This window comes from Parasteatoda tepidariorum, chromosome 9 (genome assembly GCF_982258835.1).
Source record: "Parasteatoda tepidariorum strain Cologne lab strain chromosome 9, Ptep-v5.0, whole genome shotgun sequence".
In the NCBI taxonomy this organism is placed as follows: Eukaryota; Metazoa; Arthropoda; class Arachnida; order Araneae; family Theridiidae; genus Parasteatoda; species Parasteatoda tepidariorum.
The window spans coordinates 49258364-49504759 of record NC_141763.1 but is presented as its reverse complement, the minus strand read 5'-3'; the positions used below and the strand labels follow the sequence as shown (position 1 = coordinate 49504759).

Genomic DNA, 246396 nt, shown 5'->3' with positions numbered 1-246396 from the left:
ACTGCAATTTTGTAAGTTACAGTTCTATCGATAAAATTATTTTTATTAGACATAATTATGCGACATAATTATAATTATTAGAAGCGAAACATTTATTCGGATTATAGTTATGAGAATCAAGTAATTATTAAGGATTATAATCATGAGGAGAGAATAATTACTGCAATTTTGTAAGTTACAGTTCTATCGACAAAATTATTTTTATTAGACATAATTATGCGACATAATTATAATTATTAGAAGCGAAATCTTTATTCGGATTATAGTTATGAGAATCGAGTAATAGTAATTATTAAGGATTATAATCCTGATAAGCGAATAATTAATAGCAATTTTGTAAGTCACAGTTCTATCGACATAATTTTCAAGCTAATTTCAACCATGTTTTGATGTGCTGATTTGAGCAAAGAAATTTTTTCTCTATAAGATTTATTTTTTAAATTATTTAAGTGGGATAAGCGTAGAGTAAATACTCTATAATTCTAAAGGCAGAAAGACAAGAAAAAGTAACTTTAATATTTGAAATAGGCATAATACAGTTGAAATCAATTTAAAGTTAATCAGCTGATTTTGATTGTTTGTTTATAAAGTATATATAATCTCAATGAATCTCCAAAAAGCACAGCCAATAGAAAAAAGCTATCTCGATACTTAAAATCAGTAAAACATATTTATTTAAAACTTCTAATCGAAAAAACACTAAAGAGAAAAAATTTTAGGCCAAAGTTTGTAGTTTGTATATCAATAAACATGGGCCTTATAGGACAATTTACATTTAATTTCAGAAAACTCGAAACATTTTTAATTTAAGAGAAAGAAAAGCAACAAAAAAAGTTTTTTTTGACATTTGACGGAATATTCCAAGTTCTCACAAGAATTTCTTTAAAAAATTTAATTTATTTTAAAATGTAAAATCACGTTATTTATTAATACTCTGCATATTTTTATAAAAGCTTATTTATATGTTATTAAACTTTAATCTGTGTCTTTACTTTTTAAAAGAAAAATTTCACTTTTTAACATTTCAAAACTTTTAACTTTCAAACAATTTGCTATCAAAATTATTGGAAAAAGTTTTGTCAAAAAACTTTTTTATACTGTTTGAAATTTTGATGAGTATTGAAATATAGTTACAAGGGTTACAAGGCTTACACGTTATTACAAGGTTTTTTGCAACCATTATATGAAGCCATGTTGAAATATACCATCATGTGAATGATTCCATATTACATTTTCTACAAGATTCTACGGTTTGTTATCATGATTCAATGCAACCCTAATTACGAATACAGCCATTTCGCTTGCTTTTATGATCAAAGGTTGATTTTATGATTAAATATTGTACTATTTTATCGTTATTTATAGTTATAGTTAAACGCTGTTCATTTAAACTTTGTTATTCTATAAAAATTTCAATTTTTTTAAGGGCCTGATAGAATTCACTCACAAAAAAATATAGTAGCTAAAATAGGCAAAATTGTGTCATCCAACAAAATTTTCGTGCTTTTATGCATTATTACTTCCTGAGTAGAAAAATAAAAAGTTAAAATTGGTCCTAAGTAGAACAAGTTGGTCATAAGTAGAACTCTTCTACTTTCTTGGAAATATTTAAAAACCTCCTACTAAGCATTAAACCTAAACACAGATTCTAATCTCGTAACACGCAAAAACAGTCCAATATGGTTAGCTACTAAAAATGTATTTGCTTACATAAAAGGAAATTTTTACAAAGAATTCTTTTATAACCCTTTTCTATGTTTTATAAATTAGAATAGGATGCGCATTTTGAAAGGAAGCTATTAGTCTTTTTGTTTGTAAAGATTAGGTATTTATCTTTTTGCCTAGCCTTCAATAGTGCTATTGTTTTGTACCTTTTCTAAAATATTCATAAAATCTAAATGAATGCGTAATAAATTTATATTCTATGCTTCATTTTTTTTTTACTTCTTCTGAAAAATGTTAAAAAGGAAAGAAATAGTGAAGATAATTTGTTATGAAATGAAAATTATTAAAAAATACATATTATTTCGCTGTTTGAGCAGAATATCGCCAAACTGCTACATAATTTTGAGAATACGTAGTATATTAAAAATTTACTGACTGCAAAATTGTTTTCTTTCAAATATGTAAATATCTTAAATGTATGATAAATATAGTGCTAGTTTTTCAAATTTTTAATTTCTCAAAGGATTAGATTTGAATTAAACATTTTCAGAAAACGTTTTATAAAGAAATATTTTAATTTGAAAAACTAAAAAATATTAAAAAGAATGAAAATAAAAGTTCCATGAAAATTATTCCTCTCATAATTTATTAATTTGTATTAAAAATGCTTGCTGAATTTCAAATTAAATCCATCTGAAAGTTTAAAATTTTCTTAAATATTTAAAAATCCTATGCTAATCAGATATTAAGAAATATCGAGATTTTTATACGAAAAGAATTTTGAAATTATACTTGGTGCAAAAAAAATAATTTTTCTAAGCGTATTTAATTACAGCATGATATGTACTTAATTAAGATAATGGTAAATGAGGAAATACAGTAAATTTAAATATTATTTCAAAAATTCTTATCAAATATCATTATCGAAACAAAATTTTATTAAAGTAAAAAGGTTATGCATTTTCGTTGCACTATCATATGGTTATGTTATAGTTATGTAAGATTATGCTAGTTTTTATGATTTTTTTTTTCGAAATCTTAGATAAAACGAATAATTAAAACACAAAATTACAAAGTAATTAATTAAATTTCTAATATAAAAACCATTTTTAAATATCAATTATACGAATTCATCAAACTGAAATAGGTTGAATTGATGACGGAATCAAATGGTACAACAGCTAATATTAACTATATCAAAATTAAACAAGAACTGAACATTTTAGAGTTAATTTATAGTTCGGTCTAGTGACACAATTAAATGTCAACAACAACTTATTTTATGATATATATGCCCCAATGACTTTTTTTTTGACAAAAAAGGCTAATTCGCTACCTTTATGTTGTTAACTGAGCTAATGTAACACCAAAAAAATTTTTTTGCAAGTGTCTAGATGTTTACAAATAAAAATAAGAGTATAAAATTTAAATAGGAAGATTACTTGATAATATCCTCAATAAATGGCAGCAATAGATAAGTTAAGGTAAGTTTAGGTAAGATGACCAGTTTAAATATCTCCGATATTTGTTTATATATTGCAGCATATTCAGTTTTGCAGGAATAAGTTTAAGTTGTTTATCAATATGTTAATATATTACAGAAGATTCAGTTTCACATGAAGCAGTTTAACTTATTTATCAAATTGTTAATATATTGCATCGGATTCAATTTCACAGGAAGCATTTTAACTTGTTTATCAGTTTGTTAATATATTGCATCGGATTCAGTTTTACAGGATGCAGTTTAACTTGTTTATCAATTTGCTAATATATTGAATCTCAAATCTTAACATCTCAAATCTTAACACATGTTCTCGAATGTTCTCATATTTATCCGAAAACTTTTAATCCTTTTTAAAAACAGTAAAATGTAAAAAAAAACTCATGTTTTTTAAACACAATAATTAATAAATAAGATTATTAATAAACAATATAATTTTGTATTTCGGAGAAAACAAGCGAAAAGTTAGAAATCAGCAATCTAAAAAGAAAACAAGCTGAAAATAACTTCATCAAAAAATATCATAAAATATGTCAAAGCTCCTTATTAATGAAATTAAGTTTGAAGATATCTCTGCACCTGGTATTAATTATCGATTAAAAATAAAAAAGAAATATTTGCTGCATATACAAATTTACATTTTACATAAATATACGGGTGCCTTCAAATCACAATCTTTTTTAAGGACTCTCCTCTGATTTTTCCTCAAATCATGGTTTAGAAAACTCTGGTCACCTTACTGTAGTACAACTGAAATATACATAAAGCAACCAAATCTCTTAAATTAAATGTACCACTTTAACAAAAAAATTTTAAATACTCTCGTTTCGTTAGCTCAAATACTTTTTTATAAATTTAAAAGCTATATGCGTTTTTGTTCTTTTTAAAATGAACCGCATATTTGCACGTCACGATTATAATTATATAAAAAGTAATAATAAAACACAGGAAATCGAAAATGATTTTCAATTCACAAAAACCATCAAAATCAAACACTTGAAAGAAACATATTTCGAAATAATGTAATAATTCTGTCTTCACAATAAAGAAGAGGTGGCGGAATGACGTCATTGAATAAACACTTAAACGTCACTCCACGTATCAAATATGAGTCAACACATCTAAGTTATCATGAGTATTTGTTTGCTCGTTATTCATTCGTCAATTTATATTATAAAATATGTATATATATATTTTTTTTTTTAAAAAAGAGATGAATAGTCTAACATTCCAAATTATTCATAAAAAAATAAAATTATGCTACAATATTATTTGATTTTAGAAAAGTTCTTAGTGCTCGTCGTCAGGATGGCCGAGCGGTCTAAGGCGCCAGGTTTAAGCTCTGGTTCTCGAAAGAGAGCGTGGGTTCGAACCCCACTTCTGACATATAACTTTTGTCTATCGTGGAACCTCTTTCTATAATTTTGCAATGGAATTTTCAATTTTACTTTGAGCATTCAATTATTCGAGGATATTAAGTGCATCTTTTGATAAACTGTTCTAAAAAGTAATTTTTAAACCTAAGGAATTATTATGATTGCTATTTTTTGTTCGTTTTATATTATTTCTTAATAGTTTTTTGACATAGAATGTTGGCAGCGGTTTCCAATTTTTTTTTCAAATATGGAACCCTAAAGGATAAATCTTTTTCTGGTGAAACTATCGAGATTTAATGAGTAAATTTTTTAGCAATACTGAACATATAAATAAATGGAAAGCTATTTCGAAAATATTCAATGACTGAAATTTTATTAACTATTTTAAAGACATCAAATGAATGAATGAAGTATAAAAAAAAATGTTCATATAATTTCATCAATAGTCTTAAATTTGGATATTATGTCTGACAGTTGAATTCACATGTTCTTGTCTAGTTAATTTGATTTTCTTGTCTAGTTCTTAATAAAAACGAAAAAAAGACGAAGAAAAAACATTGAAAATGGTTACAGAGGACATACTTGAAGCTGGTTAATTCTATTAGATGTGAATACTAGTGCAATTATTCATAAATGCATATGTTATACATGAAGCTTCTATATTTTCAATATTTGTTATTAGAAAAAAAATTGTTTTTAATTTGGCTTCTCCTCATTTACAAGCATTTCAATTAAACAATTTCCCTAAAGTAGTGGAAATATTCAATAAATAAAGAAAGATTAGTTAAAATTAAGTTTAATTACAGGTTTCAAAAATCATAATTGGTAAAAAAAAAAAAAAACTTAACTCTCAGAACTCCTGTGACACTTGCACGGAATTTACGGTTCCGTGAAACATCATTTGAGAATCGCTGGTCTAACCAAATTATTATTGTGAAGAAAAAATGCCTATAATTACGAATAATTGACGTGGGCGTAGTGAGAAGGCCAAGTGGTCTAAGACGCAAAATTTGCGCTTTGAGTCTAGAAAGAGGACGAGGGTTTGAACCCTTCTTATGACATACGCTTTATTTGTCTATAGTGGAACCAGATTCAATATTTTTGCGTTGAAATGATCGATTTTATTTTAAACAATCTTCAAATAAAATCAAATGCGTCTTTGAAAAACGGTTTAAAATAGTCATATTTAACTCAAAGGAATTATTACGGTTTTTCTTTTCTTTTCTTTTATTTATTATAATTTTTTTACATATGTAGTTTTTGGCAGTGGTCTCCAATCCCCGGGCTACCCAAGGGACATTAAATTATTTCCATTGTATTTATTGTTGTGTAATTCTCTCCGGTTTGTACGACATTCCATGGACGTGAGTAGAGGAAAAATGAGCGCTTCACCCCACTTCGGATTGACGACCTCTCGTCCATAGAATGAGCACTGCACCTCACTTCCTCAGTATGGATGAAAGTTCAACACCAGTGATAAGCTCTTAGTAGGGAGGACGTTGCATGGCTCTTTACGTAGTATGGTATAAAAAATTCGCAAAGTGTCCTCATTATGTTAACCATATGTATGCTCTTAATGTCGCGTGGTTTAGACTAAACAAATGCTTCTTAAGATATTTTTCGTACTTATTTCTTCACATCTTTTGAAAAATTTGATCTTACTTTGCAATTTGAAACAAGTTTCAAATGAATTTCTCTTTGGAAAAAGTTACAAAAAATTCGCAAAAATTCGTTCTTTATTTTTTTTTTAATATGCTCTTAACGTAGCTTCGTTTGGACTAAATTTGCTTCTTAAAAAGTATGAGTTCATATTTTTTGACATATATGTGTATTTTCGAAAGAACTGACGCTCATTTTTAAATCTTAATCAAGTTTCAAATGAGCTCCTCATTGAAAAAAAAAATTATTAAAAAAATTCGCAATATATCCTTCATATGTTAACTATATTAGTGCTCTTAACGTAGCATGGTTTAAACAATATGCTTCATAAAAATTTTGGGAATTTATTTTTTCACATATTTTTAAAAAATTTGACGCTTGCTTTGTAATCCGAAACAAGTTTTAAATGAATTAAATACTAAAATTCGCAAAGTGTCCTCCATTATGTTAACCATATATGCGCTATTAACGTCGCCTGATTTAAACTAAACAAATGCTTCTTAAAAATTTAGTAGGGGAGAGGGGGGCACATGTGAACAAATTTTTTTATTTCTTCATTTTTCAAAAAATATCATCAATTTCTCACAGTAAAGAAGTCCATATGTTTAAATAATCCTTTATTTGTCTTATGGAATTTTTGGAGATTTATCAATAAAATATTTCTTTACGTTATGATATTTTGGAAAAATGACTTCAATTGTTCACATGTGCCCCTATAGGGGGCACATATGAACAAGATTAAAAGCACAAAGCAATCATCATATTTCAACAAAAAAAAAAATATTTTATATAACAGATATAGATACGCATTATACTGAAGGGGTTGTAGATTACTATGTGAATATAAATTGTACAGCAGTACTGTCAATAAGAAAATAATTTTTCAGCTGCACAATAATTTTTCCACTGTTGGGTCTCTCGCAGCTTCATGTTCCGCAGGAGTTGTAATGGGCCTTTTTCTTTCTTCTCTAATACTCTTTCATGCTTTTTTTTCTATCTTTTCATTTGTAGCTTTAGCAATTCTATTATCTCATGTGTACCAGTTAATATGCGTGATGCGCGATCAACCATTTAATAAAAAAAATTTTAAAGAAAAAATGAATAAATTAGTTATGGAAAATTAAATAATAATAATTTTAAGTGCATACATATTTTTCAAACTTATAATATCACGAGGATAATAATCTTAATACTATGTAGGGGCACATGTGAATTGTTCACATCTGCCCCAAATGTTTTGTTCACAAGTTCCCCATCATCCTTCTTAAATCTAACTTGAAAAATAAAGAATTTTTAATTGAGTAAAAAAAAAATAATAACTGTCATAAACTTACCTGAATGTTCATATAATGGTCTGCAATAGTTAACTTTAGTTTATTAGTTGTTTTATACTATGCTTTCCTTGAAGAAGCGAGCGATTATAATATATGCAACACCAGCTGATACAAAGAAATTGTCAGAATAGAACAACAAAATGTCTCATTGCTCTGAAAGTTTTGCAAAGAGGTAGGACTAGTACTGCCATCAATTGAAAAATTTTTAAGATTTTTTATTTCAAATCATATTGGTAAAACATACCATGTTCACATGTGCCCCCTGTTCACATGTGCCCCCCTCTCCCCTATGTATTTCTTCACATCTATGGGTATTTTTTGAATAATTTGGCCCTTGCTTTGTAATCTGAATTAAGTTTCAATTGAATTTCTCATTGGAAAAAGTTATAAAATATTTGCAAAGTGTCCTTCTTTATTTTTATATGTATGCTCTTTCAATCAATTATTTTAAAAATGTTCATATTGGTGTATAAATAACTACTAAAAACTTTTAGGAAGCATCTGTTTAGTCTAAAAATCATGCCACGTTAAGAGCATATATATATGGTTAACATAATGAAGGACGCTTTGTGAATTTTTTAAATTTTTTGCATTTGAAACTTTTTTAAGATTTCAAAGTGGACGTTACTTTTTTAGAAAATAACAAATTGTTTCAAGAAATAAATACTCAAAATTTTTATGAAGGATTTATTGACTCACGGTATGAGCATATTTATCAATAACATAATGGAGGACAACTTTCGAATTTTTAATAATTTTTTGCAAATCGAAATTTATTTGAAACTTGTTTCAGATGAAAAGTGTAATTTTTTTAAAAAAAATAGTAGTGAAGAAATAAATACTCAAAATTTTTTAGAAGAATCAGTTTAGTCCACACCACGATTACAATAAATAGTTTTAAACAAACTTAAAACTGTTTAAACTGTGTTTGAAATCATAAATGAATTCTAATGCTGCTTTTCAAATCAAAGTTAAAACGATTCGTCTCAAGGACGAACAAAAATCAATAAACTATCCATTTAACTTGAAAACTTTAACTAAAAGATTTATCCAAATATCAGTAATCCGCATTTAATGAGAAAGTTCGGATAAATGAGCTTGAATCTCCTAAGGCATTTTATTTTGTGGCTCTGCTAAGTGCGAGGTGTTGGGGCTTTAATAAAAGCCTAGGGGGGTCGCGGTGCAGATCAAATTACGTACTTTAAAAGACAGATTTATTCATAAATAATTGCTTTTGTGTAACTAGTTTGCAAGTTTTTTGAGAAACAATTAATTTAAAAACGCTGTATTTTTTTGTTGCTTCATTTAAAGTATTTTCAAACAAAGAAAGTGACAATTTGTAATACTTGCCTAGATTATTTTTTAAACTGTTGAGCATTCAAACGAGCTAAACTTTTAATAATGAGAATTTATTATTATTATTTGAAGCGTAAACCATTTGACCAAAGAATTATTTAAAATGGTCTTTCCGTTGTGTTTAAATCGATATTCCTAAAATAAATAGGAAGTATTATATTAAACTTATGAACTCTCCAGTATACTAGTTTATATATATAGTTTATAAATTAGTCTTAACTAGTCATAACTGTTGAAGACTAGTTTAAAAATACGGATAGCAAGTTGCAGTCGAAATATAGGGATTAAAATTTCGTTTTTAATCCAGGAGCACATAATACCTATTAACTCTTTATTTTTTACAGCTAAACTGTAGGAGAAGTTAAAATGCTTCATATTAGTATATCACGTGCAAAAAGTATTATTTTTATTTTATTTAATTTATTTAAATTTTTTAATGAGTAAAAGTTTTCATTCTATCTCTCTTTGTCTCCCTTCTTTCTTTTTTTCTGACCGTGCTCTCTTTTCTTCTTTTTTTTATTGTTTTAAGAACTTATAACTTTCTGTTAAACGGAAGAAAGCCAACTTTAATTGTTTTTAATATTTAGTAGCACTGCGGAGAGGGGTCAAAACTACTAAAATTCGTATGCGTAGTGATTTTTTTCCTTTTCCTTTTTTATTTAATTTTTTTTTTTAACTTTTCTTCTTTTTTATTTAAGAAAAAGTTTCAGAATAAAAATTAAAACGTCAGAACTAACACGGCAATACCAACCATAATTTTTTTTCCTACTTAAAAGTCTCACTAAAAAGTATTCAAAATGATACAGCCGGGTGTATTATTAATTTATTATTTTTTTGTTTACTTATTTATCTGTTTATTTAATTATTTTTTTCTAACTGTCAGAGACATAATAAAAAATGAAAATCATCAAAACTTAACTCTAAAATATTAATTTTATTGGTTCCCGATATACCGTAATTAACAGAACAATTCTATTTAAAGCACTTCTGCAACAAATGTAAGCAAAACTTGTGCGTCAAAAATATGTAAGTTGGGTAAACCAATCAGTGAAAGAACATTTCATTATTGTTTTTAAAAAATGATAGTTTAAAAGTTATTCTTTTGATTGATTGGCAACAGTAACTTACTGCATAACAATAGGAAGCCATATGACAGTTTATTGAAGTACCTGGTCACATGGTCTTCGCAGGGAAAGTTTTGAAATTTGTTAGTGTCTACGTAGCACCTTATTTCTTTGACAAAATTATAAAGTGAGTGTGTGTAGTTATCTGTTTAAATTAGAACTAGTTGTGTGTAATAGATTTTTTTCTCACTGTGAAAAAGAAAAATCAAAAGATTATTGAAGTTACGTAAGAGTTTTCTAAGCATCATAGCATAAGCCAATACTAAGATTAGGAGGTGTTTATTATCAAACTTATCAAATGATAAAAAACCAATGAATGGACAAAATGTTCATTCACCAGGATTTTTCCATGGTAATATAAATAAGACATACATCTTCTAACCAGCGACTGAAAATGCATATTCTTTCACTGGAAGCAAATCTCCCAGTGAATGAATAGTGTGCATATAATATGATTTTACATGGCTTTTAGTTATGTACATTTGCTTGAAACTAATGGTGTAGATTGTATTTTGTACTGAGCTATTTAGATATTATTTTATAATAAGATATTATTTTTATAACTTTTCTATTTAGGATTATAATTTGAGACAAATATTACCTTTCGATTAGCGATGTTCACTAAAAGAGAAGTATGAGAAATTTAGTTATTCAGAAACCGATCTTGACAACGTTTCATTGAAGCTTCGAGGTCACAACAACTCAATCTAAACAACATCTGTTCAGTTTCATGCTCCGAAAGCAAAACTTGTTAACAAAATTTAGGATGATAACAAGTAAAGGCAAGCAAATTAGGACCATTATAAGTACAGGCATTTTTTGTGGTACTGTCATTAGAAAATTCAATAAATAGAAATCAAAAACAGGATTTCATAAGCTTGTGAACGACTTGAAAATTGCTGGCTATACAATGTTTTATGCTTAGAAATTAGAAGAAAGACTCTCAGGAAGTTGTTCTGATGAGAAGTAGGTGAATCATTTTAAGACGATAACTCAGTTTAACACTGAGTAAATTTAAAAGACAAACCTTGTAGAAACTGATTCAGTTTTAAGAAATTTGACGTATCTTGAAAAGTAAAATTAAGGAATTAAATTAAAGAAAAGAAATTAAAATTAAATATGTATTAGGTAAGGAAATGTGTGTAAAGTGTCTACCGCTACAATTATTAAATACCAATTTACTAGCACATAAAACATATTCACTCGATTATATCGTGGGGTATCATTTGATTGAAGGTTTACATAGTCTATAGTCAATTCCCCACATGTGTAACCAACAAGATTTTACTATAAATGGACTCTACATAATGGCAAAATTTGGTATTTATTTACGAATTAATTTTTTTTTATAAAAAGATAATTATTGATGTTCCTCAACCTATTTTTGCTTCTTGTTATTCTAGAATCAGTGTCAGACTTGACCTTGCGGTTTACAGTAACTTTTTCAATGAAAAAGCTGTTCTGTGACGATCCAGGGGAATCCATTAATCAAGAAACAAATTTAAAACTTTATTACAAAAAAAAAGAATTTAGCTATGACAAAGACTATGTCTACTGCATCTTATGTCAAACAAAACTCAATCATTCTCTTTTCAATCATAGCGAAAATATAGCAGGCAGTGGTTCCTAACTTTTGAAAACATCAGTGAAGGGTATACTGAACAGGGGTATTTTACCATGAAAAACATTAATGTAGGATATACCGGGAAATGGCAATTAGTCTTAAAAAATAATAGTGTATGATATATCGGGAAAGCGTAAACCGTCCACAATATGTTCCCTGTCATCAGTATTATTTTCAAAAATTATAGGTCTGTTCGTATTTAAAAATCATTATCCAAATTCAATTTCACGTGGTCAGCAATATAAAAGTTTTTTTTTTATATAAAACTCAACAGGTATAATAACAAAGTAATAAAAACAAAACGAGCAAAAGCAAGCAAATAATTTATGATAGAAACAACATTTGAAAAATCCTTTTCGTAGTAAGAAGACTGCGTTTTTCCCTTTTCACTAAGCCCCGTCATACTACCTTTTTTTTTTCTCTAAGTACCAACTTTAGGAAACAAACCCAAGGCATTTCAAATTATTTGATATGCTAAATTTACTCAGGTAGTTATACGTCTTCATAGGGTTATTCTTTATATTTTAAAAAATGCGCCATCTTTCCATTCTAAATTTACGAATAACACAGCTTTTTTTATAGACTGAATATTAAATTTCTTTGAATTTTGAATATCTAGTACAAACATCCTCAAAAGATTTAAAACTTTTTAACATGTAAAACCTGTGTGATGTTACTCGGCTTGGTAATAAGTATAGGCTCTTCTTCTTTCCTTTTTATTTTTGAAGTTTGGAATGTGTATCAAAATATATTTTTTCTGCACAGTTAGAAACATAATATCGTGCAAATTTGCTGCAATCTTAATATATTGTCAAATTCAACCATATATTCTCATTCAAATTTTTCCATCTTAAATTTGATTACACTATACTATCGCTAAATTTAAATGAAAACCTGCTCTAAGTTCAGTAAGGTTGCGACAATATTTACCAATAAAATGGTTTAAGGTACCTATGGGACTATGTGAGGGTTCCACGTTAAAATGATTTTCCTGTTAATGTAAATAGGCCACATTAAAAATTAATTTAATATTTAAAAACGAATTACATGAAGTAATAAAATAAATTTTTTAATGAAACAAAATACATTCCACCAAGACACTACTATATAAAAGATTGTAGTGTTATATTAGAAAAAAATATTTAATCTCATTATATCATATCATAAATTGCAGTATACCATGTTATTATCCAATGTGCTTGAGGTATAAATTATACGCCCTCTATGGAATGGTAACAAAAGGCTGATCGTAGCTAAAGGTTTTGTAGATATAACTTTTTTATGGTTCATTACGAACTCCAGAACCCCCATTTCCCTCTCCAGTGCACCCATTTTCTCCTCCACAGCCCCAATTCCCTCCTCCAGAACCTCCATTTCCTGCTCCAGAACCACCATTCCCTTCTCCAGAACCTCCATTTCCTCCTCCAGAACCTCCATTTCCTCCTCCAGAACCACCATTCCCTCCTCCAGAACCTCCATTTCCTGCTCCAGAACCACCATTCCCTCCTCCAGAACCTCCATTTCCTGCTCCAGAACCACCATTTCCTCCTCCAGAACCTCCATTTCCTCCTTCAGAACCTCCATTTCCTCCTCCAGAACCTCCATTTCCTCCTCCAGAACCACCATTTTCTCCTCCAGAACCTCCATTTTTTCCTCCAGAGCCGCCATTTTCACCTCCAGTTCCACCATTTCCTTCATTTTCCGTACAAGAGGCACCTTGCATATATTGGGTCACTTTTTCTATGCATTGATTACTAGGTGCCACTATTACTCGACAACGAACTTTTTCCATGTCTTGTTTTACGCATTCCTAGAAAAAAGGGAAAACAAATATAACATCTTGATTTTTTCTTCTAATCAAATACAAATTTTATAACTTATTAATAATTTAAATTATTTTAGATGTTGGTTTTGTTTATTATATTGATTGTGTTTACTTACACCAAAATTTCCTTGACACTGACTTGGTCCAATTTCTCGATTTGCCCACATTTCTGAAAATATTAGTTTTATAGAAATACTAATAAATACAATAATGTGTCTAATGCATTGCTTTAAATAATAAACATTCATCTCATTTACCAGAAACTAGAAATAATAACAACTAAAATGTGCGTTAAAACACATAATGACATTTTTAAAAAACATATAACTCATCCAATTATTAACAGGAAAGAATTTTATTTTGTGGTATGTTTGAAATAAATAAATTGTAAAATAAAATACAGCTGTTGATTATGCATTTATCGGCACAAGTAGTCTGGCAGTGTGCAAGTTTGCAACTTCTAGTAATTGCTGCATTTAAAAAAGAAAGAAAGAAACTTTACACAAACTAAATATCACTTGCCCAGCTTCATCCACAACACTGTAATAAAAGGGTTTCTTAAAACTGAGCAAAAATGTGTCAAAATAGCTCTGAAACAAATGCAGTCTAGTCATAAAATCTATGTACTCATTATTGCTGATTATAGTGACCTACTCAAAATTGAAACAGTATATACTCATTTTTGAGAAAAATTCATTATCTCAAAAATTAACACATCATGATAAAATAACATATGGTCATCAAATGTAACTAAGTTCAAACTGTAATAGTTTATAATGATCAAATATTTGAAAACAAAATCTAGTTAGATAAAAGTTTACTGCACTTACCGTTATTCTAGATTTATTTCACGAATAAAAAATGTTTCCAAATCGGTAATCAACATGCCATGTTTATATACAAATGAAGACAGATTCTCAGAACTGTTTTGAGTATATCACTATACTCACTAATGCGTACCGGGGTTTTCAAATTCGACTACATTTGTTTTGGAGCTATCTTGGCACTTTTTGAGAAACCTTTATTTCTTTGTTTCTCCATTCTTCGCAGGTGGACTCCATTCATTGTAGGTCTCCCCAAACAACACAAAGACAGATAGAACAAAGAGGGAACATCCATGCTTGAGGCGGGATTCGAACCCCGAACTTTTCGCTCCTGAGGAATACAGACCGGTAGTATGATCTCCTTGACCACTATACAAGAAGATCAATACTCATTAAGAAAGTAAAGATCCATAGTGCATTGGTGTGCCCATCTTAGAAATTACACAAATATGTCGTTAAAACTGAACAGATTCCCAGTTAATTTTAGAAAATTTTATTAGTTAAAATAAATTTATATTTTTTAAACTAACAAGTAGTAACACTGTAAGAAATATGAAAAATACATAATATGTATGATAAATTTAATCTATCCAATTCAATGCGGAAATACGATACGAAAAGCTGTACGATACAAAATACTATGATAATCCATTAATTTTTTTTAAATATTAGTTAAAGATACAATGAAAATATGAATTCGCATTAGATGAGGGTGATTACTTGTTTTATAATTTTTAATAACTTTGATGTTTAGAAGCCTAAATTTATGATATCAAAAATTTAAAGCTCTAAAATTATAATGCCAATAAATTTTAATATTTTGTCTGCAATTAAGCATTCAAAAATTCCAATTTGTTAAAAATAGCAGTCTAAAATACAAAATAACGAGGAATTTGACGTGGATGAGGGTGATACGTTGTTACACAATAATTGTTTATACCAGCGTTTCTCAACCTTTCAGTATTCGCGGCCCAGTTTTCAATCATAATTTTCATCGCGCCCCCCACTTACAGTAAAATGTATACAACAGTAATGTATATTGAGTATTTTGAATTCTGTCCTTAAATTATTTTTAACTAGCTGCCAAAACAAAAGTAAAGTAAAAACCTGTAGCAATTGAGATTGTAGAAACTATGTCTGGAGTTAATTTTTCAAAACAATTACAGTCCATACCTCTTTCAAATGATACTGTTGCTTGTCGAATTGGTGATACAGCTGAAAATGTAGTGCCAGCTTTTCTCGATGTTGCGTGACAAAATGTTTTCAATACAGTTTGATGAAGCAACATATATTAATAAAGATGCTCATTTAATTGCCTATGTTTGATTTTGTGATATTATGTCAGTAGTAGAACTAATTTTCTTCAAATCAATAGAACTCAAAACAACAGCGCTAGCATTATTTGCTATTTTAAATGATGTTATGAATGAGGCAAACATAGAATGTAAAAATTGCATCGGAATATGCACCGATGGTGCTCGTTCAATATCAGGAAGGTTCAAAGGTATACAAGCACTTGTAAAACAAAAATCGCCTCAATGCGTCTGGACACATTGCATGATCCACAGAGAAGCTTTGGTTTCGAAAGAAATGAGTACTGGTTTGAATATTGTGTTAACTACTGTTGTAAATGTTGTAAATTATATAAAAATGAGAACCCTGAGAACGAGAATCTTTTCCGCACTTTGTAAAGACATGGGTTCAGTACATTCAGAGTTACTATTTAAATGCGAGGCAAGATGCTTATCACGTGAGAAATTCCCGCAACGTGTTTATGAATTAAGAGAAGAAATCGCCATTTTCTTAAAAGACGATAATAGACCGGAAACCGAGAATTTTCACTATTGTTTATTTGTGATGAAATTGAGCTACTTGGTCGTCATATTCGAGAAATTAAATAACTTGAATCTTCAACTCCAAGGAGCAAATACACATATGTTGGATACGAGTGATAAAGTTAATGCTTTTTGTAGAAAATTGGAATTGTGGGGCAGAAATTTAAAGCAAAACAACTTAACAATGTTTGCAAATGTGGATAATTGTACTAAAACTTAAAAGGCTGAAGAAGAACCTGTAAAATATGTTTTTGTTGCCATTGAAAATCATTTAGCCATGCAGGCAACGAATTTTAAAAAGTATTTTCCTGCTGACGACAAACTGATAGCAAGTTACGAGTGGTTTAGGAATCCATTTCATAAAACTCCCGAAGGACTCTCAATTGCTGAGGAAGGAAAATTCATAGACTTCAGGACAAGTGGCGAAACCAAAATACAATTTAGTAATAAATAACTATTTGAATTTTGGCAGGAGGATGATTTTTCTGCACTGAAAACAAGGGCATTCTGCATTCTATTACCATTTTCAATATCCTACCTTTGTGAAACTGGATTTTCTGCTGTGGCTTCTTTGAAGACAAAATATAGATCACGGCTAAATATAGAAACAGAACTGAGAGTGTCTATTTCTAATATTAAACCTCACCTCAAAAATTTTTGTTCTGCAAGACAACCCCAAGGAAGTCACTATTTTTTTTTTTTTTCAATTTAGTATGTTTTGATTAAGTAAGGTGGGTAAGCCAAAGGTGGCCAGTGCTCCTAACGTAGCCCACCCCCCAAAGTAAAATTAAATTTATTTTGAATCATAAGATGTCCCTGCTGCATTGTAAATCTTGTATCTGAGGTGCACGAGGCTTAATTGGAAGATATTTCTTTGAATGGCCTCCATTGTATGAAGTGATTTAATTTTTGCAGTTGTCATTCTAATATCCGGGTGAGAAGATATTGTAATTTATATGTGTTTAAATTCTTAGAACTTTGAGTTATGATATGTTTTCTGAAAATGTATTTCTTTTTCTATAACCACATCACTTTAATTCGAATTAATCTATCAGATTAATAGCTTTAAGTCGTGCAAATGGTGAGAGAGACCATATGCATGTTCCCAAGGTGGCCCGACACCGGTGCTACCTTAGGGACACGTGGGCCACCTTCGGAAAAAAACGTGAAATCTATAAGAGTGTTAATTATAAATCATTACGTAATATATTATTTCTCAAAAAGGAATGATTGAATTGAATGCCAATTGATTTAATTTATTTTAAGCAAATGTGAAACTTTGGTATTTTTAAATTTTTATAATATTTTGACTTTTTTTGCACTTTAGTAGAGTTTGCAATATTTTGTTTCAAGTTTTTTGTTTTGTTTGCATTTTTAAGTTATTTTTCAGGTATTTTTTTATTTTTGTGGTAGTTATGAGTGTTTTCGTGGTCGATTCTGATATTTTCTTGTAAATTTGGGTATTTTTATACTAGTTATGGGTTAGGTAAGTTAACTCTAGTATGGTTATTTAACTCTTACTTGTTAGTTAATCCTTTTGAAAAAATTAACTTGGTAAGTCTTAATTAATTCTAATGAGTTAACTCGAAAGAATCGCTAGGGATTTCACACAAGGACTATCAATGTAAAATCAATAAACAAATTATACACTCTGAAAACAAATATCTTTCTTAAAGTCAGGAAACTTGTTCCTACCAGCAAGACACTTAAAGTGCTTTTTAAAAAGACGTTTGCCAGTCCAAGTGTTTTTTCTAAAGATAATTTGAGTAAGTGGAAAAGTGATTTCAATATATGGAACCTGTGGGAAACCTTAGGCGCAGAAGCTACAATTTTGAAATTGAACTACAAAATAAATGAAATTTTATTTTACAATTAAAAGTATACGTGGTATATATTAGAGATAGATGTAAGATGTTACAGAAAAAAATTCAGTCACACAGACTTAATCAGAAAATTAGAAAAAATCCTCAAAGCACCTTAAGTTTTGATTTAATAAGTTGTTTCACTTTAATAAGTTATTAAACATGTCGAAATATATTTTGTTTTCTATTAGTATGTGCGCTTTCCTTTCTTCCAGTTAATCAATTTTTTTAAATAATATTTTCTCTTGAATATTCTCGCGCCACCCCTCTAGTGTGCTCGCGCCCCCCTAGGGGGGCGCGCCCACAGGTTGAGAATCGCTGGTTTATACAATGTTTTCTTTTATTTTTTTATTTCTAATGAGCTGCACAATCGGTCTTGCCGATGAGCAGACCTAGTGCGTTCTCCAGAGGTGGTATCCACTCTTTCAGGACCACCACAATGGGTGAGATACCGTTGGTCATGTTAATTTGGACGTCTAGTTCTGGCACACTAGATGGCAGCACCGAGACTCTCTTTGGATGCTAAAGTGCACTAGGAATTTAATTTTGCTGGAAATGCCAAGAGCCAATAAGGCACTCCAGGGATCTTTTACATGCCGCATAATCATACGACATGGCCGCTGAGGATTTTCTGCATCCCGAAAATCCGGTGATTGGCCCGGGGATCGAACCCGCAGACTTGGACTCAGAAGGCCGACGACAAACCAACTGCGCCACCCTGCCACTTATACAATGTTAAGCAACCGAAATTTATAAAATCCTCGAAATTTTTAACTTTTAAAGCATTTTATCAACAAAATCTGCTATTAAATATTCATTCAAAAATCCCAATTTGTTAAATTCAATAATGGATGATACAGAGCAAAGAGGAATTCGATTTGGATGATGGTGATATTACTCAAGAATTTCGAACAATCATGATGATAAGCATTCAAAGTTTATAAAATCAAGGAGAATTATAAATGTAAAAGCATTTTATGAAATAAAAGCACAAAAAAGGGATCAAAGATGATGTTGTAATATTCAAGATTATTCTATTTTATAACTTTCGAGTGAAACATTTGTAAGCATTTATCAATTAAAATCAAATTTTATTCTTCAGTAGTGAATTGGTAACTATTAAACATTATTTCGTTTTAAAGCACAAAGAATAAAATTTCGTTTATCTATGAATAACAAAAAAATCATCAATAGCTGTTTTGTGGTTTTGTGTAGTTTTTATTCTATTTTAAAGCCTGCGATGAGTAGTGAATAGTTTATGAGCTTCGTATTTACGAATTATATCAGATATTTACGAATTATAAGTCTTGTATATTATAAAATATTTCATTCTGATGATAGAGTGATGTATACACTTCATAAACTCTTAGAAGAGTTTCTGCGGGACATGTTCAATATTATGAAATTAATGTTTATTAGAAATTGTTATAGGTTACTATTGTGATAACTTTATATTATGTACATTGTTCAGTTTCTGCAAACCCTTATTTCATTTTGCATATCAACTTTTAATATATTGATTATCTTTTAATGTTATTTCATTAAGTTAAATTAAAAATTCATTATGCTACTTTGAAATCTTCTAACATTTAAATAATACTCCATGTTTAATTTCACTAGAAACATGTTAGAAAAAGCAGCGATTAATGCGTAACTATAATATGATAAGTAATATAGTGATAAATAAGACAACAAATGAGCTAACTTTATCTGTAACTGTATAATAAAGCGTAAGCAAGAATAAAAATTTTCATCAATAGATGTATTATCTTCTCACATTCTTAGAATTTAATGCAGTATATATTGAGGGGTTGACAAAATTGCATTTTTTTTTTTTTTGTTTTTTTATTTCCTTTAATCTCTCACCCATCATCTAAAATAAAATTTTATGCCACATTATAGAGTTAACTCTAGATTAAAATAAAAAATTAGGCCTTAATTAAAATTAAAAAGTCTCAAATGAAATTTTAAAAAATCTTTAAAATGATGTAAAAAAATTGGAAGAAAATTATTTATTTAAAAAAAAAATCTTATAAGTATTTGGTATGAATTTAATCCGTCTTAAAATATTATATCCAGTTCTAATATTGTTAATATTTTGTTGAGAGCATTAAAAAAAACAAATGAAATATTAAAATATCGAACTTGAAGCAAATGTCCAAAAAAAATAATTTTTATAACAACTGTAAAGAGAAAAATTTAAAGTAATTAAATATAATTAAAGTATCACAAAAATATTATTTTGCATAAAGTTTATTTCCTTACTCTTACCTTTGCATGTGCATGCTACGGACGTGGTAAACTGTTTGCATTCCTCATATAACGGAATCATCATCATTACTTGCTCTCTATGCCCATTGGTAGCAGGTATACCGCCATTACCCTGATACCCAGCGAATCCGCCTTGACTATAAGGTCCGCCAGATCTCGCATAAGCCCCTGGGTACCCAGGAGCGATCACTGGTACTGATCCACCAAAGTCACCACTTTGACTTGGAGGTCCACTAGACCATACAAAACCCCCATCATAGCCAGAAGCAATCGATGATGCCGGTCCCCCAAAACCATTAGAAACTCCACTAGGTCCAAGAAAACTACCAGGGGGAGCAGAAACAATCGCTGCTGATGGTCCACCAAAGCTATTAGAACTGCCTAAGCCATGAGGTCCACCAGGTACTAAAATATACTCTGGGGACCCAGAAGCAATTACCGATACCGGTTTTCCAGAATCATCTGGCTCTTTTGATCCGCTGAAACCTCTTAAACTTTTAGGATCATCATTTGATACAGTACTAATCACATGTGATCCAAATCCTCCAATCGCTCCTGGGCCTCCAGGTTGACTGTAGTCAGGAGGCTCTCCTTTGCCGTTTGGTCTTCCAAATGCCGGTGGTGAACTAGCTCCCGGAGCACCACCATGCTCTCCCCAGTCATGTCTTTGGTTAACAATACCTTGGGCTGTTGCATGTAACACGAGCCAAGCTACTAAAATGGTTAGCTTAAGGCACTTCATGATTCAAATGAAGCTTGATACCTAGACAAAGTGTTCTTAAAAAGAATAAAGAAATGTGTCATTTTTCATACTTCCTGTTGTGAAGCATGTGAAGTTCGTTCTTTTGTGAATGTTCACAATGATCTAGTTATAGTCCAGATCATATTTATTCTCCTTTCCGGATCTATTTTTCAAGGAACAAACAAAATGGAAAGTATGCGTAACCTAATAAAATATTAGGATTCGTGCTTTATAATGTTTCAGGAAATAGATAACAAATAATTCATTTCAATGTCTCGTGACTACCCCAATTAAAAAAACCTTGAGGTCAATATTTCAATTTAAGGAAAATTCTTCGAAAAATGTCACAATGCAAGTAGAATGGATTATATTTAAAAACTCAGGTGTATAGCCTTAATACAGGAAAAGGCTTTCTACATTTAACATTTATGTATTTTATTTTATATTTCATATCCGTCGTTGAACAGCCAACCCAATTTCGGGTTTACGACTACTAATGTTCAATCCATAGCCTTGTAATTTTGAACCAATCCAGTAGACAAGGAAACTCCTGAATCTGCACCCCCAGAGGTAGGATTTGTTATGGGAACATGGAGGACTTTGTGACTCGACTGATTTAAAGCGCATCAGTCACCATTTAGTACACGGGGAGACTCCGGCCTGCGGGGATCGAACCCACAAACTCTTGGGCATGGGCCCAGTACCCTACCAACCAGGCTATCCTTCATTCTCTTCATTCATTATAAAATTCATAATGTTTGGGATTTTACCAAAATAGCAACAGAATTGAACTTGCTTCTTTGAAATTCAGTGTGGTGTTGCAGAAATTAAGAGCAAAATGTTAGCAAGATATCATTTGAGTTCTTGCGATTGTGGATGAGCAGTTAGACGATTGGAGGCAGGTCAAAATGTCACAATAGTGGAACACGGGACTGTTAAAAAGTGTCATCTAGCGATTAAAAAGACCGCTGAAAATGGGGATTCTACCCGATAGCATGCTGGTTGTCGTTGTAAGAGCACCATAGAAACAGAAATGTCACGCCTAGGCAGATAGCTACAGACCTTGCAACCACTACTGGAGCACACGTTTCTTCCAGAGCCATTACACGGTGGCAAAATCAAGTTGGATTCTGTCATGTACGGAAACCTGTTCGCTGCATATTGCTCAAACCACTCCATCGTCGAGAAAGATTACGTATGTGTAAGGAACGTATTGGTTGGAGGTTACCAGTTAGTATATAGAGAGCGGGGAACATATAGGTTCATGAATGGGGTTGGTATGGCTTAGACGTTCCGGTGTGTGCAGGCATCAAGTTCAGTAGCTGAACACCGCTTCACACCTTTGAGCGAGATAACGTTACTTCGCAGCGGTATTGTAGAGAGATTATTCTGGATCATATTTGTCTTTTTTGGGGTGTGGTATGTCCAGACATTCTCCTTATGAGTGACAATGCTTGAACACACAGGTGAGCTGAGCAATCAGGCATACTAGAAAGTAAGGACCATATGCAATGCCCTGCATATTCCTCGGACCTAAATCCTATAGAGTATGCATAGGTTGCTCTTGACAGACGTGATTTCATAAAGAACACACCCTTTTGAAACCGCGCAAGAGATGAGCAGCCTTGATAAAGATGGTTGACAATATCCCACAAGAACTCTTCGAGTTTTTTTGTGAAAATAACAGATGCTACATGTGTCCGAGGTAATCACACTCACTTATATATATATATATATATATATATATATATATATATATATATATATATATATATATATATATATATATATATATATATATATATATATATATATATATATATATGAGTGTATTGATAGCTTTATATATATATATATATATATATATATATATATATATATATATATATATATAAAGCACTCCTTTTTGCGGATATAATAGTGTGGGCTGATGAAGAAATTATATCTTTTCTTTGTTTTGTTTTCCGGATATTTAATTTCTTTTTTTTTTTTTTTTGATTTCAAAAATTATATTTTTCTAAATATTTTTGAAAAATTATTTTTAATAATTTTTTTTTCTCTTGTCATTATTTTTTATTATTTTCCATATTTTCTCAATATTTTAGCTTATTTCATGAGTTCTATATACTTGCAGCTTAGGCGCAGTTAATAATCTCTTTGATCCCCTTGTCTCTTTCTTCGTTTTTCTCTTTGTTTTTATTGTGATAACGCTGTTTTCTACGAAGCATAATTGATCGTTTTTTGAAAAAACCACAAGAAAAACACAATTACCCAACTTGAAATTGTCGAAATCTCCAAGCCTTAAATAGCGTTTTGAAGTGGCGCCACAGGCGCGCGTAACGTGCATCTGCTCTGAAATTCTAATCATTTGCATATCTCACCTCTGCAGATGCATGTTGTAAATTTCATGTTATTTGCATCCTTCCTTCAGGGTGTTGCATTTACGGTGGCCAGCAGTGTATAATTATTGATGTTCTTCAACCTGTTTTTGAGCTATCTTCTTGCTATTCTAGAATTAGTGTCAGACTTGACCTTACTGCTTACAGTAGCTTTTTCAATGAAAAAGCTGTTCTGTGACGATCCAGATAAATCCATTAAACGAGAAACAAATTTAAAACTTTATTACAAAAAAAAAGAAAAAGAAAGAATTTAAGTAAGACAAAGACCAACTGTCTACAGCATCTTATGTCAAACAAAACTCAATCATTCTCTTTTCCGTCATTGCTCATATATCTTTATCTCCAAGACGACTGATTTTGTTCTGTTCTAAAACTTTTCGTATCTCTCCTCACGTCCAGGCACATTTCCACGATCTTCTAACTATTTTTTCCTTTTTCCCTGCTGTCGCTGATATAGTACACTTTTTTACTTCAACGTATAAGATTTTTTTTTCTCTATTTAATCGACTTTTATTTTCGATACACACATATACAATCTGTGACACTGGATAAAACTTTCCTAAATATATTATATAGTATTATATAGTTTAATTTCAGGATAAAAGTTGTTTTCAGGCATTTGTATAAATTGTAATTCATTAAAATGTCATAATATAATCGGAATATCGAGTGCTCATACGCTGAAAGAAAATTGTGTTTATTCACAGGTAGGAGCTGTTCATTTACTTTGTTATCTCACTATTCCTTTATTATTTGAATTCCTACAAATCCTAAAACAATATTTAATAAATTACTTTTATTTTTGCAGTTTGTATTTTGCATTTTGTAACAAATATTTTGATATTGCATTTGCCATAAATTACATATTTTAAAAATATTTAGATTTTTTTAAGAACAAACTGTGTGTAAATGTTCATTCACTGGTCAATTTATACTATATGTTAAGGAATGAAACTGAGCATCAAAACTTCACGAGCAAGCGAAAATATTTGCCTTTCTTTTTCACGTCTTTCTTATAATTTCAAATATAGTAATTTTTATGTCTTATAATAATTAATTCATCTTTTAATTACATGTTTGATGATAATTGATTGCTATTCTTTTAATTAATTGTTAACATGAAATATAGAAAACTTTCAATTACACATTGCGTCACTTTATCAAACAAAACCTGAATTAAATAGTAATTTAACTACTTCATTCGAAAATGCTAACATAATTTTCGGTAATTAAGTTATAAAATTAACAAAGGCAAAGAAATCATAAGCGTCTTTTTCACGAAATTCCATCATTTCTAACTTTACCAAACTTTTGAAAACAAATTTAAATTTATTTTGAGCGCAATGTTAAATATAGGTTGGCTTATTTACTTTTCATTGCTTTTAAATAAAAATTGCAAAAAAATCATATAAATGCTATTTTTATCACGAAATAAAATGCATTTTGTTTACATTGTGCTTAATTAACATGCTCCTATTTTCTGTAATTATTTATATACATGATATTATTTAGTCGAAAAAATATTACTTTTTGAAGCGTATATTTTGGCAAATGTTTAGATAAGTGTAACAAAATGTGTCTATGGTGATTGCAGTTTTTCCAACCATAATTTATTGAATAGACTCAACGTCTAAGTCACTCAACTTAGATGTCCAATGGCAATCCCTCTCTGATCAATCGGTTACAGATAGCAGCCAAAAGAAATACGTTTCTTTGAGATGGGAATACGAAACGTTTAATTAAGGATACAATTTTTACAATTGATTGATTTATTCCATTCAAGTGATATAGTTCAGCCTCTGGCTCAGACATCTCTATAAAAGCTACCCAACTTTTATAAATAGGTGAGGTCACATTGCACTCTTAGATGAATTGATTTGCACCGTATAATCGAACGATTATACGGTGTTAACTTGCTACAACCTTAGAGAAGAGTTGAATTGAACCAGTTGTACCATAGTAGAGTTAAATCAAGTTTAAGAAGTCCTATAATATGGTTCAACATTACATCATATTAAGGTTGCTGGATGTTTGAATGTGGAATGTTTTCTAGGCAATGGGGAAAAATAAGTATATTTTGGGAATTTTTTTCAGCTTTTCGTATGGAAAATTAGTGCATGTTGCATTTTATGGCAAGTGAATCTCCAAAAGTTTAGATGAAGAAAACTCATAACTTATTTTATAGCATATCTATTATAGCATAAGTGATACAGTGAGGATAGGTTCCAAAACTTCCGACTATATCTTTCAGATGAGAATATAACTAATAGGAGTCTCTAAATACAATTTAAATTTAATTTTTAATTCAAATTTCAGAATTTTTCAAATTTATTTTAAGCTGTAATTCTCAAACCAAAGCTTTTTTCGAGAACCAGGGATTGCAGAATCGCAAAGGTGCACACTGATTAACATCGGTTTTTTTTTTAAATTATATTTTGGAACGCGAGACTGTTCTTTACTTTTTCATAAACTATTTCATAAATTTCTAATGACTGCGTTCTAAGTTTGGAACCTGGTTTTGTGCATGCAAAAGTTGTACTGAAATTTCCCCAGCTTTTCCCTACTCATCTATCATTACGTAATGACAGTTGAGTGATCATTTCTGCCCATTTGCATTATTTTAAGGAAACGTTTGAATTGGTTTTTCAATTTTTCCAAGTGAATAAAAAGTAAGGAAGGTAATAATAAATTAACAAATTATTATTAGGAGAGGATTTTAAGCAGTTAATAACTAAGCAGAACGTTTTAAAATAACTATCTGGGTAACTATAATAGGCACCAAAATGTTTATACCTGGCAGTGCTACTTAACGCGTCCCGTAGTGGACTGATTGATAAGACACGGTTCCCAGCAGATCACCGAAGTCAAGCATCACTGGGCGGGTGGGTGACCACTTGGATCAGTCTGCGTAGGGACCGAGGGTGTGCGGTATTGGTCCTCGTTAAACTGTGCTACCGTAATGTGCTCGACTTCGCTCGCAGGTCGTCGTGCTACCGAAGCGGGGGTGCCATCCCCTCCGCAGAGGATCAAAATTGTGATGGCATGTCTTTGGATCATCCTCCGGGATGTTTCCCAGACCGTCGCCAATAGCCCATTGTGCAGCTCTAGTGCGACGTAAATTAACAACAACAACAGCTACTTAACGCACCGAAAGCCCCGTGCTCAAAATGTCGTATTTTAACCTGCAGAGCTTTCCGCATAACACGACTGGTTTTTATATTTAATTAGATAAGGAAATCGTGAATTGTGGTTCAATTTTGTCCCTATGCTAAACCGTTGGTGGATTAACCCTTTCGGGACGGGCGAGTCACGAATGTTATTCCTAAGGAATAAGTATCAGGATGGTAAAAAGTAAAAAGCGGTAGCTTAAGTTTTGACATAGCTAATTTGGCAGATTTATTTTTGCTTTCACTTTAAATCTAACACATCCAAACCGTGTATGTTAAAAGTGTAACTATACAATTTTTAATTCGAAATAAGTAGTGGTGAATTAAATAAAGCAAACAATTGTAACCCCGCGCACAAATAAACTGCTAAGGAATTACTTTCATTACCAGTTTTATCTTTGTACCCTGGTTGATACGATTTTATGCTGGCACGTATTTGTGACAGTCGGCGCGAAAGGGTTAAGCTTCAACTCCCCCCCCCCCCGAAAAAAACCACCAATGCAGGATAGCAGGGAAAGTTTATAACGGGCAGTGGCATTTAACCCTAAAAAGCATCAGTGTAGGGTATGCAGAGCAAAAATATAGCAGGCAGTGGCACTTAACTTTTAAAAATGTCAGTGTAGGGTAAATGTATACCGGACTGAGGCATTAAACCGTAAAAAAACATATCGGGTAGTGACACTTAACCTTAAAAAACATCAATGTAGGGTATACTGAACAGGGGCACTTTACCTAAAGAAATATTAATGTGGGGTATACCGGGCAATGGCAATTAACCATAAAAAAAGTAACAGTGTGTGATATATCGGGTAAGCGTCATCAGTATTATTTTCAAAAATTATAGGTCTGTTCGTATTTAAAAATCCTTATCCAAATTCCATTTCACGTGGTCAGCAATATAAATGGAAATTTGAAAGTTTTTTTAATATAAAAATCAACGGGTATGGTAACAAAATAATGCAAGCAAAACGAGCAAAAGCAAGAAAATAATTTATGATAAAAACAACATTTGAAAAATCTCTTTCGCAGTAAGAAGACTGTGCTTTTCCTTTTGCCACCTTAATATTATCCTATTTTCTTTCCATAGGTACCAACGTTAGAAAACAAATCCTAGGGCGTAGGCATTTCAAATTATTTGATATGCTAAATTTAATGGTTTCAAATTTATCCATCTTAAATTTGATTACACTCCACTATCGTTAAATTTAAATGAAAACATGCTTAAGCACAGTAAGATTACGACAATATTTCCCAATAAAATGGTTTAAGGTACCCATGGGACTATATGAGGGCTCCACGTTAAAATGATTTTCCTGTTAATGTAAATATGCCACATGAAAAATAAATTTAATATTTAAAGAGGAAATACATGAAATAATAAAATAAATTTTTTAATAAAACAAAATACATTCCACCAAGACACTACTATATAAAAGAAAGCAGTGTTACATTAAAAAAAATATTTAATCTCATTAAATCATATCATAAAACTCAGTAAACCATGTTAATATCCAATGTGCATGAGGTATAAATTATACATGTAGCAAACCTCCATTATACGTGAGGTATAAATTATACGCCCTATATAGAATGGTTAGATAAGGCTGATTGTGACTAAAATGTTTCATAGATATAGCTTTTTTATGGATCATTTTCACCTCCAGAATCCCCATTTCCTTCTCCACCACCACCATTTTCTCTTCCAGAGCCACCATTCCCTCCTCCTCCAGAACCTCCATTTCCTCTTCCAGAGCCACCATTCCCTCCTCCTCCAGAACCTCCATTTCCTCTTCCAGAGCCACCATTCCCTCCTCCTCCAGAACCTCCATTTCCACCTCCAGAACCACCATTCCCTCCTCCAGAGCCTCCAGTCCCACCATTTCCTTCACTTTCCTCACAAAACTCACCTTGCAAATACTGGGTCACTTTTTCTATGCATTGATTACTAGGTGGCTCTGTTACTCGACAACGAACTTTTTCCATGTCTTGTTTCACGCATTCCTAGAAAAGAGGGAAAACAAATATAACATCTTGAAAATAAAAATAAAAAAAACGCCAATGCGATTAAAAAAAATAATCAAAACGATACTGTCCAAAATACGATATATCCAGAGTTAAAAACAGAATAAAATATATTTTACAAATTTTCTTCTAATCAAATATTTTTACTTTTTTGAATTTATTATACACGAAATATTCGACTTAATTCGTTTAAATTTTTCAATTTTACTGTCATTTAAAAATAGGTGAAATGAAGTAGAAATTAGATAATAAAATTAAATAATAACAAACTATTATAAATTGTTATAAAAGCTTACTTTTTGCTTGGAATTAATTTTATGAAAACAAAATATAAATTTGGGTAAAAAATTTTTAACTTTACTTAACACTCACTTAACTTACATTTCTTACTCCAAGAAAGTACTTAAGTGAGTCGGATTTTCTAACATAAATTATCTTCTGCACTAACAGTCTTCTCTAACTATCCGCACATATAAACTATAAGCATGCTCAAGGTTTATCCGTTAAAATATATAGACTATTTCAGTATATAAAAATCCGATCATTTTATCAAAAGTTAGTCACGTATTTAGATTTTTATTCTGTCTTATTGTCAATTTTTGATGTGTCTTACGTATTTTTTATTGAAGTTATACTTCTTATGCGACTTCCAACAAGGTTGCGTTAAAAGTTTAACGCTACATTTTTATTGGCCGGTAAATCAGGTGGTAGGATCCAGTTTTCCCTCATTCATTTCCATATTGTTTTGGTTCTCACTAGCATAAAAATAATAAAAGTCATAAAAGTATTGTTTTTCTATAAATGTTTTTTTAGTTTGTTTTGATACGCATATAATTTAATAGGGTAGTATTTTTTATTTTCAAACTTAGTGGATAACAATTGTAAAAAATGAGTGAAAACAATCCCACGGACAATGCGACGGATTTAAGGTTATGTCAAGGTACGTCTTTTGTGAATATCAATTGATTGTTAGGTTTTCTCTTCTGAAATTACATTATGACGCATTCACATGCATTATTAATACAAGTACATTTTCCAGGGCGAGACGATGAGGCAACCACAAGCACTGGTTCAAGAGGTCCACGAGGGAAAAATGCACAATATTACCGTGATTACAGAGCACGGAAGCGAGCGGAGCAGGAGAAAGAGTCGTTGAATAGAACTAGTGATCCTTCTACGACTGCTGATTCTTCTACAATTAACGTCGCAGGTTGCGAAGTTTAACTTCTGCCGCGCGGAGAGACTCAACGCACTATTTTTTTTTAATAGCAATAATTTTGGTAAGTTACACTAGAGCACAATGAGTTGATGGCGTTGATCAAGAAAACACTCCTGAGAAAGATCCAAAAACATGCAATCACAATTTTGATCCTCTTCAGCGAAGATGGGATCTCCCGTTATTATAGCCCGATGATCTACGCATGGAATCGATAACCTTAAGGTATAACAGCATGACGAGAACCGATACGGCACACCCTCGGTTCCGTCGCAGGTTGATCAAAGTGGTCACCCACCAGCTCACTTACCGTAACCAGTGATGCTTGATTTAGGTGATCTAATGGGAATCGTTTCATACGACTATTTCACTACGGGGCAATTTTTATTTTAGAGCTTATTAATAATGGATGTTATTTTAAAAGTAGGTTTTGTTTATTATATTGATTGTGTTTACTTACATCAAAATTTCCTTGACACTGACTCGGTCCAATTTCTCGATTTGTCCACAGTTCTGAAAATATTAGTTTTATAGAAATACTAATAAATACAATTATGTGTCTAATGTATTGTTTTAAATAATAAACATTTAACGCATTTACATAAGTCCAAGAACGTTTAATGTTTGTTAAGAAGTTAGTAAATTATTAAGTAAATTAGCAAGTTATTACATTTTCCAAAAAGAAGAAATTACTTTAAGAAAAATATATATTTTAACACCTTTTCACCGAAAACTATAAATAATAACAACTAAAATAAGCGTTAAAATACATAATAAAATTTTTAAAAAACATATAACGCACCAAATCATGAATTATTATAAAAATATTTTATTTTGTGATACATTTGAAGGAAATAGATTGTTAAAAAAACACCGCTGTTGACAGTGCATTTATCACCACAAGAAGCCTGGCAATATGCAAGTTTGCAACTTCTAGTAATTACTGCATTTAAAAGAGAAAGAAAAAAAACCATTATACAAACTAAATAACACTTGTTCAACTTTATCAACAACACTGTGAAAAAAGGGTTTCTTAATATTGAACAAAATTATGTCAAAATAGCTCTGAAACAAATACAGTCTAGTTATAAAATCCATGTACTCATTATTGCTGAGTATAGTGATCTACTAAAAAATTGAAACAGCAAATAATAATTTTTTTTTAAAAAAAATGCATAATCACAAAAATGACACATTATGATAAAATAACATATGGTCATCAAATGTAACTAAGTTCAAACTTTAGCAGTTTATAACTATCAAATATTCGAAGAGAAAATCTAATTAGATAAAGATTTATTGCACTTACCGCTATTCTAGATTTATTTCACGAATAAATAATGTTTCCAAATAGGTAATCAACATGCCATGTTTATTTACAAATAAAAGACAGATTCTCGGAACTGTTTTGAGTATATCACTATACTCACTAATGCGAACCGGGGTTTTCAAATTCGACTACATTTGTTTTGAAGCTATCTTGGCACATTTTGAGAAACCCTTTTTTTACCCTTTTTTTGTTTCTCCATTCTTCGTAGGTCATCCCAAACATCGCAAAGGCAAATAGAACAAAGAGAGAGAAAACATCCATGCTCGAGGCGGGAATCGAACCCCCGAACCTTTCGCACCTGAGGAATACAGACCGGTAGTATGATCTCCTTGACCACTATACAAGAAGATCAATACTCATTAAGAAAATAAGGATTCATAATGCATTGGTATGCTCATTCTGGAAATTACACAAATATGCAGTTAAAACATAACAGACTTCCAGTTAATGTTAGAAAATATTATTACGTAAAATAAGTTTATACTTTTTGAAACTAACAAGTAAAAACACTGTAAGAAATATGAAAAATATTTCATCTGTACGATAAATTTAATCTATCCGCTACGATACGAAATACTATGTCCATCTATACGATACGCAAAGCTGTACGATACGATACAATACGAAATTCTATGCCTATCTATACGATACGAAAAGCTGTACGAAACGATACAAAATACTACGTCTATCTATACGATACGAAAAGCTGTACGATACGGCATAATACTATAACGATACATTTTAATCTCACCTTTAAACATTGATTGCATGCTTGCGGTAAAATTTTGGCATTCTTCATACAATGGTATCATTATCACCGTCTTCCCTCTACGGTGATGACCGCGATGGCGACCACGACCGTGGTGTTTACCATGTTCATAACCTCCAGGGCGATGTGATTCTTGAGGTTCTCTGAAACCTCTTTTTTCCAAAATGGGTTCAAAAGCAATTAATATATCTCTAATAAAATCCCCAGATTCATCACTGCCATCAAGCATACCACGTCGTGTTCCTTCTTCTTCCGATTCCTGAGCTATTGCAAAAATAGCAACTTTGGACAGCAGAACTAATGCTACAAAACACTTCATATCGTCTAAAAGAAATGGTGTTTGAACAAGCTCTTCTAACTGAAAATCTGTGGCTGCTCTTTCTTATTTTTCTTAACAAAATGGGAAGTAAATACTTGTTTAGTTGGTCTATAGACAGGTATGCTGACTGGATATTGTGTTGGCATGTTCTATTTTCTTTTAGAACAACTATGCCTAAAGTCAATTTAAAAGTAAGATTGCAGCTGTCGAATTAATGAGAATGACTTCAGATTTTTAATGAAAGAGAAGGAGATGATAATTAGATATAGCTGTCAAAGCTTTATTGGTGGTGACAGATTTTTTTCATAGAAGAAACAGGTGACAATTCGGAACTCAAACAATAGTCTTTTTCAGCATTACTCATCGAGTATAACAAAAAAAAGGAATTAGCATTGTTGAAATTTTTTTGATGTTTTGTTAGAACATTGCTATGTTAAATACGCGTGCATTAATTTTAATTCAAAATAATATTATTACTGTTACACAATATTTAGCTTCATTTGTTAATGTGATTTTAAAATTTTATGCATTTGTTACTTAAAGTCCTAATTTGGTATAAAAATCGCTAAAACCATGTATGTAAAAATTAGTAAAACATAGGTACCTATAATACTGATCTATACTCATAACTGATATACCTATAACACTAATCTCTATCAATGTTTATGATAAATTAATGTTATGGGTCAATATTGCGATTGATTGATGTTATATACATGGAATAATTTCAGTTAACTGTTATTGCAATTTCACCATTTGAGGTATTTAAAACCCTTTAAAAAGATTGCATTGAGTTGAATTACAGATTCTTTATTGTTTACTGGATCCACAACATTTTAACTGCATTATAATTTTTAATTTTATTCAAAACATGTTAGAAAAAGCAGCAGTAGATACGGAATCATCATCATAAAATAAAACAGCGAAAAAGGATAACTTTACCAAGAGTTTCCAAAACATAAGTTATTATTCATTTTATTAAGTATTCTGTAAACAATAATAACGTTTTTCCTCAATGTCAATCAACGTTTTCCGTCTCTTTCTCAGCATTATATTGCCCTGTATATTGTGAGATTCGGAAAAACAGTATTTTTTTTATTTTAATGTTTTATTTAATTGTCACAAATTATCTATCTTTTAATAATCTTTCATTTGACGTTATGAAATTACAGCCTAATTAAAACAAAAAAAAAACAAATTTTCAACAACAAAGAAAAATCGAAAAACATTTATTAAGTGCAATGGTACGATTTTAATCCTCTCTTCCCGAAATATCTCAAAATATTTTCCTTATCTGCATACTAATAATATCAATATTTTGTTGATAATAATAAAAAGGAGAAACGAAAGATATAAAAAACTAAAATGGGAAAAAAAGATACTTCGCATGGCAATAGGGAATACAGAAAACTAAAAGAAAACTAATTTAATTAAACTTAAAAAAACTACGAAATGCGTATTTCTTACTCTTATTTTTGTGTATACCTTTTAGGCTATGGTAAAATGTTTACATTCCTCATACAAAGAAATCATCATACACTGATCATTATGTCCCCCAGCAAGAGGTATATCACTACGATGCCCGGTAAAACCACCATTACTATGAGATCCGCCAGTTCCTACGGAAATCCCTGGGTATCCAGATGGAATCACAGGTCCCAGGTACCGGTAAACTAAAACCATGAAAAATACCTCTGGGAAGATTATTAACAATCTCTGTTACGGATTCTGGTAGATGAGGAATTACAATTTTGTCTCTTGATAAGTTAGGAACAAAATGATCCAGACGTTTACCAGTCCTTGCGAAACCCTCAAGTTTACTGAAAGTAATTGGTGGTACCGGTCCATCGAAACCATGAGAAATTCTATTAGGTCTTACAAAACCACCAGGGGGCCCCAAAACAATTTCTTATACTGATCCATTAAAACTATTGGGATTGCCTTGACCATGAGGCTCACTTGCCTATACAAAATACTCTGTGAAGTACCAGAAGTCATCACGGATACTAGTTCACGAAAGGTAATTGAACTATCTAGGTCATAAGGTCTACCAGGCTAAGCAAAATCCATGGGGACCCAGAGACAATTGCCCATACCAATTTTCCGGAATCTTGCAGCCTTTTTGAACCGTTCATGGATTTTTGTGTTCATCATTTCGGACAGCACTAATCATTTGTGACTCATATCTCTCAATTGCCCCTGCGACTCCAGGTTATCCTTTGCCATTCGATCTTCTAAATCCTGGTGGCAAACTAGCTCCCGGAGCACCACTTTGTTCTCCCCAGTCATGTCTTTGGTAAACAATACCTTGTGCTTTTTCATGTAACACGAACCAAGCTACTAAAATTATTAGTTCAAGGCACTTCATTATTCAAACGAAATGAGATACCTGGACTAAGAGTGCTTTTGTAAGAGCAAAAAATGTGTCATTTTCATGCATCCTGTTCCAAAGCGTGTGAAGTTCGTTCTTTTGTGAATGTTCACAATGACGTAGTTCGTGTCAATATTATATTTACTCTCTTTCATACTAGCTTTAATGTTTATTGAACAAATAAAATGGAAAGTATGTTTATCCTTATAAAATAGTAGTATTCGTGCTGTATCATATTTGAGGAAATGGATACCAAACAATTCATTTCCTGTGCATCGTTTCTTCCTTGAATTTAAAATCATCCAAATTAATGACGAATATATATATATATACATATTAAACAACTTTTAAGGAAATTTTTTACTGATCTTTTCATTTTACAAAGGATTCAATAGTATAATAGTTTTGATTAACAATTCGTTTTAATACCAATGGAATGAAATCTCACGTATCCATAAAGCATATAATAAACATTTATTGTTCTATGTTATTCCATAACATTTTATTTTGATATTCAGGAACTAAAGTACATGAATATTAATATTAATATTGTGCGAAGTAATTATAATTTTCTCTTTCAAGGACGATATGAATTAATATTAACTTTTAGGGATAAAGAATAACAAAATTATAATAAATGCAATTTTTACCTGATAATATTTAACACCATTCCCTTTAATACTTAAAAATAACTAAAATATATTTCTAAATGGTTTTTCTAATTAGTGAAGATGTGGTAGCCAATAATAAAGTATACTTATGTAAAAACAGCAAAAATCTTTTAATAAAAACAAAAAGTCGTAGATTTAAATCATTTAATTGTCAAAAGATAAATAATGTAAGGGTTTAAAAGAGTAAATTAAATTAATATTTTTTAACAATCCAATATTTTCTATTTTATTTTTATGAAACTGCTTGGAAAAACTTGTTTAAATTATTTTATTCCAATATTCGCTCCATTCTTTTCATTTTCCCTTTTCTCTCTCTCTCTCTCCTCTAACTATTGTTTTTTCATTGTTTTTTTTTTTTTTTTTTTTTCAAATTCACTTTTCTTGTATTTTTTTTCCTTCCCTTCGTTTGCATGTAAATTTCACTCTTACCCTTTTCATTTTCCTCTCATTATCATTTTGTTTACCTGATAAAGGAAAGTACGTTCTTCCGATTAAAGGAGAATTCGATTATTTTAAGTTTATTGATAATGTTCGCTAGTCTTTCTTCACTTCTACGTTCATAATAAATTTAATTTCAAACAGTATAATTATTAACAAGCGTTTTTAAAATTATAAATATTTTACAATTTAAAATTTAATTTTAGGATTATAAGTTAATTTAATCAAATAATAGTTCAATCGATACAGTTTTAAACAAGGGTTTTTAAAAATATAATACATATGCAGGATTGTATATATATGTACGATATGTATGAATGTACGATTTAATCTTTAGCTGTAACATTGTAAATTAATTTTCACAAATGATAGCTTAAATAATAAAACTTTTTAACACGAATTTTTAAAAATTCAAAAACGGTAATGACTTTAAAACTTTTATGCATAATGTATTAAATTTATTATAGAATATAGTTGTCAATGAAATTAAGAATTAAAAATCAGTTTAAATAATAAATCATTCACATCAGAAAATATTATTTAAAATCAGATTTTAATTCAGAAGTAAAAATCAGAAGTATTCAGAAATAGCAGGAATGTTTAATTTTTATGCCCTTTTCAGTGTATGTAGTGATATAATTGCAAAATACTGTTATTATATGAATGTTTCTCTGAAACATTTTCCAATTTAAGAGGCTATTATCCATTGCTAAATTTTAGTGAATAAGACATTTGTAATTATTTTAATTCATTTATGTTGGGGTGATTGGCTTAAAACATGATCCCAATACCATTTCAAAATATTTATAAATATCTTATAAATATATTTTGAAATATTGTTAAGATATTGTATGCAACCATTAGCTAATCTCATCACACGGAGAAAAAAGTTCTGATAAAACTACCGTATTGTGTAGTAATAACATTTCTACCTTGACCATTCTTTGACTTTTCTACCATTTCTATTTTGACAATAATTTTGGTTAATAAAAACGAAATATACCGTACTTAAACTATTCATTTCGTTTTTTCCCGTTCGAATGGTAAAGGTTTATAGAAAATTCTGATATTCAAAATTATAGTTTTTATTACCACACATCTAATAAAAAAAACAAAACTGAAAAGTAAATTTAACAGAATGAATGGTTTCTATGCCATGCTCTAGATATTGATAAAATTACCAAATTTTATCACGCATTATAAAGCCATATTTTATTGTTAATTTTACCAAAGTCATCAGCAAAACACTTCTGTAAAAAAAAAAAAAAACTACCGAGCTTTTTGATATTCTGTTTGAACAAGAAAAATGGTAAATTTTATCATTTGGACTAGACATTTTTATTCAGTGAAAAAAACATTTTTTTTTTCAAAATTCTTCTCTTTAAAAAATGCTCTGTTTGCAGACAGGGAAAAAACAATTAATTACAATTAATTTATTTGACAGTCTCTCTACCAGAAAACAGACATTCGAAACCCATTATTTCAATATTTATCGCACTTTCATTAATATTTCCATTTCATATAGAAAAAGAATTCTTCTGTCTCTGTATTAACCCACCCAGAATTACATGAACGCAATTTCCCTCTTTATTCAGTAATTGCTTAATGTTTTTAAATAAATTTTGCTTCCAGTTTTTTATTGAAATGTGTTTCACTATAATAGTTATACCTATTTAAATATTGTTGTTTACTAGTTAAATAAAGTTGCAACTTTTCCCAAATTTCGAGCATTTCGAAGTTAAAGTTTCAAAAATACTGACTATCTTCAAAACTTTTGAGTTCAAAAGAACACATTTCATAGAATAAATTGAAACAAAAAATGTAAACAAATTAATCATATTTATATAATTGTCATTAATTAATGGTAAAAATAGAATCCCTCTCTGTATCTTAAAAAGCATAATTTTAGAGAAAAAAATATTTACCTCTTTTGCTTTCTTTCAAGGCATTGGAAAAATCTTTACATTCAGAAAATTTTAATAACATTTCACCTCCCCGCCAACCTTTACCACCACGTCTCTCCTGTCCATTTGACTCATTTCTATTTCGACCTCTTCTTCCCGAACTGACCACTCCAAGAACAAGAAAAACAACCGAAATAAACAATAACTTCATCTCTTAACTAACTGATCTTTCACTTTACTCTTATGTTATTTCTGTGAAGGTATGGAACAATTCTACCTCTTAAATATATAACTATCAGTAAAATTGTTTATATTCTTTGTCTAATTTCGACACTTTGTCGCCAAAATTGAACAAAGGATGTACCTATCACTTTAGTTTTAAGCTTTTATTGCATCTGCCAGTTTAGTGCGCACTCTATAGGCTTTATTTAGAAAGTTTTATGTGTACTTTCGAACAGGAAAATTTGTATTCAGCTCTTCCTGTTGTGATGTATGTATTTCGTGATATCGTTTGGTTTTGTCACAATGGGTGACAGGTCAGTTTGTTCTATGGTTTGTGTTTATTTATGAATTGTTAATAGAAAGGCCAGTGCGTCTTTCACTTTATGAACGCAATTTTTTTTTTTGGACAGTGAATTTGCTCTATCTAAATTTTAATGGTATATATAAAACCGGTTTAGTTAAAAAATTAACTACCCTCTCAGACGGTTAATCATCATATCATACCTTTAACTTTAATAGCATGCAAATTTGCTGCAATCTTAGTAAACATTTTCCCATTAAAGGGTTTATTAAGTTGTAGAATTATAATGTAACCTTAGAACTCAATATAATTACATTGTAATCTTTACTACAATGTAATCTTAATTCCGCTTCAAGTTTAACTGTAGTACTGAGAATATGAAATACCATTTTGCTCTATAATATGTTTAATCTTAGGCATCATATTAAGATTGTAGCAAATGGTAGACATATTAAAGCCAACATGGTCCCAAATATCTAAAAGTTTCTCGAAATTAAGATCAATTTCGCTAAAATTTTGATATGTTTTTTTTTTCTGAAGTCAAACATTTATAAAACTTGAGAAATTTCGACAATGTAATAATGGTAATTTGATAACCAAAATATCGTTAAAATTAGCCGCAGCCTTAATTCGTTGTTAAGGTTGCAAAAAAATTGCATATTATGATTTAATGTATAAATTTATTGTTAAAAGTCGAAAAGAGTTTCTCACAGTGCAAAAAAAAAACTTAAATTTAATGTCTTAATAAAAAAAGAATCAAGAATACATAAATTTGTCGTTAAGTTAATAAAAAGTATACCAAGTTGTTTTAAATTAAAAACATAAATTTGTCTTCAATTAATGAAAATGGGTTGATGATGGATCTTTAATAAATGAAATAAGTGATATGCATATTTACTATGAGATTTAAAAAATATAAAACAAAATGTGTATTGAGAGAAAAAGTATTATTAAAATTATCAGAATAGACAGGGTTAGTCCTACGTCATCAACGACGTCACTAGCTCTCCTCGTTCCAAACTTTGTTTTGAACGGAGCAAACAATATGGCGTTTCTCATGTAGTTAAAAGTGGGTCAACTAAATCTTTGAATATATTAATATAGAGTCGAATTTAACCACTGAAATGGCAAGAAAAAGTATAATTAAGCTTTTCCATATCGTAAAGTTTTTCTCTGATGAACCTAAATTGATTCAAAGAGGAGAGAATGCTGTAGAAGCCAACTTTTTGTATATATGATTGGGAGAATTTGTATTTAATATTTACCATATAAATTCTATTTATAATCTGGAAATCGGAAATTTGTGAATTTTATTATTTGGAAAATGTTATTTCTAATTTATGTTTAATTTTTCTTAAAATATGTATATTATATTAAATAAATTTTCTTTTATAATATTGTGACAACTTATTAATTGTAAATAATTAGGAAAATTTTAAAACAAATTAAAAAGTTATGTAAGGAGCATGAATAAAGTCAGATAAATTAGAGAAAATTATAAAACATTTGAGATACACGTTTTTAAAATAGCTCAAATTTATTGGTAAATTTACTAAAATGATAGCAAGTTAAAAAAAATTATATAAAACTTAAACAAAAGTTTGAGAGTTGACAGGTCTTAAAACATATTTTTGCAATCAATTAAACTGTAGGTATTAGTATTATGAAATTAAAATTAAATTTGGATGATGGTGACTTGAATGTTACGTTCAACATAAGCCAAACCACTGTAACAAATAAAGTATTACTATGAAGGTAATTTAAAAAATTTTGATTTAGACTGTCAAAAGAAATTTTATTCCATAAATAGTGATAACAATAACAGTTTCCAAACATGAAAACTGTATAACTAAATATGTATACATACATTAATTAAAAAAGAGTTAAGTTTCTAAATAAAAAAATTTCTTAAAAATTTGAATTATATTTATTTGAAGTGCATGTGAAATTAATATTATTAAATAAGTAAAATTTAAACACCTATGTGAATACATAGATTAATAAATATGAATGTTAAATAAAAGTTTATGTATGGGATAAGTATGTTTTAAAGAATTCTAAAAAAATTCATGTTGCACTTTCTTATCGAATAAAATAGGAATCTGAGATTTTAAGATAAATTGATGATAAATGAGCTTATTGATGACTCCCCATCTTGTCGTCTAAACAAAATATAGAACTTGAAATTAAAACAAAAATATAGGAAAGTTAAAACTTTTTAATGCTTTTCTTCAATTAAAAATCTTATTTAAATAAAATAAATTCTCATAAATTCTAAAATTTGCTTTAATTTAGCTATTCTATATATTAAAATTCTGGAAACTAAACATAGTATTGCCCCTTTTAACAAAACACTACACTGCCCTATCATAACACTACACTTTAACATAGCACTACACTAGTTACGTTAAGAAATAATCTAATATTAATTATCTAATAATAAGGCATCTCAAAAAATCAATGCATAAAACTACTGTTAAAAACTAATTAATGATGATGTTGACAAATATGAATAAGAAAAAGTCAAAATAAAGCTGAGTTTAAACTGTGCAGATTTAACCATATGTATACGTATTAAATAAGTTAGTTACATAATTTATTCCTATTTAGTAGTTTAAAACTAAAGCTTATGAGAATTAGCAGCAATAATCAGAAAATCTTAAGCAAGCGAAGTTTATAGTAACTACAAGTTTAATCATCAGACATAATTAAACAAATAGACATTAGTATTGATAAAAACAATCTAATTATAGATTAAAAATTAATTTCAGAACAACGTATGCCTTTCCATACTTAAAGAAAAAAATTAGATGTAGGTCAAGAATATGTAACAAATTCTAAATAAAATAAGACATTATTATAAACATGAAACAAGAGTTAAAAATATTGACGCTTAAAGCAAATATTGACGCTAATAGCACATAATGCACTTAACTCGTAAAATCTACTGATACCCCGTATAAAGAAAACTACTTAAGTTAGGAATAAGTCCCTTAGAAGTACTATATAAATTTATTTATTTCAATAATGAACTAAAAATCTTGCCGTCTTAAATTCACATAGGAAATGCCATTGAAATGGTTCGTTCGAAAAAATGTTTGGCACGAGTTTGAAAGGAGGCGGGATTTGACGTCATGAAATACGTCATCACTGTCCCTGTCTATACGGTAAACTTTACCATGGCTCTACAGGAACCCCAAAAAGCTCAGTAATTTTTACCTAAGAGCTAAGGTAACGAACTTGGTAAAATTAAAATTGATGAAAAAAATTAAATTATGAATAAAATTGAAATTATAGGGAAATATAGTTTTATAATATGCGGTAAATTTTGATAAGCATGGTATCGTAGAGCATGGCATGAAAACCATTTATTTGGTTGAATCTACTTTACAGTATTCAGTTTGTTAATAAGAGCTGAAATTTTAAAAACCAAAATTTCCGGTAAACCTTTACCATAAGAACTGAAAAATGACCAAATGAATGACTTAAATACCGTATATTTTGATTTTATTTACCAGAATTATGGTGCTTTTTTTACCATGAACAGACATCATTACCGTATAGTATGGTAATTTTACCAGAGTTTTTTTTCTCTATGTACATAAAAACTAAATTCAAAAAAGCAAATATTAATTTATACTTTTCAACTATATCCAAAATCATAGTTTATGACATATTCTTAAAAATAATATTTTATTAACTATAATGTTTCATTAATAAGTTGTTAATAAAAATAATATTAATAAATTATAATTTAATTAATAAAAATCATATTTTATTAATGTATTAATATTTTATTCAAAAATTATATTATATTAATTATATAGTTTCATTCTTTATACAATCCTTACAAAGAAATCCATAACTACTCTAAACGTAAATCAAAGAGAATGATTTATTTTAAGCAGTTGAAAGTACAAACTCTAAGCAAAATTTACATGAAATCTAATTTTTATCATTCATTATTATATAAATATCACGAATCTGTTCTTCCCTTGCTACATTTCATTAAAAGATATATAAATCTCATTTTTCTAAATCTTATTTCTATGCAAGAATCCTGATAATTAGACAAAAGATGAAAACGGAAGTATTTCTAATTTAATGACAACTTTCTAACAAAATGAAATTTAATTATTATCGGCAAAACTAATTACTTAATCTTGAGTGACAGTTAATTATATGAAATTATGAGAAGCGATCAGTTTCAAAATCAGAAAAATCTATACTAATGAAGTTCGGAATGCTCACGAAAAAATTGCACTTTAACAGAAAAAGAACAGGCTTTACGAGTTTGTTTGTTTTAAATAAATTTTGATAAATAAAAGTTTTTAAAATCTTTCATGCTTAGATACGAATAAAAAAAACTGTTAAATACAAGTTAGTTTTACATTAGCTTTGAGTAATAAAAGTTTCAAAAATAAATAATACTTCACACTGTTAGATACGAGTTGTTGGTTTTTCATACGTTTTCAGTTTTTAGAATAAGTAATACTTCACACTTAAATACTATAAAGTAATGTGCGAAGTATAAAGTAATGCGAATAAAATACTATTAAGTAAGGATTAAGGATTTTTTTTTTTTTTTATATTCTAAAATCGAATGTCTAATGATTTTATAGTAATAAATGTGTGGTGAACACCTTATGAAGCTACTTAGTTTTTTGCAACCAGGTAACTACTTTAGCCGAAAGAGATAATCTGTCAATATCAAGACCATGGGTGAAAGCCCTTATATAGCAAGACGGAAAAGAGAAAATCCTGGTAAGTAAAACATTTCATTCTGGCATTTTTTTCGAAAAAAATGAAATATCTGTAACTATCAAGATTTCTTTTATAATTCTGGCATACATATAAAACTGCTTCTTTTCCAAGATAAAGTAGATATTGTTGAAAAACTTAGAAAAAGAATAAGTAAACTCCTCCCCAAAACTAGCTATAACTGAAATGGTTTTATTACCAGTCTTACCTCTTTTCCGTCTCGCTTTCACCCCTGATCAAGACCGCCTCAATGAGGGTTCGAATCCCACGTTTGATCCCACAATATAACCCTTATTCGTTCAACAGATGAAGAGTTTTCAGTGACCAACACTTTTCAATTAGTGATCCTGGACTATTAAAACACGAATTTCCCATTCACAAATAGATGACATCACTACAAAGCTCCCAACGCAAAAAAGGCAAATACTTTTCCTCTCTCACAATAGATGACACTATAAATAAACTAATTAAACCCAACTCGTTGATTCACTTGAGAAAACACAACTCAACCACAACCTAATTATAATGTCCATTACCTAATCTAACCTAACTCTAATGTCTAATTAAATTTCCTTTTCAGGGTTTTGAAACCATTTTAGTAGAAAATGGTGGCAAAACCTTATAGTTTTATATTCACGGTTTGTTAACTATACCACTTACAAACGGTTTCAAATCCGCAAAGGTGAAGAATGTACAGACTCCTTGGATGGACAGATTGCTGCCAGATATTTTATCGTAATTTTTTAAACAAAATTTTAGCAATGCAGAGTTTCTTAATGCTCATTTTTGTGTAGAATTTATTTGATTTTGAAACTAAACGCTTGAGATATTAGTTAGCACTTATCATTAAATACGACGTTAGCGCTTCATTTAAGAAAACGAATTTGTAAAATATTTCAGATATTAAGCTTATCTGCTATATGTCACTAAATATATAAAATGTATCTAATTCTAAATTTATCAGAACGTTGCATTTCAAACTTGTTTATCTATGCCAAGAAATTTTGAAATGAATTTTAGAAGCATTTAATTTCACAGGTTAACAATAAGTTTAAAATGTTTTTAAAATAAATTTTGAGCTCTGAAGTTTAAAACTTTTGCTTCAACAACTGTTTCTTAAGATAAAAGTATTGTGTACTGTTTTTTTAAATAAAAACAGCAGAAATATTTTTTAAAACTCATCTTTTGTTCTGTTTGAATTAAAAACGCCTTATCCCATAGTTTTCAGTTAATTTAAATCAAGATAACAGTGTTTATTATGCTCTCATTTTAAACGCCTTATCTAAAGAAAATCTGATAAGTCTAGATGAAAGATCCAATAAATAAACAGTGAAAAATAGCAACTACGCAATTACCAATGTATAAAAATAAGACAGAAACAATACGTAATTACTGTTTGGTTCCAAAAGTCCATCATTTCAAAGAATATGAAGTGTTTTAGAATCATTCAATTACAGAGTAACATTAAAAATATTTTTATAGATAAAAAAACTAAGTTACTTTTCTTAGTAGTTGTCGTTTCCGCTTTTTCCTGTGCAGTACCAATGCTAATCATACTTGCAACTGAATATATAAAATTTGTTTGCTTATATAAAATTAAACGTTTTGATGTATATATGCGTAACAATTTACAAAGAGAGGTAGAATTTTTTTTTATATTTTAAAGCTTCTTCCTAAAAATCTTAAGAAACTGAATACGTTAAGGGTTTATAATTGTCATAACTCTTTCTCCGCTAATGTACCCCGCTCACTACTATAGACATAAAATATACAAAAGATTTTTCAAATTTTACAAATGATTTTTCTGTGTTGAAAATTCAATTTTTATACTTTTCCCGTCAATTTCTTGGTTAAGCTTGTTATTTCTTATGTAGACCTACAATTCATTGAATTATAGCACCAACTTTAGAGCAAAATTTTTAAAACAATTTATTTTACTTGATTGTTTTTTTTTATAGAAAATAGTAAAGCATAGTGTAGCTGGGTGGCGCAGTTGGTTTGTCGTTGGCCTTCTAAGCCCAAGTTTGCGGGTTCGATCCCCGGCCCAGACACCGGATTTTCGGGATGCAGAAAATACTCAACGGTCATGTCGTGTGATTATGCGGCATGTAAAAGATCCCTGAAGTACCTTATTGGCTCTTGGCATTTCCGGCAAAATTAAATTCCTAGTGCACTTTAGCATCCAAATAGAGTCTCGGTGCTGCCATCTAGTGTGGCAGAAACTAGACGTCCAAATTAACATGACCAACGGTATCTCACCCATTGTGGTGGTCTTGAAAGAGTGGATACCACCTCTGGAGAACGCACTAGGTCTGCTTATCGGCAAGACCGATTGTGCAGCTCATTGGAAATAAAAAGAAGTGAAGCATAGCCCATTCACCGTAAGAAGACGATTGACTCTCAAATATGATCATTGGGCAATCATCATTAGCGATAACTATTTCTCCTCTTACCATAAACTTAACATCTTTTTACATAAACCACGTTTTAATTCACTGGTGAGTCGTTCCACCATTTAGCCTTACATCGTCTTCTTACGGTGGATGAACTATATCTAAACATACATATTAGTGAGCATATGTAAAATTGCAGACATAAATAGGTATTACTTTAAAATGCCTCGTGTTTTGTGGAAAGATGGTATAGCATATTAAGATCCGAATATGAATTTCCTTGAAATAAAATTTATTGATTAAAATATGATACATATTTATTCTTCATAATCATATTTATATTATAATAAAATTTTTTATGCAGAATAATCCTACATGTTCGCAGTAATCATCGTCGGAATAGTTTGTTTCCATCTAACCAAATTTTGTGGGAAAACCGCATGTATATCCTTTCTCTATCTGACATGGACAGCTCAGTTGCTTGACTGCTTCTGAATAGATACTCGCTTTGCACATCTGAAATAAAGGATCAAACTTAGAAAATTAGTGTTTAAGTGGTGTGAGACAAATACTTTTAGAGTTACTTAAAAAGTAACGAGGAAATAATCTAGCTAATAAAGTGACTTCAGAAAATACTAAGTAAGTAAATATTTTATTGAGGCCAAAAAAGTAACTAACAAAAGTGAAGCCAGAAAACACTATTAAAGACACTAAATAATGTGCTGCCAGAGAATAATAATAGAGTAATAATAATAGAGTAAAAACAATAGAGTAGTAATAAACTATCCTATAAAATTGCTACTTTTAAAGTGATGTCGGACGAAAAGTTTCAGAGTTACTTAGAAAGTAACCAGAAAACAATCTAGCTAATAAAGTGACTTCAGAAAATACTAAGTAAGTAAATATTTTATTGAGGTCAAAAAAGTAACTAACAAAAGTAAAGCCAGAAAACACTATTAAAGACACTAAATAATGTGCTGCCAGAGAATAATAAGAGAGTAATAATAATAGAGTAAAAACAATAGAGTAGTAATAAACTATCCTATAAAATTGTTACTTTTAAAGTGATGTCGAACAAAAAGTTTTAGAGTTACTTAAAAAATAACCAGAAAACAATCTAGCTCTTAAAGTGACTTCAGAAAATACTAAGTAAGTAAATATTTTATTGAAGTCAAGAAAGTAACTAACAAAAGTAAAGCCAGAAAACACTATTAAAGACACTAAATAATGTGCTGCCAGAGAATAATAAGAGAGTAATAATAATAGAGTAAAAACAATAGAGTAGTAATAAACTATCCTACAAAATTGTTATTTTTAAAGTGATGTCGGACAAAAAGTTTTAGAGTTACTTAAAAAGTAACCAGAAAACAATCTAGCTAATAAAGTCACTTCTGATAATACTAATTTATTAAATACTTTATTAAGGCCGAAAAAGTAAGTAATAAAATAATTCAATGAACAAGTAAGTAATAAGTAGTAAAGTGAGTTGTGGTAGCTCAGAGGATAGAACGTTCACTTTCCAGAGAGGAGACCCGGGTTCGAATCCCAGCGATGGCCGTTTAATACGAATTCCGAACCCGCCTCTCATCGACCAAAGTACGGACGTAAAATATCCTCAGTGATAATCAGATCATGTGTTAGAGTCCGCTAGTCGTCAGACTAACCATGGGAGGTTTTCGAGGTATTCCTCTCCAAGTAACGCAAATGAGGGTTAGTTCCATCAAAAAGCAATCCACGAGGGAAAAATTCTCCCTATACTTGATCAAGGTGTTCCCTTGTCTTCTGAATTAGGTTCAAAATTATAAACCTACGGAGTTGAACAGTAGTCGTAACCCAAAATTGGGTATACTGCTATTGTTCAAGTTAAGTAACTGTTAAGTAGCAGCAGTTTTTGATAGCAAAATCCAGAATTTGAACTAAATCTTCGAATATTTTAAGCAAAATTACAAATTAAAAAATTCTTAATGCTTATTTCTAACCTAATGGATCTTTTACAGAATTTAGTTTGCGCCAAATTTATTAATGTAAATTTGAACAAAAATGTATGATACAGAAACGCTAAAACTAACATAAACTTATTAGAAATTACGATAATCAATTTTAAAAAATACATGGTCTCATTATACATTAAATCTTATTACATATGACAAGTATGAAAATTAATTTGAGAATTTGACATTCACTTTTAGAATGAAATATAAAACAAACACTGATTAAATTTGAACTTAAAACATAAAAGAAAAATAACAAATCTTGCTATAATAGCCGTAGGTACAAATTTCCATAAGCTTAGAATTTATAAAATGGAAATTTTTATGAATATCTGCGGTAGTAATTAAAAATGTTTTGAGTTGCTTGGAAAATGTTTAAGTCTGCACTCAAAATACTAATTTTCGAACAATAGGAGTTTTAAACATTTCATTATTCATATTTCGCTTCCAAAGAAACTTTTACATTTACTTGACACAGAAGAAGAGAAAATAATGCCCGATCAATTAGGAGAAAATAACGAAGAAAATATATGTTTAATTCTTTAATTAAAATGAAGGAGTTAAACTGAAAATTTGGTGAAAGTGGAGAATTCATGTTTCGTTTTCATTGTCGTATGTTAATTACTAATTGAATTTTTAATAGAGAATGTATTTTATCAATAAATACGAATTTAATAAAATTTATCAGAATTTTCTGGTAAGATAAAAGAGTTAATAAGATAAAAGGTTCTCTAAGTGTTACTCTAAAAGGTCAAAGTATGGCAAATTTTAGGTCTTACAGATAAAACTTTAGATTTACCAAAATGGCTTGGTATCTGTTAATTTTTACCTCAAAGTTTTGGTAAAAGGCTGAAATGGAATTACATTAAAGTATACTTCGGACTTTTGCCAAGCCTTTTTAGTAAAATCTCCACTTTCTCGGTAGAATCTAAAATTTACCAGACTTCGGGATTTTACCGAAACAACTATAAAAATCCGAAATCTCGAAAATTTCAGGTTTTACCAGTATAACCTAGGACTATAATTCTTAGGTCTTACCGAGAAGACTTATAGGCCGAAATGGAATTATATCGAAGCATATTTCGGATTTTTACCATGCGATTTTGAAAAAGGCTAAGTTTTACCAGTTGACTCTATAACTTACCAGACTTCAGATTTTTACTGTAACTTATGCATTAGATAAACAGATTAATTCTTAAATGCGGAAGAAGCAAGAAATCCGTAGAAATCTGTGGAATCACTTGCCAGGAAGATTAGGTGAGAAATATGAAAGCCAGTTTGATTGTGCGATGAAATTTAATTGTTTTCTTTAGAAATCTTTCAATTCCTCTCTGTCTCCTCCGGCAATCAAATAGGTCTTAATGTTTTAAGTTTCACCTTGTACTCTCATGTTTCGTTAGATTTCAATAGAGTTTCAGTTTTTGTCCCAGTTAAATATTAACGAATGCATACTGCGCTCCTTTATTTATTTTTTCCAGAGTTCTAAAACAAGATTAAGGGTGGTCATTGCGGAATACCTTTATAAACTGGTATTTTGATGTACTTGAAAAAAGCTATTGAAATTTAAGTAAAAAATTTCAAGCACCGTTGAAATATAAAAAAAAATGCAATTCAAAAATTAAAAAAATAAAACCCAACTTTTAAATTAAAAGAAAATTATCATTTAAGTTTATAAGAAAGGAAATATTTTTCATAAATGACAAAATAGAAGCTAGCATTTAAAAAATATCTTACTTAAGCTGTAATACTTACAAAATGATCATAAGGGTAAACATCCTCTTTGAGCTAAAATTTTTAAAAAAAATATTTTTTAATCGAAAATATAATAAATTTTATTTCAATCTTTATGATAGCATTATTAAAAAAGTATACTAGCACCTAAAGTCTTATTTTTAAAATATCGATATGATATAAGTTTAGGATGAATATCTTATTATTCACTAACATTATTGAACTTAACTCTCCAAGCATCAACAATTTATTGGAAGTCTTAAGACTTTCAGATTTATGATTATTTTAACTAAAAAATTATAAGGACACAATTGTTTGTGTCTAGAAAACTTATTTTGCGAATTTCAATCTTTCATAAAAAATTTCACTCCAGATTTCTTAAATTAAATTTTAATTTTTCCTTTTTCCAACTCTTTTTCCCATCTCGAAAATTCCTAATAAAATAAAGTTAAGAATAAATTAAAGAGCGCGGTTGAGTTGATGCTTTTTAGAAACAATATTTATAACTTTTGTCAGCTAGTGCTGCCATCTCTTTTCGAACTTGGTAATTAATTTTGAACCGTAAAAACGTAAACCTAAAAAAAAAAAAACGCAGTAAACCGTACGTTTTTAGCTCCTTTTGCTTTCGTTTGATTGATTTTTCAAATCTTTGATAAATTTTTTGGAATGCTCGGTTAAGGCTTATATGCAAACAACTTAAAGAAAAAAATCATAATAAACTTAAAAAATACTTAAAAATGTTTTTTCTTTAGTATTTAGAAATGTGCTGTGATCAAAATTATTTATCTTACTTATCTGTATAGTATGCATTCGGTGTTATTGTGCGCCGAAACTACCGGTAAGACAACATTTATTTGTATTAATATAAATCAAATCAAATATTTATAATGAAACTTAAAACTAAGTTCTGATTAAAACTTACTTCTTCAACTGTAGCATTCATTTTATCATTCCAGCATGTTATCAAATTCTTCGAAACCTTTAAAAATAAATGAATCCATATTGAACTACTACAAGTTTTACTTATGTTTGCTTAAATCATCAATTAATTTTATTATTAATCTTACGTATTTTGAAAGCCGAAAAAAAAAATTCTGCTACAATTACAGTATGTTAGAGACATTTCTGCCATTTTTTTTTTCTTTTTTTTTAAAAACAAATTGCATAATTCTAGTTGAAACTGAAATATATCGTATTCAAACCCAATCGCTTAGTAATTTCTCCGTTTTATATGGTAACGATTTGCCATAAATTAGGATTTTTAAAACTATGGAGCTTATTACCACACATTTGGAAAAAAAATACAAAACTGAGAAGTAAATTTAACCGAATAAATGGTTTTTGACTAAAGTATCATGAAAAAAATACCATATTTACCAAATTTTATCACACATTAATTAACCATATTTCGTTGTCTACCTTACCGAAGTCATTAAGATAGTAATTCGTTAAAATTTATCGCATTTTTTACTGATCCCATAGATCCACGGTAAATGTCACCATATTCCGGTAAATTTGTCTACCCCTTTTTTCTCAGTGTAGTAAAAACATGCCTTCCTTTTTATCCAATGATAATTCCGGATAAATGGATTTATTCAATGATAATTTCGGATAAACAGATTTATCCAATAATAATTCCGGATTAAAAAAAAATTATTAATTATATTTTATTATTTGACTTACTAATGGTCTAAGAAATATTCAATTTTAATGTATGAAAATTTTGCACCAATTTAATCAACACATTTTAAATTTTAAAGGAAATTGGCCAAATGGCAGTTACTGAATAATACAGACTTCAGTGTATTCTGAGAATATACCAAAACTAAATAAGTGCTGATTATAATTGGAGAAAAACTAGGATTGGTGAAAAATATGAAAACTTGAATTTTCGATAAATAAAGACGAATAAATTTTATTGAATTTTTCTTCGAGTCTCAACTATTTCGAAGTTTTTTGTAATCTTTTCTTTTGTGTGTAACCATATGTATCTTTTTTGTTTAAGTTAATTACATTTATCTGAAGGTTTCTATTCATATTTCAGTGTAGTTTTCTTTTCATAAAAACTAAGAACCTCTTCGTTAAAGAAATTTTAATTAGGAAACGAATTTTAAAAAATGCTACGAATTTCAATGAAATTTGCTTTGTAGTTAATTATATTCTATTAAATTAATTTAATTAAAAAAATCCAATTAATTTTCCTTTATCTGTTAGAAAATCTTAAACTCATTTCTAGAATTGAGTATAACAGGTCAATTTAGAATATTTTTAAATTTATACTATTTATGATTTATTTAAAAAGGCAACCTGTAATTCCATATTTTAATTAATTAAGTTCTATAATAAAACAAAATTCCTGAAAAAATTCTTGCTTTCCATAAATGGAATCTGTTCTGTTAGAAAATATTAAACTCATTTCTAGAATTGAGTATAACAAGTCAATTTAGAATATTTTTAAATTTATACTATTTATGATTTATTTAAAAAGGCAACCTGTAATTCCATATTTTAATTAATTAAGTTCTATAATAAAACAAAATTCCTGAAAATATTCTTGCTTTCCATAAATGGAAATTAGGGTTCATATATTCGAAAAATAAATAACTTTATTTTTCGAATATATCGAGAGAGAAAAGTATGGTCAAAATTATCAGAATATGGTAAAATTTACCGTGTTTCGGGCTTTATGGGAACGCCAAAAAAGCTGGGTATTTTTTTACCGAAGCGCTTTGATAATAATGTAGGTAAAACTGACCACAAAATATGGTTTTATAATATGGGAAAAAATTTGGTAACTGCGATAAAATTTGGAAATTTAATCATGAAGCATGGCATGAAAGCAATTCCTACGGTGAAGTTGACTTTTGAATTTTGTTTTGAATTTTTTTATTTTTAGTAAATGTGTGGTAAAAAGGACTATAATTTTGGAGACCAGAATTTCCAATAAACCATTACTATACGAACGGAAGAATTACCAAAAGATACTGAGTTATTATACGTCATGCAGGTGTTTCTAGGATATTTACCAGATTGTGGTTACCTTGCCTCCCTAAATTAATAGTTTGGAATCAAAATCCGTCGGGAAAAAAAGAACACAGAACACTTCCACACAGAATAAGTGTGTTTTCGTGTCTGATTTTACAACATAAGATATCGTTTGTGCTAATTTTTTATCATATTTCCGGTAAATCTCAACATCGTAAAAAAAATTCCAGATAAAATGATGGTAAAAAAAAGTTGCCAGGGTACTATTACTTTTTAGCAAATATTTCATTTTTACCGTAAAATGTTACGAAATAAAAAAGTTTATAAAGTTATAATAAAAAAGTTTTAGGTTTATAAAAGTTATAATACACTAATATTTCACTTATTTTCGGTAATTAAATAAATATTACTGTAAAAATTAAGGTATAAAATTTTGTTGTAAACATGAATTTTAATGTAAAACGTACCGGCACTCAAGGGGAGAATATTTTTCACCGTAATTTTATCTGGAATTTTTTCACAGTGCGGAGTCATTAAAAATGCATCTTAGTACGTAATAATCCGATCACTAAATCAAAAGTTATTTAACTGTTACGTAATTCATATTAAGCATTGCATATTCATTTAAAAAATATTTCTCGTTACCTCCATCACATTTGATTTGGAGCACAAATCTTTTAACAGAGTATTCCATTCTCCTGACGCATCCAATTCATTTTCAACACCACATTCGAAGAAAATTCTTTGTTCCTAAAATAAAACAAGATAATCACATATTTAAGATATTCTACTATTGAGATATCTTTTAACAATGCAGAATCTATATATATATTTCTCTTACACAGCGACAAAAAAAGCCTCATTACGACTCCCCGAATGGCAACGCTAGAAAATCGACCAATGATTGCCGCTAAAAATGTCACATGCCAAATCTAGCTGAGGTAGCTCAACATATAGCGCTTTTAAAAACGGAAACTGAAATAACCAGAGAGAGCATTCTCACCAAATGTGATCTCTTCCGAAATTCACCCTATCAGCTGTGAACCTTTTTGAAGAGATATCAGTTTTAGAAATTTTATCTTAAGATTTTATACTATAGCACATTTCTAATAAGTTTAACGAATTACATGTCATTTATTTGAATTGAAATTTATTTTAATGACTTAGTATTTACTAAAAAGATGTAATCTTTTTTCTTTAAAAAAAAAAGTTGTTATATGGATTTGAATGATTGTTTTAAATTCTTAGAATTTTGTGCATTTGTAACGTACCTAAGTTAGTAGCGAGCGAAGCTAGCTTGGTTTGCGAAGCTAACCATATAAGATTGCGTAGCAATTTTCGGGGCAGGGGGCGCAGCACACTAGTATATTATAATCGCAACTATCAATTTATTTTCAGTACCTTGTTCAAAAATATAATAATTTAGGGTGTGTATATTGTGTATGTATAACTGTGGTGTAATACCTATTCGAATTCGGTGTTGGAAAATTCAATGAAATATGTGATATTTCAAATTAATTCCGAATCGAGCTTCCATACACGCTATAAATGGTAAAGTTAACCAGTTTGGAAGCTGTCAGACGTTCGATATTTCTTGTTTACAATCGAGAATAGAAGGAGAAAGTTTCATTTCGCCTGGCACGATGTTGAACACTTCCCAGAGGAAAACTTTTATAAAAGGATATGTATTTTTCTTTGTTGTATAATAAGGATAATTATGTTCTTATAAGAAGATTTACATAAATCGCCCAATTACAAGTTCAAAATGAAGAATAAAACAAAGAAAAATTGTAGACATATGAAAAAAAAAGGGGGGGGGAATAATAAGTAAAAAAATAACAAGCAACAGTTTAAATATATATACTTAAAAAAAAAAATTATGAAAACCGGAAAAAAATTTTATCTTTTCTTCAGCTCACACGATTATATCCGCAAAACAGAGTGCTTTCTGATATTGTATCAATAAAGCCAAAGCAAAATATATTAATACAATAGTGTGAGGAGCACTCAAAAAAATTTTTTACAAAAATAACAATAAATAAAATAGATCACAAGAAAAATATATATATATACATATATATAAAATAATTTCAAAATGAGCATTAAGCATTACAAACTTACAAAATTATATAAACAATCGACTCATTTTCAAATTATAAAATTATATTATTTTTAAAATGAAATAAAAATTTCACGGTTTGTTTTATTGCTCTAAGCAAAAATAAATTAATTATTAAAAACCTTTAGTTAGCTTCATAAATATTTAATCAATGCATCTCTAATTCAAAATTTAAAGTAAGAAAAATTTACTTTAGCAGCAGTTAACAAAATTAGTTTAGTTTACAAAAGCATTTCAAATATTCGCCATCACGTGGGAATAACAAATTAAATTTATCACTTGGTTTTAACCATTAGATTCCGTTATCAAAAGTGCTACCGATTTATTTTTATACAGTAGAAAAGGCAAATCTCAAATGAATTAGCCACAGCCTATTTAGAATTGCTTTTAATTAGATAGAAAATGTAAAAAAAACCATTGCGCTTTGAAATAGAACGATATAAATAGCTGAAGAGGGTGAAATTTATGAATATTTATTAGACACATGCAGCACATTATTTGCATAATTTTATGTTGGTTGAATAACATATGCGTGAGACAGATTTGTTCTTGAAAAATTATAAATATTGCGGAATACATTAATAAGAGAATAAGCATTAGTATAGATGCGTGTGTTTTATTTGTTGAGAGGGTTAGTTTTATAAGAAATAAGACGTTCATAATACACTTAAAAGGTAGATTTTAATTTTTAGTCATTTACTTTTATAAGTTATTTTTGAAATTTAAAACCAGAGTGATTAATTATTAAGTATAAATTCTGTTCTATAGTGATTGTACTTTTATTGCATTTTTAAGCATTGTAGTTCATTTGACGTAATATCGTTCAATAAATCAATTGATATTTTAATTAGTATCCTTTTTTTTCATTTTATTTCATTTTTCAATGGGGAGAATTAATTGGAGTGATGTTGCCATGGATAGGAGAGGCTGGCATTTGTCAGGTGTTGAGGCAGCCAAGGCCTGCAAAGTACTGTTGTGCTGACAAAGAAGAAGAAGAATGCGGAGAATTATTCATTTTATCAGTCATGGGGTTTCCATCAAGAAAAGTTCGTTCATTTAAGATTCCACTGTCGAAACAAAATGGAAACTGAAGCCTTATAGCATGGCATAAAAACCATTTATTTGGTTAAATTTACTTTTCAGTTTTGTATTTTCTACTAAATACGCGGAATAAGAACTAGAATTTTAAAAACCAGAATTTTAGGTGAGTTGTCGTTATAGGAACAGAAAAATTATCAAATAAATGGTATGAATACCGTTTATTTTAGATTTTGGTTTTTATTACCAGAATTATGGTTATATTAACCAGATATGTTATTACTATAAAATATGGTAATTTTATTAGATTTTTCTTCTCGGTAAACTTTTGAATTTTTAAACAACTCCTCAGATAAATAAGAGCGTTCCTGTTCATTGCTGGTAAATTTTCGTTTTTTTAATTATGTGAAAATTATGCCAAATAACTTCATTTGCTTTCGAGATTCGGGCAAGCAGCAGAACATTCTTTATCTTTATCTTATTTATGCCACGTGTTATAGTTGCAAAAGTGGTTTTCTTTCACTTTCATTTTGCATGTAAGCAATTTCAAAAAACGATTTACGATACATTTAAAATAATCAAAGTAATAATAATAAAGATAGTGTACTTACGTCATTAGGCATCAGCTTCGCACAATCCACACCATCAGAAAGAAATTTATCTGAATAATGAAACATATTTTTTATTTTTTATTGAAACACATTGAGTATACATAAACCACACACTTTATGCATATAAATGGGAATTTAATCTATTCAGAGAATACAAAATGAAGTAAAAATACCAGGCATAAAATTAAAGCACCCATTTTAACTTAGACTACCTATCAGCACCTTGTGGAATCATGCCACGGCGTGTGCTAGCAATTTTGAGGGCTAAAGGTGGTCCTACATGTTATTAGCAGGGTGGTCATTATGTAATGGCTCTTCGGTTTATATTAGCATTGGTTTAAAGAATAGAAAGATCACTTCCAAATGAGGTGATTTAACAGTTCAGTGAAAGCTGGTACATTCGTGCACAACTGTAACGAGACGATTATAAGTCCAAACAATATAACGAGACGATAATAACCAAATAAATAGTTTACATACCGTATATTTTTGGTTTTTATTACCAGAATTACGGTTTTTTTAGCAGATTGTCATTACTACACTTCTAGGGTAATTTTACGAGATTTCTTTTTATTTTCTTTTTTTTTCGTGTAGATGGATCATGCGTTTGAATCCCCTTGATATCAGGCTAACCGTGAGTTCCCTCCCCATGCAAAGCAAATGCGAGTTTATTTAATTAAAAATGTCTGAAAATATGTTAGTTTGTTCAAATGCTTGATGCAAGTGCTTCCTTGTCTTCTGAGTTAGGTCAAAATTTCAAAGTTACAGAGTTGACTATTTATAGCTGCAAATTCAATATTAGGAATTAGATGTGCAACAAAATAATACAACCTGATTACGTCATAACAATACATTACCACACATAACTGATGCCATTTTTTCATCGCAAGATAAAGAGAAGCCACCAAAGCTTTCTGATAACTTCAATAAAAATAGAAATAATAAATATGATGCACAAAATTTAGCACTCATCATTGAAACATAACATTTCTACACAAAATAACTTGTGAATATTCCGGAAAATTTATTAAATACCATCTTGCTACAAGCTGTGCAAAGATTTGTCAATGCTTCTTTCTTTTAATTTTTCATAAACATATAGTATTTTTTAACACGTCAATAATCAATGCATCAAACACTTGAAAAATTAATAGTGTTTTTTTTTCAAATGGACGATATATATTGTATGTTTCTTTGAAACTTTGTAATTCAGGAAAGTGCTCAATCGATTTATAGCCCATATCCTGAAGTAATTCATCATAATATTCAAATAAAAAACTTTTCCTTAAAACTTATAGTGCCTTCATTATTTTATTGTTATGATTTGTTGTAGTCCAACTTTTTATTGTCGTAGTTTACAAATTGAAAATAAACGTACAGAAAATTCCCTATAATGTAATATATGAATATTAAAGCAACATAACATGCTGCTTGTTTTAATTGTAACAAATTCGCTGATTAATAATAATGAAACATTTTGTTTTGCAAAAATCAAAATATTTTAACACGTGACTATTTAGTTTTAAATGACCAAACAAAAAATTTGAATAAAACTGATTAAACAGTTCTTGAGAAATAGAATTTTTAAAATATTGATTTTTGAATTTTAATGACTCAGAAACTATTCGACAGATTTCGCTCAAATTTTGTATTTTGTCATTTAAAATTACATACTTTTAAGGTAGTGTAAATGTCTTGTATAGATTGCAATTCTATATTTTCTGGATTAAATTATATAAAATAATAAAAAAAATATTAAAAAATCATTTTTTATATAAAATTATCATTGGATAAACGAATTTTATAATTGTGTGGAAAATTCTGTCAAAATACGCGGAAAGAAAAATTTATATTAAAGGGGCCTAAATTTTTGACAGCTCTCCTGCCGAAACAATTGAGACCATATTTCGCTGATTGTGGCTACCTCCTCCATATATTTTAGTGGTCAAAACTCCAAATCAGTTGGAAAAAAAGGCATGTTTATTCTGAGAAATTGCATTTTTTGTCCGTTTCTGTAACTTAAATAATAGTTAGCACTAAGTAATTAGTATATGTGAGATTATTCTTTAAAATTAATAAAACTAGTTTGTTAAAATTCAATCATTAGAGTAAAATTTACTTGAGGTGACATTTTTATGCTTTCTCTTATACAATTTATAGCAAATTATTTTTCTTTAACACAAAAATAATTCGGAAAACCATTAAAGCTCAGAAAGTAATTTGAAATGTAAACAAAGTGAGAAGCAAAATTCATCTATGGAAATAACAGCATGTGGCTGAAAAAAAAATTCAAAATTCTACTGCTAACAATTTACGCTGAACTAAATTAAACAAAAAACAAATCTTTTGGTAAAAAATAATTTAAAAACTAAAGGAAAACTTAAGAGGAACTCAAGAGGAAATTGATTTTTAAACTAAGATTCTACTTAAATGAAAATTTAAAAAAAACGAGTAAAAATTTATAGTTTATTGAATAGCTGCAGATTGAAAAGAAAGTTATATGTGTTGAGGTATTATTAATCATAAACGAAATATAAAAAAAAATTATAATATTCTGTTAAAATATAAATTAAATATACGAAATAGAAAGCAGGGGAAATTTTCCAGAGAACTAACAAACTAAATGTTACAAATTAAAAGAAAAATTTAAAATAATAATATTAATAATATTTAGGTATAATGCTTTTTTTAAAAAAAACCTATAAATACTTGTTTTATTTTATTTTTTTAAATTTATAGTACACAATTCAGAAAAAGAAAAAGAAGCATTTTGCATTTTAAAAAAATAAAGTTTTAGACAAATTTAGTAAAAATACTCAAAATAAAATTTTAAAATTACAGAAAATAATTACTAACAGTAATTTAGATCCATTATTTTCGATTGAAAAATAGAAAAATGTCTTGTAACAATTTGTCATTGCACAAATCTGCAAGAACTAAAAACAAAATACTATTTTCATAATCTAATATATCGTTAAATATTTATTTTCAAGCAACAAGCAAAAATTCGCTTTAAACTATTATTTTCGACTAATGAAACGAAAAAATCGAAGCAAAAGAAATCTCTCACGCAGATTACAAATAAAATGTACATTTCTGAAAAATGAAGATGTCCTTCTGTATAAAAATAAATTTAGCTAATGTGAGAAAAGAAAATTTAAGAAACATACTCATAAGAATAATGAAATGTAAAATACATATCTCTATTCATTAATTCATCGTTAATTTCAGGACAGCATTTTACGTATTAATATTTTTCGAGCATATGTAAAAGAAAGAATGTAAAATTTAGATATTTTTTTATACTAAAAAGAAAAGCAATGTAATTAAAATGTATTTCGATGTTTCTTTTTTTAAATTCTCGCTTTTCTATGATATTACAATATTCATGACGCTAACAAAATGTAAATGATTATGAATTATGTAACAAACAAAATGTGTAGTTGGAAAAAATCAGTCAACAAAATACTTATTTAACGCGAAACGCGATTTTTCTTTTTGCTATTAGCGATAGAAATGTGTTACAGATGTCGCAGAGCAGCATACTTTCACCATTAGCGTGTGGAATGTTTAAAATCTAAATGTATTTTTTTTAAATTATTAAGTGATTTTTCCCGTTTTAAAGCTCATGTAACTCCTTGCGCATAGTATTTTCAGTTTTTTACGTTTAGTATTTTAATAATAATTTCAGTGTTTGAGTTGTTTAAATAATACCCTGATAAAATAATAGGGCTTATTACACAGGGGCCGCTCTAATGATTTCCAATTATTAGCCAATAAATTAGACAAATATCAAAAGAATTCGCCAATTTTTGAAAGTCTTCGCCAAATGCAAATCTTTATGATAAACTCAAATTTCTTATGATAAACTTTTTCCCCCATAGAAATCTATTTTACTGTAGTTTGATTCAGGCTTATATTATTTAGACCCATTTCGAATTGTTTATGCGGCGCATCTACTGAAAATTACTGTAATCAAATAAAAAATACTGATTTGTTTAGAAAAATTCATTTTGGCGTAGTTTTAAGGATCGAGCTAAATATAAATTTTTCTTTCCAGTGGAAAAATTCATTCACCCCAATACTTTCGAACAGAACACAATTTTATTCGCCAAATTTACAATTTTATCAAACTTGGCGACGTGGCGAGAACTTAGCACGTACCTTTATTACATAATACATTTTATAAGTTATTGTATTGTATTTTATCTTGATTGGCCTTCAAAATCTCCAGACTTGAACCATATAGGAAATTATGGGGCGCTTTAAAACTATAACTTAATATGGCTTATTCTTCAACAGAATCTTGTGAACTCATTTCCTAACCAAATTCAGGAAGTTTTCTTCATGTCTAGAAAAATAATAGCATATAATTAAATGATGCCTTATGTGATTTCTCTTCGACATATTTTCTGTTCTTTGTCTTTGTTCTATGCATAGCCAAATGTAAAAATGCGTTAAATTTAAAATGTAACATATTTTTTTACATTTGTCTTTTATTCTTATAATTTTAATTAAATTAATTTTAATTAAATTAATTTTTATTAAATGATTGATTTTAAATTTCTATTATTCAAAATTCTTAAATAGTTTCATTCATAATCTATTACTGTTTCATCTATGAGAAAAATTCTAACCAACTATCTTTTGATAACAATCCTGTATTTACCATATGCAGTAACATCTCGCTTGTAATCTCCAAACCTAAATTTAAATGTGAAGTTCCACTTTGTTTTGTCAAATTACTGGGATGCGTTATTAATGTGTCATCAGGTTTTAATAAAATAACAAAAATAAAAATGAGCTAATAAAGCAACATTGAGGAGGTTAAATTGAGCTCGATTTCGTTAACAATAATCCATTTAATAAATCAATAAAAACTACAATTTATTATCACAATGCATTGGAAGAAAAATTTTAAGCTTTGATTTTAATAAGATATTAAATAAGTTTTATATTAAATAAGTTTTTTGAACTAAATAAGATTAACATCCTATATTTTTTGAAAATAAGTATTAGAGCAAAATAATGATCTAAAACTGCTCTCATCTATTATAAAACAATACATATAAGGAATAGAATAACTTCAATCAAAGTAAAGTTATTTTCCATCAATTTATTTCATTTATTTATAAACAGGAAAAACTTCCGAATATTTACTCAATCATATATCTCTCAATTTGAAATTATTGGGTTTCACCATTTACAGAACATGTCTGCTAATTTCTTAACTAAACAGCCATTAACTATGCGTAGAATAATCATAAATGTGTTAACTATTCAGGTAAATAGGAAAACACTCATACTATATTGAACAGAGAAATATTTATTATTAACATAAAGTGTTCATTTCGTAAAATCTTTGGTAAATCTTTCACAAAAAATTTTATTGCCAAATGAAAACGAACTTTAATAGTTATAAATTTCTAATGAATAAACAGAACTTAAACAGTAAATAATACATTTTAAAGTATACAATAAATTTAAAAATTTTACAAGATTACGATTACAAGATTACGATTTTATTAGTAGGTTAATTCAGGTTTGAGAGAAATACTTCATGAAGAATAAAATAGGATTTTTAAACTAAGTTTGTAGTTAAGTTTTAAGTCATTGACGCTTAAAATTTTTTTTCCTTAAAGAATACTTCAGCCAAAAATATTTCATGGGAATTTTAATAAAATAATAATTTTTGCATGCATTTAAATAACAATGATTTTAAAAAAATGATTTAAAATTTTATGAATATTTATTTCTCCTATTCCATTTTTTAATTTATTTTATTCTTTTTAAATTAAAGAATATGTATGAGAGCAAAACCTTATAAACTAAACGATATGTTCGATAATTAAATTAAATAAAGTTTTTTTTATGCCTTCCAGAGACTATTTCATTGCACTCCTTTTTAAAGGGCAATTAATTGAAGAGTTCGGCTCGGGCGTTCCACTGGATATATATTGCTTGCAAAAATTGCAGAACATAGAGCTAAAAATTAGAGCACTGTACTGAAAAAAATCAGTTGAATCTTTATGCAAAATGGAGTTTTTCTTTTAGGAAATTATCTAGGTTTTTGTAAATTGTATAATATTATGTCGAACTGTGCAATTGATTTTCTACACATATGTTTCTGAGAATTTCATGAACTAATTAAATTAAATAACTATAAATTAGTTAATAATTAAATTTTTATGTATGCCTCTTGAATTTTTAAAACTTAGTTCACATAAATCATCATTCATTATACCAAATGTTATTTAAAAGTTATTAATTTTCATTTCATTTATTTAATTTATATATCTTTAATATATTTTATAAGTCTTGATTTTTTGTTATATTGTTAAATGAAGAAACAAAGATAATTTCTAATCTACATGCAAAACAACTTGCATTTTCCGTAACTGAAATTTTTTTAAATAATTATTTTACCGAATCCCATTTCAATTTAATTTTTATTATTTAACTTTTTCCTTTTTCCCTATTTATTCTTCTTGTCATTCCAATTGCTTGTGAGCTTTTAAAATTGTTTCTCATGCTGCCATCTGTTAATAAATTTTACAAATAATCAGAAAATTCCAATTGTTTTTAAATTTTTACAAACTTGATAATTTTATTTTTTATTTGAAAAGCTCGATAGGAAGCAATAATAAACGCTTTATAAATGCATGATCTTTTCATAATTTATGCAATATATTGTTATCAGGAAAATAATATTTATTAAGAAAAATATCTCTTTCATTTTCAAAGGCATTTTACTTTAAATAATTTCAGAAGGGCAACCGAAATATGAAATAAATTATAGATCATTGTTCAGATCTAACTATAATTAAAAGTTTCAAAGTTTACTGGTTAAAAGGAAATGCCATAATTCTCTGAACCCCTTTAACTCTTTTGCGGAACCATAAGGTCCGGTAGAACACCATTTGGAAAACACTGCTTTAGATCAATATTTAAAAGTATTGCAAAATGGTATTGAACATTTTTTTAAAAGCAAAAGATTTATCTTTTGAAGTAAAAGAAATTTCTCATGAAGATAACGAATTCAACTTACATTTCTGAAAAATTTTAATGTTCTCTTGTATAAAAATTAATTTAGTTAATGTGAGGGAAAAAAAACTTATATGTGATTTCTAAAAATTTTAATTAAAAGAAAATATAAATAAATATAATGAAATGCAAAATACATATCTCTATTCATAAATTTTTGTTGATAAAACATCGTTAATTTCATGATAGCTTTTTAAATATTAATATTTTTTGAGCATATGTAAAAGAATGAATGTAAAATTTAGATATTTTTTAATACTAAAAAGAAAAACAATGTAATTAAAATCTTATTCAATGTTTTTTTCTTCTCTTTTTTAATTTTCGCTTTTTTATGATATTAACAATAATTATGATACCAACAAAATATAAATGATTATGAATTATGTAACAAACAAAGTGTCTAATTGGAAGCAATCAGTCAACAAAAAAATTATTAAAAGCGAAATATAATTCCGTTTTTTTATGTTTTTAAATCACATGCTTTGATTTCTAAATTTAACAATCAAAACACTCAATTTCATTCTTTGTTTAATGATGCTTAATTTTCTATTACTCATTAGAATTTTTGTAAGATTTCTTGCTTTTAAAAGTTCATAAACTGAAATCCAGTACAATTCAGTTTTATCCAGGCGAATAATCAACCTTTTAAATTTATAATACTATTTTAAATTAATTAATCAAAAAGTTCAGTCGTTAAAAGTCAAAATATGTCAGTGAAAAAAATAAATATTTATAAATAATTCCTTTACGCTTTATTTATTCTTTAAGTTTCCTTATGTTTTTTCCTAATTTTATCCTTGTGGCAAAAAAACTTTTTTTTCAAGTATATTAGTTCTAAAATTAATTAAACAAACACAGAAAAAGTATTTGCTTAATTAAATCGATGTAATTCAATTTAGTTAAGCAAATACTTATTCTGATTTAAAGGTATTTAAAAATGTATTTATATATAAAAAATGACGAAAGGTAATATAAGAGCAAATTATTAGGCGAATAAAAATAATATGATTAAATTATTTTCTTCTCTTAAATACCCACAGTAAGGATAATTCGTTCACTAAATCCAATATCAATTTATTCAATTATGAAGGCCAAACTAATTGTCATATTCAACTTTATATATTTTATCTCTGCTCACAAATAAAACGTCTAATATATTTTCAACTTATCATTTTAAAAAATGTAGTAAATAAAATTCAAAGCATTTCAATAATATTTTAACGAAAGAAATCCATTGAATGAAATTTTTTGATTGAATTATTTATTATTTTATTTTTGCTAAAATTTGTCATTTCATACTCGACATATTACGCTTAAATCCAGCAATTTAAATTTATCAAATGTTTTTCAAACTAGCTATTTCGAAAATATGTAGCCAATAAAATACAAAATATTTAAATGATTATTTTATAAAAAAAAGAATTGTTGGTTGGAATCTTTCTTATTGTCTTACTTGATCATGGGAAGTCTATTTTGTTCATATTTTGTTCAATAAAGTTTTATTATTAAACAATTAATGCAAAAAATATATGCATAAACTTGGGATGAATAAATTCCAATAATAGCACACCTTTGCAGTAGTTTAAATTCAGTGTTTTTTTTTAATTAGTTATTCAAAAATGTGAAACAATTTAAACTAAAGAAAATTTTAGCGATTTTATAATATGGAAATTAATTGAATGAAATTTCTGATATATATTTTTTTTTAATTTCCCGCAAAAATCTTTTGTGCACTAAATTAAATTTCAAGTTATGAATAAAAAAGTTTTTATCAATTTATATTTATCATTTAATTCAATTTAAGCCGCACAAATACAGCAATTTGAGTCCAACTTATTTCAAACTAATTACACAGGGAAACATTTTTTTTTCTTTTGCAGGAGAATTTTTGAACTTCGATAGCGCGATACTTTTCATACTTATGTAATAAACCAGCGATGCTTCTGTATCACTGATTTCCAATCAGCAATCGGTTTCTGTATCCAAGCTATATTTTTTTAAGGACACTTTCAGTCTTTATTTTTTGTCGAAATGAACAAGTTTAAACACGTTACATATAACAGGAGGTTACGTAAATGTTGTGATAAACTCTTACGGGAGTTTGGGTGCATAATCAGGATTAAAGCTGCATAGAAATCCATGCCAAGGAATGTGGTCATACGCCTCTAAGGGCTCTTCTCCATTATGAACTGTCTTTTCGTGTGCTTCTGCAATTGGTCATAACAGGGATGTGATCCTAGGTGCTTAGGACGACATTTAGGGACAAGGGTTCGTATGCAATTATCCTGTTGATGTCTCTTAACTCCCCAAGAAGTTTGTCCCAACATTAACGCGAATTATCTCTTTACATATAATCTTTTTAAGATTTTACATTTCGGGGGAGAAAATAAACTGACAATGTTATTGTAAATAAGCTATAACTTTAGGAGCAAAACTAATTTCAGGTTTCGAAATCTCCAAACCCGAATAAAGCAAAAAAATATTCATTTCCAAGTGTAATTTTTAAAAAAGTGTTTCTTAAAACTCACAATTTTTCTTTAATATTTTAATGAAAGAAATTCATTAACTAAAATTTGTTTATAATTTTATGGAAAAAGCATTTTGTTCATAAAACTTATCACAAGACTAATGCAAAAGGTTTATGAATTAATACTTAAAGACATTCCAATTTAAATACAACCAAATCTAGAAGTATGAGTTCAATGTATTTTAACTAATTATTCAAAACTGTGAGGCATTTGAAGCTTAAAATACTTAGAAATATTTTTAAAGTAACTTATCGACTGAAATTTTTCAATTATTTCAACTGAAAATGGATAGCTCATTTTGTTTGAATTAAATTCATTATGAAATTATAACTGTAAAGTCTTTATCTATTTGCAATCAATATATTTCAATTTAAATGATCACAAATTCAACAATTGGAATTTCAAACTATCTATTAGTTTTGTAATTTAAATTCAATATTTTTAGTAATATTTTAATGAGCTAAATCTATCGAATGAAATTTTTTCTATTGTTCCAATTACTCATGCAAAATATATTTAGTGCATTGAGTTTTTTATTAAATTATTACGACATTTTTTTTTCCAATTTTTACTCTATGTTATAATTTCATTACGACCAAATCCAACAATTTAAATCCCGTATATTTCAAACTAAATTTTTAACTCTTTGTATTAAGTATTATTTAACTCTATGTATTAGTAATATTTTAGCGAAAAAAATTCGTTATTTAAAATTTATTTTATTCCTTTAATTGTTCATAGAGAATTCATTTAAAGTTAAATTAATTATTGAAATGAAATTTTTTCTATTGTTCCAATTACTCATCCAAAATATATTTAGTGCATTGAGTTTTTTATTAAATTATTAAAACATTTTTTTTTCAATTTTTACTCAATGTTTTAATTTAATTATGACCAAATCCAACAATTTAAATCCCGTATATTTCAAACTAAATTTTTAACTCTATGTATTAAGTATTATTTAACTCTATGTATCAGTAATATTTTAACGAAAAAAATCCTTTATTTGAAATTTATTTTATTCCTTTAATTGCTCATAGAGAATTTATTTGAAGTTAAATTAATTATTGAAATGAAATCTTTTCTATTGTTCCAGTTACTCATGCAAAATATATTTAGTGCATTGAGTTTTTTATTAAATTATTAAAACATTTTTTTTTTCAATTTTTACTCTATGTTTTAGTTTTATTATGACCAAATCCAACAATTCAAATCCCGTATATTTCAAACTAAATTTTTAACTCTATGTATTAAGGATTATTTAACTCTATGTATCAGTAATATTTTAACGAAAAAAATTCGTTATTTGAAATTTATTTTATTCCTTTAATTATTCATAGAGAATTTATTTAAAGTTAAATTAATTAGTAAGTTATTAATACAAAATATTATCAATACAAAATATCAGTTCAAGCTCAATGTTTTTCAATATAAATGCATATGAATCCTGTGTGATTAAAGCGTGTTTTAACGAGATTTAAACGAAATAAATTATTGTAGTTCCTTTTATTGTTTTAATTGTCAATGCCAGGTGTATTATGATCTTCACCGATTTGAACGATTACATTCATAAAGTACAAGAAGACTGAAGGACGAACTATGAAGTTCCAGACGTAAAAGAAAACATCTTCGCCCTTAACCCCACTAAACGAAAACAGTTTATAGAGAAAGTTTTTTTAGATGTCCTGATTTACCAACTTCGCCCGCACTGCTGGCTGTGTGACCTCTTTTATTGTTCTTTTTCGTTCTAAAACACTTCCGAATACTTTCTTTTCGAACAAACCTTACACACATTTCAGCTCTCGTCTATTTTATTTAGAAGTTGACAATACTTTTTTTAATGATATATTTTTGAAAGGTGTGCTTTACGGCAGGTGATGGATTGTTGCGTACATGGCACAGAAATACATAACGTTCAGGTTTATTTTTGGAATGTGAGATTTGTCGCGGAATAGTTCCGAGAAGAACAGGCAGAAAATGTGTTCGAGAGCTGTCATGTTTTATTTATTTATTCTTTGTCACCCACAACTAAACGAGACTAAAATGTGTATAGTTAGCATAAGTAGTAAATGAGCTAATTTAGGCTACGAAAGTAAATGAGAGCATACTAGTTTATTTTATTTTCATTGATAGGTTCAATCTAAGAAATAGATAATTCTGAATTAAATAATAATTCAAATTAATGAAATGCAACATAATTATTACATTTTTATGAATTAATAAGCTTCCAATAATTACAGTAGCATATACATATATTATATAAAATTGTAAAATAAAAATATGTTTTATATATAGCTATAATTACATTTAAAATGAGTAATTTTTTTCTAATCCAAACTCATAAGCTGTTTGCAAAGCTGTGATTTTTTTTTTCTCAAGCTTTTCATATATCTCGCGACATAATTAAATGAATTTTAGGGGTGATTTTACCATTCTAAATTTTATAACCTGAAAGTAGAATCAAACTGTTGTAAGTTTTAAAACTCTGTAAGTTTTTAAACTTCTTCATTTCTGGTAATTTCTTAAACACCATTCATTACAGAATACCAATCGAAGGCTTCTGTTTTCTCAAATGTTTTGCAGATTGTTTCTGGTAGAGGCCACCATCGCCATCGGCTACAATAAGGGTGCTGCCTTACAGCATTATGTTTAGCATATTAATACTGTTTCTCTACCTTTAGTATTAAAGCATATTAGAACATTTTCTCTACCCTTAGTACTAAAGCATATTAGAACCTTTTCTCTACCTTTAGTACTAAAGCACATTAGTACCTTTCCTCTATTTTTAGTACTAAAGTATATAAGAACATGTTCTCTACCTTTAGTACTAAAACATATAAGTCCCTTTTCTCTATCTTTTTTCGGTCATAAAAATTATGCAAATTTTATGAATTTGTTTTTCGCTGTAACTCTTCAAGATTCGCTGTAATTTTTATGACAGATAGTTTTCAACGTGCACGTTTATTTGTTACAATTAATACCTCTTATTATTAGGACTATGAAAATTGCATTATCGCTGTTCTTCTTAATACTGCATATTATAAAATAACTTATTGTTTCCAAAAATTACACTTTTATAAAATCAGGTTTTATTATTATTGACATTAGAAAAGTTGTGTTATCTATTGTTGTACTATTGTAATTGTATAATTTACTAGTTGAAAACCCGCTCTTCATACGGGGTGAATAAAAAAATCAATTAATCAGCTCTGAACAACAATATGAAGGCATGCACAAAACTGCTGAGAGACATATACCGACACAATTGAAGAGTTTAATAGAAGAACCAGGTAAGTGACATTTTAGGAGTATTTATGAATCAGTAAAAATAACAAAGTAGTTGCATCAATACGGGTATGTTTATCGTAACAAAATTGTTTTTGCTTTTACTTTAACCATAACGTAACTAATCCACATAAGTTTTTAATATGCTTGCATGATTTTTATTTTCAAGTTGGTCAGATGTAAATAAAATAAGATGAAAAATGTTTAGTTCCGCCTTCAAATCGGTAATAAAATAGTTCGGGAACCACTCTTTTTTCCTCCTACCCTGATTATAGTTTCTCTGAAAATGTCACTTAGCAGGTTTAAACGGTATTAAAACTGCTTAGTAAGGGAGCAGTTTTAAAAATCACCAAATATATCAATATAATACTGTATATCTATATTAGTATATTTTGTGCGTATTGCATAACCCTTCAATACTTTACGAATGTGTGAAATATTATTTGATGAACGAAATTACTTTTTCCAGAAAACTGTGATCGACAGATATATATACACTTAACTTTCATTAAGTGATTTTTTTTATACATGCTTGGGTCAAATTTGATCTTCATGCATTTAAAAAGAGCTTATGGCATTAAAAGCTTTGACTACATGTAGTTGCATGCGATATATAATATCAGTAAGAGAAGAGAGAGATTATTTTTAAGTGTCTTAGTATGGATCCTAAATTGTAATTTTTTGAATCAATCTTCAAAAAAAATATTTCTTAAGATTTTTTCCTTTTAATTTTCAGAAAATTCGTGTACGCTTTTAAAACCTGTAATAAAAATAAGCAGTTTTAGCAGCATGTTAATTGTGAGTGGCCATTAATTACCTCGTAAAAAATAATGAAAAAATTTATGAAACCTCTTAAAAATCAGAATAAACTCAACTAATGTATAAATATTTGTGCAGTAAAATCATAGTTTTATCATTCTAAGCAAACCCTTAAACGGGACCACACAATTGCAACTTAAAGAATATCACGATAGCGGGGATTGCTTGCAACATCAAGCAAACAAACGGAAACCTCGTTTTTCCGTAGCAAATTTACGAACGCCACAGAAATTTTCGCACGCCGCCAAACGAAATGAGTTATTTATGCGGACATTTATGTCCCTAACCTTGTTACATCATTTTCAAAGTCAAGAAGGTGTGAAAATGATAGAAATATACAAATAGAGAGTCAACGGGAATAAATACTGCAATATAGTGACATCAGAGGATGTCAATACAACAGGCAGGATGTCTCCACCAATGGGAAGCGGCCTTGACTGTTTCAAAGTAAACGGAAATGACGACGTAAAACCATTTGCCATTTTTTTTCATGTTTTTATCAAATTCCGATTTATTGTGGTTGGTCTTTTGTTCGATTTATAACCACAAAGGGTTGAAACAATATCAAACGCAAATGACATTTCTGGTGTTTAAGGACATAAAGACAAACGATAAGTTCTGCATTAAAAATTAAACATTAAGTATTTGTTTTGAATATTTTGGTGATAAGAAAGAACGAGAATCTTATTTATATGAAAAGCTACACAAAGCATCGTTTTTTGCTGTCCTATGGGGCTGTTAATTTTTCTTCAACGTATAAAATAATTCCATTTAAGGTAACTTCTCTATAGCCTAATCAGAATACCTTTAAAACTTTGGGTCTTTTACAAATAAGAATCCTGGTCTGTAAAATAGTTAATTAAATATATGTTCCTTTCTTTTTTAAAATGTGACTTTTGCTACTTTGTTTTGAATATTCAATTATTTATTAAACTTTTATTATCAATACTTTTTGATTCGAAGACAAAGAATTTCATTTTTTCCCTTTATTAATATTTTTTTGCTCCTTTTCTTCTGATTTTTTAATAAAGCTACGTAAAACTTTCCATGGCTGCTAGAAATGAAAAAAATAAATACTGCATCTATAAAATTGTTACAGAAGTGTTTGCCTTATCAATTCCATATTATGCTTATTCTTATACCTATCAATTCCATACCATGCACACTTGTAATCATAAACTGCAAGCTGAAACAAAATTTGCTAAGATAACTTCAATTAATATACAGAGAGGCTCGGTGGCTCAGAGAATAGAACGTTCCCCTTCAATGAGGTGGCTCAATTTCGAATTCTAGTGGTGACTGGCACATACGAATTTTGCTCCGGAAACGCACCGACCACAATGCTTGCGTAAAATATCCTCAGTGGCAGATGAATCATGAATTAGATTTCCCTTGCCATCGGGCTAACCGAGTGTGGTCTTCGTGGTTTTCCTCTCCGTGTAGCGCAAATGCAGATTGATTCCATCAAAAAGTCCCTCTGATGGACAGTTTGCCCCAATGCTTTTTCCAGGAGTTGTCTTGTCTTCAAGGTTGGGTACAAAACTACAAGGGCATAGTGTTGAACATTACAGTTGTAAACACAGAATTGGGTCGGTTGTTCAACGACGGCTATTAAAAAAAATCTATAATTAACACATACACTCTCAGAAGCTTATTATAGTTTCAGATATTGATGTTATGGTGCTTGTAAAAAATAATATCAGAATTAAACGTTGAAAATATGCTGCAACCTTAAGAATATGTTAAATTGAACCACATTTTCATTCAAATTGGAAACATAGTACCGTGTGATGAAATTTCAGAAGTAAGTTAATATGGTGAAATTTAGCACAATACTAAAGTTGTTACAAATTTGAACGATATTATGGTTCCAGCAGTATTTCCATTTTTCCAATTAGTGTCAGGTGTTTACAGTCAAGCTATTATTAATTCATTACAGTCGAAGTCTCATAGAATATTTAATGATAAAAGAAAATTAGTAAGTAAATTCAATGAGGAGAAAAAAAAACCAAAATAGTTTAGTTTCAAGGGAAAAGCGCATCAAATCACCGTTTTTTAAGATCAATAAACTATTGCGTGTTGTGCTATGGATGTAACATCTTTTTCTCAATCTCATGAAGTATGAACTGAGCTTCCTTCGGGTATCTTGTAAATCAGCTCATTAAGGAAAAAAAAAAGACATTTTTACCTAGACGCCGATTTCAAAAATAAATTAAGGCAATCATGCAATTAGTAGTTATTTTACAGTCGTGTGCCTTTACAATTAATTTGTCTCAGACATGTGAGATGTGTATTAAGATTTTTATAAATTTAGAAGCTAAATCAGATGATAAAAAAGTACAAATAAAAAAAAGAACGTTTTCATTATAAGCTACATCCTCTCTATAGACCAACAGAGAGTTACAGGAAAGATTCTTTTTGCATTTATTTCTAAGTCATATTCTTTGTTTTATTTAATTCTTTGAAATGTTATTTATTAAACCTAGTTGCCAATTTTTAAATTTTAAAATAAAGCACCGAGGAGCCATGTAGGAAAAAGCTCTTCAATTTCGTAAAGAAGAACAAAATTGAAATAATCTGGTTATCATTGCGCACGCACCACCTTTGCTTGATAAAAAGGTTGTACCCCTCGATCTGATACTAGATAGGGTTCAAACCTCTCTTAGAATATTGACCATTGAGCTAGCGACTCAATAAAATTCGGGTTATAATGACTCTTTAAACTTTATCAAAACACCTAATTACAAAATACTAGTTACCATAGTTAGTACTAGATACCAACTTAACAAACATTTATGGTATCCGACTGGTTCCAACAAACATTTTTTTTAAAAAAAGGCTCAATTATAATTTAAATTTTATGTTTGGTAAGTAAGAGTCCTAAAATTATAAATTTAAGGTAAAATTTAAAAATTTATAAAACAGTTTTCAAAATAGTTTAAATTCCAAAGTTGCAATTTCTTCATGTCATGTTTACAGTTTCACAATAAATTGTAATGCATAAATTTTAAAATAATGTGATTACCTGTGTGTTGAACTAAAATCTTAAAAAAAAGCAACAAACTAGAATTAAATGCATTGTTTAATACCGAATTTTTTAAAAAAAATTCTAAATATTATTACTTAAGGCTTGATAAAAATAATAAATTAAAACTCAAACCTTAGCTTTTAGTTCAAGACATTGCTAACGTTATACAAAATATACATTCCAAATTTCAAAGATTTCTAATATAATTTTTTTTTTTTTGTAATGCGTGTTAGCGTAAACAAATTTTCTCAAAATCAGCATTCTTCAGAAAATGCAATTTAAATATATGAAAATTTTGAATTATAAGAAAATTCTGAGAACGAAAAAAAATTTTGAATAATAATAATTCGAATATAAATTTATTTTAAATGAGTTTTTTTTTTGTATTAAAAATGTAATTCATTTAAATAAATAAGGGATTAAATACTTAAAGAAAAGCAAAAAACACTTTAATTTCGTTTTCGTGAGTTCATTTCGGTTTCCTTTCATCAGTAAGCATACGAAAGAACAACTGCAACTTTATTTTTCTGAGATAAAAGGCTTAGTGGTTTTGGAAAACTAATGAACTTAAGTTTAAGTATGGATTATAATAATGAAAAAATAAATATAATTTAAAAAAAGAAAAAGAAAAAAAGAAGAAATACAGAAATTTTTGACGAATTTGCCGATTTTTATCTAGTTGGATACCTTAAATTTTAAAAAAAATGTAAATATTCTTACAACTTTTTCAGAGTTTAAGTTTTGAAAATAAGTACAACCTTAGAATTGAAAATTTAGTAGGAATGAATAAAATGAATCATAAAATATTCAAGATTTTATTTAGTCTGTTAATAAATAAAGAAATTACATCCATATAATTCTACGTAGGTCAACATGAAAGAAATGGAATCCCATTCCTTCCTGAAAATCCAAACTATTCCAAGAAATTCCAAATTATTAGACGCACTATAAGATTCTCTGTGAAATTTTAATTATCAGGTGACACTAAACAGCATTATTGTTTTTATGCGGCTGAAACTGGTTAACACTTGTTTATGTTCGAGTATCAATTGGTTAACATTGCAATGCAATACGTTAAAAATTAATACAAGTAGGAAGTATGTAAAAAATCTCCCTAATAAAAACCCATGACATGTATGTTTAAATATAAAAGTTTTGCATATAAACTCACTCAAAACATGCAGTTATTAAACCACTTCAGAGCGTCTAATAATTTGGTCTAATTATTATAATATATATATATATATATATATACACTGCTGGACAATTGCTAAGGACGGATCACAAATTGCAATGTAGCATAACATTAAGCGAGACATGAGACCTAGTAGGATAAAATATAGTTGCCACACTGTTCAGACATTAGAATAAAGAATATTCATTGTTCTGGAAAGTACAAAATCTATGAAACATCTGAAAGAAAAAAAATGTTCATTTGATGCTGCGTACGGAATAATGGAACAATGCATTTAAATGTCAGCAGACAACTTGAAGAAAGGTGTCAGTACGGGAAATGTCCACCCTGGAGTGTGATGCAACATTCTACAGGTCGTATCATACTTTGCACAATATTATCCAGCAGCTGTTGAGGCAATTTATCCCATTCCTTTGTCAGTGCACGGATGATGGTGTTCTTGTTTGTCGGAGGATAGTTTCGACCAGCAAGTTGCCTCCCCAAAGCATCTCAAACATTTTCAATGGGGTTTAGATCTGGAGAACGTGATGGCCATACGAGGTGCTGAATACCCTCGCTGTCTAAACAATCCTGAACAGCGAGTGTTCGATGACATGTTGCGTTGTCGCCCATAAAAACAAATTTATCGCCGACAGCACCACGGAAAAGACGAACATGAGGAAGTAGAACTTCATCAAAGTATCGTTGGCCCGTTATAGTCCCATTCGCAACCACATGTAGGCGCGTGCGGTCATTGATCATGATGCCGGCCCACACCATGACACTGCATGTCGGATATCGGTCCCTTTCCTGAATATTTTCTGGACCATAACCAGTACCACTCTCGCGCCAGATCAGTTGGCGTCTACAATTTGATGACAGACTGAACCTACTCTCATTTGAAAAGAGTACGCATGTCCAGTCCTGTTCAGTCCAATTGTGATGCTCACAACACCATTGCAAACGTGCAGTACGGTGCTGTCTGGTTAATGGGACGCACACAACAGGTCTGCGGGTGTATAGTCCTCCTCCCCTCAAACGTCTGGCAACAGTTTTTCGGGAGATCTGCTTTCCTGTGGTAGCAAGAAACTGATTTTCCACCTGCTGAGTTGTGGTGTGCCTGTTCCTTTTTACTGATAGGACGATGTATCTGTCTTCAGCAAGCGTCATACTTCTGACACTACCTTCCCCTTGCCGCCTACTACACATTCCAGTAGTTTTAAAAGATTTTCACACCCGTTAAACACCACCGTCAGCGATGTCGAACTTCCTGGCAACGTCACTTATTTTTCGCCCTTCTTCGATCTTTCCAATAACTCGGCCACGCTTAAAATCATCTAAGTGATATCGGGAAGACATGCCGAAAATTTCAAGTTCGTCAACTAAATCTTTCCTGTAAAAATTTGACTTGAAGCAACAACTCTCCACAACGCGTCAAGACCTTTAAAGCTCTTATCAGCGCTATCACGTGATGAACAAACGTGGAAAAAAATTTACATACGCATACCCCTTCTTACTATATCCCGCACTTATTCTAATTTTCCACATTTTGCTTCCTTTCATTTTGTGGTTGCTATAGATGATAGTGTTATCCGTCCTTAGCAATTGTCCAGCAGTGTATATATATATATATATATATATATATATATATATATATATATATATATATATATATATATATTTCTCTTAGACGGTGACAAAAAAAGCCTCATTACAACTCCCCGAATGGCAACGCTAGAAAATCGACCAATGATTGCCGATAAAAATGTCACATGCCAAATCTAGCTGAGATGGCTCAACATATAGCGCTTTTAAAAACGGAAACTGAAATAACCAGAGAGAGCATAAGCTAGGCAGAAGTGAGTAGTCTTTGTCGATTGATCTCTATTTTAGTATTTTGTCGAAATCGCTTTTTTTTCACGAATTTATATATTACGAATTTATTTGACGATTTTTGATTTATATCACGAATTTATTTGTTTTACTAGAATTTATTTGTTTATGCAGGTTTTTCCAATTGCAATTCACTTATTTCAATTTTTAATAGGCTTAATTATAGCCAAAATTTTAACCTTTTTAAAGAGATATCAGTTTTGGAAATTTTATCTTAAGATTTTATACAATAGCACATTTCTAATAGGTTTAACGAATTACATGTCATTTATTTGAATTCAAATTTGTTTTAATGACTTAGTATTTACTAAAAAGATGTAATTTTTTTTTTAAAAATAAGTTGTTACATGGATTTTAATGATTGTTTTGAATCCTTAGAATTTTGTGCATTTGAAATCTTCCTAAGGTAGTAGCGAGCGAAGCAAACCATATAAGATTGCGTAGCAATTTTCGGGGGTTGGAGAGCGTCAGCGAGTAGGGGGAGCAGCCCACTAATGCTAATATAATACCTGATATAATAAATATTCTATATTTGTATAATTTATAGCCTAATTTATTCAATCGTCGAAGTTTTATTATATATCGTCTAATTTAACAAAAGTAATCAAGTACAAACAGATTTCAATCGCGTAAAGACAATAAAGCTGTATAGCATCACTTGATAATTAAGATTTTGCATAGAATCTTATAGTGCGTCTAATAATTTGGCCACGGACTGTAAACGTTTTGTTAAATGTATGTACTAAGAAGAAATCTTAATGATTTAAGAGACCTCATCCTGCATGCTAATTAAACAGTACTAATTTATTATTTAAACTGCGACGTTAAATTACTAATATTTATTTAATTAATTTCCATTTTTGAGCATTTGAGATTTTTAAATATAGAGATATTATCGTAATTTCTTTAAGTCTTATAAAACACAAAAATTTTAATTCAATACTTAGAAATCCTATTATTAAATTAAAATAAAATTAATGACTTTTTCAATGATTTCGAATACATATTTCTTTGTTGAAATTACATTCTGAAAATGGTAAATAAACTAATGCTTTAAATAACTTAAACATACACTCGGATCAGGGTAAAAAATATGGAATCCTAAATTACATTCATATAACGATCTGATACTCGATACATAATTAATCTATTTCTTAAACGTTCCGCATGTAATTACATTTTTTTAAACAATCGAAAGAGAATGTTTTGTTCTACCGGTGTCTATGTTCTAAAGTTGAGTTCCTTCTTTTTGCTTTTCATCAAGGTTTTGATGCCTCAAAAGCTACTACTGACTTCAGAAAATAGAAGGACTCCATGTTTTAAACTTCTTAAATAATAATTTAAAGAAAGGATAGAAAAAAAGAGAAAAAAACGTTAAGAATTTAGTTGCTACCCAATAATTCAAATTCGTCATAGTTTGAAGATTCAATTAGTTAAGCCCATACTTATTGTTCATAGAAATTGTTATTTTCAATATTATTGCAGTCCATCGATGTTAAATATTGTAAATTAGTCATACTGATTTCCCCTTAAAGCTGCTAATGACATTTGTGCTGTGTATGCAGAGGATTTCATAACTGAAGAACCACTAAAACAATCCAGGAGAACAAGAAAACTTCAAAACTAAATAGCTTTTCGAATGTTTTCAATTATGCTTGTTAGCTTTTCTTTTTTATGGAGATGAAATCAAAAGAGCCGTTAGAATTTTATAACGAAACTTATGCACCATAAGTTCTACGATTTAGGTCTAATAAAATAGAATTATTTTCTTATTTTTAATCTGCTTTCAAAAAACATTTTTTTAAATTTTTATTATATTTCAAAAAAAAAAACTGACAAAAAAAACTTTAACAAAAGGAGTGGGTGGCTCCTTCGAATAACTTTGATTTTTATAATATTTGTGGAACATTTTATTGCATCCTTAACTTAGTAAACATTAAAGGTGTGATTTATAGATAAAAATCTAAAGGTCTTATTTGTACTAAAAACCAAATTTAATGACAAGTTAAATAGACAAAGATAAGTCCACTTTTTGACGGCAATATCCTAATTTCTCAATATGAGTAATCAAGATGTTTACTTAACATCACTTATCGCAATCACGACATCCGCAGTATTCCATATTTTGTTTGCAAGGCTTCAGAGATGTAAAGAATTGTGCCAATGTGACAATTTTGTAACGAAAAAAACTCTATTACATTAAAATAGTCACTAACCCACTGTAAAAATAAAAGGTTTCGCAAAATTGAGTCAAAATTTAAAAACCTCATGCATTTAAAATTGGTACAGCATGTACTCATTTTTGAGCAAGATGCTTAGTCTCAAAAGTCATGTGGATGGATAAATTTGTGGAAGAGATGTTCGTTGGCTGCCGACAAGATTCGAACTAAAAAGGCTTCCGTGTTTGTAGTATGAGACTCTAATCATCACAATTATACATCCCAGTGCAAGAAGACTTAGGAAGCTTTATATACTGGAGTAAGAAGTTAAGAGAATTTGAAGACTTGGTCGATTATCTCTAGAGCTAATGGACCGATTATAATGAAATTTAATATATACTTACATTGAAACTTTTATTTTAAGAATTCTTCTATTTCTTCTAAAGTAATTTCTAATTCTAATTGTTATTATCTAGTTATTAATTAATAATCTAATTATTATAATAATAGATATAATAATTATCGTATAAATATATAATAATAATAATAGATATAATAATTAATAGATATGATAATTATCTAATTATTATTATCTAATTATCTAATTATTAATTTCTAATTCTAAGTAAATCTAATTTCTTCTTAAGTAATGAATCATCTATTACTTAAGAACTTTTAGGCGAATGGAATTTATGTCATTATGTGTCATTGCGGTGACAACTATATAAAGTTTCTCAACTCTCCCTGGACTAGAGTGTACAACAATGGTGGTCATAGCATCCTACTACGAACGCGGAAATCCTCGGTCCGAATTCTGACGAAGGCTAGCGAACATCTTTCGCACAGATTTCTCTTTCCACGTGTCTTTAACTCAAAAAAGAATCTATGCTGTTTCAATTTTGATTTTCGAATTCGACTATTATTTGTTCCGGAGCTATTTTGAAGCATTTTTGCACAATTTTGAATAACCCTTTTTTACAGTGCATGGACCAGTTAAAATTAAGAATCAACTTGGAAGCTCCATCTTTGAAATTCAAACTCTTAGAACTGCTTTTGCAGTTCCTATCGAATCGCTTCGCAATCCGAGCTCACTTTGCTAGCTGATAGTAAACTGTTGTATTTTAGACTAGCTTTGCATGAATGTTGATATAAAGCTAGTCTACCACCCCGTTTTTTAAATTGACATTCTGAAAATATGAAACGCATACACCCTAGAAAATCTTTCATTTATAAACATTTCAGTACAGGCTGTACAAACATGTTTCCACAGTGCATCTAGTATATTAATCCCACAAAACATATATCGCACAGAGCATATTAGTATATTAATTACATATTACCACAATATCAGTAGTACCTACAACCAGAAATAATTTGGCATAACCGGAAAACTAGTTTGACGATATCCTTAAGACCTCGCTAAAAAGAATTGTACTTATCTCATAAAGGCAAAGTAAAAAAAAAATTTTAAAAAAATAGAGAGAAAAATATGAAAGTAAAAAAAATAAATGAATAAAAATAAAAATTTGGTTTGATTAAAATTTCAATAATTCACTAGCTTTTTTTATCAAAAGTAATCATTAATGCAGTATTCGACGAACTACTTTAAGAAGAATACAATAGAAATTTAATCTTTTCAAGCTGAAAAATATAATGCTAATCATTTTTTTTAAAAATAATATTTAAATATTTGTCTTACTTTTTTCCTCGATGACAAAGTTTAAGAAGGAAAGGGAATCTATAGGAAGTGTAACTTTACCTATTACTAATTAGCCTATTATTCGTATATTGTTTATAGGTTAAGATGCAGAATAGGGGGTTATCGATAATTTTCGCTCAAACCCCGTTTCTGGTTACCACAATTTTCTTTGCCTTCAGTGACGTCACCTTCGGGTAACAGCAACTTTAGTATACTGTTAGATGATTCATTTTTGATTTTTTCCCACATATATTGATTTATTTTCAAATAGCCAAAGAGAGGTCTCCCTAATTGCAAACTATTCGCGATCGCAACGAACTATAGGGGGCGTTGTTGTATGAGACGCATACCTGCGATTTCTATATGAACCGTCATTCAGTTACTCTGGAGACGTCGTTAATGTAGCGTGTAGCATTGCAACGTTCCTTCTTTAATGTGGCTTATTAAATTTAAAAAAAGAAAAATGCTTGATCTTCTTTCTTGTACAACCGAAAACAAAATGGTATCTCTTTTTATTAGAGAAGGAACATCCAAAACACATCGGAAAAATATTTGTACATTAACAGAAAAAAATATGTATATTCTTATAAGAGTTAAAACCTAATGCCCGAGAAATAGTATTACTAAATTTAATGATATAACATGAAAGGCCCATTTAAACTTTACATTCTATAGTTTTAAGAATCATATTAGTTCAAAAATTAAAATGAACAAAAAATATACATAAGCCTCATAATTTTATGAAATTTAATTTTGTAAACAACGTTTTTTGACAACAATTTTTATCAAAAAATTTCAAGTTTCAATAAAAATCATTATTTAGAAACTAAGAAACGTAAAATAAAGAATGCTGACGAAACAAAAAAAAAAACAATTCTTTTTTGTCGCCATTTTTAGGGCTACGAATATTCGTCTTTGGGATTTGCCAAAAACAAAACAAGATGCAATTTTATTTTTTCAGGAGGGAAATATTTTACCGAAAAAACGAAAATGTACCAATTCCCACAACATAAAACTTTATCTTGGCAAACGTACGTTTTGGAAATGTTATTTCATTTGGAATCTTATTCATCAGAGTTCATATGGCGATATGATTGTTTTGAATCTATGCTAAACTCTATATCGGCTCATTTTCCACCGAAATCCAATTAACTATTTTGATTTTAAATAAAGTGTTTTATTTTATGAACTGTCGCAAAAATTTTAAGTGTAGATTGGCGGCACTTAAAAACCGCCAAATCTGTAGCGGCGGTGGCGTTAATACGTCGTAAGTACCGAATTTTTATTCCATTCTTTTCTGAATCATATTATTTCAAACATTGGAATATACAAGAAGTATACATAAACACATAATGTTATACCATTTAATTTTTCAAAAGTATTTTGAGAACAATTTTTATCAAAAAATTATAAACTAAAAAATGGAAAATAAAGAATTCTTAGGATAAAAAAAACGATTTTAAGAATTCTTAACATTGAAATAAAAACTTTCATATTGTTTCTTTTTTTATTATTCTTATAGTTCTTAATCAGACGTAAAAAACCATTCTGTAGAGAACCACCATCAAATGAAAAAAAAAAAATATTTACAAGCAAATTTTTTATTGTAAAAATCATTGCACTTACCTGATTTATGATTCCCGGAGAATTCCAAAATGATAAGTTCCTTGTTTGAAAACTTTATTCTCAAATAATAGATACATAGTTTATACCTTCATTACTTTTAGATAACATACTACACAGCAAAATTTTATAATTGATATGAATTTGAATATGTAGCTAAAAACAGAATTAATTAAGATTAAAATTAATTAAGAATCAGCACAAATGGCACTATTTCAAGTAACTTGGATAATTTTTTATTGTTGTTTTCCGAATTATATGGATACAGAAATATATAGTACTATTCTATAACGAAGAAGAATATGCTATAACTATTACAATTCTGTATGTTCTGAATTCATATTTATTCACTGGAATGACGAAAGCAATGTTGACTTCACTTTAATTCGTAATGAATTGAAGACAGAAGAAATGCATTTTACCTTAATACAAACATCTGTAACAGTATCCGAAATCGGAAGTCATCAGTTGCAAGTTTGTTGATAATGGAAATTAAAAATTATTGAGGAATTTTTCTTCAAATGTTTAGCGTGTTCTGTTCCTGAAAGATTTACTAATATTCTGGAGATTTTTTTCAAGTTCTTCGGCCTTTTCCTTAGGGAAATTTTGTTTCTTATTTGCTGCTAAAAAATGGCGTCTGATTCAGTCAATGACTTTGATGGAACTAAATGAAAACGTGATAAATTAATGTCTGATATTTACAGGCTCCCGCTAGACGGCGTACTCGAGCGTTGCGATCGCGAATTACCCGTTTATAGATATTGTTGTGTGCTTTTCTTTTCATGCTTGTGTCTACCCACTCACTTAGCTGCCAACGCGAAAAAAAATTCAACTCTTTATTTCTGCAATGAGAAAACAATTATCCCTACTTTGCTTAATAATATATTTTTTTAATCATAATTAAATATTTAAAAATAAATAAATCCAAGGAATCAAGGGAAGTGTCAAAAAGAATTGTAAAACCGTCACGATTTAAGGGGTAGTAAAAAATAAAAGACAAAAAATAATGGAGGTCAATGATTATTTTCTACGTTTTTATTATCTCTGTTTCGTTTCTGCGAGCGTGGGAACTTTCAATCGAAATTTTGATCACTTTCCAACTAGCTAGCGCACCGAAATTTTCACTGGATTTCTTGTCCTGATTTAAGCCTCTAGCCAAATAGAAATTTATCATCATTGGAGATTTTAATTGATTTCTAAAATGACAACTAAAATTTGCAATAGAAGACAGAAAATAATAGAATAAAATGAAAATTTTATAAACTTTCTACAAGCAGAAATTTTTCTTTTAATTTTCGTCAGACCTAAAACAAAAAGTGTATCACTTTCATTATAAACTTTTATCACCACCGAAAATCCACTCACGCCTCTTTCGAACGTAATGCAGCCAAAATTTTAATTTCAAGTCCGATATAATAACAAAATCATTTTCTATTTAAAAAAATTCGTTTTCAGATTCATTCATTTTATTTTTAAATAATAATCTAATTTCAAGCTTTTCCATTATTAACTCCTACTCACTTTAATTTTATAAGCTATTTTGACTCAATGCCAAAACTCCAAAACTTTTACTTTAAAACCATAATAACGATAATTCGGAACAACAACATAAAAACGCCAAAAACTTCAAATCTCTTAATCGAGTTGAAACGGAAGAAGTCCATTTAAGCTACTCTAATTGTAATCCAATCTTTTGTGTGAAATGAATCAGTGAATTGACTAAAAATTATTGCAACCTCGACCCGAAACTCCTACTAACAGTTCACCTGCTATAAATTACATTTATATAAAATCGGCCAACACACTGACATCGCTTGTTTTCATAAAACACCTTTACGGGTAATTTTCTCGCATTATTGCCAATCATTTTTGATGGCTATCTTTCTAATCGATGATCCCTGGTCAGTTAAATGAGTTTTTCCTGTACCTTTCCGCGTTCCGCTTCACAACTTCCACGATTTGCTTTCCATTATTAATAGTTATGTTTTTTTCAACTGGGTTTTATGTATTTTTAGACTTTACGAACGGGACCGAGATCGAAAAGAAGATACAGAGTTGTTTGAGATAGTGGTATTGCAGTTCTTGAATAAACTAAGACACGCAGGTCAGAGAAATTTTAAGATTGCTAAAGATTAGATGCACTTTTAAAAAAGTGTCAGTTTTAGGCAATTTTATCCTGAATTTATTTATAATACTTTCACGAACTAAATTTTTTCGTTATTGGGCTTAAATTCACGAAGCTTTTTTCGTTCTAAATTTGACTTAAATAATTATTTTTCTTTTTTTCATAATTTGTATCAATGGAAGCAGTAAGCACATTTAAAATGTTGAGTGGTTAATGTATCTTGTTTTATTTCCAATTCAAGTTTCAAGTTTCAACCAAATTAATGTATCTGCTTTATCTGTATCTGATTATGTATCTTGTTTTATTTCCAAATCAAGTTTCAACCAAGTTAATGTATCTGCTTTATCTGTATCTGATTATGTATCTTGTTTTATTGATAATGTATCTTGTGTAATGTATCTGTAATGTAATGTATCTGATAATGTATCTTGTTTTATTTTCAAATCAAACTTCAAATTTCAATCAAGTTAATGTATCTGCTTTATCTGTATCTGATAATGTATCTTGTTTTATTGATAATGTATCTTGTGCAATGTATCTGTAATGTAATGTATCTGATAGTGTATCTTGTTTTATTTTCAAATCAAGTTTTAAGCAAATCAAGCTTCAAGTTTCACATTATGAAGGAAAAAGAGTTAAGTTGGTTTAATTAAATTAATATAGAGATGCCAAAGTCAGAGGATGAGCTAGATTGGTGTTCCACCATAATTCAACCAATTTTCGTTTGCATGATTTTCATTGGACAGTTTGTATTCCTATCCAAATCGAAACATATTCCTATTGGCCGCATCTGCACTTGACTGGATTTACCGTGGAGAGATAAGTGAAGTGACATTTCCATACGAAAAGTTATACATTTTAAAATTTGAGTGTAATGCAAAATAATTCATTATAAACATTGTTTATTACATACTATAACAAATTTTATTAAACTGGCTAGAAAACCAATAATATTAAAAAAAAAAAGTCAATTTCTATTTAGGTCAACAATGAACAATGTTATTTATATGCATTTTGAAGTTATAGTTCTTATGCGACTTCCAACAAGGTTGCGTTAAACGTTTAACGCTACATTTTTATTGGCCGGGAAATCACGTGGTAGGATCCAGTTTTCCCTCATTCATTTCCATATTGTTTTGGTTCTCAAAAGCATAAAAATAATAAAAGTAATAAAAGTATTGTTTTTCTACAAATGTTTTTTTAGTTTGTTTTGATACACATATAATTTAATAGGATAGTATTTTTTATTTTCAAATTTAGTGGATAACAATTGTAAAAAATGAGTGAAAACAATCCCACGGACAATGCGACGGAGTTAAGGTTATGTCAAGGTACGTCTCTTGTGAATATCAATTGATTGTTAGGTTTTCTCTTCTGAAATTACATTATGACGCATTCACATACATTATTAATACAAATACATTTTCCATGGCGAAACGATGAGGCAACCACAAGCACTTCCACTGGTTCAAGAGGTCCACGAGGGAAAAATGCACCATATTACCGTTATTACAGAGCACGGAAGCGAGCGTAGCAGGAAAAAGAGTCGTTGAATAGAACTAGTGATCCTTCTACGACTGCTGATTCTTCTACAATTAACGTCGCAGGTTACGAAGTTTAACTTCTTCCGCGCGGAGGGACTCCACGCACTATTTTTTTTATTAAATAATTACACTTTTTTCTCCCATATAAAACTAAAATTAATTAATTAAATTTAATTAACGAATTAATATTTGAAAAAACTGTATTAGCATCAAGTATCCCCCAATACAAGTTTCAAAAAATGTACTTAAACTTGAGTAGATGAATGAAAAGTATTTTATTAAAGATTGAAAATTTGAACAAGATATAGGGAGAGAGCAGTAGATATAGGGATACAAGATATAGGGAGGAAAATAAATAGTAGGAATTGAAAAAAAATAAAATTTATTTTTCTCGTGTGTGATTAAATAAAAATTAATAATCATGTATGATTAATATTTTTAAGCAATAATTTGCATATTTGTTACAACTTTTTCAGCTTAAAATTTTTATTTGTTTTCCTGGGATGATTTTTGAAGGTTGAAGTTCAAAGGTGGTTTGTACTACATAAAATATAATCCAATCTTTGTAATTTTTTTCTTTTTAAATCTCACTGGCATTAATTTTGGATTACTATTATACATCAAAATAGGAAGCGAACGATTTAAACATATCTCGTTGAAAAAGAAATGAATCCATAGTCACGTACCACTGCGTTTATATTTCTATCAAAATAAATAAACCTTTTACTTGTCTATCAAACCGGTTTTTATAGCAAGATCTGAAAATTTTGCCACTTTGTGAAATATGACTTTAAAAGAGAAGTTACTTTAACTGATAATTTGCATGAACACACAAAATGCTTCCACACTGATAGAATTTTCATTCTAAAACTACTGAATGTACTTTTTTTTAAGATCTGTCAAAAATAAAATTATGTTCTCCTTAAAAATATGATGTTGTACTTTCCTTTTTAGATTTGTTGAAAATAAAATTATGTTCTCCTTAAAGACATGATGATGTACTTTCTTTTTTAGATTTTTTCGAAAATAAAATAATGCTCTCCTTAAAGACATAATAATGTATTTTCTTTTCAAATCTGTCAAAAATAAAATTATGTTCTCCTTAAAGACATGATGATGTACTTTCTTTTTTTAGATTTGTTGAAAATAAAAGTATGCTCTCCTTAAAGACATGATGATGCACTTTTTTTTTTAGATTTGTTGAAAATAAAATTATGTTCTCCTTAAAGACATGATGATGTACTTTCTTTTTTAGATTTCTCAGAAATAAAATTATGCTCTCCTTAAAGTACTTTCCTTTTTAGATTTGTTGAAAATAAAATTATGTTCTCCTTAAAGACATGATGATGTACTTTCTTTTTTAGATTTCTCAGAAATAAAATTATGCTCTCCTTAAAGTATTTTCCTTTTTAGATTTGTTGAAAATAAAATTATGTTCTCCTTAAAGACATGATGATGTAATTTCTTTTTTAGATTTCTCAGAAATAAAATTATGCTCTCCTTAAAGTACTTTCCTTTTTAGATTTGTTGAAAATAAAATTATGCTCTCATTAAAGACATGATGATGTATTTTCATTTTAGATCTGTCGAAAATAAAATTATGTTCTCTTTGATGATATGATGACATCCCCACGATTTTCGTTTTTGATCTATCGAATATAAAATTATGTTCTTTTTTTCAGTTTATTTAAAAGAACACAAATTAGAAAATTTTTATTTATATTTTTTAATTATTTTCCCCTTTATGAATTTCAATAGTTTCTTGTATATATTTTTAAGCATTTACATGATTTAATGCCTATTTGAAATGTATATACGTCACGTAGTTTGCGCTGGAGCAAAAGTTTATAAGTTTTGTCAGATACATACGATAGCCTTATTACGATCGTAATTGAAATCTTCAGACTTCCGATGGCAACAACAATTAACTACTTCAGAAGAGGGCGTCACTTAACTGATAATCTACTCGCAAAATCAGATTTTCCGCCAAAATAATAATTCATTCATTATCCTGAACAAGCGAATGAATCGGAAGCTTTCAGTCGTTCGTGCGATACAGGTATATGCAAAAGCATTTCCGGACCGAGGAGAACCGCACCTCACATCCGCCAACTGCGAAAACTGGGTCTCTTTCCATTTGCCAAAAAACACGTGAATGAGTTACACAAATGCAGAACCCACGATACAAATGTGGTTTTTGGGAGTTATGGGGGAAGAGGCTTTTTGGGAAGAAAAAAAATGTCGAAATAAAATCGTTGATACTATACTAGCAGTTGTGACAATCTTACGTATTTCCCTATTTAGCTTTTACCTTACTTTTAACTGTAAAAAAATTTTTTGATACCGCCAACTTTTTGTAGGATTGCTTTTCAAATAGTAATAAATTTATAAGAGTTTATTATTTTTCCTTGCACTACTTTTTAAACAACATTGTAAAATATTACGGTGTAAAGTACAGACATTTTCGGTGCATCAAACGTAAAATCCATTTTATCACAAAATCCATTTTTACCGTAAAATTCATTTTTAACGTAAAATAGCCATAGCCATTTCTACCATAAATTTTACAATAATATTTATTTCATTAGAGTTATTCAGCTATTAAATGGAACGATTTTTTGATACAGACAAATAACAATTTATGCAAGCTTTAAAATTTTCCTAAACAGCACTTGATTTTAATTTTTCAGACAGATTTCTTCAACACAACACGGTATTACAAATATGCTTAATATTACGGTTCAACGTGAAGGTGGTCCAAAATATCTGACAATGTACAATTCCATCTTTTCTATATTTTGAGTATTATATTAAACAATTGACTTAATTTTTTTTTTTTTTTGAATTAGCCATTTTCTTAAATATATGATGTTCATGAATTTTGTGGATTTAAAGAGCAAAAAATTCTGATGAAATTACCTTACTACATGAAAATGACATTTCTGGTAAAGGAAACCATAATTCTGATAAGCCAAAATATATGGTATCTAAACCATTCATTTGGGAGTTTTTCCGTTCTTAAGCTAACGGCTTAAAGGAAATTCTGGTCTTCAAAATTATGGCTCTTATTTACCACACATTAGTAAAAACTACAAAACTGAAAAATCCAAAACTGAAAAAGAAATTTAACTGAAAAAACAGTTTTTATGCCATGCTCTTATGTAAAATTACCAAATTTTATCACACATTACAAAAACCATATTTTTTTGTTAATTTTACCTAAGAGCTTCGGTAAAAATTACCGGAGTTTTTAGGTGTTCCTATAGGAGCAAGAAGCACGGTAAATTTTACCATATTCTCGTAGCTTTGACCAAACATTTTTCTCTGTGTAGTAAAAGTGGCTCCAATTATTAAACCGTAGACTATTTATACCATGAATCATTAATTAAAATTAAGTATTTCTTTTAAAGTAGATATATGTATATTAAAGTTAAGATTACATAATAAAAATATATTAAAAAGTATTAATAGTTTATAATAATAGAACATTTTTCATCAGTTAAAGATTAATTCATTTAAATAGAATATAAGATTTGAATTAACAATGAAAATAAGAGAAAACACGTAAGCTCCAAATATTTAACTATCACAAAACTGTTTTTATTTCTTTTCCAAAAGTAGACCTGGAAATAACCAGTCGCCTTGTGGCAAGTAAAGGTAAAAAGGTGGTTACTTCATTAAATTAAACAACCGGACACTTGTTGCCATCTTTTTTTAATTATTATTATTGGGCATCCAATTTTCTGGAACGGTGAAGTCAAGTAAGTATGTTCAACTAAATTATTTTGTCGAGTATTTATATTATAATTATTGTTGAATTAACTTTTTATAGCCGTAGATTATTTCCAATATGATTTTGTTTGAAAATATAATTTTATCCAAGAAAAAAAAAAAACAATGTCTTTTAAATAAGTAGGACCTATCGGTATTGAATTCATTGGGTTGGAGGAACAGTGGCTACTAAGTTAGTAGAGTCTACCGGCCATTGGCTACTAACTGAAAATTTAAATTTTCAGGTCTATCAAAAAGATACATACACTCAATAAATATAAATAGTTATAGATTGAATGACTTTTTATGCAGTACATTTTTAGTTATGCTTTTGAATGAAAATTTCAGACTCAGTAAGCATGAATTTAACCCGGTTTCTTTTTTTTTTCTTGTTATGAAATATGAAATAAAGAGGATTCAAAATTTGTAAACAAGTGAAGTAAAGATTATAGTTTTAGTATAATCATGTAAAAAGCAAATTTCAGCGAAATTTTGATGTAAAAAGCAAAATTATTGCACATTTTTAGTCAAATTTATAAAATCAGAAGAAAGTCTTAAACTCCATAAGACTTAATTTAAATAAATAGAAGAAAAAAACGATGATTTCGTTTTCTAATGTCTTCAAATGTTCAGGGGAAAAAAATGAAATTTACTCTTAACATTAGTATTATTCGTGCAATATTTAATTAAAATCTGTTATTTTTATTCAATATTTATTTTTAACTTGTCCAACTGTCTTTAAAGTTTTTCTTTACAGTTTTATTTTCCTTATCATACTTCCAAATTCTTCATGTCTTGATAAATAATAATTTCGTTTCGATAAATAATAATCCATTTCGTTGGGGTTGAAGTAAAATAAGAAATTAAACTGTATGAGTGACAGACATTTATTAAATATGCAGAACTATTAAATAATCGCAAAAACTTTTGAGGAAAAGTGCTATGGCGTAGCAAACACCACGCTGAGATCTATTTTTAATGAGCTAATAGATTAGATATCATTAGAAAACAAAGACTTATTATCAAAGACTTAGATATCATCAAAAAAATTTGTTTCCCATAACAAGATTTTAAAAACATTATTTCACAGATAACGTTTAAAATAGTTATAAAAGCAATGGCGTAGAAAACATCACGTTGCCATCTATTTCTTTGCAATTAAACTAATCGATTAAATATCATTTAAAAAAAGTTTAAACATTATTCATTATTAAGCTTACACGATTCTCATGATGGCAATATCATTGGATCACATTGCCCAAACATTTCATTTAACCCCCGGGATTTGAACTCTTGTCTGACTGAAGGGAATCCTTAATGATTCCCTTCAGAAAAATGAATTTATTTCAACCGTCTTAACCCTTGTAAAGCTATACGTTCGTATTATCCTTATTAAATCAGTTACTAATAAATATTTTTGAATAATTTCTGTTTCATTTTATTCATTGAAATCTGTTTTATGGAATTTAGCTACCAAAATGTTTTTTGAGTACATATAAAACTTGAACTTTGGAAATCTTTTAACTTTGAAAAAGTTTTAAAATGCTTTCAATTTTTAAAATTTAAATTTCGATAACTAATATCAGTAGAACACATTTCAATGAATTAAATAAAATAAAAATTATTCAAAAATACTTATTGAATTTAGCTACCAAAATGTTTTTTGAGTACATATAAAACTTGAACTTTGGAAATCTTTTAAATTTGAAAAAGTTTTAAAATGCTTTAAATTTTTAAAATTCAAATTTCGATAACTAATATCAATAGAACACATATCAATGAATGAAATAGAAGGAAAATTATTCAAAAAATACTTATTGAATTTAGGTACCAAAATGTTTTTTGAGTACATGTAAAACTTGAACTTTGAAAATCTTTTAACTTTGAAAAAGTTTAAAAATGCTTTAAATTTTTAAAATTCAAATTTCGGTAACTAATATCAATGGAACACATATCAATGAATGAAATAAAATGAAAATTATTCAAAAAATACTTATTGAATTTAGGTACCAAAATGTTTTTTGAGTACATACAAAACTTGAACTTTGAAAATCTCTTAACTTTGAAAAAGTTTAAAAATGCTTTCAGTTTTTAAAATTTAAATTTCGATAACTAATATCATTAGAACACATTTCAATGAATGAAATAAAATGAAAATTATTCAAAAATACTGAAAAGTATGGTCAAAACTACCAGAATATGGTAAAGTTTATCGCGTTTCTGGCTCTACGGGATCACTGAAAAAATGGTAATTTTTACTGAAGCGTTTTAGTAATGACTGCTGGTAAAATTAACAATAAAATATAGTTTTATAATGTGTGCTAATATTTGGTAAATTTGGTATTTTTATCTCTATAACTTAGATCCTGGCATCATGGCATGAAACCATTTAAATGGTTAAGTTTGCTTTTCAGTTCTGCACTTTTTACTAAATGTGTAGGAATTAGATTTGTATTTTTGAAAACCAGAATTTCCTTTAGCCGTTGCCATATGAATAGAAAAATATTCTACTACTTTATACTTTATTACTACTCATATTTTATTATTTGATTCCAAAATTATGGGGGGGTTTTTTTAATCAGAAGTGTCATTACCATATTGTACGATAATTTTAAAAGATTTTTTTTCGCCGTGTAGTTTTTTTAAATTTATGAGAATTTTAAAAAATATAAAATATTGCACCACGTAAAAAATAAATTAATTATTTCACAATAAATTTCGTTGAAATTATAAAAATAATTACATTATTTATTATTATATATATATATATATATTTAAAATAACGAGAACGGCATGTTGCTGAAACTTATTTTTGGAACTTTCGTGCGAATTGCAAGTAGGCACTTTAATTTACTTGGTATTAGAATTTGATTGCTTTCAATTTTGATTACTTTCTTTGCGAAATGTTCCCTAAATTTAAGAGATTTCTCAAATTAGTTATAAAATATATTTTAGTAAACATTCGTGCGAATTATTACAAACTTTCAATTGTTTGTTATTAGAGTTTGATTTCTAGCTTCTTTCTACTTTTATCTTTCCTTTGCTAAATGTTTTTTCAAATATGACTTCTTGTAATAAAGGAATTAATTATTTAATAATAAGTTTCATAATCAGCTAATAAAGACTGGCTGATAAAAAATCATTAATAAATCTTTTTATTAAAAAAAAAAAGACCAAACAAAAGTGTGACATCATGTTTCCGAAACATATTTTTGTAAACATTCGCACGAGTTTTCATAAATTTCGTAAAGAAATTCGTAACAGGTGGGCGTAATAATTCCGTCACAGGTATGCTGGTCCCTGCATCTTTCTATTCTCACAATAATGTTTTATCTCAAAGCTCATAATCCTTTTCCCCGCCAAATTTAGGTCGCCAACCCACAACCCTACACCGTGCAGGAGTGGAAAAAAGGTTCTATTATTATCGTTTGGTCGAACAAAAACTTCACCGCACGTGCATTTAGTAAGCATAAATGAAGTAGCCTCAAGGCAAGATTGATTGATTCCTCTCTCTCTCCCTATCTTTCTCACCTTTCAACATCTTCATCTTCCTTAAAGAATATTGAAACTCTTCATAATTAAAAAGAAAGTTTCAGATTATTATTATCTCAAGTTTGCCAGTTGAATTAGTTTTTATTTGAGTTGTTCTGAGCTTTTTTTACTTATCGTTTGCTTTTTAACATTTGTATTTGATTGAGAGAGAACAGGTGATATTTTTTTTCGTAAAGATGTGAATTTTCAAATTTCTACAAAACTTTTAGTTTAGTTTCAATTCCGTACTGCAGGTTTTTATAAATTAAAATAGTGCCAATTATTTCGAACATTTGAAGCTGATTGTGATTACCAAACTGTTTTCAAGTTCAAATTACACTGAAGTCTTGTATCATTAGTTAGATTTTTGGAAATATTTTTAATCAACATGTTCTACGCACAGAAACTTAATATATTTACAACTTTCATCGTCATCTGTTCCCTTTTTTGCTTTTGGAGTGTTCGAAGTCAAGAATATGGAACAACTTTGACTTTAAATCAAGGTTTAGTCATTGGAAGAATTCTAAAAACGTCAAACGGACGTGATTTTTATGCTTTCCGAGGAATACCATATGCGACCCCTCCAATAGGTATCCTAAGATTTAAGGTAAATTTTTCTGCTTCAATTTTTTCTGTTATGATGTTTTATAGTTATATATCATAGTTTCCTTTTAATTTATTTCAGTATCGATATTTAAATGCTTTGATGTTCTGAAACTCAGTTTTAATTTCTTTATAATTTTACTAAAAAAATATGCAAACAAGGCATTTTTAGAAAAATAATGATTATTAATCTTAGTCATAAAAATAATCTTAGTTTTTATTGTTATGAATATGTTATTGAAAATTTTAAATATAATATAGTAACTACATCAAATGATAGAAAAAAATATGAACAGGAAAATCAATTTTTTTAATAACATCAATTTTTTGATGAATATTCAAAACTATCACTTACAAATCAGTATAATAAATATGTTACTTATTAACTAATATAAAATTCAACACAACAATAATAAAAATTATGAATAATTTTATCGAATAAAAGCCATTTTAATAAAATTTAGCATTGATTTCGAACATTCACATATTTATATAATAAATATTTATTGGTTAAGAAAGCTATTGAAATTTATTGTTTACATATTTATGCAATATTAAGGTAAAAATATTGAAATCAACTTATATTACTATATTATGCCATTGAATAAAATAATAAAATTAATAAAAAATGTATATAAATTTTTATTAATGTAAAATTAATAAAACACTTTATGCAAATTATTATTAATAAAATTTTTGTATAAATTATTATTAATAAAATTTTTTATATAAATTATTATTAATAAAAAATTGTATACAATTTTTCAACGTTTATATAACATTTGTTATTGAAACATTTAATGAAAATTTTAATTAAAAAATTTAACTAAATGTTCCAATTTATATAATTTTTTTATCAGCCAAAGTCATCCGCTTAGCATGAAATTTAATTTCGAAGTTAGTGTAAGGAATTACTCAACTAATATGATATTAATTTAAGTAGCTAATAAACTATAAAGACTGTGATAGAGATATCTTTGATCTAAAAAAAATTACACTTTATATATTTATGCAATAAGAATTGGTAAAAATATTGAAAATAACTTAAATACTACTATTTTATACCATTGAATAAAATAATAAAATTAATACAAATTAATATATAAATTTTTATTAATATAAAATTAATGAAACATTTTATATAAATTATTATTAATAAAATTTTTATATAAATTATTATTGATAAAATTTTTATATAAATTATTATTAATAAAATTTTTGTATAAATTATTATTAATAAAATTTTTATATAAATTATTATTAATAAAATTTTTATGTAAATTATTATTAATAAAAATTTTATATAATTTTTAACGTTTACATAACATTTGCTATTAAAAAATTTAATGAAAAATTTATTTAAAATTTTTTTTTACTAAATATTCCAATTTATATGACATTTTTATAAGCCCGACTAATCCGCTTAGCATGAAATATAATTTCAAAATTAGTTCAAGGAATTACTCAATTAATATTTTATTAATTAAGATAGTTAATAAATTATAAAGACAGTGATAGGGTTATCTTTGATCTGAAACAAATGACACTGAAAAAATACAATAAACTGTAATAAAAATAATAAAAAGCCATATAGCTATTCCGATACTATAAATAAATGTCTTCATCAAAACTAAAACACAAAACAAAAAATCTCATCCCTCTTTGTCTTGTCACTGAAAATGATGCATGTTTCGAAGAAGTTGTAAGTCTTTAAGCCTTTCTGCGCGTTCTTACAACTTTTTTCAGCATTGTTAATCGTAAGCTATTATAAATACATCAAAATTTCTCAATAAAACGCCAAATTAAATTATGCGTTTTGTATGTAATACTCAACTTATATAATATTATTTTCGTCTTTTTTTAAACAATGGAATTGTTTATAGAATATGATCATTATTGGGAATGATGATATTTTATTTATAAAATCAATTAAAGACAATGTAAAATGAAATTGCTGTAAAAAAAAAAAGTAAGATAAGTATCACAACCAAATGGAGTAAGAGGATCAGAACAAGTAAAAACTGTAACGACTAGGTAGCAGATTTTATGGAATAGTTCTGATTATAGGAATTAAATTAATTGTTTACAGTTATAAAACAGTAAAAAATTATAATATACATTTCTGATCTTAAGAGAATTAAATTTAATTTCCTTTAAGAACTAAAAAAAAAAGCTAAAATTTGCTGATTGATTAAGCATAGCGTAATTTGCATAGGGGATACCTGCAAGTAAAGGAGTGTGGGTATCTCGATTCTGATTGATTGTTGAAATGCGGCATTTGTTTACATTAACAACTGTTCTTTCCATTCTATTTTGAAAGCCAAGCCTGTTAAATATCAACGCTCTTGAGTGACACATTCTACATTTTTGCTCAAAGATTCTTTCACAAGAATTTCGATTCTTTCACTATATATTTCTTACTTAACACAAAAGCAAGCACAGAGTCATGTAGAACACAAACAAACTAACTATGCATCGAAGCTGCCAGGTACACAAATCAAAAATATATCACGGTTACAATAAAACATAAAAACAAATAATAAATCTAAGTTAAGTAAAATGTAGACCACACTGTAAAAATTTCTCGGAAAAAAATGGTTAAATAACAATTTAGTGAATGGTTATTTTACCATATTTAATCAAAACAGTCAAATAACCGTAAATAAAAAGGTAATCAAACTGTTAAGTTTGTGAAAAATTGTTTATTGACTGCTTTCACCTAATACGGTTAAACAACCAGAATCTTATCTCACCAACTAGAACCACCTAATGAAGCTACTTAATTCTTTGCACCTGAGTACATATCAGGTTGAGTAAAAAGTTTTCCGCCAAAGGGAAATACCTCCGTGCTAGCAGCAGCCATTGCCGTGGTGGTTAACTTTTTTTGAAACGGGCTTTTGTATTTTAAAGCAGAAAGTTGGAACTACACAACTGTGTAATTTGTTTGTCAAAACTTTATCATCTTGTGCACCAAAAAATTTCTTAAAAAGGAGCTATCACGTTAACAGATCAGACCCATTATGTACTATGAGTTCCGAAATAAACTAGGTGTAACTGAATGCCACAAGAAAATGTGTGAAAGTTTAGGTTTCAATACTGTTTCTTATGAGGATACAGTAAAAGTTTGGTTTCTAAAGTTTAATACTGGGAATTTCAACATTGAAGATGAACCACGTTCTGGCCGCCCTATTGAGGTTGATTGTGGCCAGTTAAAGCAAATTATTGTTCAAGACAGAAATTTTCAACACGAACTATTGCGTTAGAGCTTGACATTTGCCAAAAAACAATAGCAAATACTCTCAAACGCATAAATCTAACAGTTAAGTTTAACCGTTGAGTGACTCGCGAATTGACTACTGAAGACTAGAGCAAGAGAAAAGCGGCCTGTTTGGTTCTGCACAGAGATCAAAGAAAAGAGGACGTTCTGGACAGAATTGTGACCTGTGATGAAAAATGGGTATACTACAACAATACTAGCCGTAGAGGAGGGTGGTCAGCATCCGGGGAATCCGCAAGTTCGGTTGCAAGACGAACGCTAACTAACACGAAGGTCCTTCTCCGTATCTGGTGGGATTGTCGTGGAATTATCTACAAGGAGTACCTTAAAAGCGGGTAGGCTATCAACAGTACAATATAGAGCAATATGCTAATCAAAGTTAGCGATGCGATTCGCGAAAAACGAGAAAACGAGCTCAGAAGGAAGGTGATTCTCTTTCATCAAGATAACGCTTGGCCACATGTTAGTGCAATGACCGGCATGACGCTCCACACGTTAGAGTGGGATTTGATGCAACATCCACCATACAGAACAGACATGGCGCCTTCGGATTACTATCTGTTTTCAAATCTGCAGCTGCATCTTGATGGCACAATCTTCCGTTGAAATGACGAGGTCATAAATGAGGTCGATTGCTTTCTCTACTCGCGCACCCCCCCCCCCAGTTCTTCGCAGAAGGGAATGAAAAGTTGCCAAAACGTTGGCAGACTATTGTTGATTTGAATGGAGATAACTATTCTCATTAGCTTTGCTGATTTTTTATGTGTTTGTCATTTTTCAGGATTTTTTTTTTGGCGGAAAACTTTTTACTCAACCCGATATCATAGCCGAGCGGGCTTATCCGTCAATCTCATGACCGGCAGAACTGGAGTTCGAGTCCTAGTGTTGACACCACAATATTTCTTCCATTTCCTTCAATACATGAAAAATTTTCAGTGTCCGGCACTCTCCAATGCCTATTACCTTACGGAATGCCGAACTCCCATGTCAAGTTAAATAATTAATTATTTTTTACTTTTATGAAAAATGCTAGTTGTAAATGGTTAAAAAAAAACTATATAGTTTTGTATTCGTGGTTTTATAACTGTACTTTTTGTAAATGTTTTCAAAACCATAAAGGAAAAAAATGGTCTTTACCGTAATTTTTACGGTTAATCGGATGGACAGACAGCTTCCAGTTATTTTACCATAATTTTAAAATAAAAATTTTAACAGTGTAGAAATAATTATATTTCAACAAATTCGATGCGTTATACAGCGCTGTATTTAAGTAACTTCACGCTAATTAGCATTCTAACTCATGTGAAGAAACTTAGCTGAACTATAATATGTCATTTTGCCTATAAAGAGCTAGATCTGACGTCATATGTTGCATGCGTAGGCATCAGTGATCTTCTTGAAGTGCAAGTACCCAAATGATTTTAGTGATTTGTTTACTTGTATAAAATTCTGAGTGTTAAAAGAAAAGAATTTTTTCAATTCTAATAATTTTAAAATCTTATAGCAGTCTTGCATTTTTCTGAAGAACAGCAAGATGTCGTCAATCAATTTTTTCTCTTGAAATTAGTTTGAACAAGAAAATGCTTATTTTTCTCTAAATTTATATAATAATATTTTCATTCAAGCTAAAGGCTGCTAATCATGATTTTATATAGATCGTTCAAAACGAATACCATTGCTTAAATCGATCATTCCTTTTCTTTCAGTGCGATTAGATTTATAACATCGTTCAAAATGCAGCCATTAATGGAAACATGGTATCAAACTTTTTAAACTTAATTGCACGTAATTATAATTCAATTTACACGAAAACATGGTTCGAATATTCTGAAAGGGTAGTTTATTTTTTTATTGAATTCAAATTATAATGGTACTGAAGTTCATTAAAAACTGAAAATAAATGTTTAACAAAAATGAAAATTTTGGTTTTATATAATATTTTTAAGAAAAATTATTAATTTTAAAGTTGAAATTTTGTATATATTTGTCTCTCAATATTGATTTCATCATATTTGATTTAATGGGGAGAATACAATTTTAAAAATATAAGGTCCTAGAAACTTACATTTTTGAACAAATAATTTTAAAATATAGAAACGACATTTTTTGACAAAAAAAAATCCCTCAAAAATTTGTAAATAATAATCTTCAATCATTTTTAAATATAACAATTTTTCATGCTTTTTTATCCAACAACTGTTTAAAAAAATGCATATTAGATAAACAACTAAGTCAAGTTCATAATATGCATTTGATCGGTCTTAAGTACTACTAAAAAAACGAGGGAAAAAATTTTGCATGGAGAAAAAAATCCTGAAAAAATTACGGTATTGCACGGTAATGACATTTCCGATAAAGAAAACCATAATATGCAGTATTTAAACCACTGTATACAGTCAACTAAAATATAAAGTATTTCACCTATTCATTAGGTAGTTTTACAGTTCATATGGTAACGGTTCACCTTGAAATCCTGATTTTCAAAATTATAGTTTTTATGGCATACATTTCGTAAAAAAAACAAAACTTCAAAAGTATATTTAGGAAAATATACGGTTTTTAAGTCATGCTCTAAGATATCATGATAAAGTTACCAAATTTAGCCACATATTATAAAACCGTGTTTTATTGTTTTTACCAAAATCTTTACCTAAGCGCTTCGGTAAGAATTACCGAGCACTTGGGAACACTGTAAATTTAACCATATTCTGCAAATTTCGACCATATTTTTTTTTCTCCGCCCACGTAACAACTGACATAACAAAAAGCATATTGCATAAACAAATGTAAACTCAAGTTCACAATACGCATTTGATCGGCTTTAAGTGCGAACTAAAAGAACGAAGAAAAAAATTTTCACGAAGAAAGAAATTTTGATAAAATTACGGTATTGCACGGTAATAACATTTCCGGTAAAGAAAACCATAATATGCAGTATTTAAACCACTATATACAGTCAAACAAAATATAAAGTATTTCACCTATTCATTAGGTAGTTTTACAGTTCATATGGTAACGGTTTACCTTGAAATCCTGATTTTCAAAATTATAGTTTTTATGGCATACATTTCGTAAAAAATACAAAACTTCAAAAGTATATTTAGCAAAATATACGGTTTTTAAGTCATGCTCTAAGATATCATGATAAAGTTACCAAATTTAGCCACATATTATAAAACCGTGTTTTATTGTTTTTACCAAAATCTTTACCTAAACGCTTCAGTAAAAATTACCGAGCAATCGGGAACACCGAAATTTTAACCATATTCTGCAAGTTTTGACCATATTTTTTTTTTCTCGGCGCACGTAACAACTGACAGTACAAAAAGCATATTGCATAAGCAAATGTAAACTCAAGTTCACAATACGCATTTGATCGGCTTTAAGTACGAACTAAAAGAACGAAGAAAAAAATTTTCACGAAGAAAAAAAATTTTATAAAATTACGGTATTGCACGGTAATAACATTTCCAGTAAAGAAAACCATACTATGCAGTATTTAAACCACTATATACAGTCAAACAAAATATAAAGTATTTCACCTATTCATTAGGTAGTTTTACAGTTCATATGGTAACGGTTTACCTTGAAATCCTGATTTTCAAAATTATGGTTTTTATGGCATACATTTTGTAAAAAATACAAAACTTCAAAAGTATATTTAGCAAAATATACGGTTTTTAAGCCATGATCTAAGATATCATCATAAAGTTACCAAATTTAGCCACATATTATAAAACCGCGTTTTATTGTTTTTACCAAAATCTTTACCTAAACGCTTCAGTAAAAATTATAGAGCACTCGGGAACACTGTAATTTTAACCATATTCTGCAAGTTTTGACCATATTTTTTTTTCTCGGCGCACGTAACAACTGACATAACAAAAAGCATATTGCATAAACAAATGTAAACTCAGGTTCACAATACGCATTTGATCGGCTTTAGTTGCAAACTGAAAAGAGAAAAGAAAAAAGTATTTTTGAGTTTCTAAGTTTACGCTATTGTTTTCTTAACTCATAAATATACACTTGCGTTCGTATAGTGGTAATTGCTTATCCGAGTCTAGAGCTCCGGAAATAAATAATCTGAACAATTTAAACGAATATTTTTGTCTTAAAGTCTTATATAAGTGTTCAAGCACAAATAAGCCGAGCATTGTGTTTTGAATCGAATGAAATATATTCTTCAGTTTCATTTTTTAGTTTAAGAAATAGGTTTGACCCTCACCTTGCCCTGCCGACATCGTGATTTGTTGTTTGCACGAAAAGGTTCTTTGTTGTTTTTTTTTTTAATTGGTGAACGAATTCACGATAAGAAATATATAGCTTTAAAATTCGTTTTGATTTACTCTAAATCGTGAACGTTCACTTCCTGCTTGATGTGTAATTTAATTTTTGATAAATAGAAATAGGCATGTTAAAATCATGAGGCAGGTGCTCGTGAAGTGATATGATCAGCGATGTATAAAATATGTAAAATATTCATTAAAAAAATTATTAAGGCATTTGTTTTCGTAAGAGGAAAAGATTACTGAAGATATTATTTGTAATTATTTATTAATAATTGCAATTAAATTATAGTAATTATTTTTTATGAACTGAATTATGAATCGGCAGTGTAGCAAATAACTTAAGCAAATAACTTATAGCAAATAACACTCATTAACGAAATTATATTCAAACTAGCCGCTTTTTATCACCTGCTTCAAAATGACCTTGTACATCATATAAACTTTAATAGTAACCAAGCCGAATGCACTGCACAACTATATTTAAATTCTAATTCCTCAACCTCTCCTCCAATCCTAACACCTTAATTAGTTTTAAACAATATATAACCAAAATTTCTTCTCCGTCGCGCTATTGCCTTGATTTTCTTTTTTTTTTAACTATTTTTAAGAGATGTGCGCTATATAGTAAAAGTTTTTTTTGTATTAAAGTTTAGTAACAACTTAAAATTCATCCGACTGTCATTAAATCACACGAACCATTTCAACAGAGTAGGCAGCAGAAATATCAAAATTCCCATCTCAATCGTGAATAGTATATACACCCTTGTGCAAATTAATTGAAACAAACTCAATAAATTCAGAAAACTAAGAGAAAATGCTATTTCATTTAAATTTATACAAACTCAAAAATTTTTGGTACATAATATGATCTCCACGACACTTTATTAACACTTGGACGCGATTTGGCATGGATTCCACTAATTTTTTAGTCATTTATAATATTTGTGTCCTTGTACCACTCATGAATTAACGCCGTGATTAGAGCTTCTCCATAGTTGTACAGTCCATATTTAATAGGCGATTCTTGCATATGGCCCAGAGATTCTCAATTGGGTTGATATCCGGAGAGTTCCCTGGCCATTCCAATGTCTCAATTTGATTCTCAGACATGAATTTCTTGACAATTTTGGACGTATGGCAAGGAGCTGAATCCTGTTGAAAAATCCCTGTTCCATCAGGGTATCGTTTCTTCAACTCTGGAACAACTTTGTTTACCCAGAATAGTAATATACTGCTCAGAACGCATCATACCGTCAATAGGCTGCAAAGGTCCAACCCCATTGTAACCGAAACAACCCCAAAACATCTTCTTTAAAAAACACGAAAAAAAAAGTTTGTTTCAATTAATTTGCACAAGGGTGTATATACATATATATATATATATATATATATATATATATATATATATATATATATATATATATATATATATATATATATATATATATATATATATATATATATATATATATATATATATATATATATATATATATATATATATATATATATATATATATATATATATATATATATATATATATATATATATATATATATATATATATATATATATATATATATATATAATACATATATTATATATAAGTATTTTATATAAATTATTTTATGTGAATTATTAATTTTTTTATGAGATAAAAAGTACAATAAAGACATTTGGAAGTAAAATATTCATATTTTAAAATTTGTCTTAAAAAGAGGTATTTAATTTTTTTTCTTTTTGAAATGAAATATTTATCCTTTAAGAACTGCTTTAATGCCGTCTTACAAATCAACGAAAATAGGCAAAATATTCATTAAAATATAAGAATTTTGAAATTAATAATCTTCATGAGACGAAAACTAAATTAATGGTCAAAACTTATTAACTTATCTTTAAAATGACGTTTTTTTTTCGCTATATTAACGCAGGGTTTGCAAACTCATTAAAATTCTTAAAAAGTGGTAGCGAAAGTAAGAAAACCAAATGTTTCATAAATTTTAATTCACCACTAAGCTTTAATACTTCCAAATAAATAATTGCAAAATTTAAGACTTTGAAATTTTAATTTCAAAGAAAAAAATTAATAAAAAGAAATTTGTAACATTTTTATTATGATATAGTATGTATTTTATTATAATATATATTTTATTATAATGTAATATAAATGTGGTACACATTTTAAAATTTTTGAGGACCGTGTAAAACCTGTAATACTGTTTCTTAAATAATTAGAAATCGTAATTTTTGTTAGATTTGAAAAAGTTTTTAAAATATTTGCAACCTTGGTGGCTCAGGGTATAGAGCGCTAACCTCACTATTAGGTGACACAAGTTCAAATCTCAACAATGGCTGGTCGATACGAAATCAGCACCCGGATATCACCGAACATAGTGCTGACGACATAAAATATTATATGTGGTAGTTGAATCATGAGTTAGTCTCCTTGCCATCTGGCCAACCGTGAGAGGTTTCGGTGGTTTTCCTCTCTATGTAACTCAAATGAGCTGGCTCCATCAAAATCTTCCACAGAGACACATTTTTTTCCCAATACATTTTTTCCCAATGCATTTTCACAGCACATTTTTTTCCAGAAGCTTCCTTGTCTTCTGGATTAGGTTTAAAATTACGAGGCTTCGGATTTGACCATTCATAGTCGTAAACTCAGGAATGTGTCGGCTGTAAGAAATGAAGCAAATATGTTCATTATTTACTAATAATGCATGTAGAGCCATGATGGCTCAGGGGATAGAGCATTCGCCTTCCAATGAGGCGAACCGGGTTCGAATCCCAGTTGATACGAATTCCGTATCCGGCTTGCATCGATCACAGTGCTGACGTGAAACAATCTCGGATCATGCCATTAGGCTTACCGTGGGAGGTTTTCGTGGTTTTCCTCTCTGTGTTACGCAAATGCAGGTTAGTTCCATCAAAAAGTCCTCCACAAAGGCAAATTTCTTCCAATACTTAATTACAGGAGTTCCCTTGTCTTCTGGATTGGTTTAGAATTGACAAGGCTACGACTTAGTAGTCGTAAACCCAAAAATTGGTCGACTGTTCAACGATGGTTGTAAAATAAAATAATAATGCACATAATTCTCCACGGCTTAACACAGAGAAAGTCAAATTCCTTTTTACTTCGAAAGTGATCCCGAAGATAAAATGTTCTACAATTCACAACCCTTTATCTATAACAAATGTTTCCAAGGTTAACTGTAAGTACAAAAACCGCAATCATTTTTTCTGCATAAAGAGAGTTCAATAACAACTACTTAAAATTTCATCTCTTAGTGTATATTATATTCTCCATACCATTTTGGAAAGCCATTTTGAAGCTATCTATTAATCATGGAGTAATGAGATAGAGATTTGCTATAATAGTAATGATAGACTTCAAAATATCATTCGTTCAACCACATCTAATGGAAGGTAATGTTTTCCACCTTTTAGACAGCAGATCGCAAAATTTTGACCTAAATAGTTCCAAAACTAATGATGTTGAATTGCTATTGGCGGATCTCGTTTAGAATTTAATTCGAAAATATTGAATTTATGGTTATAATCTATGTATGCATATACGAAAAATATTTTTATAACAGTTTGGAATATTTATGGAAGCATTATTACAATCGTAGTCGTGGTATAACTATTCAAAATCAGTAATTTTAATATTTAGTGAAGTATTTACAATCGTAATATAACAATGCAAAATCCATAATTTTAGCGTTTTACTGAAAAGATATTTAAATTGTTCTAAAACCATTTTTCATTTCATAATAATTTAACTTTAAAATATTGTTTTCATGACTAAAATATATGTATGTAAAAGCAATGAATACTAAAGCATTACTTCGTAATAAAACTACACATTATCGGGAATTTAAGTTCTGAAGTATTATTAAAATCGTGGTAGAATGATCTCTCATTTGATCTTTTATAGATAATTTAACTTTAAAATATTGATTTCTTGATGAGAATGCATAAATGGACGTAGAATAAATATTCAAGTTTTTCTCTGAAAATAATATTAATATAGTAGTACAACGATATGTATTATCGAGCATTTTAGTACTGATTAACGTATTATTGCAATCACTACTAAACAATGCGAAGTCGGGAATATTATTTTTAAATTAATGGATTTCAGTGTTAGTTGTAGTTTTATGTTGAGCAGTGCGTGAAATAAGAAAATTAACCAACCTGAATAACTTTTGATTTAATGATCGGATCTTCATATTTTAGAACTCATATCTTATTGGTTCGATGGGGTGACTTCAAATATGCCAAATAATTAGTGAAGACGATATTTTAAGTTACGAAATGAGACACAAAAATGTACTTTTTCTAAGTAACTTAATCAATAATTTGCTTTTTTTTCACCGAGCAGCACAGGGTAAAACAATTAGAACAAACTAAGGGAAGCATTTAAAAGACATTTCTTTTTAACTATCAAAAAAGCAAAAGTTTTAAATATCTTTAGAACTTTGTTATTACAACGCAACCGAAAGAGCACAGTAGATTCCTAAACATCTTCTCAAAAAACACAACATAGTATTTTCTTATGTTAAAACTTGATTTCTTGACTTTTCTAAGAATTTTGGGCAATTCTTATAATGCCTATATCATTTCTTGCTTTAATTTCTTTTATTCTAAAGCTATTTCCTAAAGCTGATGTTTTACTTGAAAATGAATTTGAATCTGTTCCAAATTTATTTGTTCTGAGAGTAAATTAAATCTTAAATTGTCTAGAGCGATAGTTTTCCAACAATAACTACTAAAAATTTTATACTGATTAAAGAAAAATTTAAACAAAAATATATTTTTATTATAAAGAAATTGAATTTTTAAATGCTTTTAGAAATTTATCCTCTGAAAACTAAAATACAAAAGATATAAAAAATTCTTTGAAATCTGGTCTACAAAGTGTTTCTAAGTCTACTTATCTGCAAGGTTAATTTTCAAAAGATTTCGGCCATTTTTACATTTATTAAATCATTTTTTGCAATGTTTTACATAATCTATATAATTTTCTTCTTTTGCCTATTTGTAAAGTAAATCATTTATAAAGTTAAAACTGCATTTTAAAGTTATTTTAAGACGGATGTTTTATTTAAAATTATTTTAGATCTGCAATTTTATACACGTATTTTAAGAATAAATAAAAGTTTTATTAGATACGAACAAAAATATTCCAACAATTGCTACTACAAATTGTATTGTAATTAAAGAAACATTTATTTTTACTTATATGAAACTAATGGTTTAAATGCCTTTAAAACTTGATTGTTCGAAAAATCAAGCAGCTGAAAAAGCACACAAAATATTTCTTCAAAATAGTGACTTTAAATTATTTATAGTAATTAAATTAGTTAAGTAAGTACTACATATCTTGTTTACAAAGTTAATATTCTAACAACTTTAGCAATTCTTATATCTTATATCAGGGGCTTCCAACTTACGTGAGGACGGGGGCCGCAATTAAAAACACCAATCAAATGGCGGGCCGCAACTTCATCAAAATTTTATGTAGGACTCCTTCATGTTTGAAGGAACATTAAATATTACTGTCAGACTTTTATCAAGTTGTACAAAACAAAAGTACTGACTTATAAACTGAAAACACAAGTAGATTTTTAAAAATATTTAATTGCATATTAAAAAAATCTGGCTACTGTAACTTTAATGTGCACCTATGTATTGAACAATTAATGTGCAACATATAGGTAACACAACTGACACTCATTGGCCCCTGCAACAGGGACAGAGGAAGTGTGCTTGCATTCGAATGGTAACTTAATAAAATTAGAATTACATTTTGATTTTAGATATTAAGTTTTTTTAATATTAAAAAACAAAATAACAAGCATTACAAATAGTGTCATTACTTATCGTTTTGAATTTTTCTTAATCAGAAACTAAATTATATTCACTAAAAAACAAAAACAAAACGAAATGAAAAAGGGTGACATGCACGATTATTTTTGCATTTGAATAAAATTTTTCTTGGATGCAAAACCTGAGAAAAAATTTTTTGCACCGTTGATATGTTACATTTTACAGAAACGAAGAAATTAGTTTTTTTTTAAGCGAAAGAAAAGTATTTTAAAGCTACATAGATTTTTTACGAAAATTGTCTGCAGAAAAATGACAACTAATATATCTTAGTTCGCTTAGTTCTCATAGAACAGTGGTTACCAACTGGCGGCCCGCAGCCGCCAGTTGGTAACCACTGTTCTATATCATTTCTTGTAATGTTGAATCTACATCATTTCATGCTTTTGTAATTTTGTCAAGTAAATTTTTCAATCTGAAACTGTATTCAAGACTATTTTTATAAAAATTCTGATGTTTTTTGGGGAAATTATTTTATGCATACTCTTCATACTCATTAAAAAGCATTAAAATAGCCCATTTTTTAATTACAAATAAAATGAAGTTTTAAAGTCTTTAGAACATTGTTGTTCGAAAACTAAAGCAATTGAAAAAGCACAAAAAGCTTCTAAACATCTAATGTAATAGTGACAAAAGATTACTTTTAAATGAACAAAATTGTTTGCCAGGTTAATTTTCTAAGAATTTTGGCAATTCGTCTGTACCGTTTCCTGCAATGTTTACTAAACAAATTTTAGATTTCGTCACAGCAATTAGTTCTACATCCTTTATTCTTTAGTATTTATTTAGCATAAAAGAAAGGTCTGAAGTTAACCGTTTTCACGGTAATTCTATTCCAAATTGCAAAGCGCTTTACACACCTCCGGTCACTAAAACAAACTTATATGTGGTTTTCTAAAAGTAAGTTCCTTCAGGTATAATATCACGCTTGAAAAATTGGAAGAAACATCGCGTGAGGTAAGAAAAAAAAAGTAGTGTTTTTGGTAGTAAGTCGCCTTGTAGTGTTTTTGGTGTTCAATTTTTTTAAATCGTGATATTCGTCACGAAAATGAAAGTTAAGAATAAATAAAAAATAAAAAAGAACGAAATTCAGTTTGCGTGATTTATATCAGGAATGCAAAAGCAAAGATCATTTTGCATCCGACTTCCACATATGTTGGAATAAAATTATATCCGCTACAACGTTCTGTGTACGTGATTGTTTAATTGAGCGAAAGATTGATGTAATTAAAGCTAAAAATAATGCAAATCATGAGAAGCTAGCAAGTTATGTTTTTAAGAAGCAGAGTAGTTCATGATATTCTTTCTAATTCATGATATTCAATAGAATTATTTTTTCTAAAATTAAAGTAAAAAGCAAAAAGGTTTTGATTCCATCTTCCACGTAATTTTGCCACACACGAAGAAAAAATTCTGGTAAAATTACAGTACTGTAGGGTAATAACATTTCTCGTAGAAAAACCGAAGTTCTGGTAGTAAAAACCAAAATAAACGGTATTAAAACCATTCATTAAATAATTTTTCCGTTCATGTGGTATCTGTTTAGAGGAAATTCTGGTTTTTGAAATTATAGTTCTTATTACCACACATGTAGTAAAAAGTACAAAACTGAAAAGTAAATTTTACCGAATGAATGATTTTTTTGTCATACTCTAAGATATCATTATAAAATCAAATATTACTCCATTATTATTAATTTTACCAAAATCATTACCAAAGCGCTTCAATGAAAATCACCGAGAATTTTGATTTTTCTAGAGAGTCAGAAACACGGCAAATTTTTCAATATTCTGGTAGTTTTGACTATACTATTTTTCCCGTATAGCACTTTGTGTGCTTGATTGCTTAATTGAACGAAATATTAGTATAAATAAAGCTCAATATGATGCAAACCATGCGAAGCTAAATTTGGAAAAGTAAATGAATTCACGATATTCTTTCTAATTCACGGTATTCTCATCATCAATTCTTTGTAATTATTGCAAGTTGCCAATGTGATTGTTTAATTGAGAGAAATATTCATCTAGTTAAGACAAAATATAATGTAAATAATGAAAAGCTAGTCCGCTATGTTTCGAAGAATTAAAGTAGAGTAATTCACGATTTTCTTTCTAATTCACGGTATTCTCATCATCAATTCTTTGTAATTATTGCAAGTTGCCAATGTGATTGTTTAATTTAGAGAAATATTAATCTAGTTAAGGCAAAATATATTGTAAATCATGAAAGGCAAGCCCGTTATGTTTTGAAGAAATAAAGTAGAGTAATTCACTTCACAATTCAAAATTTTGTCTTTCAATAAAACAGTAAAAAATGAGGAATATTTACTTAAAGTTATTTTTTGCATGGAATTGTCTTTAAATAAGGGAATTTTATGATTGTGTGCAAAAAAATTTAACATTAAACTGTCCAAACTTTGGAACGAACTTTGGGGACCATATTTCCCAGATTGCGGCTACCCCCTATAGTTTTGAAAGTCAGAAATATGAATTCATCGAAAAAAAGGTATGTTTATTCAGAGAAAGTACGCTTTTGCTTCGTATTTCCTAACTTAAAATATAGTCTGCCCTAAATAATTAGCATATTTGAAGTTACCTCCTCGAACCATAAAGACTGAGTGAACAAACGTGAATCATTAGATCAAAAGTTATTCAAAGCTTTTTTCTTTTGCTCACTGTACATTAATATTAAACTAAAATTACTTTCTTTTGGGAATTTTTGTAAAAGAAATTGAGTAATACGCAAACTAGTACACTTTTTAGATAATCTGAATAGAATATCTTTAAACAATTATGTGGAGAATTTCTGCCATAGAAGGCGATGCCTTGGGCACCACTAACACATTACATAACTTACTATTTTCAAATGCAAAATATTTGCGTATATTACGTCATTTGATGAAGAAAGCATATTTCACCTGTCTTTTTTTAAGCAAGTTTTCTCTTTTCACGCTTAAAGCCAAACAAACATCAGAAAAAAGAATATAAGCTAACAATCATATTGGCAAACCTTGAACTCTGTCAAAACCAACTAAGTCTTCCAAAGAAAAAGTTAACTTTTCGCATTTGCAAACTTAATTTTTGTTTTGTAATTCTTATTTTATAATTATATAGTGCATCATAAAAAACTTATGGACGAAACTCGAAATTTTAAATCATGTATAAAGATTATTGTCAAATTGAAAATTAGATCACCCGGAATAAGCCGAATATTTAATTTTTTTGATCAAAATATAAATTTTAATTATTTTTTCAATAATAAATGTAAAATAAGTTTTAGTAGTGAATTTTAAAATTGGGTATTTGCATTTCAAGAAGAAGAAGATCACAGACACCCATGCATGTGACATATGACGTCAACTCTAGCTCTTTATAAGCGTGTTAAAGTTTAGTTAAGTTTCTTCACATCAAGTTAGAGTGTTAATTAACGCACAGTTAATTAAATACACCACCGTACCGTGCATCGAATTTATGGAATATAATTCTTTCTCGTCTTCTTTTACTTAACTTAGAATAATTATTTGTTTATGTTTTTTATTGTAACCGTGATACATTTTTGTTTTGTGTACCTGGCAGCTTCATTGCATAATTAATTTATTTATGTTCTACATAGCTTTGTGCCTGCCTTTGTGTTAAGAAATATCTAACGAAAAAAATTGAAATTTTTGTGAAAGATCTTTGTGTAAGAATATTGAATGCGTCACTTAAGAGAGTTGATATTTTTCGGGCTTGGCTTTCGAAATAGATGGAAAGAACAGTTGCTAACGTAAATAAATTCCCAGGATTCATAGTCTTGATTGGTTGGTGAACACACGTTTCATCAACCAATCAGCATCGAGATACCCACACTACGTCACTTGCAGGCATCCAATTGTAAAGTTTATAATCGTTGAAAAATGTAAAACAAATATGTTTCCTTTTTTCTATACTAGGAATTTTAAATTTTAAATTTTGCACAACTGAAGCCTTATTGCTGCTGCTGCGGAAAAAAACAACACATTTTAAAATAGGAAAATTGCATAACATTTTGAGTTAACGATTCGATAAACTGTCCATTCTTCGAAATCATTTTTGAAGATCATTACTATAATAAAGCTTCAATTTTGAATAACATGTTATGATAAGAGGAAACTCTGATTTTCTAATAACATATGCATGATAACGTGCTCATAATGTGTAAGAAATCCTTCTATAACAAATTTGCAAATGTGTAACTTTTGAGTAAATGATTTGATAAATTGTCTATTCTTGAAATCATTTTTAAAATTATTATTACGTTAAAGTTTTAATTTCAAACTCCGTTTTTCAATTACAATGTGCATGATAAGATCGCTTGGACATGATAATAAACCCTTATTGTATAGCAAAAATTTGTAAATTGAGAAAAATTGGAAGGCTTATTTCAACTCATCTTAAATAGAAATACAGCATTCTAACATAAAGGAACAGCCTTAATAACATTTTGCTGCAGATCGCATTCTACAAAAGCAAGCTGACCCATCATGGTCCAGGCTGTCCACTCATTTCAAGGTTGAAATAACACGCGAGCAAAATAACGTCGTACAGTGGACAAGTGAAGCCGGAAGGATGACCTGTTCTACGCCATTCAATTTTTCTCCCGAAATTTCTATTTGTTTCCGGTTTTTGGTTTGTTATTGGAAAATAAAAATGTATTATTGTTTTTCGATGTTTGTAAACAAATCAACCTATACCTCGTATGTGTACTCTTCACTCATTCAAGGCTCTGTGCAAATGCAGGAAATTATGAATCAAGTTCATAAACGAGTATAAAAAAAAATGGAATTATGGCCCTTGAAATTCTTTGTTTCGAAATGAGATACTGAAATAATAATTGATGTAACATTTTTATTCGTGTAAAACTAATGAATGTAAATGTTTTGTTTCAGGAACCACTCATGTATCCAGGCTGGGCTGGAACTCTGGACGCCAGAGATTACAGATCAGTCTGTCCACAGATTGACCTTCAAGGTCGTGTAAAGGGAAATGAGGATTGTTTGTTTATCAATGTGTTCACCCCCAATATACCTGTGAGTCTTTTTTTTTATCGAAAACCAAAAATGAAAGTTTTAATTATGACAATACAAACATGATTTCTCTGTAAGAAACATTGAAATAAAATCTCGCCACAACAGCACTGTAAAGAATTCTGGATAAAACTACGGTAAAAAGTACTCGAAACCCGAGTGCAGCAACCATAAAATCCATAATTTACTGTAAAATTCCATACTGTTACATTTACAGTAATATTTATTTAATAATAGAATTCTGCCATTTTGAATTAAATAGTACAATAAAAACTGCAATATATAGGATTTTTGATTCATAAAATTTAATTTTATGATTCTGTAAAATTTTATACTGTTACATTTACAGTAATATTTATTTAATGATAGGATTTTGCAATTTTGAATTAAATAGTACAGTAAAAACTGCAATATTTCAGATTTTTGATTCATGAAATTTTACGGTAAAGCGCACCAGAACTCAGGATGCACGCACTTTTCATCATAATTTGATCCGGAAATTTTTACAGTTGGAAATCGAAAATGACCGACGCACTGTTGGTTGAATCACAAGTTGTCCCTGCAAATTTAGATCATATTTTGTTTCGGGATCAGAATTAATTTGTTAAAAGTCTCGATAAAGCACTCACACCCTACATAAATGGCGAAGGTCAATTCTGGATATACCTTATTGATTCGATTACAACGATTTCAGTGTTAATAAGAATTATCCTCACGCAGGGCTATAGTGCTTTGAGACTGAGAGTGATGACATACAGCTGGCTATATTTGTTTGGAGAATGGAAAATTTCAACCACCGTAGGATATTGAAAATATTCTCCTTCAAAGTTGTCATTATGAGAATCATCAATATCTCGAAATCTGATTTAGATAGAATTTTTTTTTATTTCATTTCTGAAAAAGAAACTGGCCTATTGGAAAACTTGCCCTTACTCCCAATATCAAGGTACTCTATGCAAGACGGATTAGAGATCAATCGCTGTCGTTATTATCATGTGTTTGACTTTCTTCTACATGCAACACAAATGCGAAATCATCGATGAACAATCGGCAAACAATCTATTTTTTTTCCCGCACACTTTTGGTTTTCTGATTTGGGCTCAGGATTACGCGATTATGTGAAGAATAGATTACGTCAGGTAATCGCTCCGATTACGTGAATAATTACCTGAGGAATAGGAGTCTGAATGTACATTCGACAAATGGATGGGCTATTCAATGTTAGATTCGGAAAATGCTTCGGCTATTCAATGCGTTTGGATTAAAAAAAACTGTTAAATGGACTTTGGGTGAAATGAGTAAAATATTGTCGATTCTCACTTGCTTAGTATTTCAGATTTTTTAAAAAGAAGACTCTTGTCGAGACATTTTGTTTTATGGTTTTCACCATGATATTTTTTCCTATATTTTCCTCGCATCGTCAGATGAACAGCTAAGCAGTTTTTACATATATAAGGGAATTTGAAGTGAGAAAAAAATAAGCCAAACTTGAAAAGGCATTTCTAAAATTAAAATAATAGTTTTATATCACAGTTAGTCGGAACATATTTAGTTCCATAAAAAAATATAAATAAATAAAATAAATTTAAAAATTTTTTTACGGAGTTTCTCATTAAAATTGGATTATACTTATTTTTTTGAAGTTTACCCATTTATATATAAAAGCAAGCTTTGATCGTAAAAGAATGTTTACCTTCTACGAAAGTTTCTTTTGTTGGGAAATTGTATGTTAATTTAACGTTAAAAAAATTATTATCTAGCTTATGCCGTTAAAAACTGCACTAGTTAAGTTTTATTACAATCTGCCTTAGAGTCTGCTGCAAGTTGTAAGACAATAAACTACTCGGTTTATAACAAAAGGTCAAGTAAATTTGTTGAGGTATTCCAGTGGTTCCCAAAATGCTCCGTAATCAATGTTGAGATCAATGCAGTGAAAATATGATATAGTATTTTCACTGAATGCAATATGTAAGTATAATATTTTCACTAAATTGACATTTAAATTAATAAAACAGCATGTTTTAGATTATTTTAATTTTGGCGAGTGGAATCATGGATTTTTTGTTCTTTTTTTTAAAAGGATTTTGAAAATATTAATTAAGGGGCGTTGATTACGGATAACCAAGAATTTTCTTTTGTTGGATACCTGAAATTAATAAGAGATCCAATAATTTTAACGTTTGTTACAAGTTTCTTTGTGTGAAACATTATTTCTCATCCACCAATGCTAATTTTATTTAACCTTTAGGCTACAGGATCATTTTCATCTGTCACTTATCCCGTAATGATCTTCATCCACGGAGGAAATTTTGAAGAAGGATCAGCAAATATTTATGGTCCGGAAAAACTGATGGATAAAGGAATAATTCTGGTCACTTTCAATTACAGGATAGGTGTATTTGGTAAGAAGCTGTTTTAATCTTTCACAGTACTATGACGACTGTTTATTTTTTTTTTCAGAACTAAACTAATATAAGTAGATATGGAGGTGACTATTAATATTGTTTGGATGCCAGGCTCATGAAGTATAAAATAATAATGTTTAAATCTAAATTAGCTATGAAAAGAGCGTTTTAATATTTACCAGTAGACGTTAGTTACATGAAATTCCAATTTTAAAAGATTATAAAAAAATTAATCTGATTAATTTTTGCAAGAATTGTTCGAACCCTCTCGCACCCACTTGAGTTATTGCTTAGTCTACAACGACGTTAAAATGATTCCCGGACGGATTTGAAGATGTCATATGGGCTTTTGTCAAATCGACTACATTTCCCTAGTTATTTATAGTGATCCCATAGAAATACAAGACGCGCAGTAAAATGAAAGTGAAAAATAAATAAATAAAATAACATAATAAATAAAATAACATAATAAATAAAATAACATAATAAATAAAATAACATAATAAATAAAATAACATAATAAATAAAAAACGTAATTAACAAGTTAACTTATTTACATTAGTAAAGTTATCTTATTTAATATTGATTGGTAGCCTAAATTGAGCATACTTGTTTCAATTTCAATTTTAAAATACTTCTATGTGAAAAACTGCGTTACAAATACTATTTTAATAAAAATATTTATGAAGTATCAAGAAACTATTAAAGTTCGAGATTTCAACTATTGTGATTTTAAGATACCTCAGTTTAATTTATTTCATAACGAATATTGTTTTAATAAAAGCATTTATAATTCCTTAAGACTAGCAAACTCCTCAATTATATGTCTCTGAAAAGGGAAATGTAATAACTGAAGAGGGAAAAAAATCTAAAAAGAGAAACATAGAGAGAGAGAGAGATTTACATAAATCTAAATTGATATTTCAGATTTATTCATGTCAATGTAAGCGAAAAGTATTCTATGGTTAAAAATTACTTATTTCTAATTTATTTTTAAAAAAATACAGAACATTTACATTTTTATGTCATCTTTCTCTTAAGTTTCTCAATACTCAACACCAAACCTCATTTACTCCTCATATATAATTCAACAATACTTTTAGCTGAGATTGGGTGAAATTATTCACACCTCAAATATACTTATTTGCTTGAAGTGTTAAAAAAAAATAGCCCGTATACCTAAAAAAATAACCTATCTAAGCTGGTCTCTCTAAAGTAGATTTCCATCAACCTAAAAACAACCTCAAGTGTGAATAAAACAACTTCATACACCTTGATTATACCTCTTGGGAGGTTGATCATTTTAGGTTGTTTCTAAAGTCAATTTCAAATAAATCTCAAATCAACTTCGAAAACACTTTAAATTTTTGAAAGAGTAGTTCTCGAACTTAAAAATACATTTCAATTAATAAAGTAAGTAATATCAATAATACAAGATGAAATAAAATGCGTAAAATAAAACAAATACATTCATAACCCATTAATTATGTAACAAACAAGGAAATAGTGCTTAGATAATCCTCCATAAATCAACATAGAAGGGTAAAAATCACTTCTTTGTCAGAAGAGAACCCTTAAGGGTAGTCATTACTGAACACTCTGTTAATAAACATCTTTTGTATCTTTTGTTTTAGGGAACATTTAGCCTTTCCTAATCGTTTTATCCCCTATTTTAACCCTTAATTTCAGAAAGAATAAACTTTTTCAATTTCTTTCAGGTTTCTTAAGCACTGGTGATCAAGCCATTTCCGGTAACATGGGATTAAAAGACCAAGTTTTAGCCATTAAATGGGTGAGAGAGAACATAGATCGTTTTGGTGGTGATCCTAACGCTATCACTCTTTTCGGACAAGGATCAGGAGCTGCAAGTGTATTCATGCATATACTTTCTCCCATGAGTCAAGGTTGGTTTTCTTGAAGTACTATAATTGTTTCGCAATTGTGTGAGTAAGTGAATGAGAAAGTAAGAATATCGAGGAAATTTTTAAAATGAGATTACTTTTAACCCTTTATTTACTAAATTATTAAAAAATTAGCAAAAATGTGTGTGTCACATTAAATAAGGTGTATTTTACACATTGACTTATTCTTTTTTTAAATATTAAATGGTATTTTCTAATTTGTGAAAAATATATTAAACTTTTTGTCACATTAAATAAGGTCTATTTTTTTAATAGTCAATAGTATTTTCAAATTTTTCATAAAATTTTTAATTCGGGATTTACACCAAATTTTAAGTAAAGTTAAGCGCTTCAGACTTTGTAGTGAATGGTGACTGGTGCACATTAAATCTGTTGAGTCACAAAGTCCTCCATGTTCCCATAACAAATCAATACCTCTGGGGACACTGAATTGGAGATTGATAGTTCTCTGGTTCAGGTCAGAATTACAATTTGTGGATGAATGGATGCATGATTGAGTTCGCCCTGTCAACGGATGTGACGTATGGAAGTGGCAGATGTCGAATTTTTGGCCATAGATGGCGCCACTGGAAAACAAGAACAATCGCACCCCTCGGCCTTAATGGTTGACGACAACAACAACATTTCAGATTTTATTTTATAACTAGTTGAAAATGTTAATGAATAAAGAAGTATAAAAGACATACTTACAAAATCATCGAGATAGAAAGCTGAGAATTGAGGAATCATAAAATGACGTTTTTGAACAAAATATCTATAGCTAAATTATTCCACAGGTGGCGTTCAACTTCAAACAATCATGTGTGGTCAAATAGCAATGAAAAACGGAGCGTCATATTACAGGAACAGACAAGTTCCGATGGGACATTTCGTTCCGTTCCAATGCTATATGGATATAATAATAGTGGGACTTAAAAATCCCGTCAGTACATATGGAGTTAAAGTTCTTCATATCGCTTTCATCACTAGAATATTTATTTTATTTTTATATCAATTTTATTAATGTCTAATAAATTACTCTTTTACGTGTGACAAAAATTCAATTCTTATAATAATTATTTATATCAATGGTATCATAATTATTTTCCTTTTACTTTATTTGTTTATTTTGCAATATTTATTTTAATGTTACAAATTGAAACTTGTTTGTAAAACAAGGAAAGATTGCATATAGGCGGATAGGTACTATAAGATATATTTTATTGCGTATTTATGAAGATATTTTATTAAGTAACGGCTTCACATTTACCGTTTAATTTTCTTTTCGCTCTTACTAATCATTTCTTCACTAAATCTAGTTCGTTAAGAATGCTTTCCACGGGTATAAATTACCTATTAAAATATAATGTATAAATTCATTAGTATATAAATGAATATATTAATTTTTAAGTGGGAAAAAATTGTGAATTACCAAAATATGCAATAAGAAACAAGATGCTCTGCAATCACCTCCGTAAATATAAGTTTTTAAAATCATTACTAAACATATAAATCAAAAAAGAACACCATTAAGAGTATCAAATTATCATTTAAACGAGGAAGAAACAAATACCCAAACAAAATCTGTGGAATTCTCATTGGGGAAATGGAATAAGAAAGAAACACCAGAACCAGTTTGATTGCCTAACTTAAAAGATGATTGTAATAATCGCTTTTGACTACATTCTTTTTCCACTGGCGATCAAGCAGGTTTTGTTGCTTTCAGCCCTGACTGCTTCGGTTTTGATTCATTACATTTTGAGAGTACTTTTGTTCTTTCCTCATTTAAATATTAATTTGCGATCTGTAATGTGTGCAATTTTTTATTCCATTTTCGACAAGCTAGGTAGGTACTTTATTTACGTCGAACTAGAGCTGCATAATGGGCTATAGGCTACGGTCTGAGAAACATCCCTGAGGATGATCTGAAGACATGCCATCGCAATTTTGATCCTCTACGGAGGGGATGGCTTCCCTGCCTTGGTAGCTTAACGACATGCGCGTGAAGTCGCGCACTTTACGGTAGAACAGTTCAACGAGCACCGATACCACGCACCCTCGGTCCCTACTCAGGCTGATCGAAATGGTCACTAACCAGCTTACTGACCGCAGCCAGTGATGTTTGACTTCGGTTTTCTACTGGGAACCGTGTCTTTACGATTAGTCCACTACAACACCCATTTTTGACAAAGATTTTGAAAATATATATAATTGGCAGTCATTGCAGAACACCTTGTATAAAACCCACCTTTTTGTGTATGTGAGATCTAACAGTAATATTCGAGTATGTTTTGTTTTATCCCTTTACCCCTCCAAATGAGAGTTTGATACTATATTCTACCCTCTTTCAGACTTGTTCAACAGGGCCATCATGCAAAGTGGTTCAGCTCTCTGCGATTGGGCTTTAGAAGGTGATCCGCACGGCTATGCTCGAGAAATTGCACAGCGATTGGGTTGCTCAATCAGCTCATCGGCAACTATACTTGACTGTGTTAGACAAAAAACTTTTCAAGAGATACTCAATGCACAAAAGGATAGTAAAGTGAGTTGTCGTTCTTAATTTTTTTTTTTGGAATGGAATATTTTAAAGTTATCTTTTTCTATTTATTGAACGGCTCTTGGATACCTATGTTTTTCTTTGCTGTCTACGCGATTTTTTTTTTTTTTTCTTTTTCGCTCAAAATTTTTAAGATTTTTGCTTCTCTTGGGCTTGAGACTTTTCGCTGTACTCTTAATTTTCTTCTTTTTTCTGATGTTTTATTTCTTCTTTCTTAGAGGCTATTTACATTTTGACTAAAATAATTAATCACATAACACGTTTAGAACAATGTTAAATTAAAAAAGAAAAACCCGGCTGGAAATTAGCTCTAATATAAAAGAATAAAACTCAAAAATAAAAAAAATTGCTCACAAAGTTTAGTATACTGAACAAGTAATCTTCAAAACTAAATTTTTCAATCCAATTTTTCTTTATCGATTAATTGTAAAAGAATATACTTTTAACTGTTATAATTTTAGATTCTAAATGCATAATTCATCAACTTCTACTCATACTATATTAGCATATCATTGTTAAACTATTTCTCTTTTTTTCTCACTCTTTCGCGAGTTTACTCAAAATTAACTCTTAACCCTTAAAGGCACACCTTTGCATTCTACATATCAAAATAAAACTCCAAAATATGAAAAATGAGTCATAAAGTCTAATACATTAAACAAGTAATCTTGAAAACTAAATTTTTTAAGCCTAAACGTTTCTTTATCAATAATAGTAAGAGAACGTTCTTTTAACTATTATAATTTTTTACTCTAAACACATAATTCATCAACGTCTACTTATATTAGCATCATTTTTAAACTATTTCTCTTTTTTTCTCACTCTTTCGCAAAAAAAATTAACTCTTAACACTTAAAGACACACCTTTGCATTCTACTTATCAAAATAAAATTCCAAAATATGAAAAATGGAACATAAAATTCAGTATTACTGGACAAGTAACCTTGAAAACTGAATACTTCCAAGTCAAAACTTTCTTTTCATCAAACCCTGGTATCACGCACTGGTTTAACAAATTCAGTGTATCCATTTATCTCCTTCTCGGCTATAAATCACCCGCAATGAATTATTCAGTTCATTCTTTCCTGGAATAAAATAATAATCCGATTCCTTGGAATAACGGAACGAAAGGGAAATGACCCCGTTTATTAGTCCCCAACTAAACAGAGAAAAGTAATTTCATAATTTATTTGAAAGCAGGTTGTATAAGGTATATTTATGATAAATGATTTTATTAAAAGAAATAAATTTGTGGTTTAAATGTTTTGTCGTTCGTAAAGCTTAAATGTGTAAATTTAATAAGACTATAAAATAAGATTTTTTTTGTATGAATAATATAGTTGATGATGATAAATGTTTTTTGAATATAATTAATTTCTATTGTAGTCCTTTATTTACCATTAAAATGGCAAAGACAGAGGAGGAAATATTTAATATGCTTTTAATCATCTTCAGTTAATTTGAACAAATAAGCAAATGATGGGTATTTACTGTTCTCGACAATATTTTTAGATACAATGCTGCTGCCCAATCATAGAGAAAAAAGTACAGTAATTCTGCATTCAGCATTCTTTAAAAAGTAGTTTAATGTTAGACGTGTGTCTAATTTTAAATTTTTGGGAAAATATCTTTGTTTATGTGTAATTTACGCTGTTTGATTTTTTTTCTGCATTATCTCAATTAGTTTGAATCTGTTTCAACAATAATGAAAATATATTTTAAAAACATTAGTAAAAAAAGGCAAGTATATAGTACTTAAATATTTACTTATCAAAAAATATTAACCGCATAATTTTATTGCCTTAAATTTTTGAGAAAAAATTTGCTATTTCGCCTTATCTAATAGAGCAACGCCTTTATTTTCCTCGTTTATTTTAATAGAATAGTGCTATCGAAGAAAAAAATCATCGAAAATACAAAAATCGGAAAGTTAACCTCAGATCTTAAAGAGCGAGAGGGCTTAAAAAAATTTTTTAATAGTGAAATACTTAATGATTATAAAACTTTTTTTATACTGAAATTTTTACATTAAAATTTAAATAATTTATAAAACAATTTTTTTGCTGCAAAATTTGTAAAAATAACCTATTGAGTTATAAATGGAAAAAGAAAAACTTGTTCGATATTTTTTTGTTTTAAAAATTGATTCATTTTTAAGCTAATAAGGGCACACATTGCATAACAGTTATAATATCTATCTTGTTAAATTTCATGCTCTTAGAAAAATTGATGAAACTGAAGAAATTTTTTCATTTTTCCAAAAAAAAAAACTGTCCCATCATTCGTCTATTTTATTCCCTTTTAGATATTTTTTTCTCACTTTAAAACCCTGATTTTTCTAAAATGATATCAATTCTAGCTTTACGCAAGCAAATCCCTTTTGTGAATGTGTGCAAGCATTTAGAATAGTGAAAGTATTGTTTCCTATGCATTGAAAATTACCACTCTAAAATAAAATAAAAAATTTTAAGAAATGCATATTAGGCAACAGACAGATAGCACTATAACTCCTGTTGAAATGTGAAGATTCTTTCTAATCGTAAAGTAGTCGAAATTTCAATTGGCGATCGATTTGGCGATTAAATTATATGAATTCTACTTAAACGATTGAAATATGTATCAGGCATAGTGCTCAAGATGAAAATAAAAACATTTTAATTAGTCTGAAAAAGGATCAGAATGTCGATTGACAGCAAATTCAATTTACCAATACTTGGCAATAAGTTCTTATTTTCGACGCCAGAAAACGATTTATCAGGTAGAGTTTCAGCAAAAAATTTGAGTTATTCTGCTCTAATTAGAAGCATTTTCAGACTGTACTTTTAACACTTTGACGCAAAATTTTTATTAAACATATTTTTTTTTTCATTATTTCTGTCAAAGTAAGTGAAAAACATTATATTTAGCAATTTTATAATTTATGGTTATGAATGGTTTACAGCACGATCTGCGATAAATGTAATAATCTTCCAAACACGGCTCACTCCAAAACAATTTTTCAAATTCACGCTCATTTGCAGTTATTTAGATCAAATAGAAACAGATATTTATCATCGAAATTTCTTTAATTTATAAAATCAATTATTGATAAATTTTTGAATATGAATGAAAAAATATTTTTTTCAGACTTTTTTTTGGATTTTATATTTTTGACAGCATATATAAATCAAATATAATTCAAATTATAAAAGAATTTTTTAGTAACTGTTAGACTGTTTTTTACATTTAAAAAATACCGAAACATATTTTTATTTCAAATTAGGTTGTCAGTAAAAAAAATTAATAAAAGGAACATTGGTGTCCCATCTACATCAAAGGGTTAACTCGTTTGATTTTGATCTTTCTACCTCCTTTTCAAAACCATTTGACACGTTTGTTTTATTAGTTTAAGCTTGCTAATAAGATTAGTTAATACTTGCAAAAGGTCAAAGGTACATACTTCGCATGCAGAGAAACTGTTTTTTATCTCTTTTTATAGATTTCTTCCCGATTGAATTAAATAATATGTTTTCTTCATATCTTCAGATCTTTGGAGATTTTCCTTTAAGAGCTGTCCCAGTTGTTGAAAAGAGTGGCGACAAAAGATTCCTGACAGACACGCCTTTAAACTTATTAAACGCTGAAAATTTCAGAAGAATACCTTTAATGGCTGGAATAAACAGAGATGAAGGGGCTTTCTTTTATCCTTGTAAGTAACTAAACAATTTCATAACTTTTTTTAGGGGAATGCATGGAAGTTAAATCCAATTTTTTTCAAAACTATTTTTCCAGAACTGTGATGGCTCAGGGGATAGAGCTTTCGTCTTCCAATTATATGAACGGGGTTCGAATCCCAGCGATAGCTGGTCGATACGAATTCCGCACCCGGTTTGCACCGACCACAGTGCCGACGTAAAATATCCTCAGTGGTAGACGGATCATGAGTTAGAGTCCCCTTGCCGTCAGGTTAACCGTGGAAGGTTTTAGTGGTTTTCCTCTCCATGTAAAGCAAATACGGGTTAGTTCCATCAAAAAAATCCTCCACGAAGGCAAATTTCTCCCAATACCAGCCAGGAGTTCCCTTGTCTTCTGGATTGGGTTCAAAATTGCAAGGCTACGGAGTTCAGCATTAGTAGTCGTAAATCCGAAAAAATGGGTCGGCTGTTCAACGACGATTACAGAATTAAAAAAAATATTTTTCGAAGTTTTTGTTAACATAAAAAAAAATCCAAGTTTTGATTTTATTTGATAGCATACATTATTTGTCCGCTGTTAACATTATTGTTTTGTTATTTGCACTATAAACTTCACTTCTGATTAATAATGTATCAAGAGCGAATAAACCCCTTTACTTAAGGGTGTTTTGATCCATTATGCGGTACGCATAGTAAATTAGCCATTAAAACAGCAATGATTAAATGTCTAAGAAATTTTACTAGGAACACTTTATGTCTAAAAAATATATTTATGCATATAGAACTGCAAAATTATGTTGTTATTAAGCTAAATAGAACAAAATTTTAAAATGTGTCTTCTTCAGCCTTGTAATAACATTATTTTATTTTTACAGTGCTCTTAAATACATATCGAGATGCTCTGAGGGATAATCCAAATTTCCTCCGAACGCATCTAATTCCAATGTTCATTCTAACTACGACAAACATAAGAGGCAATGTGGATTCTGTATCAGAGACAATAATGTTTGAATACTTCAATCGCATCAACCACTCCAATGTATCCCAAATTTTACAACCCTTCATAAACGTAAGTTCTTCCATAAAACTCTTTCTTCCAAAAAATAAGTGAAAATGACAATGTAGCAACTCATGCCACAGATATTTGACAATGTATTTATGGATGTGTGTATTTATGTTCTTATAACGTAGCTATTTTTATATACCTATAAAACGGATTAATATTAAAATATTCCATTACTTATAAAGATAGCTTCTCCGAAAATTCCTGCTCTTTTTAGATATTCCAGATAAACTAAATTTGAAAAAAACTGCATACTAAACTGCATAAACTACATGTTCGAAGATACTAGAAACCAAGTCTCGATTTCTAATGAAAGGCTGTATGATTCTTTATCTCGTTGAAGTTTAAATTGAAAAAACCCTTAAACTTTACGCAAATTTCCCACGAAGAGAACATATAATTATGATAACATATATTATTTACAAATAATACAAACAAAAAAAAACAGATAATTAAAACAAAAACAAAAAAAACTTTATATCATTTTTTTTTTTTTTTTTTTGGATTCGGCCGATCTTTCGTCCTACAGTTCATTTTACCTTATCTCTTTACTTCATTTACAGTTCAATAAAAAAGTTCACGTGCGCAAACTTTTTTCAATAAAAATACGTGAAAGAAAAATATAACCTCTTCATCAGCTCACACGATTATATCCGATTACGCTTTTACCTCATCTTGCGCTTCTGTTTTCATAATTTGTAATTTGGCAATTTTATTACGAAAATATTTATTTTTGAATCTTCATTTATAAAAAATAAATCATTCTTCTAATAACAATTTTTTTTCCAGATGTCGACGGATGCTATGTTTACAGCATGCAACGATATAACAGTGCATTTATATGCATCTAAAGGTGCACCAGTTCATATGTACACTTTTGAATACAGGGGCGAGAATAGCATGGTCGAAATAGAACACGGCACACCCATTGCTTATTTTGATCCAGGTAAGAATGAATTAAAGGCATGCTGGTCATATTAAGTCTAACGAACTTGACCGCAATTTATTTTTTTGAAAAAATGGAAAAAGAAACTGAATTTGAAATAAGAAAAAGTAATAAAAAAATAAAAAATCATAAGAAGCATGTAAAATTAGTAAAATAGATACAGAAAATAATTGTTTTGTAGCGAGATGTTTTAAAGTCAGATTTTTGCTAATAAGGAAACGTTTCCAAACTAGACTTATATGATTGCACGAAATTTTTAAATGCGTTTGTGGAAACTCAAAATAGCTACAGTAAAAAAATTAGACCCAAACTACTGTGAAAAAACTGCAAAAAAAAGCATACATTTTAGTACTAAAATCAAAATTACTTATAATTATCACTAATTTATTAATCACTAAATCCAGACTGGAGATTAGATGCAGAGTAAGTTTTACAAATAAGTTGTAATTCGATTTTATTATTATTAATTCCTAAATACAAACTGCGAATTTGAAATATTCTTAAGCGTTTACTATAAAACTAAATTTGAAATATCACTTTTAGGTAAAAATTTGAAAAGAAGCACTTTAAATTAATTTTTAAACATGTATTACTATAAAGTAGTACCAAATCAAACTACAAAGTAAAACTATCAAATTACTTACCCTTTGAAGCAGATCGGACACCAGCGTCCCTTTTATATATACATTTTTATGACTTTCTAATTACAAGCAAAAATATATTTTGGTATTTTTTGGTCATAAAAAACAGTTTTAAGAGCTACTAAAATGCTATATTATCGGAATTATATAAGTACTAAAATATAAAATCCAAAAAAAGTACTTAAAAAAATATTTATCATTCATATCCAAATATTTATCAATAATAGATTTTGCAATAATTTATTTAAGAAATTTCAATGATGACTGTTTCGCTTATTGTAAATAATCTCAAATAAGTTCGAATTTGAAAAATTATCATTATAGCCGTGTTTGAAAGGTTTTTACCTTTAACGCAAAAGACACAGGAGTTCCAAGCTGTAATAAATGCTAAACGTAATATTTTCACTTAAATTAATTAAAAATAATGAAACAAGTATGAAAATTATGTTAAATAAAAATTCTGCGTCAACGAGCTAAAGATTTAAAAAAAAATTTATTAATTCCATACAATTCTAATTCTAAAATACAGCATTGTTGTGTATAGTTTTCAAACATAACCCATAATTTATCCTTAAATCCAAACTATAATTTTAAACTTTTCTTCTTCTCAGTTAATCCGTAATCAAATTTAAATTATCAGTTTCATAAATTTGGAACTTTCCAACAAAACATTTTTATTATAATTTATAAATAGGTCTTATCATTACTCACCAGAATCACCATACAATTGATAAGACATGAGAAATAAATATTAATTCCAATCAAAGCTTCTACTACATGATCACCGAAGCATATACGTTAGAAAGCGATATTTTGGGATGACTTAACAAATCCTTGTAACCCAAATTTTTATTTTTTTCAACTAGGTGTTTCACATGGAGACGAATTGTTGTATCTATTTAACTTAGACGTAGAAGGACTCAGACAGCCCTCTTTATTAGATAATTTAGTTAGCGGACGTGTTGTTTCCCTTTGGACGGATTTTGCAAAATTCGGGTAAGTTCATGGATTTTTGGTTTTAACTTAGAAATACGTAAGAATTTCTTCGAACAATACACCTCTAGAATATTACGATATCAATGACACAAGGAAACGCGAAACTATCTTAAGGAGACTATCTCAAGATTATCGAAGGAGGACTATCTCAAGACTATCTAAGGAGGACTATCTTAAGAGTATCGAAACTATCTGAAAATGCATTTTTCTACTTCTTAGAACATATTTTCCCGTTATCTCGAAAGCGTCCCTACAACTTCGAGCGTATAATCTCTCATATATATATATATATATATATATATATATATATATATATATATATATATATATATATATATATATATATATATATATATATATCATAAGATAAGTTCAAAATGAAGATAAAACAGAGGAAAATTACAGTAATTACTGTAATTTTCCTTCGTTTAATCTTCATTTTGAAGTATGAGTTCTATTTACTTGCAGCTTTTGCGCAATAAATGAAACTTATTGTTTTTCTTAGTGTTTTTTTGTATTTATTTACTTTGCTGCATATATATATATATATATATATATATATATATATATATATATATATATATATATATGTATATATATTGTTGTCTATACCCATTAAATTTGGATTCCGGCAATTTTTGTTTAGTTTCAGTTTGGGGTATTACAGTGTGGGCATCATGAATTATTTTAGAGACAATTGTGAGCCATTCAATTGGGGTTTTGGGTTCTTTTAAAACCAAAACTGTTTTAACTTGTGGGGACAAACCTATAGATAGACCCTCAATTATATGATCATTACTTAATTTTTTTATGACCAAACTCTACCTTTTAAGTAAAATATAAATTCGGGTCTCTAGTTTGGAAATCATTAAAGCCTCTTTTGAAAATCATTAAAGCCAAAGGGAGGTGAAAAATAATGCTCATGAAAAATTTCTACTATTTCCTGATAAGAATCACAATTTAAACGGTTATTAATATATAATTTCAAAGCTGAACCTTTAATGAATTTTCGAAAATTTTTAAATTTCCATTCCTCATTTAATTTAGCATCTATAGTTTGCTTTTCGAAATGTTTGAGTCAGGCTGTGAACTGAACACCAATGTCGGGCTCAAAGATTAATATACCTGGTTTATCCTTTGATCTATACCTAAATTTTGTAATCTAGCATCTAATTCATTTTCAGTATTAGTATTGGCCTTAGCATTTTCTTCCATATCGAATTTGTAAGTTTTACCACACCGTAAGGGTATTCAAACATTAAAATAAGTTTCAATTATTAAAAATAACATTTAGAAGATAAAAAAAAATTCAAATATTTGAATAGTTTATTTTTCTTAAACACCATAATAAAATAAAAATTTTAACTTTAATTATACAATCAATAAATCATATATACTGTGATATATAATGCAATAAAAAGACAGTGATTCCTTAAAATAATTTGAATATTAATTAAAATTATAATCATACGAATCAAAAGTGTGAAAAAATATATATAATGAAAACACTAAATTTTAATATTATTTTAATTTAAACGAATAATATGGTTAACCATTGAATAAAAATATCAATAAATAGAAACATCATCAAAATATAAATATTAATAACCATATATTTATATTTTCGAATTTCAAGATATTAGCGTGAATGATTCAAAAGCATTCACGTTTCAACTGGTACAGAAAAATCCAATAGAGAGTACCGTTAAAAAATCAGAGCACGATTTGTCAAATAAATATCACTTCTAATTAAAATAAATTGTGTAAAATATTTACCTTGTGGAATCATTACTTGATTATATCAAAATAATTTGAAATATTTAGAAGAAGAAAAAATTTAGATAAGGGTTTATCTATCTTTAAAACAAATAATTAAACCAAAACACTGAGTGATGTATTGTTATTTTCTTGACATGTTCAGAACAAAAAACCCTTCTTCTTTAGAAAATATTTGTTTAATTTGTCGCTTGCTTTTGAGGTCTGAATCACTTCTGTGATTTTCCTTTTTAATGATCCATGGAACTCTAATGGCTAAAGTTAGATTTGAAGGGGGGGGGAATGTCCGTTAGTCAAGAGATGAGGGGGAAAACACATGTTGGAAGAGAAAAAATAATAATAATGTTATTTCTCTTCGAATCGGTTCAAATTCTTTGTCATTTCACGAGGAGTGAAGAAATAATATTCACATTCTTTATAAACACTTCTATTGTTCAGTGATGACGGAAGTTAAAAAACAGCGAGAGAAAAAAAAATAGTCAATTGTTGAGGCAAAAACAAATCAGTTTTGGGTAGGCCAGTGCTTCCCAAAGTATAGTACGCGTACCTCCAGGGGTACGCGCTCTTATGCGAAATATCTTGCAACAAACGAAAATTTCACGAAATTTTATTTAAAAACAAGGCTAGCCATGAAAATTTACGATTACGTATTTTTCTATTAGATATTTTGTGCAGAGTTAACAGTTAATAATTAGTGGTGTCAACAGCCGGTTGTGATTTTTAACTTTTGAGCAATTTTTTTATAGTAAAAAATGCATTTATTTTTTTATTAGTGGTACAAGCGTTACGAAAAATTTAGAAAGGGTACACCAAAGTCATAAGTTTGGGAAACACTGGGGTAAGCAAAATCAGACCAGGCAGTGTTGAGATCCAATCTCCAATGGTAATGACGAGAGCGTGGACATCAGGCACTACTAAAATTTTCAGCGGGTACTAGTGAGGTGGGACCCATGAAGGAGGAAAGTCCCAAGAATCTCTAAGCACTCCTTGGAACCGGAAGAATGAAAGTTTCGATTGTCGATTAATGTTGATTCAATAATCAGTGTGAAACAGGTGTTTATTTATGTAACGGAGCAAACCAAACTTTTTTCTTTTCTTTTGTACTGTCTTTTTCTTCTATGACAGCTCCATTCCCCAGCTAAGTGATCGGTGCTCTCCGGGTACTTTTTCGTATCTTTTTATTTATATACTTGAAAGAAGCATTTTAGTAATATCCTGCGCCCGTTTCATCAGGTCTTTATCCTGCTCGGCTTCTAAGGTTTGCAGTCATGGACGTCGTGTGAGCAGAACAAACAGGCACAGGATTTAAAAGAGAGCAAACAAGTTTATTTCATTTAATCATTTTGAGATGAATGACCAGAGAGCATGTGGCACAATTTCATCGTGCTTCAGCCTGAAATCTTGCAAAGAAAATCCGTATAATGCTTCGATTTAGGGAAAATGGGAAATCTTATTTGGTTTATTAAATAGGTCGCGCGATTCCCACAAAGAGTAAAGGGGAAAATGTCTTACTTTTAATTAATGCATTCTTGAGCCAAAAATAAATTTAAGGACAGGATGTGAATTTAAAAGTGTGAGAAAGTGTTTCGATTAGAATAATAAATTAAGGAAAGGATTTACAGAAAAGAAATAACATAAAAAGATTAATTGAAGCTTTTCATATTACATATATAATTATATAAGTTTGCGACATATGAAATGTCGGATTTTTACTGTAAATTTAAATGAACATAACTGTTTTATAAACTATTTAATTAATCAAAATAAAAACCATTACGATTAACACATTTTTGCAAACGTGATACTAGTTTTTGGATACCACTTTCATAAAAATTAAGCTCTCTGGTGTCAATAAAAGATTGTGTCATTTTTGATCTGCTCTAGATTAGTGAACTTTTTATCACGGAGAAAATTACCAAAATATTTAAAGTCATAATCAATTGGTGATATGCCCGGTTTATGTGGTGAACGTTGTATTTTATTTCCGCCAATTTGTTTGCGAAGATTTGTTCCATTTTCATTCACAGGTAATAATTCTGTTTCCTTGTCTTCTGGGTAGGGTTCAAAATTACAAGGATACAAAGTTTAACTTTGACGGCCCTAGACTCAAAATTGGGTCAGATGTTCAACGCTGGTTATAAAATAAAAATAAAACATTAAGGGAAGGTAGGGAAAAAAGATTAAATATTGCGTTGCAACCCATGGCAGTGAGCTGTATCCTTACAGTACAGTACTTTATGGTAATATCGTATCGTTGGCGACTAATTTAACACTCTATACACACCAGAATAATTATGCTACTGTAAAAAAGTTATATCTGAGCCTATTCGACAATAATCAATAGAAATCTTAATTCAAAATAAAGATAATTTCGATAAATAATTGTACCAGTTCAAAGTTGCACCCCCAGAAACTTCGATATTTCCGACCATGGGTTGCTATGCAATTTTTAATATTTATGGTGTGCCCTACTTGCATTAATAATTACAAGACACCCTATAATTAAAAGATGCACCAGCGGCTACTAAATATGTTTTTGTCTGTTTGTGTGCAATTTATCACTTAGTCACTTTAATCACTTAGAGCAGTGTTTCCCAAAGTGTGGTACGCGTACCCCCAGGGGTACGGGAACAGTTTAGCGGGGGTACGCGTTCTTATGCGAAATATTTTGCTACAAACGAAAATTTCCAAAAATTTTACTTAAAAACAAAGCTAGCCAAAAAAATTTACGATTAATTATTTTTCTATTGGCTATTTTTGGAGAGTAAACAGTTAATAATTAGTGATGTCAACAGCCAGTTGTAATTTTTAACTTCTGTGCAATTTTTTTATAGTAAAAAATACATTCATTTTTTATTAGTGGTACGCAGCGTTGCGAAAAATTTAGAAAGGGTACCCAAAAGTCATAAGTTTGGGAAACACTGACTTAGAGAATAAGCTTGCGTCCTTAATTTCGCCCAGACAGTCATTTCATATTATTTAATAGTAAAAAGCTTCGGATGTCTTTTTTCATTAGCACAGATCCTGCTAAAACTTTTTTTTGAATTTTAGATCCCTTCCTTCTCTGCCAAAATCATTCACATACCCTCCTATCTAATCAAATGATTCCGTTATCCATAACCAATATATGGAACATGTACAAAGAAGCAAGTGGTTAAAGAATTGGACTTCGGTCCGAAGGGTTGGGGGGTTCGATCCACGACTCCACTACGACGTACCGTGTACATGCGATAGACATAATCGTAAAATCTTTGGAATCGAGAGTCTTGAGGTCGGTACTCGAGTAGTACCATGGGTACAGAGATCTAAAGAAAATTTCCTTCCCCTTCAAATATGTGCCTAAATTGAGGAAGTGGTCACACAAATGCGTGGTGCTGCCATCTATTTGTGTAGCTAAGACGTACTTTCGTCCTTGAGCTGTTCTCGTCAAACGAAAAGTACAGACAGCTTCCTGACTGAATTCACAAAAGGTCTATGGCTGATGCTTGACTTCTCCAAGTATCATTAGAAATAAAATTTGCAAAATTTATATCGAGACAAAAAACACACTTTTGAGCTATCTTAACTACACACCATTCTATCGATTTTTTTTTTTAATGCTTAAATATTGTATATAAATATTTTATAATATTGTTTAATATGTTTTAAAAATAATTTTTCTTCTTTCACAGGGAAGCTCCACAGTACGTGAATTACGAATATCCTCGTTGGGAGACTTACAAGCCAGACACACAGCGTTACTATCGAATCGAAAGAGACTTACGTCCAGAATCATTTTACAAACAAAGAGCTGTCGACATGTGGACAAGACATCTCCCTGCATTGGCGGGTATGACAACACCGACCACAAGTCCACTCATACAAGACACACGAGCCGAGAGTCTGTACAGAACACTTGCTTGGGCTATGGTCTCTATTTCCATTGCACTACTAGTTGTAGTGGTAGTTCTGCTTGTTGTACTTTACAACCAAAAGAAGAGCCAAAGCTTCAAGGCCAGCACTGAAAATCAATCTAGAATATCTGGTTCCACTCTTTACTAGATGAAGAGATTCATAGATATTCCTCGTGAGTTTCAAAGCATGGATCCAGAATGAAATATGGGATAATTGTTTTTAAATAGGTGATATACGAGTTTTCAAGGCGCCTTTACTTATTGAACAACTCTTAATTGATCAACTTTGTTTTTTTTTTTTTTTTCTTCTAAGGGACAAATCATCAAAAAAAAAAAATATGGTAAACTCTCGATCATTCGCGTCTTGACTATGGAGCAAAATCTTGCATATAGAGAATTTTCATATACTTCTTATATTTTATCCATAAGAAATTCTGTTTCAATGGTACTTTGTCTACGTTAGCTGCTGCTTTATATTTTGTTAGCTTGAGACACTGTTCAAATTTTTTTCCTGGCAAGATTCTGTTCGCCATTAATCTGCATGGTATTCTTATCTTCAAAATATCAAATACAATTTTTAATTACAACCAGTGCAGGGTGCGTAGTCAGATTTTTCAACAAAAATAAGCACCTTTTATGTACTCAAAAATATTTTTAATCACTTTCCAAAAAAAAACTTATAATTAGGATCTGTGCAGTAATAAATATTGTTTTTTTTCTAAGTTCTTAATTTATAAATATAAAATCAATAAAATTCAAAAACATTTTTAAGAAATTTACATACCCATGATAAAATAACTAGTTTCTGATAAATATTACAGAGAAAATTGTGAAAATCAAGCATCTTTTGTAATTTAGAACGATAATCGACAGAGCAAAGAAAAAATCTCTTTTTAAAAAGATAGAATATTAAACACTTTTTAAAAGCCCCAAATAAAAAACAGTATCTTTAAGGGCTTTTAAAAAACGTAAATCAAAAATAAGCACCCCGTAGCATTTTGTCGATTATTTTGTTTGTATGCACTGCTGTAATATTTTGCTTATTTGAGATTCTGTCCCATGGTCTGGGTAAAAATTTGATCAACAATATTTTGCTTAGATTTTTCTCAGTTTATAATTGTCATTTCTTTAAACATTTACGTACCTTTACACTGCAAAATTTTCAACACAAGTAACTTTTCTGACAATTTTAAAAGTCATCTGCGGTCATCAACGCGTCCACTTTCGCGAATAATTGAGAATTTACAGCACTTCATAGGATGAAGTCAACATGAACATGGTGCTTTTCATGATGGGATAAAAAATAAAAAAATTCATGAACTGTTTCATTTCAATAAATACATTATGTATCTGTTTAGGGACTGGTGCAGCGGAAACTGCAATTTAATGACTTTTTCTTGACCTTATTCAAAACTCGATTTACAATGGAATGGTAACAGATATTATTACTTAACACATTGTAATCCTGTCCACTTCAACAAGAAAAAAAATATCGGATTATTATGGCTATGTATTTCAAATGAACAGATTGTATAAATGAATAAAGCTTACAATTTTAATTATTATGCACCACACACTTGCAACAGTTCATGTATAATAACAATTGAAATGTTTCTTGATATTTATTATAGCACCTATTCATACAAAAAAATTTTACATGAACACTAAAAAATAGATTTAGATGTCATATGCTATATAGATTATAGAAGACTATAATATTTTAAAGATATATGTTACTACTTTCACAATTGTAAAATACCTGTTTATTTGCTTACTTCTTCATTATAGTTTCAAGAAGTCTTAAAAAAATTTCTTTCAAATATAGACTGTTTTCAAAAAATTTAATTCAAAAATGCTATTAAATAAAATGAATGAAAAAATTTAGACATTGCTAACTTAGATTTTATAAAGAAAATTAAATATTTGATCATGTTAAATCTTACTTTTTACTTAAAAAAATCTTTTTCTTAAACTGGAGAAATAATATAATAAAATAAAAAGTCAGACGAATGTAATTAAACATTAGATTAACTTACGTACATTTTTAATATCACAGGTTAAAATATCAATATTTAACTATTACCCCCCCCCTCCCCAAGAGCCTATAGTAGCACATCTTAAAATACTATATTTCTACTGAGAGCGAATGTGCAAATTCCTTCTATGTGAATTTTATTTAATTTAAAATACACATTTTTACTGAAAATAAAATATTTAAAATTTCCAATAAAAAATGCTATGAAAGAAATCTTGTGAATGTCATATTTTACATACTGTTTTTTAATTATAGTTTTTTTAAATGTTATAAATAAAATGTGTTAAAGTGAACTAGTGTTGTAGTATTTTATGTTTAAAATATTAAAACTATTATAAAAACACTTATTATAAATTATTATACAATTGATTTTGTGTAATTCTTTTAATATAAATATATTTAAATTCTTCTGTTGTATATGTTTTAATTGTTATTAATAAAGTGTTTTTAAAGGATTTGTCAATTTATGCATTAAAATAATTAGAAAAACCAACAAATTATATCAGCATTTACATAATTCTGCATGGGATTTAATGTAGAAGTTTAGGAAATTTTTCATTTAAAAGGGTCCTTTTATAGCTGATCTAATTCTAAAACTTAGGTGATCAGGGAAAAAAATTCACCATTCCAAAGAATGAATTTAGCATTATAATTAAAATAAGCACTTTTTAAGAACTACAGATGAAAAAATATGATATGAGACTATTTTTTAAATTAAGATTAAAACATAACAATGATTATGTTGATGATTATTATTATATCTAACGCACATAAGGCCAGTGTAAATTATAAGATAACGGCCAAATTTTCAAAACTCAAAAATAACACAATATTATCTCAAAAAATAAAAACATTTTAAAAAAACTTAAAAAGATGTACCCAGATAGTACAAAATTATATTTTATGGGTAGGCTATAATTTTTATCGTCTATGATCATGGTTATTTTATAGCATGACTAAATATTGATGTGCAGTTGATTAAGAAAATTCACTTCAAAATTTAAAAAAGAAAATTTTATCAAAAATAAATAAAAATTAATGCTTAATTTCCGGGGAGGGGGGAATTCCCGACTTTTTCAAGCATTTATGGAAAATTTCAATTACGCTTCAATCCAATTTCATTTATAATGTCAAATATTAAATTTTAAGTGCGAGCAAAAAAAAAAAGAAGAAAAAAAAGGTTAAAACATGAGGGTGCCCCTTGGCGAAATTGGCGACTTAACACAGGAATGGCGGCCGAAACTTAATAAAATTTTAATGAACCCAATATAAGCAAAATTAATTAACTCACTAAAATGAATTTTGAATCGAAACAAAAATTAATGGAGTAAGCACAGGAAGAAATGGAAAAAAATAACTTCTTCATTAAGCTTGAATATCCTCAGATTTAAGTGCACAGAATTCTCTAATAGCAGTTAGATACTGTCTAAATTTACCATGAATAGAATCTGTGCACCTCCATCGCCACATAAATTCGGCGAAATACGAATCGAAAATGGCGTCCGTGGCACCGGACTGGCGGTGAAATTTTTTTTATAGTCCATACCTGCCAACTTTCACTCTTTCCAAGAATGGATTTTCAGAGTGGTTGTAAAACAATAAACGAAAAACAATCTGACTCAAAAATATATTTATATTTTGATCCCGTTGAAATTCGTTTGAGCAAGAATTATTATGCTTTCATATATTTATTGTAATTATTTATATGTAGTGGTGGTCAAACTCATTTATAATTATCATTATAATAATGGAATAACCTGAGTATTGCTACCACTTTAATTATAAAAATAAAATCTTCCGGAAAATCCGGAAGAGTTGGCAGGTATGATAGTCCCTTTTTATGACTGCCCACATACCTTCCATCTTATTGGCCATAAGTAAAAGTAACCTTACCAGCCGGTATCCAACGTAGAACTAATGGACCTCTGAAATTACATTTACTGTTGAACACTAAAAAATAATGCTGAAATCTAAACCTACTAGAATTATAATCGGGTTTCAACATCGCCCAGCTTGGCGATCAAGGGGCACCCTCAAATATAGTATACCAAAAAAAAAAAAAAAAAAAACATTAAATGAGGATGGAAACATGGAAAAGATGTGGAATGTATAATATAATCTCAATAGCAGCTTGAATATTAAGATTGGTTATTTTCCCGTTATAATGTAGGGATTATTCAGTTTTTTGCAAGCATAAAAAAAATTAACTTTTGCTGCCTTTTAGGGTCAAAATAAAATTTCCTGACTATTTCCCTGTTCTCCCTGACCTGAAGTATCTCAGTCATACTACAGCCCAACAGATGGCTTCTGCTTTTTCACTGTCATCTTTATACAACCTTCATAAGTGGTTGGGTTCAGATCACTTTTGGCAGTGTTTACCATCCTCTCCAGCTTGTTTCACTTTGTTTTTACTCTCAATGCACTACTGTCAGACAAGACCCAATTCAAGCTTAGCCAAGAGCTTATACAAATGAAACATAAATACTTAAGCAGATATTAAAAAAATGATTATGCCAGCTCTGCAATTGATTGAAATAAAACTACAATGACCAAGAATAAGAAACTCAACTAACTTTTTTTAAATTTAATCTTTAAATTTGAAAAAATAAAATGCTAATAATTGAGCTAAAATTCAAAAACATTTTAGGCAAGGTATTTTATTATACACAAAAAATATACAAAGCAGCAGCCATAATTTTAATAACCATAAGCTAGTTTCATAACAAAATTAGTATTTCCTTCTATGACTAGAAATTAATACAACAAGTAATAAAAATAAAGCAATAAATAAAAATGTGAAAACATTGTATGAACTAATTATTCATAGATACAGGGAAAAAACCAAAGAATGAACTGGACAAAAAAAATTCATCCAGAGCCAAAAATAATTAATTACTTAAGCATTTTAAAATGTACAAAAACTTAATAATTTAACACATGTCAATTGAACAATTAAGTAATATATTTGACAAAATTTAATCAAATTACTACATAAAGAATTAAACTTTTAAAACAAAAATAATGATCAATTGAAGACAAATATATTTCAGTAACATATAGTCAGATAAAAAAAATGGAAATTTAATGATAACTAATAAATAAATGAGAAAATAGTATACAGGTTAATGCAAAATCGTTACCCTTCATAAATATTTTGATTTCATTATCATTCATTTCATTATCATTATCAAAATCAATATATATATATATATATATATATATATATATATATATATATATATATATTTTAAACACATACATTAAGAGTCACAAACTAATATTTAAGTAGGAAACAAACATTAATATTATCACCATCGGAAAAAATATGATCAAGCAACATTAGATCAAAAGTATTAAAATCAGTTAGGAAATTAAATAGAAGTGATAATTAGAAAAGCTTTTGAGTTTTTTCAAACAATCAAATAGGTTTTTATATTTTTAACATTCTTTTCATAAACATAATTTGACTTATTGAAATAATTGTCTCACTTAAATATTAATTTGCCATTATTAATGTGCAATTTTTTTATTTAACTTCAATTTTTATTAAGAATTCCAGGAATACATATTAAAAGTGTTGATACAAAACCCCATGTACTGTAACATCACATACTCAAACTAAAACAAACAGAAAACACACTAATGTATAAATATCAAAAAATAACAATACTAATTTGTTCCATACAGTAAAGTAATTAAAACCAAGAATATGCTATGCAAAATTTTAAACAAAAATTCAAAATATTTTTGTTCAATTGCATTTATAATTACTCTAAATTATTTTCAGATTATAAAAATAAAAGCATTTTAAATAAAACATAAAAATTTTGTTTAGTTTTCTCACCAGCAAAAGTAATTAAAGAAAATAATAACAAAAACTAGAAACAAATTGATGTTGATAGATAGCTAACATCTTATTATTAATAAAAAGTGTTACCCAGAAAGATACAAACAACAGACATTAACTTGTTTTACAGAAATTAGAATAAAAAGAAAAACCAACTTTTCTAAAGCATGTGCAAAACAAAACATACACAGTTGTAAGACAAAGAAAATTTAACAAAAAATTCTTAATAGCTTATAAAAATTTAAAATTCTCATTTGACTCATTTCTCATTCATCATGAAACAACCTTTCATGTGGTATCACAACTTTGTGCATAACACAATCCTTAACATTTAACGTCTTGTAAATCCAAAACCTGAAATAATGTTTTAAATTTTTACATGAAGACAAAAAATGTTGTTAGCCTCTCACTAATTATTTAAATATTTTACATTATTTATAAACCCCATGAATAATGACAATATGAAAATACAAATGTATATTATGATACAAGATTGAAAAGAAGAAGAAATAGTACGATATTGAATGGATGATTGAATTAAAATTGATAATTGGCAATAGAATCAAGTGTCTGATTCTTGATCTGGATCTGAAACATAGTAAAAAGACATCAATCAGTCAAAAATATTATTCATAAAGACAGACCAAAATTATTTTATTTTAAAACATATTTTTTTAATTATATTTATTTTAATTATTTTACAAATTAAAAAAACATATAGATTTTAGAATGCCAAGTGAAATAATTATCACTAATTTTAATTAATCTCTGCTCAGAAAATGAATCTTGATAACTCAAACATCAATTGCGTTATGTTTGAATGTACTTTCGTCATAAGAAATAATACTTTTTAAAAGAATAATATGCTATTTTCAGAATTGTTGTAATTAACAGTTACTTGTAACTGTTATGTTAAATTTTATTAACTTTAACCAGTGCCCTCTATATTGAATTTTATTAAAAACAACATTTAAAATCACAAATGGTAAAATATTTATTAAACCCTAAACGCATTATGGAATAAAGAAGACAAAAAACAATTATATAAACCAAAGAACCATAAAAGTTAGAACTTATTTCAGAGACCTTCAAAAAGGTTTGGAGAGCTTCAAATATAAAAAACATGACAAAAATAGATGTTTTTAAAGTTGTTGTTCATTCCACACTTTTGTATGGAGCTGAATGTTGGAAACTCCGCAAAACTGATATAAAAAAAAAAAAAACTGGAAACATACCAGAGCAAATGCTTAAGAATTATTTTATAAATTTTTATTATACAACACTATTTTTAATAAAGATCTACTAACAAAGGCAAAATCATCACCCATTCATGAGGAAATATTGAAGAGAAGATAGACTGGACATACCCTTTGTTGTGGACATACTCAACAAAGGAAAGGCAAACACACAAATTTTTTAAGGACCCTAAAACATCAAGACTGCAGGCCAACTTCTACTTAAATCAATTTTTAATTGGCCATGGCGTATTTGGCACCCACCAATCAAGATTTTTTAGAAAATCCTCAATTTGTACTTATTGTGACTCTCAACGAGATATAATACACTTGATTTGCCACTGCCAAAAATTTCATGCACAGGGTGGCACGGAATTCCAGGACAAAACAGAACATCAGCTATTCTCAAACTTGACCTGCAGAAGAATTATTAAAGAAATCATCAAAACTACACTTGAGGACATGTTAAATCCACCAGATTCAATAACCTAGCTGTCACTCCACCGTGTCAACAAATTCTTTCAACTCATCTTACAATATTTGTTTTAGTCAGACTCTCTGGTTATCCATGTATTTTGAACGTTTTAGTATTTTAAACTGTTTGTGATTCTAATATTTTGCTTCAATTTATCATATTCATTTTCTGATACTTAATTTTAGAGTTAAGATGAATGTTAACTTCTGTGCTTTAGGTTAAAGTTACATTAATTAGGTTCGGTGCTTTTTGTTAAAGGCGTTTTACTATGCCTTTGTATTTTTTGCTTTAAATTTTTTCATATTGTACTTTTTATTTTATATGCCATTCTTACTTGTTGCTAATGTAATTTTTTGTGTTTTATGTATGTTTTGTATGTAGAACGTATGTTCTACTCTCGTGTGCCCTTGAATAGGGTGGGTCGAGATACGAATAAACAATACCCTTTGTTTAAAATGGGATATCCCTAGGATAAATAAATTATGAGAAATTCTTCTGGTATACCCCTTCTTGTCTTTAATAATAGCACAGACCCGGACAACCTGAAATTATTCCTTCCAGGACGAAAGATTTCGCTAGTATTAAAACTTTCTTTTTTTCAATATTCAAGAAATTCTGAAGTTATATTTAAAGTCATACTTAAAGAACTTTAAACCACATCGCAATGAACGTCAAAATTCATTGTTTATTTATTAAACTCAGTAATCACAACATAACAGCAATCAAGGTATGCAGGTTCCTTAAAGGAGATACATTTGCCATGAAACAACATAATTAGATGTTGGAAATTAACTTAAAAAAATAATGAAAAAAGAATTTTTTTTAAAGCAACGATGATAAATACAATATGACTTCTGAACCTACCTTCCTCTGAATCAACAGAAGTCTTTCTTTCTAAAACACAGCTACGGCTGCTCCTTCTAAGTGAAACTGCATTTTCTTCTTTATAATGCCTTGGTTTGTGAACTAGGGGGTCTTTTTGGGATTTGCTTTTCCTAGACTTCTTAGGAGGTTTCACGCCACTGAGTTCCATTTCGTCTAATTCTGGTGATTCCTGTTGTTGTTCAGCTAGAATTTACAAGAAAGATTCTTTTTCAATAAAATTAAATACCTCACCTTATTCTTAATTTCATGATAGGGTTTTTGTGACATGCATCATTGTATGCTAACTGGATACTACTAGTAATGTGTTGAAAGACAGATTTAGTTTGATGAATGACTATAGTAAAATTGCATCATAAATTTAAATATGATAATATTTATGTAATTTTTCTTACAATATATATGAAATACATTATTTAAAATGCATTTTTATTTTCTTAAAATATTTAAATAAATTTTAAAGAATTAGCTTTGAAATATATTTTAAAATATTAAATTTTTGAGAAAAGGTAATTATTACATTATTCTTTAAAATATCACATTTATAGACATTCAGACCAACAACAGTCACAACGTATGAAATTGTAGTTTTTTCATAAATTTTAGAAACTAAACTCTTAATAAAGAAATATTGAGAAAATTTTTCTTCTTTTTTAACTATATTCAGGGATGAGAGTAGTCAGAAAGTAAAAAACAGGAAATCCAAGAATGAGTAAATATATTTCTCATAATTATTTTTATTTGTGCGTATGTATAAATATATAAATATATATATATATATACACATATATGTATATTAACCATGTGATTATAAATCCCGAAGATTAATTTTAAAATTGTATGAATATATGAATATGAATTCTGATATATGGCTTTTAAATCCCGTGAATATGAAACTCTATAAAGAATTTAAAAAATGCGAAAATACAAATCATGATGCATAATTTTTAGATCATGTAAATACGATTCACGATACATAATTTTTAAATCACATGAATACGAATACCAATGTCTAATTTTCAAAGCACGTTTAAATACGAAAATCGATGCTTGATATTACAAGATATAGCTAAAATAGAGAAATAGCTAAGGAGAAAATAGCTAAAATAAGTAAAACGGTTAGCAGCTAGGACGTAGTTTGAATTTTATGTCAATCTTTGAAAATCGTAAATAAATATAATTATTTTATTGCAACAACTGCATTTTTTAAAAAAAGCGGGATATTTATTATAAAGAAACCCGAAACTTTTAGAGAATTTGAGTTTTTGATAAAAAGGCTGCAATTCGAGAGACAAAAGCGAAAAAATCTTATCCCTGTATAAAGGTCAACCAGTTTTATCCCAAGGAAATGATTGTTAGAGAAACTTCAAAGGGAGGAATGAGGACTTCCAATAATTTCGCTCCGTGGAAAATTAAATTCCTCATAAAATATTTTAACTTGTGCAAAAAACATTTTCCGTGGAAATTAACGGGAAAAATCTGAAAATAAGCGGAAATTAGCGGACGAATCACATCCCTGAATATTAAATAAGATATGGTTAATTAGTAGCCACTGTGATGCCACATTAGGCATTACATATTTCCTAGGTTTTAAAATTTCTCTAATTTCATAAATTTCTTTTTTTTTTAAAATCTAATTTTAATTAAATTAAACAAATTATTTAATTTTTATTACATTTTATAAAAAGAAAATATAAATATTTTATTCAATTCTTAACAATCAATGCAACGGCCAACTTTTTAATTCAATACAAATATAAAACAAATTAATTCACTGTCGCGACTAAATCAAAATCTATTTATAACTCTTTATTTCTTAAGTTACTTTATTTCTCTTACCACAAAAATGTTTCAGTTACATGATTATATTAATTTACAGTGTTTCTAAATGTAATTGTAACTGTTTAAGCTAATTAAATCAAATTAAGTCAAAATGTAATTTTCAGTGTTATGGGTAATTAAGCTATAGGCAAATTATTTTGAATCTGATATCAATTATAGGAGGTTGGCTTTGCTTTTGGCTATTTTATTTTTCAATGAATCATTAACTATGGATCTTGTCCCATGATCTTAACTGTCTGTATATAACACTTAAATTACTTTTAATTTTGAATTCTTGGCGTTAGGATTGGGGAGTTTCACCCCATGGTCAATCTGATTATTAATTAACTTTTGAGAAAATCTCCATGTTAGAATATGCATCTCTCACCCCAATAAGGGAGCTTTTTATTTTTGATATGATGACCATGATGTATCTAATATTTTATAACCGTCATTCAACAGCCGACCCAATTTCATGGGTTTACGACTACTAATGTTCAACTCCGTAGCCTTGTAATTTTGAACCAATCCAGAAGACAAAGAAACTCCTGGATCGGTACCCCCAGAGGTATGATTTTTTATGAGAACATGGAGGATTTTGTGACTCAACAGATTTAATGTGCAACAGTCACCATGTACTACACGGGGGAGTCTTCGGGTAGAGGGGATCAAACCCACAATCTCTTGGACATGGGCTCAGTGCCCTACCAACCAGGCTATCCCGACCCTTCATGTACCTAATATTAATATTTCTAAAAATAAATGAACAAATCGTTTTTTGTAATAACTTTGGAATTAATCCTTATGTCATAAGGAGCGCAATTTACCAAAAATCATTTGTATTTCAGTCAAAATCTTCACTAAAACGCAATAAATTTACCTCCATCATATGAACTGGAACAACTTCCAATTAAATAACTAAAATGAACATAACCTCCATCAAAGTCACTTACAACAGTTATCTAATAGTTTTACTAACTTTAATGAATTTTATTAAGTAACCAACACTATTATAACTATAAGTACCAATTTAAAATAATAATTTAACTACGAAGAATAAACAAATTTTACCTTTATGTCTATTTTTATAACAGTTACTTATAACTTAAAAACATAAAAAACAAAAACGGTTTGTGATTTGTTTATTTTCGTTGGAATGGGAGAAAGTGTGTAGGCAATGTTTATGCAAGATACTCAATTATCTTCATTGAAATAAAAATTATTTGTAAATTGTAAAAAGACGCAAATTTTGTAAATAAACACATTAAAAAAAATTCTTATATATGCATGGAAAAGAATTTAATTTACTTTTTCAATGGCAGAAGGGGTGGATTAAATAGTCCCATAACTATTGCGTAAAAATATACACTTACTTTCTTCAGTTAGCGAGTTTTCTTCTACCTTGACAATAATCTTAGGTGGTCTACCCCTTTTCCTTTTAACTCCAAATGGGCTGTGTATAGAATTATACATTATAAAACTTAGATAAAAACAAACATAGCCAAACGAATGCATGCAATAAACAATAGATTATATATTAAATATTATATATATACATATATATAAATTATAAAAAAAATTTATATAAGAACTTAAAGACAATCTAGGAAAACTTAGTATTAAATATAAAAGTATAAACAAAAAACGCAAAAACTCAGAAAAAAGCATTATATAGCAAATTCTAAAAGTGCAAGGTTTCGTTCATGCAATATGGTGAACAGTAGCTGTACGACTTGTAAAATTTGGTTGGAACCTACACTCAGAACCGAAAAACGAACAATAAGCATGGAGAAATATTTAAGAACAAAAAATAAGCACATTTACAAACATAATTATAAATTTTCTAAATCATTAAAAACTCATAACGACAGCTAAGCTGATACGATAATATTGATTGAAGATGACACACCATCAATGGATGTATTATTTTCAGGAAAAAAAAAAGAAACGATTATCTATCATTTTTTTTTCTCTGCATGAAATTTAAACCCTTTTTTTTTGTTTTAAATTTAAATTTTGCATTTTTTAGATTTGTGCCGTCCATAACACCTTGCACATTAATGTTTTTTTTTTTTATATCCATTGATAACGTGTCACGAATTTTCGATGGTTTTGAAAGTTTGTGGCTGTGCTTGGACATGTGCCGGAACTTGCTCTTTGTGTTATTGTTCTTTTTTCTGTTTCTAAGTGAAAGGGTCCAGAGAACTACAACATAGCTTACAGTTGCTGCTGTTTGCCACATCACATTGCATAAATGAAACCTTATATTCTTGTAATCAGGAATGTAGAGACATTAGCTGATAAGGAGTTTTAGCACTTATTCCTTTATATTTTGATTTTTGTCAGCTGCTCTAATGTGTATATCCATTATAGATTGCTTACATACCAAGATTGGCAAGTTTCTGCCAAGGTGGTAAAAACCACTGGTAGAAACCGGTTAAAACCAGCATGGCAAAAACCCTTTTCTGCCAAATTTGTGGCAGAAACTGGGAGAAATTCAAAAAAATGACAGAAAAGTAAGTACTGAGATTGACATATAAAGGATAATTCATAGAAAAAACAATTAAATGTTAAACAAAGTACAATTTATTTACAGAATTATCACCATTCAAAATCAAATATTACATTGTTTGTACTCTGCAATAATATATAACAAAAGACAAGTTTTGATGCAGTTTCTAAACCTAAACAATTTCTCAATTTGCTATGCACGAACGAGAAATTTGAGAAGTTTCTCTCAAATTCAGCAGGCATTGCCATTCACAAAAGGTTCAAAACGTTACTGTTATAATAATTGGATTGTTGCCATGCAAATTATGTCTTGAAAAGAAAAAAACTATCTGAAAATAGCTCTATTCAGTTATGCTAAGAGTTAAATGATAATTACTGAATTTCAGAGTTTAATATAATAAACTAAAATCTAGTATTTATATTTATTATTACATTACTTTATTCTTCATTTTATATAAATATTTGATATACTGCACTCTTTATATTTAATATAAATAAAATAATATATATTTACAAACAATGAATTAGAGTTTGTTACAGTTACATGGAGTTAAATTTTTCAGTTTACTTAAACAAAATGTCATTAAGCAATTACTAGAACTAATATAGAAGTTTTTTTTTAGTTTCTGCCAGTTTTTGGCGGTTTTTACCGGTTATAACCAGTTTCTGCCACTGGCATGGCAAAAACCAGTTTCTGCCGGCAAAAAGTCAACCCTGTTACATAGACACACACATATATAGATATACACACACAGGTGTGTATCTTGACAGCCACATGGGTGGAAAAAAGGAATTTCTGGGCAGAGTTACTTGATGTGTCTCGAGGGAGAAAACATCTCCCAGTCATGTTAATAGATTAAAAAGAAATATTACAGATTTATTATAATTAAAAAATAAATTTTTTGTTAAAATTTATAAGTCTACTGTTGTTTGACTAAGAATACTATATAAATAATTTAAATATTTAATAATTAATACAGAGAATAATTCTTTAATTACAGAAAGTAAATTCTTTTTAGTGGTGCTAATCAGTTATTTTTTTTAAAAATATAATAGGATGATTTGAAATGAATAATAAAACATTCACATACCCATTGGCCTTCAGACTTGATGCAGTGTACTTTTTTGCTTTAGTTTTGCCAATTAATTTTTCTTGTTCTTCAGTAAGAGGATGAGATGAAAGCAATGAAGGCCAAAGAAAAATTGATAAAAATCGTTGTTGCAACAGATTAAATGCATTTCTAGACTCCACTAGCTCCTCACAACAACATTCGTCAGATGGAAAACCAACTTCAACTTCAGCAGCTTTATGCATACTGTCATCTATGACTAAATGTCTCGTTTGCTATGCAGAAGAAGTAAAAAAAAAAACTTTTTAGAATATTAATAATTTAAAAAAGAAACAATATGCAAAAGAAGTAAAAAGAAATTTTAAAAAATATCAAATGTAGAATGGCACAAAAAAAATGGAACAATAACATCCAATATACTCCAATTATCAATAATAAAATTTGAGAAAAAAAAAATTTACAAAAAAAGGAAGAACAAAAATTTGTTTAATTCTTTTAACCTCATTCAAAGGATTCGTTTCCACTAAAGATTATGCACATAGCCATTTTCAGCCCTTGAAACATATAACACACTTTCATATCTTTCAAGGGCTGTCTCGACTAAATGTCTCATTTGCTATGCATAAGAAGAAAAAAAAATTTTTTAGAATATTAGTAATTTAAAAAAGAAGCAATATGCAAAAGAAGTAAAAATATGTTTAAAAAAATATCAAATGTAGAATGGCATAAAAAAATTGAACAAAAACATCCAATATACTCTAATTATCAATAATAAAATTTGAAGAAAAAAATTTACAAAAAGAAGAATAAAAATTGGTTTAATTCTTTAACCTCATTCAAAGGATTTGTTTCCACTAAAGATTCTGCATATAGCCATTTTCAGAAACATATAACACACTTTAGTCATAGATAAATTGAGCCTAATTTTCCTAATAATAGCCTTTGTCTGATTGTATTAAGATGGAAAAACTTTGAATCAGTAAAAATAGTGTTGCAGATTGAAAGTCACAGTAAATTCTGCTACAGTGATATGCATATTTATAACAATTAATATTATTTTAATATTCCCTTACTAATAACATACGATAATTTATATATGTAAATTATTTTATATTGCTATTAATATGTTCATGTATATAAAATATTTTTAAAAAAATCTCAATTTTTATAAACAAAGTTTAAAATTTTTATTACTGTATTCCTAATCAGCTAATTCTTTTAGTACCCTTAATTATTTAATTTAAACTATTTCTATAGCTATTTCCCATCTATAAGCAAGAAGTGATTTAAAAGTAGATTACATTATACTACAATATGCTTTAATGTGATAAAATTATGTTCTTTTATAACTGATGAATTCTGTACATGAAAATAATAATTGAAAATTTAAACAACAATTGTATTAATTTAACTTTAAAGTTAAATTATTATAATAAAATGATTACTCACCATTGACTTCAAAACTGATTCCAATACTTCATTATTAGCATTGCGGCCAGGGCCTCTGCATTTTGAACATTTTGGCTCTTCCGCAGAGTGTCCAATTAAGTACTTCAGATAACTTCGACTCTCATTAATATAGCCAGCAGTTCTTCTTAGTCTTGGTTTAGTAACTTCCATAACCTCTAAGGCACTTAACGTAGAAAAATTGGGACATAAAACAGGTAGCTGCTCTGTATTATCTGGTTCAGGTTGAATAAAATAATGAATCACATTAGATAAAGTCTCCTTATATTCCGGTTTTTCATTAACTTCACTTTCTAGAGTGTCTTCACAATGCATTTTCTAGTATGAGAAAGAGACATTTTATCAATTATAAGCAATAAGTAAACAACAATTAAAAACTAAAAGTATGCACCCTATGGCAGAATTGCGACGAAAGTGTCACAGAAAATTACAGAGTGCTTGCACTAGGATTTTTCCTTTGGGAAGTAAAAAATTTGGTTTTCTATTCACGAAAGATTTTTTTTTTCCCCTTCGGAATTATATTCAAAAGATGCCTTTCTTCCACATTGAAGGAGGAAGAACTGATTGCAATTTTTCTATTCTCATTTGAGAATAAGGAAAAATAAAGAATAATGGAGTAAAAAAAGAAACTGTTTTTTTGCAAAAATTTGTGAAAGCTTTTTTTTTTCTTCTCTGGAATGATATTCAAAACATGCCTTTCTCTCGCATAAAAGGGAAAAGAAAAGCTCGTAATTTTTCTATTCACATTTGAGAATAATGAAAAATAAAAAATAAGGAAGAAAAAAATTTTAGTTTTCTTTTCTGCAGAAATTTTTGAAAGATTTTTTTTCTCCAGAATTATATCCAAAAGATGCCTTTCTTCCACATCAGAGGAAAAAGAAATGCTTACAATTTTTCTATTTTAATTTGAGAATAAAGAATAATAAAGCAAAAAAATGTATACATAGTTTTCTTTTCTGTATAAATTTCTGAAAGCTTTTTTTTGTCCCTGAAATTATATTCAAAATATGCTTTTATATTCAAAAGATGTCAGATTAAAAAAGTCCTCTGAATAACTGTTAGTAAGCATTGATGAATAAAAAGCCACAATTCCAATAACTTACAATTGAAGAGAAGATTCTATACAATACATACTATTTTACAAAGAATTGTTTAGACTTGAAAAACATCTAAAATAATTAAATTATTAAAAGAATAAAACATTTAACTTTTAGAGTATTGTAAGTTCTGTGATATTTTAACACCTCTTCTAGATGAAAATCATTAAAAATAATAAATGATTCTTTATTTTAGCTTATTTTTACAACTTCAAACAATGCAATGAAGCAGTATCTATTCTCACAATAAAAAAAAATTGAATACAAATATTTTCCTTTTGCACAAGACAGTTGCCTTTCTTCATATTCATGTTTTGTGGGTATCAATATCAAGAAAGTTTGTTTTATCATAAGGTGAAGTTCATAAGATAACCTAACTGTCATAAATATATATTAAAAACACGCAACAGTTATATAAACAGCTTATTATTAGCTAAAATCATTATTTTATTTGAGGACAGATAATTTAAAGAATAGCCTTCTTTGCAAAAGTTTTTAGCTATTTTCAACACTTTTCCTAATAATCAAATAAAGTAAACCCTTTTTCTGAAAAAAAGGTTTGATGAGAGAAATATATTTCTTTATTCTTACAAAAACAGACAAAATTTCGAAAAAGAATAAAACACAAAAAACATATCAAATTTTAAGTTAATACGAAACAAATATTTTAAGTTTATAACAAGAAATTTTCTTTATCATATTGCAGCAGAACATTTGGTTATGCAACATTTTAAAAAAAAGTTTAGAGAATAATAGAATGTTAGTAACAAAGTTTTAATAAAATAAGAACAAATTACTAAACATAAAAGGAAAACATTAATATAATTATTAAAAACGTATAAGAAAACTGATCATAGAAATTTCAAAGTAACGAAGCGAGTGCTTTAAACAAATAGCTGGTATCCAACCTCTCTTTTTAACAATTCAAAGATTTGAAGTTTCATTTAATTATTTAAACATTCAGAAAAGTTTCATTTATGTATTTGGATAGAAACATTTTCAGCGATGTAGTAATTCCTACAAAAAAATTAGTAAAATAAGTTTGTAAAAATGGCCAAAAAATTGAAGCATACCTTACGTAAAATTTTAAAAAGTAAAAATTCAATTTCTTTTACAGATATTCCATATGGCAAAAACATGCAAAATTTAAGATAATTCAAAGAAAAACAAGACAAAAATCAAGTTTGATAGTAAAAATCAAGTTCAGCATACCTTTCTTAAAAAAGACCTATAAAAATTATATTCAGCAGTTTCCCGGGCATTCATACCTAGAAAAACATATAATTACATACAATGACAAAAAGCAAACAAACATGCCACTTGAACAGCATCAATTAGTCAGTTAAAATAATATAATTAGAAATGTATAAGTACAGTTTGGAGCAAATACCAAATGCATTTTCATTCATAAAAAAATTGTTAAATATTAGTATCTTAAAGCTTCAGCTTATAAAATAACAAAACAATAAACATAAAATGATAAAAAAAAAGCTAAAATCTAACTTGAACCACAATAATATAATCAGGTTCTGCTGGTCATCAAGTGGTAGCTTTCAAACATTTGTAATTAAAGGTATGGTATGCTGACTTAATTTGGTGTTTTGGTCTGTGATTCTGTCAAGAAGTAGCATATAGTCAGTCTATGGAAAGAACTCCCCCTCGTCATTAGTTTGGAACAATGGCAATAACTATGGTTGCAAGGTTTACTATTTCAAGTATGGGTAATGGGTCATTATTTAAGATAGATTTTGGTTCTGTCGGCAAAAGAATGAGAATCAGAGTCGAAAGAAGCACCCTTCTATTAAACACACTATTTCTTTTTTTCATAGCAGCAGACAGTTTTAGATACTGTGGTAAAGGGAGTTCTTTCTATAGGCAAACTATACATTATTTCGATTGGGAACATTTTTCATCTAAATTTGCATTTAGAACTTTTATTTAGTTGATAGAATAATCTCATCAACAATGGCTGGACAGCCAATCTGCTTATGATAAATATGTTACATAATCTTGTCAATTAAAATTCAGCAACAAAATTCAGGGTGCATACAGAGAGAAGACGAAATCCAAGGAGCTCAAACTTTTAAGGACTTATCAAAAATTTAAAAACTTTACAAAAATTTAACTTTGCGTAAAAGATAACTAGACAGTTTTTTTTTTAATTAATAAGCAGTTATTATAAGGAACTTGCAAAAAATTATATTTTACATATTTTTTTCTAGTCCTTAATGAAATAAATTTCGACTTAGTCAAACTTCATCAAGAAAATAAATAAAGTTATCACTTTTACACATAAATACATTTTCCAGTTTCAAATATTTCAATAAATCTTGTTGAAGTACAGCTGTTAAAGATTAACATAAAAACCTACCAATCTTATATTTTTAAATTTGAATACATAAGAAAATCCAAGGCATTTTATAGAAAAATTGGAAATCTAAGTAGTTCCAATTACTCCTTGGAGACTTTTTTATTTCCAAGGAGTTTCTAAGGAGTATAAGGAGTCTGTACGCACCCTGAAAATTTTGATTTATGCAGAATTTAAAAAGCAATTTTCATTAGTTTGCATAAATTTAAATATTGTTCAGGCAATTATTTAAATATTGTCCATAAACTGTAAGCATTAAAAAAATAATAATAATAGCAGTAACATATTATTAGTTGTATTAAACAGACAAGTTGTTTCTAATGATACTGTGAAAAGCCAAACTGTCCAGACATTTATCTTAGGAATACATCAAAAAAGAGTGCATTTCATTTGACAAGCCACAAGAGTGAAAGTGCGATTTAGCTCAAAACCCCTTAGATAAGGCAGCACTACTCGTTTATGATGCAAATTCCACAATTTGACATAAATCTGAAGAATGAAGGATATTTTTCTAGATCCCTACACCCCTGGTACAGCTCAGCAAATAACCACAGAATTTTTCATTCCATAGATTTTCTGAGTACGTATATCGCACATACCTAGTGGATCTTAGCAGATTTAAGAATCTAACCTTGGCCACTCTATCAAAGGGCTATAACAGTCTGAACAAAATAGTAAAATCCTGAACAAACTAGAGGAATTTTTCAGTTGCCAGTTATTTTGACCAGTGCTTAGGTCTTATTTCTACTACTTAATAAATAAATAAATAATGCAACAAAATAATTGAAACAAGATTAAAGACATTTGTCAGTAAATTCAGCTGAATGATACTCACAAATAGGACCACTAGTCATCATAGAAGGCATCAGATTAGCTTCTTCACGCAACCTGTCTTGCAAAACATTATATAACCAGAGTCTATCCGTGCTATTAAGAAGGATATCATCATCATCTTCTTCTTCTGATCCATCAAGTTCCTCATCTTGATCTATAGGTTCCTTTTTGGGTTTCTTTTCTTCATCAGTGCTTACATAGTCATCAAGCTCAAAGACTCCCTTCCTCTTTTTACAGACTGAATCGGTTTTGCTTTTCTGATAACATTCTGGAACATATTTGGGAACCCATTCATCGTCATTTTTATCTGAAATTTTACTGAACAACTCCTTTTGAAGTATTCGCAAAGAGGGCATCGAAAGATTAGAAGTACCAAATTTTTCCTGCATATAAAAAAAAAAAAATCAGAAAAATTGAAATGGTTCAAAAAATTGCATGCGTAGTTTTTGAAAGATAAAAATACAGTCGAACCTCGATTTCAGGAATTTTTCGATATCTCGAAGAAAAAAAAATTCCCTTCAAATTTCCTATACACTCAATGATTAAAAAAACTTGATTTCACAAATTTTTTTTTCCAATCCCTCGATAACTTGAATTTTTTTCCATAAATAGTGTAGATTTTTTTTCCAAAATTAAAAAAATATTCCAAAAAAAATACAAAATTTTAAGAATGGCTGACAAGGCATGGAATGATGTGTCTTCCTCTACGATAATGAATGGCTTCAAGAAGTCTGGATTCATTAAAGATCACGAAAGTAGTCAAACAATCAATATCATTAATTCTGCTGAAAACTACACCGAAAATGATTGGAACAGATTGACCGGACTTATGAAGCTTGATGACATGGAATTTCATGACTTTGTAAACGTAGATGATGCAGTAACAGTGTGTGGTCAGTGGGATGACAATGATATCATCGCTCAAACGAAAGCTTCTTGTGAACTATCAGAAGAGGATGGGGAAATCGAAAATTTACCGCCCAATGTTACTAACAAACAAGCACATTCTGCAGTGGACACTGTAAGGAGATTCATTGAGAGGCAGCCGAATATGTCAGAGGAGACATTTAAAGCTCTAGTCCACTTAGAAAGTGTTATAGACAAACTTTCTTACACATCTCTAAAGCAAACAATTGAATCTTTTTTCAAATGAAAGTGTAAAAAGTATTTTTAGAATAAATATAGAATAGTAAATAAGGTATATAAAGAGCATTTTTCTTTATTCTACCATCGATAACATGCGATTTTCAATAATTCGAATTTTCTATATCTCGAGTTTCTTCTCCTCTCCCTTCAAGTTCGAGATATCGAGGTTTGACTGTATTAGCAAATTGCAATAGGAACGGTGATAAAGAGATAAAACTAAAAACTTAGGTCAGTAAATAAACTAAAAATATTCAAATTAGAAAGAATAAAATTTATATAAATCTCAAATAAAGTTGTTGTTAAAATTCTTAAAAAAGCCACTTAACTGTGAAGCACAACTTTTATCTGTTTCACTTTTTGTGACAATTGCAAATGTAGAATGTGATATTTGCTTATTTTTTGAGATACATTGTTACAAAACTCTGATACAACAAAACTTTTGCGAATGCCTACACTAGTTTACATAATAAACAACATATTAAGCCATTTTGAGCATTACGAAGTACACAACCCTTTTAGAATCTAAATAATTCTCTCACAAATATATTACTTTTAAAAAGTACAGTCGAGCATAGAACAGTGAGACGTTAATTGACTGGATCGATTGAGGATCACATATTTCTTTCCTTGCCTTACGTAAAAAAAAGTTAATAAATAAATATTAAAAAAATTATATATCACTAATATTCTTTCTTTCGTGATTTTCTAAGACAACTTGAAAAATTACTTCTTTGCTCACATTTTTTTGTCCAATTTCAATAAAGGAAGAAAGTAGACAGAATCAGTTCTCCCAGTAAAGAAAGAAGTTTCTTCCAAATATTAGAAAGCGGAGGAATAAGATTTCCAATTATATTTGCTATTGAATCAAATCTTTTGAGTACACACATTATTTTCTAATAAGTTTCATAGGTAAAGGATAAATTTTCAAATGTATCTGGAAAGTACAAACAGACACATTAATGTTCGCGCCAATAAAATGAGAATGTCAAAAAATTAAGTCTAAAACAACAGAGCACCCAAACATGGCATTAGCATATTAACTGTATCAGAAAGGAAAAAAACTTATTATGAATTATAATAGTTAGTCTTTAGGCTGAAAAAAATATAAAATTGGCTTAAAAAGAGAGCCAAGGCCTTGTTTTTCAGTTGTGCAACTATTTGAATTTTAAATGAACTGGATAAACCTTGGTCTTGACTGATTCAGATAATTAGTGCTCTGTAGTTGCAAAAAATAACAGATCCGTAAGAAGAGACTGCATAAGTAAACATTAAAACAGCTAAACGATTTCTGATTTATAAAAGTTATCCAAAACACGTTAAAAGAGAAGACTATCAGAAACACTTTTAAAATGCAATGCTATCATAAAAACGCCAAAAAAATATAAATTATTATATACAAAAGCAAAACAGGAAAAAAAAAAAATCAATTTTAATTTCTAAAAGAAAATTTTAAAGCTAAACATCTCAGTTTTCTAATTACTGTAATTTCAAGAAAAAGTTAAGTTTAAAGTCCAATAGAAACCTTCTTCAATGTTATATGCTCAACATGGAAAACATTTTCAACTGATTCATGATTGGTACTAATGCACTTACATTGTGCTAAAACAATAGGACAAGAGTGTGTACAGAGCACAAAGAAAAAATTAATAAATAAACAAACAAAACACCCTGAATAACTTTTAATCTAATGATCAGATTTTCAGACACTAAAATTTATTCTTAATGGTTCGAGAAGGTGCTTCAAATTTATTGGTGACCATATTTTAAGTTATGAAATCAATCACAAAAACGTACTTTTTCCGAATAAACATTTTTTTTCCTGATGAATTCTAAGTTAGTACCCCTAAAATATATGGGGTAGCCGCAATCTGGGAAATATTGTCCTAATAGTATGGTCAGGAGAGCAATCCAAAGTTTGGACCTCTTAATATTAATTTTACTTTTTGTGTATTTCACTATATATTGAAATTTTTTTAAGTGAAACGAAACATTTCTGCACACATTATGTAAAATTCGTTTATCATTAGATAATTCCATGAAAAAAATAATTTTCTATAATAATTCATTGTTTTATTTAATAATAGTCGAAAATTGTTTAAATTGTAAGGTATACAAATTTTTACATAATTTAAAAGAATGTAATTTTATAAGGAAAAAAAATTCAAGATTTGAATTAAACCAGTAGAATAATTCTTGAGAAATCAAATTTGACAGTATGACATTTTTAAAATTCGGTTCTGATTCAATGTTTATTCAGAGAAAGTAGGTTTTTTTAATACAGAAAGTAGATACCGATTATCAGTAGATACAAAAAAAAAAAAAAAAATTGCGCTCCTCCTAAATTAGAGAATTCAAACAAATGCTGAAATATCACAAACATAAAAAAGCAAACGAGACAAGAACTAAGAAGAAAAAAAACTAAATTAAAATTTTAATTAACGTACAAAATCTATCTTTTCATCAACCATATGCTGTATCTTTTCCAAAGCAGATTTTAATGCAGACATAGCACTGTTCTGAATGCCTTTCAGTCTAGCATTTTGTGTAACACAATTCTTTGAAGGAGCATTTGGCTTTAAAATTATTCCCCCTTTTTCATCACGTACTTTCTTCTTACCCTGTAACAATAAGAGAAAATTTGTATGAACATAGATTTAATGTAAAATAGTCACTCATCCCGATAACATACAGAAATATTTGGATTACAGTAACCAGGTTATATTTGCACAATGACTTCGTTCCATTGCTTTGGTTTATTATGACAAAAATATTTGTCAGAACAAATCAAGGTATTAAAAAAAATACCCTAATTATTCAAACATGATTTGATAATAATATACCTTTGCTACTTGACAAGCACTTCATCATTATTACAAACCATGGAGCAAGGATCATTACTTTTTTTATTACATTTTATAACTGGTGTTCAACAGTCGACTGAATTCTGAGTATACAACCATCAATGTTCAATTTTGTAGCCTTGTCATATTGAACACAACCTGAAAGACTATGGAAATCCTGGATCAAGCATTGGGACAAATTGGACTTTGTGGAAGACTTTTTGATGGAACTTAACTGCATTTGTGCCATGCAGAGGAAAACTACGAAAACCTCACACTGTTAACCTGGCGGCAAGGAGATTCAGTCTACCACTAAAGATAGTTGACGTGTGCACTGTGCAGACATGTGATTGTTGGAAGAAGAAATTATCTGATTTTTTTTTTCTCAATGTGTCTCTTTAGTAAATATGGAAACATTCACTTTAACAACAAACCCACCTGGACTGCAACAGATGTTGGCATATTATATTGAATTAATAAATTCACAAAGAAAGCCTAGGTTTTTATTAAATTTTTGTTTTTTCGTAGAGCCAGAAATCAATGGATGTTAAAAGAATCAAAATAGCTGTCTGGTTTATTTTCCAAGTAAATTTGACATTTTTCGCAGTATTTAAATAACACATGAAATTCCAGAGATGGTTCAAAACTTTCGGTGTAACCCACATTTGTTTTTGATAAAATGAAAGTACAGAAACAAATCAAGATATTTTTGTAAAAGAACTACTTTAGCAGTCATTCAGAAGGAAAAACAAGCTTCTATTTTTAAGATAATAAATGAATTATTTAATTTCAATTTTTAAGCATGAAAAAGAACAACACTTAAACAATAGTTTCAAAAGTTTTTAGCAGAATGAATAGGAGGCAGAGCTGCTAAGTTGATTAATAACTTTATAAACAAAACATTTATGATAAAAAATATTGAGACATTACTATACATCCCCTTGCCTTTTGCTCCTGTCAAAATCATGGGGTTAGCTTTCGTCTCCTATTTCTCATGCCCATATTTCCGGGCTAGAACATTAAAAAAAATTCAACAAAAAGGTTTAAATATATCCATCTCTTGTGCTCAGAATTTTTTTCATTTCTGATATTACACACTAGATTACTGCATCAGTTTATTTTTAATGTAACTGCAGACACCAAGCCAAAAAGAGACCAGCCAATCTCAGAGTATAATCCTAATAATTTGATTGAAAGACATTTTCTTAGACAGATATATTCAACTGATAAGAAACGGCAACCATCAATATGCAAAGTTTGTTGTCCCAGAAGAGATGCAAACATTAATAGATGAAGGAAGGAAACTCGATACTACTGTCCAAATTGTGATGTTGGCCTTTACATCTCATGCATTGAAGTTTATCATAAAAGAAAAAATTACTAATATTATGCTTAAGTTTCATAAATTCTGTTTTAATGTTAAAATCATGTATTTTTTAATTTCCCTTGCTTATTGGAAAACCAACATTGAATCTCAATAACCCTGAATGCTGGCTTCACCTAAAAAAATTTATGTTTTTAAATTACGAGCTAAAAAATAATTCCAAAAATCACAAGAGAATACATTTATTGTACATACACCTTTCTTTATATATATAATTTTCTTGAAAAAAAATAGGCCCATTTATGACCATTTTCTACAAAATAATAAGATTATTAAAGGGTTAGAAATTATAAAATAATTCAATATAAACTTAAATAGAATCATCAAAATAGGATTATAATAGCTAAAGTAGGCCAATTAATGAATGAACAATTTAAAAATATTCAAAATTCACTGAGTGTATGAAGTTAGAAAGTACCTTCTGAATACGTTTGGTGTGCAGTTCTAACCTTCGAGCACGGACCAAGCACATATTATCAGTCCTGCCTTCCATTTCACGAGAGATGAGAGCCCATTTTCCTAAACGAAGAAATTTTCATAATTGGTTTATTTAAACTAATCAAATGCAAAAAAGAAACACATTTATTCTTAATTTTAATTATTGAGAGCTATAATATATATTTTTCTTACGGGGCACCAAAATTGAGGGTGTTTCTTACTCTAAATTGTCAAAACTTGAATGATATATGAATGCACTAGACCTATTGCAACAAGGTTAGTGAGTTTTATTTAAAAAAAAATAATAAAAAATAAAAAAAAAAAGATCTGGGCTTTTTTACTAAAATCTTTATTTTTTAATTTTTTTCAGATCTTTCATGAACTTAATTTTTATAATTAATAACTAAGTCTAATCATAACCATGTTCCAGTTTGAAGAGCATGACAGAATTCAGTTAACAAATAAACCTGTTTATTCAGATGCATTTATCAGGAGTGTCACTTGATTTGATTGAAGTAAACTATACATAGTAATATAAAAATAGAATACATTTTTACATTACAATTACATTTTATAAAATCAATTTCCCTAAAATATTATTATAAATAAATTATATTTGAAAGTATGCTTATAAAAATTGTTTTACAGTAACACACGCCAATATATTGAAATAAAATATAGCTGTTATATTACTGTTACCCAATATGTTTTATTTTAATGTAGCCTGATGTGAATTCCCTAATATTGCTGAGTTTCTGTGTAACTGCAGTTTGACAAATGTTTTTATATAGAATAATTTAACTTACTCATTCCTCAATTGTTAAAAAAATATATATATAACAAAAGGCAATATGAATTGATCTTACTCACCTTTCTCTTTAAATGTCATATTAAGATAATTTCATTTTAATATTGTATAAACTTAAAATTTCAGAAATATATATTTGTAATGATAAAATATAATATGGTTTAGATAGATAATGTTTTAAACATAAAAATTGGCAGAATTTCAAAATTGTGAGAATTATTATTGTTTGCTTATTTCTACAGGTTTAAAAACAATTTATGATCAGCTGAAAGAATGAATCATTGCCTAGATTTATAAATGACTAAAATGACTACTAATAATGATGCAATTAATAGTGGTTTGGCAGAATAACAGAATATTTAATCACCAAATATTAATTCACAATCAATACTTTAAATCAAGAAACTAGATTACTTTACATTGTTCTTATTAAACATCTTAACATTAAAGAAACAGTAAAAACAAATTTTTAATTAGTTCAAACATTTATCAAAGAAAAATACTCAGCCATTAATGCTAAACAAAAAATATCCAACCCTTAAATAAACTTTTGCAATATTATCTCACCAACTTATGAGTTTCAATTTATGAGCTGTTAACTGCTACACATTAATTATAATATAAATCAGTTCTTAAAGATGCTTTTGGAGATTATACTTGCAGTTTCAAAAGTTTTATAATTTTATTTTGCATGAAAAATTTTTCATATGGTTAACTAAAGAATATAATTTAATAATTTAAATATATTAAAATCAAAGCACAAATAGAACATTATATATTTTGCCATTGCAATTATTTTTTATTCAACTAGTCTGAAATTATTTTTTGCGAATTTGATACTCCTTTATCTTGCATTTTTATGTTCCAAATGCATTTTCTAAAAAACAATCACTTTTAGTTCCAAAGGATTTTATTTTTAATTAAATCAAAGCGAATATTTCTCTCAGAAACACTTTTTACTTACATTTTATTTACTTCACACTTAAAATTTTAAATAGCAGTTATTTATATAATGAAATCATTTTTCATATATTGAAGATTAAATAAAATTAATGATTATTAAAATTATATTTATTTATGTACTTAATCATATTAAATTTAGATAAAATAAAATCTAATATTTGAAATAAAACTATATTAAAATTAAGCAAACATATATATTGTATTGTAATAATAAACATATAATTGTAACAATAAACATATAATTGAAATGGCGAACATGTAATTGTTTAATACATAAATAAAATTGAATTGTAGAGTAAATTAAAATATATTAATTCATACTGCTATAAATGTAAATAATTCTGTTTTTCATAATTAGCTTTACCATTTTGCAAAATTCTTAACTAATAGTACTAAATACAAAAAGAAATACATTTACCATAACCATGCTTTTTTAAGAGCTCAATTAAACGCAAATCTTCTGCGGTTGTCCAGGCACCAATTTTCAAAGCAGGATCCAAAGTATTAACAAATCTTGAGGGGCAAAAAAAAACATAACATAGAATAACAAATACATAATAACAAATTTACCAACAGCTAAATTTTAGAATATTTTCCTACAATAATTGCATAAGAAAAAAAAATTCCTTCAAGATTTCTTGAAGCAATTAAAATTCTTAATAAGAAATTAGTGAAATCAAAAATTTTAGGAACAAATTAAAACGGCTTCTCTGCATTGTTGTACACAAAAGTTTAGATTAGGGCAATTTCTAAGACATTTTCTCCTTTATGAACAACTTTTTCATTGAATAATATGGTTTTAGGCAAGAAAAACAGCTATGCAACAGCTCTTTAATTGACTGAGCATTTAAGAACCCTTTTTAGATAACACAAACAGTTAGTCAGTGAAGTCAAAACTTTAATACTCACCTAGTCAAAAAATACTATAATTACATGCTTATTTACCTCTCTCTGATGGTGTATGTAGATCGTCCAGGTAGAAATTCTTTCATTTTAGTCCACTGTTTGCCAAATTTTTGCACACAAGCAAGAATCATCTAATTTGAAACAAATTTCATACTTATTATGGCTGTTAAAAAACAATGTTTATGCATAGCAAAAATTTGGAAAAAAAATCTGTAAAGACTATCTTAATCAAAATTAATATCTATCAAAATTTTTTATTCAACTTCCTTATTGAAAATACATTATGATGCTACATTGGCAAGGCACACTTGTACTACACAATTATATTCATTCTATTTGTATGAATCATTGACTATGTTTTCCTTAAATTTACAAAGATGAAAAACTCTCTTTTTTTATTAACTTAATTTTAATAATTTTTCAAATTTAATTTTAACTGAACATTTCAATTTGATTTTCAAATATTTTTGCAAGAGCTGACTGAAGTACTTAGATATTTTTGAAAACTGATTAAATTATCAAGATATAAAAAAAGGAACATGTTTTGTCCAGTATTTCATTTAGTTTATCATTTAACTGTAATTAATATATAGATTTGTGATTGTTATACCATATATGAGTCTGTGAATATAAGGACTAATTATAATTTTATTAAAAGCAGGGTTGGGTTTTTGACGTCAAAAAGTAGTTTTTGACATGACAAGGGTATAATACTGGTTTAAACCGTCAAAAATGTCAAAAACTAAAGTTTGCCAAAAAAATATATAAACTTCAAAACTACCAACAGTTGCCATGCATTATATTGAAATTTAATTATACTATAGGTAATCAGCAGGTTTTAAAATATTTTTTAATTAAAATTAAGGTAAAATAACAGATTAAAAATCTCAGAAATTTATACTCAAATGCATGTGCAGAAAAATTTTGCACAAATTTTTTTTAAATATTTATATTTTGAAAAAAAAAAATTTTTTTTTTGATACTTAAGAAAATTAAAAGTTTATTACTATGCATTTTTGACATATAAGGAACATATAACTAATATTTATAAGGAACTTACAAGTTATGTTGTATAAATACAAACTTGATACAAGTGTATGAAAAATTTTTTTAATGTTATACCGAATATCTTTATTATCCAGTATGTTAATTTGAATTTAAAAGTAGTTATATTTGTGAATAATGATAAATATAATTCATATTGTTAATTATATTTATTTATAATTATTACACTTACCTATCATTTTAAAACAATTTTTACCTCTTAATTTTTTTCCCCCACTTGTATTAAGAATACAAATAATGCATATCTTGAAAGCAAGAAGTAATTATTCAACAGCTGAATATTTAGATATTCAACAAAACTATGTATATAGTATTCAGCAAAATGAAATTCACAAGTATTTGGATAAACTAAATTTTCAGCATAGTAAATGAATAGGCTGAATATACTGTAAACCGACACTAATTACTCTGTGTATTTAACAGAAAGCACTTAAATTTGTATTGTCTTATGTTAAAAAGATTATTAAGAAGATTTAAAAGAATATTAAAAAGATTTTTCTTTAAAAGATGTCTAATGTACAAAACTGCTAATGTTTATCTTTAAAAATGTCTAATTTTTAGTATAATCTATACTATACACTAAATTTGGTTATAAATAAATTTCTTAATTATATCACTGCAGATTTTCAATAACACATGAAAATGAATACATAATATTACAAAAGATGTGAGCTTTCAAAAGTACAAAATTTTGGTTACTATTCAAAATATAAGTGTTTCTTCAAAATTTTAAATTTATTTTTTCTAGAACATATTTAGAAACACTATCCTTTATAAAAAATATATAAATTTTATGTATTAATTAAATTTCACATATGAATATAGGTTTTTGACATTTTCGACATTTTTGACAGTGAGGTTTTTGACGTGACGGTTTAAACCATGGTTTAAACTGTCAAAAACTGTCACATGTCAAAAACCTGCCAACCCTGATTAAAAGTAACTATAATGAAAACATATTGAATATCTTTTTATCAAAATATTTGTGATTTTGTATTAGTTTTAAACCAACTACCAAAAATAAGCCTAACAAAAATTTAATTATTATTTCATAATTTTATCCCATTCATAAAGCAAGACTGATATGCATTTAATACTAAATGTAACAAGTTTCAAGTTCTAAATGTAACTGATAGTCAGTTGCATCATATCTGAAACGAAAAGAAAAACAAAAATCTAATACATAAAAAAAAAATTTTGCTAATCCACTTCAACAGTAATTCATCTTCAAAATGCTCTGGGAGTCCTACAATCTTTGACTACATTATTCTGTGTGTTTTACACTTATATAGCAAAAACAATTTTCTAATTTACCTACTGATCTATTTATTTACAACAGCATATTATTTACTAACATTATTTTTTAAATCTAATGAAATGGGGGCTGCTAAATCCTCTCTTTTCTCAAAAATAATTCAGTATAAAGAGAATTATTATCATGATTTATAACAAATGAAAACTCTTCAGTTATTCAAAGAATGACAACATTTAGTTACTCTACCACAACAAAGTTAGACTTTAATCGTGGTGGTAATAGACTTATGGTGGTAGTAGACCCATCATGGTAGTAGCCCCATCTAGAGGTCCTGAGGTGTGACGATGAGAATCAAGATACTAAGCTACATAATAGGTTATAATGCTCTTAAAAATATTATATCATATTATAATATAATATTATACAATAAATGTTTCATCATGGTATAAATTTTGAAATGTGAAAAATTTTAAATGCTTAATCACTATATTAATCTCTAAATGCTTAGTTACGATACAAAAATATAAATGCTAAACCATAATTTTAAATGTTAACTACTTGCAATAAATGTAAAATGCAATCATACAAATGGCTGTAAAGTAAAGCTGCTCGAAATTCTCAAAACATTTTAAAGAAATTTAACAAGTTGTTTCCTTTTACAGGGTATCTGCTACATTTTAGATTTTCAAATTCATGACTTTTCATGACTAATTCCAAGAATTCTTCATGACTTTACGAAGTTACTATTTTCTCCGACAAAAATACAATAGTAAATTTATAAAAGCATCATAACATTTATTGAACTGATAGGTGTAACCAAAACTTTTATACTCTGCATCTTCCTATTTATAGATTTTTAATTTAAAAAACAGAGAAAATAAAGATCTGAAGCAATAAAATAGCTGAAAAAATACAAAAGTAACTTTTTTCTTTTTTCCGCAGAATTATATTCTGAAGATACTTTTCTTGTTCAAGGGAAAGAAAAGAAATACTTCTGATTTTTCTATTTTCATTTCGGAATAAAATTAATTTGCCATTCACTGGCTTGATTCAGCTAGAATTTTAAATTGATGAAATTAAAAAATAAATAATAAAAATTCTGAAATCACATAAGTTTAAAAGATAATTTGCTCTAGAAATGTTTTTTTTTCTTGTCATTTTTTGAAAGAACACAATTTTTAAAGAACATGATAAAAACATTTTATATTTTAATAAAATATAACTGTGAGTGGGGAATTCGTTACGAATTCGGATATTCGGAACACTAAGAAATTGGGGGAGCGGTAAATTCCAGTTTAATAATTAGATTTTTTGGCGACCTAAATTCATGACTTTCCATGATTTTTTTTTAAAAAATAGTTAAAATCATGACATTTCATGACAAATTTTGCTCAGTACCGAAATTCAAGACTTTCCATGATTTTTCATGACTTTCCAGGTGCGCAGATACCTTGTTTTTAGGAGTAAAAATAAAAAATTATATACAATTGGAAATAAAACTTAATAAAATATAATGTATTTTATTTAAATTCCTTAACCAGAACTGCGCAATGTTAAGATTTTGGTATCATAATGTATCATCACGATATCTCAATACATCGCAATGTTTCGTTACATAAATGTTTTACATTGATGTTGTGTAATTGTGTAATTTTATATAGAAAAAAAAGGCGGCGGTCAGGAGGGAAGGGGACGTGCAGGATAAATAATAGCCGAAATAAGAAGTCGACCGCTTCAATAAATAAGTAATAGTAAACATTCTAAATATTAAGAGATTAAACTCCAAAAATATTTTTTGAAAATATATCATTCTCAATTTAAATATAATTCTAAAAAAAATTTAATAAACAATTTTACGTTGAATTTTTATTATTAAAATATCAAACTTGTTTCAAAATAGTATATAAAATAATAAAAATATAAGTAAAATGAAAATACAAATAATCCTAATATAACTTACCGCATCTTCCTCTGGTGTAAATGGTGTTCTTTTTATTTCCTTAGATATGGTTCTGTCATAACGATTCAGTATCTGGTGTCTAGTTCGTCCTTCCATATGACTGCATACTATCAAAATATTATATAAATTTTATCACAAAATTTAAGGAGCACATATTTATTTAAAATAAGTCATTATCTTTTGCCAAAAATTAGACAATTTTTAAATACATATTTATATTGAGGCTAAAAATTTCCTTGACTTCTGTTTTACTTCAAGAGATATTTGGTTAAGTGTCCACTTATGAAATAGCAATGTTACTAATTTAATTAAAAACTAGATTGTTTTTAATCAAATAATTTGCACTAAACAGGCAAATTGAACAAATGAATAAAAAAATAAATTTAGCAATCAGACAGGAGAATACAGTTCCTACCATGATTCCAAGGTATAAAATTTCCAACTTTAAAAGCATCTACCAATTCCATCAATTTCTTGTCTTCTTCAGGAGTCCAATATCTGAAATAAAAGTTTTAAATCAGAAAGAAAATATGAAACTTTTTAAAGGTTTAAATGTATAAAAATTCAATGGGAACATCACTCTATTCAATAAGGAGAAATAGTGCATAATTTACTCTCTAGGGAAATTGTATTTCTTATAGTTTTAAAAGTCTTAGAATATTTTGCTAAATTAAAAACTATTATCAAGGAATTTAAAAATGGCGTGGTTTATTTCCATGCAATTTTGTTATCAACAATACATAGAAGTATAATTATTTTCAAACAGGAAAAACAAAAAATATTAATATTGAACAGTCTTAGAACATTAACAGTGATATTTTTAACATAATTTTTTTTTTAAATTTTTTATATGTTTTTAACTGTGATGTCAAATTTTTTTACGCTATGTTATCATTCAAACTTCAGCCATTTATGACTGTTGGCACAATCTTTTTCTTAGTTTAAACTTTTTAGTCTTTTGAGTCTGGCTATCAAGTTAAGTTTTGAGTCTGACAATAAAGTAAAAATATCTTCTTAGATGACTTCATTTATTCATTTAAAAAAAATACAGATAAAAAAACAAGATAAAAATTATTAAATTTTAAACAATAGGATGTAAATTTGTAATTCAGACTTAGTTATTTAACCTTATCTTCTATAATATGAAGATGTGATGGGAAAATAAAAACAGATTATTCTATACTCTTCTAAATATGAACACACATTTTTAAAGGAAAGTGAAGAAAAAATTTTAATTTTAAGTAAATAAGAAGACATTTTAATTATATTTATTTGATCCTTGAATTATAAACGTAAAATTTATGAAACATAAATATATCAGTAATTCCACAGTATAAGAAGAATATACTTTTAATATATAAAAAACAAAATTTGTTATTTGTTAGCTAAGTATTAAATTTAGCAAAACATATATTTTTTAAAAGTCATATTTTTTTCTAAAAATTCCAAAAAAGAGAGAAAAAAAATATTATCTGGGAGAAACTCAAAAACATAGGAATTTTTATTTAATTCCCCTTACACATTTCTATCAAAGAGAAAACTACTCACCACTTATCAAATTAGAAAAAGTTAATAATTGTTAAATAAAGTGAGAATATTGTTACATATTTTTTTCTTTCCTTTTCTAAAGCAATCATAAAGTTTACATTTAGTAGTTAATATTTTATATTTTTGGGATGGCTTCATTGACTGCATTTTGTAAAAAAAAATGGTTTCATTTTTAAAGCATAAAGATTTCATTTTTAATTAAAAACTTGGTACATTGACATGCCTCCTTACTTCTTTAAATTTCTACTTGAAAAATCTCTGAAAACTCCCTCCCTTACTATTTTTGAATGGATTAAAGCAACACCAATATAGCTTTAATTATCTTTAAAAGCAAACTAACAATTAAAAGACAAAAAATTTGCAAAAAACTTTGTTTCTATACGGTTAAAATAGCGATGTGCATTATGTTATCACCCAAATAACAAGCTCTCGAAAAGCAAAGCATAGGTACAATATATTTGTTTTCTGTAACACTTTTTTTTTGTTTCAAAACCAATAAACATAAATGGCATTCTTTTGCGAAATTGTTTCTTTTTCACCCTAACCAAGGAATGGACCCTTTTTAACAGTTGAGTTGGTCAATATAAATCATAAACATAACTGCAGTGAAATCTCCTGTTATGGACACTCCTGCAAAACGAACGCCTCTCAATACAGACATATTTGTAATTCCCCAGGAATCTTCTATGAATAAATCATTATGTACATTCTCCGTAAGGCGGACACTCCCGTATCCGGACGCAGACAGTCATTTTGGCCATGAAACGTTATTTTCTATCTCTTCAAACCGGACACTACTTCTCTAAATCTGAATAAATAAAAAAAACTATTTCTGCTTTAAATTGCAGGGAAAAAAATGCAACTTTTCACTATTTTTAAAGAATGTAAATTTTTTGCCTTATCCATAACTAAAAGTATTGTTAAGCTATTTCACTACTGAACAATCAATCTTTCTCCTCAGTCACCTTGCCTTATCTTTGTAAAGAAAGGAGAGAAAATGATACTGCTCTCCTGAAATTATTCGGACAGCGGCATCTTTCGATCTTTTCATCTGGACCGCACAGGTTATGAGACCCCTCAAGTTGAAATGACATCTTAGATGCTCTCAATGCTTCTTCCCCATTAAAAATTTCTGTAATTTTTCTTATCAATTTGAAGACTGTGTTTAACACAGTTGGGATAAAAAAGAGAACAGAACTATTATCTTTGTGGTGTTCATATAAAAGAAACATTTATTCAGACACTTGATAGCTGATGAATTGTGAATAATCAACTCCATAGGTCCTCATGACTTAAGGTATGCATTGCTTTTTTTTTTTCCTCTGAATCCTGGGAGGTTTACTTTCAAGAAGGTATTAACCATGTTCCTCATCAAATGATAGGTAGGTGTAAGGGAATGTAAACCTAATAATCAAAACCGACTGAAAACTGAAAGCTGCTACTCGGTATCATATGTCTAACTTGAGTATCTATGCTAGTAGGAAAATTATATTCATTTATCTGTAGCTACATCTAAAATTATGTATTTACATCAAACTTCTTTATATATTTTTATCTTTCTTAAAGTTTAAATAAATATCCTCGTAGATAGTAATTGTAGATTATTTAATTATTTCTACATCTTTGAAAATGTTCTAAAAAGAATTTAAGGTGTTATGTTAAACTTCATTATTAGGGTACCCTTCCCGTAAACAGACAATTTTTTCAGTCCCAAGGATGTCCGCTTAACAGAGGTTTTACTGTAGTTAAAGACTAATTATGACAAGAATAATTATGTACCATTTATTTTTTACTAATCTAAGGGTGATAAAAAAGGGACTTGAGTAACTTTGTTTGGCAATCCATAATATTCAGTACAATATTCAGACAACTACTATATTTGCATTTCAGTAAATTGTATAAATATATTTGTTGCCCTCTCCTGAGCATTTGTTGATATACATTTAAACGGTTTAGTAGTTAATTATTATTGCAGTTAGCTTACAATTCAATCAAATCAATAAAAATGAATTCAATGTATTAATTGTAAAAATTAGAAAGGTGTTGATAACATTAACTATAAAATTAAATGTTAACATTAAATTAATATAAAAGAGAGTTATAACAAAATCAGTCACTCCCATTTAAAAAAAAAAAAATTAAACAATGTCATTTATTTAAAAATACCTTTTATTTTATAAATTACAGCTAAATTCAGTTATTTATGGTGAGGGAAAGGTATTTTATTAAATGAACATAAATTGAATTTAGTGCAATATTGATATAAAGCAAACTCAGTGGTGCGTTAGCCCATGAAGGAACAAGGCCAACTGTGCACATTCCAGTTTTCTTGACCTTGGGCTCTGAGGTGCAGATGTTCCGGTTGGGTGGTCAGCCGAATGCAGAACCCCCTGTGTTTAGTCCCCAAGGATGCTTGGTACTCATTTTATCGACCCACTGAAGTGATGAAAGGTTGAGTCAACCTAGCCCGGTCCAAGGATAAAACCCTGAACCAGTAGAACGGAAGCGCAAAGTGCTACAATTCAGCCACCGGGCGTTAAAATATTGATATATTCACTTAATAATTAAAATACTTACCTTTTAGTTAATTCTTCATTGAGATGGGTTTGATACCTTTCCAAACACTGAATAGCAGTCCTGTTGGTCTGAAAAATATCACAGACCAAAATCATATTTAACATTCCTATGGTTAAATAAAAAAGTTACAAATAATATTTAGAAATAAAATCGGAAACTTACCCCCAACTCCACTGCAATTGCATCCCAATTTCTTGCCTTATATCTATCTACTAAACGTTTTAACTTTTTATCCTCAACAGCAGAAAAAGCATCTTTGTTAACTGAATAACTAAGGTAATTGTTCCACATGATTTCACATTCTTCTTCAGTTTTGTTTCCTTGCAGCTAAATAAATAACTTAATTTCAGAATATTCAATTTTCTACAAAAAAATACAGTAAAGAGAGTTATTTTATTTCAGATGCCAAAGATCATATTAGGGGCCGTTCAAAAAGTATGTACACAAAAATGGAGAAATTTTAACCCCTCCCCCCCTTTGTACATAACCGTACACAAGGTCTTACTCCCCCCCCCTTAGAGTACGTACATTTTATTAGTCTACCCCCATTTTTCATAAAAATTAAAATAATTATCATAAAAATTAAAATAAGTATTTATTTATAATAATTTATTAATTTAATTAAATTATTTAAACAATAACACCCAACTTTATGTACGTACTCTGTATAATACCTCCCCCCCCCTCCCCATCATACAAAACCGTACAAAATAGCAAATCCCCTCCCCCCTTCGGGATGTACGTACTTTTTGAACGGCCCCTTAATACCGTTGCACATCTTTTTATCCAGTTGTTTAGATCTTGTCAAAATAAAATGCAACTCTTAAAAGAAATTCTTAAGAATTATTTTTAGAAAATCTTAGTAAAACAGCTTACTTTTCTATAGCACTTTCCTACCAGTTAAAGTAGATTTTTGTGTACATTTTGAACATGAGTAAATAAAAAGAAAAGTCAAATATTTTTAATTGTATACAAACTAAAAATACAGGATTTGTTGAAAGAATACAAGTTTTTTTTATTGATTGCATAAACAAAATTTAAAATTATATACAATAAACAAAATAGCAAATTAATAACAATTAAAAATAATTACATTTGTTGCAGATATAGTCATCCAATCGAGTTTGCCCTTGGTATCCTCTAAGATTTCTGCTAAAGGCCTTTGACTAAAAAAAAAGTCAAATATTTGAAACAAGGATTTTAAAATATATAAATATTTTATGTTTAGAATATAGTTGATCAAACATAAACACAATTTTAAAAATAAAATAAGAGATAATTACCTTTCTTCTCTGATTTTCCTTTCCAATTTAATGATTTGCTTTTTAAGTATTTCCACTTCAAACTCTAACAAATTCTTATCTTTAATCTTATTTTTTATATAATCTCTCCTAAAATATAAAATCAAGCATTTAATTCATAACAGTTTTTATACTGACTGAAAATAAGATAAAAATTTTAAAGTAATTGTAATTTTCTTTTTGTCCATAAGACAAGCTTCATAAAGGGCTTCATAAAGGGCAAAAGGAAAAATCGAGGATGTTGTTCAAAAAAATCAGGACAATTTTTGGTGCAGTAAACATATATCACACTACTTTTAAAAAAGGCTCACAGCAAGATAAAAGGTGTAGTTCAATCTAATTCAATTTAATTCAAATAAATTTTACCACAAAAAATAATGAAGGTTACTGTTTTTAAATTGAGAATTACTTTGCTTAGAAAAAAAAGTTATAACTGTTTCCAGTATAACTCATTCGATACTGAGTAACTGATAATAGTTAAAGGGAGATGTGGCAGTTTTGCAGAAAAAAGTGTAGGTAGAGGGGCAAATATATTAATTAATTCCAATTTTAATTTTCACAAATAAGGAGTATTTTAATGAATATTTTTTCTAATCTCATTTCATGAAATTTTAATATGCGCCTATAATCTCATTTCATGTAAGTTTAATACGCAATTTTAAAAAGCCATATGATTTAACAAAATAAAAATACCTACTTTTCATAAAAATATTAATAAACTTCAATTCTTGACAGAGATTTGGACTATTCTTAATAAAAAAAATAAGGAAATAAAACTAGATTCCGAAAAGTGATACAAAATTTCAAATTATAATTTTTTGAATATGTGCGTGAACATTAAATTTAAATGTTATAATTATGTTTTGAGTTATAAATAAGATAAGTACAAAACGAACTCTTTCTTCACTCGTTATCCATAAAATTAGTATGGTCAACTCTAATTTTTATAACAAAAATAAATTTAACCTGTCTCATTTGAAATACAAATATATGTTTTAAATTGAATGAATATTAATTGCGATACGTGATTTTTTAATCAAGATAATATGAATCACGATGTTTGAATTTTAAATTGTGTAGAATCACAATCATTGATGTTTAAATCGCTTGGAAACAAATCATGATGTGATACTTTTAGATCACATGAATCTTACTGAGCAAATTTTAAATTCCAAAATTAAAAATTCTAATGTTTGATTTTAAAATGGTATGTATCTGAACTTCAACGTGCAATTTGTGCATGATTTGCAGTTGATATGAGGACTGGAAGATTACATGCATAACTCACAAATCGAGATTGAACTGCAGATGTATTTTGTAAACTAGGTCAAAATGAATAACCAAAATTAAGAATCGAAAAACATATCAGTCGAAAATAATGCAACTATTAATAAGAAATCCTGCTAATGCAAACGTGACATGATCATGTAGAAAACTAAATGGGAACAATAAAAATATATAAGTCATAACATTTAATAGCAATTTAGAAAAGAAGAGTTTAAAATTATGAGTTAAAAAGCAATTATGAGTTAAATTATGAAGAATTCATTGCAATAAACATCCTAGCAATGACAGTAACTGATAGAGAAAAGGCCATTGCCAATAATCAAAATAAGGGAATAAATGAAGCATTTTCCTTTTAGAGTATAAAACAGGCTGATAGATGCAAGATTTATTACTATGCATTTCTTTTGATTTCTGGATAATAATACTTATGGACAGAAAAAAACAATAGTAATAATTAAAATAATAAGCTAGTTGGCACAAAACGTAATAAGAAGAAAATTAGAAAATACATTTTGCTAATGTCATTAAATTAAAAAAAAATATTAAACTATGGTTAAAATACACAATACTTACTTGGTTTTATATGGTTTAAGTACAATATTCAGAGCATTTGCAGCAACTCCTTCAATAAGATGATCTTTATCTACTTTAGTCCCTATAAAAATTATTCTTTGCTTTAAAAAAATAAACTTAATAATTTAAACCTAAAATAATAAGTAATTTCATAAACCTCATGAAATCAAAATTTAAAACAGTTTAAATTATACATAAACCTACATTATAAAGATATTAAATCAAAATTATAAAGTTTTGAAATTTCTTCAAAAACAGTTATTGGTTTTATCTTGTCTGTTTTTAGAAACCTGCTAATTTCAAAAACTAATAATAGATAATATTTAATACTATCAGGGTTGCAAAAAACCCACCTGCCCGATAAAACCCGCCCGGGTTTTACTGTGTAAAACCCACTCTGAAAAACCCAGTAAAACCCACCCTAAAGTGGGTTTTTCTAAAGATTGATTTCTTTTTTTATCCTCTGTTATATTAAAGAGCTATTCTATTGAAATATATATGTAGTTTAGCCTAAAAAAAATTAACTTCTAGTGAAGAAACTAATTGTGTTGGAGACTGGAGAGTCGCCTTGCTGGCTAGATTTGACTGAATGGCCATTGATTAGTCAGTGCCATTGATTCGCTTTCTATGCAAAAAAAAATTTCCTCAAATATTTTTTATGATTAAAATATAAATAGAAAGAAATTCTGTGTTAAAATAAGTTTCAAATGTGTGATGTATGTGAGCACATATAACAGGGATGGCGAACCAATGGCACGCGTGCCATTTATGGCACCAGGCACAATATTTTGGGCACGCCACCGATCACATTTGTTATTACACTATGAATTGTTATTACACAAATGATATTACACTATGAAGCATATGTAACAATTAAATTAAAATTCACAAAAAGTGCACAAAATAATAAACAATTAATAAAAAATTAAAAATTATTAATAAAAAATTAACAATTAATACTAAAAAAGCAATTAATAACCATAAAAAACAAGCTAACAATAAATAACTAGCAAAAAAAAAAATTAACAGTCCTGCTTAAACTAGCATCTTACAACCTAATCTAAGTTATTTGTCTTCTAATCTGCAACAACAGCAGTCACACTGATGTTACTTTAAGTTAAATAACGCGTATAACTGAGACATTGCAAAATGTTTTTTTTTTTCAATGAAAATAGAGAGATTTGAGTTTATAGTATTTAATATTATTATTTTCCCAATAATCACAAAGTCAAAATTATTTGACGGCACGTGTATGACCTCATTAAACAATTTTTTAGAAAAAAATGGCACGTTGGTGTATAAAGGTTCGCCACCCCTGACATATAAGATTTTGCATTGTGATGTCAGAAGAATCTTTTTTCAGACTTTCACATCACTTTATTTGTATTAATTATCTATATGAAGTCAATTAATAAAATTAAACTTAATTATTAATATTAAAATAAGCTTTTTTAAAATAATGTACTTATACCTGTCCCCTCTTTTAAAAAAAACCCATAAAAACATGAAAAACCCAGAAAGGCCTTATAGAACCCAGAAAAGCCCAATAAAAGCCAGAAAAGCCCACCCGAGTTGGGTTTTTTCACAAAAACCCGGGTTTTTTGCAACCCTGATACTAATTAACACAAAACTTACAAATAATTTAGAAGAAATATTTCAACAATCTCTAATATCAATAGCTAGTATTTATGTAAAAATTGTAAAAGAATGTCCTGAAATAATGTAACGAACACTGAATTTTCAATTAATAAATATTCTTCTAACTCAATTTTTGATAATAAAAAACTTCATACATTTTGTTGATGAAATGCAAATGTAATAATACCAATTTCATTTCAAATACCTTATATACATAAAATGATTTTTAAAAAAATGCAAAATAACTTACATGGCCTAGGAGGGCAAAGATATGCAGTAACATCTTTCCTCGTTAATTTTGCATTAGTATCTTCATTATCAGGGGCAATCTAGTAAAAATAGTAAATAAAACAAAAATAAATTTAAAATATACAGGAATACTGGTATAAAAAGACTTAAATCTTAGAAATAGGTTTTGTGGTTAAAAATTTAATTACTTTCATAAAAAAATATAAAATATTATTTAATCAGTAAAATATAATTCTTCAGAAATCTCAAATAAATTAAAGTTTAAAACCTTACCACGTTGGTCACTGATTAAAATATTTGTTTCTCTGTATTCCTCAAAATATTTGTTCAGTTCAATTTTTCAAATTTTGTGATAGGTTATACAACTGGGCGAATTTATTTTTAAATGTACCTTTGGCACTGATTTAGAATATTCAGTCCTCCACAAAAGTGGTCTAAGTTATATTCCAATAATAGAAATCAATCACTCATGATTAGGGCTGCAAGTTCGTCGCGGGGAAAAAGACCCCAAATTCGCGGAAAATTTTAAAAATTTCACAAATTCTAAACATAAAAAAATTTATTATATAAATGATGCAAAAGACAGAAATTGCGCAAAAAATAAAAAAAGCTTAAAAATACACAACAAAAGTATTCCTTTGAATTTCAAGCAATATTAATATTTTTATTTAAATGAACAGAATTTTGGTAGAAAGTATTGTACATTGTCAGATTATTCTCACTTATCCTTCGTCTTTCATCACTAAATACATTTTTATACTTAGAAAACGATCTTTTCGCATCAACGCCACTTTTGCCAATTTTGGAGTGTTCGGTCTTTAATTTCCAAAACTCAATCAATTTTTCTTCACCAACGCGCAATTCCTTGACCTTTGCTTTGTAAGAAGAAATTGCTGTGAAAACTCAAACATTCTACATTCAACTTACTAGTTACAAGTCCCTACTAACTACTAGTCCCCCCCCTTCATCTAAGAAACTGGTCCATATTTAAGAAATCACAAGAAGCCGCCTAGGAAAACAATAGCATGTATAACAATTTTTCTGTCAAAGATTTGATTTATAACATTTTCCTTCTTTTGTGATTCCAATTTTTTTTGTACTCTTACTGACTTCAGGAAGGTAATTACCCTCCCTAAGTGTAGAAAGACCACCTTAGTTGACAAGATTGTGATTATCTCTTATCTCTGAACTATTTTCATGTCATTTTGCTATTGATTCACTCCCCTAAATATCTAATCATTTTACATGTTCAATTTAAGGTTCAGGAAAATAAAAAACTCTGTTTAATAAAAATAATAAATTAAAAAAAATCAAATTTTAAGCAATTTTCGCGCAAGTCAAGACATATTGAGAAATTTGCGGATTTTAGGAAAAAAGATGACAATTTCGTGGAAATTCGCGTTGCGACAAACCTGCAGCCCTACTCATGATACATAATTTTTAAAAAAATAGCACATAAAGAAAAATTCCTACATACATGCAAGGAAGAAAATGAGAGTAATGACTGATGAATTTGAGAATAACTATCAAAATGAAATTAAACAATTGTACACTTTAAAGATCTTAACTTTATTTTCAATAAAAACATACTAAAACAAACATAATGATTCATAATACATTTAACTGCATTATAGTTGCAATAATATTAACATTTCCAAGATTATAAACTAGTAAACTAAATTTGTAATCAATACTTTTGAAAAAGATTTTTTTGTAAAAAAGATGAGCATTCTGAAAAACTTTAACATACCATGCCACGCACGTCTCTGAAATATGGAGCAGCAAACAAGGATATGGGCTTCGTTCGACGCATTTTACCATCACTAGTAGAAGGCTTCTCACAGTCTTTAACAGATTCAATGAGTTCATCCTAAACATCACAACGGGGAAATTATTTACATAATTTTATCTCTGCTAACAGAAACTTAACCTTAAAAAAGGGTCATCTTAGGATTTGCAATAAAAAAATTCATCTAAAAAAAAATTCTCATTTTTCTTAAAAAATTTCTTTAAAAAAAATCAAAGTCATTTTTAAGAATTAAAATCACTTTTGACATGTGAAATTATTGGTGAGGTTCTTTAATATATTTTTAAAAAAAATCAAAGTTTTCTAAACATAAACACTTACAGGGATCTGTCCAGGCCGAATTTAGTACCGTTTAGCGGTACCTTCACAAATTCAATTTTAGGAAAAACGGTAGTTTCACAAATTCAACTTTAGGAAAAACGGTAGTTTCACAAAATACTTTTCTTAAAATTTTATTTTTGTATCCCTTAAGACACGATAAATTCATATTTTTACCATATTTTTGTGTTGATTTTTTAATATAATTTTTAATTTTTCACAAATTATGTCTAAATTTTCACAAAATAGGTACCTCTCAGAAAAACCTAGACAGACCCCTGACTTAGAGCTCATTGAGAAATTTTGGACATTAATAAAAATTACAGTAATTTTCAGTTAGTCAGATGCAAATAAATTCAGAATTCCTTTTTATTTTACTTTTTGAATATAAAAGAAAATGGTTTCCGAAATAGTAATAAATGAATAAGAAATAATTTAATTTATTTATGCCCAGCTAACCGATAAATACCAAAAATTTTAACAAAGCTTTAGAAAATGTGTCCACATTTTGATTTAAAAGAATTTTCAGTAGTATAACTTTTTTAGCAGTAAAATATTTGTTGGAAGTTTATTTGTCATAATTTTATTTAAGAATAATTATTCGTAATAAAATTTTGTTTCAAAAATGTAAAATGTCAGCAAATAAATCCGTGGTTTATTATTTATTTTTTCGAAAGAAAAATACATTTAAGATTATAAAGTTTGAAATCCTATTATTTCGTATTGCTTAATTCATTGATTTTTAGCAATACATGAATTCAAATTTTAATCAGTATGTCACACAAAATAATATCTTGTGAGGCGCCAAATTTGATCGAATACAGTTGCAAATGCATCTGACCAGAAACTTCTCGCCATTTAATGTACTTATATCTGCCAACAGGCAAAGGAAAAAATCCAATAGATTTCCCAATCCGAAATATGTAAATGTCATACTAACTGTTACATTCTAAAATATTTTAAAACTTGAATTTTTAGAATTTTTATATTTAATAAAATATAAAACTACATTCCACTAATAACTACAAATTTAAATTGACTGAAATATTTTCAATTTACAGTTGATATTGAATGAACTTGGATATAGAATATATTTGTGGGGAGTGTTAAATTCGGCAATGTCAACCGTCATCTATGAAAAGGTACCCCGATATAGAGTCGAGTTAACATGTCTTATATACTAGTGAATTGTAGTTGTAATTTTGTAGTGGTAGATACGCTACAGTACTCCCCCACTAGAATTATATCTGCAGACGTGCCAACCTGGGAAAATGAAAAAAAGAGGAGGCTTTTGCAAGGAAGAGAAAAATGATCACGCAAGAGTTAAACATGCAAAATAAGACACAAAAATTTTAAAAACAACACTTTTGTCTTAAGGGAGACTTTATTTAGTACATAATTAATAATTCAAATAGTCATTCATATTGTTAAAATTATATATCAAAATTAAACAACTGTCAATATTAATATCTATAATGTTAAATAGTAACAACAACAAGAAAATTCACTTAGTTAACCATAAATTGATTCAAGCTAGTGATCATTTATTTATAAATAAATAAATAAATGGGCTAAACGATCTGTTATTTTTAAAAAATATAATAAATAAAAGTTTAGGAAACTAAATCAATACCTTTCTTTAAATGAAAAATTAGAAACTTCATTTTTAATTAAAAATATTTTAGATTAAAGATCAAAATTTTTAAGGAATTATAAAAGAAAAACTAATAAATAAAATTTTAATTATTATTATTATTATTATTATGATTGACAGTGGCTGTTTTAGCTCTTTTTAAAAATTCATCATCAAACTTCTGCTTATAACAGGGTTCAGAAATTCTAGATTTAACAGTGATTAAGTTTTCCAAGTTTTTTACTGACATTGAAGATCTAAACTGTGTGTGAGCTTTGGTTACTAAACTGAAAATGCGCTCACACTCAGCATTGCTATGGGGAATTGCCAAAATTGATAGCATAAATTTAGACAACATAGCATATTTATTTTCAAATACAACAGATAATTTTGCCCATTTAGAATCCATCCGCTCTTCAGACTGAACACAATCAATAAATTCTAGTTGCAAAGAGCTAAATTGGGACTGCAAACTGTCCAACACTGAATCTTTATCACCCCCTAAGATTTGCAACAACTGAGGAAATCTATTAATAAAAAATCTAATGCTGGAAAAAGATGTAGTTTCCACATTGTCTAGATTTGCAACTTCTGCATTAATAACGACCTCATCATTATAAGGAAATTTTTGTCGCATGTAGTCACAAACCTTTACAAAATATTTCCTAACATCGCAATAAAAAGAATCTTTGTCTTTTCCTTTCAAAGTCTCAACAATAGATAAAGTGGAATGTCAAATTACTAGGTCACAATCATCTTTCTGGTTCTCTCGAAGATAAAAGTTGACATCCAATAAAGAGCTTTTGGATTGACTTTTTACTATATTGGGTAGCATAAATTTAGATAAAATATCCTTGAAAAGGTTATTCATTAACTGTCCCATGACATGAATTTTGGGAATGTTACTCTGCAATTGCAAATTTAGGTTTTCAAATAAAGGAACTATAAATAGCAAGAAGTGTACAAAGGCTTTGTTTAGGTCTGAAGACAAAAACATGAAGATTCTTTCTTCTCTGGAAAGAATTTCATTCTTTGCTGAAAAGTCCTCTACCTTTGGTTTTTTTGATGGAGGAGGCATAACGTTGTCATCTTCTCTTTTTTTTATTATCTTTCTTGCTTCATTGTGAGAGAGGTTACTCTTCTTCTTTGGAATGACATAATTGGGAAGGGCAACACTTGGAGTGCTCTTCACTTCTTCTTTAAAAAAAGAAGTTAGCGGCTCCCATTGCTGTAAAACTCTGGACAGACAATGTCCAACAGATAACCATCGAGTACCAACATGTTTCAATATTTTACGTACCTCAGTACTATGTAATTCTTGGAATTTCTTAAGGTGCTCTTTGCGCTTAACACTTTTTTCCAAATAAAAAAATATGTCCACAATATATTCTTCGATATTTATTGGCAAGCACTTTGCCCCTTTTTCAGCTGCCAAATTTAAAAGATGGCATAAGCATCCTTGCACAAATAAGTCTGGAATGTCTTTAGTAAGCATTCCTGCCACTCCATTTTTCTTCCCTGTCATCACAGGAGCATTATCCACACCTAAAGCTAAGCAATTTGCTAAAGGTATTTCATTAGAAGTCAAAGTATCTACAGGGTATCTGCTACATTTCAGATTTTCAAATTCATGACTTTTCATGATTCTCCATGACTAATTCCAAGAATTTTTCATGATTAAACGAAGTTACTATTTTACTATTAACAAAGTTACTAAAAAGCAACAATAAATTTAAAAAAAGCATAATATTAATTGAAATGATGGGTGTAACCAAAACTGCTATACTCTGCATCTTCATATTTATAGATTTTAAATTTAAAAAACAGAGTAAAGAAAGAGTTAAAGCTATAAAATAGCTGAAAAAATACAAAAGCAAATAATTTTTTTTCTGCAGAATTATATTCTAAAGATACTTTTCTTGTTCATCAGAAAGGATAGAAATACTCCTGATTTTTCTGTTCTTATTTCAGAATATAAAAAAAATCGTCAATGACTGGTTTTCTTCAACTAGAATTTTAAATTGATAAAATTAAAAAAAATAATAAAAACTCTTAAATCACAGAAGAGTTTAAAAGATAATTTGCTCCAGAAATGATGTTTTTTCTTTCATTTTTTTTCATAATTTTTAAGGAACATGATAAAATCATTTTATATTCTAATAAAATATGCCTGAGTGGTGATTTTGTTACTAATTCAGATATTTGGAACAGGATAAAATTTGGGGGGGGGGGGATTCTATTTTAAAAATTAAGATTTTTCGGAGACCTAAATCCATGACTTTCCATGATTTTTTTTAAAAAATAGTAAAAATCATGACATTTCATGACAAATTTTGTTCAATACTGAAATTCATGACTTTCCATGATTTTTCATGACTTTCCAGGTGGGCGGATACCCTGTATCTAAAATGAGTTTAGATATATTTACACCAGTGGCATCTCCCTCCAAAGCAGGCACAGATATCAAACATGAGTCAATCAGTGTTTTCTTCTCATCATAGAAAGTAGCAACAATTGGAAACAATTTGCTGTCACCCTTGTTGCTTCCATCAGTCGAAATTGAAAACACGTTGCTTTTTAGCAGATTAGTAATTTCCAATTTGTTGGATCTTGCCATTTCTCCAACAATCGCTGTTGTTTTTGTTCTCGCACAGCTATACTCCTTGGCAATCTTGCTGTCTGGGAACATATTCCGCATTAGGGGACCTACATGGTCGGCAACATTGATGGGAATATTATGTTCCACAATAAATGATGTGAAGAGCGCCTCTGCGCGGATTGCAGAATTATCATTTTTTTTCACAGAAAAATCAATTTTTTTATTCTCTGTGCGTATCCTCTGATTATCGACATGTTTCTGTCTCGAAACATGAGTGGATATGTTGCCTTTGCCTTTATGCATTATTGAAAAATCCACTGAACAAAACGTGCAGAAGGCATAATTTGATCCTTTTTTAGAAGGAATGATTCCCGGAAATTCTTCCGAATAAGATTGGTTGAAAGAAGTTAAGTATTTCTTATTAACTTTTTTCGCCGCCATAATATATATCCACGCAGAAAACTGACTAAGAAGTCATAAAAATCAACGCTCGTGCATAAAAACAAACTCCGATTCCAAGTTGCTGATATTGACTTCTCTTCACTTCACAGTACAACGAAAGAGATCCGAAAATTTCTCAGTGTATAGAGCGAACTCTCTTGCTTCCAAAAGCAGCCAATCGCAAAGCAGTTTTCACAAAGAGCAGCCTGACTCAGCACTTATTCTACTAATAGCAGACGCAGAAAGGAAAGGTGAAATAGCGCTCTTGATTGGCCGATGAACGTCACCACTCAGGCCACGCCCAGCTCTGAATTGCGTCAGAGCTGGGCGTGGCCAGAGTGGTGACGCAATTGAGACGGATATGGAAGAAAATTTCGTTCAGCGTGATAAAACCGGAGATTTTCGAGAAAATCCCGGAGGAGGAAATAACTTGCAAAAACCCGGAGTCTCCGGCCAAAAGCCGGAGGGTTGGCACGTCTGTATCTGTGATAGAATTCGATGAACGAATACCACTAGTTGATTCATTGCTGTTTTGTGAGAAGCCGGGAGAGCTGTATTAAGATCACCGTATTTTTTTAGTGCTGAATGCGAGAGGTGTATTAACTTCACAATCATAGTCGCTCCTCTGTTGCCGTTAGCAGTCGAGTAATCCCAAGTATGCAAGCCGACGTTGTGCGTGATCGAGATGAGACTGAGTAGCAACAGTGTGAGGAGGTGGATAATGTCGCAGTCACAAGTAGCAAGTCAACTGCTTTAATGTGGATAATCCATCGAAGTAGGCGTTACTGTCTAGGTAGGCGTGTTCATATCGAAGTGGGCGTTACTGCCAAGGTAGGCGAGTTCACATCACGTCCAGGTCACCAATGTGGGGAGTGTTAAATTCGGCAATGTCAACCGTCATCTATGAAAAGGTACCCCGACATAGAGTCGAGTTAACATGTCTTATATACTAGTGAATTGTAGTTGTAATTTTGTAGTGGTAGATATGCTACATATTTATTATTTTACATTCATTTTTGAATACATAAATTTCAATGAAAAGAGATATTGAAACTATTTTAAATAGTTATAAGATTTAGATAGATTCTTCAATTAATTTAAAAATAGATAATTGCGAAAAATGAAAATTTCAGAAAAAAAAGAAAAGCTTCAAACTGATTATTTTATATCTTGCTTACTTCATTATTTAACAATAATGCATATTAAAATACTCAACCAAACTATAAACAGAACAAAATTTAATTTTAAAAGGGATTTTTATCAATTTTAAGGAATTTTCAGAACAGTTGACAAGGAGAGTTTTTTGAATTAAACCAGATTTTTTTTAAATTAAACCAGAAAACCAGGAGAAACCAGCAAAATTGAATAGTCAACTGGAAAATCCAGTAGAGTTAACAGTAAATTTCAAGACATGGAATTTTTTTAACAATATCACTATTAAAAATAGTTAAAACTGAAATCAAAGTACTTCCGTATGGGCAAAGCCGTGGGTAATAGCTAGACAGTGAAAAATTTAGTTTATTATATTGTTTAAAAGTATGTGTTAGAATTAGAGGAAAGGTTGAAGAATTAAAATACAATTGCACAGTGCGATCCCCTTGGTTACTTTCACAGTTTATATATTATACGATATATTTTTGAAGGGTGATCAAACAGATCACTAAAGGCAGCTAATAATACAATATTTAGATAAAAATTTATTAAGCATATTTAACTTACTTGTTTTGCTATATTCTTTTCAAGGGCTTTTTCTAATTGACTTATTGTCTCTTTAATCTTCTTCTGAAGCTCTTGATTAAAAGCTAACAATTCCTCTTCAGATGCACAAGCCTTAAAAGCCTGGTTATAACACATGAAAAGTCAAGTGACAATACAAATTAGAAAAATGAAATAAAATAATAAACTTTAAGATATTAAAAATTACCAAATTACCTCATTCCTTTGCTGTGTACTATAGAGACCTAAAAAAAAGTTTAAAAAATATAATAATTTATAACATAATACATTGAAAGATATTATTGCAAGAGCATGTCAGTAGACAACACGAAATTTTTTAGTAAACTTGAAAAGGTCAATTTTGAAATTTACAGAAGTATCTGGAAATTGATTATAAAACATCTATTTACACTGAAAACTATTTTATTAAAAGATTCAGTAGAATGAACTGAGTGTTCAATATCTACTGCTGATATTTTTTCCAACTCTACTGCAAATCTTCTGTGACAAATAATGATATCTTTTTTTACAAATTTGCTTCAAGAGACACAACATATTATAAATAGCTTTCAAACTCACCAACACGCATAAACAATCATGTACCTTCTTCCTGAAGCTAACAAAGACTTAATTAAATTAAACGGTTGAAGACAGTTATTTTCAAGCACAAAAGCAAAATTTTTTGGGAAGATTTCCGTATCGTGATCTATGGTCGAATAGTAGCCAAATCTTGGCAACTTCAGCGAGAAACTAAAAAGAAACGTCACAGCAAGGGACCAACTGGAAGGGTATAACCGGTAACTACCCCCAGGCAAACAACTTAATTTTTTTTCTTACATTTTTCCCGTTTAAAATCAATTTGGCACCTTGGCGATTGTACTTGGCATAGCAGATCAAGATACAGAAATATCCTCCATTTTCAAGACAGACAACTTTCTTTATGTTCTCGCAAGCCACTTCCTGGAAATTGCCAAAACTTTGTGATTATTCAGTCACAGATCACCCCTTTCTCTGCACTGGAAAATTACTTCTTGATTTGAAATTCTTTGTTTCATCCATCAATAGATTAATTATTAAGAATGCAAATTATAATAGACGAATAGAGAGGATAAGAAATGATATTTTTAGGAGGGACTACCGCTTGGCAAAAAAGGACCCTGAAATATGGAAATGATGGATCCCAAAGACCAGTAAATTCAGAAGTTTAGGGGAATCACTGATATTTCCTCAACCCTTTTTTATTTCAGATAAAATTTTTCTCCCCAATAATATAGAAAACAACTGAAGGGAAAACAATGGAATATTAGACTTACTGTCGCTTTGGGAACTGGCTATCGATTTGGTGTCCAGAGAAGACAAATCTAGTTCTTGTTTGACATCTAAAGAGCGGTAATCGCCATTAATTATATTATTTAATAAAGCCTCGCAATCCTCTATACCAAACCTATCACTTGGGTTGTAAACCTCTTCATTCGAGGCCATGGTGTTTATTTTGAAAATTTTAAATGATTTCTAATGAGTTCAGCTTTGCACTAACAAATTACGCAAGGCCGCAACCGCGGTTATGCAAAAAAATTACTTTTTACTTTTAGATGTTAATTTATTTGCCAAGATACCTCAACACTTGACCTAAACTTTTAGATTTATGTTTCATTACTGTAAAAATATCTCTTTAAATAGTAAATAATTCAAAGATTGAGTTTTATCTATCATCATATATTTTTTTTACTTAAAATATGTGTATTTTTATTAAAAAAATACACTTTATCTGTTTTTTATTCAGTGAAGATCCAAATCGAAACAACACAACTCATCAATTTTTAATGTTGCGGTTTTCTTTTTTGAGAAATTGTAAACAAATGTTTAATACTATTTAATTTTATAACTTATATAAAAAGCAAACCTAAATTATTATAGATGAGTTTTTATTTAACTTAATCATATTTTATTATAACTAACATTACCAAGTAGACTGAAGGTAATCTTATTGCAACGAACGAATTTTGAAAACCAATTCTACCGATATATTCTGTTCCTAGAAACTTCATTTAAAACCAAAAAGCACTTTGTTAAGAACTAATTTATCACTTAAATTTTTGTCACTTACTGTAATTAGTCACATTTATGTATTACGATGGCTAATAAAGTATTAATCCGATAATAGTTAGTCTACATTCACATATAAAGCTCGATGGCGTTAGGAAGGTTTATTTTATTAATGAATGTAGTTATTTTTTGTCTTTGCATCGACTTAGTTTTAGAGCTAAAAGATCTCATTTTAATAAAGTGTGAATATCCAAGTTTTATTAATAAATTAACGAACTTAATAAAGTACAATGCATTTATTATTTTATCTCATTGATTTAAGAAAATGAATAAAATATATAAAAACCAAATAAGTTAATTACTATGGGGATATTTCCTAATCGTGATCTGTCTCATCTGTAACAAACACCAAGACGCCGAATGGATTTTAAACTTGAAAATCTTTTTGAAACATAATGTAGAGGTTTACTCAAGGGTGGCTAGGAGTTGGCCCCCTTCAATAATGTTTTAGTTTCTTGCTGATTGCTAAAAAATTGCCAAGACTTAGCAAATATTCTGGTCATGATACAGAAATCTTCTCTTCATTAGAATAATTTGAAGGCATTATGAAAAGGGGTATTCCCGTATCTTGATCTTTTACTCCTACTACAATTGCCAAATGCATTAAAAACTTGCTAATTTTTATAAATTTTTTTTTTTTTTTTTTTTTTAGATTTGGCCATAAATGATTTCAAGTTGTACTGATAGAGTTGTTCGAGTAAAAACAAGCACGAGCTTTTTTTAAAAGTCAAAACGTAAAAATATAATAATAAATTTGCAGTGAAATATTTTACTTATGTGTATTAAAAAATAAAATTAAAAAACAAAAACAAACCAAAGAAATTTTTACTTAAGTAATATGAAACATTTTTTTAATTATTTGTTGAAAAAAATGCGTTTTTAAAACATTGTCAGACCTTCTGTTATTTATTTATTTAAAATAATAAAGTTGTATTGACTAATGGTCAAATTCTACACTTAATAAATATAAGTTTTGTTTTATTATTATTTTCTTTTTTGAAAATAAAATCGATTAAAGATTTATTTGTTTAAAAATAATGCTGACTACCTAACAAATTATTAAACAAACATGTATTGAAGGAGTTATATTTAAGAAATATTTTTAACAAAAATACTAAATCATGGTGCTTAGCGTTTTTATGAAGTGCTTTAAGGTGCTTATTTTCAATTTCCATTTTTTAAAAACCCTTTAAGGTGCTTTTTTCATGAAGGTTTTTAAAAAACTCTTAATATTCCCTTTTCGAAGATTTTTTTTTCTTTACTATGTTGATTTTATCCACATATTATACAAAAGTGTGGTTTTCACATTGTTCTATTCAACGTTTTCGCAATTCATTCAATCACAATCCCTTTCGGCTTACCGTTGGTTCATAGCATATGAAAGCGCCAAATTTTTTACATGTTTGATGAAAGATTTGCAAGTCTACATGTGCATCTACAGAGATGGGTTTGGTGAGATTCTAGCACTCTCTTGTGCAACTCTGCTGCATTTTGTAAGATATTCTCAATTTCAGGCTCTTTGAAATCAAGCTAAAAAATCTTTAGATTTTTTTTTTTTTTATGGTGGCTAATGTAATCAAGATAAAATTTCTTTGTCAGAAACTAGCTATTATATCATGATCATGTAAAGTCTTTGGAAATTATTTTGCATTTTGTTAATGTCTATAATAGTTTTTTTTTTTTTTTAGTGCTTAAAAAGTACTATAAAAAGGTGCTTATCTTTTGTTGAAAGATTTGGCCTGTCTAAATTTAAAAGCACCATTGTTAAATTATTAAAAGCTATCAAAACATTGATTAACTTTTTATTTAATTAAAAGAATTCAATTGTTTTAACTAATAACTTGATTTTTTCAAAAAGTAAATAATGCAAACTTTGTTCTAATTTTCTCAAAAATAAAAACTAATAAATGTAGACTTTGCTTTAAATTTTTAAAGATCAAAAATGACTGAAGATTTATTGGCTTAAAAATAATCAAATTATTATCTTTGTGTAATAATTTTTATTTAAAAAAAAAACTAACTTTTTATGACAAAGTATAAATTATTTATACAAAATACCCTTATTAAATTCTATCGCTTAAAATTTTAAAAGTTATTAAAAAAATAATAATAATAATCTTTTTTTTTTATTCTGAATTTCTTTAATAGATTGAGTTCAGAATGAAAATTTAAGAGAACAGCAATTGCGCAGCTATCTTAAAGTAATAGTTGGTCTACAAAAAATAATTGACTGGAAATGTTAAAACTCAACAGACAAAGAAACAAAAAAGTGATGAAATAATGCACAACGATCACTAAGTAGCAGAAGTCTCACTGAAAATAATTTTCAAGAAATTTTAAATCCTGAAAAAATAAAATGCATAGCAATTGTAGAATAATGAAAGTCCCTTTAAAAATGATCTGAAGCATAAAATTCCGAAGGAAAAAAGTATGCATAAATAAACTATGCATTGCAATCGATATTTTAATGCTGATCCTTGCATTAAACCGTGATTTCCGATTCAATCCACTCTTCGTCATTCAACGCCATGAAATGAACATATCCTTTATAACTAGACAAAATCAACATCTTCGGCTAGACGAAACCAAAATCGTCCTCATCAGCGTAGTAACAGCGCTATAGTAGACAAGGACCCTTGCATGTTAAATCACAAGCATCGTCTTGTGTCAGCTTAAATCAGATTTCTGATGCCTGAAACGGCTAAGTCAGTAATCGGCTTGCCGATATATGCGTTAAGTTAATATTCCGTGATACATTGATTGATTTATCGTCCAGACCTACTGGTGACATCACAAAATTGATCAGTTCCAAATTATTAAATCAAAGCATTAGATATTTTCAAAATTATAACTGAGAACAAGCCATTATTTCTTTTATTGTTTAAATTAAAATAATTAATTTTTAAATATGTAGTACTTGAAAGCTTTTATTCTGAAATGAGCATTATATTTTCTAGATCTGTCTTTTCTTATAAGATGTCAGAATCTGAAGATGAAGGCTTTGTTGTCCGAGTAAGGGGTCTTCCATGGTCTGCTACTAAAGAAGAAATTCTTAAATTTTTTAATGGTATGTACAATTCCTTATAAAATATGTTTATAAGTCTTCCACATTCAATATGCAATATTTTAAGCTAATTTGTATCATTAGTTTTCTTATTTTAATAAGAGTCAATAATTAATGTTTGTTTTACTCTTAATTTTGCAAAAGAATCTATGTTTTATTCATTTTTCTACAAAAACAATTTTAAAATGAGTTCTTATTCCAGATTCATCAGGCATTGAAAAATCAATTTCTCTTTCAATATGAAAAAGAAATAAAAATTATTCCTTTAGACAGAAAAAGGCTTTTACATTTTCCAAGTTGACCAATTTTACGCAATTTCTTTACTCTTATATAAATTCAATTTATTTATTCAACTAATTAATTTAGTTTGTTTCATTTTATGCATGGAATTCCATTATTGAATATTAAGTACTAATAAGACTTTTTCAAAGTACAATTTAAGAATTCAAGTGCGAAAATGCTTGCTATTGGAATGTATTCTATTAAGGCCACGGCTTACTTTTCTCATTTTTCCCCATCAAATATTTGTTATATATATATATATATATATATATATATATATTTCTTTTCAATTTTCGCAGTAACAACATGTAGCAAGCATTTAGTTGATAATGTTTTCTTTTTTCTTTTCCAAGTTTGCTTGTAAAGTAAATTTAGCAATGTCAAGAAAGTTTTTTTGTTATTATTATTCTTTTATTTATTATTACTATTATTTATTTATTTTTTTGCATTCTGAAAATATTTTAGTAGTTAACAAAATTATTGTAAGAAAACTCTTTTCCTAAAATCTAAATAATTTTAATTATATTTCAAACATTTGCACTACTCTTTTTAAAAAAAAGAAAATTAAAAACTTCAAACTGAGCAAAACTTCTTACATTTGATTTTTTTAGTGTTTTTTTCCAATTTATTTCTCAACATGTAATTTAAAAATAATAAATATTACAAAATTGCAACTTGTGTAATAAGGCTTTGAATCATGCTATATTGTTGCTGGTTCAAAAATCATCTTTCTTTCATTGTAATGAATGTGATAGTTACTGAGGCAAATAGTATTAATCATAATACTTTTATCAACTAATTTTTTTCTGTGTCTATCTTCTATCTGTCACTAGATAAAATAATATTTTCATCCAATTCTAATTAGGAGTTAATATAAGAAAAGGTGTTGATGGCATTCACATGACACTTTCACGTGAAGGACGTCCTAGTGGGGAAGCTTATGTTGAACTTGATACGGAAGAAGATTTTAACAAAGCCTTGGATCAACACAATGAGCATATGGGACATAGATACATTGAAGGTACTTTTAAAATAAATTATATTATCATTCACTGCATATATATATATAGATTTTACCTTATTATAAAAAAAATCAGCTGACTTTCATTAAAATATAAGCATTTGGCTTATGATGATTTAAAAGATTAATCTGTTTAATTGATTTGCATTTATTGTATGAAAAATAGCACATCAGTATTTCTTTTTTGAAAGTTAGTCATTGCAAATTACAAGAACTTTTGAACTGCAGAACAAACAAAGACTGAGTAACATTTATTAACATAATACTAGACATGCATATGGTTGAAAATGTCTAGGGTACCATCTATTGTTATAAAGAAAACTTTGTAGCCTCTAATAATATCACAGTAACTTTGTAAATTATTAAAAATGAGACAGATTGTTTCCATTTTGATCATATGAATGTTAATGTAATGTTTGACTATGTAAAGATATCATTTGATCTATTTAGAAAAATTTTGAGAAGATGAGGGCTCTCAAAGAGCATAAAAAAGAGAAAGATAATATGATTTAAAAGTGAAAAAAAAATTATTATGCTCAAAATTATTGTTTCTGCTTTAATTACTGTATGTAAATTTAATTTTTTAAACATGCAGTACAGAACCTGTTATCCGGAAATCAGAAAACCAAAAAACCCGAACGAAATTCGATAAATTTTCCCACCATTTTCAAAAAAAAAAAAAAAAAAAAAAAAACATTTTTTTTCCTCATAAGATTTTAGGATTTTTCTTTCTATTTTAAAAGATGTTTACCTTACCATCATTTTGGAAATAATCATTAGTTTTAAGATTATTTCCAAATTATTTTTTTTTAGTTGGGTTTAACAGTAAAAAAAACGGCTTTTTGTAGCGATTCAGAAAACCGGAAAAATCATTTATCCGGAATAGCAATGGTCCCAATCGTTCCGGATAATCAGTTCCCTACTGTACTATAAAAAATTTTAAAAAACTTCACATGCATTATTACTTCATATGCTGTCATTCCTGACTATTTGTTTAAGTTTTATATCGTTCCAATTCGTTTTTTTTGTAGGATTTGTATTTTATTTTCTACATAAATTCTTAAAATTTGGTGTCTAAAACATTTGAGATATTGCACAATAGTTAACATGAAATTTATATTCCATGAAATCTGTGGGGGTTTCTTCTTTTCAGGTTAACAACATGCTATTCTGCTTATTATGTAATTCTGTGATTTTTTTTTGTAATAAAAAAAAATATCTAATTCTCTTTGTATTTTTCAGTATTTAAATCTAAAAGAAGTGAAATGGAATGGGTTATCAAGCGAAGTGGAGCTCACCAAGAGGACTCATTAAATGATGGTTGTGTTCGTCTTAGGGGGTTGCCGTTCGGATGTTCTAAAGAAGAAATATCACAGTTCTTTTCGGGTAGGATATTTGGACAACACAACTCGTGATTTGTGTAGTCACTGAATTTTGTGTTGTAACTAATCCAACTGTATATTTAATATATCTTTTTGCTGTTTTTATTCATTTTTTTCCTTATTTTCATAGTGTTATTTTAGATAAGCTTTTACTATTATATCAATGAAATATATTTTCTGTAGCATTTCATTTTACAGTTCAATACATTGTTTACGAAATATTCACTCCTTTATAAAAGAAGAAATTACTTATTTTTCCTCTTTATAAAAGTGTTAAATTTTACAGCCTTAGTGTTATTGTTTTTTTTCTTTTTCTTTCTGATTATTTATTTCTTGTTTTCTTTTTTCACTTATATCAGTTTTAAACATACAGTTAACGATCACTCTATTCATGCAGTGTTTTTCGTTCAGCTGAACTTGATTGTGTTTTTAAAGAAATTTAAATATATTTCTCTTTTTTAGTCACATTTTGTTTTACTTTTATTCTTTTGCTTATATAATATCCATTCTTCATAAAAGGTAAAATCTTAATAATTTATGAATTGTTATTAATGAGCACTTCACATTGTAATTATTTTTGAGACTTAAGAAACATTCCAAGACAGTAAAAAAAAAAAAGAATGTCATACATATATTTTTTATCCTAATTATTATTCATTACCCTATCCAATGCCTTTACATTATTAGATAGAGAAAATGGACTAGAAATAAAAAAGAATTGAGGTAGAAATAATAAAAGAAATTGAGCTAGAAATAATTTAAAAAATAATTAAGTTATTGAGTTGCTATCTTTTGACTGTTATTTGCACATTTTGGCTGTTTATGTTTAAATATTCAGTTATCTATTTGATTTTTCATATGCTAGATATCCTTCTAAATATTAAAGATACCAGAAAATAGTCTGCAAAAGAATAACATCTCAAGAGATAATTACACATCTTAAAAGTTTTTACAATGGCATAAACTCTTTTAAGTTTCAGCATGAAAATTTTTCAGAAATAGCTACACAAAATTCTTAATTTTTTTGACACTAATGTCACCCATTTATATGGTCAACCATCCATTGGTTACTGCTACATAAATGCTACAAAGAAATTTTAATGGCTAAGTATACTCTTAAAAGTCTGTATACAATTAGCACATTTGTAAAATTGGCTATTATTATTTTGTATTTTTAAGTAATCTAATATCCTTATCATTTCATATTCTTTTGTTTAAGTATTATTTAAGGCATTTATTAATTTAAAAAATATGCTCCTACTCTATTTCTAACACTTATTATCCAATTCCCAATATGATGGGTTTTAAAGTTGCAGCATTTTTAAAATAGAAATTTATCAAATTAAATTTGATTCAAAATATCTACTATAACATGAAAGTCTATTTTTAAGCAATAAAATTCATACCCATAAGTGATCAATTATACAGTAAAATCAAATAGACCCATAATTCTGAATTATCTACCTCTTATGTTAACCTGCATTATTAAGCTAGTTTTTTAAGAAAGTAGCTAAACCATGCATTTAGGACGATATTTTAAATATTTCTAACAAAATTAATGCATCAATACTCAATCTATTTATTAAGCCAATTTTGTTCCTCTCTTTTTGAAGGGCATTAAAGAAATTTATTAATTTCTATGTTCAATTCAAAATATTAAATCCTAAAATATTTATATCAACAAATGTGCCTCAAAGTATCTTTATTCTTCATAATTTTTAAAAATGTTTCACATTTTTTAAAATTTCGTGTGAAGTTTTAAAAGTTTTTATTTTTCACTTAAATCACTTCCTGTTCGAACCTTAATATTTATCATCAAATTCATTGTATAAAATTTTTTTGTGCTACCAATATTTTTCCCCTTCCTCTTCACTGTATTCTTAATTCCTTTTCACTATATTTTTTTTTAAAATTATGACAAATTTATGGACAGAAATCATATTGTAAACTGTTTGTGTTTTTTCTTTATTTCAACACTTTTCTCTTTCATATTTAATAAAAAGTTTACATATTTCTTTTAGGATAATATTTTTTTTGCTAATATTTTTTCTAGCTTTAATTTTGAAATATTTTCCTCTTTGCTCTTCTGTATTGTACTTGTTTTCTAAAAATTATATCTTAAGTTAATTTTATTTCAGAACTTATTCAAGGGTATAACTTTTCCTATTGTTGTTATTTTAGTTTTTAAATGTATGTATGTATAAAGTGTTATATGTTCTTCATTTTCCTCTTTAAAATTATTGTGCATTTACTTTCAGTGTAAAGTTTGTTATGCTATTGTTATTTGTTGCATGATTTATGTATGTTTATTGCTTTTTCTCTGTTGTTAATCTTTCCTATTCAAGTTTTACTTTTTAACAACTTGCTTTTAAATGTATTTTGAGTATGTTCCAGTAATTCTCAATTCTTTTAAATATCAAATGTGCTTCAATTTTCGTATAATTGTTATATTTTTTAAAATATTATTTTCATATTGCTTTTTAAAATAAATACTTTTTACTAGTGACTTTTCTTAGTTTAATTTCTAGTTCATTGGTATTATCATTTATCTAACAATCAAGTCTTTTAAAAGATTATAATTAACTTTGAAAGTGAAACTATTTTTTAATGTGAAATTTAATTCAAAATTTTAAAACAGAAAATTTATTTTTATGACCACTGTGTTATTTTAACCACTTGCGCTGGCAAAAAAAAATCACTGACTCGTGTACCAAAACGATCCAGCATAACTCACTGGGAGGAGTCACGCAGTGTGCAATGCCTAAGACTGCAGTGCGCACTGTGCGATGCGTGTTTCCACACCCATTCCTTAGGAATAGGATCAATTTCACAATCTTCATTTATGTATTCTTCCTCGTCGTCAGAAAAAATTCTTAGTCGTTTTCGGAGTGGAAAAATTATTTCATCAAACTCACTATCACTACCATCATGTTTTGTTTTTCTATTTGTCGAAATGATGCCGTTAACGTCACTTTTGCTTTCCATTTTAGAATGTGGGTTAAATATTTATAACTGTATGCTATGTAGTGCACTGATGATCTGTACTCTGGCAACAATTCCACCTGACATACAACGCATGTCGTTTTTGTTTCTGTAACAATTCCATGATGACGTAAGTACCACGTTGTCGGCGATGCTGTGACAAAAGCATTATGACGTGCGTGGCACGTCTTTCCAGCGCAAGTGGTTAATTAATAACATTTTTCACATCTTTAATGACATATGAGTCAACAATATTAAAATTAGTGCTAATTATTAGCAATATTGAATTCTAACTTTTGTTTAAGAACCGTTACTTAAGCATTGATGCTAAAATTGTTTTCTGAACTAGTATCACAATTATCTTGGATGTTAAAAGTATTAAATTGGTTAAAATCAAATAGAAACTATGTATTTTATTTTACTTAGAAAAGGGTATGAATTATTGGAACAAACTTGAATATATTTTATTATTTTTATCTTTATAAGTATGTTTTTATATCATGATTATAAATGAATTGGGTTGGATTTCAATTAAAGGGTTGGAGATTGTTCCGAATGGTATTTCTCTACCAACTGACTACCAGGGGAGAAGCACTGGGGAAGCTTACGTGCAGTTTTCATCCAGGGAAATAGCGGAAAAGGCGATGGGGAAACACAAGGAAAAAATAGGGCACAGGTGGGCAAGCACGGGCTGCTTTAGCGGTGTGACTCCGTTTTCTGGGCCTGTTATATTTTTAATTATATTGTTTTTTTCTTACTTTATATCATGGTATATTATAAGAACCATTTTCTGTTCAACTTCTTGCTATTTTCAATGTTTAACTAAACTCTGCTTTTGTTGAATACTTAATTAATTATTTAGCTTTACTTATTTGCATCTAATTCATTGTATTTTATTTTTGCTTTGTAAGTCTGCAATAATGTCTAAGAATAAGTGCATGTAATATTCTATCTCGTATGCAGAATTCCCATAAGTTAGACAGAACAAAGAAATGTCGTAGAATTTCATTAAAGGCACTAAAGCTGGAAAAAAAATATTATTATTTATTCGTCTGAAGAACTCCTATTACAAACTTGGAAAACAATAAAAATCTTTGAATTTTTCATAACTGTAAGCAGTCATTACGATAAAAATAAAATAATTTTTATTACATCGATTACAATTATTCTTCGTAAAAATTAAACATTGCAGTGGAATTTTCACACTCTGAACATTTAATAGCATTCTGTTTTTTCTCAAAGTATAATATTTGATATATGATATAAAACAAAATTTCTTTTTCACATAAAAAATAGCATTGTATTGTTATAATATGATCTAGAATTTCTTGAAATATTCCTTGACAAACTGAATTTTTATCTGGATTTAAGTGAAAGCTTCGTTAAATAGTTCATTGTATTCTGGTTTTTGCATATAGAATTATAAATCTTAACTTATAAAAAAAATTTACAGTATTTACTTAAAGGATAAATTTAATTAAGATTTATGACTTATATATAAAAATAAATATTTGGTTAAATTAAAAATAGAGAACAATTATTAATTATTTAAGCATTTTGAGTTTCGATTTCTACTAGAACTTAATAAAGAAAAGATGTCTGTATATTTAAATTAAAATATTTTCAATTTCATTTAAGTTTTCTTTAAAAGGTGACCAAAAATGATATGAAGTCTATTGATTGATTACTTATATTATAAAATTTCTTTTCTTCTTTCTTTACTTGTATTACACATTGTGTTTATTTATTTCTCCATTTTTTATTTTAACCTTTAAAGCAAATTTTGATAATTTCATGGGAATAAATCGTATGTATTGTGAAACTTAGTCAAAATTTGCTTTATTTGCTAGAACAAAGGTTGAACAGAAAATAGGGACTTAAAATATTTAATAATTTTTAAATATATATAATATTTATTATTGTTACTTTTCATTTCTCTATTGCTCAAATATTTTGCATTCATGTTAATAAAATAATTAAGTAAGTCTATATGAAGTCTGACTATGCTAGTGACTAGCTGTACACTTTTACTCTTTTAAATGTGAGATTTTTCCTAACTGTAGAAAAATTCATGTTTTATTATATTATTTAATAAATTTAAGTTTAAATATTTTTGACCACCATACCATATAAGTTATTGAAATTAATAAAAAAATTTTTAGATGACTTTAAAATAATGTGGTTTTACTCCTTTTCTTCACTTTAAGTGCTCGTGAAATGTTACAAAATTCTGCTTACTTTCTTTGTTTCATTTTAATACTATTGAGGAAAATCTACTGAAAGCATAAAAGTTAGGCAGCTATACAAGTGTATTTGAACATGAAAAGTCCAAAATTTTATGAAGTATTCTCATTTTCTTTGGTGTAATTTTGCCTTCAATGTTTCTATATTCTTCCTTTAACTGTTAGATATTTTTGAAATATTAATGAACTTTCTTGTTAAGTCTTGATATACGTATTTATTATTGTATGTGAATTTAAAATAAATAATTCTAAAATTTTATTTCTGTATTATAAATGTCTCTGTCATAAATTTAAATTATTATGTAGATAATTTTTTTTTTTTTTAACCTAGCATCACACTTAAAATACCAGAAAGGTATTTATTATTTTTTCCCAGTTTTATATATCAATAAATGAGAGCTTTTTAAAAATATGCAAATTGTATGTAATAAAAATTTATTTTTCTTGCATTTTTTCTTGCTTACATTAACTACTGTTCTTAAATATCTTCTTTATAATATTTGAATTAAAACAATACAAATGCTTTCTAATGTTTCAGCTACAATTTTCAGATGTTTATATTTTTTCTTTTTGTCACAGAAATTCTACACTAGTAGATTCTTAAATGTTTATTAGAAATAAATAGCATTTGTTGTTTAAAAAGAATTTTAATGCTTTTTAGAACACATAAAAATAGTTGTTTGTATCTTTAAAGTTGTTTATATTGAATTAATATGTTTGTGATTGTCGCCATTTTTATAAGTTTGTTTTCTGTCTTCTTAATTTCTAAATTTTTAATTCTGAAATTGTTGTTTTTCTTTGTATAAAATAAGGAAGTTAATTTATTGATTTTTTTTTTAATTTTATTTTTATGTAATTAATGTAAGGGTGGTATAAATTGCTTTTTTAATTTAATATTTCAATGAATTTGTTTTTCAAATTAAATTTTAAAAAAATCTGTATTTATTTTTTTATAATAATTTTTCTTTAGGATATATATGTACATGTGTGTGTATTTTTTTTTTTTTTCATTTTATCTTTAGAAGTGAGAATACTTCATTTTTTTTATATATATATATAATACAAAATCTGAGCAATAGTTGTAATTAAAACTTCAAAATGTGTTTTTTAAAAAACATTCATGTGATTATGTTTAAAGAAAATTTCACTCTACATAGATACATTGAAATATTCAAAAGCAGTTTGCAAGAAATTAGGCTCGCAGTTGGCATGTCTGGTCCAAAAATGCGGCCACTGATTCCCAATCGTCCAGGTCCTTATGATAGATCTGATCGTTATGGAGGCATGATAAATAGATATGGTATGGGAAGAGGTGGTCGAAACTTCAGAAGTAAGTTTTTTTCTTGAATTTAAGTACTTCAGTCTTATGAATAATTTAAAGTCTTGAATAATTTTTACATATTACTGATAGTAATTGTTTCATGGCTTCATGTTTAATTAAGGTTATTTGGATGAGGAATATAATGAATATTGTGGCAACTATGGAAATGGTGGTTTCGGATATAATGGAGGTGGTTTTGGTGGCATGGGTAAGTTGCAATATTTAAATAAACTTTCTTTTTGTGAGTACTAAAATATTGACATCAGAGATAAAAATTTCTTCAACAAATGAAAAAAAAAACTCCACGAAAGCTATAAGTTTCATCCTAACCAAATGAAAAACCCTTTCTTCAAAAAGAAAAATCAGATATTAAAACAATTTTTAAGCAGTTTCATATAATTGCCACCCCGGTTTAATTAATAGCATGCCTGCCAAGTCTCCTGTTTACCCATATATTTTCAAATTTCTTGGCATTTGAAGAAATTTTTAAGAAAATTATAATTTTGGCGATAAAATATGTGCTGTTGGCAAAAATACTTTTCTTATTCCTCAACAGATGGTGTTATTGCCAGTACTGATGTTGAGTGTTAATAGTTTAAGTAATTAAAAATAATGCTTTAAAAAAAATCTTCTTTAAATTAAGATTTATATACATATTTTTTACTTTAATAAATGCAAGTACTTATATTATTTCCAATTTTGAGTTTCTCTTTTTGACTTGCATGATGTATCAAAACTTTAGGCGTGGCCTAAAAAATTTCGCTAGTAAAATCTCCATTACTTTATTTCTCCAATGTCAGCAGGTATGTAATAGTATTAACTTCCAACTAAAAGGAAACAAATGGAGAAAAAGTAATAAATTTCTAACAAAATAAAAGTAACTGTAATTTCTTTTATTATTTTACAGAAAGGATTTTTTTTTTTTTTTTTTTTTTTTTTTGCTGAGCTTAGTTTATAACTATCTTAAATCTAGGATTTGGAGAGAAAAATTGAGGTTAATTCTAATAATGTTTAAAAGTTATTGATTTTTTTTATATGTTAGATGACCGTTTTACCCAATAATAGTTGATATCAATAAAAACATTTTTTTTAACTAAAACATAATCCTTTTGTTCAGATAATGTTTATTCAATACATAATTGTTGTTTTAAGTACACACATTTATATATATTTTTTAAATATAGATGGCTATGGAGGTCGTATGAATAGTCCCATGAATGGTCGTTTTGGTGGAGGTTTCGGTCCTGTTGGTGGAAGAGCCTTTGGAGGAACTGGCCATTGTGTGCACATGAGAGGCTTACCTTTTAGAGCTATTGAGCAAGATATTTATGATGTGCGTAATTGGTACAATAATTTAAACAAGCATTTTACGTATTTAATCAAAAATTATATTATAATCAATAATTTATTTAAAAATTCACATTTTGTATTTAGTTTTTTAGACCATTAAATATATCACCTATAAGTGTTCGTTTGCGAAATGACAGAAGTGGCCGTCCATCTGGTGAAGCTGATGTTGAATTTGCAACTCATGAAGATGCTGTGAAAGCTATGACTAGAGATAAAGCAAATATGCGTAAGACAATCACATTGTTATTACTATTCAAAATTGCATGTTGCTGTATTTTGGTCTCTCTTCTAAATTGCAAATTTATTATTTTTTTTCTTAATATAAATTTTATTTATAACAGCACTTTCATTTTGTGCTGCTGTTCTAAAGCTTGTTTCGTTAATTTCTTAATTTAACAGTAATTTTTTAAATAAATTACAAAAAAAAAATTTTTTTAGTTTTCAATTTTTTTTTTTTATTTATTTATAGATATCATTAAATGCTGTATAGTTCCCCCTAATTTTTAAAAAAATCGCTGCAATGTTGAAGGAACAAATATATAGTACTAAAAAAATTCAGAGCATCGTTTTGAAACCCAATTGAAAGAATTCTTATTTGGGAGAGGTGGTGCCCACTTATACATAGACAAGAATAAAGAATATTATAAACTGTCTTTCAAAATTGTTTCTTTTTAATTCTGTTTGAACATGCTGAAGCTTGTTTTCTTTTTTTGCGAGCATGTAACTATTATGATAACTTTGATTAAAAGATAACTTTGTAAATAATATTAATTCAATTTATTTTTGAGGAAAAAATTGTCCTATCATAGGTAGGAGAGGTAGAAGGGGGAGTAAAAAAAGATAACATGACTGTAATATAATTATGTTGTTAGTTAAAATTATTAATTAGATTATTAATGTATTTGTAACTTGGGAAATGATAGATGTTTTAATTCTGTTTTGTACTGATGTTTTACTACAAAGCTGTTTTGAAGAAACAATAAAGCTTAAAAATCTTCCAACAACCTCATACAGAAATCTTAATAATTTATTTTATTAAAAAATACTTATATTTTATTTATGATGATATTCCCTTTTTTCTTTTCTTTTAGAACATAGATACATAGAGCTATTTTTGAATTCGTCCTCGAAGCCAATGAGTTCTGGTCCTGCTTCATATGGTGGTCGATATGGAGGCGGAGGTATATTTAACTCTATTAATTAAAAGCTGCTTTTTATAATTTAATTAAAAACTATTATTGGTTATCATTAGAGCAGGATTCTGATGTCTCCAAAATTTAATGAAAATATCATTAAAATGAAAATAAAAATTGTAATTAAACATGAATTAATTAATTTCTTGAAATCAGGGTTGGGTTTTTGGCGTCAAAAAGTGGTTTTTGACACGACAAGGGTATAATACTGGTTTAAACCGTCAAAAATGTCAAAAACTGAAGTTTGCCAAGAAAATATATAAACTTCAAAACTACCAACAGTTGCCATGCATTATATTGAAATTTAACTATACTATAGGTAATCAGCAGGTTTTAAAATATTTTTTAATTAAAATTAAGGTAAAATAACAGATTTAAAATCTTAGAAATTTATATTCAAATGCATGTGCAGAAAAATTTTGCACAAAAATTGTTTAAATATTTATATTTAAAAAAATTTTTTTCTTCTTTTTGATACTTAAGAAAATTAAAAGTTTATTATTATGCATTTTTGACATATAAGGAACATATAACTAATATTTATAAGGAACTTACAAGTTATGTTGTATAAATACAAACTTGATACAAGTGTATAAAAATTTTTTTTTAATGTTATACCGAATATCTTTATTATCCAGTATGTTAATTTGAATTTAAAAGTAGTTATATTTATGAATAATGATAAATATAATTCGTATTGTTTATTATATTGATTTATAATTATTACACTTATCATTTTAAAACAATTTTTATCTCTTAATTTTTTTTTCTCCACTTGTATTAAGAATACAAATAATGCATATCTTGAAAGCAAGAAGTAATTATTCAACAGCTGAATATTTAGATATTCAACAAAACTATATCGTATTCAGCAAAATGAAATTCACAAGTATTTGGATAAACTAAATTTTCACCTTTTTAAGTGAATAGGCTGAATATACTGTAAATCGACACTAACTACTCTGTGTATTTAACAGAAAGCACTTAAATTTGTATTGTCTTATGTTAAAAAGATTATTAAGAATTAAAAGAATATTAAAAAGATTTTTCTTTAAAAGAAGATGTCTAATGTACTAAACTGCTAATGTTTATCTTTAAAAATGTCTAATTTTTAGTATAATCTATACTATACACTAAATTTGGTTATAAATAAATTTCTTAATAATATCACTGCAGATTTTCAATAACACATGAAAATGAATATACATAATATTACAAAAGATGTGAGTTTTCAAAAGTACAAGATTTTGGTTACTATTCAAAATATAAGTGTTTCTTCAAAATTTAAAATTTATTTTTTCTAGAACATATTTAGAAACACTATTCTTTAAAAAATACATAAATTTTATGTATTAATTAAATTTCCCATATGAATATAGGTTTTTGACATTTTCGACATTTTTGACAGTGAGGTTTTTGACGTGACGGTTTAAACCATGGTTTAAACTGTCACATGTCAAAAACCTGCCAACCCTGCTTGAAATTTCCTGTAGCATATAATTGTATTAAATCACAAAACATTGAGATGTTATTTTCATTAGAATTTGAAATCATTGTTAAATGAAAAATTATACTAAACAAAAAGGGAAAAAAACTTTTTTTTCCAATGTTACAGAACATCTTTTTTCCAAATATAAATTTTAAAGCTTCTATTAACATCTATGGGTGTTATTAGTGCATATTTGATATAGGTGCATATTTGATACGTGCATATCTGATATGTGCATATTTGATACGTGCATATCTGATACTTGCATATTTGATATATATTATAGTGCATATTTTATACGGATGTTATTAGTGCACCAGACTCCCCTTTTGACGCATCTTTAAAGCTTTTGGGCGCATGTTTCATTATTATTACAGTTTATGTCATACAATTATTGATTCATCTTTTGACTTTCTGTCATTAAACCCAACAATTAATTCAGTTAAAACCACTTACAGTGACGACGATTCCAAAATTTGATTGTTAGAAAACAACTATAGAGGTTGGTGTTCAAGCTGGTGTCACTTTACTTACCTTGCCAACTTAAAATTTATCGAATATCAACCAGTTACTTGTATCAATCAATTTGAATACATTTCATTTCAAAGTGAAATAGTGCAAACAAGTTATTACTCTTAACAGACACGATGTTCCATCATTTGAATATTTAATAATATTCAAGTGATATATCTTAAGACTTTAATTGGGACATCTCTATTAAACAGAAAAGAAAAAATTATTAATAATTTTCTTTTCTTGATATTGTATTGTTATTAAAGTTTAAAAGTGAAACAATTAGAGGGTTTTTATTAAACTTTATTTTAGTCACTGATTGTTTTTGAGTAGTTTTTCTCACTGTTTAATGTTTATATACTCACAAAATCAGTGTGAAAAATGTCCCTCAATTATCCAACAAGCCTCCGGTCTTATGGGTGTCAGATGACCAATGTTCTACTAAATCTTTTAATTCCATTGCTTTTGTTGTATTGCTCCTTGTCTTGTATCCCCTGTTGTTGTTTTTTTTTATTCTTTTTAATAGCTCGTTTTACTGGTGGACAGTTGTCATCTTTTTTTTTAAACTGTAATACAGTAAATAGTTTATCTTAGTCAAAATGCATGAAATTCGTTAGAATGACTTAGGACTTCTAAAAATTTTAAAAAATGTCCTAAAATTAAAATAAAATCAACAAATTCCTTAAAATTTAAAAAAAAAAGACTAAAATTTTAAAAAATGTCCTAAAGAGTCAAAAAGTACAAACAAAATATAATTGAGTATACTATCGCCTACGTCACAGATTGTGTTATTCCTACTAAATTTAACCAGTGAACGGCATTTTCTGCGAGCCTGACATCGAGCCACAAATAAACAAACGGAATGTTCGTTCTTTTAAATAGCTGCTCGCCAGATTATATTGTATTAAATAGAAAAGTTCGTTTTGTAATAATTGAATTTGTTGTGTCATCTTAGTAAGTTAATGTTTTTAGTAAACTTATTTAAAACTCAGTTTATTAATTAAATTAAAAGTTTTTTTTTTCTCTTCTGACAACGTGAGACATCAAACCAATTAAACTTAACGGACATCATTCTATAGAATCCATATTTTTTAAAATATCAATGTTTTCAAATCAAATTAAATTAGCGCATGTAAAATATTAAACAACAACCACTATCCTCCATTCATTTAGCATTGCATGATAGTATATGTTATTCCTACTAAAATTTTCGAAGTGGAAGTGGTTGTGTATTTTTTATATTATACCCAATTGTCATCTTAATCCAGAGCTTATCTTAATCACATTGTGTTGATATATTATTTTTGCTGATATTGATTTGATATATTACCAATTTCAGGGTATTATAATGGTGGAAACGGTGGTTACCAAGGACATGGAATGAATAGCATGATAGGTGGCAGTAATTATTCAGCATTTTGAAATTGTTTCAACTTTAGTCATTAAATTAATAACAAGCCAGTGGGTTTGGACATTCCAGTGCAGTTGTATAGTTGAAAATTAATGTTAAGAAGTTATTGTTTTGTGTTGTTGCCAACCTTTAGTGTTATTAACTTTTAGTGCCACTAAACAAAGTCTGTCATATTTTCTTTGATCTTCTGCTAGCTAGTGATAGAAAAATTATATTTTTATTTACTGTTAATGGAGATATATGTTTTTGTTAAGGGATAATATTTTTTAATTTTCCAGTACAATTTATAACTTTATCACCCATGCATTCAGCTGATTTGTTTTATTCATATGTGTTGACCATTTTCATCTGAAATGACAATGTTGTAAGTTTTATTATGTATATCATCACCTAATGCATATTGCATGATTGAAATAAATTGTTTTATATATAAATAAAGCTGCTGATGTTTAGTTTTCATTATCCGATATTTAGTTGTTTTGGATGATATTTAAAGATGAAGGAGGAAAAACTGTCCCCCATTTTTCAAAAAAATGATGATTGATTCACCCTCTGATGCATTTTGAGGTTTACAAAGCTTTGACAAATCAATAATGTGGGAAATCGGTTCTTCCTGAGAGTCATTACACATTGAAAAGGGGAAGTACCATGGAAAAACAGTTGCTATCCACCTGTAAAAAGTGTAAAAACGTATGGAAGGTGTTTTCAATATAAATGTAAACAACAACAATCTCGGAAGTTGAGTAGGTCAATACTCAACTTCCAGTTAGAAAGTTTACAGCTGCTTATTCTGCAAGGCGATATTTTCAAACATGTAATTTTGTTTCCAATAAAAGAAATAAGTTATCTAATTTCTTAGCTCAAATCTGCTGTATTTCATAAAATATTAAGTAATTCGGGTGAGTTTGGAGTGAAAATTTATTTTAGTTATTTATAGGTATATTGTTAAAAAAGATGACATGGTTGCTGTATTTAGAAAGAACTCGCTTTTTTGGCAGTCCTGATTTGGACTCTTTTTACTTGTTTACTACTGTTTTTTCTTGTTCTGAGGCGTGCACCATCATATGTTAGTGTTGTCATATTGTTCTAGCTGCGAGACTTAGTTCATTTTACAAATTATCATTTTGGTTTAATTTTCGAAGTGGGTTATTGTTGATCAGGTGATAGGTGTTTTATAAAAAAAAAAAATTTCAAAGGGTAAACTACACAGCAAAAACCACTTCGAGTTATGAACTTAGAACTCATTGTAAACACACATAATAAACCAGGTAAAAATACTATATATGCAAGAAATAGTACTAAAGAGAGGCTCAAAACAGAATGAACACATTGTGAACCAAATGCCAGTAACCCAAAAGTGCAGGCAGTAAAGAGATGCAGCGGTCTTTAGTGTAGAAAACACCATCCATAGTGAAGACAAGATTGGAATACAAGTGATTAGGGGGGTGGATTTTAAAGAAAAAGCTATTCTTGTCCAACCTGACTTTCATTTTTTTTTTTTTTTTCAGCATCAAAAAGTGTAAATTCTGTTTTGAAATTTTTAGGGGATGTAAATAAATGCTTGTGACAGCCATATATATATATATATATACAGTCAGACCATGATATAAGGTCACCCTAAGGGACATCGCAAAAGTGACCTTATAAGCGGGGTGACCTTTTAACCGATTCATTAGCAGTTCGTAACTAAGCACGTAAATAGTACACAATAAGACTTTTTAAAAATGTTAATACAAACAAAAACGATCAGCCATAAATTAAATGTTTAAGTCAATAAATTTTAACAGAATTACCTAGTAAAGAATTAAAGAAAGTTAGATTTTTAAAAAAAAAAGTGCACATACATACATTACATCTTACCTTATTTAAAATAATCATTTATGCAGGTCTGTCTTGTTTTTGGTTTCATTTTTTGAACAATGTTTTCTAGATTTTGTAACTTCTCAAAATGTTACTCAGCTCCCTCATGATTTGTAAAAAAATTTCACGTCACATTTATTGAATTGGAGGTTTCCACATGGGTTACAGCTACAGTCTCAGGACTGTCATTGTCCTCACTGTCCACAACTTGTGAAACAATTTCAGAAATTGTAGCTTGTTCGTTGGCTGTAACATTTTCCTAGAACTCGAAAGGGGTAATTGCCTTGTAAGGAAGTTAAATAGGCTTTTGTTAGAAAAGAGCTTTCCTCGCTTCAGATAAAAATGACCTTATAAGCGATAACGATTTTTAAAACTTGACCATGTATCCAATATTTTGCAACAAAGAATTCCTATTCATTGAGCCGGGACTTTGAAAAGTGACCTTATATCGAGGTCTGACTGTATATATATATATTTTACAATTTCATGTGAATGCTTGCTCCTGAAAATTCTCAAATCTTAAAATCTATTTTTCTGAAAATCAACCTTCATGGACATAAACCATTTATTCCCTACCTTGATCCTCATTTGTAGTTCAATAGTACTGAAGAATTGTGAGTACTTAGTAATTCATTTAAGAATGTAGGGTTTATCCTTATGATCATTTTCCAAAATAGCATCATATTCGACCTTTCCCTCTTCTTGATTATAATATCTCTCATGACTAGGATGCAAGTTGGATAAATTTCCACTAATTATGAGTGTTTTCTTCTAAAATCTGAAATTTTTTCAAAATGCTCAAAAAAGGGATTTTTTTTTTTAGAATTTTTACTTTTTAGCAATTAATGCTTTTTTGAAGCTTTGAAATTGATAATTTATAGCTGATAAAACATTTAAAAGAATAGAATTGGAGACAAACAAAATCATGTCAAGTAATTCAATCATTCGGATTATAAATTAAGGATACTATCCTTCCTTAAAATGCCATAAGTATTCAAAAGAATGAAAAAATTTAGTAAGCCTTATTCTTAGTAAGAAAATTTACTGAAATATGAGAGTAACACAAGCTATTACACTTGACAATAAAATTTCTAAATACTTTATGCTCAAAAACAATGTTGGCTAGCTATTTGTTGAATGATGAAACATAAATTAGAATAATTCAACAATGTAGAATATTTTCGCACTGAAATTCTGTTCATTTGAATATGGATATTAATATTGCATGAAATTTAAAGCACGACTGTTAAATCTGTTCTTTTATGTGCTTTTATTTTATTATTTATGTCATGCACAAATGTTTCAATGGAAAACACTTTTGTGCATCTTCCTCAAATTTTGGTCCTTTTTTTCCTGCAACAAACTTCGACCCTACTATTTTTTGCATGAAATTTTGTTTTTTACATGTGAACATTTAAACTTAAGCTCACTACCTACATTCAGTAAACTTTTTTAAAAGCAATAAATTATAAGAAAAATCTATGTATAGTTAGCTTGACTAAAATGAAATAAACAATTAAAATTATATGTTTGAAAAATTAGCAAAATTTTTTGTTTACTCTGAACATTGCCCACTCATATCTAACCTTGAAGATAAGAGAAAAAAATTGTGTTGCCTCTTAATTTTCATGTACGCACACTTTTGTAATTTGCCATATTTATCACACAAATATAGTGCAATTTAAAATTAAGTTAAATGTAATTCCATACTCGTAAAATATTTTTTTTATTAAATTATAATAAACAAATATTGTGAAATATTTTAATGAACTATACACTGTTTATACTTTATAAGAGAACTAGTCTCTGTTTTTACTACCATGTATTATATTTACAGTGTTATGAACTTTTTTTAACTTCATATTCTTCATTTATGATGTCTCTAAGCTTTCCCCAATCTTTTCCAAAGGTGATGTCTATACTGTCATCATAACACCCACATTCCTTTGCGTATACATCACATGAACAACCTTTTGGATGACAGCAATGTTTTGGCCCTTCCCCTAACGTGAGCTTCGAGCAACTTTCCTCCTCCTTTGCGCATTGACTGAAAAGATACTTAAATTTTAAAAAGATCTACATTCTTATTGGTATCAATTGATAATTGAAGAGATAAATGGATTGAAGAGGCATCTAACATTTAAAAAAAATTAGTTATTGTTGCATATAGTGGAAGTATGAAATGACTCTATTTCAAAACAATAACATCATAATTAAAGTTAGTTATGAAAAAGTTATTAAAAAGTGATGAAGCTTCAAGCGAGATTCAGTCTAGGTTATGCATTTTCTGGGGGGAAAAAATGAAAGTAAAAAGCTCTGCAGGCTGATTAGTTTTATAATTGAAGTAATAAGTGAAATGAACGAAGTAATTAACTTTTAAAACAAATTTGGTTGTTTAAAGCTGAACACGGTGGAACACAAAATATGTTGCACAAACATACGTACTATGATTTCGATTTCATAATGAAAAACAAAGAGTGTTTAAACACAAAAAAGATATCCTAAAGCAAAAAAGATGCAGAAGAAATTAAACAGAAATTTTAGAATTTTTCAAAAAAAGAAATGTCTGACAAATCTAGCTTAATTAGCAGTTTTTAATGGTTTTAGCAGAAAGAAAGTCGTACTTAAAACTCAAATTCGCTATGCCGGGCCATGGAAAATTCTAAAAAAAAAAAAAAAAATCTCTTTTTTCTTATTATTAAAAAGTCTATCTGAAAGTAAAGTTGGTCAGATGGGTCCAAGTTAAGCATTAAACAGTTGACTTATTGGAATAAATTGACAACCCGTGATCACATTTTATGAAATAAAATTATCAAAAAAGTAAAAACAGAGGCAAATATTTAATTAGAAAATATGTCATTTACATTCCGCCCCTGAAGCATTGTGCATTTATCTTCTAAAGAAAACGAACCGCATTTGAGTAATGAAGAAAGGAAACTTTCATTGTTAGCTTGGTGACAAGGGGTTGATCAGTTATCTTTAAGGGTTCGAACCTGGGTTACCTCAATGCTCTACTTCTTTAACATTCTTGGCTGAGAAGTGAGAGGTCGAGGTTATTCTAATTTTTATTACCCTTATTAATTTTTTTGTTCAAAACATCCTATTTTAAGCTAACAATAGAAAAAAGATTATTACCATACATCAGCTACAAGTGATATTTTAAATTGAGATATAATTAAATTCTTTCAGAAGAAAAGAGAGAAACAAGATCAGAGTAAGTCCATTTTTATTAAAGTGTTGAAATCAAAACTGAAATAAGGCCTAAAAAAATTTATTACTTCTCAGAACCTCATCTCGCAGATGCTTTCTAACTTCCTATTAATAAGATTAGATTGGGCTATTCAGTATTTCATAACTTCTGAACTAAGATATTTTGATAGCCAAGTCTGCCATTATATATTTGAAAGTGTAAAGAGTATTAATGGTCATATGGTACATAAATAATTTATTAACGTACACATACAGGTGAATTCATAGTCACTGCTCTCGCTAAATGTAGGTCAAACTTCTGCCAATTATAAATTATCATTACATAAACATAAGGAGTCATCAACTAATAACTAAGCAAAAGCTAATAAAATTATCAAACTGTGAAAAAAAAATTTAAATCAACAACTTTTGGTATTTGTTGCAGAATATTAAAAGATATTGTGTCAGGCTATTAAAAAAAAACTGTTTCATAATGCTTATTGACACTTTTTGGCGATAGACTTTAGTAATAGCTTAATTCTGTTTTTAAAATTGTTTTGATATTTTTTCTTTCATTTCAGTATTAATTTGGTGGTTATTTGTGCCAAGATTGCAATAATTTTTCTAGAAGGGTTATTAAAGCTTATAATTAAAACTAATGATAATGAATCACTTCACATGTATTTATGTATCTTCCTATTAAAAAAATGTTTAATGCAAAGATATAAATAGAACCATTTAAAAGAAACTGTGAGAGAAAAAGTTTACTTATGGCTATATATTATATCTTCAAAATTATACTTGCTTTATTGTATCTTCTAAGCCTCTTCGCGCTGGAAAAAAGAAAAACGTTTAAATTATAATTTAAAGATATTTAAGTAAAGGTTCAGTGTATTATTTTAGACTTTTATTACCTTTATGCCAATAAGAGCAATTTGCTTGCAACAGCAATGAGAGAAAAAATACAAGTACCCAAAACTTCATGTTCTTCGAGAAAGTATTTTTCACAAAATTAGCACGCCCTGAAAATTTTTGAAATCATTGTAGCTATCAATAATACTTCAATAGTAAGACATTCTATATTGAAAAATATGAGTTAGATTGCTAAGTTAAAACATTTAAAATCTAAGTTATAACAGCACTTTTTTTTGAACTACAAGTTTTAAATGACTTAAAATTATCGGATTTTCATATACTTAGATGGAGTTCGAGGGGTAGAACTTTTAATTAGTGCAGACAGTAATTCAAGTTGTCTCGCAGTGGACTGATCGTTAAGACACGGTTCCCAGCAGATCACCGAAGTCAAGAATCACTGGCTGCGGGTGGGTGACCACTTGGATCAGTCTGCGTAGGGACCGAGGGTGTGCGGTATTGGTCCTCGTTAAACTGTGCTACCGTAAAGTGCTCGACTTCGCGTTCAGGTCGTTGGGCTACCGAAGCGGGGGTGCCATCCCCTCTGCAAAGGATCAAAATTGTGATGGCATGTCTTCGGATCATCCTCAGGGATGTTTCCCAGACCGTCGTCAAAAGCCCATTGTGCAGCTCTAGTGCGACGTAAATGAACTACCGTAAACCGGGGCGAGTCTACCCATCCAGGGGCGAGTCTACTCATTTTAGTTTTATTTAATTTTCACTATTTTAAATTGCAAATAAAATATTTTTTACCGACGGAGGACTTAGTTCAGATTCTAAGGAAGATGGCGCTGTAGTAGTTTGATCCGTTTTTATTTATTTGGTGTCTTTTTAACCGACCTGTTCAAACGTCTTTTGAGAGATTTGTATTGAAAATCAGCAAACTTTTAGTTGGTGCTCCGTAAGTGTATTATTATTATTACTATTTTCACTTTGGTTAAGTGATAAACTTATCTAAGACTAAGATTACATTAATTTTATATGAAAAAGAACAAAAAGAATGTAAGATTTGCTGTTGTAAACAAAAAGCCAGAATTCGCGGGGCGAGTCTACCCATTCGTATTTAGTTTTAATAAAGCATAATAATATAATTTAGAACTTTGTTTATATTAAAATTAAGTCATTTTAAATGAATTTGAGTATATTATTTTAATTCTGCATTGATAAATTTATCATTAATAAGAAAATTTATAGGTTAAATATAAATGTAAATATAAAATATGCTTATTTTACCTATTTTTTCAATTTTTATATTACAAAATTAACTTTTTTTATTTAATGCAAGTTAAATAAATTATTATTTATAAATTATTATTACCTCCCAAAAGAATGGGAAAAGGATTTTTCATGATTCCCAATGTTTGAATTTCGATTTTGTTAATAATCTTTAATTATTATTATTTATTAATTATTTAATTGTAAATTTATATTAATTTTAATTTATTTTTATCAACAATAATCAGAAAAAAATGTTATTTTATAATGTTAATGATTATAAAAACAAAACTGTGATCAAAATGGGATAATCGATCAAATAGTGAATTTGTGTTATTTTATGAATAAAAAAATGGAATATATAATAAAGTTATGAATTTTACTTCATAAATATCCTATATAGTAACTAAAATAACAATTTAATAGTAAAATTTGATTTTTTACAATGTTAACTTTCATTTTAGTAGAATGGGTAGACTCGCCCCATACGAGAGATTTGTCAGCAGTTCTATAAAAATATACAGTAACAGCGTAACTCTTAATTTTTTCCAAAATCAATTTCACAGCTTTAAGGAGGGATAAATAGCGATTCCGAAACACCTATTAAAAGCCTTTTTTCTTTAATATTTACAAAAGTTTGACCACTTGAAAGTTGACAAACTGAAAAAATGGGTAGACTCGCCCCGGTTTACGGCACAGCAACAACAGTAATTCAAGTTACAAAATCGAACTAAAAAAATATCTGTGTTATTAACTTTACAAGTTTACTAAACCCTGTAAATTTGCTTTCATTATCATAACTATTATTAATAGTTACATTTTCAAATCATTCCATATTGCTAAAAAAAGAGAGCCATTTTTTTTTTTTTTTCGTTATTAAAAACTAAGCTGTGTCAACAAATTTTTTGAACTACAGATTTTGGATGATTTTTGACCCGAAGTAACTCCCATCCTTCTTAATTCATGAGTCAAAAATCTGAGCCGGTCAAAAAAGCAACATATTTATTGAAGGAAAAAAAAAATATTGTATCTTTCCGTAGTTATTTAGTATATTTATGATCTATTTTTTAACCTATAAGTTGTTACTCTTCCAACTTAATAATTCAAATTGGTTTGATAACTTATTTGAGTCATTCTTAATTATTCAGGATGTTGACCTTTAAAATGCTGATTAATTAATATTAACTTAGTTATGAAATCAGAAACGAAACCATGCAGAGAAATACATAGAAATATAAAATTCATAGAAATACTTTCTAAATAAACACACCTCTTTTTAATTCTTTTTGGCGGATCTGCAGAAAAATGCAGTTTTTGTGGATAAACAATTCTTTTTTTTTTTTTTTTTTTTTTTTTTTTTTTGATGACTTGAAAGATATGAGGACAACCGCATTCTGGGAGGTATGGTCAAAATAGTTTTTGTCAAGAGAGTAGTCTAAAATCCCTTTAAAGTTATTTTTATTTTTTATGTGTTTCTAATGAAGAAAAAAAAATTTCGACATTTAACTATGTCGAAATTTTTTTTTCTTCATTAGCTTAATGTATTTATCTAAAGGTAATTCAATAGAAAATCATTTTTAATTTTTCGCTATTATTTAATTTTTAATTAGTTGAAAAATTGTTGTATTGCGAAGTATGCAAATTTTTACATAAATTTTAACTAAGTGACTGTAAATGATAAAAAAAACGAAATTTGTATAAAATCGCTGAAATAGTTTGCGAGTTACAAAATTTCAAAGACAAAACGTAATTGCAAAATTTTTATTCTCAAGAACTATTAGACTGTTTTTATGTAACTTTGTAATTTTTCTCACTTAAAATTCCATAATTTAAAATGATGCAAAAATTTATATTCCTTACAAACCAACATCTTTTTTGACTATTACTAAATAAAATAATGATAAATAATTATTTAAAAATATTTGTTTTCATGGAATCATCTTTGGATAAACAAATTTTTTAATCGTGCAACAAATTTTCCATTTGATTAAAAGTTTTCCACACATGGAGAAAACGCAAAAAGTAAATTAATGTCGAATTAATTTTCGACCGCTCTCCTCACCGAAGTATCGAGATCATGTTTCTGGCTACGCTTCATATTCTGATAAACACGAATCCACATGCATCCGGGGAAAAAGGATGCTTATCCTTTAATAGTTAGCGCTAATTAATTAACATAAAGATTAACTCCTTAATAAATAAAAATTCGATTATTAGAATAAAAATTTAGCTGGGTGATATCGTTCTTTTTCCCCCCTCACCATGCATACAGCAATAAATTATCCAAAAATTGACTTAGTGTATATTTATATCTTCTAACATTAGAGAATGGAAACACTCCGCGTTCATATTTTCTATAAAAAATTTATTAAAATAATCTTTTAAATTTACACAATTAACTATTGTTGTGGAATAATTTTTTACCTAAAAAAATATTTTCATGAGTCACATTTCTTCAAAAGTTGAAGATAAATTAGAAACCGATGTTAAAAAATCGTTTGCTTAATGCGTTAATTCTCTAGCTTAAATATATATATATTACTTTTTAATTAAATGCTTTTAGATTATCAATTGCCTTTACAACAACGATGTGTTAGGTGTGCAAAATTTGAAAACTGATTTTAGCACAATTTTTCGATATATTTTAGCATTAGGAAACAGCAAATTTATATTATGTAGAATCGTTTGCTTTCACAGTCTTACTGGAAAGAATGCAAATTTATTGTATGCCTACACCACTGTGCATTGTAAAGTAAAAAAGAAGGTAAAACTGTTTTATTTCTCTCACTGATTAAAAGGAAGCATCTTACCTATGTTGAACAACGTATAGATTTTTTGGGGTAAATGAAAGAAAACAATTCCAGATATAGATTTTATTGATCGCTGTGAATTTCAGATCATAAATTGTAATTAATATTAGGCAGGTGGTTGAATGACATGTGATTGAGTGAAGAGTTCTGTTGCTATTGACTGATCAAAATGTTTTTATGGAACATCAAAAATTTAGCGCATCAAGGTTTTTATTCCATTTTTGTGTCCAAAATTTATAAGAATGTAAGTATCTCAAAGTTATGATTACAACTTTCACTTATTAAAAGTTCTTTTCTTAATCGTAATATTTGTATATTATACTTTTAAAAAGTAACGCAATAAGTTCATGTAAGTAAACGCTGTACAATTACTTATTTTCTGCGTTAGATTTCTAATTTTTTTAAGGTCAAAATTCGTGTAGACAATAAGTATATTAACTCGTATGCATTTATTATTTTTCACCCAGACTATTTTAATTAAATTGCTAACCCTCCTGAGGGATTATATTTCCTCCATGTTAACCAACATAGAATTATAATACAGATATTTGTTTTATTTATGAAGTAACTAATAAATACTTTTTGTATAATTTACTTATCGAAATGTGTTCATGTGAACCTTGTGAGCTTTTTTATAACTTAAACTTTGAAAACATTTAGAAATGCGTTCAACTTTAAAATCTTGTTGATAGGTACAATAGAATACATTTCCCTGAATAAAATGAAATAAAAAATATTAAGAACTTTAAATTATATACTTGATAAGGAAATACCGTACTGTAGGTTATTATGGAAGAATCAAAAACCCTTTTCTGTCTAAAATAATGAATATGACCCTTAAATATAAAAGGGAAAAAAATATTTTTCTTCTTTATAGAAATTTGCAAAAGCAAACAAAATTAAAATAATTATAGTTCCCGGCAAAAAATTGTATTTTATTAGTATTATTGGTTATAATTATAATAAAAGCCTGATTGTTTAGTCTTAGAGGAATTATACGATTTTTACTATTGCTATGACTTTTGAGTAACACCAAGAATTAAAGTTAAGCTTATTGTCCCAAATTAATCTTAACTATTCCAAAAATAAAAGTTTTGCCGTAATTTATATATCTATCATCTATTATATATTGTTATTAATGTTTTCCAATTGAAAGGAATGAAAAATGTTTACGTGTGCAATGCGACAAAAGTCAAACTTCAAATAATATTAGGGGGACAGGAAAGTAATGTCGTTTCGGTGCATTTGATATTTGTTATCAAGATTTTATTTTTAATCAATGATGTATTCACCCTTATTAGCAACAACCTTCCAATGCTGGATCGAAAAAAATTAACGGATTTTTAAGACTAACGAAAATTTAATACTCCGAACGATATTACTTCCCGGTCCCCCTAATACTTACTGCTTAATTATTCCTAGAAATCACAGTGTCTATGTATGATTCAAAGGATTAGTCACTTCACAACTATCCATCTCAAACATAGACTAAGAATTGAAAAAACAAAACAATGAAACAAACAAACAAAAAACAATTACTGCCGTAAAATGAGCTATAAAGAGAATATAAGTTTATTTTTGTATGACACGAAATGAAAAACGTCATCACTTTCGTACTAATGTTCCTTAATATTCATCGAAACTTCCAACTCGCCATTGTTTTTTGTAAATAAAATAATCCGTCTTTTTTTTTTTTTTTTTCATTTTACGTCTGACAGATAAAAAAATATTTTCCCCTTATTAATCCACCCTTGAACAGCTTACTTTTATAAAATTTTATTTAATTAGTTTCTTCCTTTTAATTTTGTGAGTATTGTTTTTTTTATTTTTGTATAAAACTAATGGAAAGTGTTTGTGCGTTTTTGCACAACATGTTAGAAAACAGTACTAATCTAGATGGCAATATCAGCTTCGCAAATACATGCAAATGCATAATTATACTTACAAAAAAAAACTCATATATAACTTCTACTAACTAACTCATATATAACTTATATTACTTCTCTCATATATTCTTCTCATATATAACTCATATATAACTGTTAGACGGTCTTGGGATTGATTTCATTTGATTCAGAGGAGCATATAAAAAAAAAACTATGTTAGAAACCTTGGCCAAAGGATACTCTGTTCGCCAAGCTAGAAACAATACTTCATATGTTTGAATAGTTGTATATAAGTTTCCTATCTCGTTTCTTTTCCCTCCCGCCAAACATGACTCGCGAAATTGTACTATGAGGAGGGTACTTAAGAGATTTCCGCAAATTTGCATGATTGTTTTTTTTATGAACATTTAAAAACCTATTTGTACCTACCTACTGTACTAATAGTGTGATTGGACTGTGAAGCTGACATGAAATACGGTAATTTTACTGCAGATTTATTATTAAAAGTTATTGGCTTTTCTGGTTAGTTCAATTTATAAAGTTTTTAAATCCGGAATTTTTTAAATACTTTGTTCATTTGTTTTAGAAGTTTTTAAATTAAAAGATAATTGATAGATGATTTTAAATCTTTGTTTTACTTCAGAAAAGTTAGACGCGATTGAGTACTTCTTTCAGTTATATAAGATTGACTCCTAGAAATTTTGGAACCAATAAATATCTCAGCTCATGCGCAAGGGCGCCGGCAGAAAAATATAAAAGGGGGTATAACCCTCTAACAAACTACCCCCCCCCCCAAAAAAAAAGAAAAATTAAAAATATTCTGCTATTACATTTTGTTTTGTTATAACATATACTTTCATCTGATAATTTTTTTTCAAGATACATTTCTTCATTGTTAACAAGATATTTTAAAAAAAGTACGAAATATGGAGGAATAATGAAAATTCTTATGAATTCCTCGAATACATCGATTTAGTTATTGAGGCCACACTGTTTTATCTAGCGGTAGCGGAAGCGATCAAAATTGGTCTAACTCTTCCAGCTACTACGTGCACTATTGAACCCACTTTTAGTACAATGCGACGCATCAAAATATGGAATAGGTCTACAATGTCTCACAAGAGATTAAGTAGTTTGTGCATGCTCAGTGTGCATTGGAGAAGAATCAAGGATGACTCAGAATTCATTGAAAAATTTATAAACAGATTTGGACAGCTAACAAGACGATTACAATTCTTGTTTGATTAAACAATTTTTTAATTGTTACGTATCAATAATTACTTAATTATTTGGTTTTGAATAAAAATATTTTTAAAAAAAAATTTATACTCTATAATTGTTTATAAAGAAAGCCAGGGGGGTGCAAGTGCACCCCCTTGCACTCCGCTGCCTGCCCCCTTGCTCATGCGATATATATATTTTTTTTTAATTTTGTTATAAAATAATACAAAAAGAACAAACCTAGTTTTCTTTACTAAAACACAAAAATTATGAAATATTTTATTATGCCCTGTGCGCTGTTTACAATGATAAGAGAACTAGTCTTTGTCAGTAGTCTTATGTACTAAATAAACAAAATGATTCACTTTATCTTCGTATTCTACGTATTGATCTTCGTATTCTTCATTTATGATGTCTCTAAGCTTTTCCCAATCTTTTCCAAAAGTGATGTCAATTCGGTCATAGTAACAGCCGCATTCCTTTTCCTCTAAATCACATGAACAACCTTTTGGAGGGCAGCAGTGATTTGGCCCTTCCCCTAACATGAGCTTCGAGCAACTTTCATCCTCCTTTGCACATTTCCTGAAAAGATAATAAAAAGATCTGCATTGTTATTAGTTTCAATTGCTAATTGAAGGGGTAAGGATAGTTAAAGAAAGATACATATATATATATATATATATATATATATATATATATATATATATATATATATATATATATATATATATATATATATGTTGCATACGCCATGCAGCGCCACCTGTAAGTAAGCAGACTCCCTTACATTCTCTCACTGAACGGCTACGGGGAGCGAGCTCATTAAGATGTTCCAGCTCTAATTATTTTGTACTGCCATTTAAGTATTTTTTGTCATAATAAAAGCTTTAAAATGCAACCCTAGACTGCTTTGAAGCTTCATCGACACTCCCCGTCCGTAACATGGGGGCTCTACCCGGTCATCGGAACCTGATGCTTAAAATTGAAAGCGATAGCCGCCCAAACAAAATGGCGCAATAACTCTACTTCATAAGTCGGCCAATAACCCCGCCGCATAATTCAAAATATCTTCGAACAATTTTATCTACGCAGGCCAATTCTCCCGCCTGAACTGAAAAGCCAATTTCCCGCTTTGAAAACAACGAACTATTGCTGAAAAATATTCAACTACAAAAGGCCAATTTTCCCGCCTGAACTGAAAAGCCAATTTCCCGCTTTGAAAACAACGAACTATTGCTGAAAAATATTCAACTACAACAGGCCAATTCTCCCGCCTATACTGAAAAGCCAATTTCCCGCTTTCAAAACAACGAACTATTGCTGACAAATGTCCAACTTCAAAAGGCCAATTCCACCGCCTATGATATATTTCCAGATCTAAATATCTTCTACAGCGAAAAATCAACAACTCAAGAGGCCAATTTCCCCGCCTAATTGTCTAAAGAAATATATTCCACAACTACGTTCTACAACAAAGCCAATTCAACCACCTGTGTGACCAATTTCTCGTCCACAATTAAGGAATCTCTACATCAACATTCAACGAATTAAGAAATCGATACTTCTCTTCTACATAAGTCACGGCATTCAACGTCAACAACGATAAAAGTCGTAGCATCGTAGTGAAACAGTTGTGAATTCTTATATCAACAAACACCGATATCTTCAAACAAGGTAGGATCAATCCTTTTTATTATCAAATATGTATCGAAATACTAAAAAAGAAGATTTAGTTAATACCGTCAAGGAATTAGGAATAGATATTCCAGAAAATGCTACTATTATTTGTTTAAAAGAACTTATAGAAAAAACTGATACGTTCAAAAATGAACCAGAATATGTTAAAGACATGATTTATTTAATCGTCGAAGAAAGAAAAGAAGCAGAACAATGCGAAAAAGAAAAAATCAAGTTAGCCCAAATCGAAAAAGAAATCGAATTAGCATCAATTAACTCCGGCTCAAATCAAAATAATTCCGAAAACACAAACGCGATAATTACATCATCTTCAGATCTAGAAAGTCTAATTAAATCAGTTAAAACTCTTAGTATGCCGATTCCTACTAAACCCGAAAATTTTAACTTATTCTTTCATTCTTTAGAACGCGCGTTTACCACCAAAAATGTTCCGCCAGAATTCAAATCAGAAATATTAATAAATATTCTCGGTGAAAAAGCGAATAGTATTTTACTTTACATTTCGGAAAACGAACTCCAAGATTACGAAAAAGTTAAAAATATTATATTACGAGAATTTCAGCCAACACCCCAGGAATGCTTAATTAATTTCCGAAGAGCTCAACGATTACCTAATGAATCACACGGACAATTTTCTTCAAGATTGACAAGCTCTTTTGAATACTATTGTAACCTTCGTAACGTTAATGATTATAAAAGCTTGTGCGAATTAATGATAGCCGATAAATTGTTTTCTACCCTCGATCGTGAAACGCAACAACATATTGCGATACGCCAAAACGAAACTTGGTTTAAACCAACTGAACTAGCGAAAGAATGCGATGTATACTTTGTTTCGAAACGGAAATCTTTAGCCGAAATAAAACACTACCGTCAACAACCGTTCGAGTACAAGCAAAAAAATAACTCATTTCAAAGCTCTAATCGTAATTCATATGAGAGGAATTCTACAGAAAACCCATCACGAAATAATCCGCGCGAAAGCTTTCACAGAAACGAAACTAATTCAAATCGTAGATTTAACTCAAATCGAGACCCTGTTTGCAAAGTCGAAGCTAAAATATTTAATGAGTCTAAGCATGAATTACAATATGAAAAAATTTTCGTTAATGATAAACTACACTGGTTATCATAAATTAAGGAAAATTCACAAAAATCGCGATAACTCAAGAAATTACACATGGAATTTTATGAAACTTACCCACAATATACAACACATAGTAAGGTATTAAACAACATAAAAAGAAATTATCAGACATTAATAGTAGTATAGAAATTAGCACATGTATAAAATAAACAAATTGGAAGTATCGGTTTGCAATAGAAAAAGTACCTTTAATATGGAATATGATTGCCTCTAGAAGCAATACAGCACAAACAGCGATGTGTGATGCTTTCAATTATGCGGTCTATCAGTTCAATAGGAAGTGAGAGCCATTGCTCTTGTAAAGCAGTTGCAAGCGTGGCAAGGGTCTGAGGGGGCGGATTGATGGCAGATACACGCCTCCCTAGAACATCCCAAACGTGCTCGATAGGATTCAAGTCCGGGGATCGAGCTGGCCACTCCATGCGAGTAATTGTTTCCTGTTGAAGATAATCATCAACAATGCGAGCTCTGTGTGGTCTTGCATTATCGTCCTGTAACAGGAAGCAATCACCAATTGCCCCGGCATATGGGCGCACATAAGCATCAAGGATGTTGTCTCGATAAACCTGAGCATTCACGGTTCCCCTTGGAAAGACATGGAGGTATGTGCGCCCTCCTAAGGATATGCCTCCCCAAACACAGACACTGCCTCTTCCGTATGCATCTCTTTCACGGATGTTTGATGGATGATAACGGGTCCCAGGTTCTCTCCATATCAAATAACGTCTACTGTCACTTTCTAGACTAAACCTGGACTCATCCGTAAAGAGAACAGGCCTCCATTGATCTGACGTCCAGTGGACATGTTGTCGGGCCCACTGCAAACGGTCTCTCCTATGGCGTGATGTGAGCGGCACGCAAATGGCTGGTCGTCTCGCATACAGACCACCTTCGTGGAGCCTTCTGCGCACAGTTGACGTTGACACCAACCTTCCGGTGGCTGCAGCAAGAGAGGATCTAAGATGTGTCGGAGTAGCGGTTCTATTCCTGCGTGCACTTAATGTCAAATATCGGTCATCGGCACTGGTCGTAACAGTTGGCCGTCCTTGACTGAACCTCCTAGATGCCGAATCTGTGGTTTGAAATTGCCTCCAAAGTCTATGAACCACAGATGGACTCACATTTAGCCATCTGGCCACTTCTGATTGACTCTGCCCTGCCTCTAGTCTCCCGATGGCTCTCCATCGTAGTTCTTCAGGCAAATGATGCCTAGAGGTCATTATTACGAATTGGCTATCTCAGATTTTCAATGTCGCAATCACAGTAAAATTTGTGTGCTTTCTCTCAAACTTGGACTTTTATGCTCCAGGCAGATGACGTAAGCCGAGTGCAGCGCCACTAATTTGCATATTGCAATTTTACTCAGCTACTCTTAGTGGACAACATATGCAAATTTTGCACGGTTTGGCTTACTTTTGAAAGAGTTATCGCTATTTTTGTGATTTTTCCTTAATTTATGATAACCAGTGTAGTTGTTCAATCGTTAGTTGATTCGGGAGCCAATATTATTTGCGTACGAGAACACTTAATTCCCTCCAAAACTAAAAGTGTCGGAACTGTTCAATTAACTTGTGCTTTCGGAAATGAAGTACAAGCTGAACTTTCAAAAATAAAATTGGCGCTTCCAAGCTTTCGTGAAAATCCCATAACAGTAACGGCAGCTGTTTGTAAAAATCTTTATTGTGATTTAATAATTCCCCCAAATATTTTGGATGATTTAAATGAAGCTAAAAAAGAATATGATCGAATTTCAAAAGAAAACATGATTTCTCCTTATTCTAAAACTAAATTTCCTTTGCCTAAAAACGAACAACAAAATACTTTCGAATTAAACTCAATGTCTAAAAAAGAAAATCAAAATTCTTTCATTTCCAATACAGAAAACGATAATTTTTCTCCCCCAGTTTCTAAAAATAGATCCGACAAGGGTGCATTACAGTCGCGTCAGTTAGACGAAGGTCAGTCTTTCTTTGAGATAGAGAATAATAATGAACCACTCCCTTTTCAAACTGAAACCGAAAATTTGTTATGCGAATGTAAAAGTACTTCTACTCAAAATTTATTTGAAAAACAAATAAATGAGTTTGATTCAATGACGTCTGCATCTAATAGGAAAGCGGATACTACCGAAACACGTGATCGCTGCGTCACATCCAACGTTCACCGTGCTCTTTCCGATGTAACCAAACAAACCGAAACCGATATTTTTTCGTCAGCCGAAACAGAAACAAACGATTTTAATTCTTCAAATCCGGAAAATAAAGAGATTAAAAATGCGTTTATTGAAAATACAGACTATTGTTTATCTAATATAAATATAGTTTACACCGATGTTGATTTATCTCATTTAGAATCCGATACGCGTACTGAAATTGAACAACTTATTAAATCTTATAAGCCCAACAAAATTAAAGATACCAACTTACAAATGAAAATAATTCTTTCTGACGATAAACCTATCGCGTTACGACCAAGAAGGCTAGGCCAAACAGAAAAAATTATCGTTGAAAACCAAATGGACCAATGGCTTACCGATGGAATTATTTCTGAAAGTTCGTCCGATTACGCCGCACCTTTGGTTCTTGTTAAGAAAAAAGATCAGTCAACAAGAATATGCGTAGATTATCGCGCTCTTAATTCCAAAACAATTAAACAGAGATTCCCATTACCACTCATTGATGACATTTTCGACAGACTTCAAGGAGGAGTGTTATTTTCCAACCTTGACCTTAGGAACGGTTATTTTCATGTTTCAATTGAACCTGACAGTCGCAAATTTACCAGCTTCGTAACACCAACTGGACAATACGAATTTAACAAAGTTCCTTTTGGCTTGTGTAACTCTCCCTCAGTATTCCAAAAATACATTCAAATTATTTTTAAAGATCTTTTAAATGATGGTACTGTTATAATTTATATGGACGATATCATAGTGCCTTCTAAAAATAAGAGTGAAGGAATTGAAAAACTCAAAAAAGTATTTGAAGTAGCTTCTAGTTATGGTGTAGAATTTAATTTCAAAAAGTGCAATTTTCTACAGCGTAGGATAACCTTTCTTGGACATATTATTGAGCAAAACACCATTCGCCCTTCAGCAACTAAGACAACCGCCGTCATGAACTTTCCAGAACCCAAAACAACTCAACATGTTCAATCATTTTTAGGACTAACCGGATACTTTAGAAAATTTATCAATGACTATGCACTAATTGCAAGACCTTTAAGCGACCTTTTACGAGACAAAGTCAAATTTATTTTTGGCCCTGCACAGAAACAAGCTTTCATTTCTCTGAAACAAATTTTATCATCTGAACCTGTTTTACATCTGTATCAGCAAGGTACTCCATTACAACTCCACTGTGATGCCAGTGCTAAAGGATTTGGTGCTATACTCCTTCAAAAGGACTCTGATAACAATTTCCATCCCATACAATACATGAGTCGTAAAACTTCTCCCCAAGAAGAGAAATATTCCAGCTACGAATTAGAAGTTTTAGCGATAGTTACAGCATTAAAAAAATTTAGACACTATCTAATAGGCACAAAATTCCAAATATATACAGATTGCCAGGCGTTTCAAAAGACAATGACAAAAAAAGATCTACCACCCAAAATAGCACGATGGGCACTCTTCTTAGAAGATTTTGATTACGAAATACTTCATCGGCCAGGTAAACGAATGCAACATGTAGATGCTCTTAGCCGCTATCCAGTTATGGTAATACAATACAATGAAACAACACAGAAAATCAGAGAAGCACAAATCAATGATGAGTTTACAGCAAGTATAAAGCAACTAATTAATAATTCTTCAGCACCTGATTATACATTAAAAAACAATGTGCTTTACAAAATAGTCAATGATCAAGAACTTTTGGTTGTTCCACTTGACATGCAAAAACAAATTGTACAACTTGAACATTCTAAAGGACATTTTGGCATAAATAAAACGGAAAATTTGCTAAAACAACAATTCTATTTTCCAAACATGCGAAAGACTGTTGAAAACGTAATTTCCAATTGCATTCCATGTATACTCTCATCACGTAAAGTAGGAAAACAAGAAGGTTTCTTACATCCCATCCCAAAAGGAGACATTCCTCTTGATACATACCACATAGATTTTCTTGGTCCCTTACCCAGTACACATAAGAATTATAAATACATTTACACCGTCGTCGATGCTTTCACCAAATTCTTATGGATTTATCCAGTCAAGTCAACATCAGCTAAAGATGCCTTGGAAAAACTACAACTGCAACAAATTACTTTTGGAAATCCAAGAAGAATCATATCAGATAAAGGATCCGCATTCACCTCAATAGAATTCAAAAAGTACTGTGAAGACGAACAAATTGATCATATCACAATCACCACAGGTCAACCTCGTGGGAATGGACAGGTGGAAAAATTTCATGCTACGATAATCTCAGTCATCACCAAGTTATCCCTTGACAACCCCAGCAAATGGTTCAAGCATGTACCAGCAGTCCAACGTGTAATCAACAGCACTGTTTCTTCAACAACAAAGTTTACACCCTTCGAGCTCTTAACAGGAGTTAAGATGAGAAATAAAGAAGACCTGCACATCAAGAAAATCCTCGAAGAAGAGCACATACATATTTTACTTGAAAATCAACAACAAATGCGAAAAGAAGCAAAAAGCAATATACTTGAGATGCAAGAAAAAACCAAGCACAATTATAATACTAGACGAAAGACAGCAACGAAGTATAAGCTCCACGACAGAGTTGCCATCAAACGAACCCAATTCGGAACAGGTTTGAAACTTCGACCAAAATTTTTCGGTCCATACACAGTGACAAAAATTAGACCCAACGATAGATATGATGTTCACATGATCGGTATAGGAGAAGGACCAACTGTCACATCCACATCAGCAGACTTAATGAAACCGTGGGAAGATCCATAAACTTTTTTCTTTTTTTTTTTTCATATGAACTATGAACTTTTCAATTGTGCAAGAACTCTTACACTGACTTTCGATTTATTTTTTTTAAATTTTTTAGTGCAAGAACTTTTACACAGACTCAAATTTTTTAAAAAAAGAAAATTTTTTTTTATTTTCATTTTGGATTTTATTGCATAAATCAAAAATTAATTGAACATATTTAACTGATATTGATGACAAATTTCTATTTTAATGATCAAAATATTCATATTGATCGTATTTTTCAGAAGTGAGAAAAAAAAATTTGTGGATTTATATATTTGAAAATATCTTTTTATTACTTATTTAAGATTAGTTAAGATTTAAATTTTCATAAATTTATTGTTTTTTATTTCAATTGAATTGTCAAAATATTTCTGTCATCAATATTTTATGTTTATTACCTTTAATAATGTTTAATATTTACCTTTGAAGCAATTAGTCGGAGACCGACTAAGTCAGGATGACAGAGTGTTGCATACGCCATGCAGCGCCACCTGTAAGTAAGCAGACTCCCTTACATTCTCTCACTGAACGGCTACGGGGAGCGAGCTCATTAAGATGTTCCAGCTCTAATTATTTTGTACTGCCATTTAAGTATTTTTTGTCATAATAAAAGCTTTAAAATGCAACCCTAGACTGCTTTGAAGCTTCATCGACACTCCCCGTCCGTAACATATATATATATATATATTTAAAATTATATATAGTTTCATTTAACAAGCTTATTTGCTTTGCAAAGCTATCGAAAACCGCCAGATGTTAGATTGACTAAGAGAGAATTCATCTTTGGGGTTATTTAATATCAGCACAGAGATTGGTTAAAGACAGGAGCAGTATACAAATTAGCCAGTTTTTGTTTACGAGGTGGTCACAAACACTCAGGGGAGGAAGAAAAAAATTGAAACTTTGCCCTTATTTTACCAGGCAGGTTTCATTGATTATCTTAGATTTTTGTTACCGGTAGCATAAATTTTATAATTAACTTTTCAGTTATGCCATATTCTTATGCAAAAAATATACTTCAAAACACTTAAAATAGCTTTTTGAACAGAAAGTAAAGAACTTTTAACCCATGGGAATATTCCCTGCTTAGGAGTTGTAATTGTCCTAACTTTTTTTTTAATCAAAAATTGTTTTATTCTGATTTTGAACTGCTTGATCTGATTTTCCTTTTATCATCTGTCCTAAGTACCAACAATATAGTTGTCCTAAATATCAACTATATATATAGTTTGTAACAGGATTTAACATCCTAAAACTCAAAAAGGAAATACCCTTAAATGAAATAACGTACGAAGTGGAGACACTGACATACATGGCAGATTCGTCTTTAGGGTATTGCCTCCACTTTAATTTCATTTTACTGTTTTTTTCTTTTGGATTTTCAAGGCGTTGCATCCTGTTACAAACTTCTAAGCATCTCCTATAGTGGTATAACAAGTTAATATTTAATATGTTTTTTGGATTTCTTTTATTGTGGTAATCCTTTCAGTTCTGTTATGAGGTAATAACTTATTTTGTTTTATTTCATCTCAAAAAATTTTTCTTCGGATTCTATCCTCGATAGATCTATGATAATAAATTCTTAAAAAAAAGTTTACTTAATACTAAATGTATCTTTTAAATTATACTTGCTCAATATTTTCTTCTAGTTCTCTCCCCTCTGAAAAAAAAAGAAACTGGTAGTTATTTTTTTAAGTTAGGTATTGTTCGCATTATTTTAAAAAAGTTTTTTCTTTACCTTTATGCCAGTAAGAGCAACTAACTGATGCTAACAAAAGGAGTAGAAAGAATCCAATAGCACCAAACTTCATGTTCTTCGAAAAAATATTTTTCACGAAATTCAATCTGAAAATTTCTGCATCATAGCTATCATTAATACGTCAATAAGAAATTATTCCATATTGAAAAATATGAGTTAGATACAGTTATTTCTATTCTTAAAAACTTAGTTATAACACACTTTTCGAGCAAGTTTTTAATGACTTTTAACTTAAAATGATCGGATTTTCACATAGTACTTAGGTAAAATACGAATGATTTAAGGGCTAGCATTTAAATATGCTAATTAATTAGTGAAGACAGTATTTTAATTTACAAAATCGTACGAAATATTTCTTTTCTCATAATACTCTGCTTTCACTTTTTCCACAAGGAATATTTCTAAATTACCTTATAAATTTTTCACAATTTACTAACCATTGCTAAGGAATAATCTCTCATCCAAGAAAATATTTTGGAAAGGCCAATTTTTTCCGTCACAAAAGTTAAAAATAAATTCGAAAGTGATTCCAAAATACCATTTGCTTAAAAATTTGCGTTTCTTTTTCTCACTTAAATCTATTATTTTTTTAGTTAAATAAGATACAATAGCAACATATCCTACACGTGAAATGTTTGAGTTATACTATAAAAGCTATTTATAGCACAATTTGTGTAGATTTAAAAGCACGCAAATATTTCTATATTGTGAGGTAGATTATATAGAATTTTTCTGTGTTTAATTCTTCAGAAAATTGCAATATTGGAAGAAAATTATAAAAAATTATTATAAAAATTAAATATATAATTTATTATTTAAGAATCATTTGCTTTTGCAATTATTTTTGATAAAATGGAAGCTTATTGTATGGATGCACCACAGTGCATTGTAGATTTAAACAAAGTAAAAATATTTTACTTCTCACTGTGTTTAAAAAGAATCATCTTACCTATGTTGAAAAACGTATGGATTTTTTTGATGCAAATGAAAGGATAATTTCAGATGTGGATTTTATTCATCGCTAGAATTTCAGAGCATAAATTGGAATGTTTAACAGGTGTATTTGTAGCTTGAGTGACGATGGAGGAAAAGATCTGTAGCTATTGTTTGGTTTAAATTGTTTTTATGTAACATTTGAAAGAATTTATTATATGAAATTCCCAAAGGTTTTTAATCTTAGTTTTGAATCCAAAATTTAAAAGAATACAAATATTTCTATATTGTGAAGTAGATTACATAGAATTCTTTTTTATTTGTTATTTATGCTTTTAAGAAGTTGTACATATATTAAGTTCATGTAAGTAAACGTTCTATAATTACGTATTTATTTATTTTATTGCTTAAATTTGAAAGAAAACGTATCTTTATTTACGAATTCGAAGAAGCATTCAAAATGAAAATATGTCGCAAAGGCTCTTGACGAAATTATTCCTATCATTAATTCATTATTACTATTTTTATGAAACTTAAGCCTCAAGGAGGGTGGATAAGATTTAAAACTATGGCACTAGTAGTACATCATTTACGTCGCACTAAAGCTGTACAATAGGCTATTAATGGCGACGGTCTGGGAAGCATCCCTGATGAAGATGATCCGAAGACACGCAATCATCATTTTGATCCTCTGCGAAAAGGATGGCTCCGGCACATAGGTGGCCCAGTGAATCGCGGGCGAAGCCGAGTTCTTTACAGTTGAACAATTTAATGATTTCTGATACCGCGCACCCTCCATCCCTTCGCATTCCCGGGCTGAATGTTCTTATATATCAGAACAGAAAATCCCCAAAACTAATTGAAAAAACCGTTTCATTCCAACTTGTTTAGAGGGATATTAATATATACTTGACGATCAATTTTTTTTTTTAAAGTCATGACATACATACTGATATTTTGTTTTAAACTCGTGTAAATATAAATAGTGGGGAATAGTTTATAATTAAGAATAGTTAAAGCTTTTCATGAGGAATAGTGAAATCATGAAAAACTTTTAAAAATGATTTTATTACCAGTTTTTTTTTCCCTACCCTGTCGCTGGCTTATCGAAATGGTCTGTCACCCGCTCATTGACAGCCAGTGATGCTTGACTTTAGTGGTTTATTCCAATATGCCATAGGAGGAACATCAGAAAAATAAAACTGAATTAATGGATCCTAACTCATTACTTACAAACATATGCTCCCCTCCTCCCGAAAAATAAATACACGCTTGAGTAATAAATTCGAACAAGTATTGTAAAGCTCAGTGTAATCGAAAAAAAAACTTTTTTTGTTTTTTGTTTTGTACCATTTTTGTATCACACAAAAATTAATGCTTAAACTTCACAAAGTGAAATAAATATGATCTAGATTATTTAAACTCGATTCTTAGAGACAAAAAACATTAATACAGCTGAAACTCTAAAGTAAGACAACGAAAGTTAGGAAATATTTTTTTAATTTATTTTGTGGTAAATTACATAGTTGATTCAGTGATTTGCAGTTGCGTTCTGCATCAACCAATGATTACAAATTATTCACAAACACATGCTACAAGCTAATTGCGCTGTAATGGATTTTTTTTAAAATCGAACATTCAATGGTAGTTATTTCACGGCATCAAGGATTACATTCCAATCTCTTCCAAAAGTGACGTCAATGCGATCCTCAAAGCAGTAGCATTCTCTGGAGGCGGGATCGCATGAGCAACCTTTTGTATCACAGCAATGCTGTGGTCCATTGCCCAGACTAAGTTTAGAACATTGTTTGTTTTCTTCTGCACATTCCCTGTCAAAAAATTTTCAGATATCGGGAAGTTACAAGGAATAATGATATTAAAGTCAAAAACAATAATAATATTAGAATTAAAATAAAAATGAACATCACTGGGAATAAACTCTGTAGTGTGTCTGTCACTAAAAAAATACAATTCCAATTCATTAGTATATAAGATATGTTAAGTCAATACTATGTTGGGATACCTTTTCATGGATGAAGGTTGACATTGTCGATAACTCCTTTCCCCACATTGGTGACCCGGACGTGATATGAACACGCCTACCTTGACAGAAACGCCCACTTCGATTTGAACACGCCTACTTCAATGGATTCCTCCACTGAACAGTTGACTTGTGACTGTAACATTATTCTGGCGGCGTTGCTACCTAGTCAAGATCACACACAACGTCGGCTGTGTACACTCAACTGCTAATGGCAACACAGGAGCTACCACGATCAGCACTCAAAGATACGGTGGTCTTAATACCGCTCTCCCGGATTCTCACAAAACAGCAATGAATCAACTAGTGGCATCCATTCATCGAATTGTATCACAGCTATTATTCTAGGGGGAAATACTGTAGTGTCTACCACTATAAAAATACAATTCCAATTCACTAGTATATAACTAGAATACATGTTGGGGTATCTTTTCATAGATGAAGGTTAACTTTGTCGATAACTTAAATTCAACCCCACAAATTTAAAAAAAAATTAATCGAATTACTTAAGGAGAAGTTAACTTAAAAAATTTATATCAAACAAAGAATGCCCTGGAATTCTTGAAAGATTTGAAATTTGAGCCTCATGTGCGAAAACATGCTGTCATTGAAAAAAAGGTTGTTGACAATTCGAGATTATTTAAAATAGTAACTTTTCAAACAGCTTTTGTGAATTTTAAGCCTTGGATGTTTGAAATATTTTTTGATATTTTGTTTTTAAATCTATTTACTTTTGCTTTCGTCGTTCTTCAAAAGCGTAAATGAATCTTTCAATAATGATTGCAATAACGCAAAGCGATGTTTAAGAAAGAAAATAAAGTATTTTTAAATTTTTTACGAAACATTAAAAATAAATACTTCTAAAATAATATGAGTTAACATTTATTTCTGATAAATACTTCAGCTGCAAGACAATTTATAAAGTAGCTAATAAAAGAAAAATCACAGTAATAGTTTAATGAAAATATTAAGCATTGCTTACCCTCTTTCTTCAGCCAAAGATTCGCTTGCTGAAAAAAAAATGATAAAAAATTCATTAGTGTTAGTTCTTTTTGTATCATAAATCAAAACACAGAACTAAATACTATATTAATATCTATTACTTACCACCTAATATATTCGAACAATCTGCAATTATCAGCAAGGAAAACACAACAATCGCAATTCTGGGCCGATTCATACCTCTTCAAAAAAAGCAAAATTTTCTTTTGTAAGTGCTGTCTGAAAGTATCAGGAATAAATAAAAATTTAATAGCATGAGTTAAAAAAGAATTAATGCAGAAATTCACGATATTTTTGAGGCCCAAAATCAAAGTTTCCCAAAGCAAACTCGTGACCCGAGGATTTATTTTAAAATTAACTCTGTTTATTATGCATTTATTAGTGCGTAAATTAAAACAAACATTTGGCCTTTCAAAAAAAAAAAAAAAAAAAAAAAACAGGTGGAAAAGTGCGAGTTATCCGAGTTACCTTTAAAATAATACAGCGCTAATTATAATAGGAATTAAAAATAATTTAATTGTGTCAAGAAAATGAAGAGCCCCATTTTTTTTAAAAAAATGTTCAGGAAAGCGTTTTTGTTAAAAGAAAAGAAAGAAAAAGCATTTTCTCCGATTTTCTTGTAGGCAATAAGACTTCTCCGTAATTCAGTGAAATCTAGCAGAAAGTTGTATTTAGAAAGAATATTAAAGAATATTTCCGTTCATTTATATTATTGGAAAACCAAGACAGCATTTCCCATTCCTACTGCGTGCTAAGTACCAAATACTTCAATGTTAAAAAACAAGTTGTTTTAATTTTTATTTTCTGAAAAGCTTTGGTGTTTCTCCCCAGAATTCTCGATACGTTTACAGTTTGAGTTATGACATACAGTTTGAGACTTCTTGGAGCGTTGGAACGTATGTTAAGTTAGAATTTGAAAATACTCAAACTTTCAATTTTATAAAAAGGTATTTTAGTCTACTACAAACACAGAAAAAATTAATTTTTTTTTGACAAAACTCCTCATTTAATTAATAACGATATTATTTAACAAAAGAGAAAATGCTTTATAAATAGCCTATTAATATTTGCAAACTCTTCAACATGTAAACTTACCTTTTCATTACTTTTTAATCTAAACGTGATTTTAATTAATAGAACAAGTCAGATACCGTGTTAGTTCATACTGGTTGTCCTAAAATGACCCTCGATTTCAAAAATCAATTAAAGAATATAAAAATAAATAGAAGTATAATTCATAATTAATTAGAAAGTTCATCGACTGATGGCAATACTGACTTAAAAACTTTGGGGCAGTGTTTTCTGCTACAAGTCAAACCATTCTCTATGTAATATTTCTGCGAGCGTCTGTTAATTTCGTCTTCAAACAGCATCACGGAGTTGCTACAAATACTAGTTCAGGTAAACCATCCAGGAAGGAACACGAGCCAGTGAAGGAACATTTCATATATATTGATTAAAAATAAGATTTTGAAAGTTTTTCTTTATATTGATTGGTAACAATAGCTTATTTCTAAGCAATAGGAAGTCATTTAACAACGTATTGGATTACCTGATCACATAGTGTTCTCTGGAAAAAAAGTTTGAATTTGTTATTATCTGTGCAACATCTTGTTTCTTTGATAAAATTATAAGGTGAGTGCTTGTATTTATCTGCTTAAAGTGGAATTAATTGTATGTAGTAGTTTTATTTTTCTCCCTGTGAAAAAGAGAATTCAAAATATAGTTATTGAAGTTACGATTTATTTATTTTAAGCATCATAGCATAAGCAAGTACTGAGATAAGGGGTGTTTATTTACTGGATTACCAAACGAAGAAAAACCAGTGAAGGAACAAGCGTTCCTTTACTGGGTTTTTTCTAAATTAATGAAAATAAAAGAAAAACTTAAATTTTCTTGTACCTTTAGTGATGTTATGCAGCAAAAGTATGTTAAAAATACAAAACACAACTTCTAACCAGTGAGGGAACAGGCATGTTTCTTTACTGAACATAGATTTCCCAGTGAATGAACAGTATGTGTTAATATGTTGACACTTTACTTTTCAATTCATGATTACAAAAAAAGTTAACATTTTCCTAATATTTGTATGTTATAATTTCAAGAATAGGCTTGTTTTTAGATATTTGTATGGCTTATAAATTCATAAAGAGCATTAAAAAATAACCAAAATTAAGTGTTCCTTTGCTCGGAAATTTTGTGCTCATTCACTGGTAAGAGCTGTTCCTTCACTTGGTCTTCTTACTACTTGTTATTTGAACCTCCAAAACTTTAAAACAATATTATGTAAGTTCTCTACAATTTTTTTTACATAATTTGCAATTAGTAACAAATATGTTGACGCTGTCATTTAACTAAAATTACGAATTTTGAAATTATTATGATTTCTTAAAATTCGGTCTTTTTTTAACATACAATATTAAGATGTATGCATAAGATGTTATGATCAAGCAACTAGTGTGCTCGGAGATTAATTTTTGACATCAAATACAAACATATTAGTATTTTCTATTGATCGCATTTCTTTGTGATTATTTTGCTAATTCCAATTCTGATTTTGTTTCTCTGTCACCGCACTCCATAAAGAAGCACTGATATAGCTCATTAATAAATAAATTTATCGAATATTGATAATGACACTACAGTCATCAATTCACATTTATAAATATGTCACATATTTAAATAAGTCAAAAGCGTAATATTATTTGTTATTTACTACATGAAAAAGAAAATATGTTTTGTCTACTTATTTTTTTTAATTTAAAAGTTGCTTTATTATTCACATTATTACCAACAAATTAATAAAGCTTTAACGATAACCAAAAAAAGGTAACTTTCTTACCGTTTTCTTCTTACATATGTCTCGAATTTTTTTATAAAAACTTCTCTTATATGTCAAATAAGGTTGGATAATTATCATTGTCCTTTCAATATGAAATATATAACATAAAAACAAGTATGAAAAGCAGCTGTGATTTTATTTTGATTGACATTGAATTACTGGGATCTGTAAAAAAAAACTTATTATTTTATACAATGTGAACATTTAACGAGCATATGAATAGAAAAAATATATAAAATTTAAAAGAAAAATTTCTGTTGCTTTCTGTGCAAGGTTAGATACTAAAAATATGAAGTTTCGCTAAAATTTTATTTCTTTAGCTAAAAACAAAATTCACATTCGGAAAAGAAAAAATATACGTTTGAAGTGCTACGCTATTATGAACTGACAACGTCAAGTGTAAAAAAATTTCTGACTATGACTAATGACTAAAAATGACTAATTTTAAACAATAAAATAAACTTAAAACCTCTGCATACATCAATATTTAAAAAAAATTGAATCATATTTTTTTGTAAAATCCAATTAAAATAACAAAGCAACATTTTCAACAGATTTTATCTATCTTGACATACAGTGCTGGAAAAAGCGTCACTAAAGAAAAAGTGATAAAACATAAGATAAAATAAATTATATGGTTTTATTTTATTATCATGACACAATAAAATCAAAAGCAAAATGAAATTAATGGCAGAATACATTACACATTACTTTGTTTGTTACGATAAGATTTCACTACAAATAAGTTGGAAAAAAGTATAAAGTTGGTAGAATTACTACTTCAGTAATCAGCGTGAGATCCTTTGTGCGACTTGCTCTTGAATTATCGACAAGATCTGTAAACGTCTCTTACTAATATGCCCCAAAGGTTTTCTACCGGAATCAGATCTGGGTTACGAGATGGTCAATCAAGCAGGGGTTCAACCTCATTTACTTTTATCCAGGATTTAGTTGAATATGAAGTATGGGACAGCCACATTGTCCTGTTGGACATTTTTACGTTTTTAATCTCGACTTCCTCACTATTTACAGGGGGAAATCAGATGAAGTGTTTGTTTATTTTTTCTTCACTAAAATATTATTTATTGACACCTAATCGGCATATTTTTAATTTCCTAGTTTGCATGTTTTCATTTTTCACAAGGATTCTCAAGTTACACATTAACGACGATCATTGCGAATTACCCACAGTTAGGGTCTTTTATTGTAACATAGGATTTTTATTGTTTTTGTGTAAAAAATAAAAGGAAACTAGGATAAATAATCTCTGAGATTGATGGGACGAAATTGCAATCCTCAATACGTCTTCGTTACCTCTTCAAAAGTTGAATTTTTAATAATCGTTTTAACACACAGCCGTTTCGAGACACGTTTTGCAACTCAAAAAACTCGCTGGAAGTCTAAGGAGGAAATGATAGCTTAGCTCGGTAAAGTGAATAATCCCGAGAAACTGAAACGCTAAGACATACTAGATAATATAACAACCTTATTCGCTTCAAAAGGTGGAAATAATCAAAAGCAATATGGGGAATTTTGAGAATGGGCACCATTTCAGAGCACACGAAACATGTTGTTTTTTTTCCACCTTCATAATTTTTGAAACAAAAGGTTGTTATGCAATCAAGTTCTGTATTGGCGCTATTCCCCCCCCCCCCCCATTAAATGACTCTTATATTTTTAAAAAAATGATTTATATAACTCAAATTAAATTGCATGCTTTAACTTTTAACACAAAAATATCAGCATTTTTTTAATGGAAGAGTCTAATATTTTGTCCATAGAAAGAACTCCCCTCTCGCAAAGTCTAAGGCAGTGTCTGCTGCTAAGGAAACAAGAAATACCGCATTTCAAAGAGGGGAGCTTCTTTCTGACCAGATTCTCATCCTCTTGACCTGGCTTAAATAATGACCCAATACTTGAAATAGTTAAACCTCGTAATCATAGTTACCGCTACTACTCTAGATGAATGGCTAGGGGAGTTCTTTAGATAGACAAATTATAGAATACTTTATTACTTTCATGCGTGACGAAATTTTTTCCAAGTCAAAATTTAATCATAAGTTCTTTCTTGTAAATATTGTATCATTACATACTAATGATAATAGTATCATTGCATACTAATAAGCCATTGAAATCACCTCTACTATCAAAATTTAATTTCATATTCCTCTAATTCTAATATCTTATCCTTAAGTTTCCTGAAGTAGTATTTGTTAATAAAGAAATATTCGAGTTAACGAGCAGGCCATTTTCAGTAAAATTGCTTCAGTAATCAAAGTCAGTGTTCCCCAACCCCCGGTCCGTGGACCGGTACCGGTCCGTGGATCAAATGGTACGGGGCCGCCCATTTCATTGAAACTGAATTTAAATTCCTAGGTTTATACCAAAAATTGAAAATATGTGTTCCATTATTTTATTTATTTAAAAAAAGGGGCTCCCGAAGGTAGTGACATAAATTTTTTAACGTTTAAATTTAAAACGATCACCCCCAGTTGGAACCGTCTCATTCCAAAGAAACAAGCTCAGGGTTCCCATTAATTTAATGTTCTAGTAAATTAAAATGTTAAATCACTTTATATTTATTTTTTGGTGTAACTGTATTTTACTTTGAAGGCGTGTTTAAATACAATTAAATTTAAATTAAAAAATCACAATAATCTAAAATATAAACAATCAACGTCCCCACCCCCTCCTACGGGCCGCGGTAAAATTATCAAACGTTGACAGGTCTGCAGTGATAAAAAGATTGGGGAACACAGATCTAAGTGATCCAACAATTATTCCAAAAGTTTATCTTTAATATTTTAATTTTAAACTGTAACTGCAATATGAAGATAAAAAAATGCAACCACTTTAAATATATAAAAGAATGAACGTTATATATTATATTACATAGGATTTCCTTTGCGTTAGTGTAAGGTGTAAACGCTAATTTTTACGGAAATCGGGGGAGGGGGAGAGAAGTTTTAAAGCTATAAAAAATTCACAAACAAAAACGGTACGCTGTTGACATTTGTATGACCTATAGCAGGGAAGGCGAACCAATGGCACGTGTGCCATTGATGGCACGCGTCACAATATTTTGGGCACGAATCCCATCAAGAAGTTTTAATTGTAAGTCCAATGAAAGGCAGAAATAAACAGTCGACGTCTATGATTAAATATGTTGGCAAAATTGCCATACGAGTGCGGCAAGTTACTAATATCATTGCTCGGCTTAGTAAACCTTTTCAAGCGGGAGAGTTTTTGAAGGAAGCCTGGTTAGCATGCGTGCTATCACTTTTTGATGATTTCGATAATAAAGATAGGATAATTCAGCTTATCAAATATTCTTCTCTATCTAGAAACACAATAAAATAAAGAATCTTTAAACTGGACGGAAATATAAGGATCAACAAAAAATTGGCATTAACTCCATTCTTTTTATATCCCTATGTCTTGACAAAAACACTTACGTCACTAAATCTTCACGTTTAGCTGTTTTTGCTCGATACTGCGTAGGAAACGTCATTAAAGAAGAATTTATTGTGATAACATTCGTTGCTAACAGCTACAAAGGGCATTGATATTTGTACGGCTGCTGAAAATTCACTTATTAACAAAGACATTGATTTGGAAAAAATTGTTTCAGTAACAACTGATGGTACTCCAGGTGCAGTGAACAAGAAGTATGGTTTCATAAGTTTATTTCAAACAGACGCATGACAATCGATTTTTGAATTCCACTGCATCATTCACCAACAAGCCTTGTGTAAGACTGATTTAACATCTCTTGATAATGTAATGGCGGTAGTCACAAAAATAGTCAACCTCATTTCTTCGCAGGCTTTAATTAAGCGAAAGTTTGATGCTATGTTGGATGAAGTCAATTCGGTGTATAATGGCTTACTAGTGTATAACAATGTTCGCTGGTTGAGCCGCGGGAACGTACTTGGAAGAAATCAGACTGTTTCTGCAAAATGAGGAAGAAATTGAACAATACCCGCACTTGTTGGATATTATGTGGCTTTCAAAATTGATGCTTTTTACAGACATATGCCAACGTTTCAATGAATTTAGTGTGAAGCTTTAAGGCACAAATAAAATAATTGTCGTCATGATAGATCTTATTCGCGCTTTTGACGCTAAACTGCATGTTTTCAGGAGCGATATTATTACAAGAAACGACAAGTATTTTCCAAATTTGAAAAAAAAATATGAACGATTTAGATATACACGAGAAACCAGGTGAAGAAACCGTCACTGAAGAATTTATTTCTGTAATTGATTCTTCAATCAATGAAGTTTCAGAGATATTTTGTCAGTTCAAGGAATTGTTGGAAACACTCAAGTTTATTATGTACCCCGATATAAGTGAAAATGCCAATAACAAAATTTTGGAAACATGGAACTCATTACCAAACACATGTAACTGCTTGAAGGAGCTGGCTCGTGCTATTTTAATCATATTTTCATCTACCTATGCCTGCGAATCATTATTTTCTGAGATGAATAACATTAAAGACTCTCTTAGAAACCGTTTGACAGATGACTCCAGTTCAGCATGCATTCGCTTAAACTAACATCTTAGAACCGTAATATAAATTATTTGTTATCTAATTTGCAATAACAGAAGTCAAACTGATGTTACTTTAAATTGAATTACGTGTATAACTGTGACATTGCAAAATTTTCTTGTTTTTTTTTTTTTTGTAGTAAATAAAGAGTTTTGAATTGATAGTATTTAGTATTATTATTTTCCCCGTAACCACGAAGTCAAAACTATTTGACGGCACGTCTATGACCTCATTAAACATTTTTTTGGAAAAAATGGCACGTTGATACATAAAGGTTCGCCACCCCTGACCTATAGCAGCCTCGTAAAAACAAAAGGAAACTCGGATAAATCGTATCTGAATTGAGTGATGGAATGAATTCGATTTTTTTTCGAAACTATTTTTCTAGAAAACATGGTTGAAATTCGGAGATTTATTTTGTATAGTGAATGCTACACAATTCCCGATAGGTTGTTGTTACTTCTCTAAATTTAAAAGTCGTTTTGAACTCACTAAAAACTCGTTCGAAGTCAAGATAGGAAATAGAAGCTAAGTTCAGTATAAAATGAATAATCTCAAGAAACTGACACGGTACGACATACTTAATAGATATTGTAAAAACTTCATTCACTTCAAAAATTATAAAGGTGGAATTCGAAAGTAATATGGTGAGCCTAGACAATGGGCAGTATTTTCGAACACACGAAACATGCCGATTTTCACCACCTTTATAATTTTTGGAACAAATGGAGTTGTTACGTAATCAAGTTCTGTATTGTCTATGTTTTCCCCCATTAAAAGACGTGTGACTCCTCTATTTAAAAAACTTCTAACTCAAATCCAATTGCAGGGTTTAATTTTTTTCGGGCACAAAAAAATCATCATTTTTGTTGAAGAAGCCAGTTGAATACTTTATTACTTTTATGTTTAACGAAGAATTTTCCTGTCTAAATTGATTTGTAAATTTTTCTTGTAAATGCTGTACAGTACAGTAGTATCATTACTAACTAATTGGGTATTGAAATCACTCCTTCGATTGAAGCTATTAGAATTAAATTTCAGATTTCTCTAATACCTTTGAGTATTCGAAAGTGGTATCTGTTAATAAAAAAAACATTCAGGAATTAACGAGGCAGATGATTTTCAAATAAAATTGCTTCAGTAATCAAAGAGACATGCAACAATTATTTCAAAAACGTATCTTTATTTCAATTTCAATCTATAATTGCAGAGTTTGTGGATAAAAAAAAAACAATTTAACTACTTTCCAAGTTTGTCCCAAAAGTAATTGGATGCGTCTTTGAAAAGCTGAGATGGCGCTGTCCACGAACAGTCACAATTGCCGTATATCATGTTGCAGGCACAAATTCTCGGTTCACAACAATGCCTTGGACCATGACCACGTGAACCTATTCTGCAAGACTCCCCCGCTTTAGCACACTTTCTGAAATGAAAGCCAAAAGTAATTATTGATAAAAATTTTTATTCATAATTATAACACAGGGGTTTCCAATTTACATGAGGCCGGGGGCCACAATTAAAAACACAAATAAAATGGCGGGCCGCAACTTTATCAAATAAATTTAATATAGGACTCTTTTATGTTTGAAGGAACATTAAATATTACTGTCAGATTTTTACCAAGTTGCACAAAACTAAACTATTGAATTGCAAATTAAAATACGAAGTAGATTTTTAAAAACATTTAATTGCATGTGAAATTAATTTGCTACAATAACTTTAATGCGCACCTATGTATTAAACAATTAATATGCAACAGATATCTAATTGTTAAGATATAAAACTTTTAATAGGTTGGTATTAAAACTTACAAAGTAGCACACAAAATGTTCAATGACGAAATTGAGGCTTGCTGCAACCACCAGAGAATAGATAGTTACATTTTAAATTTAAAATTTACAAATGTGTGTGTAAATATTTTCGTCCAAAATGAGTGGTTTCAAAAGGCTAAATCGGAGAATTTCTTCGAGAAAATTTCTGATACACACATGCTAAATTATATTCACAAAATACAAAAAAATGAAATAAAAAAGAGCAACATACACGATTATTTTTGTATTTGAGTAAATATTTTCTTGGATGCAAAACCTGAGAAGTAATTTTTTTTTTTGCACCGTTGATATGATAAACTTCACAGAAACGAAGAAATTAGGTTTTTATTAACGAGAAAAGTATTTTAAAACCATATAGATTTTTCACGAAAATTGTCCGCAAAAAAATGACAACTAATATATTTTAGTTCGCGGGCCGCCGGTTGGAAACCACTGTTATAACAAGTTATTCATAATTATAACATGTATTGAACCATCGGTGGACCCATCAATGAGTTCACTATACTGAATACTTCACTATAACAACAACAATAATAATAATAATAAATCTACATATATAAAAATGAATGTTTGTTTGTCTTACTGTGTGTGTGTCTTAAACAGACTCCTGAACCATCAGATCGAAAGCGATAAAAGTAGGCACACAGATAGTTCAAAACACAACTTTGAATGTAATTTTGAATGATTGTGTTTTCCTATTTACCACATAACATAATAATTCTTTATTTGATTTATAATAATTCTTTATTGATAATATTTTTTCAAAATATTTAAAATGCTTTCGTTAAGGAAAACAAATTATAATAGTAAAGATTAAAATCTTGACAAATAGTAACATTCGACTCATCATTAATAGTTGAGTCTGATCTAGAAATGCAGGTGTCTACTCTAGGCACATAACAGTCAGGGGCAACCAGGTCGTTTTTTTAAACTAAAATTTCGCATGCTGTTTAATTAGAAAGTGTTTTTAAATTATATATAGCACAAGTTAAATACGATGCATTAGTATATTTGAGTTTATATTTATTTCAATTTTTGTACACTCATAACTCTAATAGACAAATCTTAAGAAAAAACACTAAAAGGAACTATTTGTAACATTTAAGGGCCTCCAGAAATCTATGAATTCTCAGGCGTTATGATAAATTAGGCACTGATTTTTTAGAAACTTAGGGAACATTCCCGCAGTATCTGGTTCGGCATCAATCAGATTATCTATTTCTCAATGAATATTTATTTTTTATCTATTTTTTATTTCTATGAAGAAAAAAAAATAACAATAAAAAAAAACAGCCACTATAGACCTATATAATATTTTCTGTTACATATAAAAGTTAGTTATTAAAACATTTCATTCTACACTGAATCGATTACCTATGTAAAAAAAATAGTAATTAAATATAACTCTATAGAACTATTTTTATATTATAACAAATTTTTCTAACAATTCTTCTGACAATTTTTCTAAGAAAAAATTGTTTTATTTGTACAAATGAAAAACTATTTATTTATTAGTTTATTTATTTATTCTTCTTTATTTATTCTTATTTATTTAGTTGTTAAACAGATATAAAAATGCAAAATTTCTTACTCGAGTCCATTTTCAAGAAGATTTTCTGCAAAGAAGTAAAATGTGTAATTATATATGTAATATAAGTAGTTGTTACATGTATTAGATTAAAATATAAGGTATTTATTCAGTAATTTTTCTGCCATAAAAATATAAAGCTAAATCTAACACTAAAAAAAAAATATATTTGATTGTTTGATATTTCCATAACTGGCTTTTCCATCGTACTTATATTTAATATAATTACCAAAGAGTTTAGATTATAGAAATAATACTGTTTAAAATATTGTTTTTTTTTTCTAATCTGATATGTTTACACAGGCGATTATTCAAAAGGTGCACTTTTATGCACAGGCGTAGCGTCAGGGGGCATGGAGGGGTACGTGCCCCCTCAATATTTCGGCAAAATACAAATGTTTCCTTAATTGGTTGCTTAAGAAAAAAATGTTTTTTAATAGCTGAACCAAGATTAGATTATTACTATCCCATTCTTTCCATTCAAATCTTCTGCTGCTAGTTATTATTATTATTTTTATTTAGTTTGGCTTCAATACTTAGTTATGATTCATCAAGGTCACTTTGAAAATTAGAAAGAGTAATAATCGTCTGCTTCAAGAAGCTTTTTGGGTATTTTTATGTACTACTAACTCGTGAGTGCTAATAAAAGCAGCTGTTTGAAAAAGCAAGGGAATGAATATCGGTCTATTTTTTTAAAAGGGTAAAAGTGATCGTTGGTTACTAATTAAGACAACGCAGGTCAATTGCATTGTGATATATATTGTAAAAGCGTATACTCCAAATGTTGTTATCTGATCTCCGTACTTTCGTACATGCCCTTCTTTATATCTTGGTCTTTGGTTCCCATGTTTTGATGGCATAATGATTGAATTGTAATTTTTTTTATTCCATTGAACTCCTTTAACATTTTTCTACTAGCTTTCATAATTTCAGATTTTTAAATCTCATAGATTTTTAGCAACTATGCAAAATGTAACTAAAAAAGTGAGAAAAAAATCGCAAAAAGACACTTTAAATTGCAATGACATTCGAAAAAATTAGACGTTCAAAAAAAACTAAATTCATAAACAAATATGGCCCTTTTAGTATACCAAATTTCAACTCTGTAGTTGTATTCCTGAGGTCTGCGTAGTGGCCGGTATAGTATTTTTTCCCAAAAAGTTTCATGATTATTAATTCTCGAACGAACTACTCGAATGTTAAATTTTTTCATTCCAAAGTACACTTTTCTATTCATCTTAGTGATTTCAAGTTTCTAAAGTTTTGTTGTTTTTGCGCAGCAAAACAAATGGTACGTTAAGTTGAACACTTAAAACAGCGAAGGTGGCCCTTACGATTTTTTAATATAGAAAATTTCTGGTTAACATACGCATAAAGAATAAACATGTTTTCTGTATAAAATCCTTTATAGGTTGAGCTTGTTAAACTTGATTGGAATTGCTTACAAAAAATATTTCTATAATACATCATTTAATATTTTCCATTGATAAATTTTTACCACTATAAAATATAAAGATTGTTTACCTTCAATTGCACTGAAACATTTCGCCGTTTCCAAAACTAAAAACACTGTTAATACTGATAGGTAAAAAGAGTTCATTTTGTTGTGAAAAATCATCTGAATTTGAGCTGTAAAAAACAATGGTACATAATTTAACTTATGACTGCTAAAAAAAAGGGTTCTTAAAATGGAAATTACATTTGCACATAAACACTGCAATTTTTACCTAAATTACTGAAAGAAGTGCTGCTGTTTCTAATGGCACTTGACAATACAGATAGCCTGTTTGGGAAAACCAAGAGAATTTAGGGCAAAAAGGTGCGTTTCGTGTTTTTCAGTGATGAAAAACACGAAGTGATGAATAAACTATGGCCACATGTACGTCACAGCCATTCATTCGGCCACAGATCATAATTTTGATCTGAATCAGAGAATGATCAATCTCCAATTCAGTACTTCAGAGGTATGATTTGTTATGGGAACATGGAGGTCTTTGTGACCCGACAGACTTAACGTGCACCAGTCACCATTTACTACAAGGGCAGTCTTCGGCTGGCGGGGATCGAAAGCACGATATCTTGGACATGGGCTCAACCCCCTACCAACCAGGCTATTTGCTTAAATTACATGTTCAGTGAAGTTCATTTTTGCTAAATAAGATATTAATTCTTCTTTTTTTCCCCTTAATGAACAGTTTATTTGAAGGACATTTTTTGAAATTTTTTGCTATTATTCTACTTTCAATCCGAAAACAACTCTTCCATCAACACAATACAGTAGAGTCCCGATTATCCGAGTTTCCGCTTTAACCGAGCTATTAAATATTTAAAGAATTTTTTTTGTTTTGTTTTAGTTTAATTCTTCTTTCTTTTTTTAAACTACAACCGAAACATAAACTCTGAATTTTAGCTTCCAAACATTCGAGAAAACAAGCTGACGGACAACACGAGATTGCCAATGAAATGATCGTTAATATCGTCAATAATAAAAATGTAACTAGCGAAGATGATGAGGACAGTGGCTATAAAAATCTCTCATACAGAAGGACTAAAAGCTATCGGACGTGCTACTGAATGTATAGAACAACAAGAAAAGGTGACAATAGTCTTGCTGTTATTTCGAGATGAAAATAGCGAAACATTGCTGCAGAAAAGCGCCAAAGTAATGTACCTTTTAAATAAATTATGAAAATCTATATTAGAACGCATAGAAATATCAGTGTAAATCATTAGTATAAATTTGGCATGAAATTTAGACAGGTTAAAAAAGAAAGCTATTGACTCAATAAATTATTGTTTTTATTTATTGATTAATTTGCTTGCTTTAAAAATGAATATTTACAGTAAATAATGATGCATTCATATAAAGTTTTAAAACTAGTGCTTAAAAATTGTGGCCTAAAATAACCTCTTTGTTACAAGTTATTTTGGCTCAGTCATTTCATTTTACTAAAATTACATTGTGCTTTGTACATTAGGCCGGCACACCCTGGGTGCCAGTACTTTTTATCATAATTTTTTTTTTACTGTGTACAACACCAGTTACTTCAACAAGTAAATTTCCGTACGCAAAATCACCAAAACAATTTCTTCAATAATTGTCTTATTGTCTGAAATTTTTAATCGTTCTGATTGTGTATTCTTAAACTTAAGAATTACTGTAGGTATGATAAAATTGTTCAGCTTCAGTTGATAAGGTTCAACAAGTTTAAACGAAATGGTGGTTTAACCGGAAAAAATGTGAAATTTTTTCTCAAATATAGACAATTTTATAGATTTTATGATAGCTCAGTATAAGTTTGGTGATTATTGGCGCAAAGAAATTGCTATAACTTGCTAGAATTTGCTTTTAAAGAAATAGCTGTGACAAATAATTTTATCATTTTAAAAAGTAAACCACACTTACCCTCAGTTTTCTGAAAGATCCTGCTTTCCGCTCAAAGCGTGGCCCTTTTATTCTTGGATGGGGGGAAAAAACCACCTACTATCTCACCACAAAAAATCAGAGTTATTATCTGCCTCCATCATCGCATCTAATTAGTATTTTTTATCTTTTCATGAATAATATCCCCTAAAAAATTGTTTCCCGAAAGGAGAAGGGAAAAAAAAACGTAGCCATTTTCTCTGAAAAATGTTTTTCAATACAATTTACTCAAAAAATTGCCACGTGCAGCTCTTAATCGGAATATCTCGAATGAAAAAAAAATCTAATAATTCTCTTGAAATAATTATAATAATTATATTTAATTAACTTTTTTCTCAATTAGGAACTCGGGGTAATTGATACATAAATCAGGAATTCTCGACAAATAGTTCATATCTCAACTTTTAAATTATACATAGTTTTTAACAATAAATGTGATTTGAACGAAGATTTTCAAGAATAAATAAAAGTAACTTGTGCTCTTTTCATATAAAATAAAGCTGAAGTTAAAATAAGAATACATCTTTGTGAACCTTTTCATTTCAATAATTTATTTACACAGTTTTAAGTTACCTGAGATTGGTGAAATATGTAAAAAATCAAATGAAAACTGTTGTCAAAAGTTAAAATAAAAGAAGAACGTATTTTACAGTATTCAACTTTAGCACAAGGTGTAGAGCTTTTATTAAGCCAGCAATATGCATAATATATCTTATAAAATTTTAAAAAAAAGTAGTAGTATTTAAGAAATTTGTTGAATTTTTTTTATCATTTGCTTTAAAAATTACTGAAAATTATCTATTTATTGCCAGTTTTTTTTTATAAATTATATAATGGTCATGGGCATATGAGCCGCTCAGAAGCCAATGCGGTTAAGTCCATTTTTTGATATTTTCTGATTTTTGGAAATTTTGATGAAATAAATAATAATCTTCTTAGTTATTAAAGGATTTACTTGTTGGTTACTTTTTTCTGGGTTAAACAGCCCTTTTTTTAATAGCTTCTGAATATATTGTATAATAATTTCAGAAGCCATTGTGAATAAGTCCACCTTTTATCAATATTTTTTTACATAAACTTTGAAATAAAAATTAAATTCTTCTTCTTCTTTCGATATTTTTTGGTAACACTGAAAAACAAGAAATTCATAGTAGCAGTCAGTCAGGGTTGCCGGACGTAGTATTTTTAATACTACGATAGTTTTTTTTCACCAAAAAAAAGGGGTATGGTATTTTTCGTAGTATTTTTACAGGACATTAAGGACAACGTGTGGAGATCAAGATTTACATTTAAATAACTCGGAAGAAGATGGTGTTTGTTATGATGAATAAACATAAAACTTATGACAATAAATGTTTTTTTATTATTTTTACATAAATTTCTTATCTTTTTCAGCTGCCAAAGGGTAAAAGTCCTAAAATTTTTAAGATGCTGTCATTATTTCAATAAATACTTACGTTTTTATTTACACATCCTGTACATATCTTGTTTTTTTGCAGAGTTTACACCTCGAAAAAAGACTTTATACACTTTTCTAATTAAGTTAATAAACCAAGAATTTTAAAAACTAATGTATCAAAAAACATTAATTTTCTCAATTTTTGTGTTTTGGACTTAACCGCATTGGCTTCTGAGCGACTCATATAATTATATGGAATAAATGTCTAATTGGATATCAATAATGTGTATTAGAACGATTTAACTTGTTTCTTGCTTAACATGTTAATTTTTAAAGGGCAAAACAATATTTTATATTCAAAAATAGAAAGAAAAATGTATTGAGTTAGCAAAAAAAAAAAAAAAAAACGATTGTTTTCTTTTCCTTCTTCTAATAACACACTTAGACAGTGGGATGTTAATTTGCTCAAGATTACAAAATATTGTTCATTAGTTGTCAAAAGTTTTTCTCGTATTTTGTTTTAATAAAAATAAATTTATTTTCGCCTTTTCAATCCACTTGAAAAACGTGATTTTTAAGAACTTTATTAAATCTAAAATTTAATACATTCATAGGCATGAAAAAAAATTTCGCAGAAAATTTCATACAAGATTTGGTTTTAAATTTGTCATCAAGATCTATGACTTTAATACAACTTGGATTCTGTGATTCTGTAATTGATTTCGAATATATCTAGAGAGAATTGGTTTTAAAACTGCTAAAAGTATTTTTTTTTTCTATCAGCTTTATTTTTAGGGATACAACGTTGTTAACCCCTCAACGATCGGTTAATTTTCAAGAAAACGGTCATAAAAGTGCCTATTTTTTTATTAGTGCTATTTGATTAGTGCTGACATCTAGTTTAAAATAAACTAACTATCTACAATTACTTTAAAAATATCCTGGTACTGCCCTCTGGTGTGTAAAATGAGAAATACAATTTTTTCCAGGCAAAAGAAATGAATTAGTTTTATTCTTATTGGCGCGTTACTACTGAGCACTCCAGCCCGGAAATATAACGGGAGCGAGAAATAGAGGGCGAAACCTCACCCCGTCATTTTCACGGGAGCGAGAAGGAAGGGGTTAAGAGACATTAATGTGTTCGAAGTAACTTAGTCAAAATAAAAGTGAAAATCAAGCCGGTGTACTCAAGGAATCAAAAATCTAATCAAAACAAGGGGTTGCAAGCTATGTACTTTCCTAAGTGCATTCCTAGAAGGGGTTGCGATCTATTCCAGCAGTTTCCAAAAGGTGTTCCACGGAATCTTAGGGGCCCTTGGAAGAGTCACAACGAGATTCCAAGGATTATTATTTTTTAAAACCTCTAATGAGTTTTAAAACCCGTTATTACATTTGTAGCAATCAATGAATTATCAATATTAATAGGCAATTAATAATAATAAAGCACACATAGTTTGCAATTTAGCAACGTTAAATCTCTAATAGTAGAGTTAATCGAGAACAACTGTTCACATACAACTGTTCTCACTATTCATAAGTGCATTACACGAATACACTTTTTGAAAAAAGATATCGGTAGATTAGTGAATGTATGAAAAAAAACTAATAGGTAAAAACTGATTTTATATTAAATTCAACAACCCAATTTTAATTTTAAAATTACGGTGAAGTAACCAGGAGCAGTCTGTCCATCCAATTAGTCGTAACGTTGACTGTTAGGAACATTTTTTTACCATTACGGATTTGAAACCGCTTACAACTGGTGCTGTTAAAAAGCCATGAATACAAAGCTATACGGTTCGTATCCATTTACTTCTAGCATGGTTTCAAAATAGTAAAAATGTCGTTTATCTGAACTTTGGAGGTTTGGCTTTTCGTTCGATAATGATCTTTGAAGTTAAGTTGTTTTCGAATTGTGTTCAAGCAAATTTCAATTCAGTGAATCGTATCTAACGATGCAATCTATCAAGTGAACTGTATGACTGTATCTAGTGAGTTAACTAATTTTTCTAGTTGTGCAATCCATCGTTAGAAATAGGAAATACTACATTTTTAGAGTTAAGAATCTCTGTGGAGCTGCCATCTTTGCTTGAAATATTATTATTTCAGAAGTCCAGGGTCATTAATTGAGAAGTGCAAGAACACTGGAAACTCCTCGCAGGTTGAAGGAATGGAGGAAATATTTAAATGAAAAAATTTCACAGTAAGGTTCAAGCCCCTGAAATAAAAATTAACCCCTTTTTGCATGAAATTTCCATCATAACATTTAGTGAACAATATTGTACACAAAACAGGTGTATTGTAAATTGGTTGTTGTTATCAATTTTTTTCACGACTATTGCGTAATAAGGAACGTAGCTTTCAAAAAAGAAAATCATAAGTCGCAATCATTACAGCAGGTTTGAACTTTTCATTCCACTGTTTGTCGTGGTTAAAGGAAACGTGCAAATTCTTGAATATTTTTTATTACTAATCTGAGATTTTCATAGCTAATAAAAGCGATAAGGAGTGGAATAAATAATTTTTTTTTCTCTTTTTTTTGGCGATTTTTATCTAATACCCCAAATAATCTTTCTAGAAAGATGTCACATCACTATGCAGTTGTTCCACTTCTAATGCATGACGAAAATGCTTTTTACTACATGTTTATTTTATGTAATTTTTGTAGAGAAATTTAGAAGGGTGGGTAGGAATGATTACTCGGATCAGTTAGAGGGCTGTCATAAGATGGTCT

At 28.8% G+C, this 246396-nt stretch overlaps 9 protein-coding genes and 2 long non-coding RNA genes across 17 annotated transcripts; 3 read left to right on the top strand and 8 right to left on the bottom strand.

The window, feature by feature from the left end:
• Window positions 1–12689: 12689 nt before the first annotated feature.
• LOC107444266 (uncharacterized) lies at window positions 12690–21137 on the bottom strand. Its single transcript, XM_016058365.5, has 3 exons — window positions 20257–21137; window positions 13581–13633; window positions 12690–13449 (listed from the first exon to the last, which is right to left on the bottom strand). The coding sequence occupies exons 1-3, from the start codon at window positions 20996–20998 to the stop codon at window positions 12919–12921; spliced, it is 1326 nt and encodes a 441-aa protein (XP_015913851.3). The 5' UTR covers window positions 20999–21137; the 3' UTR covers window positions 12690–12918.
• A 6802-nt stretch (window positions 21138–27939) lies between these two features.
• On the bottom strand, window positions 27940–38014 carry LOC107444269 (uncharacterized). 2 transcript variants are annotated; one of them, XM_043051832.3, is made up of 3 exons: window positions 37626–38014; window positions 30263–30315; window positions 27940–28565 (listed from the first exon to the last, which is right to left on the bottom strand). In XM_043051832.3, exons 1-3 carry the CDS (start codon window positions 37813–37815, stop codon window positions 28206–28208), a joined length of 603 nt encoding a protein of 200 aa, XP_042907766.2. In that variant the 5' UTR covers window positions 37816–38014; the 3' UTR covers window positions 27940–28205. The 2 variants fall into 2 exon arrangements, with proteins under 2 accessions (XP_042907766.2, XP_042907765.2); XM_043051831.3 differs by lacking the exon at window positions 37626–38014 and adding an exon at window positions 31884–32380.
• On the top strand, window positions 29273–29842 carry LOC147804048 (uncharacterized). The gene is made up of 2 exons (XR_015428871.1): window positions 29273–29526; window positions 29626–29842. It is a non-coding gene; the product is annotated as an uncharacterized LOC147804048 (long non-coding RNA).
• Window positions 38015–45563: 7549 nt separating the features above from the next.
• LOC107444271 (uncharacterized) lies at window positions 45564–125092 on the bottom strand. 3 transcript variants are annotated; one of them, XM_087151757.1, is made up of 6 exons: window positions 124987–125092; window positions 55757–55806; window positions 52634–52738; window positions 49926–49982; window positions 49025–49057; window positions 45564–45797 (listed from the first exon to the last, which is right to left on the bottom strand). In XM_087151757.1, the coding sequence occupies exons 1-6, from the start codon at window positions 125012–125014 to the stop codon at window positions 45696–45698; spliced, it is 375 nt and encodes a 124-aa protein (XP_087007883.1). In that variant the 5' UTR covers window positions 125015–125092; the 3' UTR covers window positions 45564–45695. The 3 variants fall into 3 exon arrangements, with proteins under 3 accessions (XP_087007883.1, XP_015913858.3, XP_071043183.2); XM_016058372.4 differs by lacking the exon at window positions 124987–125092 and adding an exon at window positions 56614–56769; XM_071187082.2 differs by lacking the exons at window positions 49025–49057; window positions 124987–125092 and adding an exon at window positions 56614–56769.
• LOC107447032 (esterase E4) lies at window positions 91869–132252 on the top strand. The gene is made up of 10 exons (XM_043051829.3): window positions 91869–92586; window positions 110951–111091; window positions 113337–113490; window positions 115212–115397; window positions 117746–117936; window positions 121477–121639; window positions 122501–122694; window positions 123478–123634; window positions 125142–125271; window positions 130719–132252. Exons 1-10 carry the CDS (start codon window positions 92368–92370, stop codon window positions 131086–131088), a joined length of 1905 nt encoding a protein of 634 aa, XP_042907763.2. The 5' UTR covers window positions 91869–92367; the 3' UTR covers window positions 131089–132252.
• Window positions 132253–137097: 4845 nt separating this feature from the next.
• Window positions 137098–182613, bottom strand: Pbp95 (proximal sequence element A Pbp95). The gene is made up of 23 exons (XM_087151754.1): window positions 182348–182613; window positions 181251–181279; window positions 181038–181157; window positions 174271–174390; window positions 172522–172600; window positions 170634–170715; window positions 168756–168863; window positions 168566–168638; window positions 167635–167799; window positions 167473–167540; window positions 163763–163845; window positions 163348–163454; window positions 159107–159198; window positions 158580–158674; window positions 156371–156471; window positions 154173–154346; window positions 150584–150965; window positions 148593–148648; window positions 146266–146601; window positions 144838–145091; window positions 142609–142688; window positions 139397–139600; window positions 137098–137410 (listed from the first exon to the last, which is right to left on the bottom strand). Exons 1-23 carry the CDS (start codon window positions 182514–182516, stop codon window positions 137385–137387), a joined length of 3003 nt encoding a protein of 1000 aa, XP_087007880.1. The 5' UTR covers window positions 182517–182613; the 3' UTR covers window positions 137098–137384.
• Window positions 182614–182811: 198 nt separating this feature from the next.
• Window positions 182812–201829, top strand: glo (heterogeneous nuclear ribonucleoprotein glorund). 2 transcript variants are annotated; one of them, XM_087151755.1, is made up of 11 exons: window positions 182812–183012; window positions 186098–186207; window positions 187352–187507; window positions 188750–188893; window positions 192409–192547; window positions 195272–195444; window positions 195557–195643; window positions 196620–196768; window positions 196870–197011; window positions 197877–197966; window positions 201320–201829. In XM_087151755.1, the coding sequence occupies exons 2-11, from the start codon at window positions 186117–186119 to the stop codon at window positions 201400–201402; spliced, it is 1254 nt and encodes a 417-aa protein (XP_087007881.1). In that variant the 5' UTR covers window positions 182812–183012; window positions 186098–186116; the 3' UTR covers window positions 201403–201829. The 2 variants fall into 2 exon arrangements, with proteins under 2 accessions (XP_087007881.1, XP_087007882.1); XM_087151756.1 differs by having other exon boundaries at window positions 182817–182885.
• A 3170-nt stretch (window positions 201830–204999) lies between these two features.
• LOC107447065 (uncharacterized) lies at window positions 205000–211503 on the bottom strand. The gene is made up of 4 exons (XM_087151758.1): window positions 211378–211503; window positions 207355–207462; window positions 207246–207273; window positions 205000–205298 (listed from the first exon to the last, which is right to left on the bottom strand). The coding sequence occupies exons 2-4, from the start codon at window positions 207422–207424 to the stop codon at window positions 205091–205093; spliced, it is 306 nt and encodes a 101-aa protein (XP_087007884.1). The 5' UTR covers window positions 207425–207462; window positions 211378–211503; the 3' UTR covers window positions 205000–205090.
• A 3244-nt stretch (window positions 211504–214747) lies between these two features.
• Window positions 214748–225147, bottom strand: LOC107447074 (uncharacterized). Of its 2 annotated transcripts, none has more exons than XM_043050939.3 (4): window positions 224995–225147; window positions 224025–224131; window positions 223919–223946; window positions 214748–215066 (listed from the first exon to the last, which is right to left on the bottom strand). In XM_043050939.3, the coding sequence occupies exons 2-4, from the start codon at window positions 224095–224097 to the stop codon at window positions 214802–214804; spliced, it is 366 nt and encodes a 121-aa protein (XP_042906873.2). In that variant the 5' UTR covers window positions 224098–224131; window positions 224995–225147; the 3' UTR covers window positions 214748–214801. The 2 variants fall into 2 exon arrangements, with proteins under 2 accessions (XP_042906873.2, XP_042906874.2); XM_043050940.3 differs by having other exon boundaries at window positions 224025–224141; window positions 224995–225122.
• A 1433-nt stretch (window positions 225148–226580) lies between these two features.
• LOC147804047 (uncharacterized) lies at window positions 226581–230962 on the bottom strand. Of its 2 annotated transcripts, none has more exons than XR_015428869.1 (4): window positions 230864–230962; window positions 228127–228240; window positions 228002–228029; window positions 226581–226807 (listed from the first exon to the last, which is right to left on the bottom strand). It is a non-coding gene; the product is annotated as an uncharacterized LOC147804047 (long non-coding RNA). The 2 variants fall into 2 exon arrangements; XR_015428870.1 differs by having other exon boundaries at window positions 228127–228203; window positions 230864–230929.
• Window positions 230963–236582: 5620 nt separating this feature from the next.
• LOC107447100 (uncharacterized) lies at window positions 236583–242352 on the bottom strand. The gene is made up of 4 exons (XM_016061918.3): window positions 242246–242352; window positions 240364–240468; window positions 238843–238867; window positions 236583–236842 (listed from the first exon to the last, which is right to left on the bottom strand). The coding sequence occupies exons 2-4, from the start codon at window positions 240455–240457 to the stop codon at window positions 236659–236661; spliced, it is 303 nt and encodes a 100-aa protein (XP_015917404.1). The 5' UTR covers window positions 240458–240468; window positions 242246–242352; the 3' UTR covers window positions 236583–236658.
• Window positions 242353–246396: the final 4044 nt, after the last annotated feature.

Bases quoted from the DNA above. Each gene is read 5' to 3' on its own strand.
- LOC107447100 (XM_016061918.3), bottom strand. From the start codon at position 240,457: ATGATTTTTCACAACAAAATGAACTCTTTTTACCTATCAGTATTAACA. The intron at 238,868-240,363 runs GTAAACAATCTT...ACTTCTTTGCAG, and splicing joins ATGTTTCAGTGCAATTGAAG to AAAATCTTCTTGAAAATGGA. The intron at 236,843-238,842 runs GTAAGAAATTTT...CTTTCATTTCAG, and splicing joins CTTCTTGAAAATGGACTCGA to AAAGTGTGCTAAAGCGGGGG.
- Pbp95 (XM_087151754.1), bottom strand. From the start codon at position 182,516: ATGGCCTCGAATGAAGAGGTTTACAACCCAAGTGATAGGTTTGGTATA. The intron at 172,601-174,270 runs GTATGTTAAAGT...TATTTTTACTAG, and splicing joins TCAGAGACGTGCGTGGCATG to ATTGCCCCTGATAATGAAGA. The intron at 146,602-148,592 runs GTATGCTGAACT...TTCTCATACTAG, and splicing joins ATAGGTCTTTTTTAAGAAAG to AAAATGCATTGTGAAGACAC.
- glo (XM_087151755.1), top strand. From the start codon at position 186,117: ATGTCAGAATCTGAAGATGAAGGCTTTGTTGTCCGAGTAAGGGGTCTT. The intron at 192,548-195,271 runs GTGGGCAAGCAC...CACTCTACATAG, and splicing joins AAGGAAAAAATAGGGCACAG to ATACATTGAAATATTCAAAA. The intron at 196,769-196,869 runs GTGCGTAATTGG...TTTTGTATTTAG, and splicing joins TTGAGCAAGATATTTATGAT to TTTTTTAGACCATTAAATAT.
- LOC107447032 (XM_043051829.3), top strand. From the start codon at position 92,368: ATGTTCTACGCACAGAAACTTAATATATTTACAACTTTCATCGTCATC. The intron at 111,092-113,336 runs GTGAGTCTTTTT...TTTAACCTTTAG, and splicing joins TGTTCACCCCCAATATACCT to GCTACAGGATCATTTTCATC. The intron at 122,695-123,477 runs GTAAGTTCTTCC...TTTTTTTTCCAG, and splicing joins TTTTACAACCCTTCATAAAC to ATGTCGACGGATGCTATGTT.
- LOC107447065 (XM_087151758.1), bottom strand. From the start codon at position 207,424: ATGAAGTTTTGGGTACTTGTATTTTTTCTCTCATTGCTGTTGCAAGCA. The intron at 207,274-207,354 runs GTAATAAAAGTC...TCTTTTTTCCAG, and splicing joins TTGCTCTTATTGGCATAAAG to CGCGAAGAGGCTTAGAAGAT. The intron at 205,299-207,245 runs GCAAGTATAATT...GTATCTTTTCAG, and splicing joins GGCTTAGAAGATACAATAAA to TCAATGCGCAAAGGAGGAGG.
- LOC107444271 (XM_016058372.4), bottom strand. From the start codon at position 56,731: ATGATGAGTGCTAAATTTTGTGCATCATATTTATTATTTCTATTTTTA. The intron at 55,807-56,613 runs GTAATGTATTGT...TTCATTATTCAG, and splicing joins AATGGCATCAGTTATGTGTG to ATAAATTTCTTTCTGATGGT. The intron at 49,058-49,925 runs GTAAGTTTTAAT...TAAAAATTTTAG, and splicing joins TGAATGCTACAGTTGAAGAA to CTCAAAGAGGATGTTTACCC.
- LOC107444269 (XM_043051831.3), bottom strand. From the start codon at position 32,220: ATGAAGTGTTTTGTAGCATTAGTTCTGCTGTCCAAAGTTGCTATTTTT. The intron at 30,316-31,883 runs GTGAGATTAAAA...TAATATTTTCAG, and splicing joins CATGCAATCAATGTTTAAAG to AACTGTGGACAAATCGAGAA. The intron at 28,566-30,262 runs GTAAGTAAACAC...CCTCTTTTCTAG, and splicing joins AGTGTCAAGGAAATTTTGAT to GAATGCGTGAAACAAGACAT.
- LOC107444266 (XM_016058365.5), bottom strand. From the start codon at position 20,998: ATGAAGTGCCTTAAGCTAACCATTTTAGTAGCTTGGCTCGTGTTACAT. The intron at 13,634-20,256 runs GTAAGAGTAAGG...TAATATTTTCAG, and splicing joins CGTAGCATGCACATGCAAAG to AAATGTGGGCAAATCGAGAA. The intron at 13,450-13,580 runs GTAAGTAAACAC...CCTTTTTTCTAG, and splicing joins AGTGTCAAGGAAATTTTGGT to GAATGCGTAAAACAAGACAT.
- LOC107447074 (XM_043050939.3), bottom strand. From the start codon at position 224,097: ATGAAGTTTGGTGCTATTGGATTCTTTCTACTCCTTTTGTTAGCATCA. The intron at 223,947-224,024 runs GTAAAGAAAAAA...TTTTTTTTTCAG, and splicing joins TTGCTCTTACTGGCATAAAG to AGGGGAGAGAACTAGAAGAA. The intron at 215,067-223,918 runs GCAAGTATAATT...TTATCTTTTCAG, and splicing joins GAACTAGAAGAAAATATTGA to GAAATGTGCAAAGGAGGATG.